Below are 287,903 nucleotides of genomic sequence, written 5' to 3'. Positions count from 1 at the left end.
GGAAGATTGGCACAGATGTTAGCTCGGGGCTAATCTTCCTCAGCAAACAAATAAATAAAATAAAATAAATTTAGAATAATTTTGTCTCATTGCTTTGTAAGTGACTTTACTTAGTTTTACAGTAACTGAAAATGGACATCCTTATAATTATGGTTTGATTTATGCAAGGTAGATTCAGAATCCAATTAGCTATTCTTTACTAAAAGAGAAGTATTTGGTCCTATATTAAAAGATTGAAATATTAATGTATATTAATAATCTTTAAGTAAACATAAAATTCTTAGGCTACATCAGTAATATTTTTGTTTTATTTAATTTTCTCAATTTTTTATTAAGAAAATGCTCAAATCTATAAAAAAACAAATCTAAAGTATTATAAACACCTGTATACCTTCACCAAGTTTCACTAACTTTAATATTTTGCCACATTTTTTGCCTTCTCGATACATATACACGCACACATATGTGTATGTTTAATGAACCATTGGAAAGTAAGTCGCAGACACTGCAACACTTCCCTCCTAAATACTCCAGCCAGAATCACCCAAGAGTGAAAATATTCTCCTACATAACCACAACACCATTATCTAATTTAGAAAATTGATAATAATTCAATAATATCATCTAATATCTTGTCCCTATTTAAATATTCCAGGTAGCCTCCAAAATGTCTTCTATAGCACTTTTTCCTACATCCAGAATCCAAATCCAGTTTCAAACATTGTGTCTCTTAGTCTCTTTTAATTTAGAATAGCTTTTTTTATTGTCTTTTTTCCATGACATTGATTTTTCATGAAGAATCCAAGCTTGTTTTCTTATCGACTGCCTCATATTTTGGAGTTGTCTGATTATTTTCTCATTGTTAGATTCAGTTGAAACTTTTTTCCAAGAACACTGGATAAGTAATATGTACTTCTTATTGCATCATATCAGGGTGCAATATTATCGTCATTGGTAGCAGTGCCTCTACTGGTAATAATAAATTTGATCACTTGCTGATGGTACACTCTTCCTTTTTGTAATTAGAAGTTGATCTGTGAGAAGATCCTTCACTGTCATATGAATATTCTATTCCTCAACAACCTCTGATCCAGTGGTTATAGCATCTGTTGATAATCTTCGCCTAACTCAAGTATTACACAGACAGTTGCAAAAGAGGAATTTTCTAATTCTACAATCCCTTCTACTTTTATTAGCTGACATTTTTGTGCCCCCTTCCCCCTCAAAAACAGCTTTCTTCAATTTCCCTTTCTCTATTTCTCTCTTTTTAAATACATCATAGATTCAGAAATTTCTTTTTTTTTTTTTTAATTTTTTGTTTATTGCAGTAACATTGGTTTATAACATTGTAAAAATTTCAGGTGTACATCATTGTACTTCTATTTCTGCATGGACTACATCATGTTCACCACCAGAAATTTCTTGTAATAGTTTAAATTCTTTAAATTTCTTTAAATAATCCATTACTTTTGTAATATTTTTTATGCCCAAATTATCCCAAATTTGGACAGTGAAAGAACCTTCCCATCAGCTTCTATGTCTTTTTGAAACATTACCATTAGTCTTTGAACACTTCCTTGCTTTTTGGCACCAGACGTTTTTGTATATTCCCTACACCAGACCTGGAATCAGTCATTTTTTGAGTAAGGAATAACACTTAGAAACCATGATCTGGGCACTAGATGTGCTTATTGTTACTAGGATGTCTTGCTTCTAGTCTATAATAATTCCTTAATATTATCAAATATCCAGGCAATGTTCAAATTTCCACAAGTGTCTGTCTCTTTTTCTATCGGTCTCTCTTTCTTTTCCCCTCCACTTTTTCTTATAGTTTTTCTGTTAGAATCAAGATTCAAATAAGGTCAATACATTGCAATTGGTTGATATGTGCCCCTTCTTATCTCTTTTTTGTTCCTTGCAATTTATTTGCTTAAGACGTGTTTTTTACTCTCCTGTGGAGTATCCCACAGTATGGATTTTGCCGATTGCATCCCCGTGGTGTAATTCAACATGTTCCTCTGCTTCTCGCATTTCCTGTAAATTGGTTGTTAGGTCTGGAGGCTTTTTAATTTCTTGGCAAGGATATCTCATAAGTGATGTCATGTTCTTCCATTAGGGGACACATAATGCGTGTCTGATTCTTTATATGGGATGTCAGCAACGATTGATGATCATTGCTGAGATCCATTAATTTATCAGGATTGCAAAATAGTGATACTCTAATTCTTCCTTCTTCATTTATTAGCTAGAATACTCCTATAAATACACATTTCCCTTCATCAAATATTTGGATACCCAGGGATACAGTTTGAATAGGAAAAGAAGAATAAATGCTTAACACTTTCTCTTTATTAGCTATGTCTTCAGAAAAATGAGTTGATTACCTAGAATTCTCCAAAAGTGACCAATGATTTCTTTACTATCATTATGAACTCACGGATTTAAACCTATTTGATGTGCTCCAAATCACTGCAATTCTTTTCCTAGAGATGTTCAAAGTGTCTCGTATTTTGTCCAAAAAGAATCTGTTGAAGAGGGCTCTGCATCCTTTTGTCACAACGTTAGTTGTCTTTGATATTTATCTTACTTTCTGGTATAACAAGATGTTCCAGGCTTATCTTGTAAATTCTGAAATCTGCCATTTCTTCAAGCTCTGATTCCTTTTAATAGGAATTGATATACAGACCACAATCAGGACACTAGAGATATTCTTTGCTATGGAATCATCGTTGTTTTTCTGTCCATTTTAGTGGAAAGGGCTAGAAAGTACTTTTCTTAAAATGATAGAGTAGAGTATGTGTTCATATTGATAATTTCAGTTCAAATTCAGGACTACAGGACTTTTATTAACCTCATCAATCTTATTATCTATATCTCTTTTCTCCTATGCAAAATATCCCAGCTCTCAATATCCCATTATTATATTATATCACATTTACTTTATCCCTCAATACACACTCCTCAGTCTCAGAACAGCATCTACCTTACCACCAACAATATGATTACCAAAAACAGTTTAAGATTATTTTGCCTTGTCTGTTTTTTCCTTCGGACATAATTCACTAGGGATATACAGTCAATTTTAATTTAATTAACTATAATATAAATTTAATTAAAATAATTCCCTTATTTGCGGTTATGCCACCAACTCAATACATTTAGATTTATCTATTTTATTTTGCTTCTGGTTTTTAGGGTTATTTTTAATTTCAATTTGTTTATAATTACATAAAATATTTATATTGTTATAAAGTCAAATCTATAAATCACGTCCAGAAAAGTCTAGCTTCTGTTTATCTCCTTCACGCTGTTTCCTCTCTCTCCCAAATAATAATCAAATTTTTGCTTATTTTTTCACTAAATATATACACACACACATACATGTGTATTCCTATATTCTCCCCTTAAAAAAATGTAACATACAATGCACACTTTTCTCCACCTTACTTTTTTTTCGTTTATACTATATGTACTGGAGATCCTCCATGGAAGATATATCTCATTTTCTGTTACAGCTGCATGATAATTTATTGTGCAGCTGTAACGGAGATTATTCAACAAGTGCCCTGCTGATGAACATTTGGAAATTATCAGTCTTTGCTATCACAAATAATGCTGGAATGAAGAGCTTTTTGCTTATACTTTTTGTATTTTTGCTACTATACTGCATTTTGCTACTGTACCTTCTAGAGCTCTCTATAAGTCAGATTTCTGGATCAAGGTATAAACGTATATGCAATTTTGCTAGATATTGACAAATTCCCTTCCAAATTATTGTATTATTTTGATTCCTATGAGCAATTTATGAAAACATCCATTTTCCCATAGCTTCACCAATAGTGCAGGTTGTCAAACTTAGATTTTTGCCAAAATGATAGGTGAGAATTTTGTTTCAGTGTATTTTAATTTGCGTTTCTCGTATTATAAATGAGGTTGAGAATCATTTTTACAGGTAAGGACCATTTGCAGTTCTTTTCATGCACTGACTATTCGAGTTACCAGCTCATTTTTCTATAGAGTTGTTGGTCTTTTTTCTTTTGCATTTCAGAAGCTCTTTATATATTAATACTTGGTCTATGATAAAAGTTGCAATTTTTTAATTTGTCTTTTGTCTTTTTACAAGACAAATTTAAAAATTAATTTACAAAAAAGACAAAAGACATATAGTAAACATATTTCTTTTGTCTTGATGCAAAAGTTCTTTCTTTTTATTAGATTAAACTATATTTTCCCTTTTGAATTTCATGAGGATTTCACTCATTTTTTTTTCTTCCAGTACTCATATGATTTCTTTTGTTTTTTAACGTTTAAATCTCTAGTCTATTTGAAATTAGTCCTAATGTTCAATATGAGGAATAGTAATAATGACACATAATGACATTTTGGTCAATGACAGATCATATATACAACTATGGTCCCATAAAATTAGTACCATGTAGCCTAGGCATGTAGTAGACTATGCCAGCTAGGTTTGTGTAAGTACATTCTATGATGTTTGCACAACAACAAAATTGCCTAACGATGCATTTCTCAGAACTCATCCCTGTTGTTAAGCAATGCATGACTTTATTCAATTTTATGTATTTCCACATAACTATTCAGTTTCCCACTGATTTGGAATGCAGCCTTTATAATGTATATGACAACATACAGTGTTGCCGTATGAAGTTAGGTCTACTTGTGGATTTTCCATCCTATTTCATTTTCTGTCTGTCTATTTAGGCACTATCATCACAATGTTGTAATTATGTTTTAATATATAGTAGGTCTTTCTCATCCCCATTGCTCTCTTTTCCAGTGATTTTCTACATATATTTGATTATTTATTTATTTAAATGAACTTTATAATCAACTTTTCTATCTCTGTGGAAAAAAAATCTGATAGTAGTTTTATTGGGATTGTATTAAATTTATTAGTTAACTTAGGGAAAATTGACATCTTTATAAGGTTTCTACTTTCTATCCAAGTATATGGTACATTTTTCCATGTGTTCAAGTTAATTTTTGTGTCTTTTAGGACTGTTTTATAGTTTTCTTCATTATATCTTTTGGATATCTCTTAATTTTGTGCTTAGTTATTTTATTTTGGCTTTAATAAATGAGGTCTTCTCTTCCATTACATCTTCTAAACAGTTTCTTTCTCTACATAATAAGGCTATTGTTTTCAATGTTGATTTTATAACCTACTACTTTACTAAATTCACTTATTACTTGTATTAGTTTTTCCACCGATGCTTTGGGCTTTCTGGATACAAAATAATATCGTTTGAAAATAGAGATCATTTTTCTTTTTTCAAATTCTTATGATTCCAATTTTTTTCTCTTATCTAAGTGCATTGGTTAATATCTCAACACAATGTAAAATAATTAGTGTGCTTAGGGTTGCCAGATAAAATACAGGATGCTCAATTAAATTTGAATTTCACATAAACAATTACTAATTTTTTAGTATAAACATGTCCAAAATATTGCCTTTCTATCTATAAGAATGTTATTCTGCTCATTATACTGTTTTTTTCTCTTGTAATAACTGTAGTCCTTTTTGGGTACTCATATTTAAGTGAAATGAGTTTTCCTACACTCAGTGAGGAGGGTGGGTCAGGATATTAATACGCAATTGTAAAGTAAAATTTAAGAAATAATACTAATAACCAAAGTATCAAAAAGCATAAAATATTTAGAGGTAAAATTAACAAAACATGTACAAGACTTCTACCTTGAGAATTACAAACACTGTTGTAGGAAATTAGAGAAAACTTGAGTAAATGGGGAGATATGCCATATTCATGATTGAGAGAAAATACTCTGTATGATACCATAATGCTGGATACATGTCATTATACATTTGTCCAAATCCATAGAACGTATAACACCAAGAGTGAATCCTAAGGTAAACTATGAACTTTTGGGTTATTATGATGTGTCAAAGTAAGTTCATCAATTGTAACAAATGTACCACTCTGGTGGGGGATGTTGATAATAGGGGAGGCTTAGCATATGTGAGGGCAGGGAGAATATGGCAAATCTCTGTACTTTCTGCTCAATATTGCTGTGAATTTACAACTGCTGTAAAAAAATTGTCTTAAAAATTTATATGGAAATCTCAAGAATCTCAAATAGTGAAAACTATTTTTAAAAAATCAAAGGATTTTTGGAGGATTTACATCATCCGATTTCAAGACAATATAAAGCTATAGTAGTCAAGACAGTGCAGTATGGCATAAAGATAGACATATAGATCAATAAAACAGTCCACAAATTGACCCACACAAATCTGATCAACAGATTTTTGGAAAACGTGCCAAGATAATTCAATGGTGAAATTATAGTTCTTTCAATAAATGGAGGTAGAACTAGATATCTGTATAGAAAAAAAAAAAAAAACTCAAAAGATTCATACATACAAATTTAAAAGTTAAACCTAAAAAACTTTAAGGAGAAAAAAAGAGAAAAACTTTATATTTTCTGGATCAGAAGATATTCCATAAATTAAACACAAAAATCCCCAACTATAAGAGAAAAAAATGATAAATTGGACTCCATAAAAGTAAAAACTTCCACTCTTCAAAACACACAATCAAGAAAGTGAAACTGCTAACCACAGACTAAGAGAAAATATTCAAAATAAAAAATAAGAAAATACTCAAATAAATATATCAAAGATTTTGTATCCAGAATACATAAGGAACACTTACAACTCAATAAGACTAGCAACCAATAAAAATGAAGTTGATTTTATTAAAGAATTCAGTGAGACCTGTACCCTACACTCTTATGGACTGGTACCAAAATTGATCCCATGACCAGCTATTAGCTTAGCTGGACTTCTGACTGCTTGATACTGCCTAGAAGGCAAAGTATCCAGTTTCAGGAATATTGCTGAATTTGTTTCAATTCAACCTTTCACACACAGGAATCAGCAAAGGAAAATGAAAGTGGTTGCCTCGGGGGATGAGTTAGAAGACTGTTTTTTCATTTAAAATATTGCAGAACTATTTGAATCTTTAAGCTGCACGCATATATAACTTTGAAAATAATGAAATTAAATTTAAAATAATAAATTAGACAAATACATCAAGACAAAATAAGATAATGCCATATTCTATTTCTTGCTTATCTGAATTTATAAACTAAGATTCCTATCCACTTTTCATGTATTCACTCAACAAATATTTCTTTATTGAATACCACTATGTACCAGACAAAATTCTGGGTGCTGGGGATACAGTAGATAAAAATAGACCAAAAAAAAAATCCCTGCCCTAATGGAATTCAGATATATGAGGAAATGGGGCCCACAGGCCCCCCCCAAAAAAAAACATAAAATAGTTCCAGGTCACAAAGCTGGCAAATGGTTAAGGCAGGATTTGAAATAAGGCAGTATGATTCTAGAGCTTACTGATTTTTATTTTAATTATGAACAGATTGCGACCGGGGCAGAAAATGTCTAAAAGGAATCTGGAGTATCCTGTAATGCCAGAAAGTAAGAAAGTGCTCCAAAAAAAAGGAACTCTATAAATGGGTGTATGTTAAAGGAACATAGGAGCCAACTGAAAGAGCTTACAATGGCCCAAGCTATAACAATTCGAGAAACAAAATAAACAAAGTAGTATTGGATTACAGCCCAAAGTATAAACTAAATATCCACAAGTTCGTGCTGACAGATATAAATAAATAAATAGGAGAGGAAAGACACATTTCCCATGAAGCAGAATTCCAAATAATTTATACAGCTACCCCACCCTCAAGGGAGGGGGAGCATAACTCCCCACTCCTTAAGTGTGGGCTGTGAATAGTGACTTCCTTCCAAAGAGTGCAGTGTGAAAAGGGGGGATAAAAAGAGTAACTTTACAGTGGAGAAACCTGACGAACACTACCTCAGCTAGGTGATCAGGGTCAACATCAACAGTGATAAAGCGCGTTGATAGTATTTACCATTGATACGATGTGATGAAAATGGTACTTTATTTTTGTGGTCTTCCTACCAAAAACTCATAACTCCAGGCTAATCAGGAGAAAAACATAAAAATATCCCAACTGAAAGACATTCTACAAAATATATGACCAGTACTCCTCAAAACTGCTGAAGTCATCACAAACAAGGAAACTCTGAGAAACTGTCACATCCAAGAGGAGCCTAAGGAGGATGTGACTACTAAATATAACCTAGTATCCTGGATGGGATTCTGGAAGAAAGAAAGGCCATTAGGTAAAAACTGAGGAAACCTGAATAAAGTATGAACTTTAGTTATTAATTATATATCAATATTAGTTCATTAATTGTAACAAACATACCATAGTAATGTAAGATGCTAATAGAGGAAATTGGGTACAGGATACATGGGAACTCTCTGTACTATCTTTGCTATTTTTCTGTGAATCTAAAACTGTTTTTAAAAATAAGGTTTATTTTAAAAATATTTGAACAAATGAAAAATATATGGACAGATTGGCAATTTGGTTCTGTTCAGTTTTGCAAAAATAACAACATAGATGGTAGGTGGCTAAGTCTACTTATTATGGCTTTATGAAACAGGCTATCTAAAAGCCAGGGTTATGAATTCCAAATTGAATATTCTATTAAAAAAATGTGTTAAAAGGACATATACCTATCAAAAGTTGTTCTCTCCAGAGCGAGATCACAGGTTACCTTTCTGTGTTTTCCAAGTTACCTGCAGTGAGCATATATTACACATATAATTTCAAAAAGGAACATAATATTAACAAGAGAAAAGAAATGTGCTTTTTGGTAAAAATTGTAATTAAACAGCTTAAATAAGCTCATGTGCTGCAGAGGGCACCTTAGAAGAAGAGAAAGGAAGAACAATTACCCTGCAAATTCTAGATGCTAGTCACTGGGCGGGACACTTAGCGTATATTATTTCATTTAGGTGTGTAAAGTACGAATGTCCTTGAATTGAATCACATTTGGAGAGTAATTTTATGTTTAGGAAGCCATTGTAAGTTTAAAGCAAAAATGCTAAAGCATACCTTTTAGATTCTGATCGGGTATTTTTTGCTCTTACACTGAAATCACAATTAGTTACCTACCACCTAACATGTCAACTGTATTTTTTTCTTGTCACACACTTTTACTTGATCCACTTCTGAAGAGAAGCCAATACACATGTCCTACCTGTATATGAATCTCTTAAACTAATTTTATGTCTCATTGTAAAATAATTGATTTGTGATTCACAGGACATTAATTAACTCATATAAACATTTAATAGTAAGTAAATAATGAAGTTTAGAAAATGACAGCATGTAATTGTGTCTATAGGGATTCTTTTCCACAGTTTTTGTTTGTTTGCTTTTTATATTATATAAAATAAAGATGGACAAAACTTTTAATCACAAAAATTAAGATCACAAATTTCATATATATGTCAATATCTTTACGTAGGGCCCATTTTCTGTGAAATCATATCTCAAAATCAAAACTACAATCAATAATCAATATATATTGTTCTTACAAGTGATTGCAGAAAATGGATGCTCAGTAAATTTGTGTATTTGTGGACTGTTTTCTCTAAAGATTTCCAACAAACATAGAAAAACTGTTTCTTCCCCTGATACCTTTTTCTGGAGGTGATTGCTAAATTTCAGATAGTGACAATACTGTAATTATTGAATGCTGGCTCAGCATTTTGTCATACATAGTCTGATTTAATCCCTATAATAACCTGTGATATAGGTAGTATTATCCTCCACTTATAGGAATTTCTCCAAAGTCACACAGCAGGAGGTAGAAGAGCTATGTTTCAAACCTAGTCATGTCCGATTCCAAAGCCCGAAGTCTTAAGCATCCTGTTGCCCTGCTTCCAAGCATCGGTTCCTGTCTGAGACTGAACTAGCTTTGGCTCCTCCACCTACTCAGCTCCTGCTGAGCAGTTGACTGACACTAGCTCTGTGCCACAGTGTCGAAACCACCCTCATCTCTCACCCCGACGACTGCAGTAGCCTCCTACTTATGGATCTTTAGGTCTTCCTACTCCTTTCTTTGTGTCTTCCCTCCATCCCCTCCTCCAGCCTCAGTCCCTCCTCCACACTGTAACCACAATGATTTTTCTCAAACCATGTGGCCTACAAGCCATTACCTGTTTGTTACGTGACTCTCCCCCCTCATCTTGCACAATGCTACCTCTCACCCTCCGGGCTCCTGCCACATTAGTCCTCTTTACATGTGAATATGTACCATACTCCTTCCTACCGCAGGGCCATTGTATATGCTGTTCCCTCTTCCTGGATCACTCTTTGCCTAGTTAACTCCTACTCACCCTTCACATAACAACTCACAATCATACCATCAGGAAGCCTTCCTTGACCTTCACCTCCATATCAAGACATAACTGCTCCTATTATAACACTCCAGCAACATGCATCTCTGTTACATTACATGCTGCCTTTACAATGTTACATTTGTTTTTGTGATTACTTGATTAATGTCTGATCTAAGCCCCTGTGCCCTATTGTGCAGTGGATTGTAAGCTCAGTGAGGGCAAGGACTCTTTTTGCTTTTGCTCACCATGTTGTGGTTTTGCACACAGTCAGCTTTCAACAAATGCCTATAGATGAGTGACTGTTCCCACTGTCTACCACCATCATCATCTAGGGAAGACTACCCTTGCCTATAGGAAGAACGTTTCCTGCCCCTCCACAAGGTCAAAGGCAGAAGTAAAAACAGGGCAAGGAGGAAGGGGAAATATAATGGTGGTAGTGGCTGCAGAATAAACCTTCTGGGGCCTATGGACAAGAATTTCAACAGCCACTTTAAATTCTAGATGTTGGTTTCAAACGTACATCTCCAGCTTTCAATTATCCCCTGAACTACAAATTTCTATAAATGTCTATTCAGCATCTCCGCTTGAATTTCTAATAGGCGTTTCAAATTTAACATGCCTCAACCTGAGCTATTTTGATTTCTCCTCTAAACTCATTCCTCCCTAGTTTTCCCCACCTCAACAAATGGCATCACCATGCATCCAATTGCTCAGGACAAAAACCTAGGAATCATGCCTGTTTCTCCTCTTTCAGAACATATACCCTAATCTAAATTCAAATCTGTCCCCTATTCAAAACCCTCCAATGGCTCCCCATCATACTTAGGATAAAATCCAAAATCTTTGTTTGACCTTAAAACCCTTCATAATGTGGCCCCTCATCACCTCTTTGATCACAGTTCCTCCATTGTTCCCATCCTGACATGAGTTCAACATCGTTGGCTTCCTTGCTGTTCCTCAAAGATGCACATGACAACCTCATAATCTTTGTACTTGCTTCCCTATGCCTAGAAAGGCACATACCCCAGATATCTGCCCAGCTCACTCTCTCACTTCCTTCAGGGCAATGCTCACATGTTCCCTTACTGAGAGTCTTCCCTCATCACCCTCTTTGTTGCTCTATAGCTCTCTTTTTCCCTTTTATTAATAGCACTTATCACTACTGATATTAAATTCTATATTTGTCTGTTTATTCATTTGTGCCTCCACCACTATTTTGTAAACCCCTCAAGTGTTGTCTATCTTGGTAAGCATCTAGAAGCTTAATAATTATCCCATGAATAAATGAACATGATTGTCAACATCCAACTATTTTGAATTTTATAACAGTTTGAATTTTTCATGTCAACTAGACTTTGAATAGGAAATAAATGAACTATTTAATAACTATGTTAAAAAGGACAGCAAAGCAAAATATAATCTTTTAATGGTTAGCTAAGAATGATTACAAATCTGTACAAACCAATTGCAAAAAAATAAAAGCTTTATTGTAGTGGTTTCTTAATTGGTTTAGGAAACTGCAGGATCAGACAAGTTATTTCCTTTATTGTTTCCCTTTAGCCTTCCTCCGCAAAGTGTGTCATCAACCTCTACTCATGACAGTATTATGACGCACATAATACTGTGTGTCAATGCAAAGATAATGTAATTTATAAGGAAAAAGACAATAATGTTCAAAGTAGTAAAATCATTAAATGGCTTACCCCATGATTACTCAGTAAGTAAAGCTTAAGACATATGGACAGAAGCTCACTGTTGATTTTTTTCTTCATATTATCCTACCACTAGCACCAAAGAATTACAAATTTCTGATTCAGGCAAAAAAGAAAAAAATGACAGGAAAATTAACACTGTATTTTCTATTCTAGATGACAGATACTTCACCCTAAAATTTCCAGCATGCCAGAGGAGAACTAAGAGAACTCTTAAAAGGACTCACATCCACTTATTTAAGCAGGTCAGAAAAGCTGGGAGTCAGCCTGGACGCTCCTCTACCCCATGCTCCATGCTATCCTCCCCCACTATCTAATCAATCACCGAGTTCTATCAGTTTTATCTACTAAATACGTCTCAAAGTCGTCAGTTTAGGGCTTTACGTAGTAGCCACTGCCCTAACCCTCTCACTTGGATTACAAAATAGCTTCCTGAAAGGTCTCCCCATATTCACCCTTTTTCCTTCAGATCCATTCTCCAGTCTGTAGTTGAGTGATATTTTAATAGGCAAATCCAATAATGTCCCTCTGTTCCTTAAAAACAGACAGCGGCCTCTCTTTGCTCTTAGGGGGAGAATTCTGGTCCTTAGAGTGACCTAAAGGCTGTACATGTTTTGGCCTCTGCCCAGCTCCCCAACCTCATTTTGAACCACTCTTGCCTTTACTCTTTCCATTAGAGCCCCACTATCTTCTTGTTAATTCCTTGAAAGTGCCAAACTTCTTTTTGCCTCAGAGCCCCCTCTGAGGCATCATTCTGATTTCAGATCAAAGGTCGCTTCCTTGGGGGAAGTCTCCCAGCCCCTCCAGACTAGGAGAGGTTCTCCTGTTATAAATCCTCACAGTTCTCTGCACTTTTCCATCCCAACATGTGTCATAATTACACATTTAATTAATTTATTTGTTTAATATTTCTCTTCTACGTTACACTGTAAGCACAGGAAAGCAGGAACCATAGTAGTGTTGCTCACTATTATATCCTAACACCTAGCATAAAACCTAGTATATAGTGGAAATTCAGTAAATATTTATTGCATGATAACAGCATCAGATGAGAAGAAACAATCAAATGTTAGCATAGGGGGCCGGCCCCATGGCTTAGTGGTTAAGTGCGCGCGCTCCACTGCTGGCGGCCTGGGTTCGGATCCCCGGCGCACACCAACACACTGCTTCTCTGGCCATGCTGAGGCCGCATCCCACATACAGCAACTAGAAGGATGTGCAGCTATGACATACAACTATCCACTGGGGCTTTGGGGGGAAAATAAATAAATAAAATCTTAAAAAAAATGTTAGCATAGGAAATTTCAGCTACATTTAAGAGCATTTTCTGAGCATCAATGAATAATGGAATGGGGTCCCCAAAAAAGGTTGAAGAATGTGGAGACTCTTAAAAACAGGATATATTTATATATGTGTAGAGCCGCACTGTCTAACATGGTAGTCACTAGCCACATGTGGCTATTGAGTTCTTGGAATGGGACTAGTCCTAATTGAGATACGCTATAAATATAAAATGTGTAAATGCATAATGTAAATGTATAAATACATAAGTATAAAATGCATAACGGATTTCAGAAACCTGACCCAAACAAAAGTAAAATACCTCATTAATAATGTTTATATTGATTACATGTTGAAATAATATTTCAAATATATTGGGTTGAATAAAATATATTGCTAAACTTAATTTCACCCCTTTCTTTTTACCTTTTTTAATGTGATTACTAGGAAATTTAAAATATATGCACCTTACATTATCTTTCTATTAGACCATGATGGTCTCTGTTATTTCAGGATGATACTGCCTGAAGATAGGCACAACATAGTGAGACAAGCTGTTGACATGGATTTGAATACTGTAAGAAGTCATGAAGAATCTTCTTGTGTTAGCAATCTGTTTCTGTTTCCCAATACCACTCAGCCCCACTTGGCTGTGCCTGTGCTACTTCACCACACATCCAAATATTTGTTCAATATATTGCCCTACTTGTTCAAATAATCTTTATAAACTGGATTTCCAAGACCTTCCTCATGCTTTTATTTAATCAGTATCCTAAAGGCTAACATAAAGTTTGCAAAGTTCAGCTTTCTCACTTCACTGAATTCTAAATGGTCAGTTTGTTGACAGAGGGCTTGTGACAAACTTTGGCATGATGAGTCATTTCTACCCAAGGTAACTAGGAACCAAACATTGTAAGCAGCAGCTCTGCTTAGAACTGTAGACACGAGGTTTTATGGATTCTCTTCATACCTCTGAAAGCTTTACCCCTCCTTGGAGTTTTCTTTGTATTCCTATGGCAGTTTGCCCATGTCATTTTCACATGCTGTCTTCCTTATAAGATCCTGAGGCAAGTGAAGGTGTAGATTTATCTTGGTCCCTAGCATCTAACCTAGCACAGTGTCTGGCACAAAGCAGGCACTCAATAAATCTTTTCTAGAATGTTTTCAACAAATGAACTTTTCCTAATTCTAATCATTCCTTGACTCTAACCTCAGCACTGACTATAGATTCAATTTATGGGCTTATACTTAAAGAACCATCATGCAGGGATTGTTTTAGGACCATTTCATGAGTTTGGTGTGGCTACATCAAAGACAGAGTCTTGAACCTCTTTGTAATGCCTAGGGCTATGCCTAAGCATTTCACAGGTTCAATATACACTAACTGGCCAACAAATTGTAATCCTTAGACCAAACACTACTCCCACATACAGGTGAAGGGCCAGACCAATGATTGCACTTAGCCTACCCTATTTCCTGCAACAGGCTAAGCTTAGGTATAAAATTATTGTTCACACAACTTAGCGAACGTACTTCCAAAATGTAAGCTACAGCTTAGGATAAGCTACTACCACTGAAATATGAAGGCCAAGTGATTCCTTTTGAATGCAAACTCTACAGGACATAAAGATGATTGAAAGATACATCAGGAGTATGAACCAAAAAATTTATCTTAGGCGATTTGGTCTAGGTGAGTAGAGCAACGAAGTAGTTGTATGTACATAATGGACTAATATATGCAATCTTCATGTTTGACCAGCCGCAACCAAGGCCTTGCTTCTGCACAAGGATGCTGAAAGGCACAGCAGTATGCCTGTTGACTGCCAGCAATCAACACAAGGAGACAGATAACCTTGGTACCTGGCAGCCCAAGAGAGTTGTTTTGTTTCAGCAAAAGCATCAGGCAGCATCACTAGGTGAAGGACAACGCAGCAAATATCCATAGTTTTAGAAATTTTTGCTAATCAGAGGGCAGTCCAAGTGTACTCTTGGGCTGAGTCCAACATATGAATGAAATCTGAACATTAACCACTCAGGTATAAGTAAATTAGAAATTCAGTTTTGGAGATTTGAACTGGATGATTCTCAAGGCAGCAGAGATTTTGCATCACAGCAGGTTTTTCTTCCACATTGGTAGCCCAGGCAGCAGTACTATCACAAGACGATTTTTAATTGTAAAAGGGGTGTGTGCGTGTGTGTGTGTGTAGACTCCTCCAAGTTTTGTAAACCTGAATAACCAACATATATACATATAAATGGCTGACTTGGCCTATATCCAGGCCATTATTACTTTTATGCTTGGTGGCTATCACTGCTTTAGCAATGGTCTTAGAGAAAATGTATATGGAGAAATTGCAATGCCATTGCAGTAATTGATAGATAGTAGGTCATATGCATTGTGGCAGTCACAACTTCTAGCCATTCCATTTTTCCATAAACAAAGGAATAATCTATTGACGTAAATTCAACTAGGAGCATAAACATTATCTGTGCCAACACATTCACCTCTTGCTAAGAACTGCAATTTGCCATTTCCCAAAAAATCAGTGTTGCAAAGAGGTCCCATACAAACTCGTAATAGCCTATTTAACCTATTATGTGGTTAAGATACCATGGAAGAAGAAAATGAGAGATACATAGGAAAGGGGTAGGAAGGAAAAATGGAATTCCATAGAGCAATGATAACACATAGGAAAACTCCAAGGGAAATTTTAAATTAATTTAAACTGTATTATGAATTAATTAGGATATTGGATTATCTGAGAACCCAACTATCATTTGTAATAAAGTTTCCTTGAGGAATACGTCTGAAATGATTTTCTGAAATGGAATCTGCTTTATATCACTTTTTAACTAGAAAAAGATTAAATGAAGAGTAGTAAAAGGGTAGTTATAGCTAATAAAAAAGTCAAAGAGATTCATTCCTTCTCCTCTACTTATTGAGGATACAGGCAAGTAAGCAAAGCATTTGGTGTGCTAAGTGCTTTAATAGGATGTGGGGTGCCATGGAGCACAAAGGAGGGGCATCTAACCAATGTTGATAAACGTACAGAGGTGGTCAAGGAAGGTGTTGGAGGAATAATTTGAGAGAATTGAAAGAAAGTAAAAGGCAGACAAGAGACTCCAGTCAAAAAAATAATAATAATAATACTTTTGGAGTCAAGAGAAATAAAAGAGTCAAGGAAGACTCCCAAGATTCTGGTTTTAGCTCCAGGGAGATAGTGGTACCATTCATCAAGAGAAGGAACAAAGAGAAAGTCAAGCTTGAGGAGGAAGATGTAGAGTTTAGTTTTGAATGTGTAAACCTGAGGTACCTAAGGAACATAAGTGGTAATATCTAGGGATCAGGTAGATATCTGGAGCTGAGGCTCATGAGAGATTTCTGGGCTGGAGGCACAGATCTTTAAGCCAAGGGATAGTAATCGGAAGCTTTGCAGAGGACAAGTCCCCCCAGGAGCATACTGATGTGAGAAGGGACCTAGATCAGAACTCCAAAAAATAGGTTAACAAGAGAAATGGCCAGAACAATTGGAGGAAAAACAAAAGATGCCGCTGAGGCAAAATAAAAGGAGGACTTCAAGAAGGAAAGAGTGATCAACAAGGATGATCAAGTAAGTTGAGGATTGATAAGTATCCATTGGATTTAGTTACATGGGGGCCACTGGCAACACTGGTAAGAGCAATACAGCGGAATAGTGCAGGAGGACAGAAACTGAATTGTGGTGACCTAAGAAGTAGAGGCAGGTAGGCGACAATTCTCAAAAAGGGCACCTGTCAAGCGGAAAATAAAAGTATGGATGTACTGGGAGGGTAACATGGGCTTGAAAGAGGGCTTTTGTTTCATTTTGCTTTGTTCACATACTCAAGTAGAGGAGCCAACAAGAGAAAGGAAGAATTTGAAGATACAAGAGGTAGAGGGATAATCAAGAAACTGAAAAAATTGTAAAGGAGGGGGGAAAAATGGGATTCAGAGCCCAGGTGGAAGGCATCTGCCTTAGATAGGAAGAGGACCATATCCTTCATGGGAGGAGCAAGAGAAAAAGAGGAAAATGTAAGAGTAGGATAAGTAAGAAAATAAGTTTGTTGGCTGGAGTCGAGGGCATTCTTTTTGACTATTTCTATTGTCTCTGTGCAGCATGAAATGAACTCATCGGATGACGAGAGGTGGGAGTAAGAAGGTATAGAGTGACTGCTTTGAGGAGAGTGGAGAGTGGGAGAGAGAGCTGATTTTACACACACGGAAAGCTTGCCAAACACTGCCAAGAGCCTAATAATGTTGTGCTGTTTTCATGAGCAACAGGTTGAAGTGTTGGCTCGTGAGCTCTAAGCTCTAAGATTTATGGACTGGGAGAAAATAGAGAAGTGAAGAGACTGGAGGCTCCTACGAGATCAAAGAATAATTGTTAGGGGAAGAAATTGAGAGATCTGGAAGAATGAAACGTTAAAATTTATTATGAAGGTAGAGAAATTCCAGGTGATGGCAAGATTCAGAGCTTGGCCACTGGAGTAGGTGGCTGAAGTTGAGTGGAGATAAGGATCACCACAGAGGAGGGAGATATCATAAAGACATAAAAACCAACTTGAAAAATTTCCAATGGCAACGCCTTTTGAGCAACAAAACAACAATAGCTTCGGATTATAGCACAAAAAATAAAGTAAATATCCATGAGTTTATATTGATATAAATAGGTGATTAAATAAATAACTAGGGGAGAAGGGACAAATTTTTCATACAGAATAATTCTAAATAATAAATGTACAAGGAATGAGGAAAACAGAAAATCAGCACAGCAATATTTGCTTCAGGCAAGATCCACAGATGAATGCTAAAAGCAGCTGCCAAAACATTAAGGAGAGATAGAATATTTACACAGCCTCAGACTATCTTCCCCAATATATTCATTAATTACCATGGTGGTTTTAACATATGTCCAGAAAGTCTTCCATATTCCTCCCTCCAGGAGCTGGAGCTTAGTTTTCCTTCCTTTAAGAGTGAGCTAGACTTAGTGACTCACTTCTACTCAACAGAGTATGAACAGGGAAAAAAATAGTAACTTCACAATGGAAAAACCTGGCAGACACCACCTTAACCAAGTGATCCTGGTTTACATCACCAGCACTGAGTCATGATAACATCATACACCCACTAATACAACGTGATGGGAAGCGTACTTCACTTTTGTGGTAGTCTTCCTCAGAATTCATAACAACAGCCTAATCATGAGAAAATATCAACCAAACTCAAATTGAGGGACATTTCACAAAACATCTGACCTGTAATCTTCAGAAGTGTCAAAGTCATAAGAAATAAGGAAAGACAGATTAGAGGGGACTAAGGGGACATAACAACTAAGTGCAATGTGGTACTGGATTGGATCTTAGAAAAAGGACACTTGTGGAAAAACTGGTGAAATCCAAATAAAGTCTGCTGTTTAGTTAATAATGTTGTGCCAATGCTAATTTCTTAAAAGTTTTGATAAACTTGCCACAGTTAGATAAGAGGTTAATATCAGGGGAAGCTGGCTGAAATGTATATGGGGACTCTGTGCATTTCTGTACAACTCTTTTGTAAACATGAATTCTGTCAAAATAAAAAGTTTAAGAGAAAAGCTTTCATGAATAAATCAGTATATAGGAAACCAGTATATTATCAGTAAAAGATAGAGGGCATAATGAGTATCAAAGCTGAATGGTATTAGGCTCAGTGGATTAGGAGGTTTTACAGAAAGGCGAAGAAGGAATGTTTTTTTTTAATAATTTATTTATTTATTTCCCCCAAAGCCCCAGTAGATAGTTGTACGTCATAGTTGCACATCCTTCTAGTTGCTGTATGTGGGACGCGGCCTCAGCAAGGCCGGAGAAGCAGTGTGTCGGTGCGTGCCAGGGATCCAAACCCGGGCTGCCAGCAGCCGAGAGCACGCACTTAACCGCTAAGCCACGGGGCCAGCCCCAAAGAAGGAATGTTTTGAAACAGTATTATGGGGTGAGGAGTAGAGGCCAGATGATCAACTCTGCATTAGAACCTAACATTCATTTGTCTTGAAATGAATATAGCTGTTGCTACGTCTGGAGGCTAAATAAGAATTGAAAAGTGTTCACTACATTTGGTAATTATCTGATCCAAGTCTTATGTGGACCACTGGTCCTGATTGGAAAGGCCATCCTCCTTGAAATCTGTCAATATCAGTCAGCTACCTTCCATTATCCATAGCAGATCTATGCTATTTCCTGCTTCAAAGTTTACAGCCCCCATGCCAAAGATTTATAAGTGATCTGAGGAATGCCTCAAGTCTTAAGTTGTTTTGTGTAATAGAGATGATTGACATATTTGGAACCTAGTGAATGATCAAGTTCTCTGCTCGTATTTCCAGCTTTTCTCACCTTTGACTGCCTGCTACAAAGGGAGAGGTTTTTCTACAAAGTGTTTTAAACAGTAGGTCAAACCAGCAAAAAATTTAATAAGGAAAGGTATCTTAAAAAATACAACTAAAGTTTGTTGAGTGCCTGTAAAGTGTTCAAACTAGTAATAGATGGTTTTACACAAATTATCTCAATCGGGGATAATTTAAAAATGTGAATAAAAACATGTAAAATTAGAGAAGCTGGTAAATACTATTCACTGTACTAATTGGAAAAAATAAATAATGTACACTATTCTAAATGTAAGATTTAGGAAAAACAGGGGTCAAAAGAATGGGAAGGAAAAAGTTTTAAGGTACTGACAGTTGGACTCTTACACAATAGCTTTAGAATATCTTTTCATCCAACCCCTGGTTTATTTATCATCGTTAAAGGCCAGCTCTCAACCATGGCAGAGTCACAACTGCAAACTGAGAGCCATGCAACAAAGGAGACCGGCAAAGGTACACAGAGTAAACACTGTTCATCACAACCAGCCAAACAACCCAACTCTGCATTAATATTCATCACAAAGTCCCAAAAAGAAAAAAATAAGAACTCCCAACTTTTCAGAAGGGTTTCACTTGATAGATCAGTCTGATAAATACAACTAGATTTAAAATGTAATGATGATAGATAAATGAAAGATATATAACAGATTAGATAGACAGAGAGACAGATAAGATAAAATGATAATAAATGTGTTCTAGGAACCAGACCTGAAACTTCAGTTAATAAGATCCATTAGGTTAAAAAATGAAAAAAGACCTTTTATAAGACTAGCAATATTGGAGTGCTTAAATAAACAATAGAAAAACAACTGCAATAAAACAACATTACAGTTTTTTCAGCGCTTGACTTCTGAGAAGCTTAAAGTGCTTTATACGTAATGTCAGTTCCACTCCCAGAGAATTAACTTGGAATCAACATCATGAATAAATAAACTAATCTATTCAAAAGCACATAGCAAAAATGACTGGGCCAAATCAAATCCTAGTAGAGTGTATTATGCAGCATAGAAGAGTCACAGTGAAAACTTGGAAAGGCATGTTGAGATTGTCCTAAAAGTAACTTAAAAATTTTTTTTCAGTAGTAAAATATCGCAAGCTAGAAACAAAAGAAAATGAAGAATTTGAACAGATGAGGGACCTGCAAGTTTTTTTTTAGATAGTCTCTGACTAATAAAAGATACTTCGATCACTATCACATTCAGATTTCCCTAGTAATTGTCTCTGAAATAAATGCAGTATTCTCACACAACTCAAAATTTAAGTAAAATTTGATACATGCACTAGGCCATATAATTTATTGGGATAGGGAACATATAATATCTACATTTTAAATTATTCTAGCTAAGTCAATAAAAATGTTCAGATAATTTTATGCAGTTTTGACATTGTAATAACCAGGATTTTAAAAAACTTTTTATTGAAATACACATATAGAGAAGCGCACATATCTTTTTTTGTTTTGTTTTTAATAGACTTTATTTTTTAGAGCAGTTTCATGTTCACAGAAATATTGAGCAGAAGGTACAGAGATTTTCCATATTATCCCTGTCCCCACACATGTATAGCCCCTCTTCCTCCTTAATATCCCCCACCAGAGAGGCACATTTGTTACAACAGATGAGCCTACACTGACAAATCATTGTCGCCCAAAGTCCATAGTTTACATTAGGGTTCACTCTTCATGAATAAACATACCATGGATTTGGACAAATGTATAATGACATGTATCCATCATTCTAGTAAGATGGAGCCCTTGTATAAAGAGAAAAGTGCCCCATTCTCTGGAAGACTTGGGGAGGTGGAGAGGAACTAGGCTGAATTTCGACCCCCACTACTTCATCTTTGTTGAAAGCATAAGAGGTACAACCCTGGCTCAACCTGTAAGGATGAAGAATAATTATTTAAAAAGGAGCAAAAATCAGAACTTTTTTGCTATTTTGTTTTGTGTAATCATTTCGCTCAGGCCAGATTCTATTAATAAATGATATAATCAATAGTTGTAAAAACCACCTAATAGAATGTATTAAAATGTTAAAAATGCAGATTTCTCTCAAATTGTTTTTCAACCTATTCTTTCCTATCAATATGATTTTTCCTGAAGGCCAAGTGAGATAAAATCATTAAAAGGATCATACACATGTAATATAACATGGTGACGAAAACTTTCTAGTCTAATCTAATGGAATTCTTTCCAATTAAAATGTTATTGCTACCCCGAAGATTAATTTTTTACTTCTCCTTTTGCATCAGTGAAGGTTATTTTTATTTCTTTCCCCTATAACTTCCCAATGGCTATTGTGATCAACTCAAGTCCCCCATTCTAATTCTAGGAGTCGGGATACACTCAGAGCAAGGAAAATGGGAAACCAGTGATGGAGAATGGTAATGGAATCTATTTTACCCTGAAGCAATAACAAAATGAATTCAATTTGCACAAAAGGATTCTGATTTGCAGCCAAAGGACTAAAAAGATCCTTCTGTTTACTTTTCATTAGGAAAGTATACATGCCTCATTCTTTTCTGGGTATCTTATAGCCATGAAATGAGCTTGCTCCTCCCAGCTGTTAGGCTTTGTGAGCTGAGGCTTGTTGTGCATGTTGAAATGGAAAAAGCAGACTGTGAGCCAGGAGATAGAGTTTTGAGTTTCAGCTTTTGAACAATTCGTCTTATTCTTGGCAAATCACTGAATCTCTCCGTTTTCTTAGCTGTAAGATGGGGGATTGGGCTAAATAGGTGATTACACTAACAATAAACTTTATTGACAGCCTACTATGCACCTACCACCGGGTGAGCACTTGCAACTACATTACCTCATTTAACTCTTAGAAGTCCAGTAAAGTGAGTGATTTCACAGGAGAGAAGCTGAAGCTCAGATGGGTTAAATAACCTACCAGGGCCCTAGAGCTGTAGGTATCAGAGCCAGGATATGACCAGAGGTCTCACTTAAAAGTCTATCTTGAATTTCTTCTTGCATATTTACATGCTAACTGAAAAGCAATCTATGACATGAATCTCAGACTAGAGCTCTCTGCAGTTTTCTTTTTTTCACATATCTAAGCTTATGAACTCCACAAGCATATGCTGAGTTTTCCAAACATGTTAGTGAAAAAGAAACACAACTGCTCTCTTAATGAGCATGCTAAGGGTGGCTCTCTGCAGACTTTGGGAATGTAAATTGTCACTGCCGAATCCACTGCTGTGTCAGATCATCAGGTGTTTACATGTCTCATACTGCAGGTTCAGATTTCATTTTGCACAACTCATATTTTTCTTAAGACTTGATATGATACAAATAAAATGCCACAGGTTGTAAAGCCAATTCCAAAGGAAGAATTCTATAAACATTTTGAAAAAGATACCATCATGAAACAACGGGGTAGTTTCTAAAGTGGCTGCTCTAGCTGGGATAGGGTCTTTAAGTGGGTAGGTTTAGGCATTTTTGTTTTTTTTAAATCTATCACATGACTTCAAAGACAAATGGATATATGGTGAGTGTTTATTTATTCACTCATTCACTCAACAGAATGTATGCAGTATTTATTGTTCTGGGCACTAGACATACAACAGCAACCAAGATGCAAATGTTCCCTGACCTCATGGAACATGGAAAGACAGAAAATGAACAAGCAAATAAATACACAAAGTAACTACAGATTGGGATAAGTGCTGCAAAGGAAATAGGATGTTCTTCTAGAGAAAAATGAATGGAGGAGGCATCTACTTTAGCTGGGGTAGTCAGGAAAAGTTTTTCTGAAATTTGAAGGATGAGAAGAAGCCAAACATGAGAAGGACCATATTTGCAAAGGCCCTGAGATAGGAAAGTTTGGCAAGTTCTGGAGACTGCGTGTTGTTGGTGCATAAGAAACTGGAGGTAAAAACCCACAGCTAACATCACACTTACGGGTAAAAGACTCTTTTTTACTTTTTTTGGTAGCTCTATGAGATAATGGATGTTAACTAAAATTATTGAAGTGATCATTTCACAACATATGTAAGTCAAATCATTATGTGGCATACCTTAAACTTATACAATGCTGTATGTTAATTATATCTCAATAAAACTGAGAGAGAGAGACAAATACTGTATGATTCCACTAAAAAAAATGGTGAAAGACTGAAAGCTTTCCTCCTAAGAACAGCAGAAAGACAAAGATTTTGGCTCTCACCACTTTTATCTAACATAGATTCTTAGGTTAGAAAACAATAAAATGCATCTGGATTGAAAAGGAAGAAGTAAAACTATCTCTGCAGATGACATGATCTTAGACATAGAAAATCCTAAGGTGTCCACAAAAAAAACTATTAGAGCTAACAAATAAGTATAGGAAAGTTGCAGGATACAAGATCAATATACAAAAATCAACTGTATTTCTATATACTTAGAATGAACAACCTGAAAATGAAATTAAGAAAACATTTATTTACAAAAGCACCAAAAGAAATAAAATGTTTAGGAATAAACTTAGCAAAGAAATGCAAGACTTGTACACTAAAAACTATAAAATATCACTGAAAGAAATTAAAGAAGATCTAAATAAATGGAAAGACAGCCCATGTTGCAAGACTTAACATTATTGGAAGACCTAATATTGTTAAGATGGCAGTACTCCCCAAAATGATGGACAGAGTCAAGACAATTCCTGCTAAAATCTTAGCTGCCTTTGCAGACATTGGCAAGTTGATCTAACAATTCACATAGAAATGCAAAGGAACCAGAATAGCCAAAACAATCTTGAAAAAGAAGAGCAAAGTAGGAGGACTCCCACTTCCCAATTTCAAAATTTACTACAAAGCCACAGTAATCAAGGTAGTGTGGCACTGACATAAGGATAGACTCACAGATTAATGGAATAGATTTGAGAAATAAACCCATGTGAGCATGATCAACTGATTTTTGACAAAGGCCAAGACCACTGAATGGGGCAAGAGTAGTCTACCTTTTCAACAAATGGTGCTGGGATAACTGTATACCCACATGCAAAAGAATAAAGTTGAGCCCCCTCCTCATAACATATACAAATATTAACTCAAAATGGATCAAAGAACTAAATGTAGGAACTAAACAATAAAACTCTTAGAAGAAAACACACGTTTAAATCTCCATGATCTTGGATTGGGCAATGGTTTCTTGGATATGACACCAAAAGCACAAGCCACAAAAGAAAAAGTAAATTGATCACCAAAACTACAAACATTTGGTCCTCAAAGGACTCTATCAAGAAAGGAAAAAGACAATCCACAGAATGGGAGAAAATATTTGAAAATCATTTATCTGATAAGGAACTTGTATCTAGAATATATAAAGAACTCTTATGACTCATTAATAAAAAGGCAACCCAATTTTTTAAATTGGCAGAGGTTCTGAATTGACATTTCTCCTAAGAAGATATACAAATGGCCAATAAGCACGTGAAAAGATATTCAACATCATTCACCATCTGAGAAATGCAAATTAAACCCACAATAAGATACCATTGGGCTATGATAAAAAAGACAGGTAGTGACAAGTGTTGGCAAGGATGTGGAGAAATTGGAACCCTCATACACAGCTGGTGGGAATATAAAATGGTGCAGCTGCTTTGGGAAACAATTTGGCAGTTCCTCAAAAGATTAACCACAGAACTACCATATGCACCAGTAATTAAACTCCTAGGTAGTATACATCAAAGAGAAATGAAAAGATATGTCCACACAAAAACTTGTACATGAATGTTCATAGCAGCATTATTCATAATAGCCAAACACTGGAGACAACTCAAATATCCATCAACTGGTGAATGGATACATAACATGTGATATATCTACACAATGGAGGTTTAAATTAATATTGAAATAAACTATAGTTACTTTTACAAATAATTTTGTTAAATACGTTTCTTAATTCATTTTTATCTTTATATGTAAAGAAAGTAAATTGTCAATGAAGTCAGGAACCAGTTTCTTCTCTATTAGATAAACTGACCATCCATGAAAAGTTTACATGGCTACTAGCAAAAATTTATTACTGAATTTAGACCAAAAAGAATGAATCAGATGTCTAGCAACTACAGCAACAGCAGATTTATCTGGAAATGCTGAGGAATGAATTATGCCATGCAAATAAATTTCACAAATAACCTTCTGTTATAATCAATTCATGGAGACTTTTTGTCTTAAACCATTTTTCACTAATATCTCTCTAAATCTGCCTAAGGTATCACAGACTTCACTATCACAGCAAATAGATGAACATAATTTAAAAGTTGTTGATGAATCAGCATCATGATTTAAAACTTCCATACAATGATGCTAGTGAAGTGAATAAAAGTTAGCTTGCTCACCCATTAAATATTTCCATAGACAACAGGTTTGATGGATTTAATTGCCACATTAGGTCCCCATAGAGGTGGTCTCATTTCGTTTTAGAAAGCCTCAAGGAAAAACTTTTGTGCCCCAATTATTTCAAAACTCTTCATCCTGATCTACTCTTTAGGTATACTCTCCTCATGTTCATTGCAAAAATATCCTATCTATGAAAAGGGCATCTTCCTTGTACCGGAGATTCTCCTTTGACTCAGTCAAGGCTTTTAGTTGCAAGCAACAGAAACTAACTACAGCCAATTAATCAGAAGTAGTTCATAAAGAGATACGGGGAACTCATAGAATTGCTAGGAGGACTAGTGACTAGGACTAGGAGGACTAGGTTTAAGATCAAGATTCTAGGATAAAGGACTAAAACCACTATGCAAAACTGACATGAAAAACTAGCACCGCCGCTGCTACCCTACCAGTGTCATTACATACTCCAATATTCCCATACTTTCCAGCCAGAGCAGGGTTTTTTACATTTTGATATCACAGCATCAAACATATAGTAAATATTCAATACATGTTTATTCATTCAACAAATATGTATTGAACACCTATTATGTTTCTTGAATTAAAAATCCTTTAATATCCTTATGTATATGAGGAGATTCTACATAATTTATTAATGTATACTACATGTTCAAGCACAAAGTACTAAACTGACACCAACCATGTAGGACTCTTGTGTTCCTTATGAACTAAAGAATTGAACTGAATTTGACAACAAGTAACTCAGCCTGAAATCAATGTACATCTGGATTGCATGCATCAGCTGTATCTTAAAATTAACTACCTAAGGGAGTAGGAATAAAATTACAATGTGGGTTACTATAAGGCCCAGTTTAAACTAATGAGAGAATCCTTGTAAGTACCCTACACCTGGTATGCATGAGTAGTTTCACTCAGATTGAAAGAGGTTGGTGCATAGCTACATTTTATGCTTGGTTAATGCTAAACTCAGTTAATTGTTCTGGATAAAAACGGATGTACAAGTGTTGATAGAGACTCATTCATTACTTTTCACCTTGAACTTGAGCTGTTTATTTCAAAGTTATATTATTTTGCAAACAATGAAGGCTTAAGATCTTCATACATACAAATCGCTCGGATCCAAGTTGAAAAACCCGAAACGGACCCAGATATGAAACACTTGAAGGCCTGAACAGAGAATGAGTGCCTAGGTGAGAAGCCCTGGGAATAGCAGCTCAGATGGAATCAGCTGCTGTTATGGCAGAAAAAAAGGCAAGTCATTATCCTGTCCCCATCAGTGCCCTTGTCCTTTGGCCAGAGGTTTCTGGCCAAATTCCTGATCTTGCTGTACAACATAAGGAAACACATTTTTCCTTTTGCCTCGGGCTCCACTATGGCTTGGCACATCACTGCCTGGTTCATCATACTCTCCAACTCAACAGGGAAACAAACTATAGGTTGAACTACATGAAATTAATGTTTTTGTAGATCCAAAATGGCCAATTATCAGTAATTTCATATGGTTCAATCTAATATTTATACTTCAGATCCATTGGATTTAATCAATGCTAGTATTTCATAAAATTATAATTATCGTGCCTGACACTGGATCATAGAAGTGCACTTTTAATAATGTGAAAAATGAAGCCCAGGAAAATTAAAGTGCCGGGTGGTAGGTTAAAACTAAGACCAGAACTCAAGTCTTCTGATGGCCAGTTCCATGGGCTTCTCAGGATACTAGGATGCTTTATGATAGAACTCCTAATGCTTTGTTTGGCCAATATTATGTTTTAAAATTTTTTGAATAATTAGCCAACATATTTCAATGTGAGATTTCACAACAAAATCTGGACTGTCAGCTTCTCTTTAAAAAGGGGGAAATTTGTCTTGGGTATAGGGCCAGGATTAGGGTGAGGCAAATGAGGTACTCTGCGGATATAAAATTTCAAGGGGTGCCAAAAAACTCAGTAATGAAGATAAATAATATTTTAATGCAATCTTTAAAGAATCAAAATTAATGCCAAAAATCCATGATGAACAAAATATCAAAATGTTAAATGAAGATAGGCTGTTGTTTGTTTGTTTTATAGCCCTCCATTATTGTACAATAGAAATAGTCATTTCCAATCAGCCCTCTGTTCTAGGGTCACTTGCCCGTCAAGTCATCCCACTGGGCAGATTTATGAGGGTTGACAATTATGTGCAAACAGATTGAGCAACACAGAGCTTTATATATAGTCATTTTTTTTTATTGTAGAGCCTTTTAAAACTTTTTACACTTAGTTCATAATATGGGAAGATATTTTGATAAGTGTGTATAGAGATACACATTTTTCCTTTTACCTCAGGCTCCAATACGGCTTCACATGGTGGCAACAAACAGGTGTAGCTGAGTAGCCGGAAAGCTTCGGCCAGAGATGTACGTTCCTGGCAGCATAGTCTCCATTCAACTCTCGTCACTCATTTGGCCTCCTTTGCTCTTCCTCTGCTATCTTTTAAATGTTGGTAAGCCCCAGAGTTCGGAGCTGAGCCCTTTGCTCTTGCCTACGTAATCTCATCCAGAGATTGAAATTATGGCTTTCAATGCCACAGGTATGCCAGTAACCCTCAGATATATGTGTCCAATCATGTGACCTTTCCTCTGAGCTCCGGATTTAAATATACAGCTGACTACTTGATATTCTACTAGGATGATGAATAGGATCATAAATTTGACCTATTCAAAACAGAAAAACTTTCAATGTTTTTCTTCCCAAACATGTTTCTCCTCCAATCTTCCCCATCTCAGTAAATGATACCACCATCCTCCCGGTTCTTGCGATCAAACATCTAAAAATCCTGTTTGATTTATCTTATCTCCCCATCCTATACCGTTAACCCACTAAGAAGCACTATAACTCTAACTTTAAAAAAAATTTTTCAAATCTATTCATCTTTGTCCAGCTCTACTGCGACTATCATGGTCCAAGATACTACCATGTCTTTTCCTGACTATTGCAAAATCCGAATCAGTTTTTCTGTTTTAACTTTCCACTCCGTCTCCCTCCCCACTACATTTTCCATTTAACAGCCAAACTGATCTATCTAAAATATAAATCAGATTATGTTACCCTTCTTAAAAACCCTACAGTGTCTTTGTTGCAATTAGACAAAATCCATACTCCTTACTATAACCTACAAAACATATGACTCCTGCATCATCACTTTAAACTACACTGGCTTCTATATTCACAGAAACACTCCAGGCACAATCTCTCCTAGAGGTCTTTTCTTTTATATTCTCTTGGCATGAAATGCTCTTTCCACAGATCTTCAAAGGGCTGGTTTCTTCTCATCATTCAGATCCTTGCTCACCTATCACTTCCCCACAGAGGTTTCTCTAACTAGTCTGTCTATAATAGGTCCTTTGGCCACTCTCTCTTGAATTACCTCCTGTCTTGTGAAATTACCCTGTTTGTTTCCTTGTTTATTTTTTTCTTTCCTCAAGTGGAGTTCACTGATATATTCTCGGTATCTAGCTTAGTGTTAGGTAAGAACAGAAGCTTAACAAATATTTGCTGGGTGAATGCCTAAGTCCATGAACAAGTAAATGAGACCAACTAAATCTCAAGCAAAAGACCATAATAGGAGTACTAGCTATTATAAACGATCTAATAAGCCATCCAAATTAATTTTCTCTCCAGAAACACAATGCTTTGTTTTTTGTTTTCTTTTTTTTCTGTGAATGTCTTTGAGTTTATTTGTATGTGCCCTCATGCCTGTGTCCCTGCTCTTATCCTCCTGTCAATTATCACTTCTTTTTTCAATTTTTTAAAATTAAGGTATAATTGACATATAACATTATGTTAGTTTCAGGTGTACAACATAATGATTTGATATTTGTATAGAGAAATGATCACCACAATAAGTCTAGTTGACATTTGTCACCTTTCATAGTTAACAAAATAAATTTGTTTTCTTCTTGTGATGAGAACTTTTAAGATTTACTCTCTTAGCAATTTCCAAATATGCAATACAGTACTATTAACTATAGTCACCACAGTGCTTTGTTTTTAAAATGGTTATCTCCATAAGCTTACTTCAGAGCAAAATATTTCAATTCAGAGAATATGCAAATACTTAGTGGGAGACAGTATCCGCGTCACGGAAAATGACCCTAGAGAAAATTTAGAGTCAACGACAAGCACATGAAACTATGTGAATTATAAAGTAATGGACAAAATGAAGACCTAAAGAGATTTAGAAAATGGTAGCAGCTGGTGAAACTTTTGGAAGATAAAAAGATGCCCTTATACTGGCCCGGTGGCACAGCAGTTAAGTGTGCACTCTGCTTCGGCGGCCCGGGGCTCACAGGTTCAGATCCCAGGTGTGCACCGACACACCACTTGTCAAGCCATACTGTGGCAGCGTCCCATATAAAGTAGAGGAAAGATGGGCACAGATGTTAGCCCAGGGCCAATTTTCTTCAGCAAAAAAGAGGAGGATTGGCATCGGATGTTAGCTCAGGGCTGGTCTTCCTCACAAGAAAAGAAAAGAAAGAAAGAAAGATGCCCTTATAGCATTTTTTTCTGTCACTTTCATTTTTCAATATATTCAGACAGCATCAGTCCCTGTGCACATTTATGGTTCCTAAATGACAAAGGCTATCCAGTCACCATGAAATCTGGCCACCAAAGACAGAAACACAGCATCGAAAGAGAAATTATTTTTAATCAGTTTGGTCTCATCTCATTTTGTGATCCCTCTAAATTGGCAGCAAACTCAAGATACCATTTTTAATTGTTTTGTCTCCACTTCCTTGCTGAGTTTTGGCACATCACCATGTGTGTTTTTTAAAAACAGCTTTATTGGCATAAGGAAACTATATCATAAAATTCACCCATGTTAAGTGTACAATTTAAATGATTTTTAGCAGGTTTACTGAGAGGTGCAAACTTCACCATAAATCAGTTCTAGAACATTTTGATTCCCCTAATAAGATCCCTCATACTCATTTACAGTTAATCCAGATTCCCACTCCCTGACCCAGGCAATCACTAATCTACTTTCTATCTCTATAAATTTGTCTTTTCTGGACATATCATACAAATGGAATCATACAGCATGCGTTCACAATCATACAATGCATGCTTCTTTCACCTTATATTTTTGAGGTTTATCCATGATATAGAATGTGTAAGTAGTTCATTATTTTTATTGCTGAGTAATATTCAATTATATGGCTATATCATATTTTGTCTATTTATTAACTAATTGATGGACATTTGGGTTGTTTCCAGTTCTTGGCTATTATAAATAATGCTGCTATGAACATTCACATGCAAGTTTTTGTGTGGACATATGTTTTCACTTCTCTTGGTTAGATACCTAGGAGTGGATCTGCTGGTTTATTTGGTAATTTTATGCTTAACTTTTAGAGAGTGGCTACAGCATTTTACGTTCCCATCAGAAACATATGAGTGTTGCTATTTCTCTACATTCTCACAAACATTTGTTATTGTCTTATTTATTATAGCTATTCTAGTGGGTGTGAAATGGTGTCTCATTGTGGTTTTAATTTGCATTTCCTTAATGACTAATGCTACTGAGCATCTTTTCATGTGCTCAATAGCCATTCCTACATATTCTTTGATGAAATGTCTGTTCACATCTTTAGCTCATTTTTTGATTGGCTGGTTTTACTATTGGGTTTTAAGAGTTCTTTTCAAATTCTGGATGCAAGTCCTTCATCAGATACGTGTTTTCTCCCAGATTATTGCTTATCTTTCATTTTCTTAATGGAGACTTTTGAAGTGAAAAGTTTTGAATTTTGATGAAGTTCAATTTATCAATTTTTTCTTTTATGGGCTGGCTTTTGGTGTAGCTAAGAAATCTTCGCCTAACCCAAGATCTTCAAGATTTTCTCCTATGTTTTATTCTAAAAGCCTTATTGTTTTAGCTTACATTTAAGACTATGATTTTATGTATGGCATGAAGTAAGGGTATAAATTCATCTTTTTGCATGTTGGTATCCAGTTGTCCCAACACCATTTGTTCAAAAGATTATACTTTTCCCAATGAATTTCCTTGGCATATTGGTCAAAAATCAATTGACTATAAATATTAAGATTTATTTCTGGATTCTCAATTGTACTCCATTCATCTATATGTCTATCCTCATGTCAGTACCACATGATAACTGTATATTTATAGCAAGTTCTGAAATGGAGAAGTAAAAGTCCTCCAACTTTTTCTTTTTCAAAATTATTTTGGCTATTGTAGGTGCTTTGCACTTCCATATAAATTTTAGGATCTGCTTGTCAATTTATGCAAAAAAGAGATTATATGGAATTTCCATCTTAACAACATTGAATCTTCCAATCCACAAACATGGAATGCCTCTCCATTTACTTAGATCTTCTTTAATTGCTCTCAACAAAATTTTTTTAAATTTTCGGTGTGTAAGTCTTGCACTTCTTTTGTTAAACTTATTCTGAAAATATTTTACTCTTTTTGATGATATTTTGAATAGAAAACTATTTTCTATTTTCTGATTTGTCACTGTATAGAAATACAATTGACTTTTTTTCAGTTTGCAAACATAGCGCTGCCTTTTTTTGTTTTATAGGTACATAATTCATATACCACAAAAATCCATTCTTTTAAAATTTATAATCCAGTGGTTTTTAGTATATTCAGAGTTGTGTAACCATCACAACTATCTAATTCCAGAATATTTTCACCATCCCCAAAAGAAACCCTGTGCCCATTAGCAGTCATTCCCCAGCCCCTGGCAACCATTAAACTAATTTTTGTCTCTATCGACTTGCCTACCCTAGGCATTTCATATAAATGGAAACATACAATATGTGGCCTTTTGTGTCTGGCTTCTTTCACTTAGCATTTTATTTTCAAGTTTCATCCATATTGTAGCATGTATCAATACTTCATTCCTTTCTATGGCTGAATAATATTCCATTATATGGATATATCACGTTTATCCATTAAATAATTGTTGGATATTTGGTTTGTTTCCACTTTTTGGTTACTATGAATATTGCTGCTATGAACATTCATGTACAAGTTTTTGTGTGGACATAGGTTTTCATTTCTCTCGGTTATACATTTAGGAGTGGAATTGCTGGGTCATATGGTAACTCTACATTTAATCTTTAGAGGAACTACCAAACTGTTTTTCAAAGCAGCTGCACCATTTTACATTCCCACCAGCTGTGTCTGAGGGTTCTAATTTCTCCACATCCTCACCAACACTTGTCTTTTTTATTCTAGCCATCTTAGTGGGTGTGAAGTGATATATCACTACAGGTTTGATTTTTCTCTGGTGGCCAATGATGTTGAACATCTTTTCATGTGCATATTGGCCATTTGTACATCTTATTTGAATAAATGTCTATTCAGATCCTTTCCTTACTTTCAAATTGGGTTATTTATCTTTTTATTATTGATTTGTAATAATATTTTATATATTCTAGATATAAGTCCCTTATCAGAGAAATGATTTGCAAATATTTTCTCTCATTCTTTTGATTGTCTTTTTATTTCTGGATTATGTTCTTTTTTGTTGTTGTTGAGGAAGATTGGCCTTGAGCTAACATCCACTGCCAATCTTCCTCTTTTTGCTGAGGAAGATTAGCCCTGAGCTAACATCTGTGCCCATCTTCCTCTATTTTGTATATGGGGCATCACTACAGCATGGCTTGAAGAGCAGTGCGTAGGTCCACGCCTGGAATCCAAACCCAGGAACCCCAGGCCGCTGAAGCAGAGCACGTGATCTTAACCACTACACCATCAGGCCGACCCCGATTATGTTTTTTGAAGCACAAAAATTTTTCACTTTGATGTTCTAATTATCTATTTTTTTTCTTTTGTGGCTTGTGCTTTTGGTGATATATCTAACCAATCGTTGCTTAATCCAGGGTCACAATGATTTACACACACGATTTCTTGTAAAAATTTGGTAGTTTTAGCTATTACATTTAGGTCTTTGATCCATTGTGAGTTAATTTTTGAATATGGTGTGAGATAGGGCTGCAACTTCATTCTTTTGCATGTGGATATCCAGTAGTCCCAGGATCATTTGTTCAAAAGATTATTCTTTCCCTATTGGATGACCTTCACACCATTGTAATCGATATCATGAGTCTTAAATAATAAAACATCGTTAGGATGTAATAATGGTAGTACTATATCACATTTGTTTCTGATAATTAAAAGTCTTTGAATAATCTTGTCATATTTTAGAGTAATGCTTGAAAAGAATTTCAGAGGCAGTTTCCATTTTAGACTGTCTTAATAATCAATTTGATGCAGTCGTGGTCCAGCCTGAAGAAACTTCTTTGTCAGAGTTCTATTCATATTACGGAAGAATTTGACACTAGATTTTTATAAATTAGAATGCTTTCTGCTGCATGTAAGAGAAACCTCAATCACATCGGCTTAAATAAAAATGAAATTTATTATCTCATATAAAAGGAAGTCCAGAATAGGGCAGGCCCTTGAGTTAGTAGACTTAGTAGCAGGCTGAGGAAGGTGGACAGCCCCCAGGGAAGGCATATTCTCCAGTGCCCTCTTCAGATGTGTCCAGGAACAATAATGAAAAAGAAGGTGGTCCAAAAGCCATGGAAAAAAATGTACTGAGGAGCTACTCCCGGAAAGCAGAAACAATGACTAATCAAGGGATATTCCTCATGCCCGGGGCAAGAGGCCCTTGTGAAGTCTGTAGGATTTCAGAATATAATGACATAGCTATTGAGTGCTATTTCTCCCATTATTCCCCTTTTAGGAATAGGAGTACTTACTATAGTTTATTGCAGTTACCCATCCCTTTTCCTTCTTTGTCTATTGGATGTATGGCAAGTAAATAATTTACTTTGTTTAGTTCATAACTCTCTGGATTAAGAGTCACATCCATGCTTTACAGAGAAACTACCATAATATCTTGAAATTTGAGCCTGTTTCTGTGATTGGATGGGACTACTGAGTGGTCTACCTTGGGTATGGAATGATATTTTGCATGTAGAAGGGAAGGAAGGGAATATTTGTGACCAACAGGGTGGAGTATGGTAGATTATATTGTATTATTATTCAAAATATGTGCTGCTTCTCCCTGAGGGATGATTATATATCCCTGTCCACTGACATCAGGCTTTGCCATGCGACTTCCTGTGGCCAATAAAATATGAGAAGCCACATAGCAGAAGTAGAAGCTTTAAGAGCCATTGCGTGTGTGGGAGATCAAGATTTGGCCACCCTGAAATCTCTCTCTTTACCTTGGTTGTTTTCTCTAGGGACATTTGACCTCCCCCACTAACTGCCTAAAGAATTTCACATGGTGGCTCCTTCCTGGAACAGATCTATCATGATGGCTATAAAGATAATGTAGGATGGAGATTACAATAGGAAAGGCACCAACAAGCCCCTCTTATCAGAAGTTCTGTCTCTCTGGCCACATTCTCTAGATGACCCTGCGAGGAGTTGCCAGACAATCATTTACATTTATAAGGGAAATCTCCATTTGTAAAGGTATCTCCCTCTCTGTTTTGAGAAGAGAGGGAGATGGCCTCATTTCTAGAGGCTTATCAACGTGGAAGTTGAGGCCTTAAAGCTGCATAATAACCTTACTCTTGTTTACTGTGCTTTAGTGGTAATCTCCTGTAACTGACTCCCCCCCCCCGCCCAAAATCCTCCTTTGTCATTGGCTGAACATGGTATTTAAGACGAGAATTTCTGCTATTGTGTTGAGAAACGCAGTGTCCCTGCTTTCTCCCATGTATACATGTTATTAAACTTGGTATTATTTTCTCCTGCTAACCTGTCTTGTTAATTATTTGGCCAGCCAGAAGAACCTTAAGGAAAAGGGCAGAGGGAGATTCTCCCTCTTCCCCCGGCACGTGATTCTACTACGTTCTTCATTTTCCTTTACCATGAGACCAGCAATGTTCTAGGTAGGGGCTGCTCCCTCAGCATGGGTTCCAGAATGAAGACAACGTCAATCTAAGCTGCAGCTAACCAATATAAGAAATGTAACAAGATCAGGAAATAAACCTTTGCTGTTTTAAGATTCTGAGATTTTGGAATTATTCTGTTACAGCAGCATAAATAACCTCAACTGACTAAAACGTGACTATTTTACAATTATTTCTGACCTTTTGATTCTTTAAATACATCTAATGAGGCCATAATATACAGAAGAACACTTTGTTTCCTTAATTAGACTTACTTTCAAAGTCTAAAAAATTAGAAAAAGACTTCTTTTTAGTCAAGGCCTGGCACAACTCTTCTCTACCAATCTAAATCTACATAAATTAGTATCACCTCTCCTACTTAAATATCTGTAAGGTTCTAACATCTGAATAAATGATGCTATTATCCCAATATTCAACTAGAGAACTTGCAGTTCCCAATAAACTCAAACATTTAAAATTTACATTATAATACACAAGCCCTGTATACTATACATATTCGTATTTGCATAAATGTTCCCAAATTAAAATAATTTGTTATAGATAAAAAGCCAAAATGCATCCATGGGGTTTCTTATATAGAAATGGTTTTTAATATCATACACTAAATATTTTTTATATACCAAAGAATCTTCTAAATTAAAGCCATTTAGTTCTCAGCATGTTGCAACTAAGTTCAACTACTTGAAATAGAAAGAGGAAACAGGTTACCTATAGCAGTCTACATTTGGTTGAACACTGCAGCAAAAGGAAGTGGCTTGTTAAAGCAGCAACAGCATATTTATTGGTATATTCCAACCTGAAATGAAAATTATAATGTGTAAATTTCATATTTTCTTGGATTAGCATTATTTATGACAATACCTAGATGTTCTTATAGATTGAAAAGTTTACCTAAGATTAAGATATGTTATAGTTTTTTAAAAAATTCATAATTCCAACTGGTTCTACTGCTTATAAACAGGTTTACTTTCTGGCAACCTAACAAACTATTTCCTAAACAAGTACGTAAACAGAAAACAAAGCTACAAAAGTCCCTTTGCAGATTACGTTTTTCTATTTAGTGTTTACATTTTAGCCTAATGGAATTAGAAGGAATATTATTGTGAAAAATATAAGGATTGGGAAAAGCTCAAACAAGCCAACCAAGGAGATAAATAAATGGGGCAAAGAAGTGGGGAGAGAAAACCAAAAAGCTAAAACAATTCAATAAGTATTAAGTAACTTAATTCTAATCCCATATCAGAAGAATAGCAGATTCCCTACGAAATATTACACAGAGATTAAATTTTTGTTCTATAGAAATGAGCCCTATTTTTAATAGAACCATTTTATTATCTAAATATAGCTATAATTAATTTTAATTTAGCTGAGTGCATTATCCATGATTATTCATTTGAAAGATTATCTTTAGCAACCTGTCAGGCCAAGAGAGAAAGAATAGGATTGGGAAGAGACCAACGACAGCAGTGGACAGTACCCATGCTTGTGCATTTTCAACCATGCACCCCAGCAAATACAACATAGCATTACTCACTTGAACTTTTTAGGATCTGAATTATAAAATATTTTTAAAATAATCTTGCTTTGTAGTTTTAGATATATAAAATAAAGCTAATGGATGACAGCAGTAACCAAAAAGAGACATGATTTTGTTTTGAGTAAATATGTTTCAATACTTGGCATATTATGTGCAAATGTACATCTTTTACTCTGCACTGTCCTCCCCATGTTCATATCCACATTTACAAATTTCATCCATTCTACAAGAGATGTCACTTCGTCCAAGAAAGCCCAACTTATACCTCTTTTATGGCATCTTTCAGAATAGTATAGGCAGCTTCTCGTGGGTTTACATTTTACTGTACGACTTTGAGCAAGTTGTTTACCCTCTCTCTGCCCCACTCTGCTCATCTGTAAAATAGGGATTAAATTAACACCTACGTCTTAGGATTGTTATGAGGATTACTAGAAAGAATACACATAAGGCACTTATAATAGGGCCTGACACACACATTAAATTCTCAGTTAATTTTTGTTATTTTAATTATAGGCAAGCAGAAGATAACTGAGCTGTTGTCTGTTATATCCCATACCTAACACAGTGCTTGGCACCTAGTAGTTCTCAAATATCTACTTTTTTTTTTGTGAGGAAGATCAGCCCTGAGCTAACATCCGTGCTAATCCTCCTCTTTTTGCTGAGGAAGACCGGCTCTCAGCTAACATCTATTGCCAACCCGCCTTCTTTTTTTCCCCAAAGCCCCAGTAGATAGTTGTATGTCATAGCTGCACATCCTTCTAGTTGCTGTACGTGGGACGCGGCCTCAGCATGGCCGGAGAAACGGTGCGTCGGTGTGCCCCCGGGATCCGAACCCGGGCCGCCGGTAGCAGAGCGCGCGCTCTTAACCGCTAAGCCATGGGGCCGGCCCTCAAATATCTACTTTTGAATGAATAAAGAACTCTTCTTTGAGAAGTACTTCTAATTAAAGAGCAAGAGGAGGAAGAGCCAGCAAAGGAGTTGAAGGTAGAGGTGAGCAATAACAGTTTTTAAAACTGAAGGATGTTCAAACAGTGTGAGGACTAGGGAAAAAAGGCACTGGGTTCTATAGTCAGTGCATTAAAGTAACTTGCGTCCCCCCAGGGAGTATATTAGGTATTTTATTAGGAAAAATGGGTCATAGTAATAAAATATAAACAGATCCCAAATCTCTAGTTAAATTTGATTGATTAATACAAATTTTAAATCAGAAAAGAGTAGCAAATTTATACAACCATAAAGTGTTGTTGTGTAATAAATACGGCTAGTATATACTTTAGATATACCTAAGACCATTTTTAAAATGCTTTTACAAAAAGTTTGTAAAACTTCACAGTCTTTTCAAGAAAGATTGTTTTAACCAAATCATCAGTGAAGAAACCTTTATCTTGTGTGTTTGCTTTGAAATTTTCTCCATTTTTCAAGGGCTTTTCAATCTATTAAGGTATATTTAAAGACTATGATTATGTTTATGTGTGTACACATGCATTATGCATGCACTATAAGCACATGCATGGAAGTCTATGAACTGAAATAAACATAACTTTTAACTTACCAAAAACATAACTATTAACTTATAGAAAACACACAAAGATATTAAATATCAGAAGACCATGCAAGATGAGTATCCTGGAGGCCTTTTCACTGCCTTTGACCCTCATCTCTTGTCTTCTCTCTTTTTTGTGAACTTTTTTACCACTCTGAACTCTCTCCATGGTCCCAGCTCCATTCTAGAACAGTAACTCAAGAAGAATAAATAGCTCATTCTAAATTCCACCCCTGCCTCCATGCTGGTGGTCATGGCAAGTCATCCTGTGTCAACAGAAGGGAGGTGAAAGTTCTTTAGATTCTTCAGATTGGATCTTTTATGAGACAAACAAACTTTTCTCTTTATATTATCAACTAACTACACACCCATTGGAGCCCAGATGCTTTGGTCAATGAAGTTAGACAACTTCCTTTTCCATGTGTGTCAATTCTGTATTAGGATTAGATGTTTTGGAGTACTGGAGTGGAGTAAATTCCTTCATACATGTATCTATTTGCATCCTGTGTTTGCCCTGGGGCCAAGAGCCTTCCAGGAGAAAAATAATTAAACTCTATCCACTAGTGAGGTTCAGATATACCTAACTGACAGAGAATTGGGGGCCCTAATGGAAGTGAGAATTCAGGAAGGGATTCGCCAGAAAAGAATTCACCATAAGGGAAGAATATACAATGAGTTAGACCAGTAAAAGCACCTGAAATGATAGGAGAATATTGGTTATGGGTATGGCAAATAGCCAAACTTGTCCCAACCTAACCACCCTAGTGGAATAAGTCTGTGAAAGTGTGTGTGTGTGTGTGTGTGTGTGTGTGTGTGTGAATTTCTAAAATTATAGCACTTTGGAAATCAGTCAACTTCACTGTGGGGCCCTCCCTACCCCCAACACCTTTTCTTACCTTGAAAAGACATTTTTGCCTGGGTGAATAAATAAGGACCTATATGAAAAAATCAGCTTCAACAGTGATGGAGGCAGGCAGTGTAAGTGGTACTCGGTGCAAGAGAATGTAGGTGACTCTATTGAAATAGTTCCACTTGGGGCCTTTGCTTCAAACTTAGGACTTGACTAGCTTCAGCATTTGAGTGAAAAAGCTTTATTGCTAACCAATGAACACTGAGACTCAAGTAACTTTCTGGAAGACTCTTTACCTCCAATTCTGGCAATTGAGTGGAATTTACAATAAACATTCTATTTGCTTCCTAAGAATGAAAACACAGAGCTCTATATTTATTGATGTTAATGCTCACCAGCCAAAGAACATCAGGAACATACCAGTAGTTGAAGAAGTTGGGTTTATTGCTCGTTGCAACAAGAGAAAAAACACACCACTGGGGAACCATGGGTATCTCAGTAAGAGGATGTTAGAGCTCATTACAGGATTTTGGCTCATGTTTGCTGATTTAGGGGAGAGTATAGGGAAGTCTGGCTTTGCTCTAGATTGAATCCTATCAGGAAGCACGGGTAATTGAGCAATTGGGAATATTAATAAATCTTATCTATATGACAGGAGGAATGAAGTAAGGCTTAGCTATAATTGGTAAAGAAAGAGCACTCACTCATATTAGCCAGGATAGGAAAATATTTGGTCATTTTTGCAGTTTAGACAAGGTTCATGTTTTTCTCTGTATTCAGACACACTATGGAATGGTCTTGTTTTTGTCTTGATTCATCATGGTCACAGAATGGCCTGTCTGATGTTGATATTCTGTGAAATTGTTCGTGCACAACAACAACAAGAACCCACCAAGGCCTAACTGCGAGTGGTAGGCCAGCTCCCAGATGTCTCTTTTTTATTGGTGACAACATTAACTAAAGTAGTTACATTCTAATTTCAACAACTTCAAATACGGCACATACTCATTGACAATAGTAGCAAGAGTGGCAACCAAGTGGAATCTTTCATAAAAATGTAGGATCTAAGGAAAAATGCAGCCAAGTAATCACTTCCAAAGTAATTCCTGGATACCTAGTATTTCCTTAAAGATCCTAGGAAATACATGGGCATCCAATAACATTTTGGATTTCCTGTGCCTATCCAGGTGGGGTCTTAGAGAATCTAAGAGTAGTGTGAAACCTGAAATAATTAAATGGGTGGTGACCTTTATGATATTTAGATTAAATATATGTACATTGAACCATTTAAAGAATGTTAGAGAACGTTTCTTTTTGTTAAATTCTTCATTATTGTTGGAATAAAAAAATTTATCTGTTTTTTCTAAAAAATCATAGCATGATGATGCTACAGTGGATATCTGCTTTTGGCTGCCCAACATTCACCCTCCTCCTTCCTTGTAAGAAGACCCAAAGTTTCCTTTGGGAAACAATCCCTCCCCATTCCCAGTCTGGGTTTAGGTGGGACCCCATTCCCAGTCAATCAACATATCTCATCTCCTTGGTTGCAGTGATTGGTTTAAAAATAGACACAATCCAGCCGTAAGCCAATTAGGACGCACATTTATCTGACCATAGTGATTGGTTCAGGAACAGGCATCTGACGTCAGCTGATGCAAAGAAAGGTGAACTTCAGGACTTTGGCTCAAAATGCTCTACTTGGTTATATAAAGATATGAGATTGAGAATGCTGCAGCCATTTTGTGAGCCCAAGGAGAGCCAGCCTAGCAACTGTGCCATCCTAGAGAAAGGAGTATGGAGAAAGAAACCTCGGCAATGCTTTTTGAGGTCTGGATACAGCTGGATCTACTCTAGGTGGTTAAGTTATATGAACCAATTAATAATCAACTATCTATTGTTTGAGCCAGTTTCAGTTTAGTACTCAATCACTTTAAACACAAAGAGTGCTGATAGAACAAACATGCAAGTTAATAACTTCTGATTTGGAAAACTTACTCAAATAAGAGAAAAATTTCTATTATACAAAATAGTGATATAATAGCAAAATAATAACACCAAATCAGTTCAAACATCATCAAGGATGCCATAATCTGTTGTATGTTTGTTTTTTAACATTATGATCTAGTTCATTAGTAAAACCATCTTCATAAAAGGGTGCTGATGAAACTTTCTCTCCAATACTAACAATGATTGAATTACTTTTAAAAGTATACAATAATCTGTTTTATAAGACAGTAAAATAGACTATTTTTAAACTGTGTAGGTTTAAAGTTTTTTGACAAAGTATGAAAAAGATAAGTTTCCTGAGAGAATTTACAATAAATAAATTTTATCCTCTGTCCTTTTGATTTTCAGATTAACCTGTTGCATAGTTTTGACCCTTCAAAAGTTCTTGCACTAAGCTTTTTAACTTCAATTGTAAATTTCCCTGTAGTTTTACAAAACTATGACAGAGGAACATTTCTTTAAAGATCAGCATATACATTTCTATACCTATCCTTGAACAAAAAGAGCCATTACAGTCTATAAAATGAGTCTTTAATACTCAATCAAACCACATTAATTTAAGGCTCTCATACAAAAGATTTTATTTTGTTTTTGTTCCTATTTTTGGAAAAAAGTATATTCTGATTGTAGCCTTCAAAAGACCCTCATACTAAAATTTTACTCAAGAATATAAAATTAAATTTCAAATAATCCCACTGGAAAATGTACTAAGAGTCCACATGCTAGTTTATCTACGAATTATACATTGTCTTTCATTAAAATGGATCATACACTCTTCCTCTAAGAATAATCTAAGTATAATCCTTCCATCTGTGCTCTAAGTCTCATTCACTTCTTCCTTTTCAGGGATCTCACAGTGATTATTCTCTCTCTGGTCTATATCTTCAAAATCCAAGTCTCTCCCATTAGGAACAAATAATAATTAAAAACTCTCTGTAAACTGCCTAACACTCTAGCTATTGGAGTTTCTCTCTCTCACTGTCAAATTTCTTGAATATTGTCTTCCTTTGCTGTCACCACTTGCTAAACACTCCTCAATCTACTGGAATCGCGCTTCTACATGAATGGCTCTACAAAAGTAGTAATCTTGCAGAGGTCGTTGTTGACTTCTGCGTTACTTTTCAAACTTTATCTTACCTGACATCTTAGAAGCACAGACATTTGCTGACCTATCTTTCTTGAAAGACTCTTTTATACCGTTGGTACGAGAGTCACCAAATACACATAGTCTTTCTCCTACTTTTTTGACTGCTCCCTTTTGACACTTTACCCATCAGTAACATGCCATTTCTGCCCAAGCCTTCTTTTCTTCTTACTCTGTACAGTCTCTTTAGTTTTTCTCCTCCACTATCTCCAAGTCTTTAACTACCATCTATATTTTGATAACTCTTAATTCTATATCTCTAACCCAAATCTCCATCTTGGGCTTTAGAGCCATATACCCAACTGCCTATTGAATAGCTCCAATTGTATGTACCACAGGCACCTCAAATTTAATCCATCTGAATTTAACTCATAATCTGTTCTGCCTCATGAATGACACCACCATTCACCCAGTTATCTGAATAATAAACTGGGACATGATGCTTGAATCCTCCCTTTTCCTTCTCTCTCACATCCAATCAACCACAAGCACGCCCATGCGAGTCAAGCCTTTGTCTTAGTAGCAGTAAGAAATCACTGAACAGCATTAAGCAGTGGACGGACAAGATCATATTTGTGTATTAGGAAGATTACTCTACATTATGGAAGATGGAGTGGACATAATCACAGGAAATTATTTTGACCTGAACTGAGGTAGAAGCCATAGGAGAAACGACACTTTAATGAATGTTACATGTCAAATATAAAAATAAACACATTGAGGGAAAGTGTTTTTTTTAAATCAAGTGTTAAATTAAATATACTAGAAATGACACATTTTTCTTCCTGCTACATCATCCCTTTAGAGAATCTGCTCCCTTATAGCCTTGTTTATACCCTATAACCACCCTGTACCATTCCCCCTTTGCCCTACCCTCAGCTGATTGGATCAGCTGTGGATACCTGACTTCAGAAAAACCTTATCATAGACTGAGTTAAGCCAGTTAAGACCTTTTATACTAGGTGCAGGGAATGGGGATAGTCAGTCTCTACTGGGTTCTTAAAGTAATTTGCTTATTCTGTTGAAACATTACACTCTTTACATTTGATGAGGAATTTTTGAGTACTATATACCCAAATAAAATCTCAGAGAGAATATAATATCAGAAAATGTGAAACAATCCTTGAAAAGTTAATACTTTTTAATCAAACAATTGACTTTTTAGAAATCCTACAGAAATAGTTTTTTAAAAATAGGGCAAAAATTTGAAATGGGGCAATTATGTTCACTACCAGGTTATTTACAATAGCAAAAAGTTGGAATAATTATTCAATAACAGAAGATTGCTAAAGGATATGCATAAAAACATTAACAATGCTTATTTCTGTATGGTGAAATTATAGTGATTTTATTCTCTTTTGCGTTTTTCAAGTTTTCTGAAATAAGCATGTATGCCTTTTCTAATTAGAAGCAAATAAAAAACATTAATAGAAAAGTCTACTCTCCACTTTAATTAACCAAGTAATCAATCTCGACATCACAATAATGGGACAAACTGACATTATGTATCTCCAAAATGGACGCATTACAACGCTTATGTGGTGTTTTTTGCCCTAAATGTTTAATTTAGTCATGAGGAAACAATTAGACAAATCCATATTGAGGGACATTCTTCAAACCAACCAGCCTGAACTCTCCAAAATGTCAATGTCTTGAAAGACCTCAATTGTTCTGGATTAAAGGAGACTAAAATGACATTACAACTAAATTTGAAGTATGATCCTTAATTGATCCTGTATGGTAAAAAAAATTACTAGGAGAAGTAGAGGAATCTGAATATAGACTGTATACCAGAATATATTATTGTTCAATATTAAGTTTCTTGAGTGTGGTAATGATATTGAGGTATGGTATACATGTAGTGTTACGGTATATAATGGTATGTAGGAGATTATCCTTGTTCTTAGGAGATACATGCTGTTATACCATGTACTTAGCAGTAAAGTGTCATGATGCCTGCACCCTACCTTTAAACAGTTGAGCTAAAATACACACACACACACACGTATACCAGTGTTTCACAAACTGTTTCTAAGGATCCCTTTTTAGACATTTTTTTCCTAATTAGCTCCCCTTCCCCCATAAAATTTTTTCAATTGTGGTAAAAAACACAAAAAATTCCCCATCTTAAACATTTTTAAGTGTACAGTTCAGTATTGTTAAGCATATTCACATTGTTGTGCAATCAATCTCTGGAACTTTTTCATCTTACAAAACTGAAACTCTATACCCATTAAGCAACAACTCCCATTTGTCCCTCCCCCACTCATTCCCTGGCAACTACCACTCTACTTTCCAATTCTATGATTTTGACTGCTCTAGACACCTCATATAAGTAAAATCACACAGTACTCGTTTTTTTGGTGATTGGCTTATTTCACTTCACATGATGTCCTCAAGGTTCATCCATGCTGTGGCACGTGTCAGAATTTCCTTCCTTTTTAAGGCAGAATAATATTCCATTGTTTGTATATGCCACATTTTGTTTATCCATTCATCCATCCATGGACACTTGAGCTGCTTCCACCTTTTGACTATTGCAAATAATGCTGCTAAAAACATGGGTGTACAAATACCTCTTCAAGACCTCGCTTTCAATTTTTTTGGATATAAACCCAGAAATGGAATTGCTGCATCATATGGTAATCTATTTTAATTTCCTGAAGAACTGCCATACTGTTTTCCATAGCTGCGGCACCATTTTACATTGCCACCAACAGTGCACAAGGGTTCCAATTTCTCCACTTCCTCACCAACACTTATTATTTTCCATGTTTTTGATAGTAGCCATCCTAACAGTTGTGAGGTGATAGTTCACTGAGATTTTGATTTGCATTTCCCTAATGATTAGTGATGCTGAGCAATTTTTTGTGTGCTTATTGACCATTTGTATATCTTGTTTGGAGAAATGTCTCTTCATGTCCTTTGCCCATTTTTAATTGGGTTGTTTTGTTGTTGTTGTTGAGTTGTAGAAGTTCTTTGTATATTCTGAATATATACGTTATCAGATATATGATTCCCATTCCATAGGTTGCCTTTTCACTCTGTTGATCATGTCCTTTGATGCATGGAAGTTTTAAATTTTGATGTAGTCTAATTTGTCTTTTTTTACTTTTGTTGCCTGTGCCTTTAGTTGTTATATCCAAGAAATCGTTGTCAAATCCAATGTCATGAAGCTTTTCCCCTATGTTTTCTTCTAAAAGTTTTATAGTTTTACGTTTAGGTCTTTGATCCATTTTGAGTTAATTTTTAAATATAGTATAAGGTAAGGATACAACTTCATTCTTTTGCACATGGATATCAAGTTTTCTATACCCTCCTTATCATGAATCAACACTAATTGGCTTTAAGTTAGGGATAATTATGTAAGAAAAACTTGCCACTTAGATTTAACTTAACTTTTTCTGATGAGGAGCATTTATGTCATTTAAAATAAACTGGTATTAAATATTAACTCACTTCATTTAATCTTTACAAAGATGCATTTTACAAATAGGTTCATTTTTCTAAACCTAAGAGCTTGCTATATAAACCATTTAGGGAAGTATTCATACCTAAATTCTCAACTACTAGAACAGTTTTTTTCCTAAGAAAATCTTTAAGTAGTAGCTGGTTTTGGAAATTTCAAGTTTATGAATAAAGTTTGAAGTATTTGGTCATCTAAAGGTACAGGCAGAAAATAGTCACTATAAAATCTCATAGACCAGAGGAAAAAAAATTTGAGGAGAAAATCTACAAATAGTAAAACCCTCAAAAACCTTCCTCATTCCACATCTTCTTAAAAAAAAGAAGACATCAATACTCTCAAATCAAAAGTCAAATGGATGACTCAGGTATCACTAATGTTTCTCAACTTGCTTAAAACTATAGTTTTTAAATTATTCTATCAACCTGGCATTATTGTCATTCATAAAATTATTCCATAATGTGCAAAAAGAATAAAACAACCTCCAAGTATTAAACATTTCTAAATTATTGTGTATCAAAACGAATTCTGAATCTTCTGATCTGATCATCAAACCAATATCTTTTTTCTCTTCTCATTATGCCAAATATTTTGATTATGAATTGCAACCAAAATAAAAACTACAACTACATTGTAGTAAATACTGTACATCCTTAGTTCAAAAGAATACTATTTCTTGTCAAATTGATAATCATATCATCTACTTTGAATGATTACATTGGCATATAAAGACTCCGCCACCTTTTAAAAACTGTTTCTAGTCTATTTCATTTTAAATACCATCCAATATCCTTTAATAATATTAATACATCACCAAATTACTTTCTTTGTAGAACAAAGACAAGCACTTTAAAGCTTGCAAAGTGACTAATTCTTAATGTTGTCAAATTAAGTTAAGCAATTTAAGGCAATTACTAAATGTACCGACTTCTTTAAAAATTGTAGCAATTAGAGAAACTGTTTCACTGTCTTTTATAATGTACATAAATAACTTGGCTTAAGCAAAGTTGTTTGGGTAGGCTGGCTTTTTTTGGGGAAGGGGGCTGCTGAATTCTGGTAGCCATTCTTGAGCTCATAGCCAAATCCAAGTTGTTGGTCATAGCTTGCATTCATCCAAATTGAACAAGAGCATTTGCTATTATAAAATCAGATCTCTTCCTATCTCTGGTTTTGAGTTCACATTGTTAAAGAAGTGCACATTCTTATTTTGCTGTATAGCCACAACTGTCACAGACCAAACAACTCTGATCTGAGTGTTGGATAACCTTTAGAATTGCCCATTGCCTAGACAGGCCCTATACCACACTTGCTAATGAAAGTCCAACTATAAGCCTCCTGAACTTGTTAGGAGTTGGGAGGGTTAGATGACGAAACCCTTGGACAACTAGGCCTTGGACAATTACTTTCTCTCAAGGGAATAAGAAGATTGAAGTAGATGATACTGGTTCCTTCCGGCCTTAAAATGAGCAAACGAGTGATGAAAACAAAAACATCTACGTTATGAGACTTACTTATATACTGTGATTAATCATTTCAACTCTGTAACTAGTTTTTCCACCAATAAATTGAGGTTATTAATTCATCCTTTTGCCTTAATGTATTTTCATTTGCTTTCTCCTTGTTTTCTCAACACCAAAGTCTATGGTTGTCTTTTAAGGATATATTCAAACTTCATCTCCTCCTTCCCTCATTCCCTCATTCATTCAATTACTATTCTATTATACCAGGTACAAGGTTGAACTAGTATACCAGGCACTAGGGATTTAAGGGTAAACAAAACAGACATAGTCCTTACTTTCTTGAAATCTACAGTCCAATAGAGATGGCCAATATTACAAACACATATAAAATTTCAATAATTATTTCAACAATGCTAAGTACTAAGATGCTATAAGAGCCTATAAATAGGAGGATCTGATCAACTCAGGGAGATCAAAGAGAGTGCCCCTGAGAAAGGGACCCTCCATCTAAACTCTCTATTTATAAGATAAGCGGGCCTTAACCAAAGAAAGGAGGGAGCAAAATAATCTATGCAAGAGAACAACAAAAAGGCCCTACAATGGAAGCAAATACGTTGAACACGAAGAATTGAAAGAAACCTCAATATGATTGAAATGAAGGGGGCTGCATAAGGTACAATGGAACTGGAGAGGAAGACAGACTCCATAGTCATGAAAGGGTTAGAAGCAGGGGACTGATATGACTGGACTTGTGTTTTATAAAGATGACTCTGACTGCAATGTGGAGATAAATTTGAAAGGGGGTCAATGTGGGGTATGAATTAGGAGGCTATTATAGTAGTTCAGGGAAGAGAAGATCATAGGTAAATCAGAGTATAGGCTACAGTGGAGGGAAAGTAGATAGAGTCTAGAAGTATTTAGATAAAATGAACAGGTTTGGGTGATGGATTGGGTACAGGATGTGTATTAATTATCTATTGCTGTTTTAAAAAATTACCCTAAAACTCAGTAGTTTACAACAAATATCTCATAATTTCTGTGGGTCAGGAATCACGGTACAACTTAGCTGGGTGCCTCTGACCCAGGCTCAGTCGTAAGGCTGCAATCAAGGTCTTGACCAAGGATACAGTCACCTCAAGTCTTGACCAGGGATGGATTCACTTCCAAGCCCACTCATGCAGCTGTTGACAGGCCTCCAGTCCTATTCGCCTGTTGGCCAGAGACATGAGTTCCTTGCCACGTGGACCTCTCCAGGAGGCTACTCACAACATAGCAACTTGCTTTCTTCAGAGTGAGGACAGAGTAGGGGAGGGGAATCAGAGCAAGGGAGTGAAAGAAGGCAAGCAAGAAGGCAATCAAGTCTTTTTGTAACCTAATCTTGGAAATGACCTCTCAGCACTTTTGACATATTGTATTCATTAGAAGTGAGTCACTAGGTCAGTCCACACACAAGCAGAGAAGATTACTGAACAGGCACGCATACCAGAAGGTGGAGATCATTGGAGGCCACTTTAGAGGCTGCCCACCCTGAGGGAGTGAGGAAGCAGGAGGCATTGTGGTATTAGTGAGATTGGAAAGGATGGAAAAGGCCCAGGTGTGGAGAAGTTTTGTTTTGGACATGGTGAGTTTGAAAGGACAAGGTGCCTTTAATTCAATCAACAAATATGTGTTTATAAAATACCTACTACATGCCAGGCACTACTCTATGAGATGGGATATAATGATGAACACAGAAAAAGTCCTTGCCCTCATGGAACTTACCGTCTAATAGCTGAAGATAGATGATAAACATTTAAACAAATAAATTCAGATAATGATAAGGGGTAGAAAGAAAACATAGCACAAAGTTGTGGGTTTCTCTTCAACTATGGTGTCAAAATATACTTTTCAGATATCGAAGTAGATTGTTAAAAGCCTTAAGATGTTCCCCTAGATCCCTCCTGTACTCTCATTGTACTTTTTGCCTCTCTCATAGCATTTATCAAAAACTGCTTTGTATTACAGTGCAAGTTACCCTTTGTGTTAGGTGAAAAAATTCCACCATCCTCACCACTCCCAAGATATCTACATCTACTTCCTGGCATGTGTGAGTGTTTTCTTACTTGGAAAAAGGGTCTTGCAATAAGTAGAATACCCTGAACTAGTCAAGTGGGCCCTAAATGCCATCACAATTGTCCTTATAAGAGACACACACGGAAGAGGAAGAGGAAGTGTGACCATGCAGGCAGAGATTGGAGAGGCGCAGCCACAAGTCAAGGAATGCCAACAGCCACCAGAAGCCACAAGCGGGAAAGAGCAGATTCTTCTCTAAAGCCTCCAAAAGGAGCGCTGCTGACACCCTGATTATGGACTTCTGGCCTCCAGAACTGTGACAGAATAAATTTCTGTTGTTTTAAGCCACCCAGTTTGTGGTCATTTGTTACAACAGACACAGGAAACTAACACACCCTTTCAATGCTATTACCTATCACTGGATTCATGGCATTTATCACAAGCTGTATTTATTTGTTTGTTCACTTATTTATTGTGTCTCATCCCATTAATATTCAAGCTCCAGGAAGATGGGGACTTCCCTGTACACCTAGCTCTTGGCATAGTGTCTAAAAAATATTGCATTTCTAGGAATTCTGTTAAATGAATGGATAAATGTCCCCCATGAGATAACAAGTCTTGTAAGTGAGAAAGCATGTCTATAAACCAGGATTCCCAAGCCCCCAGCACAGAGCCTTGCCAAAAACTGTTGTTGAACTTGGTTTGAGCTGCAGGAATCAGGAAGTCTGGATTCTAGAGATTGTACTACAATTTACAGCTGTGTGATAGCCCCACCTCTACCTTGTACACATCTAGTATTAGATTTAATGTATTCAGTTAAGTTTGTTCCTTATCTGCTCTTCTTAGCCCTTACAAGGAGCACGCCCAGATTGCATTCATTTTCTCATTCTGTACATGATCCAAGGTGCTCGGCATATTGTAGGGACAAGAAATATTTCAGACTTTTGGGTGAATTAAAATAACATCAGGCTCAGCCATAACCAAAAGTCAACACCTCATCCTTGAGTAAATTCCTAATCAACTCGGAACCTCAATGTTCTCAACTGAAAGAAGACTAACCCTTACATCACAAAGGTATGAACCTGTGAACCTCTTGGCCAATGGTAGGGGCTCCATTAGCGATACCTAATCATTAATAACCCTATTCCACTGACCTAACCCAACCTTGAGTACAGCATCAGACAAGAGCTCCAAACCAGCACCATCACTTCTTGGCCATGTGATCCTTGGCAAGCTATTTCACTTCTCCAAGCCACAGTTCCTTGGCCCAAAGTTGACAATAATACCTACCTTGTAAGAGTGGTTCTGACAAAGAAACTAAATGAAGTAATCGAATAGTTCAACTTAGAGTGCTTGGCTCAATCACATATGTAGTTATTTGAGCAAAAATCCTTGGCATTTTAACGTGTGCAGTGATCTTGAGTAAATAATCCTACTTCCTTGGGCCTTCTGAAATAACGAAAGGGCTAGAAGACCCTATTACTGCCTCGACGAACCCAAGTTTGGAAACCTTCGAACTAAAGGCCACGTGAGGGTTCCATGATTCTATGACTCTTTCTTCAGCAACCTACCCGTTATCAGTGTTTACAACGAACAGAGACCAAGCCAACGTGACAGGTTTTCTAGAAGAGTGCAGCACCTCTGGCAGCTCTTAACCCAGCCTAAATTTAGGCATTTTCACAGATACAGGTCACGACCTAAGGAAAGTCCTGGCCCCTGCTTGGGCGGTTCACCACCTCCCGGAGCGTCCCCTGGTTGCCTGGGCAACGCTGACGTCACCGCGTAGCCTCACGTGTTCGTCGGCAAAAAGCCCACACAACGCAACGCGCAGGCGCCTCGTGGGAGCCAATGGGCGCCGCCGGAACATCGGCGCCGCTCGGCCCCGCCCTTGTCCGATCGGATTCGAGGGCGGGGCGGGGCAGCAGCGGGAGCGCGCCCGCCTTCCCGGGCGAGCGGGCGGTTGTTGGTGGCTCCGTGGCAGGGCGCCCCGTTACGTAGGTTACGCGCACAATCACTGCCCCGGGGCCGCCCGGAGCCCGCCAAGGCAGCTGCGCCCTCCCAGACCCGGGCACCCCGGAGGCGGGGGCCGCGATGGTGCGGGTCGGGGGCCCGAGGTGGAGCTGACCAGGCGCTGAGAAGAGCCTGGCCGAGTCCGGGCCAAGCACGAAGCCCTTCCCCGCCCATCGGGCTCTGGGGTTCCCGCCTGCCGATTTCCAGTCGTCAGGCTCACGCTTCTCGCTGGAAGCCCTGAACTCCCGGGCCCCCTGCGGGAATGTTCAAAAATGAGTACCAGGTAACCCGAAACGGCTCTCCAACCTGTGTGTAGCATTCTCCTCTTGGGTGAGGTAGGGTGTGTTAAGGGTGAAGACAAAGCTCCTTCCTCCCCACCCCCCAATAATACGGTCTTTTTCGAGGAGAAAAGGAATTAATGAATGAGTGGTCTTGACCCAAAAAGAAAAAAAAGAAAGCAACGAAAGTCTGGGCGCATGATTTGGCTTTTGTTCTGTCTCCAGCTCAGTGCTTCTCAAAGCGTATGGATTGCCTGTGATTCTGATTAAAATGCGGATCTCAAACCCCAACCAGACCTTCTGAATCAGAATCTTGCAGGCAGGGCCCATAAATCTTCAGTTTTAACTAGCGCCTTGGGTACTCACTATCGATGCTCACTGGTATGTCAGAAGCTGTTTAGAAGAGTGAATGAGTGAATGCATGAATGGGTTAAACCAAGAAAGAAAACAAGCGTTTTGGCTGTGCTATTTTCTTTTGCCCCAAAACTGGGGGTCAGTGACTCTCAAACGCTGGGGTGCATTAGGATCACTTGGGGTACTTCTAAAAATGCAGATTTCTGACCCTCACCCCAGATCTAGTGAATCAGAATCTGTAGATGGGGCTAGTTAATTTACCTTTGTTACGACTTCCACCAGCTGATTCTGATGTAGATGGTCCGAAGATCACACTGGGGAAACTGCTTCTGGATCTTCTGCAGTCATCTTGAGTATCCTACATTGTCTACAATGTGTGACCTGCTTTCCTGACCTCACTGGGCATCTCCCTTCCTGCTGTTCCTTGGCCCTAACCTCTATCTGAGGTTACATTCTCTATTTACAATCTATTACCATCCTAGTCCTGCTATTATGATGAACAGTTTCATCCCTGTGCTGGAATAGTCCTCCACTGGTCACCTCTTTGTTGCTTCTACCTTTTCACCAATGCTACGTGCCTTCTAAGTGTCCTTGGAGTATTCTGCAGTTCTCTTTCTTCTATTCCATTTGATATCATTAAATGTGTTAGAACAATTTTAGAGAGTTTGTCTCACTTAATATAGATAAAATATATTGTTATAAAAAGCCTATGCCCACTGTGGGAAATGTGGAAAGCAAGAGAAAGCAGAAAGAAATGGGGTGGGGTGGGGGTGGGATTCTATCTCATCAGGTATAAGGATTTTTCCCTTAAAAAGAAAAGGCTGCCACAAATTAAAATTTGTAGTGATAGATGACCTGACCCTGGAAGCTATAGTAATTCTATCCCACACACAGTTTGCACATAATACTGCCTAACGAAGACGAAATTAAATGTCTTAATGGAAAGTGATTATGTGTTAAATATCAGAAGCAAAGGTATCTTTACATTATTGAGAAAAATTAAAAGCTGGAAGTTCTTTACAAACATCAGATGGGTTTGCTCACGTGCTGCTTATAATTCAAACAGGCCATAAAAGAAAACCATATTTAGTCTTCATTTCAGATTCTCAATTTCTTGCAATAAACACTTTCTCAGAGATAATCATCTTGTTTAATTCTTCTCTTTTATGATTAAAGCTTTTGGATATTCAGTAATGTGTTTAGTATTTTTACATAAGCATGTTCCTCCATGTTCTTCTCAGGTTGATAGCAGGGAACACGTAGCATGTCTATAGAAATGATTCTCTTTTTTCTTGTACAGATTTTATAGATCTCCAAATTAATTTGTATTAAATATATAAAAAGATCTTATAGGAATGCTCAAAATAAGAACCACTCTCCCCCCCATTCCCTCTCAACCTTTTTTATTGACCTTTTATTAAACTGTTCAATTTGCCTCTTTTTTGAATAATCATTGCTGGCACGATTGAGCCCTTGTCATGTGCGGGTTTTGTGCTTGATGATTTATGTTTCCTATCCTACATAATCCAGCACCCCATTTTACAGATGGAGAATCAAGATGTTAAATAACTCTCAAAGTCAGATAGTTAATAAATGTCAAAGCTGGTATTGGAGCTCAAGTCAATATGATTAGAAAGCTCATAGCCAGAGATAATTATCAGAATTTATTAGCCTGGCTCAAAAGTTTAGTTTAAATCCTTTGGTGAAGGGGGAATAGAATGTTTTATAAGCGTGTTCTATACATGTCAAGTAAATGAACTCCACATTGAGAGATTGTAAGGTTTGTGTGGCACAATTTATTTAATATTTATCATGCTTTAAAAAAAGTCCTTAAACCATTAATCCAAGGTGACCCAAATCAGAACAGTTGTGGCTTAGATACAACCAAGGTATAAAGTAGGAGTAATAACAGGGATAATGTTTCCTCCCAGATCTACTTAACTGACAGGTGCCTGGAACAGTGGTTATAGACTATGTGGTGGATAGTATTTCCTCCTTAGCATTGTCTTTCATTTTAATTTAAATATTTCGTTTTTGTTTTCTAGGGAGGTGCATTTGTTGAAATCTTCAGTGCCCAGGGAAAAAATCCTGGAGCAAAATGGAAGATCCTTGGCAGTCCATCTGTGATTTGGAAAGTAAGTATTAGAAATTAGAGCCACCTAAATCCTGGATAGAAATGAGAAGGAAGGTTACAACAAAAAGGGCTTGATAAGATTTCAGCATTGCTTTTCCTGTTCATTCACTCCAAAACCCTTTCCTGACATTGTTGGCTGCAGCCCCCTACAGTCCTCAGTCCTTTAAGACTTTGGCACACCGCTCATAACACGTCTCTGTGTGCCAAGTCCTGCTGTTGTTTTAGGGGACTTCAGCATCTGTAAGGAAAATCTCTCCAAACGCTGGGCTTGTCAGTTTCTTGATTTCTTCATCTCCGGTGACCTCTTCCATTCCACTTCAGCACCCTGTCCCACTGTCACACCCTGTACCTTAGCACCACAAACTGCAGGGCCTCTGAAATTAGTAATTGAGATGTTGAGGCATCCCTTTCTGACCTCAGTCTTCGATTCCTAAGGCTGCTTGCCTAGTTACTCCCATTATATTTGTTCTTCAACCTAATTGAGACCCTCAGGCTGTTGACCATTCTCCTGTCGCCTTTGTTTAGTTTTATGATTTATTTATTTTCTCTGTCGTCATGTCCTTTTCTCTCCAGCCCAGAGTCCACAGTCCATAATTCCAGTCACTTGCCAGTCAAGACCTTGAATGCCCTTCTTGTCCTTTCGTTATGCCCACCTGGCAGACGCCACCCCTTTCTGAATCTCCGGTTATCTGTGTTTTCTCTGCCTGCACCTGGGCTTCTCAGTACCTTTGGAGGAAATATCCACAGCTCTAAGATTGATGATACTATAAATTCAACCTGAACAGCCCAGGAAATTCTCCTCTTATGTTCTCTTAGTCTCTAAAATGATTATTTCTCCATTATCTACCAACTCCCTACCCCCACACCCAGGACAGGCCCCCCTCACTCACTCGCCAGAAGACCTCATGCCCCATTTCACAGGGAAATCCAATTTGGTCAGGTAGAAACTACCTCAGCTTGCTGCCACCAGATCTAAAAACCTGTATCCATTCCTATCGTTTTCTGTTTCTCTTCTTCTCTCATATATAATCAAGAGAAAAATGCCTTTCTAGGGACCTTGTTCTATGGATAACTTTTTAAAGCTACTAGTAATTGAGTGCTTACTGTTTGCCAAGCACAGCATTTTAGCACATTACATATGTTACGTAGTCTAGACAATAGCCTTTTGAGATAGGTAACTTTGTGCCCTTTTTACAGACAATAAAACTGAGGCATGGAGAGGATAAGTGACTTGCTCAAAATCATATAGCTCTTACTATGAATGAGAGATAAATGGTGCTGTGAGAGTATATAGCAGGGAGGTTAGGAAAGGCTTCTCCAAGGAAATGACATTTGATCTCTAAGAGCTAACTAGGCACCAGGTGGGGTACATGTAGAGAAGAGTGTTTCAGACAAAGGGAAAAGCATGTACAAAGTTCTTGTGTCCTGAGACAGCTTAGAATTTTTAAGAAACTGCAAGATGGCTACTAAGGCTAGGATGCAGAGAGAAGAGAGAATGCAAGGTAGGAAATGAGGTTTGAAAAACTGGGCAGGGACCACACTACACAGGTTTATGGACCATGTTGAAGATTCTAGGAAGCTATTGAAAGGTTTTAAGTATATGCCCAACTTGTGTGTAGATGGAATAAATAATACACTTGGTGTATATATGTTCATTTCAAATACATAAGAGATGCTATTGTGATGGATATAATGCAAACTTATTTAAATGTTACTTAATTCTTAGCAGCCATTACTTATAATATGTTTCTTAATATATACAAAAAGGAAGAGGGGGAGGATCTGTAAAATATTTTAATGTGAAGAAGCCCTCTTTATACTCAAAGATTGGGAATTTGCTCCAAGATAAAAAAATAACAGTTTACATTACCACTTTGACTCATAGAAATCAGACCCTCATGTATAAGATGTTTTTCGTTTCCAGGTTTATTTTGTTTTGTTTTCTGTTTCTCCTACCTTAGTTCTTTAGGTCACCTTAATTGTAACACTTTAATTCATACTGATTTTAAGTAAATGATATATAGAACTTCAGGTTCCAGCACTAGTAAAATAAGACCATGATTAATTCTGTAGGAACCATGGCCTGAAATCAAGGAACTTCCAGACTGGGTACAATATAGGTTAGATGGTGTATTGTTCTGTACCAGGGAGTGATGTTCGGCCTGTGCTGTTAGACAGAAATCCCTAGATTAAAGGAGAGGAAGGGTAACTAAACTCTGGAAACTCTAAATTAGTAACTTGGGAATCCCTGAAGTTGGAGAACTTCTTTTATTTGGAGGAAAAGTGTCTTGATATAATAAGAGGATTCGCCCAGTGGCTTAGTGTGGCTTCTGTGTTCCGGTTCCCAGTGAGTCTCAGGGTAAGAGTATCATTGAGGCCTGAGCCTACTTTTAAGTCATTTGAATCTGGGACTTGTTTCCTGTGGGTTTGCAGCTCCAGTTTTATAACAGAAGCCGAATAAAATATGCTTCAGTTACTACCGTTTTTATTTTTATTCCATAGGAGTTTGACAAAGAAGTTAAAAGTTTTGTGTTTGTCCTGGAAGGCAGCAGCCAAACAAACAAAATTCAGTTACCAAAGGAGAGTAAGCAGATCCGTAAGTAAGATTTTTAATATTGAAGCTTAAGGTTTGATACTTCAAGTTATGCCTTTGTCTCATAAACAGACGTGTTAGTTTGACTTTTACTCGCATCTGTTGACATAAAGTGACATGATTTTTTTTAATATAGAAAGTGACTTTATGCCAGGCTTTTAAAAATATATTCTGCTTCATTGTTTATTAGAAATCGACTAGTATTTTTAAGAAGATTTGGAAGATTATTTAATAGCCATTAATTATAACAGTAATGGTATTTATTGAACACTTACTGTGTGCTGATGACTTTCTAAGCATTTCACATTTATTATCTCTCTTATTCCTCACAATAGCTCTTTTACAGATGAACACACTGAGGTTGATTCCATCAAGAAATCAGGTAGTTAAGGCTTAGCTTTGAAATAAACTCGAGAGTTCCTAAATAATAGGAAATTAATTTGTGAGAAAAAAATTTATGTAAAATACTATATAAGGCATTATTTAGTGACTATCAACTTATATACCTTTAGACATATTAATATCTAATAAGTATAGACATCAGTGTGTGATTTAACAAAAGCATAGAGTAGATTTCCGTTCTTATTTACTTTGGAAATTAGGATCAGCATTGTAAAGCAGAAGAAACCCTGAGAGATCACCTAAAGTTTTGAACAGAAGCCCAGTTATTGGCAGAAGGGGGTTAAAATTCAAGGCTCTGGGCCGGCCCCATGGCTTGGCGGTTAAGTGCGTGCATCCCGCTACTGGCGGCCCGGGATCCGCACCGCTTCTCCAGCCATGCTGAGGCCGTGTCCCACATACAGCAACTAGAAGGATGTGCAGCTGTGACATACAACTATCTACTGGGGCTTTGGGGAAAAAAAGGAGGCGGACTGGCAATAGATGTTAGCTCAGAGCTGGTCTTCCTCAGCAAAAAGAGGAGGATTAGCAGGGATGTTAGCTCAGGGCTGATCTTCCTCACAAAAAAAAAAAAAAAAAAAATTCAAGGCTTTGCCACAAATTAGGCCTTGCTTAAACTGATATGATTTAAGAAATAGAATTTATCAAAATGGTTAATCAGATTTTCATCAGCTTCGTCCTATTTTTTACCTATAGACTTCAGATGATTTAGCAAATATAAGTAGCCAGTTATATTTGACATTCATCATTTGCTTATTCCTTCCTTTATTCATTAAGAACATTTATTGAATACCTACTGTATACCAGGTACTGTGAAAAGACCTGTTCTTGGTGTCTGATTTTCTCTTTTTCATTTAATTTTCTAAACTTTCTTAGGCTCTGTGCTTTATTCAAGCTACTGTGTGCATATTTTAGATTTCTAAGTAAACCAAGCCATAGAAATTATAGATGGAAGACGATTTATTTTAAAGTCATTTGCTAGTGTTTCTTTCTAAATAAAATAAGAAACAGAACCTCAAAGAGAAGGGATAATCATTGTTAGAAGAATTTTTATTAATTTACCACCATTTTAAAATCATGATTTCTTCATAGTTTCTGTTTGTTTGCTTTTTTAATAGCAGAGGGTTTTTTTTCATTTCCACATAAATTTATACTTATAAATGAGGTGAACCAACATGAGCCAGGGAAACATGTCTGAAACTGTAGGTTATTCTTCTTACAAGAGACGTGGTCCATCTTTTTTAAGGATGTTGACTTTGTGCGATAGATTACACTTGATTTGCAGGAACATGATTTTGTTCTAAAACAGTGTTCTTTTGTTTTTTTCTTTTTCTTGGCCTGTTCTTCCATGTAATGCCCTCAGCATCTATGCACGTGACCTCCTTATTGACAAAATCAAATCACTTCTGATAACCTTTCTCAGTTGGCTCTGAGAAAGATTTCTCTTCTGCCAAAGGCTCAGTGATTAAAGACAAGCTCCTCTTTCCTACTTTTATCTAAGATCCTTTTTAGAAATAAAAAAAAATTAATGTGTTATAATTGCTTTTTAAATGGAAATATGATAGTTTTAATTGGAAGAAACAGTAGAATCTTTTAATGTATTTCTTGTACAATGCCCTGTGATTAAAAATTAACCTGGCTTTTCTGTAGCAAGTGCAGCATCATAACAAATGAAACAGCTTTTGTAGTCTGCCCTATACTAATGCCTTTAAGATTAATTATTTGTAATTTTTGATAACAGAACTTGGTAGTTATTTTTACTTGTATAAAATGACCTTCTGTGTGAAGTTCTTATGGTTAAATTTAAATTAAATGGAATGCCTTGAAGAGAGAATTGGCTTTCAATTAACATTTGTAAATTTATTTCAATTATTATTATGTATTCCTATTTTAAGAGTAAACATCCACTTTATTTATGCAAACTTAACATTAGGTATCCCATATGTGTTTCTTACTATACTAGGTCTTATGAAGGAAGTTTAATAATGAAATTAAGTATGTTTAACTTTTCATTTTAAATAGTAATTTTTATGAATTATATTTGAGCATCTCTAAATATGTCCAAGTTTTTTTTTACTCAGCATCTTATTGAATAAAGGAAAGTATGGTATTGATTATCAGGTTGTACACTTCTCAAGGGCAGGAATCGTGCATCGTCTACTTTGTACCTTGACTTAGTGTATCATCTATAGTTGGTGTTTAGTAAGTTTGTTAAATTTGCCATATTAAGAAACTATAAGAGTTTGTGTTGTAATTTCTAATTGTAACCAGCTGACGTTGATAATAAGACTTGAGTAAATCATTAGCCAGCTAAATAAATTAATCCATGCTACTCTTCACACTGGAACATGTTATGTAGAGTTGCCCATATGAGAAGCAGCTCTGTTGCACGTAAACATCTATCATTTGGATGGTCTGCCCCAGGACTTTCTGTTTGAGACTCATGTTAAAACCATTGTTTTCTCTGCCTGTGGCATCTGAATCCAATGGTGTGTCTCTTGGGATCAGCATCCCTTAAGCCTGTGTTAATCTGAGTTTCAGCTGCTCTGGAGGATGAGGTCATCTTTATAAGGCTCACCCCAGGCATCCCCATTGCCCCCACTTTGGTATTCTTTTTAAAATAAATTTCATTATGACTTCCTCTGTTTAAAACCCTTCAATGGCTTTGACCTCACCACTCTACTGATAGTGCTCTTGTCAAGGTCACTAGTGATCTCTGTATTTCTGAATTCAACGGCCAGTTCTCAGCCCTCTTCTCACGTAACGTATCAGCAACATTTGACAAAGTTGACATCCTCCTCCTTTATGTGTATTCTTCATTCATCTTCCAGAATATTCACACTTGTAGTTTTCTTTCTACTTCACTGGTCTTCCTTCTTAGTTTCCTTCCATGGTTCTTCTCTTCTCCCCAACCCAACTTAATGTTGCAGTGCCCCTGGACCCAGTCCTTGGCTCTCTACATTTACTCCCTTGGTTATCGGCTCTAGTCTCATTACTTTAAATACCATCCTTGTCTTACTCCAGCATACATTTCCAGCTCAGACTTCTCTCCCAAACTCCAGGCTTGTATAGTCAATTGCTTACTTGACATTTCTACTTGGACAGCTTTACCCTAGAAACTCCTCCTCTTCTTCCTGCTGACAACCTCATCTCAGTTACTAACAACTTGTCTTTTCAATTGCTCAGACCAAAAACTCTTAAATAAGCCTGATTTTTATTCTCTTCATTCCCTTCATCAGGAAGATCTTGTTGGTTCTGTTTTTAAATTAGATTCAGAATGACTACTCCTTGACCTCTCCAATGCTACCACACTGGTCCATGCCACCATTATCTCGTGCTTGGATTATTGGGGTTGTCTTCACTTGGCCTCCCTGTTTCTGATTTGCTTCTCTACAGTCTGTTGTCAATGGAGCAATACTTTTAAATGTAAGGTACTCCTCTGCTGAAAATGCCCCATTTCTCTCAGAGTAAAAACCAAAGATCTATAGGACCCTGGTGCCCTCTTACCTCTCTTACCTTGTCTTCTGTTACTCTGTCCCTTGTTCACTCTGCTCCAGCCATACAGGTCTTGCTGTTTTCAAGCATAGCCTGGTATCCTATCACCTTAGTGCCTGTGCACAAGCTGTACCCTATACCTAGAGCTTTCTTTTCCCAAATAGCTACGTGGCTCACTCTCTCTCCTTCTTCAGGCCTTGACGAAAATGTCACTTCTCAGTGGAGCCCACCCTGACCTGTGCTTTATATGCCTTCTGCACTCTTGATCCCTTTTACCTTGCTCTACTTTTTCCCATAGTACTTATCAGGATTTAACATGCTATTTATTTATTATGTCTTTCTACTGTTTTTCTCATCATTACCAGAAAGTAAGCCTCCTCAGCACAGAAATTTAGTCTATTTTGTTCACCTAGAACAGTGCCTGGCACATAGTAGACATTCAGTAAATCTTTGTTGACTAAATGAGTGAATGTATGAGTGGCTTCCCATTGATTTTAGGATGATCTATAGCCTTCACATAGCCTTCAAGACCCTATATGATTGAGTTTCTAGTTATTTGCCAGACTTAGCTCCTACTGCTTTCCCCCTTCTGTCTCTTCTACCAGCTCTTTAGGCCTTTAAGTTCATCCAGTGTACTATGGCCTTTTCCATTACATAATGGAGTAGTTCCTCTCCCTATAATATTTGTTCTTCCTTCCTACCTCCATCTTCCTACTTATTCTTCCCTGCCGAATGCCAATTTTATTTCTTCAAGAAAACCTTCATTCATCATCCTCTTCCCTGCAAGGACCCAGGATTAGACGTTTTCATAGCATCCTGACCTTCTCCGTCATGAAACTAGAATATAAGTTCCAAGAGGGCAGAGACCATGTCTGTTTTATTCACTAGAAAAACTTCAGCATTGAGTCTTGCACATAGTAGATGCTCAATAAATCTTTATTGAATGATAGATCTAATTTAGTCCATACAAATAATCCTGTGAGGTGTAAATCCAAGTTATTAACCCAATTTTACACCACAAAGGTAAAAGAGCCCATACAGGTTTTCTGATTTGCCCGAGGTATATGGAATAACCCATAATGAAGGCATAACTGTTTCCTGTTTTCTATGCTAAAGTGAGAGAGGTGCACTTTAGTGTACTGTTTGTGCCAGGGCTGCAGTAGGAACCAGGAAATAACTTCAGTCATGATTTATCAGGGTGCTTGTAAAGGATGACTGTACCTGATCTAGTCCCAACTCTTTGGACAATGCAACACTTGTAAAATGTATATGAGATGCACAACTGTCATTGCTATAATGAAACAACTGTAAAACCACTGTTTAAAAATCTAATGGTGTTTTACCAGTTAAATGTGTTTTAAATTATTCAAAAGAAAAAAGGACGGATCCCTTAAAAAATAGAGGTAGTTTGTCTCAGGCAGAGAACAGATTATAAAACTGCAGAAACCTGCATATTTCAGTGACAAGACTAAATTTTTATCCATTTTATATATTTGATGGGCATTTTTTGACTAACAGTAGTTCCACATTCAGCATTATTTAGAGAGAGTGATTTTAGATGTGGTATAGACATGAAGAGTCAGTTTAAATTTACTAGGCCACTGGAAAAAATATTACTGTAGAGTTTATTTAACATTTCTGACACACAGGATCAGTGTGTGTCAAACGTTATTAAAGTACTTTTTTCTTTGTCAGATCATCACCATATGGTATTGTCATACTTCTTTTAATCTTAGAAGTGAAGCCTTTTGGAAACTAGGGCTTCTATGTATGAGAAAGTTGAATTACAAAGCTTTCTTTTTTTGAGGGCAACTGTCTTTCATATCTAAAAATGTTCGTACAAAAATGCCCTATATGTGTGGCTCTTTGTATTTGAAGAGAACAGTGCTGATTCAGTGAGATATGTGGCATAAATTAGAGACCTGTGGTAAAGACTGATTTCGTTTATGCTGGTGCTCTCTCACCTCTATTTACAGAGGCTGTTGTGCCCTGGAAAAATACCACAGGGCCAATCAATGGAAGACGCAAGAGAGATGTTGATTAACTGTGGTTTATTTAAGTTGGCCTCATTTTGGTGTCTCACTTTGGTTTTGTAGGCTAGAATTCTAGTTGCCTCACTGACTGTTCCCATAAATATAGTAGAATCCAATTCCTAGAGAATTTTCTAAGGTCAGAGCTTGTTATCCCCTATGTCTGTTATATTGCTTGCTCTACTAATGGTTCTCTGGAGCAGTTCATAAGCTTAGTATTTTAAGTAAAAGTTATTCTTGTTTGTTTTATTTAAAAAATATTAAGCATACTTTATCAAATATGTTCATTGTTTAGAAACTAAATTTTGGGTAAAATATGGGAACTGTTTATTTTGTCCACAAATGTTGCAAAACAGTTTACCAAAGGAATTATAAACCTGAAGGTCTTTATATAGACTGTTCAAACATGTATTGTTACTTTAAAAAACTTATATTTGCTACACCTACTAAGTCAGAATAAATAGAGATTAACATGCATTTTAGACCAGTTGCCTTCCTTGAAGTCCTTTATCCCTGTGTTGCCCTGTAGTATTAGATTTGGAGCAGAGGTTCACAGATAAATCAAAACATATCCATTTCCTATCCAAAGTCCTGCATCAGGAAAAAAGTTTCTAAAAGACATGTTTTAGGAGGAAGTGATACTAAACCATCCATTAAGAGCATCATAATTGAGAGATCAAGCAAAAGTTCAAAACCTAAAAGGAAGGGAATGAAGTGGATGGGTCTGAAGAAGTGATATAAAATCAATTGATTTTTGAAGCGGCTGTAGACTTCAGCTGTCAAAAGTGCCATAACGATCGGTTTTTCTCCAAATGTTTTTAATCCGACTGAAGCTCTTGTTGGGGAATAAAAGCTATCAGTTCTTAATTTGTGAGCATTAAATTAATTAAAAGTATATTAAAATAACAAAAGGTATTATAAAAGAAAATATGTTCCTCCATCCATCTCAATGTGGACACATTTAAAACCATATGAACTAGATATGGCTCATCGAACCTTCAGTTGTAGTTGTCATGATTAGAATTGTTTTTCTTGATCTATTGTTTTTTGTTAAGTTGTTTAGTACAGTTAAAACTGTCAGTGAATAAAAGTAATTGCCACATGCTTTTATGGCTGCCTTGATGGGAATCTATAGTTCAATTTTATATGTCTCTATTGAATGCACTTCTATGTGTACATTCTCTTGCAGCCTCATAAAAATAGTAAATAAAAAATTATTATTTTTTAAATTTTCATAAAAATTTCACCAAGCCCACAGATGGGACTTTAAAAGGCGACATTTGTTGTTAGAGATTGATTTGATTTTCATCAATTCTTTCGCTTTTGTAATGAGCTTGTGACTCATGGTTAGTGCTATTGCAGTTGTATATATCACTGAAAAGCTAAAAGCTTCAGCTTGTTGATGGCGTGTGATTGTGTTTGTTTGTATGCACATATAAATGGTTTGGACACATGAATGTATATTTTCCCCCTCTCATTCTAGTTGGACTGATCCAGAGGTTTCTTGTACTTCAGATTTACATACCCCTGGGACAAGACTTCTCCACTGAATTGCTGTAAGATATACAGAACTTCTTTCAATGTTTTATGTGTATTAGACATTTGATCAATTGAAGCAGTACGAACAGTCATTAATTGTAAGTGGCAGTTTTTGCATTAAAGAGCAGTGACTTATCAAGTCGACATGAAGTAATTAAACTAATTTAATCTATTTCTCAGCTATCACTATAGTGTGGCATTTCCCTAGGGGAAGAAAGCAAATTTCATCTATTTAAGAAAATATCAAAGGATTATGAATTTGACAATAAACAGCCTGTAACTTGAGGAAATAAATAATCCAAAACTTTGACATTTGTGGTTCAAATGAGGGGTGATGTTATGTTGTGTACTGTCTGCTATTGAAACTATGTTTGGTTTAAAATTGATTGAAATACCTCATTTTAATGTTATTTAGTTTAGAAATATTGATTCTTTCTGTTTATGTATAGATGGCTTAGAATATATTTGTTTTAAGTTTGCCTTGCTATTGAACAGATTGTTTAGCAAAAATGAAAATACGGTTATATGGTGCATAACAATGTTTCACTCAATGATGGACCATGTATATGATGGTCGTCCCATAAGATTAGTACTGTATAGCCTAGGTGTGTAGTAGGCTATACCATGTAGGTTTGTGTAAATATACTCTATGATGTTCACACAGTGACAAAAATCACCTAACGATGCAATTCTTAGAATGTACCCTGTCGTTAAGCGACACGTGACAATATACAACTTTTACTCAGTTGAGCTATCTGTTGTCTGAGATGATTCTGAGAATGAAAATAACATTTGATTTGTCACTCATATAGAATGGAATATTTTTTAAGATTTCATTAATATATTTGTATACTTTCAATAAAACATTACATTTAAGGTATGCTGTTTTCTAATTTTTCTTTGTAATTAATAGCTATCCAAAGTCTAAGCTTAGTCTTTCATTTTCCCTGCTGGAATAGATTCCTATTAATGAAGGTAATGTTGTGCTAGTTACACTAGTGCAAACTAAGAGGAAGGAAGAGCTTTCTTAATAAAATGGGAATACTATAAATTTGAGGTTATTCATTTTTCTTTGTTTATGTGAATTAGAACATTAATGATTTGTACGTATGTTGGTAAAATATGAATTTAAGCTAATAATATACTTTTTTTTTGAGTGATAAAGGATAGATAGTGTTGTTTTGCTCAACTTTAAACCTCAGTAAACTTCTAAGATTTTCTGTTATCATCTGCCATGGTCACTGAGATTCTTTAAAATAGTTCTTGCAGTAACAGGACGAAAGCATTATTTGATGTTCTTATGTATCTTTTTCTGGTTCTGCAGAAAAAGCATTTTCAAGACTCTAAAGATGTTCTAAAGGTACAGAGAGTACCATATAAAGCTTTATTTTCAATGTAAGGGAAAGTAGTTTCCTACCAAATGGAAGAAGGGAAAGTATATTTTATTTTTAAGTTTGTTAAGCTCCTTATGTAGCTTCAGGCCAACCCCTCTTATTCTCCTGATCTCTGCCACCTGTACTTCGAGACTCTTCAGATGCAGTGGTAGGGGTGCTGGTAGTTGGCCTTTTGATCAGAGCTGTGCAGGACACTTGGGTGAACCTTGGAACAGAATCTTTTGCTGACGAGCACTCTTTTCCTGTGCAAAATTAAGCTTTATTTGTGCCCCGAAACACTTGAGCTTATCACCTTAGCCTAGGCAATATACTGTTTTAACCAGGTTAAAAATAATGGAAGCTTTAATTATTGAGAAATTGACAGGTATCTTAGGTTTAACTTAGTCCTAGCAAGAGAGCAGCCGATATAAGTAAGCCTGACTGCCCGTCTGTTACCCTGTTGTTATTGATCTTGGCCTCATTAAGGATGGGAAAACATTTTCAGGGGTGATGGAATTCATGATTAGATTTTGAATTCAGTTGACTATAGTCATAGATGCTCTTGTTCTCCTGTCCACATGGACAAATATTTGGATTTTCCAAATGGTTTTAGTTTTATAGTTTTAGCAAAATAAATGTCTTATTAACAAAAGTTCAAAATTATTAAATAACATGGGGAAGACATTCTCTGTCCTGACCTTGTGAATTTATCAGATCATAAGAAAATATATTAACTCCTCACTTGAATTTGTTGCTAATAGATAATCAAAATATTTTGCTGTTTTAGGAAGTAATGACAGAGACCATGTTTTTACCAGAAAGAAAGTAGAATAGCGAGTATAGATTGTCTAACTACAGCTTTTTTTCCCTTAAATGCACCGGCTTTCTTTCAGCACCCTTAGTGTTTTACTGTGTTTCTAGCAGCATAGCTCCAGGCTATTTTAAATAATACATTTCTCTAACAAGCTTGGAAAGTCACATAGCAGAAAAGTATCTGGCTTCTAAAATTTTCCATTGTCAGAATGGCAGAGGCATTTTGTTTCACAAAGATACGTTTACACATCAAGAGTTTTTCATAAGACTCCAGCTGGAGTCTTGGCAGCTGGTTTATGAATTTAATAATTATTTCTGGGCCGCCCCGTGGCTTAGCGGTTAAGTGCGCACACTCCGCTACTGGCGGCCGGGGTTCGGATCCAGGGCGCGCACCGACGCACCGCTTCTCCGGCCATGCTGAGGCCGCGTCCCACATACAGCAACTAGAAGGATGTGCAGCTATGACATACACTATCTACTGGGGCTTTGGGGAAAAAAAAAAAGGAGGAGGATTGGCAATAGATGTTAGCTGAGAGCCGGTCTTCCTCAGCAAAAAGAGGAGGATTAGCACGGATGTTAGCTCAGGGCTGATCTTCCTCACAAAAAATAAAAAATAAAAAAAAAAATAACTAATTATTTCTTCAACATCTTCCTGCGTCTCTCATGTCCCCTGGGTGATTATACTGCTCAGGGGGAGGTCATGCACCTGTGGGTTAGTGGATACCTTAGAACCAACAATGGCTCTGCTTGAGGAATCACTCATTCATTCAGTCAACAAATTATTGAATTCGTGTTATTGTCAGACAGTGTGTTAGGCATGGGGGAGTCGATATACCCTGAATCTGTACACTTCTCCCCACCCTCACGACCTTCCTAGTCCCAAACCACCATCACATTTCCCCTGATCTACTGTTAGAGCATCCCACTGGAATTCCCCGAGTCTTCTCTTGTCCTTTTCCAGTCTAGTCTCCACTCTGCAGCTAGAGTGATCTTTCTAAAAAACAGCTGGAGTTCTCATTGTACCGAGGATAAATTCCCAATTCTTTAATACTCCTATGTGCTCTGGTGTCTCACTTCTCCCTTCTCATCTCATACCACTCTGCCCTGAGCTCACCATCTGTCAGTCACACTGGCTTCTTCCCAGCCATACTGGCTCCTTTCCAGCCAATACTAACTTTCCCTTCTTCATACACCCGGTGAGGTCTCTTCTTAGGGTCCTGTGCACAAGAAGTGGTTTATATCCCTATTTCTTTGCCTTGCTAACTCCTACTCAGTCTTCTCATCTCAGCTTGTGCCCCTTCTTCAGAAAGGCCTTCTTTGATCTCCCCCAAATAAATGAGGTTCATCTCTTATGCTCTTTTCTGGCACTCTGCTCTTTTCCTTTGTTACAGCTATAACAGTTTATAATTATATATTTATTTGAGTATCTGTCTTTTTGGGTAGACTTTGAGTTCCATGAGGACAGGGGCCTTGTCTGTTCTACTCAGCGTGATATCCCAGGACCTAACACAATGCCTGGCGCAAAAGCTCTGAAATATGGAGGAGTAGCCAGGAATGGAGAAACGGACTGAGATGAATAAACAGGACCCAGTCTCTGTCCTCATAAAGTTTCCTCTGAAGGTGAAAGATCAGTTAAAAGCAATTTAAATACATCTTGATAAATGTTATAATGACATAAGAGCAAGACCTATGGGGAACATGTAAAATATTAGGTAGACGTGAAAGCATAGACTTGGAACTAGGCAGATCCGGAGTCAAATCCTGCGTTACCTCTGTGAGACTTGGGGCAAATCCTAACCAATGGGACGAGAGTAATAATACCCACCTCATAGGTGTGTCATGAGAATTAAATGAGAAAGTTAACATAAAGTAATAATGGCTACCATTTATTAAGCACTTAAAATATACTGGGCATTATTCTAAACACTTTGATTGTTTTAACTCAATTAATCCCCCAAACAAGCCTGTATGGTGGTCATGATTATTGCCTCTATTTTACCACTGAGGAAACCGAAGTCCAGAAAGATGAAGGAATTTACCAGAGGTTATGGACCTACTAACTCTTAGAGGCGGGATTCAGACTTGTAGTCTAAATCTAGAACCTGTGCTCTGCACCACCACACCGTTCTGCCATACTTGTAAAGGTTGTTTTTCTCTCTAACTGTACATACGTACATGTGTAGTAGGGGTGTTTTATTTGACTCTTCGTACAAGGAGAAAGTGCTGGCCTTCTACGTCTTCTTTAGGGGCTTCCCATAATACAATGTGATCATTAGAGTCTCAGGAAGGAAAGGTCTTTTATTCTGAGATGTTCCTCTTCCTGTCTTTACCCTTTTAAGAAATAAATGCCTGAGAGTTAAAGGAAGAATTTTACCCAAATCTTTTTGGTTTTAGTATTTTGCATCTCAAATGTGACAATACTTGTGTTACACTTTTTTTAAAAAATGAGAACTAAGATACAACTTCTTTGTTGATTCTCTACTTTGGTCCTTGCCTAGGCGTTTTTTTTTTTTTCCCCCTTTAACATCTAAAAATTATATTATTCAGAATCCTGCACCTGTGGGTAAGGTGGTGTTGGGGAGGGAGGAAACTCCCCTCTCCTACCCTTCTTGTGTTCTTATGGCTGGACTAATAATAAAATGGACACAATACCAGATTAACAGGAGAAAAACCCAGTCTAATACATATTTAACAGAGATTATAGAGAAATGATCCTCAGAGAGTAAACAAAGCAGGCAGTACATATGTCTTTTACACAAAGAAACAAGTTTGTGAGGAATGACAGGACGAAGAAACTTAGGTTTGGGGTATGTAATTAGTGAGGAATTTCAGCAGAGTTTAGGTTTGAGGTAGTAAATTAGCAAGGTTTGTTTATGCAGGCTTCTTGGCCCTGAATTCCCTAGTTCTGTGATAAGGATGAAGGGAGAGCACCTTTCACTTGGGAGATTTATTTCCTGATTTCAGGGAGAACAGAGAGCAGAGGGTCAGAATGCCTTTTTTTGTTGTTGTTTTTTGCATTGGCTGCTTCTCAAGTATCTTTAATTCAAAATAATCAACCTGCCATTGTGGGATATTTTGGGGTGGCCTGCCCGGGGCCCCAACAGTGGCTTCAGAGCTTCATAACCTGACCAGCAATTATCCACACACATTACATTTTGCATGTAGAATAAAGGGAATGTTTACTATACTAACACATAGTATATTTAGCAATCAAGTAATGGAATTTTCTTATATTTTTCTTTTTCGGTGTCAACTCACAAAAGAAAATCCCCTCCCTTGCTTTTAACAAATAAATCCTTCATTTTCACTTGCTTATTTCTTAGTATTAGTTGCAGTTTTCATTTCCATAGTATTTTAGTTTACCTGTGTCTCACTGTTTGACCTGAAGTTAAATGATTTAATAAACAACAGATTTTTAAGAGTTCTTTCATTTTGTGGTCTCTGTATCATCATGGCAGTGGGAAGCCAATGGCTCCCCTGTGTGGGTGGTTAGGTGTTTCAGAGCCTAGAGGTAGACATCTGGTGTACGGGAGGAACACCATGAACCTGAGCTCTTGGAAAAGAACCAATTGCATCTTGAAATAAAAATCCATTTCACTATATTTGATACTGCCAATCACACTAAATGATTTTGAAATATTACATTTTTTGACAGGAATTGTATTAATTTTACTGAATATTGTTGAGCTGCATTAATTCCTTTCTCTATCCTGATTTTGTCATTATCTCAATGAATTCTGAGAGACATTTTGTACTGTTAATGCCTCTAGTGAATTGACATTATTTTTCTCCCAGCTCAGCTAGTGCTTTCTCAATATATAAGATGAAAACATTGTGAAAGCTGGTGGTGGGCATCATGTGCTATTTGGAGAGGTTGGGATGCTTAGCCTGCACATCCTAGGGAATATTATTGCCAGAAAGTTTCACATGTTGAATCCTTAGCTGTTTGGAGTACTGCTTTCATTTGGAATCTGATAAGATAAATTCTTAACAAGAGAGAGGCCCCTAAAAAGGTCTCTAGTCCTTACAAATTTTAACTGATCCTTTGTGATCTCTTCCTTGCAATATTCTAAATTTGAAGTTATATCTGAGTAGAGTTTAATGATTTTAACCTAGAATTCAATCTAGGATTTATGGTGCTCATTCCAGAGTTTTTGACTTATCCTTTTGTTCTATCCCCTCATTATATGCCCTTGAGCCAGACACTTAAATTCTGTCTCAGTTTCCTCTTCAGTAAATGGTAATTCGAACTTTTTTCTTTTATTTTAATTGCCAGTGTTAATCACTGATACTGGTTTTTTCCTAAGAGTTATGGAGGGTTAGGTCCATGTGGCTCTCAAAGCTTTTTTTCCCATTTCTTTAAAATGGAAAGTTGAAGCCTATCTATCCTATAAAACAAAGCTTTTACCTTTAATTTAATGAAAGGTACTCTTATATCACCTTTTCTGTATGTTGCTAGGGAGCTAGACAAAGAGGTCAGGAGAGAACTCTAACAGAAGTTTCAGGTCCTTCTTCCCTATTGAATTTTGCTTCTATCTTCCCTTCTTCAGTGACGTTGGAGACAGTAGACTCCTTTGAAACTCTAAACCAAGTAAAATGAATATGGCCTCACAGCTGCAGACTTGTTTTTTTCATGTCATCGTCTTCCTCAACCACTTTAAAGCCACCAGAGTTAAGAGAATACCTAAATTTGATATCTTTAGGTCAGAATGACATTAGTGAGAGCTTTTGAGATTGGATCCATTTAACCAAGCACAACTCTTCCTGTGGAAAATTTACTTTCTTATCTTTTTGGTCATTTTGATGCCTTCCTTTGAAGAAAATAGTGGTTGCTACACAGCTCTTAAGTTATTTGTAAAAAAAGATGTATCCAAGTGTAAAGCATTATATCATCCAAAGAAATCTTTTATGTTACTGGGTGAATACATGTCTAAACGATGTGTTTAGAACTGGGTGAAAATGGCCAGTGGTTGCTCTTTTTTAAACCAGAAGTATTGTGTACTAAAGTGGTAGTGACATTGCAGGTTTCATTAATATTTTGAATGCATCTCATGGCTAATTCCAACTTCTATTTTTTCTTTTTAAAATCATCAGTATTTAAATCTCATTATTTTAATTATATCCAATTAAATGTACCTGCATAATCAGTATATTTTGTTACATGCATTAGTAAAGAGAGCACTTTAAGATACTTTGCATACTGGCTTTCATAATATATTAAATTTGCATGCCTTAAAATAGGTTTTATGTGGAGTTTTAGATAACACATGTGAAAGGTATATAAATCTGATGCCATATTCTTTATCTATTAAATAAATGTTCTTTGAGAAATCTTTTCTTCCTGATTCTTAGTTTGGATCATTTTACTTTTCCAAATAATTTTTACAATACTCTTTAGAAAACCTAGATACATGCTGAAAGCTAAAATAAAGTACTAGCAAAAGAAGAATTGCACATATGCAAATATTTAGATGTGTTCTTACTCTGTAAAATCATGATAAAAAGCCATACATTTGTTAAAGCACCTGTACAATTAAATGATTGCCATATCCATTATCAGGGCACAATTCAGGGTTCTGTGATGGGTCAGATTATAGGCCTGGGAGTCACTGGCTCTGCCATTTATTAGCTTGATGACCCTGGGAAAGTTGCTGAACCCCTTGTGTGTCACTTCCTCATCTGTTCCGTGGGGATGATATTTATACCTATTTATTGAGTAATTATGAGGATTACATTGGATAATGCCAAATAGTAACTGTACAGTAAATATTAATTTATAATTTTTACATCTGTAAGCATAGATAAGGGTGCAGGGATATTTAATTTTTAAATTGCTCTTCTGAAACATTTTGAGACAAGTTGGGCATGTTTATTTTCTCTGTGAAACTTTCATGGTACTCATCCCTGAAGAGAGGTGGAAAAGTGGCTTTTCCTTGGGAGCCTGCTTAACTAATGACTAATGCAGGTTCTCTATCTGGGAGGAAGTGATCAACATAAACGTGAGAAGAGAAGTGACTCCCATCATTGGAGTATGGATGCTAGCGATTTATTTAAAAGACAACTGTAGGAACTCCTGGCATCAGAATCTTGGTATGAAGGCAGTTACAGGTGACCAGGCCAAATGCAGAACCACAGATAGAGAGGAATGTTCATCTGTGAAGAAACAGGACCTTGGAAAAATAGAGAAAACAGGTAGACTTCCAATGACTAAAGGCATAGGAAACAGGCCTTGGCTGTTTCCCACTGCCTGTGTTCTCCTTCACTAACAGGGATGGTTGAGGATGACTCACAGCAAATCGAAGATCTTCCAAATGCTCTCCCTTCTTTGATATGGCAGAGTCAGGAGGATGTTTCTTCAATGCCGTTGATATGTAGCTCACTTTTTGTTGTCAGGAGAAATATTTCCTCTGGTTTGGTTCTCCTTCCCTCTCACTGTATTTTATTTTTATTCTGGCAGTTAATTATTTTAATTATTCAAAATGAAAATAATTTTAAACATCTACAAAATAGAATATAATATGCATGTTATGGGACCTATATAGTCCCCAATTATAAAATTCATAATAATTTAGGACATTTTCATTAGTGGAGCATTCTAGAACTATTTAATATGCAGGAAAAATTCCTTGTTAGCAATTAAAATATATCATGGAACTTTATAAAATCATTTGGCTTTGATTAAGTTGGCCAGTAATAAATATAAGGAGAAGGAAGGGTGGTGTCTCTAGCATGCCTGACTTTTGTAACTTTTTTCCATAAATTGGAGAGTTTCTTATTTGGATGTACAAATATTTTAGATCTTTATTTGGACTCACAGAAATGACTTTGGTGAAATCAAATATATATAGTAACTCACAAAGATATCTTATGATAGCACTTATATGTAAGTTGTTATGGCATTTATCCCATAATGGTCTTATTTATGCATCTCCACAACCAGCTCTCCACCCTAATTAGACCATGAGATCTTCAGGGGCCAACACATTTGGATCCTGATGAGGCTATCACTGAACTTTGAATTTCTAAGACTCATGTGTAAAAGACATTGCCCAGATGTTACATTAGGCAGCGGCAAAGTTAATTGGACTTTAGGTTGTTTACAGAGACCTAACATAGTAGCTGGCACATAGCGCATGATCAGTAAATGTTCATTTCCTTCTTTTAGCGATTTCTAATTCCTTGCATTGTTAGACTCCTTTACATTGGTTTCAGTGTGATATGGTATACTTCTTTTGGGGGAAGAAGTGAAGATATGGATGGTTTAAAATTGGTAAGATGGTGATACTCACATTTAGAATTTCCATTCATAGAAATGAAGTTTTGGAGCTAGTGGAAAGAACATTCAAAATGATCTAAACCATTAGTTTTTATACAGTTCTGAGTCACTTCTGTTACTTTGAACAGAACAGTCTGTCCTCCCGTTTTTCAATCTCGTACATATTTTGGGATGAAAATGTTTATGTGTTTTGTATGAACAGAGGATGCCATTGCTCCCTCAAATGTTGAAATCCACTGATATGGTTCTACCTTCTCTTTAAAACTGGATAGTAATAACATAGTCAAATAAAGCTCACATTGCAAATTTCATCTACATTTAAGTTCTCTGTTGCCAGGAACTCTGCATCTGCTTTTACTTTTTTAATGATCAGTATTTGGATTTTAAGTTTTAGATTTTGGTCTTAGGCAGTCTAGGGCCGTGGGAAAAACCATCCGATTTGCTATAGCCCAAGCTTCTTTATCCAAATGCACCACAAGGTTGGTGGTCCCTGGGCACCCTAGGCTTTTCTGGATCTTTTCTCAGACACCTCTCCTTCCATACCTCTCATTCTGCTTCTTCTCCTTGCCATAGACACCATGGTTGCTCCACAACCCACAGGCTCTTATGCCTTTGGTTTAAGTTTTCATCCAACCTAATCCCATCTCTCCACCTTTTGAAACCCTAGTTATTTTTTAAGGTCACACTCAAATGCATATCCTTTGTGAATCCTTCCCATGTCCTCCAGTTGCAGTAAGTCTCTCCTTTCTCAGTGTTCCCATACTTGTGTACATGATTACTTTGAAGGTAAGGATGTCATATTCATCATCGTGATCCCCACGGCACTAAGAAGAGTTCTGTGTGCATGGTGGGTCCTCAGTAGTACTCGCTATATTGTACTGTACTGAAATGTGTTGATATACTGTCGAAGTGGTTCTTTGATTAGAAAAAGATAGGAAAAGAAACAAGAATTAGAGTAAGAAGCAGGTGAACAGGGTTAGGAAAGTATCTGGCTTTCCTTTTTTCAATGCTTAGTTCCTGGAAAACTAGTGACTGAGCCTTAATTTAACCTTTTATTTGCCCTGCCAAGTATAAAGTGCATTTCTCTTATCCACACCTCTACTGGCAGGATGGTAACTATTGCAGAGTGAGGAAAGGCAGGAGAACTTAAGTAAGGAGAAATAAATTCTCTTGACTGTTCTCAAAATGGTTATGTGGGTAGGAGTATATGCAAATAAATTTTTTAAGACCCGGACTAAAGCTAAGGAACACCACACTCTTAGATGAAAACTCTGATTATAAGCCCGTAATAGAACTCCCAAAGAACTTTAATTAAAACCAAGTCTGCCCTTTTTTATTGGAACACATTAGTGATCTTACATTTTGTATCTATTTCCTACTTAAAAAGCTATTACAATAAACTGTTTGAAACAATGACAGTGAGATGAAGTTCTCAGTATAGTTGGAGGTTGGTTGCATTTGTTAACAGTAAATAGGAACAGCTGTTCTGTTTCATATACATAGGTATTTACCATTCCCTTTTTTCTAAGGTTAAATGCCATTGATTTATAACTTGGAAAATAAAATATCTTCTACCGTTATTAAAATCATATATGATTATTGGTATACCATAAACATAGTGATTTGTAATAAATATACAGATTGACTATATTTTAGAAATTGATATGTTGGCATAAAATTTTAAAATATTTTAGCAGCTCAAGTCTCTATTATTAAAGGGAATTTACAAGTCTTATCCAACTCCCTATTTTTTTTATAGAAAAAACCCTTAGATCCAGAAAAGGGATGTGACATTCCTCAGGACACAAAGTTTCTTGGAGGCAAAGCCAACACTAAAATCCAGAACTCATGACTCTCTAGCATCTTTTCTTGATATCTTTGCTGCCTTTTAGTGCTTGAGTTGGAAAAAGGTGAATATGTAGTATAATTTTATAATCATGGTTTCTGACACTTTTTAAAAGTGAAGCTATTTCTGCAAGTACTTTGGACTCTCAGTTGCAGAAAGTTAATTCTGTTACTGTAATCCAGATTTCTACTTCTCCCCTCCCCTTGCCCTCTAAAATTCTCCGGAAATAAGTTAAATTCTTTCTTTGGGTCAGGATTAGCAAGGTAAAATACACTTGCTTTTTTTAAGGATCATTTGGTTGTTAGGGACAGAAATCTCATTAAATTATGGAAAATCAAAAGATAAGTATTGGAAGAACGTGGAGAGATCTTATGGAACCTAACAGCAAAAGTTGATACAGGCCTCTTGGGAGGTGATGGTTGTCAGCAGCTTCTCTCTCTCTCTGGCAGCTCCTCTCTCTTCTCTCAATCTGTTTGTAAGGCTGCTGTGTGCTTGTGTTTCATCCTGTGGACCAGCTTTCTCTGACTGCCTGTCACTGTGCATGTGGGCAAATATGGCTATCAGTGCATCCCTCTATGGCCCTTCAACTCCAATACTCTTCACTCTCTGACCGGGTTCAGTCTGTGTATCTTCTAGTTCAAAGATTTGAAAGAATAATCAGAATTTGTCCTTGGCCAATTATCAGCTTGAAGCCAACTGCTCCATCTTTGGTTTCAGTTTCGGAGGTGGGAAGCTGGAGCAGATTCCCTGAGAAGAGGGTGTGGGCAGGGCGAGAGATGGACTGGTAGACCCACTGCACTGTTCTTTGAGTGTAGATACTTGCCAGTCAACTTATAACCTCTTTCTTTCTCACTCACCTGCCAGTGACATGATATTCCTGAGCCCCTCTAGTGATATTTAGGGATAAATGATAGCCAGAATTTTTTTTATTAAAGTCACATCTACTTTGATGCCACTCTTGTCCTAGGACATGTACTTCATTTACCTGGAATCCTAAGGTTATCTCAGTGGTACTGTGTAAACTGTCTTAGTTAATCAGGGTAGGCTGTGCTTCGTGCACTCAAGGACAAAGCCACAGTTTTTTAGTGCTTCTCAAGCTAAATAATAACACTGATGAGAATGGTAAGGTTTACTGAACGTCTACAATATGTTAGGCTTGTTTCATACTGTATTTACCAGGTTTGCTAAGGTGGCTTCCCACAGGTGCCTGTATTTCTGTCTCACATTGCCTGAGAGCTGCAGGTGAGCTGCAGCTCTGCTTTAGCTATGGGTCAGCGATGTGTCCGTTCTGTGTCTTGTTGTTCCAGAACCTGGGTCGAACAAACAGCCCTTCTCTGGGACATGCTGTTCATGAGGCAGGGGCAGAAGAGCAAGCGTCTGAGCAGAACCACACAACTCAATTTAAAATTTCAGCTCAGATATGTGTGGCACATGTCACTTCTTCTTACATCCGTTGGCCAGCCCAAGTCATACAGCCAAGCCTAGAGTCAGTGGGGTGGGGGTGTATAAACCTCCTACGTAAAAGGGGGATAGTGAATAATTGTGAACAATGATAATATACACAAACACATAACATGCATTATCTCATTTATCACAGCAGTCTCAAATGAGGATATCGTCACCATCGTACAATTTTTAGTTTAACAATTATATATTGAGCACCTACCATGTCCTAGACACTGTGCTCTTGAGTTAATAAGGATCACCTGGGGACCCTCACTATCCTTTGTCTTGTATTTTAACAATATGGATTTTTTTTTTTTTTTAATGTCATGACTATTGGATATACTCATATTTTGTTGTAAAACAGTGGTTCTCAAATTTTTTGGTCTCAGGACTCCTTTACACTCTTAAAAATTATTGAATACCCCAAAGAACTTTTGTTTATGTGGGTTATATATGTCAGTATTTACCATATTAGAAATTAAAACTGAATAATTTAAAAGGTATTTATTATTTAGAAATAATAACCCATTACATGTTAGCACAAGTAATTGTAAATAACTATAGCATAAAATATATTTTCCAAAGCGAAAAAATACAGCAAAGGATAGCATTGTTTTACATTTTGGCAAATCTCTTCAATATCTGGCTAAATAGAAGACAGGTGTATTCTCATATCTGCTTCTGCATTCAATCTCTTATGATATAATACATCATGTCACCTCTGGAAAACTCCACTGTGTATTGTGACAGAATGAGAGTGAAAGGATAAATAACGTCTTAGTATTGTTCTGAAAATAGTTTTGACCTCACAGAGCCCCTGAAAGGGTCTTGGAGACCCTCAAGGATCCTTTAACCACACTTTGAGAACTGCTATTCTAAAGTATATTCTGAAAGCAAATACATAACTTCCTCAGTGCATTTTCCTGGAGCATCACCTTTCTGTCAATCTATTTTATAAGTTAGGTAACTTTATTAGGTAGGCTAACTGCTATAACAGATAATCCCCCAAATCTCAGTGGTTGAACACAGTAAAGATTCTTTTTTGTTCATATCATAATCCAGTTCAGGTCAGTGTAGGGGCTCTGCGCCCCCACCCCTTCTCCCCCTACCCCCTGCAGGCTAGGGACCTAGGCTCCTTCCATCTTCCATCTAGGGCCTTGGAGTCCTCTACTGGATCCTCCGTATTGGTCATCAGACAAAGAAGGAGAAAGCCTAGAGAATCACATGGGAGGACATTTGAGGTCATAGTTCTGTGGCCAGAACTCATGTACCACCCATAACAGCGTTGGAGGCTGGCTGTGTGCCCAGAAGTAAAGGAAACAACTGAGTTGGGCCAAGACAAAGCATCCTCTACCAGAATAATCAACTAAGGTTCTAATAAAAAAGTTAAAAGAAAACTTTATGATTTGTTGTCAGCTTTTTTGCACTTATGAAATTTAAGTGGTACATAGTGCAAAATAGTAATACCTCCTGCTTTGAGAAAAGTTGTAGGGACGTGCAATCTAAAATTAATTTTAAAGTATTTTTAACTTTTTATTTTGAAATAATTTCAAACTTAAAGCAAAGTTAAAAATAAAATTGTGTATGTACACACACACAGATATGTATATACACAATTTTTTCCCAAACTATTTGAGAGTAAGATGCAGACCTCATACCCCTTTACTGAATACTTCAGTGTGTGTCTACTAAGAACAAAGACATTCATTTACATAACCACAGTACAATTTTCAAAATCAGGACATTCGACATTGATGCAATACTATTATCTATGGTATAGATCTACTGTCCTTTATAGCACAATTATGTTTTTGGTCTAGGATTACACATTGCATTTAGTTTTCGTGTGTCTTTAGTCTCCATTAATTTGATGGTTCCTCAGCCTTTCTGTGTCTTTCACATCAATTACTTTTCTGAAAATTGCAGGCTAGTTATTTTATAGAATGCCCCTTAATTGAGTTTGTTTGGTGTTTTCCTTGTGATTAGATTCAGTTTATATGTTTTTGGCAGAAATACTATGAAAGATGTTGTATCCTTCTCAGTGCAGTTTATCAGAAGGCATATGATGTCAATATACAGGAGATGTTAACTTTGATCACTTAGTTAAAGAGATGTCTGCCAGATTTCCTCATGGTAAAGTTACTATTTTCCTCTTTAAAATTAATGAGTCATTTGTGGGGACATACTTTGATACTATGTAAATATCTGGGTCCTCATCAAGCTTTCATTCACTGGTTTAGCGTGATGATTCCTTTTTTTTTTTTTGGCTTATGGATTTTTTTTTTTTTTTTTTTTTTTTGGTGAGGAAGATCAGCCCTGAGGTAACATCCGTGCTAATCCTCCCTTTTTTTGCTGAGGAAGACCGGCTCTGAGCTAACATCTATTGCCAATCCTCCTCCTTTTTTTTTTTTTCTCCCAAAGCCCCAGTAGATAGTTGTATGTCACAGTTGTACATCCTTCCAGCTGCTGTATGTGGGACGTGGCCTCAGCATGGCCGGAGAAGCGGTGCATCGGTGCGCGCCTGGGACCCAAACCCCGGGCCGCCAGCAGCGGAGCGCGCGCACCCAACTGCCAAGCCACGGGGCCGGCCCTGGCTTATGGATTTTTAAAATTTTTTTATTGAGGTAACATTGGTTTATAACATTATATAAATTTCAGGTGTATGTGATATTTCGATTTCTGAATAGACTACACTGTCTTCACCACCAAAAGTCTAGTTGCCATCTGTCACCATACAAATGTGCCCTTTTACCCACTTTGCCCTCCCCACAGCCACCTTCCCCTCTGGTAATCACCAGTTTATTCTCTATATCTATGTGTTTGTTGTTGCTTTTTTATCTTCCACATATGAGTGAAATCATATGGTATTTGGCTTCCTCCATCTGACTTGTTTTGTTTAGCATAATACTCTCGAGGTCCCTCCTTGTTGTCACAAATGGCAAGATTCCATCTTTTTTTTATAGCTGAGTAGTATTCCATTGTAAATATATACCACATCTCCTTTATCCATTCATCCATTGATGGGCACTTAGGTTGTTTACAAGTCTTGGCTATTGTGAATAATGCTGCAGTGAACATGAGGGTGCGTATGTCTTTTCGAATTAGTGTTTTCATGTTTCATATATGATTTGCAAATGTCTTATCCCACTTGGTAGGTTGTCTTTTTGTTTTGTTGATGATTTCTTTTGCCTTGCAGAAGCTTTTTAGTTTGATGTAGTCCCATTTGTTTATTTTTTCTTTTGTTTCCCTTACCTGAGGAGACATATTCAGAAAGATACTGCCAAGGCCGATGTCAGAGAGCTTACTGCCTATGTATTCTTCTAGGTGTTTTATGGTTTCAGGTCTTAGATTCAAGTCTTTAAGCCATCTTGAGTTAATTTTGTGTATGGTGTAAGATAGTGGCCTACTTTCATTGTTTTGTGTGTGACTGTCCAGTTTTCCAAATACCTTTTATTGAAGAGACTTTCCTTTCTCCGTTGTATGTTCTTGGCTCCTTTGTCAAAAATTTAGCTGTCTGTAAATATGTGGGTTTATTTCTGGGCTCTCAGTTCTGTTCCATTGATCTGTGTGTCAGTACCATACTGTTTTGATTACTTAGCTTTGTAGTATACTTTGAAATCAGGGAGTGTGATGCCTCCAGCTTTGTTCTTTTTTCTCAGGATTGCTTTAGCTATTCAAGGTCTTTTATTGTTCCATGTAAATTTTAGGATTCTTTGTTCTATTTCCATGAAAAATGTCATTGGGACTTTGATAGGGATTGCATTGAATCTGTAGATTACTTTACATAGTATGGACATTTTAACTATGTTAATTCTTCCAGTTATTCTTCCAATTCTGAGCACGGAATATCTTTCCATTTCTTTGTGTCTAGCAGAATGATTCTTGCCTGAACCAATTATTACTATAATGTTTCAAAATAAAATGAATTTTAAAGTTATTTTCCAATTACACATATAAGAAACAAGGGTGGTAGACATTTGTTGGTTCTCTGCCTGCTTTGCCACACTTTCTTTTTCCTAAAATTGTCTGAGTTTTGTTTGACTAGTTCCCCCTGCCTAATGGAAGCCTCTGTACTTCTAGTAAAACTGATCACAACATAGCCCCTGGTGTGGGCTTTGATTGATAGGTCAGTTAGCACATTCCATCCGTCTAATCACGTTTATTTTTTTAGGAGTGAGAATCTGATCTACTCTGGCCCAATCAGAGTGAATTTTAAGGCTCTTGTTTGGGATGATGGACTAGGAGGACTGTTTGCATCTGGCAGTCATCGCGTGACCGTGAGGATAAAGCTGACCCAGGTGGCAGAAGAGGAGAAATAGAAAGAAATTGGGTCATTGATGACTGTTTTGAGCTATTAAATCAGTCAACTCTGAAGCCTGCCCTACCTCTGTGGTTTCCAATTATGTGAGTTAATACATTTCATTTATTAAGTGAGCTAGCTTGAAGTGGGTTTTCTGTTAACTTTTGACATAAGGAGTTCTGATATTCCTAGTAATAAATATATAGTAATAGCTATTTTACCTGATATTAAAAAAATGTTAAGAAGGATATATGTATAAAACTTTTTTCAACATCCAACAAAAAGAAATGGGTGTAAGGGTTTTTTGTTTGTTTCCTCACCAGCTTGGTGATAGAACCCTGGAATAGGCTACTAAGGAAGGTTAAGGGATCAGATTCGGCCATGAGTATCCCATGTACCAAAGGGCACATGAGTTAATTTTAGTGGTAAAGTTGTTACAGTTGTGGAGAGGGGCTAGATTCATATGGACTCACTTCAGTTAACCAAACCACTTGAGTGAATTAAAACACAGTGGGGGCATCAAACGCCAAGTATGTTGAGGTGTCACGTGGAGCCCAAGGACAGTAATGCAGCTGGGTGTGGACGCCAGCACCGGACAGCCTCAAGCACCCTCTCTCTCTCTCCTCAGCCTTTCTGTGTTTCTGCTTCATTACCAATTCTACCAGGCAGTCTCAAAATACCTAGAGAGAGAGTATGATGGTGTTATTTTGGGTCAGGCATTCACCCCTGTTCAGTTCAGTTGTGCTCGTTGGTATAAAAATGGTTTCAGAAGACCTAGTCGTGAGGGTACGGAGAAGATTGCAAGGGGTGACTCAGAAAGAGACTCCAGGGTTGGCTGCTAGAGAAACATGTGTGGATGCCACAGCCAGCTGAGGGCATAAATGTAAGCAGGAAAAAGTGGTCTGTGATGCCTTTCTTCTTCCCTCTCAGGACTTCTGCCCCTCATTGTTAGCCTGTATTTCTCTCATTTGAATTCTTGCCAAGATGCTCATCGATAAGGTCTTAAGGTTTGGGTTGTAATCATTTCCAGGATTTTTTTTTTTTTTCCTTCACTATGGCAGTGTTTAACATCAGCAAACCTGGTAATTTGTTATTACTGCAAATTCTTGGGCCCAGTCCTGAAGGAGAAACTGAGGGCAGGGCCCAGCAATCCATGTTTTAACAAGTCCTCCAGGTGATGCTGATGCACTTGGAGTTTGAAAACCACTTCCATAGGAAATTCCTGAAAACCCACAAGGCGGCCAGACCCCGGGATCTGTCTTCTTCCCAGCATCTGTTCCCAGCTGGGTACACTGATACTGCTTGAATAGAGAAACATGGCCGAGTTGTCCTCACCCATTGCTTCAAAAGAGAACCCTAATCTCTGGCCCTAAAGAGGGAAAGAGACTTTAGCAGAAAGGTTGCCGTCCCTGTGTGTCTTCACTTTAGCCCCAAGAGACCTCCACATGTCCAGAATTTTTTGGACACTTTTCTGCCTGTGTGCAGAAGTCTGAATATCTCCTCCTCCTTCTCCGCCTCCCTGCTTTCCTGCTCCCCCTCTTCTTTCATCCTTCTTTTTTTCTCTCCTTTCCCTTCATCTTCTGTTTCTTCTTCCTCTTCCTCTACTTTCTCCTTTTTCCTTCCTTTTTCTTCTCTTTTCTCTCCATCTTTCTTTATTCTTGCCCTTTGCCTTCTACTTCTTTTTTCTTTTTCATTTTCTTTTTCCTTCTCTTTCTCATTTCTTGTAATTCTCCATCTGTTCCTCCTCTTTCTTCTCTCACTTCTGCTCCTAGTAGGGGTGAACTTAAGAAGAGAAGATGATTGCCTGAGGGCTATAGGAAGTGGCAAATGCCATTTCTTTAGTCCTGGTTGCTACCTACAGACATCGTTAGACACCCAAGGCACCTTCAGGATTATCCAGGGTCTGAGCCTGCCCACTCCTGCACCTGTTCAGCAAGACCTCAACCATACGCTTTTCAGCTCTTGGTCCCCTCAGCCTCCTAGCCCACCCCCACCCTGAGTCTAGGAATGAGCTCACACTGCCGCGTTCTGGTGAATGTTTACCAGTTAGCTCTAGGGTAGAGGTGGGGTTTTGAGGATCCCTGATATTTAACGTTTGCTAATTTCTGTGGTGTAAATATCCCCACCATGGCTGCTGTCAAGCTGCCAACTTGACATCACTGAATGAAGAGCTGGTAAGGGGTGCTAACAATGGACTCTCACAAACTACTCAAAACCCGTTTTAGCACACACTGGGGAAGAGCCTCACTGGCCATAGTCCATAGGCAGTACTACTGCCTTCCCTCATTTATTTTTTTTTCCCCCAAAGCCCCGGTAGATAGTTGTGTGTCATAGCTGCACATTCTTCTAGTTGCTGTATGTGGGACGTGGCCTCAGCATGGCGGGAGAAGCAGTCCGTTGGTGCACACCCGGGATCCGAACCCAGGCCGCCAGCAGCAGAGCGTGTGCACTTAACCGCTAAGCCACGGGGCCGGCCCCTGCCTTCCCTCATTAATGCAGATGTTTTGGAGTTAACCATTGATGAATGAATTACTGTAATTTGAAACATCAGATGTTTCTTCACTCCTTAACAGACTCATTTTGTAGGACAGCCATTGGAATAATTAAAAACAGCATTATATAATAATTGCCACAGCACTACCGTTTAGTTTGATTAAATAAAATTTAACTGTAAATACTGCCAAAAAAATTGTAGCCCTTTCAATGATTTGTAAATTTTTTTACTTATGAGTCTGAACACGATCAAGATATAACTATAAATTGACAACAGTTTTGTATTATAGATATAATAAAGTTTCAGTTAATATTCAGTTAAAACTTAGAGTATCATCCAGTTACCCTTTCTTTTTATTTACATTCTATAGTGTCTCTGGTGGATTTTTATTGTTTTTAAGTAGCTTCACATGATGTTTTATGATACATTTCTTCCTGCAACAGTTTTGCATACAGATGGAAATGTTGGGAATCTAGTTTAAGGCTAATCTTATTTTTTTTTATTCTGTTATGTGATTGATCTGGTCAGTGAACAAGAAATTCTTCGAGGCCATCCATCACTCCAGGCAGCAGCTGAGCTAAACCTTCTAACTCACTGCTTCCAGTCAGTCATGCAAGATTTGGGTTATAAATATTGAATGTGCAAACAACTGTTTAAATTAGCTGTCCTATCTATTTTATGCAATTTCAGTAGAAAAGCAAGCTGATATATTGTTTAGTGGCAAGAAGTAGAAGACAGTGAATTCAGTATTATTCTTCCATACATCATTGAATTCATCCTTTTGGCAAATATTTAAAATAGTTAGATCAAATTAATTCTGTTCCCTTAAGTTAAATTAGAAGTAAGGCAACTGAGCATGTAATTTATGTAGCTTTTTTAGTTTTTATATTCAAACAGTAGCAAGACTGTTAGTAATTGTAAATGTAGCCATCTGTCATAAATATAGTAGCCAATTGTTAAATGCTTAGTTTTGTGAATTTTGTTACCTCTTTGCAATAACAAAAATAGCTTAATATTTGGAAAATATTTGGGCAAGAAGAAAAGTAGCAGCTGGCTTATCCTACCATTCCTGGTAAGCATCTAGAATATTGAACATGTGCAGGTGTTTGTTCTTCTGCTACTTGGAGTTGTAACAAGTGTGCCTACTTTCACTCGTGTTGATATACGCGATAGGTAAAATGCCAGACATTTGTACTGACTCCTAGGAGCCTTTTTGTATGTAATGAATTTAGGTAAACTTCCAAAATTGCTATCTGTGTTTAAAGTTTATTCTTCAAATTATATGATGCTGGAAACATTCTTTCAGGTAAAGGATGTGTATCTAAGCCTACATTAATAGCATACATGGGCTGCTTACCAAAGAGAAAATCCTTTGTCTCCCTTAGTGCAGGGTGTTCATTAGTGTGTGTCTCTTCGTAGTTGGATTGCAACCTAACAGAAAAGCTGGGCAAGATTTTATGTTACTTTCTGTGCCAAACACTGCTCATTGCTTACCTATATCCATCTTTCTCTTCTTCCTTTAGCAGAATTTCAGTGAGGATAGAGCGAGCCCAGCTGAGTAGACATACCTTCCTAAACTCCCTTATAGCTAGAGATGGCCACATGATCTCATTCTGGCCAATGAAATGTGAGTGGAATTCGCTTGATAGTACTCCTAGGAAAGCTTTTTAAAAGGGGCAGACTCAGCTTACTTGCTCCTTTAGCCCCATGTCCTTTGGCACTTTGCTCTCTCCTTGTTTTCTGCCTAAAATGTACATATAATGCGTGGAAGTACAGCAGCTTTGTTTTTGTGTGTGTGTGAGGAAGGTTAGCCCTGAGCTAACATCCGTGCCCATCTTCCTCTACTTTATATGGGACGCCGCCACAGCATGGCTTGATGAGCGGTGCATAGGTCTGCTCCCGGGGTCTGAACCTGCGAACCCCGGGCTGCCGAAGCAGAGGGTGCGAACTTAACCACTAAGCCACCGGCCCAGCCCCTACAGCAGCTTTTTTGAGACCGTGAATGCCAAAGCTATACATTAAGGATGGCATGGTGGAAAAGTGGAGAAAAAAATCTGGGTCCCGGATAATAAAGAAAATAAATTTTATTTAGTAAAAAATAAAAAAAATTAAGCTTTCTACACCTCTCATTGAGTATGAGGACTATTTACCTGTTTATTAAATGTATCCTTGTGAAGGAAATGCTGCTGGTGATTAAAGAATATGCATCAATTATATAGCAAATAATTATCCATCTGGGTCATCTCTGCATCTTCCTTTATTGACCTGTGACTGACTTTCTTGCTCCTTGTGTGTCTTTAATATTTGGATTGCATACCACACACTGCATGTAAAGAACAGTAAAGCCTGAAGTAAATAACATTTACCACCAGAAAAGAGCATGCCCCTTCTTCTTTTAGGCCAGTGGAGGCAGGGGCTGAGTCAGTCTGTGGCTGGGCTGGGGCCAGGGCAGTAGCTTCAGTGTGATTTAGTTTCTAACTAGTCTTTTGAGGGCAAGCTCAGATCTTCCCTTCAGCAGGGCTTGAGCTCTGACCACTGGCAAAATTTAGCAGGTTTACAGACGCATGGCTTTCCAAACTGTGAGAGATCTCTCTCTGCTTTGTAGCCCAGATACCAGGTCTTTGGGCCACTAGGGAGTTCTCTTTGTTGTCAGTCCTGCCCCTGGCTTTCTGTGCCTTGGGAGATCATTTTTTCCCTGGCTACCTGACCCAGCCTACTGAGGAAGGCTGCCCTACACTCTGTGCAGGCCTGGAATTCTTGGAAAAGTCTGTGCCAGCTCTGCTGGTCACCCCTAGCCTCTAGTAGCTGAGATCCCAGACAGCCTTAGATGAGTTTCTCTCGACTTTCCAGTTCCACCCATTACGTTCAGTATACTACCCCCCGCACTTAGTGAAGACCCATGAGAAAAAGTTGGCAGACAGCTGGAGGCTTGTTTTTTAGGGGGGCTTCTCAGAATTCTGGTCTATCATTCTACCCACATGCAGCTGTTAAAAGTTAGGCAGGTTTCTCCTTACCCCCACCCATGGCCGATTCTTTGTCTTCCTTCTGTCCTGCTAGAAATAAGAGCAGCTGTGGGTCTCTCCTTTCCTATGAAGGGCTCATTCATTTCTGGAATTTAGTTCATTTAGGTCTTTTTGCATCCTCAGCTCTCTGATGGGTTTTTAAATACTATGATTTTTAGTTTTTCAGGCTTGTTTTGGTTGTTGGGGTGAGAGTAACTAACAGTCTTTTGCCACTTTCTACATCCTAATCTCCCCCTCCCTTTCTCATCCGTCCACCCATTCATCCATCCACGCTAATGTGTGTGTGTGTGTGTGTGGATAATATATACTTAATGGAGGGATATTTTTAAATACTTTTCATTGATGAATAACTATCTCGTATATCATTTCCCTTCCTCTATGTCTCAAATTATCAAAAGATAGTTTCTTGTTATTTTATCTGTTACATGTAGAAGGAATTAGTTTCAGCTTTCCTAAGGAAATAAGAGATTCTTTTTACCGAAACCATATTTGTTTTACCTGTTTTGGTGTGTAAATAGGGTATTTTGCAAATGAGGGTTTACTAGTTCATACTGTCTTTTAGACTTCATCAAATCTAGAAATGAGAATAATCAATACTTAAATTTGATTAGTTCACAAATAATGTAGTCTCTATTGACCACAAAGAAGATTAAGAATCAGATGATTAAAAACATTCAGTTACATGAATATACTGAAAATTTTATGACGAGAAGAGCTAATGATAGTTCTATGACAGTTATTGCCTGCCTAGAAATAGAGTATTGGGATATTAAACATGATGTTATCAGTATTATTTCATATCAAGTGAGTTTATCTAATGCTGCTAAAGTGATATAAAATGACTGAATACAAACATGAAGTTTAATTCATATAAAAATTACATGAGAGCAAAATTCAAAAATTACATGGAACAAAATTCATAGGTGATGCACTTTAGTATGTTATAGTTTCTCCATAGAGTGGTATTTACCACAGAACACAGTGTTGTGTAAGATGACTCTGTATCAGTTAGCTTTTTTTGCATAACAAACCACTCCAAGGTTTAGTGGCTTAAAAGTATTATGCATTATTTCTCGTGCATCTGTGCAGTGGGTTGGAGTTGGCTGATCTTGGCTGGAGCTGCCTGGGGAACTGTGCTTAAAGCCATACAGGGCAGTTGGCCTGCACGCACCCATCTTGTGCTCTAGTGGAAGGACCCTATCCTCTCCCCACAGGGAACTGATATGGTAGTGGGGTTGACCAGGTGCCATATGACACACATATTTAAGCAGAACAAAGAGGAGCACACACTGAGTCTGAAACAGGGAAAGATATTCTCACAGGTGACAAGTCCAACACAGGCTGTGAGGACTCTTGCTTTATTTCTTGGTAAGGAAATGTTCCAGGCCCAAGGCCTATTCTTACGCAGCCTAGAGGGGGTTGAAAGATTACACACATGGGTCTGCCTTTCCCAACAGGTATGTTTCACAAAGAGAAGAGTGTCAGTTAATCCAATGGATCTGTTAAGAGAGCTTCTTCTGTATTTAGTTTAAGCAAAAAGCAATTTTGAAAAGAGCCCTCAGTAACTGGGGGCAATGAAAGTGAAATTAGAAAACCTTCATCCTGTTGTATGTACTGTTTTGTCTTAATTACAGACTCTTCTGATTTCTTCCTGCAGGTTAGTGTCACACCTCTCCTGGAATGATGTACAGTGGTGAAATTAGGATTAACCAATTTTTACGATCATCGGGCATGGTCTGTCACTTTGATACATCGATTGTTCTGTTTTCATATCATGTCTGGAAAATAGAAACAGATGTTTTCAGAATTTTGCCCCAGTAAAATGAGATTTCATCTGTCTGTGTCTAGACTTATTACCATCACCAACATTGTGTCTCTGATATTCTTAAATTGGATCTTTTATGGGGATACCTATGGATTGCTTTGGCATATATCTGACTGTTGGTTTAGAAAGGTAAAGAATAGTACTATGCAAGAGGAGATCGGGCGCGTTCAGGGTGATGTGGCCATAGACAAGAATAGTACTATAAATATAGTCCAACTGTAAAAGCAGCCTTCAGCTATTCTGAAACACATCTAACTTTCCAAGTATTAACTCTGTGTCTGAATCTCTTAGATTAGGTTACATAACACCTGTAAATGCCAACAAGTTTCTGGCAAATAGATCTGTGCAGCAAATCTTCATTTACTTCTCTCCTATTCAGAACTTCTGTAGAACTGTGACCTGCTTGCCCTGCATCCACTCATTCTATCTGTTGTCTTGAAAAAAAAGAGAGAGAGAAAAGAAACTAGGTTGTTATAATGCATAAAATGAATATCTACCTTCTGATGACTGAGAATCTTATCTACAGTGTTTTATAATTCTTAAAGCCTTTCAATTTTTTTCCTCTCTTCTGGGCTGCATTTTTATTGTGAATAATCTGTGCATTTCCCACCCCCTCCAAACTCTGGTAACTCTTGAAATGCTTATAAAATAAGGCTTTTGAGTCATCATACAACGACAGGAAAGAACCTAACATTTTCAGTCAGAAATCCTGGATGTCTTACAGCTTTGTCATTAGCCAAGACCTTGGGCAAGTGATTTAATTTTCTAGGAGCCCCAGTTTCTTTATATGTAAAAGGAGAAAATGCCTACTTAATGTGAGGATTAAGTTTGATGATAAAAAGGAAGTGCTGGGCCGGCCCCGTGGCTTGGTGGTTAAGTGCGTGCGCTCCGCTGCTGGCGGCCCGGGTTCGGATCCCGGGCACGCACTGATGCACCGCTTCTCTGGCCATGCTGAGGCCGGGTCCCACATACAGCAACTAGAAGGATGTGCAGCTATGACATACAACTATCTACTGGGGCTGTGGGGGGAAAATAAATAAATAAAATTAAAAAAAAAAAAAAAAAGGAAGTGCTTTTGAAGCTGTTCAAATGTTAGTTCTTGTTAAAAGAAGGTCACAAGTACTCTCCTGTTCATATAAACTTTAAGTAACAGCCCCTTGGGTAAGGGAGAAAGGGGACAAAAAATAGAGCCAATCCCAATTGATAAGCCCAAGAACATTGATTTGGCATCCATCACTACACCTGGGAGATCACGCCAAGCATATCGGATTTGTGTTGAGAGTAGAAATAACAGAATGTCAAATTCAGTAGTTCTCTCTCTGATGTTAATTTGTGAGTAACTTGTATTATTTTTTTCCTTATGGTATCCAGGATGCACATCAGTATTTCTTGTAATCAAAATTGTAGTATCATCAATGATAGTTAATACATAAATTACTAAATAGGTGTTTTTTAGAATTTTGAATGAGATTTTAACAGTAAACAGTGCCTAGCACATGACAGTTGCTCAATAAAATATACTGAACGAATGAGTGAATGATTTTACATTTAAAAATACTGCTAGCTTTTCTTGCTTAATGTCATTTTAGTTATGCTGGCTATAAAGTATATTGTGAAGAAACATTAATTTTTCCAATAACTTTTGTTTAGAAATTGGAGATATGACTCCTGCCGTGGGATCTTGTATCCCTTAGGAAGGAAGCTAATGTTTATTCAGCACATGTTAGCATATTCTCAACCACTCGGGTATAAGAGGTGTTTATTAGTTCCCTTTTATAGATGAGGAAGTTGAGGTTCTAAGAGTATCTTTCCCAAGGCTTCTTAGTAGGTGACAGAACTGGGACCCCAGCTCAGTTCTGTCAGGCTCTGACAATCCATGCACTTTTTTTGTGTGTGTGTGAGGAAGATTAGCCCTGAGCTAACATCTGTTGCCAATCCTTCTCTTTTGCTGAGGAAGGTTGGCCCTGGGCTAACATCCATGCCCATCCTCCTCTACTTTATATGGGACACCACCACAGCATGGCTTGATAAGCAGTGTGCTAGTCCACGCCCAGGATCCAAACCTGTGAACCCCAGGCCACCAAAGTGGAGCACACGAACTTAACCACTACGCCACTGGGCTGGCCCCAATCCATGCACCTTTAACTTAATTATTCTGCATCCTCAGCAAATGGTTAAGATGGTGGCCAATCACATGGCATTTTAGTACACTCCGGATATGTTAAAATGCCAAAAGTTACAGTCTTGTTTAGTAGTTCGCTTTTTCTATTTAGAATATTCTCAGTTTTGGAATCTTTTTTTTTTTACCATACATCGCCTTTTGTCCTTCCCCTCAAGCCACGCTAATTGGCACGGGGCCTGGGGAGCCCCCCTGACTCCTGTGAGGCCAGACAGTAACATCAGGTACTTTCCCTTCCTCCCGGAGGCCACCCTGCATCAGAAGTGTGGTCTGGCTGGTTCTCTGCTTTCGAGAGATTAGAAGACTCTCCTTCAAAGGCCAAACCCCTGATCGTCAGGGTTACTACCCCTTTTCTCTTGTGGTGTGCCTTCTTGTCAATCCATGTTTGTTGTGTAGAGGCAGTATACCAGGCCCTGTGTTTTTACAGTGGTATCAAAGAATATTTGAGTATAAAGTGTCCAGATGAAGTACATAAATTATAATTTACAGTGCTGTGTTAATTATTTTAACATTGATTTAGATATTCTGGGTCTCCTCTCTTCCTTTTTTTTCTGTTTCCATTCAGCGGGCTTCAGCCCTTTGAATTTACTCTTTTTTTCTAACTCTCCTATTTCTTTGATTCCAATATGCAGCCTAGTTTTAGTAACATTTAATGTTTTTTTAAGCCTCTTGGAATTAAGAAAATAGGCGAATTCTTATTTTTCATCCTTTAATGTAAATCTATTTTTCTCTATTTTTCTCCCATCAAGTTCACTTCACCCCATTTAACTCTCTCAATGGATAATGTCCTTTTATGGCTGAGTTTCTAGTCAATGCCCTCAATTTTAGTGCAAAACAATGGTATTTTCCCTGAGTTATTCACCTAAGCCCCAACTCCGTTAGTGCCTCTTGAACTCTGCCCCAGGAACTCCCCAAATGGGCCTTCCTTTTTGGAGGGACACGGCACTCTGCTCTGCACCCTAGAACAGAACCTCTAATACTGTTCTCATCCTGCAAGCCCTCCAATTTGCCACCCGCTCTTCTGCCTCCATTTCCATGAGCCTGAATTCCCTAGCCCCTCAAATCCTCCAGGATTCTCCTTGAGTCCCTTCTGTCTCATGAACCGACAGGCCCTGAGACGTTTCCAGTTTCTGCTGACACCTAGTTGAAGGACCTCCATCAGTGTTCCCAAATCTCCTAGCAGACATCACAGTCCCTCCCTGTTCACCTTCATAAGGATTTTCTTTCCAGATCTTATCATCAGGTCATTGTTTCCTCTACTGAAAAACTTAACACAGCATTAGTGTCCTTACCACTATCACAGTTCAGTTTCTCTGACTCCAGCCAAATTAGACTGCTAAAATTTTGACTGGCATTTTGAAGCTGAAACATCTCTTCTTCACCCCCATACCCCTACCTCAAGCTTTATCCACACCCCATTCCTGGCCATTGCAGGGAACTCATGCAAGTGGAGAGTAGTGCAGCAATGAGTAGCATATGGTACAAAAAGGCAAAGAAGTAAAAATTCAGATGTGGTATTTTTATATTAAATTACAGAATTGAAACTGGATTTTCTGATGTTTCAAATACCAAATACCACTAGGTACAAACCCTAGAGCCCTGATAAGACCTGTTAAAACCTTTTCTGAGTTACCTCTAGTGACTAACCACAATGTGGTCCTTTTCTGGGAATAGCCCAATGAGAAAAATCAGAGATTTTAAAATTTAATTTAAATGTGCAAGATCTATATCTCCCAGGCCTGGGTACCATCATTATTGCAGTTCCGCAGCTGAAAATGAGGATATCAAGAGTACTAAATGATCCCCAAATCTCCATGGCTTATGACAACGAGGGTTTACTTCTTGCTCGTGGTACATGTGGGTTATGGGTAGGCAGCAGCTCTACTCTGTCTTTTTCATTCCAGGATGCAGGTCGACATGCCGTCATCAGGGTCAGTGTTGTAATGGAAACTCTGGGTGCCTCTTAGAACTTCTGCGGGGATGGATCACACCTGCTCAGTTCCATGGGCAAAGTCTGTCTTATGGCTGACCCTAGAGTCATTGGAGCAGGGATGTATTCTTCTCCCACAGGGTAAGGAGCAGGGGATATTTGTGAATAATAATGTGGTCCACCATGCTGCCTCATCAGGTTATTGTGAAGTGTAAGTGAGTTAATAGGTGTGAGAGCTTACTCAGTAGGACTCTAGTTAGTAGGACACACAGTAAGGACTCTGTCAGTTGTTATTTTTATTGTTAAGTCTTACGCCAGGTTTCTGTGCTAAGTGCTTTATGTGTATCTTATAGTCTACTCCTCAAGGTTGGTATTTATTATCCCCATTTTACAAGAGTAAACTGAGGCTTACAGAGGATAGATAAATTGTCCCCAGTCATACTGTTTGCAAGGGACAGAATGGGCATTTAAACCAGACCTGCCAGATTTCAAAATCTTGGCTCCTAACAGTGTACTATTCTAGTAGATATGTACTGGGGAGACTCCTCCTAAACTTAATGAGCCTGTTTCCCTGCTGCCACTGCAGTCTCTCCCACCCCTGCAGACTCTGCCATGACCTTGAAGGATTTGCCTGTAGGCAGCTGCCCACCAAAGAAACACAGCTGCTCAAATAACAAGACTTTGGTTATAATGAACTTCAAATTTGGATTAGTGTCATTGGTTACTTTATTCAAGCAACATAAAGGTCACTTCTGTGGAAGACCAGCTGCGTGGTTGGTATCTGGACCCTGAAGCTCTCAATCCCATGCTTGGAGAGCTGAATTTATAAACCACTCTTGACTTTGCTTTCTGTGGGATCCTACTTGTCTAATCCTTGCTGGGTCCCTCATGCCCTCTCCCCAAGGCAGAAGCCCGACCCCACAGGGAGTCCATGGGTAGACATTGTTATTGAGAAAGTTACCTATTTGTCCCTCTTCCCGTATCTCCTTAGGGGGCAAATGGTGGAATAAGGCGTGAGGGCATTTGCAATCTTGTGAGATTAGACCTGTCCACCTTCAAGGCTTAGAGTTTGGAGTATGTTCTTAAAAGAACATGTTGGCCCTCACATTCACTCTTCCAAGCACAGGGCAGGGCGGGCCTTTCACCTTGCACTTGGTTTACTTATTGGTAGTATTTCTTCCATGGGGATATGAGCTTGATGAGGGTAGAGACCATGTTTGGTGACCCTTCTGCGTTTCCTCACAATGCCTGTGAGCTCGGGGACAGCGTTAAAGGCTGGCAGAGAGAATATGCAGAGATGAATTAGGTATGACCCCTATCTTTGGGCGGCACACAGTCTAGGAACATTGTCTCTCAACTCTAAAATGGAGACAGTTGTGTCTGCATCACTGAATCGAGGACTCAGATTTAAGGAGAGGCAGTACAATGAAGTGGTAAGAGCATGCTCTAGAGCCAGACTGCCTAGTTTATATCCCAGCTTGCCGCTTACTATCTGTGAAAACTTTGAGCTTCAATTTTCTCATTTATAGGGGGGAATAATAATAGCACTTATTTCACAGGGTTGTTGTGAGGATTAAATTTTAGTACAAGTGTTGGACACATAACAAGAATTCAATAAATGTTAGCTATTATAAATAACAAAATAACTTGTGTGAAAGCACCTAGAATTGCGTAGAACAATGCTACTCAAAGTGGCCATCTGCAGTGAGATAAGGAACTTGTGCCGTGACGTAAATCAACACTCTCCTTCCTTCTTTGAAAAACTCTTGTTAGGAAAAAAATGTGTGCTTGGTGATCAAGCTGACTTACATTCTGGCCTAGCTGCCTGTCTTCTTTGTAGACAGTAACAAACAGCTCACAGACCACACCTTTTGTTTCCCTGGCCCAGGACATAGTAGGCAGTCAATAAATTTGTTTAATTATGTGCTCTAGCCTGAAAAAACTCTCTATTTAAGGTGTCTGGTTAAGGTAAATAAATAAATTTCCTACTTAATGAATTTTGTAGATTTGAAGTTCCCTGTCTCACAGATTATAAATCTATATTATGATTCTTTATAGTCTTTCTGTATCTTCAAAGTTACAAGTAAAGTAGATCACAGCCATTTTTTTGGTAAAAGCTGTGAATATCTTTCAGTAGTGAGTAGATAAAGGCAGCCATGTGGGTCGTCATGTGAAGTCTAGAATGGGCTTTTCCAGACAGCAGGAAGACATAGAGGTGATAGCCTCATTTTCTTTTGTCATCATGTTAGCATTTACTTACAGAGTCAAAGATAAAAAACTAAGCACAGTTTTTACAGGTGAGATTTTTTTATGTAAATAAGTTTGGAAACTATGCCTATGGTTTACCAAAAAACCCAAGTATGGTGTTGTTACCTAGAAAGGAATTAATATTATAAGTCAACATTCTTTTTTTTTGCTTCCTTTATACCAAAACAAGTTAACATGAAATTCATAAATGTATTAGTCTGGGTTCTCCAGAGAAACAGAACCAATAATATATATGTTATATATTATAATATTTTATATTATATATTACATATTATTAAAAATAATATATTTTATATATATATAAAGAGATTTACTGTAAGGAATTGGCTCAGACGGTTATGGAGGCTGAGAAGTCCCATGATCTGCAGTCAGCAAGCTGGAGACTCAGGAGAGCCCGTAGTATAGGTCCAGTCTAAGTCCAGAGGCCTGAAAACCAGGAGATGGTGTAAGCTTCAGTCCTAGTCTGAGTCTGAGTCCAAGTCCAAGTCCAAAGGCAGGAGAAAACCAATGTCCCCGCTCAAAGACAGGCAGAGAGAGTGAGTTTTCCCTTCCTCTGCCTTTGGTTCTGTTGGGGCCTCCAACAGATTGGATGAGGCCCACGCACATTGGGAAGGGCAGTCTGCTTTATTCAGTCTGCTGATTCAAATGTTAATCTCATTCAGTAAGGCTCTCACAGACACACCCAGAATAGTGTTTAACCAGGTATCTGGGCATCCTGTGGCCCAGTCAAGTTGACACATAAAATAACCATCACAGTAATATTAAACACAGTGCCCCCTATGTAAAGGTGAACCTCTTTGATTCCTATATACTCTTAAGGGTGAATTTTTTTCCTGCTCAAAATTAATTACTAGTTTTGGATTTTAATTCCTTATTTTTGAATAAAATTTGTTTTGTTCTCTTTTTGATTTCTACAAATAGCATATTTTTATGAGAGGTTATTAACAGTAATTTCTGCTGTATTATAATTGAAAACTTAAAGACATATGCCCGTGGTGGTTCTGGAAAATTTTCAGTTGCAGGAGAATCCTGTTTCCAAGCTAAAAAATAAATTTATAGATTATAGAGGAAACCTTTTGAGTAATGGGGCAGAGGAAAGCAGGCTGCTTTGTGCAACTGTATCTCCTAATATCCTCCCCAAAATGGCCTGGAAAGAATATGCAGTGAAGGTGGTAACCCTCTGTCATTCTAGAAAAAAAGGAATGTAGGTAGTGCAGCCTGAAAGTTCTCAGGACATGGAGGAAAAACGTTTTAAAAACAGAAAAGGACCATTTGAAAATGCAAAAGAAAATGGATATCCTAGAAACGAATTGGATTGTTTTTCACTTATAGCCTTCCTGTAACCCTAATGAATAGTACTGTAGCTCCCCCTACTGCGTGAAGAGGCACAGAGGCAAAACACTGTCCATGAAAAAGAACCTTCTTCCCTCACCCCAGGACTGTTTTTTTTTGTTATTTTTCAATCTTTTGGTTTTTCACCCAAGCAAAGTCATTGAAACTGTTCTTATTTTTCGCTTCCAAGCATCCTTTTTCTCCTCTTCCTACTAATTTCATGTTTGAAAGATTTATGGGTGTCATTTCAAAAGCTGACATTTCAAAGAAAACATAATAGGAAATTATAATTTGATGATTTGGTTGAGGTATCTGGCAATGCCTACACATAAAGTACAATTTAGATATATATCGTACTTGAATAAAATATATGTGAGAAAGACTGGAGAAGAGGGAAGGCAGTATTGTTATCTGATGAGAAGAGCAGGGGTTTTAAAGACCTGAATTTTCTGACACTAATTTGCTGGGTGCCTTGGGGAAGTAGCTTAACTTTCCTTCTGTGCTACGGTTTCTCCATTTAAAAAAAATATGAGGATAATGGCGTATGCCTTTTCTCTGCCTCATAGAATTCTTATCAGAATGATGGAAGATCAAGTAGTGCCCCACTTATCCAGACCTCATACTTCCAGCCTCAGCCATCTGTAACGAATCTCAGAAGCAGGAGGAAAAGGCCTGTGAGGCAGGAGAGCACTGCATGCTTGAGAAGAGGCAAATTCCGTGGACTTGAATTGTGTGTAAATTAAGCTCAGTGATTTAAAGCTGGTGTGCACGTGTGTGTGTGTGTGTGTCTGTGTGTGTGCAGGCATGCCTGGGTGTATGTGTGTTTCTTCTCTGTAGTTCTTCCCTCTCTGTAGTTACCTAGGGAAACAGATTTTTAAAAACGAAAAGGTAGGAAAAGATGATGGAAGTAAGTGCAAGTGTCTCCTTAGAAGTTCACGAGGAAGGTGACTAGAAAAGAGATCCTAGAAGCCCAGTGCCAGAATTGGGAGTAAACAGCTTACTGTGTTTCAGTTAATCACACCATGTTAGGTCTCTGTTTCAGACTTTATAGTCCTTAACAAAAGTTTTCTGAATCACGTCCAGAATGCTCTTTAACAGAGAAGTTTGTACTGCATTTTAGGGAGCATTCCATTAAAAAAAAGTCTTTAAAGGGATGTGTGTCATTTATGTTGAAAATCAATATGTATGGACTATCTCATTGTTTCCTTTGTGATGGTAGATGTATTCAATATCACTGTATTATTTTAGACATATTTTGATTTTCTCAATCAAATGGAAGATTACTTTCTCAAATTTCCTTCCCTATGGTTTCTGATCTGATTTAAATCACTTTCCAAATAATTGTACAGACAAAACAAGGAGTTAGATTCTGGAAAACTGATTTTGAGGGTTAGAGAGTGTGTCTTACAATTTAAAAATGTGAATTAAATATTTTTCATTGTATTTAGCCTTTTGTAAAAAGGCTGTCTTTTTGGAGGTGGAACTGAAAACAAAGTTGTGGATGGATGTATATGTAGGTATTTTTTACATACATTAAATGAGTAAGCATTATATTTTCATGCAGTAAGGGCAACAAATTATTTATATATTTCATATTGAAATCCTTTTATATAACATCTTTGTTAAAATATGTACTAAATTTATAAATGTAAACTTGAACAAATCTCCAAATTCTTTCTGTATGTGTTGTCTGATGGAGGCAGGCAAAAAATGATGCCCCCAGTGTTCTTTCCCATCTGAGAGGGGAAAATTTTCTGAGAATTCAAATGAGGTTAGTGCAGATCAGGGCTTCTCAAACTATTTGAAGTACCACATGATATTTTTTTCCTTTTTTCTTTTATTTTACTTTTCCTGTTTGTCTAAGACCAGTATGTTGCTCAACTAACTGTAGGTAGTACCAGTGCGTAGTTAGGGCCACATGCTACTCATGTGCTTTTGACAACCCCTAAACTGGTCTGTACCCTGTCCAATAAGATGAGTCCAGCGATCACATACTTGGATGTCACAGCAATGTCAAATTGCTGTGTAAGTTTCTGAATACTTACCCTCAGTTTTGGTACCTACCTGGTCACGGACCAGTAACAATCTGCTTGGAGGCAAGCACCTTGGAATAGCACTGGATGGATTAGTCGTTAACCGCACACACATTGGAACCAGACTGCCTGGGTTTGAATTCCGGCCTTGCCATTTGCTGGCAGTGAGACCCCAGGCATGTCATTTAACTTCTCTGTGACCCAGGTTCCTTATTGGTGAAATGGAGGTAACCGTGCTAACCCATCTTATAGGGTTACCACAGGCATTATATGACCAAAGTACTTAGTCCCTTAAAAGTTAGTAACTTAATAATTTGCTTACTGCATGTTCAGCAGCAGTGATATTGTTACTAACCCGCCAAGCTGAATTTTGAACCTACTTGAAATTTCCATATTTTGCTGATTTATCTAGAATAATTGTTTTGAAACCTAATTTACTTTTAAGGCTTATATTGTAAGCATATATAGACCATGAAAGTACGTAATCTAAGTCAAGGATATTATTTTGGGAGAGTGTGATTCACTCTTTCAATATGAATGAATGATTCAAACATTAAAGAATAGTGAATATTTAATGACTATTTATTGAAAACACCTTTTCATATTCAGCCTTTACAGGACATCATTAGGTTCCTAGGAGGTAAACAGTTTGTCACTGAGCTTCTGTTGGAGGTCAGAGCTGAAGAAGTCTGGCTGGATATGGGTATATCTGTTTTCTTAGTCACAAAGATATTATTGTTAGTTCCTTAGCTTACGCTGTTTTACATGACCTCTAAAACAGTTGTCGGCATACTTGGTGCTGTGCAGACTAAAGCAAATGCTAGTCCTTTGAGTTATCCATAATGAAATATCGTTACTAGCTCTGCATTAGTGATATGCCACCACCAGTGGTGAGTTCTCTTCTTTGGTAGGTAACTATTGATATTTCTTCTGGGAGAACTGATGAGTATTTGTTTCTTAAGGAAATAACTATAAATTCTTGAGGATGTGGGGCATAATTGGACTTTATACAATTTAGACCAAAAGGTATAGAAAATACTATAAATGTCTTCCTTTGAAGAAAGACTTATTCACTCATTCATTTGTGATTGTGTAAAAACATTTTTTAGTGTTTTTGCTCATTCATTCCTTTGATAAATATTTATTAGTGCCCACTATGTGCCAAGTATGGTTCTGGGTGCTGAGAATATTTTCAATGATCAAGGCAAATAAATCCCCTGTGCTCCTGAAGTTTACATTCTAGTAGGGAGGCAGGAAACAAAAGCACGTTTCAAAAAACAAAATGGGCCGGCCAGGTGGCACAGTGGTTGGGTTCGCTCACTCCGCTTTGGCAGCCCCAGGTTCACAGGTTCGGATCCCAGACGCAGACCTATGCATCTCTTATCAGGCCATGCTGTGGCAGACATCCCACATAAAATAGAGGAAGATGGGCATGGATATTAGCTGAGGGCCAGTCTTCCTCAGCAAAAAGAGGAGGGTTGGCAACAGATGTTAGCTCAGGGATGATCTTCCTCACCAAAAAATAAAAAAATATAAGGTAAGTGTTATAGAGTAAATACACAGAGTGATAAGAAGGTACACAGAAAGGTCTACTTTAGGAGAAGTGGTCAGAATAAGCATCCCTAAGGAAGTAACATTTGAACTGAAACCCAAAGGACGAGAAGGGGCAAGCTCTGTGAAGAGCTGGAAGAACATTCCGGCAAGTGGGAAAGCTGTTGTTTACTCTGTGCAGTACCTCGCACTAGGCATTTCAAAGAACTCATCAGGAGTGGTAGATGCTGTGTCTTTTCTCCAGCTGTTTATAACCTGTAGTGGAAGAATACAAAATAACTGCCAAAAAAAAAAAAAAAAAGCCATTTCTACTATAATTTACTATGCCAGTATTTCCACCTCTTTGGAGTTGTTAATTTCTTCATCAACTACCACATCCTCCCAGAACCTCTCTGAGGGCTGATCAGGGCTGCAGTTTAGAGTTCCCAAGGCATTGTCAGAGCGCAAAACGCATTCCATGTGCTCTTGACTTTATTATATGCCATTCATCAGTACACTGCAGGCACCTCTCAGGCATCTAATTCCATTGAGAGTTTTTCTTGATACAAATTACTTTCATTTATTGTAATTTTTATACACTATCCACAGGATTAGCTAGTTTTGAAACTCTTGACTAATACCTTTCTCAGAGGTCATAATTCTTTTCATTTCTGCTATATCTCATGCCTTGCCTTGTGCTTTGCTAATAATTATTCAGCAAATTGCTTATTTCTTATTCTCATCCAAATGAAGCCATATATGGTAAGCATTATTTTTTAAAACTTTTTCTTCGTCCAAAAGTCCTACTGCTATTTGAAATTTTCATTTAAGCCATGGAAATGAATTTACTTTCAATATTGAAAAATCATCATCTTCTTGTGAAATGTGAACTAAGTTTGGTTTATTTTCTTGAAAGTAGTATGCAATTCAAACGTTTTTATTTGTAAGTTAATTTTTATAGATTTGTTAAGGAACAGAGATTTATATATTATAGAATTTTATCTTCCTTGAGTAGACTGAGGAATGCCTAGAAAAGTTCATTAATGAATCTTGAAAACTTTGATCATGAACTTCTCACAGTGTCCTCTTTGCATACTTCAGTGATCCTGAATATCTCTTAAAGACAGAATATGAGTAATGCCGTATCTAGTGAAACTCTAGGAAGAATTTAAAATGTAATCATCATTAGCAAAAATTCTAAAAACAGCATGTTCTTACTCAGTACTTTGGCTTCCTTGCTATCTTAATTCTCTATATTTGCTTTCTTTACATAAGATGTGCTATTAGTATTGCAGATCTAGAGCCAATTATGGTAGAATGACCTGAATTCTGTGTGTCTTATACATACATCATCAACTAGATTTTTTAACTAGTCTCAATTTTAGTAACAGTAAATCTATAAACGGAAAAAGTAAAAATGATACAAATTTCAATTTTTAATTGATTTGAGTGATGAAAGACTTAAAAATATTCACTGACCTTTTTCCGTGATTTTCCTTTACTTATGCAGTTTATCATTAATTTTATGTTGTCTTGTTAAAATGTAATGCACTAATTTCATCTCCTGTTACCTAAGTCTAAGTTGGAAAAAAATGGTTTTAAGAGCAGCACAGAATGTAAATATTTTAGGGAGATTACTGTCTGAAAAGTTACTGCAGCTCCTGGCAGAAGACAACATAATAACATTTAGAACCACGGGTAATGATGTTCTCTTGGCAAATTATTATTTTTTCTCAAGGCTTCTATTTGCAAACTAATAATAAAAAACAAATCTTACTAAAATGGGAAGTATTTTTTAAATGACAAATAATGATTTAGAAGAAAACTAAAGGTGGAAGGAAATTTAGAAGCAATGCTGACTAAATATTGTATATTTATATTTCCCTTTTAGTACCAACTAAAAGTACAGAAAAACAAAAGTAAATAATTGAATACAATGATTCTCAACTCTAGTATATATAGTAATCATCTGTCAAGCTTTTATGTGTGTGTGTGTGTGTGTGTGTGTGTGTGTGAGGTATGTGATAGTCTCAGATTCTCCGATACCACCTGGGCGCTCAGTAATTGAATTTAGTTCTGACGTTAACTCCTGGAGTTAGACGTTAGACCCCACAGGTGAAGGGCTCAGTCCCGCAAGGCTGCCCCCGCTTTGGACGCCCACTGCAATACAGGGTGCCCAGGCTCCCTGTACTTATGACCAACCAGCTACAAACCCCTCCTGAGGTTCAGTGATGGCTCTTTACTTACTATTACAGGTTTATTATAAAAGATACAACTCGGGAACAGCCAAATGGAAGAGATGCATAGGGCAAGGTATGGAGGAGTGGGGAGCAGAGTTTCCAAGCCTTCGTAGGGCACACCACCCTCCCAGCACCTTGATGTGTTCACCAACCCAGAAGCTCTCTGAACCCCATTGGGTTGGCGTTGTTATGAAGGTTCCATTAAGTAGGCACAGTTGATTAAATCACTGGCCCTTGGTGGTTGAAAGTTCCAACCATTTAACCACATGATTGGTTCCTCTGGCAACCAGCCCCCATCCTGATGTATCTAGAGGCCCACCAAGAGTCACCTTATTAGCATAAACTCAGGTAAGGTTAAAAGAGGCTTGTTATGAATAACAAAGAAATGTGCCTATCACTTTTATCACTCAGAAGATTCCGAGGATTTTATGAGCTCTGTGCCAGGAACTGAGGACAAAGACCAAATATATATTTCTTATTATACCACAGATAGTCATTGGGATTGTTTCCAAATATTACAGTTTTCCTTCCAGACGTATGGTAGAATTTCACTTTCCTACCCCTTTTATTAGGTTGGCCATGTGACTTGCTTTAGCTAGTAAAGATGAGCAGAAATGACATTGTCACTTCAGAAGGAAGGTTTAGAAATTAGTGTACCAGTCACCATATTCCCATCTCAGTGCCCTGGTGATTATGGAAGAGTGTACCATTCTGGGTCCCTGAGTTACTAGAATTAAGCAGAACCTCTTGCTGCCCCGTGGGACTTGTAATGTGAACAAGAACTAATCTTTTGCTGTTATGTGAAGCTTCTGAGGTTGGGGGGTTGTTTATTACTGTAGCCTAATCCATCCTGACTAATATAGGATTTAAAAATATAACTCAATCACAGATTAAAGTGCTTATTTTCCTACTTTGCTAAGACTTGTTATCATTAGTGAGTGTTGAATTTTATCGAATGCTTTTTTTCTATTGAATTGATCATGTTTTTTAATTTTCATCTGTTAATGTCGTGGATTCCATTACAGATATTTTCATATTTAAACATCTTTCCATTCCTGAGGTAACCCCTATTGATTATTGTATATGGTATTTTTATACATTGCTAGATTCAGTTTTCTATTTTTTGTTTAGGACTTATAGAAATCTGTTCATTAATTAGATTAACTTATAACTTTTTCTTTCCATCCTTATATGGTTTTAGTAACAAAGTTATATTTCATAAATTAAGTTGGGGAGCTTTTAGTCTTTTTCTCATCCCAAACAATCTGTATTGAGTTCCTTAAAGGTTTAATAGAACTTGTCTTTAAAACATCTGGACTTGGTGCTTTTTGGTGGATGGATTTTTGACCATTGATACCAATTGTTTAATGGTTATAAGTGTTTTTAGGTTTCCTATTTTTTCTTGAGTCAGTTTTAATAATTATATTATTCTAGAAAAGTTGTCACTTCATTTCAAATTTAGTAGCACAGAGTTATAAAAGTTATATGAGTTTTATGTAGAGAGAGAGTGTATATCATATATAGAAGTACATATAGTTTTTTATTCTCTATTGTATCTGTACAATGTTAATGTTGTATTTTTATTTCTACTATTGTATACTTTTCTTAATCAATCTTTCCAGAAGTTTTCTATTTCATCTCCAGTAGTCTCTTAAAGAACCAGATTTTTTGTTTAGTTGATACTCTAAAGTTTCTGTTTCGATTATTCTCTTAATTTTTACCTTCTTTCTACTTTTGTGAGTATATTATTTTCCTAACTTTTTGGAGTTGAATATTTAACTCAAGAAGCTTAATCTTACTTTTTCAGTAGGCAATTTAAGGCTGTACATTTAGATGCATATCAAGATTTTTTATGTCGTACTTGATATTTAACCTTGGCTAGTTTGGAAGTTATATGTTCCATTTCTATTCTTTTAGTGGTTATCTTTAAATTTATAACATTCTTGTTTGGCTTCACAAAGTTGAAATAAATAGCTCCTCCGCTTACAAAACGAGCCCCTCAGCTTCACTCCAGTTGTGCCTCACCTATCTTGTCGTTTCTTCCTTTCTCGCTCAGTGCTCCATTTTGAGTAATTTCTTCAGATCACTGATTTCTTAGCTGTATCTAATATGTTGTTTGCCTGTCCTTTTTTTTTAATGAAAAAATGTTTTTTAAATTCTAGAATTTTATTTGCTTCTTTTTCAAATCTATTGTTTATGGTATTCTATTTTTTTATTATGGTTTAAACATAATTGGTTTTCAGATTGCTCTATTATCTCAAGTTCTAAAGAAGCTAATCTTCCTATTTGTTATATGTGCTGCCTCTCCCTCATGGTATATCATTTCCTCCTGTTAGTGAGTAACTTTGGAATGTGCGTTTGTCTTCACTGGGGGTGTTTTGTCAGTGGGAGTACCTGTAGCACGGATTGTTGAAGCGTCCCTCTGGAAAAGCTTTGCATTTTCTTCTGCTGGGAACTTCAAGGCTGTTACTGATAGAGAGCCAGTTTTTAAATGTCTTTCTTAGCTTGGCTTTTCCTCACCAGAAGGATAGTTTGTGGTCAGACTGAATTCACACACATGGCTTGAGTTTGGGGTTTTTTGATTTCTCAGGGTAGACTTTTCCTCAACCCAGAGCCTGGCCAGAGACAAGCTTTTTTGCTGCCTAGATCAGTGAGCAGAGGTCTCTAGAACCCCTCTCACAGAGGAGGGCAGTCATTTCAGGGTCTGGCTTTATTCAGGAGTCTCAGTTCCAGCTTCTAATCTTATGTAAACCCAAGGCCACATAGGTGTTACAATTTTGAGGCCCCTTTCCATAATTTTACACACACACACACACACACACACAAGGATCGGATTCTTAGATATATTTAGGCCAGATCGCCAACTCCCCTCCTATCACACAGTTTGACATCAACTCATAGCTGATCAGCCCTGGCTTTTATTTCCTCTTCATTCTGACACTTGATCAACATACTCTTTTATCTTTTAAACTTCATTTTTCTTATATTTTCGAGACTGTGTGTGTTTGTAACAGGCAGAAAATACTCATTAGTTCAATCCACCACATTGATAGAATTCCTTAATTTCTAATAGAGGAAAAATAATGGTTAACCAAAATGTAGAAATGTAATAATGGCTAATGGCTGATAGGCTGAATCAGGGATGAGAATAAACTAATTGGGGAAAGCTGCATGGACATTCTCTCATTTAATACCTATTTAGTATGTACTATATAAGATGCCAGAAACTGTTCTACACCCTGGAGATACAAAGATGAATAAGATATAATTTCTTTCCTTAGGGAGTTCATAGCCTATCAAAGAGAATGATATAGAACAAATAGAGTGCAATGAGAGAGATGCTAATAGAAATTTATGTAATTGCCATGGAGCCTTTAGTAAAATGCAGTTCTGTTTTTTCCTTTTAGAGTTAGAGATGTGTTGAAAGAATAGATGATGTTTCTAAAAGGTCTTACAGAACAAGTAAAAACTCACAAAAGGTAACGAAGGCGTTTTAGGACAAGAGCAAAATCTGCGTAAAGGCCACGCCACTAACATGGTGTATTGGTTTGGTTAGAGGATCAGGAGTGAGTGAAGTGGTGACTGATGAATCTGGAAGAATAGGCACAGATTTCTGAACTTCATTCTGCTGGCAGGGGATTCATTGTTTTTGTAAATTAGGAAGATGACATTGGTGGTCATCTTTCTAAAGTTGGGTTAAGTGACTGAGAGAAAAACTAGAAGCAGTGAGTCAAGTTAGGAGGCTGTTGCAGTCAGGCCAGTGATGATGGATTTTGAAAAGCAAGAGTAGAGGTGAAGAGGAAGGAGAAGTGGATTTCAGAAGTGGGGACTCTAAGAGAAAATTTCAGAATTAGTATAAACAGTGAACAGAAAACCAAAATTTATTAAGCAATGACACCATGCCAGGCGTTTTACCAAGTTCCCTTAACTGTCACAACTCCATGAGATAAGTGATAATTGGTAGAAGAGAAAACAGGCTCAGCAAAGAACATGAGTAGGCCAGCATCACACCTGTGGAGCTGTAACCTGGGGCCGTCTGGCTCCCAAGCTGGTTTTCTTTCCACTCCTTTTGTTGCCTCTCTGTAAGGAATTTTTTTTTTTAGTTCTAATCATTTTTTTCCAAAGAAGTCTGCCTCATATTGTAGTTTTATAAAGTAAAATGATGAACAATTCAAGAGCCTCTAAATAACTGTAATTTGAAGCTTCAAATTGCTTCTCAACTGTAAGCTAATTAAATCTTGCAAGGCCAGCCCCTCTAAAGTTTAAAACGATTTGGCATCTCTTTCCATGTCATTAGGCTACATCTATCTTTTCAGTGTGACGATTCTGCACCGTGCATTTTCTGTTGGTGTTGACATGTGGTGTGTGGGGCTGTGGGACTAAGGGTAATAATTATTCCCAGACCGTCTGGTGAAGTTTATCAGAAACTAATTCAGAAGCTGTACTCTCATCACTAAGCTAGTTCACAGTTCACAAAACAGTGATCATTCAGGGATGTCTGACAAATACAGTGACACCATAAATTGAAGAAATAGGAAGCCAGTAACAATTATTGATGGTTTATTGCAAGAGAAGTTCTTTTGGGCTTTTCAAAAGAAAGATTTTATATAAGTAAGTAGAGGAGATCTGATTATAATAAGCAGGATGGAATACTGTCACCAACTTTTCCTGCCAACTGGACTCTTCCTTTCTTCCCCAACCAAACTCACAAGCGTTCTTTCCCTTTTTCCCTTAAACGCTAATGATGGGAACTAAAGGAAGACTGAGAGGCAGTCATGAAGTTCAGAAACACCCCGAGCTCACCCCTGAAATCCTTCTTTACACACAGGTTAAATTAGTATTTCTGGGTCAAAGGGGAAGTGAACCTATGTCATAGTGGTTTAGGGGACAGATGCTGGAGCCAGACAGCCTGCATTTGAATCCTGGTTCTGACACTCACTAGCCATGTGATCCTAGGCAAGTTCCTTACTGTCCTGGTGCCTCAGTTTCTTCATCTATAAAGTGGGAATAATAAGCAGACACATCTCATGGGGTTGTTTGAAGATTAAATAATGTATGTAAAGAACTTAGAATAGTGCCTAACACAGAGTAAGCCCTATATAACTGTTTATTGTTGTTGCTATCATTCTTGATATTTATAAGCAATAACTTCTATTTCAGTGTATTAATGTGATTGTTATTAAACTTAAATAATAAAATATTTGATGTCTTATTTCCAGGGAGCAAATTTTTGAGTAGAATAAGAATAGACAGTCTCTTTTATGCTTACTCATTATGGTTTTCTGCTCTGATTTTGTTATGTAAATCTTTCAAATAGAGAAGATTTAAAACTGAACCATAAGTTCTAAGACTGCTGTCTAAGTTGAATATGGCCTTTGTGCTTTTAAAAAAAGATATTTTCTTTGTTAAATTGGAAACAATTTAGTGCACCGACATTCCTTCTGGTTTAAGTAATCTGTAGAAAATTAAAATGACAAGAAAGGTGGGATTAACCAGATTTATGATTGGCAAAGGAAAGTTGCAAACAGCTTCCGTGTAGCAGGTGTAGCTATTTTAGTGGATGTACCAGACTGGTCCATAAACCCATCCAGTTGCTGCACTGTTCCACAGATGGCCCACTTAAACAATTTAATGTCACTAAAATGGTTTTGGTAAAGAATTCTTAAAACAAACTGCAATGATTTATCATTTTGAGCTGTCTGAAATGCCATCATTATCCTCATGGCCCATGGTCAGAACATTTTTCTTCAAATGTTTTTTTTTTCGTCCCTCTGGCTCTCCTTTTTCTGTTCAAAACTTCTTCATTCGTCTTCAACTTTCTTCTTTCATTGGTGGTATTCTTAATACCACTGATCAGGCTCATGTTTCATTCATGTTATCTAGCCTCCACTAGATTTCCTTGCCCTATTCTTTTGCCTTGATTTTGAGAAACACCCTGTCTTCTAATCTCATCTGTTGTTAGTTCATTTAAGTAACTTTTAGGGTGACCTCATCTTCAAGTTCTGAGGGCTACTTGATGGTAGGAGGAGGGCAACTTGACAAAGGGATTAATATGTAAAATGGCTCAGTGGTGAGAGGCTTATGGCATTGAACTTAAGAAGGGATTTGTACATTTGGCAGCTTCCCTGTGTAAGCACAGCATGTTGTACAATGTGCCGTGCTTTCAGCTATGGTAATGGTAGCAGGGGTAAGTATATGACAGAGGCACCACACTTCCTCGTTGGTGTCCATGGCAGACAATGCTAATCAATCATGCAATGCTGCAGTCCTTCTTAACAGAGCACTCCAGACAATCACTACCAGTCATTTGATGTTGGAACTTAAGAGGAAGCCTATTTGCTGTCCAGGATATGATTTTTGCAAAAGACATAAAGTCCAAATGGATTTTTCTTATATTGATTCTCCATAAAAAAAGAAAGAAAGAAAAAGAACTGAGGACAAAACATTAAATCTCAACTTCGTGAAGGCGTTTCTTTAGGGGGGAAATATAATATGGTTCAGAATATAAGACATCTCAAGCAAGCCTTTGGCAAGTGCTAGATCCAGTCAGTTCTTGGTTGAGTTTTTTGACAAGTGCCTAAAGTGCTGAAACTTGGTGCTGTTGCTTAAGGTGGGATCAATATACTTCAGATAGCAGACTGGAAGCAGAGTTGACATTCTGTTATAGAAGTTCAGACCCTGAATTTCATTCTTGTCAGACTGAAAGTCATTCTCTTTTTTGTGCAAAGGTGGATTAACAAGAGTGGCTCAGTTCTCAGGAGCTTTGATTATGATCAAGCACTTGGATATATACTTTGTTGTAACCTCAAAGTTCTTAAATATGAACAAAATTTAGTCAATAACAGCTAACACATAAAGCACATAGCCTTATTTAGACTATGCTAAGCATTTTATGTACCTTATTATATTTAATCCTCATAGCAATTCTACAGGGTAGAGCCTATTTTTATTTCTAGGTTAAAGGTGAGGAAATTGAGAAGAGGGAGCCCTAACTTGCCCAAAGCACTACTGCTAATAAGAGGGAGAACCGTGATTGGTGTCCAGGCAGTCTGACTGCAACGCCTGTTCTCTTAACTTCCACACTGCCCCTCCTTCACTTGAATTGCAGGTTTTGTAATTCTCCTTGTTTGAAAGGATCGTATCATCCAGTCCTGCTTCTGGCTCCAGAGAAGCAAGCCCTTTGGTCATGTGGGACCTTCTGTTCTAAAGCTTTAGCCCTGGGTAAGGTACCTGATGAATCATAGCCTCACCACCACCACTGGGATAATAAAGAACCCTTTGAGCTTAGGCTTGAAGAATATAGCAAAGGTGCTTCAGGACCTGGGATTAGAGTGGATATTTCTGAGTTTAACCAAGAAGAGGCAGGGATTGACGAGAACTGAAAGCTGGAGGAGTGCTTTTCCAGTGAAATCAGCCATGTTTCTCAAAATGTGGTCTTTGCACCACCTGCATTAGAAGTGCTAGGAAGTCCCAAGTCCAGAAATTTCTCTCCCATATTGCTTTGTTTTAATTAACAAAGTAAGACTTTTCTTAACATGCATACTTTTGGGGCACTATGAACTATGAAGCAATTAGATTGCTTTTAGTTGAGATTTGCAGTCTGAGAAAGTAGGAACAGGGAAGAGCTTTTGGCTTCTGAAGCTTAGCAAGAAGATGGAAGTATGAAGGGTAAGGATGGGATGATGTTAGAATGCGGGGGAGTGGGGGAGCCAGAGGCGGCACAAGAACATTGAGAACCTGAAAGAAGGATAGGAACATGGTGTAAGGGTACTGATGAGCTGCCTCCTGCTCCTTTTTTCTCCCTACTCCACCGCAAAACAGAGCCATGTAGGCATCTCCAGACCCTGTCCTCTTGGGTTCCATTAATTCTGGGAAGGAACCACCCATGCCTTTTTCCACTCAGTTCCTGAGAGGAGGGGGCTGGGATTTCCCCAAGCAAAATGCTCTTTGGTGACAGATCACCCTCCTCTCCTTGCATCCGCCTTCTCACACTTCTTTCTGGTTCTTATGCCGATTTCTAGCTGGACTTTGCACCAGTGTGGAGTGGGGAAAGACAAAAAGCGGAAGCATGAGGCGGCTCCTTCTTGCCGAGGGGAGCTAGTTTCATGTTGTCTGCAGTTTCATATTATCTCTGCCAGTTTTCAAATCTGTTGCTTCCTTTCACCCCACTTCCCTTTTTTTGTCTTTACCACCCTAAATGTCGGACAAAAAGCTATAAAACTTTTACCAAGGAATAAACTATGTCCAGAATTTGTATATATTCAAAGTCTTGCCACATGGTAAGTAAGCCCTCAAAAAATGTTTGTTTTCAGGGAGCACTGTGACACAGGATGCACAAGGCCAGTAGGCCAGCTACAAGCACACTATAGCTTCCTGGCTGCAGTCAGGACTTACTCCAGTGTCTGCTAGGATGGCTGGTATCTGCTTGCAGAAGCTATTCCTTATTTAATGATTACTGTTGCTCATGAAAAACATTTGCTTCAACTGTTTTACCTCCTTTAATTCTGATTGTAGGCCTTCATACATCCGCAGCGGAGTTTCTAGCTAAGAAAGACTAATCATCCAGGTATTTTGGTCCAATTTAAGTATCAAACATATTAAGCGCACAAGGGTTTGGTTGGGCATAGGAACAAATGATATTAAAGAAGCTGGCCTCCTGTTTTCACAATACCCTAGCAAGTTAGGTATTAGCCCCATTTTGCAGATGAAAAAAACAATGCTCTGAAAACTAATTACTTGCTCAAGTTTCACAGATAGTCAGTGGTAGAACCAGGATTTCCAGCCAAGTCGGTCCGTGTCTGTGGCCTGTGGTCACTCCACTTGCTCTTTCAGGATGCCGGGTGATGACAGTTATGGTCCTAATAACATGGACAGCTCTCTTCAGTGGTGCTGCCGCTCTTGCTCCTTCAGCAAGGGTGATGATGTCCTCAGGCCTGCTGGCGGCGACCCAGTGTCTTGACCACATTCTTTCTCATCCACTTCTTGGCCCTCCATTTTTCCTTGATCCTCCTCTATTGCCTGCCTACTTTTACTTCCACTGTTACCTTTTTCCAGAATTAGGGTGTTTCTTGGCTTTCTTTTTCCTGTCAACACTCAAAGATACTTTTAATCTCTGTTAATTGCTTAGAGGTTGAGGGGCACCTTGTTGAATGAATCTTAAGTGGAAGTTGCCCATTATAAATGCAGTTGTCTTTAAAAATAACGTGGTGTATAAGTGAAGCCAAAGGTTGCTTTTTACAGACTGTTTCTGCAAAAGCAAATAGGCCCTTGTCATTCATAACGAAGGTTAAAATGCTCTGAAATTTAGGATCGGCTGACGCTCCTCTTTCAGAAGAGGTAAGAGAAGCACACGGATGTTTAAATATACGATCATGTGAAAGTGTTGTCACCACTGTAGATTGTGCTTTGCAGTTGCCATCTAATCACTTCTGAAAAATACTATCTACAGTCAAATGTCCCTACATTCAAAGCTACTCCCTGTTTCTCTGTTCCCTTTCTCCAATTAGAAGGAAAAAGAAAAAAAGATGTTGAAATGACTAATCGTCTAGTACCAAGAGCATCACAGACCAAAACAGGTGATTTTATGCTATTGCTATAGAAACAGCAATAAAAGAAATGAGCATAAACCTTGCTTTTAAGTGATTCAGTTATTCTCTTTTAGACCATTGATGCCATAATAGACATTCTTCTTTTAAGTAAACAAGGAATAGAGCGTCTATCAATGTAGGTTTTTTACTTTACGTAAAGACTTTTCTTTTTTCTCTCTTTTTAGCTAAAACCATACCATATAGAAAAATAAAGATTAAGTGGGTTTTCCTAAATGCTGCCTCAGTTTAGAATTCATGCAGATGTTTCTATAAATCCATTGTCTCTAGACACAGTCTTAAGATTTTGCTATACAATTTGGCCAACATTCCCTCAATTAATATTTACTGAGCACCTACCATGTGTCAGGCATCTGCTAGACATATTGCCATTGCTCCCATATTCCGGAAGAGAAGACAGAGAAAAGCAGGTAAATAAAATACTTAGAAATTTTGGCAAGTACTCTGAAGAAAACAGACAAAGGATTAACCAAGGAGGTACCTGCTGCTAGATAGGGTGATAGGATATTTAAATTAAGACTTGAAGAAGGATGAAGAACTAGGCATGTGAAGAGTGGAAGAAAGAGGGTACCCACAGAAATAAAAAGCCTATGCAAATTCCTGTTACAAGAACACATTAAGTGTGAAGCTAGAGAGCAGTAAGGAGGAGGGACAGTGGCATGAATGAGATTGGCATGAATGCTGATGAATCTCCCTTCCATCCCTCCAGATCCGTGCACTGCCCTCTCTCATGTACTCTGTGTCCTGTGAAGTTGATTTCTCCTATTCTCCCACATCACACTGTATTAATCACCCAGACCCCTTTGACCTCAAGGCTTCCCAGCCAATGGGAAGTACCAGCAGGAGATTAGAGGACAGGAAGAGAGAAGTCAGCATATTTCTCCCCTTTCCTCCTGTTGATGTCCCCTCCTCTGAAGATCCAGTTGCTCTGGCTCTAGTCCTCCCCTTGCCTCTGTAGACCTAGGAATGGTGATGGCTGTCCATTGTTATTATTTTTCGGTGTCTAACCATCCCTTGTTTGTTTCCTTGACCTTCCCCACACCTCTGTAAGGAGTTATTTCATGGCAGCCTCTCCGTTTGAACCATGTGGAGTGAATTCTGTTTCCTTTGAGGTCCCTGACTATAGAGAATGAGGCCTGGTGACTGAGGCAGGGTAATTTATAGACCTTGTGAGCTAGGAATTTAGGTTGTATTCTCAGAGCAACATGAAGCCACTGAAATATGATGGCATAATAGATCCCCATTTAAGATGGTCACTCTCACTGCTCTTGAAGGGGGAAGAGAGGATAAGAATGGAAGCAGGGAAACCAATTGGAAGGCTGTGCAGGCAAGGAACAGTGGTGCTTGGGCCAGAGTGATAGTATAGGAGATAAAGAAATGAGTGGATTCAACATAGAACTGATAGACTTGCAGAGAGGAAATATGAATCAAGAATGACTCTTAGGTTTCTGATTTGAGCCACTGGGGAATGGTGAGGATGGGGAATTAGGGCTCTTGATGGGTTTCATTTGAAATGTCTGTGAAATATCCAGGAAGATTCAAGTAAGCATTTTGGAGTTCAAGGAATGAGTTAGGGCTAGAGATGTAGATTGAATTGTCAAGATATAACATTTAACATTTAAATATAAGATAGCATTTAAAATATGAAGTAGGAATGGAAAAAGTCCCCAAGGAAAAGAATGTTTAAATAAAATAGAGAAGAGAACCCAGGAGCTCCTAGATTTGAAAGTCTTTAGGAGCCATTTGAATGCACACTTTAATTCCTCCCAAAATATTGCTTAAATAATATATAAATCCAGTTTTACAGAAGGAAAAAATGAAAATAATGAATGCTTCAAAAATTAAATGTGAAAATGCTAGGTATTATACTTTTCCCCATAAAATAAGCTTGATAGCTAATTGGACATATTTTTGAAATGAGCAATAATTCCATGCCTTCTAGGAACACTGCCTTCCTTCTGCTCTGAACATTGGCACAAATATAGCTCATGTGACCACTTTAGCCTTGTGCTGGAAATTTGTAAATTAGCTATAGAACTGAGTGAGTTAATTTTCCTCCTCATCTCAAGCTCTTATTTCTAACCAGCAGGATTATGCTCAGGTGGTAAATTCTGCATATTGTCTAACTTAATTGGGAAATGTGTTTACATTGATAAGCTTCCAGCCTAATTCAAATGAAGGAAAGCTTTCTAATTTTACCTTTCATTTACTAGAATTTTTTAAGATAAAAGAATATATAAAAATGGCACCAATGTGTTACCACTAATGCAATCCATAATAACCAAATCTCTTTGCTTTTTAATTCAAAACAATCACCAGGCCCTGCAATGAGACATTTCTTGGTATTTTTCTTTAGATCTACAAATGATCATCCTCTGACACCAGGGACCTTTAAATTTTATTATATGGCCTTCCAGCTTGTATATTACAGCATTGAGCTGTCATCTATAGCATCCATTAGAATGTTATTGACAAAATGTCCACTCGTATTGAACTAAGCACTCGATAAACCACTATAAGTAAATTGTTGTGCTCTTACCTCAAAGGATAGTCTATTGATTCCCCACATGAATGTGGGCCTAGCAGAATGACCCCAGCTACAGTTCCCTCGTGGTACCTGTAAAATGTTGCATAATGTCTTTTTTTAGGTTCCCAGAAGTAAAGAATTTTTTTAAACATTCTTTTTTGTATATTGTTGTGTAAAATATTTATTTTATTTCAAATAAATAGTTAACCACTAATAATTGCTTTGTCCTTATGGGCTAAACTCTTCCATTTATAAACTACATTACATAATAAAAGTAATCCATTCCCATAATAAGAAAATTTGGAATTATTCTCCAGAGGTAACTGCTTTTTGTTGTTGTTGTTGTTAATTTTTTTATTGTGGTAACATTGGTTTATAACATTGTATAAATTTCAGGTGTACATTGTTATAATTCTCTTTCTGTGTAGATTACATTGTGTTCACCACCCAAAGACTAATTACAGTCTATCACCACACACATGTGCTTAATCATCTCTTTCCCCCCTCTCCCTCCCCCCTTCCCCTCTGGTAACCACCAATCTAACCTCTGTCTCTATGTGTTTGTTTGTTGTTGTTTTTATCTTCTACTTATGGATGAGATCATACGGTGTTTGACCTTCTCCCTCTGACTTATTTCGCTTAGCATAATACCCTCAATGTCCATCCGTGTTGTCACAAATGGCTGGATTTCATCGTTTCTTACGCCTGAGTAATATTCCATAGTGTATATATGTACCACATCATCTTTATCCGTTTGTCCCTTGATGGACACTTAGGTTGCTTCCAGGTCTTGGCTATTGTGAATAATGCTGCAGTGAACACAGGGGTGCATGTATCTTTACACATTCATGTTTTCATGTTCTTTGGACAAATACCCAGCAGTGGAATAGCTGGATCATATGGTAATTCTGTTCTTAACTTTTTGAGGAATCTCCATACTGTTTTCCATAGTGGTTGCACCAGTTTGCACTCCCATCAGCAGTGTATGAGAGTTCCCTTTGTTCCACATCCTCTCCAACACAATACGTGTTGTTTCCTGTCTTGTTAATTTTAGCCATTCTGACAGGGGTGAGGTAATATCTCATTGTAGTTTTGATTTGCATTTCCCTGATAGTTAATGATGTTGAACATCTTTTCCTGTGCCTGTTGGCCATCTGTATATCTTCTTTGGACAAATGTCTATTCAGGTCTTTTGCCCATTTTTTAACTGGCTTGTTAGTTTTTTTGTTGTTGAGATGTATGAGTTCTTTATATTTTTTGGATATTAACCCCTTATCAGGTATATGGTTTGCAAATATCTTCTCCCAATTGTTAGGTTGTCTTTTCATTTTATTGATAGTTTCCTTTGCTGTGCGGAAGGTTTTTAGTTTGATGTAGTCAAAAACCTCCCAAAAAATAAAAGTCCAGGACCAGATGGCTTCCCTGGTGAATTCTACCAAACATTCAAAGAAGACTTAATACCTATCCTTCATAAACTCTTCCAAAAAATTGAAGAGGAGGGGATGCTTTGTAACTCATTCTACAAAACCAACATTACCGTGATACCAAAACAAGACAAGGACAACACAAAAAAAGAAAATTACAGGCCAATATTACTGATGGGCATCAATGCAAAAATCCTCAACAAAATACTAGCAAATCACATACAACAGTACATTAAAAAGATCATACACCATGATCAAGTGGGATTTATTCCAGGGATGCAGGGATGGTTCAACATCCGCAAATCAATCAAAGTGTGATATACCACATTAACAAAATGAAAAATAAAAATCACATGATCATCTCAATAGATGCAGAGAAAGCATTTGACAAGATACAGCATCCATTTATGATAAAAACTCTGAATAAAATGGGTATAGAAGGAAAGTATCTCAACATAATAAAGCCCATATGTGACAAACCCACAGCTAATATCATGCTCAATGGTGAAAAATTGAAAGCTATCCCTCTAAGAACAGGAACCAGACAAGGATGCCCACTTTCACCACTCCTATTTAACATAGTATTAGAAGTCCTAGCCAGAGCAGTCAGGCAAGAAAAAGAAATAAAAGGAATCCAAATTGGAAAGGAAGAAGTGAAACTGTCACTATTTGCAGATGATGTGATTTTATATATAGAAAACCCTAAAGAATCCACCAAAAAACTTTTAGAAATAATAAATGAATATGGTAAAGTTGCAGGATACAAAATCAACATTCAAAAATCAGTTGCATTTCTATACACTAACAACAAAGTAGCGGAAAGAGAAATTAAGAATACAATCCTGTTTACAATTGCAACAAAAAGAGTAAAATACCTAGGAATAAATTTAACCAAAGAGGTAAATGATCTGTACACTGAAAACTATAAAACATTGTTGAAAGAAATTGAAGAAGACACAAAGAAGTGGAAAGCTATTCTGTGCTCTTGGATTTGAAGAATTAACATAGTTAAAATGTCCATACTTCCTAAAGCAATCTATGGATTCAATGCAATCCCTATCAAAGTTCCAACAACATTTTTCACAGAAATAGAACAAAGAATCCTAAAATTTATATGGAACAACAAAAGACCTTGAATAGCCAAAGGAATCTTGAGTAAAAAGCACAAAGCTGGAGGTATCACACTCCCTGACTTCAAAATATACTACAAAGCCATAGTAACCAAACCAGCATGGTAATGGCACAAAAACAGACACACAGATCAATGGAACAGAATCGAGAGCCCAGAAATAAACCCACACATCTATGGACAGCTAATTTTCCACAAGGGAGCCAAGAACATACAGTGGAGAAAGGAAAGTCTCTTCAATAAATGGTATTGGGAAAACTGTACAGCCACATGCAAAAAAATGAAAGTAGACCATTATCTTACACCATACACAAAAATTAACTCAAAGTGGATTAAAGACGTGAATGTAAGACCTGAAACCATGAAACTTCTAGAAGAAAACATAGGTAGTATGCTTTTTGACATTGGTCTTAGCAACATGTTTTCAAGTACTGTGTCTGACCAGGCAAGGGAAACAATAGAAAAAATAAACAAATGGGACTACATCAGAGGTAACTGCTTTTAATAGTTTTTTGTGAGTCCCTTCAGAGGTTAATTGTGTGTGTGTGTATGTCTATATGATATTACAGTTCTTTTTTTCCACAAGTAGAATCGTACCATTCATACTCTTTGGAAATGGTTTAGTGTGGTGACAGTGGGGCTTTCTACTTTATCTGTCTTGGGAATCTTTCCATATTACTACATATTAATCTGTCTCATTCTTTTTAATAGCTGTCGTATACATCATTGCATGGGTATAGTATAGTGTGTTATTCTAGACCCTTATGGTGGACCTCTAAATTTTCCCTCTGTTTTTTTATTTTCTTATTAGTGTTACAATGAACATCCATATAAGTGTATCTTCAAGTACTTATGAAATCTCCTCCATTTAAAGATAGGTGAGATTTTCATGTGAAAAACAGAATAAGAGAATGTATATATTACCCTAAGGAGTCAAATTTCTACAGCTATAGTGATACATTCAGGAGAGCAGAAGTGAGGAGAAAGAGAAAATCTAAAGAGTGAATGTGCTCAAAGACATTTGACAGATTTTCCCCTTTGTTGGATACTGTCAAATTTTCACTGACAGTCAACTTATAGCAAATTTTTAAAAAAGTTTTCAAGACTCCAAATAATGGGAAATCTTCAATAATCAGAGATTGTGTAGTATTTGCTATTGATAATTGAGCATCCTAACTGATTTGTGAAAAATGTACTTTATGGCCAAATGTATTCTTTATTGTGATCTTCAGAAAGTGATCACTTATGATGGTACTATTCTGTTCAACAGAGTAGTCTATTAACTAGAACAAGCAGTGCCCTAACCTTATGTATAAACAAAAAATTACAGTGTTTAGTGTTATATTTCCTAAAATGCAGGTGAGTTCATTGGCAATTTATAGCAAAGTGTATTTAGGGGAGGGTTAGGAGAGTGGATGGTGTGAGAATTCCATAATTTGAATTCTCCCTTTTATGTTAAAGACAGTTATTTTTTTAAGTAGGCAACATACACCCAAACTGTAGCTTCTCTAGGGAAGACAAATGTTGCTTGAAAACAGATGATGGTGAAGAAAGGGTGAGAGAAAACCCAAAAAATTAGAGTTGACAAATCAATTAGAAGCATACATCTGAAGGAGTAATATCCTATGTTTATAAAGCACTTCACAGTTTCTAAAGTGTTTTCGTGATCATTTTCTCAGCACAATGAATGGACAGATGTTATTAGACCCAATTTATAGGTGAAGGAATTGAGACTCCAAGAAGTTGACTCTAGTTCCTGTAACCCTTTGTCTTTAATAATAAAGATGTAAATATTACTATAGTAGTTTCCTAGGGCTGCCATTACAAATTACCACAAACTGAGTGGCTTAAAACAACAGAAATTTCTCATCTCGCAGTTCCAGAAGCTAAAAATCCAAATCAACGTGTCAGCCGGGTTGGTTCTTTCGGAAAGTACTGAACAAGAATCTGTACCATGCCTTTCTCCTAGCTTCTGTCAGTTACCAGCAGTCTTTGGCATTTCTTGGCTTATAGATGCATCACTCCAATTTCTGCCTCTGTTTGTCACATGGCATCCTCTCCCTGTCTTTGTATCAAAATTTCCCTCTTCTTATAAGGACACCAATCATTGGATTACAGCCCACTCTAATCCAGCATGACTTTATCTTAATTTGATTATATTTGTAAAGACCCTATTTCCAAGTAAGGCCACAGTTACAGGTACCAGGGGTTAGGACTTGAGCATACCTTTCTGGGAGAGACAATTTAACCCACAACAATGACTGTAGGTCATTGAATGAATGTTTTCCAGGAGCACAAGAGCATCACCAAAAAACTTGTATGTTTCATACTAATGGAATAGAAATAGTAGTTCTTATTCTTTTCTATACCTTTCTTCTAAATCTCCGTTTATCTAAAGTCCCATCACCAATAAGTGATTGAACTAGTAACAGCCCTTTTGTGTTCATTGAGATATAATTCGCATACCGTAAAATTCTCCCTTTTAAAGTGTATGATTCAGTGATTTTTAGTATATTTCACAGAGTTGTGTAACCATCACCACCATGTAATTTTAGAATGCTTCATTACCCCCAAGAGTACCTGTACCCATTAGTAGTTTCTTGCCACTCCCTGCTACCTGTCTTTCCATCTCTATGAATTTGCCTATTTTGAACATTTTATGTAAATGGAACCGTACAATATGTAGTCTTTTGTGTCTAGCTTCTTTGACTTACCATGTTTTCAACGTTTATCCATATTGTAGCATGTATCAGTGATTCATTCCTTTTTATGCCTGAATAAAAATCCATTGTATAGATTTGCCATATTTTGTTTACTTGCTTATCAGTTGATGGACATTTGGGTTGTTTCCACTTTTTGGCTATTATTAATAGTACTACTTTGAACATTCATTTGCAAGTTTTGTGTGAACATGTTTTCAGTCTTCTTGGGTATATACCTAGGAGTGAAATTGCTGGATCATATGGAACTCTACATTTAACTTTTGAGGAATTGCCAAACTGTTTCCAAAGTGGCTGTGCCACTTTATATTCCCACCAGCAGTGGATGAGGGTTCCAGTTTCTCCACATCCTCAGCAACACTTGTCATTATTAGTCTTTTTTATTATACCTATCCTAGTGGGTGTGAAACAGTATCTTGTGGTTTTGATTTGCATTTCCCTGTTGCCAATAATGTTGAGCATGTTTTCATTTGCTTATTGGCCATTTTTATATCTTCTTTGGAGAAATATCTATTCAAATTCTTTGCTCATTTTTTAATTAGATTCTTTGTCTTTTTATTGTTGAGTTGTGTGAGTTCTTTATACATTTTGGACACTAGACCCTTATGAGATAAATCATTTGTAAAAATTGTCTCCCATTCTATGGGTTGTCTCCTTACATTCTTCATAGTATCCCTTGAAGGACAAAAGTTTTTAATTTTTATGAAGTCCAATTTATCTATTTTTTTCTTTTGTTCCTTATACTTTAGATGTCATATCTAAGAAACCATTGCCTAATCCAAAGGCATGAAGATTTTTACCTATGTTTCGTCTAAGAGATTTATAGTGTTAGCTCTTACATTTAAGTATTTGATCCATTTTGAGTTAGTGATAAAAAAACTAAGATAATAAAGGAATTTCCTCAACCTGATAAAGGGCATCTATGAAAAACATACAGCTTATCATACTTAATGGTGAAAGACTGAATGCTTTCCCCTAGGATCAGAACAAAGATAAGACTGTTTTCTCTCACCATTTCTATTCATCATTGTATTAGAGATTCTAGTCAATGCAATAAGGTCCTCAAGAAAAAGAAATAAATAATATAAGTCATCTGTATTGGAAAGGAAAAACCAAAACTGTCTTTATTCACAAACAACATGAATATCTGTACAAAAATAATAAATGAGCTCAGCAAAGTTGAAGAATACAAAAATCAATATACAAAAATCAGTTGCATCTTTATGTACTAGCAAAGAACAATCTGAAAATGAAATTAAGAAAATAATTCCATTCACAATAACATCAAAAAAATGCTTAGGAATAACTTTAACAAAATTAGTGCAAGATTTGTATACTGAAAATTAAAAAATACTGCTGAGAGAAATTAAAGATCTAAGTAAATGCAAAGCCATTCTTTGGAAGATTCGATATTGTTAAGTTGACAGTTCTCCCTAAATTGATCTAAAGATTTACCAAAAAGTGGTTGTTTTTTTGTTGTGATTTTTTTTGGCAGAAATTGATGAGCTGATCCAAAAATTTATGTGGAAATTCAAAGGTATAGTAAACACTTTCATAAAAGAAGAACAAAGGTAGAGGACTTATACTTACTGATTTCAAAATTTACCATAAAGCTACAGTAATCAGAGCAGTATGGTATTGGCTTGAAGAAGATAGATCAGTGAAGCCGCATGCAGAGTTGAGAAATGAAACCTTACATTTATGGTCAGTTGATTTTTTACAGAAGTGCTAAGATAATTCAGTGGGTAAAAGAATAGTCTTTTCAACAAATGATGCTAGGACATTTGGATATCCACATGCAAAAAAAAGTTAATTTAGACCCTTACCTAACATCATACCCCAAAATTAGCTCAAAATAGGTTGTAGACCTGAATGTAAAAGTTAAAAGTATAAAACTTCTAGAAGAAAACAGAAGGAAATTTTCATTACCCTGAGTTAGGTGGAGCATTTGTAGATATGACATCAAAATACAATTAATAATAGAAAAAATGATAAATTAAACTTCATAAAAATTTAAAAGCTTTGCATTTCAAGAGACACCATTAAGTAAATGGAAACAAGCCACAGACTGGTGAAAATATTTGCAGATCATATATATGAACAAGTTCTTGTATCCACAATATAAAAAGAACCCTTACTGTTCATTAATAAGGAATCATATCACCCACTTTAAAACTTGATAAAAGATTTGAACGGGCATTTCATAAAAGAAGATGAAAGAATGGCTAAAAAGCACATTATAATATTCTCAACATCTTTTGTCATTAGGGAAATATAAAATAAAGCCACAGTGAGATACCACCTCATACCTACCACAGTGGCTATCTTCCTGGGTACATACCTAAGAGACATGAAACCATTATGTCCATACATGCAGCTGAATATGAATATTTTTAGTACCATTATTTAGATTGGTAAAACCTAGAGACAATCTACAGCTCCATTAACTCAGCTGATGAATGGGTAAACAAAATGTGGCATATCCATATATTGGAATACTATTTTGCAATAAAAAGTAATGATGCATGCTACAATATGGATGAATTCCAAAAACATTATGCCAAGTGAAAGAAGTCAGATGCAAAAGATTATATACTTTTATTCCATTTATATGAAATATCCAGAAAAGGGAAATATTTAGAGACCAAAACCAGATTAGTGATAGCCTAGAGATGGGGGTAATAGTGGGGATTGACTGCAAACAGACATGAGGGATCTTTTTGGGATGATAGGAATGTTTGACAGCTGAATTCTGGTGATGGTTGTGTAACTCCTTAACTAAAAATGTACACCTAAAATGGTGAATTTTATGGCATGTAAGTTATACCTCAAAAAAGCCTCTTTTTAAAAAGAGGATCAAATGATATTCAGAGAAAGATTTCAAGAGCACCAGTTACTAATTTAAAATCAGTATGTGAAATAGTCATTGTAATGAATGTTAACTATAAAAAAAGAAAAACAAGGCTGCATTGTGTTTTAATAAGTATATGGAAGCATCTTAGATTCAGAATTACTACTCTTCTCTATTAAGGACAAAAGAATCCTCAATGAATTTAAACCTCAGCAGAAGGGATCCAGGAAAAACTAATGGAATAAAATTCCCTGTGAAGTATAGGAATGAATGTGTAAGGGAGGCCTTATACGTGGAACCACCTTCTTTCTGTGTGACTTCAAATTTTAATACACAGCCATATTAACTATATACCTAAACATCATTACGTGTATTTTATAATATACTGTTATGCAAACTCACTGTTTCCTTGTGATTATGCCTAGAGTTATTTGGTAGCATCACAGAAGATATGCATTCAAATTTGGTCATTTTGGGGTCATGATAAGAAAAATAAATACCATTTTGGCTTCAAGAACAAATGTTTTTATAAATGAATCAAATCATCAGAAATCTGACATCAGTTTTGCAAGTTCATTCTAACCTGAAGTGAACATTCACAAATGGTTGTAAATGATTGTACATATGGAAGAAAAGTGAATAGGTAATCTGAATAGATGAGTTTATCTACACTCTTGGATGGTTGCTACCGTTTACTCACATACTCACTGAGGTTGCCATTGTGAAAAAAAATTGTCAATCCAAGATGAAGATAGAAAAGCAAATTGAAAATTGAATTGAAAAGTAATTTTACTTTCAAATGGTTTGCAAATGTAGATGTTAAGTTTGGAATGAATGTCGTTAATGACCATAGCTAGGAGAGTTATACACCTGCTGATCACTAGAATATTATAATAAATGAGGTTGATTTTCCTGTTGACTACCCCATTTTTTCTCAACATGGTCTCATTACTTTTTCTATCACATTGCTGACCCGTAGCTATGAATGCTCACTTACAGATATAAAAATGTATTAAATCATATATGGTTTTTTAAAAAAATTGTATCTTTAAGTGCAAGAGGAGCAATGCCAGTGTGGCTTGTTTTTTCTGCTTTGTTAGGTCACAGGAGGTTTTAGATGGTGACAATCAAGCCTGTATTACAAGTGAAGAACTGTTTTACAAGCAGCCTTCCTTACAGCAACTAAATTGTCCCCAAAAAAGCACATAAGCATAATGAAGCTTTTAAGTAGTCACACATATGCATTTATATTCTCTCTCATGAATGACTAATTTTAATTTTTTTAAAGTAGCAATTCAGCTTGCTTTCAGAACCATTTAAGCTTAGCACATGATTTTGTTTTCCCTCCAAAACCAACTATTCTTGATTATGAGATAGGAAAGGTTTGCATATTTATTTTTGCAAAGACAGTAGAATAAATCCTCATCACCATATGAGTGACTTAGTGCTAATATCTCTGTCCTGATCTGGGCACATGATCATTTAGAAATTCTTCCAGAGATCAGAGCCATGATGATCAGATTTAACTGAGAACTACATTGTGCAAACCAAAACCTGACTCCACGAGGGCAAAGTCATGCAATGTACTCATTGTGTGGTTCTTATCGAGCTTTACAGCCCAGGGTGCCCACCTCTCTTAATAAGTATTTGTTGGATTACATTGAAAGATCCACTATAGAGAGGAACAAATCTTTCTTTTGAATTTTCACATAGTCCTCAGGTCTGTTCTGTCTGGAATGCTCTTCCCAGATATCTACATTGTTCCAACCTTCGCTTCATTCAACTCTTCACTCAAGTGGCACCTTCTCTGGGAGACCTTCCCTAACCACCTTTTCTAAAATCACACTTCCCGCTCCTTCCCTCTTTCTTGCCTTGGTGTACTTTATTTTTCTACATAGCCCTTACTGAGAGCTGACATATTATGTGTGTACTTGTTTCTTTAATACTATCTTCCCCCATTAAAACACATGCTTTATGAGGGTAGGGACTTTGTTTAATTCACTGTGATATCCCCAGTATCTCCTTCCAGGCTTGGCACCGAGTAGGTGCTCAATAAATAGATGAGCAAATTTTACTCTAGTAGAGCTTCAACAGAGACAGTTCAGCAGATATTTCCCAATTAACTACAAAGCTCTGAACGTAGCTCTGTGCGAGCACTATGATGATCAGGATGTGGTCTCAGCCCTTGGGAGCTTACAGGCTAGTAGAAGAGACAGATTGTAGGCAACAGCCTATGGTGACGCCCATACTTTTTTACCAAGACTCACTGTAGCACGATGAAAGATGTCCCACATAGGGGATGGCCTATAACCCCACCCATTCCCACTTTCCAGTATGTAGATTGGGACATCGATAAGAATTATGTAGCCCTTTATGGGCCACTCAAATTTTAGTTATTAGAAAATTAAAGGCCAGAAATACACTGGATTCACTGAACAATCCACAGCCACCCACATTGGTGATGGGTAGTGCTTAGGAGGAGCTTTCTTAGTGCCAGCCACTGTTCTAAGCATTTTTCATATACTCACTTCTGCAGTCCTCACAACAATCCTATGAGTACTACTATTTTCCGCATTTTACTGATGAAGAAACTGAGGCACAAAAGGTTAAGTAACTTGCTCAGTGACACAGCTAAGAAATGTGAAGCCAGAATTTGAACCCAGAAAATCTGGCTTCAAAATTATTGCTCTTAACCACTATGGCCTATTTTCCACACTTGATGATAATGATTAGTCTAAAGTAATAGGAATTTATCACTAAAAAAAATAGCAGTACTTAAAAATTACAGTTAAGACAAAAACACTGATGATGAATTTGTAATAAATTGTCCTTCCCCCAAATTGCAGAAATTCCACCTCTCTTGTGTTTGTCCATGTGCATACTAGGAACTCTACAAATTTTTCAAGCCTTTCAGGGCTGTTAGACTTCTTTGTGGAATTTAGAATGAGAGACTGCTTTAAACTCTAAAATGGGCTTTGGAATACCAAGCTCCAGTAACCCTTTTAAACTCAATTAGAATGTTACTAGCAAGTGGTAAAACTGAAATATATGGGACCGCCTGTTATTCACCCATGAAAACAAAGGAAAAGATTTGCATATTTCCATCATATTATGGCCCATAAAGTGGACTATAGTTACTGACCTAAAACACCAAGGGAGAATGAAAAAAATCAGTAATAGAGGTCAAAAAACATCCTGTGGTTACTGAAAAAAAGATGTGATTATTTTTAATTTGGAGATCCGAGATGTTTTCAAGGAGGAGGTGGCATTTCAACTCAAACTGTGATGAATGAATATAATTTCAGTTGGCATAATGAGAGAAGGGGCTTTCCAAAGGAAGTGCATAAGCAAAGTCAGGAAAATACAAAAGGATAGAGTATGTTTAAGTAGCAGCAAACATGCTAGTATTGTCATTGTGGCAGCCCGCCCCAGTGTCCCATGTCACGTCCTCTGGGTCCACGTCTGGTAGTAGCTGCAGCTGCAGTGGACAGTTTGGTGCGAGCTTACCTGGACGGTGTTCCGTATCAGGTGCCACTCAGGGCCTTCTCTGATGCTGTGGGAGCCTGCTCCACTCACAGATAAGCACAGCCTGGAAATACAGGGGAGTTAAGGCCCCCAGAGGCAACCCTTGAGTGTTGGGAGTCAGTGGATATATGCTCCCAACTTCTACTTTTCAGGTGGACAATTCTGGGAAGTGATCTGTACATGTCTCCAGATGTCCTGATGGAATGGAGTCCCTGTGGCCTATAGCAGTGTCATTGACAGTGCATCCTTGTCTTGGCTTTTCTTCTTCTGTTGTCTTACTCTCCCTGCTCCCTCATTCCTGCTTCATGGAATCACCTCTCCAATAAACTACTTGTACTCTGCTTTTGAGAGTGTGCTTCTTAAAGAGGCTGCACAATATAACCAGGGATATGAGATAGCACAAAGGATTGGACTGTCAAACAGACTCACAAGAGTCAGAGATCCTAACCAGTATTGAAACCCATGTGAAGCAGAAAGAGATTTGGGACTGCCATTGCAGCCCTTCAGTTCTTTCTAAATGCACTTTGGCCCAGATCTAACAGATGACTTCTCAAAGCAATACCTGAGAGAACAATACCTGCGAGAGTGTCACTCACCCAAAGGGAGCTGTTACATTTGCAGCGTGTGTGACATTTTCCAGGGAGCCATGCCCCATAAGTGCATGGATTCCAGGTTTGTTAACCATAAACAATCCTAGACAGATCAGGTGCATCCTGCAAAAGGCATTTTATTAAGGACTTTCCTCCTAATAATTACCATTAGTGTATTTGCCAGAAGGTCAGTCCTGTTTACAAGGAGCTTTGGCTGGTCATCTTTCTCTTCTGGAATGCCCTTTAGTAAAGGGCGAGAATGGATTGCAGGCCTGTCACTCACCCTTTCTTTCCTAGTAAGCACGCAGCCTTTCAACAACAGCCAGGCAACTACCATCCTCTGGAATTGTCAGAGGCATTTGTTCCTCTTGCTTTATCTTTTTAGATAGATTCCTGGCTCTGCCACAGACTAACTCTGAGACCTTGAAAAAGTGGCTCAATGTCTCTGAGCCTCTCCCTACATTGTTCAGATGTGAATATTAATTCCGATTTCACAGAGTTGCTGGGAAGAATAAATGAGATCACGTTGGTGCGACGGTGTGCCGGTTCTGGCACACAGTCACTCTTCCATTTCCCCTTCTTTTCTGTTTGTGCTTATAGCCTTGATCTCTCCCCCACTGAGATTTTCTTGGTATCTCATGTAAGACACCCAACAACCAACCCTGGCGTTATTCTGCACTTCCGCTCTTTCTCTCACCCCAATTCTGATCTTCTCTCCTGGCGTCTCTGAAAACCTCTGGTTTTATTCTTGCGTTCTTTGTTGTGTGAGGTCTGACCTGAGCAGAGGGTAAACAGAAGAATGTGGTGAAAGGTGATATTGGAGTAGTGGCTAGAGGCCAGATTCTGGAAGTCCTTGAATAACAAGACAAAGAACTTGGACTTCATTCCTTAGAGGACAGAATGCCAAAGAAGAAATTGGAGCCGAGGGGTGACATTCAGTCTCCGTGGCTGATCCACATGAAGAATGGACTGAGAGAGAAAAGATTTAAGGTAGACAAACTAATAAGGGAGGGTATTTAAAGCAACAAATGACCTGAAGTAGCATTGCGGCTGTTGAAAACCAAAGGAAGAAACAGATATGAAACTGCTAGGAAAGTGACTTTGACTGGATATGACAGCTAGTTGGAGTGGTGAAGCCCAGATGTTCAGGACTGGGAGCAATCAGTGATTCTCAGAGGTCCTCACTAATAACTAAGAGGATTGTGAATAGCTATATGAGGCCTATGGTAAGACAGTAAAGTGACCCCAAAGAACGTGGGTGTGAGGAAAAATAAGGTTAGCCTCTGAGCTTTTAATTATGAGATAATAGTTCTTGGATCAGTTTTTTTACAAATCTAAAGCAAGAATTTGTCAGTGGAAAAAAGATAAGCACGTGTACACACACACACAAAGGCAAACGTGGGCTCTGTCCTTCCAAACACAGTGAAGGGTAGGAGTCTTAGCCATCAAATATTAAATATTTTGTTTCCAGGAACAAAGATTTATCCTAGTATGGATATATTTATAGGCACCACCTGCCCCAAAGGAGTAAATCTGGACTCTGCTAGATGTGTGACTTTGGGAAAATCACTTAGCCTTACTAAGCCTTAGTTTCCTCCTCTGTTAAATAGAGATAATAATAGTAGATATCTTGTAGGGTTTACTGGAGGTTTAAGTGAGATAATACATATAGAGTGCATAATATAGTGTTGGCATATAGAAAAATTTTAATAAATAGTAGATATTTAATAATAATAATAATAATACCTTTCCTTTGGGGAACATATGCATCAGGTACTAAAGTCTAAGTCACTTGTTCTGATTATATGCTAAACAAACAACCTTCTGATACTTGAAAGGTTTTTTCTTCAGATGAATTACCACATTCCAGCAGATTACACTCCAGTCTTGCAGGCTTTGAGATCATCCTTTCAGGAGGCTTTACATGGGATCATGGTTGGAAGGCACATGTTTGTGACCTATTGGAAGACTGGATCCAGAGTGGAATCCAGAATGGAGCAGGAAACGATTCTAAAAGAATAAGGATGAGGGAGAAGAGAAAGGGTACGTGATTCATCAGATAAACAAGTGTTCTGTTGAAAGTATTTGGCTATGGTTCTGCAAGGACAGAAAGAAACCAGGGCACTCTTGTTGCTGCTAGTGCAGCGTCTGATGAATAGTGGTCCCTCAGTATAAATGAATGAGAGAGGTTCAGCCTGGTGTAGTAGTGGACACACAGTTGTGTCACAGAAATGGCAGTGGATTTTAAAGAGACAAGTTTTAAACCTGTGTCTGCTACTTACTAGCTGTATATCCATGGACTAGTAGCTTCCTTAGTTTCTAGAGTCTAGTTTCCCCATCTACAAAATAAAGAATGAATATACTACCTACAGGGAAAGATTATTGTGAGACTTAATAAGATAATGTCTATGAAATGTGCTAAAAACAGCTTCTTAAGAATGGTTATCCCCCCACCACCACCACCAACACTGGACTATGGTTTCCACGTCTCAGCTACTTCCGTGTCTCTAGTACCTTGTATTGTGCTACTAAGGCATTGACTAAATGTTAATTGAATGGATTAATTAATCAGGAGGAAAATTTGAATAGGAGATCTTGAAGTCAAGTAGTTCCTAGTGATGATGGGCTACAGACTAGGACTATTCCTGTAAGCTGCTAAAATGGAATAGAAGTATTGGTTGTCATAGTGGAAGAGGTTTAGGTTTAGATTAAATCTTGCTCTCTGAGTGGATATTTCAAGTCACCCAGAATGATGGCAGAAGAGGAAAATAGTGACCCAGGGGCCAAAGTTGCCCAGAAATAGGAAGGAATGTCCTACAGATCAATAGATGATAGATCAGTATTGACTAGCTTTAGGGATAATACTTTTTAATGGCTTAAAGTTTTAAAATATTAGCATCAAAGAAATTCAAGGGCATATAGACAATCCACCAGTCAGATGCTGGGTCATACAATGTCTTGTTACATTTTTTTTAAAAGGAAACTTTATGAAGTATGTTCTCTGACCACAGTGGAATTAAATTAAAAATCAATAGCAATGCAATATAGAGAAAAGACTGTACTGTTTGGAAATTAAATAGCACACTTCTAAGTAACCCAAGATTCAAAGAAGAAATCACATGGGAAATTAGAAAATATTTCAAACTGAGTGAAAATTAAAATACAACGTATCAGAATTTGTTAGATGCAGCTAACGTAATGCTTAGAGGAAATCTTATAGTTTTAAATGTTTGTATGAGAAAAGAGAAAGGTTTAAAATTAATGATCTAACGTTCCATCCTAAGAGGCCAGGGGGAAAAAAGAACAAATTAAACCCAAAATAAGTAGAGGGAAAGAAATAATAAAAATAAAATCAGGAATCAATAAAGTTGAAAACAAAGAATAGAGAAACTTTACAAAGCCGAAAGTTGTTTCTTTAAAAAGATAAACTTGATAAACCATAGCAGAATATCAATTAATAAAAAAAGAGAGAAGTCACAAATTACCATGATGTCAAGAATGAGAGGGGGCATACCACTACAGATCCTACTGATGTTAAAAAGATGATAAAGGGAATAATATGAAAAACTTTACAGCAATAAACTCAACAATTTTAAATGAAAATCACAGTATATCAAAACTGAAACAGGAAAAAATAGAAATTTGAATAACCCTGTAATCTATTAAAGAATTGAGCGTGTAATCAAAACCTTCCCACAAAGAAAACTTCAGACATAGAAAAATTCTATTAACATTTGAAGAGTAACAAGAACCACTTTTAACAAGTTTTCAGACGATGGAGGAGGAGGAAACACTTCCCAAATCACTTTATGGGATTAGCTTAGCTCTGTTATCAAAACCTGACATAGATATTACAAAAAAATTACAGACCAATGTCCCTTGTGAACAGAGGTATAGAAATCCTCAACAAAATGCTAGCATAATTGAAATTTACACCAAGAATACAAGGTTGGTTTCACATTTGAAAATCAATCAGCATAATTCAACATATGGACAGAATAATGAGAAAAACGATAAGATCATTTCAATCAATGCGGTAAACTTATTTGACAAAATTCCACACCCTTTCATGATTAAAAAAAAATCAAAAAACTAGAAATAGAAGAGAACATCTTCAATCTGATAAAGGAAACCTACATCTAACGTCATATTTAATAGAAATGTAATGAACACTTTCCCCCTATGATCAGGAACAAGGCAAGGTTTTCTCCTCTCATCACTTCTATTTAGTATGTGCTGGAGGTCCTAGCCAGTGCAGTAAAGCAAGAAAAAGAAATAAAAGATACAGAGATCGAAAAAAGCACAAGTGAAAGTTTTTGTTCACTGAAGACATGATTGTTTATTTAGAAAATCTTCAGGAATCTACAAAACAACCACTAGAACTCATGAGTGAATTAAGCAAGGTCACAGAAAATGAGGTCTACGTACAAAAATCAACAGTATTTCTATACACTTAGTAGCATTCGGCTGGTAAATGAAATTTTAAAATTCATTTTCAATGATGTCAAAAAACAAAATACTTAGGAATAAATTTAGCAAAAGAGGTATAAGACTTCTAAAATGAAAACTATAAAACATTGTGAAAGGAATTAAACAAGACCTAAGTAGATGGAGAGATATATCATGTAAGTGGATTGGAAGACTCAATATTGTTCTTCACAAATTGATCTGTAGATTCAACACAATCCAAGTTAAACTTGCAACAACTTTTTTATAGAAAATGATAAGTGAATCCTAAAATTATATGGAAAAGCCAGGGCCAGACAAACCCTTCCCAATGAGGAAAGGGGAGTCTAAAGATATGGTGCTGGGACAACTAGATAAACATATAAGAAAGAAAAGAGCCACACCCACTACCTCACAATACACAAAAATTAATTTGGGATGGATCATAGACTAAATCTGAAAACTAAAACTGTGAAGATATAGAAGGAAACATAGGAAAGTATTTTTCCAACCTTGGGCTAGGCAAGGATTTTTTAAGACACAGAAAGCACTACTCTAAATAAAGATAAACTGGACTTCATGAAAATTAAAAACTTCTGCTAATCAAAAGTCATCATTAAGCAATAAGCTAATCTAGATAAAGCATATATGCATCTTCTGTGTACTATTCTTGATACTTTTCTCTAAGTTAGAAATTATTTCAAAATAAAAAGTTAAAAAAAAGATACCATTAAGATAATAGGCAAGGGGCCGGCCCCCTGGCTTAGCGGTTAAGTGCGCACGCTCCACTACTGGCAGCCCCGGTTCGGATCCCGGGTGCGCACCGATGCACCGCTTCTCCGGCCATGCTGAGGCCGCGTCCCAAGTACAGCGACTAGAAGAACATGCAACTATGACATACAACTATCTACTGGGGCTTTAGGGGAAAAAAAAAAGGAGGAGGATTGACAATAGATGTTAGCTCAGAGCCCGTCTTCCTCAGCAAAAAAGAGGAGGATTAGCACGGATGTTAGCTCAGAGCTGATCTTCCTCACAAAAAAAAAAAAAAGATAATAGGCAAGAAAAACATATCTGACAAAGGACATGTATCCAACATATATAAAGAACTCTTACATTATAATAAGAAAACTCAATAAAAATTGAGCAAAAGACTTGAGATACTTCACAAGATATACCAGTAAACACTTATAAAGTATTCAATACCATTTTCCATAAGAGAAATACAAATAAAATCACAATGGTATCCATTTCATACCCACTAGAATTGTCTAACATTAAAGTCTGATAGCACCAAATGTTTGTGAGGATGTGGAACCACTGCAACCACTTTGGAGAAGTGATTCTATAAAGCTGTATGTATATCTTCCCCAATGACCCAGTAATCCCATTCCTACTTATCAAGAGAATAAAAATACATGTCCACAGGAAGACTCTATAAGCATGTTCATACAGATATTATTCCTAAAAAACCAATATTGGAAACAAATATCCACTAACAGGAGAATGGATAAGTAAATTGGTGTATAGCCATACAAGACTCAGCAATTTAAAAAAAAAACTATTGATACATGCTATAACATGGATGAATCTCAAATACATCATGTTAAGTGAAAGAAGCCAGTCACAAAAGAGTATATTCTACACCATTCCATTTATAAGAAGTTTAAGAACAGACAAAACTTACCCATGGTAATAGAAATCAGGAATGAGGACTGACTAGAAGGGGCCAGGAGGGAACTTTCTAGAGTGATGGAAATATTTTATATTTGATCAACAGGGTGATTACATAGGTGTATACATTTATCAAAACACCTGAAATTGTACACTAAAATCTGTGACTTTCAGAAGGTACACAAATTTTACCCCAATAAAGAAATAAAAGACACCATAGTTATTTATTTTTATGATATCCATTCATCATGCAAGGTAGAATGTTGACCCTCTAATAGCTTTCTATTATGAACAATGCATTTGTCAACCCCTTACCTTGACGTAAAGCCCTGCATGATTTGGCTCTTGCCCACCCTCCCGCCTCATGTCCCTCCCTTACCAATTAGATGCCAGCCTTGCTGGCTTTACTGTCTAAAGTAGGTCATTTCTTGGTGCTTTCTAGTTGAATCTCTCATTTGTTTCCTTCATTGCGTTTAGTTATAACTTGCATTTGTTTTGTCTCTTTATACTTTTTTTCACCTGCCTTTTCCACTAGCATAGAAGCTCTAGGAGGGTAGGGACGTGCCTTTTTCAGAATTGTGTTCCTCAGTGTATTCCTGGGATATTGCCTAGCTCAGTGAGTATTTGCTAAACATGTGAATGACAACAACAACATTCCTGTTGTTCCATATGTCGATAAAGTGATAGTATACTCAAGTGTTCCTCCCTTTGGAGTTTGATCCTTACCAATCAAATAAAAATTACATAGTCTTATCCCTATAAGCAAAGCAAACTTGTAATAAAACTGCCTCAAATGAGTTTTTGGTTGATGCAACAAAACTTTCTGTTTGATGCAAGGAAACTTCTTGTTTTCTTTCCCCTTCCACGATCTCTGTAGTCTTTCTTTCTATCCCCTAATCAGAACTTCTTACAAAAGAGAGCTAATAGCATCCTTTATGACAATGCTTTCTGAACATATTTGATCCTAAACCCTGTTGGTAAAATATTTGAGCACGCTAACCACATAGGTACGTTTATTTCAAAAATATATAAATATATTTCTGTACTACTATATATGAAACATGCACAAAAATAAAATTTTAAAGAATGAGATGAAAGATAGTTCTAATATTTTCCTTCTACAATTCAGTGGAGGGTTGTGTACCACCTCCCCATGTGCTCATCCCACTTTGAAGACACTACCTTGGGGCAAATATTATACTACTTTTACTTATACATCTAAGTGTAAAACTACAGTAGTATTAACACTTTTGCATTTTAAACCTTACCTCTGACTATGGATTGAAAGGCTTTATTACTTTTTAAATGGATTTATGGTATCGTTTAGTGCAGGTAAGGTAGAATTTTTAGGTCTAGGCCATACTCTGAAATTATCTCACCTAATTTTTACTGCACTTATTCTTAACACTGTTCAATGATAGTTTTTCTACAGAAAAATATGTAGAGTATGTTAGAGGGAGGAAATAATGAGATTAGAAAAGTACGAGAGGAGGCAAGGAAGAGCTATAGAAAAGGCTATGTTGATTTAAAAAGTAATTAATTACACTATAAATATTGGTAGCAGTGTATTTGAATGAAATTTTTGTCTCCTTGGGGGATTGCTAATTGTAGAAAATTAGCACTTAGTACATTTAGACAAAGTTGCTAAAAATGGGGGGAAAAATCACTGTTCTCCAATAAAAGGAAAGGCTTTAAGGAAGCATCAGTTGTATAATATAGCAGCCTGAGACAGGTTTGGAGATTGTAAGCCTGCTATGTTACCTCTGAGACCTAAAGGAAGCAGAACATAAAAATGAGCCTCTATCAATTTGAAGCAAACCTAATCTTTGTGATCATGGCTGTGGTCTAAATCTATTAAGGATGTTCAGATTCAGTGTCCTTGGTGTCACTGCGGTTTGACCTGAATAGTGAGCAATAAACTTGTGTATTATAATTCTGGTTCGAAGATATGTGCTTAGGAAGTGAAACCGACAGTCAGTGTTTTGTGTCTGTCTCTAAGCAGACTAAGAGCCTATATAAAATGACAGGTGCATTTTTAGGGAAAGAAACCCATATTGTTTTCCTATTTAGCAGGTGACAGTATGTCCCAAGATAACACAAGCTTAAGGGGCTGGAACAAGCATGGTTATTAAAGGCTAGCAGTTTCTCAGTTCATATAAATTGAATTTTTTCATAGGCTAGAAGACTGTGGAAATCTTGTGTAGAGTACTGAAATAAATTAGCATATTAAGTGAATTTATACATTCAGACTTGTGAGCCCTTTGAATCTATGGAAGGAATTTTATTACTTCTTGAAAGAAAAGGGCAATTTTTAAATTCTGTATTTGATCTCCCTATTGGAAAGGGCCTATATGATAAATTATATCATTTTGATGATTATCCAAAGAAGGGGTTATTATATTGATGGGAATCTTTCTCTCTTCCCTCCTCTCTATTTCTTCAGAATTACTGATTTAGGGAACATCAAAAGAAGATTGTATTTATCAACGGTCCATAAAGAACTGTCCTCAACCCCGCTTCATGCAAAAATCCCACTCTTCATGATCAAGCGCAAAATTGTAAGTATCACATGAATGTTGCTTGAAATATTAAGTTTAATTCAGCAAATATTAATTATGGGCTTACTCTGTGTATAAGGCACTTTGTTAAGTACCATGGTGGTATAAAAAATGAATAAAATTCATGTTCTTCCTTTCTCTTCGGTGAAAGAGCTTAAAATCTACTAGGTGGGAGAGTATAATTATTTGAACATCTAGAATATCACCAAAACTGTGATAGGCAGCACAGTGGAAAGAGAGGTGCTATGGGTACTGTGAAAGGGAGAGAAATCCATCTGACTGTAGGATGAGGAAAGGCTTCATGAAGGAGAATGCACTTAGCATGGACTTTGAAGGACTATAGGATTTCAGTAGGAAGAGATGGGAAGCCGAACATTCTAAGCAGAAGGAACAGCGCCCGTGGAAGCATTGAGGCTGGAAAGTGGTACATATTTGGAGAACAGAAAACGATTGATCACTGTTGCCAGATTTAAAAAAAATAGCCTTAAGGAAACAAAAGTCCTACAATACAACAGCCTGATATGGGCTGGGAGATTTGTGTGACCTCTAAGGCCTAAAGCAGCATAACGTATAAGTAAGTGAGCAATAGGTTACAGGTCGAGAAGCTTGGACCTGATATGACTGATGCGTCTTTCTCAAACATCAGTCGTTTCAGTGCTACTCTCATGACTTTACCATGTCTGTGTACTACCTGTCCCAGTGTGTACTTAATACTTTCCTTTAAATCAACTCACCTTTTGGGGGGCTTAAATAAATTTATTTTGAAAGAAAACTTTATATCACACTTATAAATGGAAAACCAGTGTAACTTTCCAAAAATAAAATGTAACCACAGCAATAACTGAAAACAAAACAATATTTTAAAGTCCAGCTAAGTACCGTTTTCCTATTTAGGGCTCTGTCCTGAGGCCTGCTCTTTGTTATAAAGAGTTAATCAAGGGTTGGATACATGTTCAAGCTTTCTCTTGGACATAGTGAGGATTAGAAGAAAACTAATAAAGGGAAATTTTTATTCTGTAATGCAGAGTCATTTAACGCCATGCCCGTGTACCATCTGAAATCACTTCACAAATGGTGCATGCGCCACTCTTTGGGAACCATGATAGTAGAGGAAAGGAAGTCATTAAAGCTTTTGATTTGAAGAGGAACACACAGTCAGTTCTGTGCTTTGGGAAGATTAATCTGGTAGTGATATTTGGAATGGTTTGGAGGGGGTAGAAAGTGGAGATGAGGAGAACATTTGCAATGATCCAGATTAGAGTTAATGAGGACGAAGGCGGTAGCAGTAGTAGTCAGATGAGCTAAGACGTATGTAAATAGACCTTTTCCATATCATGCGGTATCTGCTGTGAGAGCAGGAACCTCAGCGGACTCTGGAGCACAAGGGGAGTGGTCAGAGTCCCAGTGGTCATCCCCTCTGAAAAGGGGATGCCTGAACTGGGCCTTGAAGAAGGAGAAGGAGTTAACCAGTTTAAGTGAGAGGAGTGTTCCTAGAACAGAAAGAGCAGCATTAAGAGTGGCTAAATGAGGTGTGCAGGCAAGTCTAGTAATCCAGTGTTGCTGAGGAGGGGCCACAATAGTAGGGAAGTGGTAAGGCTAGAGAGGTAAGCAGGGGCAACCTCCTGGTGGGCTTGTATTTCTAGCCAGGGAGCCTGGACTCTTCTCATAGGTGATAGGAAGCCATGGAAAGGCTTGCAGCAGCAGGGGGTGACATAGTGAGATTTGCATTTTAGGTAGAACATTGCTTTGGAGGATGGGTGGGAAAGATGAGACTGGAGGCCAGCAGGACCAGTTAGGAAGCCACTGCAATTGTCACAAGAAAGTAAGCTCCATGAGAGCAGGGGTTTTGTCTCATTTTCTCACTCTTATATCTCCAGTATGTATAGCAGTACCAGGCTTCTAGGCACTCAACAAATGCATAAGTGGATGGATGGGTGGATGGATGGGTGGGTGGGTGGGTGGGTGGATGGGTAGATGGATGTTCTAGGTAAAAGTGATGAGATCCTAAAGTTGGAAAATAGAAGTTAGGATGGAGAGGAGGGAACCGAGTTGAAAAATAACTAAAAGTCTTAATTGAATATTAATTAGATGTTAGAAATGAAGAAAAAGGAAAAGTCAAGGAAACTCAGGTTTTGAGTTTAGATGACTGATGATGCAATCAATATATAGAAAGAATCTAGGAGAAATAGCAGATTTAGAAAGGGAAGATGGAAGTGTTGATTAAAGGGTCTCTGAGACATTCAGACTGAGAATTTTGAAGGTACATATATGTTCAAGTCTGAGAGAGAAGTCTGGCCTGGGTATTTGGGCTTCTTCAGCATGTAAGTGGCAGTTAAAGTCATGAATGGATGAACTGGCCTGCAGAGAGAGTACAGAATGGCAACAATAACAACAAAAGAGGCTAGAGGAGGAAATACAAGGGCCTACCCGATATAAGGGATGGGCAAAGGAAGAAGAATCCATGAAAGAGACAGCAACAATGAGAAAGTGATATGAAGCAGAGGGACGTATCGTGCAAACAAATGAAGTTTCCTTAAGGGAGAATAGTCAAAATATGAAAGTATTTGGCGGATGTAGCAATCAGGAGGCCATTAGTAACTCCATTGAGCAGTTTTAGTGTATCAGGAAGGAGACAGGGCAGCAGGCTAAGAGAGTGAAGGTGAAGACATTGTATGCCTGCTGACTGTTTCTTTCAATAGGCAGATCCTCTGGGCTTGATGTTGGAATAGATAGGAGTAGAGGAATCCAAGATAAGTTTGAGGTTTTGGCCTGGGAACCTTGGAAATCGGCAGCCCAGTAACAGATAGGAGCTGGATTGTGGAATAAATTGATGGTTTCTGTTTTAAGTAGAATTTTTTTTTAAATTCATTTTGTACTAAATGTTCATAAATGCTTAAAGATTAAATTCAAATACTCAGTTATTAAAGTTAAATCATTTGAGACATTAAGGAAATGCCTTAATGCCTTACAAATAAAATCGTATTCATCCTCTTATGTTTAGATATTGATTTCCTTATTCTTCTCAGATTGTTTAGAGTTCAGTGTTAGATCGTTTCCAAGAGTTAAATCATATGTGAGACCAATACACTATTCTGTCTGTGGTTAATAAATCAAATTTATTACCTTGCTTTTGTGAGTTCAGTCACTCTTGTCAATTAACTAACTCTGAAGTTTCTGGATATTATGTTAAAGTCTAAACTGATCGTTCTGTGTGTGGCTATGATACACACACACACAGTGTACCCTTCATCCAGTGGCATTTGTGGTAATATAGTATTTGAAAATAAAATATTGTCTTTCTATCACAAGGAAACCTTGCTGAGATAGGAAGTGAACTTGACTGAATGATCTTTCATATTTAATAAATGAGTTCTTCAGATGAATATATGCTGGCAGCACCAGATATCTAATGATGTAAGAAATGTACTATTTAAACTAAAAAATAAAAATTAAAAAATAACCGTAATAGGTCCTGTGGGACAGCATTCCGTAACTCATCTATCTACCTCATCCTTCCATCCCCAGCCAGATAACTTGATAGAGAATATAAAAGAAAGGAGGTGCAGACACAAGTTACATGTAGTTGTTTAAAAAGAAATCTTAGTGTAAAGAAATCAAACTGGTGTCTTTAGGTGACTTTAGCTCGTGCTAAATTTTAAAAAGTGAAACAATCACAACGTATCTGGAACTTTTCTTCTGAATGTGGTTGAATCTAGAAAGAATTGCTCACTTACATTCGCAACAGCCCTAAGCAATAAGAAAAGACAAGGTATTTGTTTCTATAGTATTCCCCATCCCAGTGAAATCATCAGATCATAACTGCTTGTAGTATGTTCTAATTATTCTGTATTTTTTTCAATATAAACATGTAAAGAATATGTAGGAGTGAAGAGCATGGCATCTGAGTTCTGACACTTACTAGTTATGTGACTGGGCATGTTCCCTGCTCATTTTCCTCGTCTATAAAATGCAGATAATATGAGGTATGCATACTATTAAGGTTGTTGTGGGAATTTACATCGGTTAATAAACATAGGGCTTTTAAGAACAATCCCTGGCATGGACTAAGCCCTAAATAAGGATTATAACTCCTGTTTGTTCTTTAGTTGCTGCTTCTTCCAGGAAGCCCTCTGTGATTTCCCCTCTGTGGATTAGACCTTTTGGGTACAGCTCATCATTGCCATTCACAAATTCATAATCCTCATAACACTTCTTCACCCTGCACTTTAATCATCTGTTTACTCATCTGTGTCCCCCTTTAGACTATAAGCATGTCTTATTTGGCTCTTATCCCTAGTCCTTATCAGTACATGGCACATAGAAAGTGCTCAATAAATGTTTGTTGAACAGATTGGCAAGTCTTAATATGCCTCCTGACATGGGAGATAAAATAATGAGTTTATGATGGACAAATTCTGTAAGCTTTCTAAATGTGCTTGGCGATTCCAGAAATGTCCGGGAATATTTAACAAATGTTAAGAAATTCAGTTCTAAAACTTGCTCTCATTTCCCTCCATTTTCCTCCCAATCCACAAGATGCTACAGCAGCAGCAGTTCTTTTCCTTCCACTGCTAATATAGTCTATTCCCAGTGAGCCCTTATTTTAATTCAAGGTCATATTTTAGGGGAACTTTCTACAGAGAGCAGCAAGGTGACAGAGAGTACTCCACCCATTCAAAATGCCATCCCTTGGGTCCTCCCAGGTGTTGGCGTGATGTTGGCCCCAATTCCCTGCTTTTTGCCAAAGCATTCTTCACTTCCTTCAGGAACTATGGATATTGTGGTGGTAAACCTCAAAACACAATATTGTACAAGTACTTCAGCTAACATTTAAAAATCAGGAGATTTCACATAAAATTCCTGATTTCTGACCTCTTTTTTTAAAGAATCAAGTTAGCACTGAGTCTGTTTTCTTGCACAGCGAGCAGTTAGCTGGAGCTGGGGGCAACTGCACACTTTTACGGCGCTTTGAGCTCTCCCATGGAGTTGAATCCTCTCCACTCGTAAGGAAGGCGGGTGCCCGCAGACCCCTCCTGCTTCCCTCATTTAAGTTACCCGTGTGTGCCCTCTAGGCGTATAGTTTGCAACCCCTGATTGCGAGTGTAATTGCCAGATGGTCCACTTTGCCTTGGTTCTTGAGCTTTACCTAGCCAGAGGCAGGAAATAAAGTTAATACCTTTATAGCCACACCAATATGAATACTTATTTAGAGGCCACTTACTGTTCCAGTTACCATTAAATGTCCAACCTTTCAAATAAAAAATTTTGTTTTACATGTTATTCTCAATTATGAGGATTCACTTTAATATTTAAATTACAACGATTTATACTTTTAGGTTTTCAATGACAGGAACAGTTTTAAAAATTAATAACCATCAGATTAAACAATGGAGGTAGCCACTTAGTCAAAACTCACTGAAATCAATCTTACTTCTTCTTTAATTTAATTTCAGTTAGTTGGTGATAATATCAGATGAACATCAATGTCTTGCCACCAAAGAATGTATTAATGTACAGTAAATTTAATTCCATTTGAATAGGAAGTTCGGGTATGAGATACATCGAGAATGAAGCATTCATTGGAGATATAACAAAGTAATATGATAAATTACAATGCCAAAATCTTTTAGTAACCTTTACCACTCAAATACCCAGTGTTTGTCATTTAAATAGATAAAATTACTCTTTAGGAGTTGTACTTTGTTGCACCACAACTCTGGTGGAATATGTTATAGCTTTTATTACAAACTGAAAATGTGGCATAATGTTTTTAAAATTTCCCCTCAAAGATCATTTTTCCCATAGAGCCAAGGATTTGGAAGTTTTTGGTTTTTAACAGTATTTAATTTCTTGAGTGTCACTGAATGAACCGGGAATGAAGGAGGCAGATTTTTTTAGATACAAGATCATTTAGATAGACATTTAAGATACAATTAGAGAATATCTCTCAATGAAATCATTCTGACCTAGAATCCATAATGTTTATGGTGCTTATTTGAGGGTTTGTAAATGTTTTCATCTCACACCTATGCATGTCATTTAAAAATATCTGTTTTTCTCTCTCTACTCATCTGTCAGTCTAATATGTGTGTTGAAGAGATTTGGGGAAAGAAGAGCAGTTCCATGCCTTTCTCTGTCGGCCCTGAATGGTTATGGGAAGCTGGAACAACTACATAAAAATAAGTTTGTTCTGGAAAATGGATGATTAACTTGAGGTTCACCCTATTTCCAAATCACAGGAACAGGCAGGATGCTGTTAAGAGTTGAAGTGTGGCCTCTAGAGCTAGATTGGAGGGGTTCGAATTCTGGTTGTCACTTCCTGTCTGTGGGCCCTTGGACAAGTCAGTTAATCTCTCTCTGCCTCAGTTTCCCCATCTGTTAGGTAGTGACAGTTATAGAACCTGCATCATAGTGAAGTTGTTAGGATTAAATAGTTATTACTTAGAACAGTGCCAAGCTCATAGTAAGTGCTCAGTTAATGTTAGTTGATATTGTTATTATTTTACTATTTTCTCTTGACATGAATCAGTGTTTATTATCTTGCGAGTATGGTGTCATAATAAACTTCCAAACTTAGAGTTTATTTCAATTAGCAAATATTTATTGAGCCCCTGCTGTAGGCCAAGATCTGTGCCAAATGATATGAATCCAAAGGTTAATGACACACAGTCTTTCTCATCAAGGAGATTATAATAGGCAGAGGAGGCAAACATATAAACAGTTAATGATAATGGGCTGTAGTATACACCAAACTAGTCTTGGGAACTAAATGCTGCCAAAGGAAAATATCAGACTTGTCCAGCCAAGTTGGGGATTGTCATAGTGGACATATTTGTGCTAAACTGAATACTCAAAACAAAAGCATGAAAGTTTGTCACATTTGATCCCTTAACTGGGATTTATAATGGGAATGTACAGAATTACAATGCTGGAAAGAAGGAAGGCTAGATGATACCATGAAGGGCCTTGAAAGCCGTGTTAGGAAGTTTGAGTTTTTAGTCCATTGGAGACTTTTTTAAATTTTAACATGGAGAAGTTTCATTATATGATCTGTATTCTAGAAAATAAGTACAATGTCAGATGGAGAGAGCTAGAGGCAGAGATACCAATTAAGAGGCTATGCAGAAGTCCAGGTGACACGTATAAGACTGAATTACCATAGTAGCAAGGAAGTAGAAGAGGAGGACAATGTAAAAAATACTTCAGGAATAAAACCAATGAAAAACTGGAGAAAATGGCACTGAATTAACCTAGGGCTGGACATTAGCCAAGTAGATGTGCTACCAACAGGGGAAATGTCTGGTAGGAGCTTAAATTTATATGACTGCTTAGATTGCTGTTTCTAACCATAACAGAGTATCTGGTACCCACTTATCCTGCCTGCTGTAAACAAATATAAAACTGGAAAAACTATTTGAAATAATACTTCTTGACTATTTAAACAACAGGCAACATACTTTAAAAAGAGAGAAACAAATGAGATAAGTCCCACATTCCCAAGCTTTCTGAAGGCCCATTCTGGACTGCAGTACAGAGATGGGAACCCAGACAGAGCACAGCATCTTGCTGAACAGAGACAGAGATTGGAGTTAAGGACTACTGAGGTAGCTGGAATCTTAGGTTAGAGTGTCAGAGAGAAGGAACTCCAAAACTCTGCATCTTTGAATCTTTGTGTGTGCATACAGTGGGACCCCATGAAGCAAGCAAAGACCAGCCCCTGGGGATAGAATACCTGCTAAGCAGCTGTGAACACAGGGCTGGGAGATATTCGAGTTCTGGCCAGAGTGAAGCAATATTAAAAAAATACACAGAAATCACACCATGGTATATCATAACTAAATTGCTGAAAATCAATGATAAAGAGAAAATCTTAAAAAGTAGCCAGAAGAAAAAACTGCGTTATATAAAATATATCACCAGCTTCCCATCAGAAGTAACGAAAGCAAGAAGACAGTGGAATAGTGCTGGGGGAAAATTTTTTTTGAACTTATCAACCTAGAATTCTTTATCTAGTGAAAATATTCTTCAAAAACTGGAGCAAAATAAAAACATTTTCATACTGAAAAGCTGAGAGAATTTCATTGCTAGCAAACCTTCACTACAAAAATATTAAAGGAGGTTCTTCAGCCTGAAAAAATATGTACCAGATAGAAATTTGGGTCTACGTGAGAGAATGAAGAGTGCCAGTAATGGTAAATATGTAGATTAATCTAAAAGATTCTTTTTTCATATCATAATTTTTTAAAAGCATTTGATTGTTGAAAGCAAAAACAGTAACAATGTAGAAGTAAAATACATGACAATAATAACATAAAGAATGGTAGAGATAGTAGTATGCTTTTATGAGGTTCTCATCCATGAGATGTTCTAATATTACGCAAAGTTAAATTATGATAAGTTAAAGATTCATATTGCAAACTCTAGTGCAACCATTGAAAAAAATAAAACAAAGAAGTATAACTAATCAGCCAATTGAGGAAATTAATGGGACACTAAAAATATATTCAATCCAAAAGAAAGGAGAACTAAACAAAGAACAGAAGGGACAAATTGAAAACAAATAGCAAGATGGTAGCCTTAAACTCAAACACATCAAAAATAATTACATTAAGTGGAAATGGACTAACCACTCCAACTAAAAGACAGAGATTGTTAGATTGAATAAAAAGCAAGACACAATTGTATACTATTTATAAGAAGTGCACATTAAGTCTAAAGACACAGATAGGTTAAAAATTGAAAAATGGAAAAAGATATACCGTGCAAACACCATAAAAAAGCTAGAGTGGCTATATTAATATCAGACAAAGTAGACTGCAGGACAAGGAATATTATGTAAGTAGGAATATCTCATAATGATAAGGGAGTGAAATCATGTAAAAGATATAACAGTTCTAAATGTGTACACCTAGTAACAGTGCTTGAAAATGCATGAAACAAAAACTAACAGAACTGAAGAAAGAAAAATGCACAATTATGGATGTAAATTTCAACACTCCCCTCTCAGAAATTGGCAGAAAATCAATAAAGGTGAAAAACACTATCAATCAACCTGACCTATTTGACATTTCTAGAACGTTTCATCTAACAACTGCAGAATACACATTATGTTCAAGTACACATTGAATGTTCACCAGTATGAATGATATGTTAGGCTGTATTAATCTCAACAAATTTAAAAAGATTGAAATCATACGAAGTATGTTCTGTGACTACAAGGGAATTAAATTGAAATTAATACCAAAAAGATAATCGAACAATCCCCAAGTACTTGGAAATAAAGCAACATACTTTTAAATAACCTATAAGTCAAAGAAAAATTATAGGGGATATTAGAAGGTATTTTTAACTGATATTTTAACTAATTTTAAATGGTAATGAAAATAAAGCATACCAACACTTGTGGGATGCATATGAATCATCTGAAGTATGCAGAAAGAAATAATCAAGAGAATAAATAAATTAGATAAAAAATGGACAATGGGGAAAATCAATGAAACCAAAAGTTAGGTCTTTGAAAAGACTTGGTAAGTGGAAACCACTAGAGAAAAACACAGACCACACACGTTACCAATATCAAGAATGAAAGTAAGGAAAAAGGAAAATAAGGGAATATTATGAACAATTTCATGCCCATAAGTTTGATAACTTAGATGAACTGGGAAAATTCTTTTAAAGACACAGAGTACTAAAACTGATACTAAAAGAAACAGAAAATCTGAATAGCCTTATATGTATTTTTAGAATGTGAATTTGTAGTTAAAAGCATTCCCACAAGGAAAATCCAGATTCAGATGGCTTTCTGGGTAATTCTAACCAAATATTTAAGAAAAAATATTACCCGTTTTAAATGCTCTCTTTCAGATAATAAAGGAGAAGGAACATTTCTCAATTCATTTGATAAAGTAAGGCCAGCATAATTCTGATACCAAAACCAGCAAAGACGGTATAATTCCCAAAAGAGAACTGAAAATCAGTATCACTCATGAATATGGACACATGGATCCTTTTTTTTTTTTTTTTTTTTTTTTTTTTTTTTAAAGATTTTATTTATTTATTTTTTCCCCCCAAAGCCCCAGTAGATAGTTGTGTGTCATAGCTGCACATCCTTCTAGTTGCTGTATGTGGGACGCGGCCTCAGCATGGCCAGAGAAGCAGCGCGTCGGTGCGAGCCCGGGATCCGAACCCGGGCCGCCAGCAGTGGAGCGCGCTCACTTAACCACCAAGCCACGGGGCCGGCCCTGGACACATGGATCCTTAACATCATGATCAAGTGGTGTTTATTCCAGGAATTCAGTTAGTCTTACATTTGAAAATTAGTCAATGTAATTTATCACAATAGCAGAATAAAGGAGAAAAAATCATGAGATCATCTCAATAGATGTAGAAAACTCATGTGATGAAAATTCACTAGCCATTCATAATAAAAACCCACATCAGACTAGGAATAGAAGGATGTTTCTTCAACCTGATAAAGGGCCTCTATAGAAAACCTAAAACTAAGTCATACTTAATGGTGAAATACTGCCTACCTACCCCCGAAAATGGGGAACAAGGCAAGAATATCCATTCTGTCCACTCTATTCAGTATTGTATTGGAGGTCTCAGCAAGTGCAATAAGACAATAGAGAGAAATAAAAAACATACAGATTGGAAAGGAAGAAGTAAAACTTTCTCTCTTTGCAGACAACATAATCATCTATGGAGAAAATTCTAAGCAATCTGCAAAAACGAAACAAAACCTACTAGAATAAGTGAGTTTAACAGCATCACAAAATACAGTATCAGTATACCAAAATCAATTGTATTTCTATATATTTCTATATAAATTTTGTATTTATAGCAATAAACAGTTGAAAATTTTAAATTTTAAAAATATTTACAATAACATCAATATGAAGTACTCAGGAATAAATTGAACGAAATATATGCTAGACCTTTATACTGAAAACTATAAAACATTGCTGAGAGAAATTGAAAAAGATCTAAATAAATGGAGACACGTTTATGGACCAGAAGACTATATTTGTTAAGATGCCAGTACTCTCTCAGTAAATCTGTAGATTCAGTCTAATCCCAGTCAGAATGCAGGCTTTTTGTGTGTGTGTGAGGAAGATTGGCCCTGAGCTAACATCTGCCAATCCTCCTCTTTTTCCTGAGGAAGACTGGCCCTGGGCTAACATCCATGCCCATCTTCCTCCACTTTATATGGGACACCGGCATAGCATGGCTGACAGGCGGTGCGTCGGTGCATGCCCAGGATCTGAACCTGCGAACCCCGGGCTACCGCAGCCGAGCATGCGCACTTAACCGCTTACGCCACCAGGCCAGCCCGGCTTTTCTTTTTTTTTTTTGCAGAAATGAATAAGCTACTTCTAAAATTTATGTGGAAATTCAAAGGACCTAAAATAGTCAAGACAATTTTCAAAAAGTAAAATTTATACCTTGTGATTTCAAGACTTGGTATAAAGCTACAGTAATCAAGACAGTGTGTTATTGGTATAGATACCAATAGAAAATTTGGGTAGAAATAGAAAGTTCAGAACTCTCAATAGAAAGTTCAGAAGTAGACCCACACGTGTATAGTCAGTTGATTTTCAACCAAGGCACCTGAACAATTCAGTAGGGATAGGAGCATCTTTTTTCAAGAACTGAAACTTCTGAGTATCTGTTGGGGGAGTGGGAGAGGGAGAATCTCCCTCCGCCCATTTCCTTAAGGTTCTTATGGCTGGCCAAATAATCAACAAGACAGGTTAGCAGGAGAAAATAATACCAAGTTTAATAACATGTATACATGGGAGAAACTCAGAAATGAGCAACTCGTCCCTCTGTCTAAGCTGCTTGCTTAAGTATTGCAGCTAAAGGCGAGGAACGTGTTGGGCGTGGGAAGTGGTCTGGGACTTCAGAGACCAGGAAGACAATTCTTTTCAGGGTCATCTATAGATAATGTGGTCAGGGAGAGACAGAGTTTTTGATAAAAGAGGCTTGGTGCCTTTCCTATTGTAACCTCTATCCTACATTATCTTTACAGCCATCATGATAATAACTCCTTCCTGAAACAGATCTTTTGTTTTAAATTCTTTAGGCAGTTTGGGAGGGGAAACTCAAATATTCTTCCTGAGTTCTCTGAGTCCTTATTGTCTTCAGCTCGAAATAATCTGCATACCAGAATGGTGCCTCCTGGGGTAGCTTGCCCTGAGCACCATCATATCCATATGGAAGAAAAACAGTGAACTTCAACCCATGCTTCATACCGTTCACAAAAACTAATTTGAGATGAATCATAGATCTAAATGTAAATACTTTTCATTTAGAATATAAAAAATATAAAGCTACTTTAAGAGATTTCTAAGGACCTGGAAAGCATTAAAATTAATTGACAAAGTGGGCTTCAACAAAATTTAAAACTGCCCATCAAAAAGACATTATTAAGAAAATGAACAGACTGGGAGAAAATATTCCTAATACATATATCTGACAAAAGACTTGTATCTAGAATAGATCCTACAACTCCATAATAAAAAGACAGATAACTTTTTTAAAAAAGGCAAAAATAATTGAACAAGCACTTCACAAAGATTATACAGTTGGTCAAATAAGTATGTGGAGAAGAGCTCTATGCCATCAGTCAGGGAAATTCAAATTAAAAACACAGTTACCACTACTTCACTCACTAGAATGGCGAAAATAAGAGACAGGAAGTACTAAATCTTGTTGAGATGTAAAGCAATTGTCATGTATTTCTAGTGGAAATGGAAAATGGTATAACCACTTTGGAAATATGTTTGGAAGTTTCTCATAAAGTTAAACATTTACCCTTTGATCCAACAGTTCCACTTCTTGGTGTATATCCAAGGAAATGAAAGTGTGTGTACACAAATCTGAATTTCACAACAGCTTTATTCATAATAGTCAAAATCTGGAACTAACCCAAATGTCCAACAACAGAAGAATGAACAGTCAAGTTGTGGTTTATTCACAGAGTGGGGTACTACTCAGCAAGACAATAGTAAATTACCAATACGTGCAACAACATTGATGAACCGCAAATATTATGCCGAGTGAAAGAAGCCATTTACTGTGATTCCATTTATATAAAGTACTAGAACAGACAATCTAAGGTGAAAGCTGTTGTGAGGGATGAGTGCTGAGATTGATTGGGAAGCTGCACAAAAGATCTGTCTGGGGTGATTGAAGTGTCCTATATCTTGATGGGCTGTAGTATTCAGGTGTATGAGATCATCAAAACTCATTGAACTGTACCCTTAAAGTGTGTGGATTTCGTGATATGAAAGTCAAAAAGATTATATGGTTAGTGTATGCTGAGTACTTACCATATGCTAGGCAGTAGTATAAGTGCTTACATGTACGTAAACATTTAATCCTAATGACTCTATGAGAGATGTGTTATTATTATCACCATTTTACAAATAAGGGAAGAGAGGCACAGACAGGTTAAGTAACTGCAAAGATTATATAACTAGTGAATGGTGGAGCTGGAATCCAAACCCAGACAGTTTGGCTCCAGAGCCCAAACTCTGGCATCCGTGGGAGGAACATATTTATAAGGAGTTGCCAATAGGGTTTAGCTGGAGGGAGTTGCCAGACAGTTTAAGGAATAGAATGTTGTGATTAAATAATAAAAAACAACTTCCAATTCCAGATTTTAAAAGTGCAGTATTTCAGGGTGATGAAGTTAAATGTCAGGATGTGGCCATGTGAGTGGATTACGGAGGGAAGCGGAGAGCAAGGCTTTTGAAGGAAAGGAGGTTAAGGGACTGTTAGGTGTTGAACAGTATGTCAGAAGGTAGGTGAACCTGATCCCAGTGTTTGTCAGGAATGTGAATACGGCTGGTGCAGCTGTGTCTAAGGGAGTAGAGGGAGTGACCGAGGAGTGATTTTAAGATGGATGAAGCTGAAGGGTGGAACAGCCTATCTATGCAACGCCTCAGGCTTCAAAGAAGATAGGGTTTCGAGTCGGCAGCACAAACCCTCTCCTGATGCCACCCAGCCCCGTGGCCTCAAAATAGGAGGCTGTAGAAGCACAAGTGAACTCTGTAAGTGAACTTCAACTCCAGACTTGAAGGGGAAGTAGTACCTCAGAGAAAAGCCAGGTTTCAGTTAAGGTAGGGTGTGCAGGACCCTTAGAAAAATATAGAGGATATGAGTAGTTTTCAGTAGTAAGAATTTCAAAAGCACAGTGAAAGGATGACTTGAGGATTAGCATGAGAAAGATGGGGCTGCTGTTTCAGGAGGAGAGAGCTCGTTGGATGCTGGTAGGAATTGGGAGGCGGGGATCAATTGCTGAACAGGTATAATGACGATACTTCTACAAGGAACTTGCCTTTCCTTGATTCAGCCAAGAGCTGCAGTTTGGTAGCCCTCCCCTCCCCTCCTCAACTCCCCTCTCTCCATGTAAGGACTTGTCATGATTTGCTTTTCCTGGGGAAATTGTTTTTAATACAGTAGTAATAGGTAATTACTTCTCCAGATCATGTGAATATAAAATTACTATTTCAATCTCTGCTCACGCCACTTAGTAAACATAATATGTTGGTGATAGAGATTAATAAAGTCATTGTAAGCAGATTTTCTGTTGAGAAATTAAAACTAATGTGAAAAATTATTTTAAAAGGCACAAGAGTAAACGTCTTAAAACCCCATTCTTTGTTATTTTAGGAGCACAAAAACAGAATGAGGTTCTAAAATTCTGCGAAGAGATGTACTTTCAGATTGCTAGGTTATGAATTGTGGTTTCTTGTTTGTCATTTCCTTTTAGGAAGGCACTGCTGGCTAGAGCTGTGCACTGTTAGTGACCCCGGCTTTTTCTACACTGACAAAATGAATCAAATTACCTTCAGATCTTTCCTGCAGTAATGGCAGAGAATAGGGGCATAAGAAATCAAAAAAAGAGCTAGGACAACCAAGAACTTGTTATTGCATGCATTTGAGTGTGTGTGTGTGTGTGTGTGTGTGTGTATTTACAGAATATAGCGTTATTTCACCATTATAATAAAGCCATATTGCCAAAACATGAGTCAGTAAAATCTGGAAATTCAGGCTTTGAATCATTCTTTCACCCTTTGCCAGTTGATTACTTCATGCAAAATTCTATGCTGGAACTAAATAGCATAAACTGTCTTATTAACCAAGCAACAAACTAAGCCGTACTCTTTTCTCTCACAGATTGCTGTCTTTCTGGTGCATACTTCTTAAGGACCCATAATTATTAATATTTTAGATCAAGAGCTCTTCCCTGCTGGACTAGAGTTGCAAGTAGGAATAAAGTGATTACAGATCAAGAAAAATGTCAAAAAAGGGATTTTAAGAGTGGATGATATCATCAAGAATAATGAAAATAATATTTTGTAAAGATCAACTATAATTCAGATAATCCACCAGTTGATAGTAGCGAGTTCATACTCTTTTCCAAAACTTCAGAAAATATGTCACAGAATTTATATGAGTAATAAGTTATTCGAAGTGTATTTCATATGTGAAAATTGAAACCTTTATCAATATCAGCTAAACCAAAAAATAATTTCTATTTCCTCTAGCCAAAGGAGATTTGTGAAAGTTATTTCCATCTTTTTTAGGGACTACTCCCCTCTGTACTTCTAAGAGATGGATTCACTAAATAAGTTATCAGTTCCCACACATTTATGGGGTTTGTTGAATGATTATAAAAGGAAAGATTTAAAGTATGTGTGTAGGCGTGCATATACACGCATGTCTTCATATATTCATACACATGCATAGCATTATTTGTTGGGTACTTTCCATGAAGCCATGAGTTCAAGCAGAGGGAGTAAAAGCAGCTTGACTGTGATGGAAAAGTGTGTAAATCACACCTAAAGCACAAGCAACAAAATAAAAAATAAACAAGTGGGACTACATCAAACTAAAAAGCTTCTGCACAGCAAAAGAAATGATCAAAAAAGTGGAAAGACAACCTGCAGCATGGGAAAATATATTTGCAAACCATATATCTGATAAGGGGTTAATATCCCACATATATAAAGAACTCATATAACTCAATAGCAAAAAAAAACAAATAATCCAGTTAAAAAATGGGCAAAGGACCTAAATAGACATTTTTCCAAAGAAGATATACAGATGGCCAACAGGTACATGAAAAGATGCTCAACATCACTAGTCATTAGGGAAATACAAATTAAAAACCACTATGAGATATTAACCCATGCCTGTTAGAATGGCTATCATCAAAAGGACAGGAGATAATAAATGCTGACATGGATGTGGAGAAAAGGGAACCCTTGTGCACTGTTGGTGGGATTGTAAATTTGTACAGCCACTATGGAAAACAGTATGGAGGTTCCTCAAAAAATTAAAAACAGAACTACCATATGATCTAGCAGTTCTACTTCTAGGAATATATCCAAAGGAAATGAAAACACTAACTTGAAAAGATATCTGTACCCCTGTGTTCATTGCAGCATTGTTTACAATACCCAAGATGTGGAAACAACCTAAGTGTCTGTCAGTGGATGAATGGATAAAGAAGTAGTGGTATATATATATTTATATATACTGTGGAACATTATTCAGCCCTGAAAAACAAAGAAATCCTGCCATTTGTGACAACACGGATGGACCTTGAAGGCGTTATGCTAAGTGAAATAAGTCAGATGGAGAAGGACAAATACTGTATGCCCTCACTTATATGTGGAATCTAATCAAAACAAAACAAAAACTCATAGAAAAAGAGAGAACATTTGTGGTTGCCAGAGGTGGGGGCGATGGGGCCAGGAATTGGAGGAAGGTGGTCAAAATGTACAAACTTCAGTTATAAAATAAGTACTAGGACTGTAATGTACAACATGGTGACTGTAGTTAACGCTGATGTATGATATACAGGAAAGGTGTTAAGAGAGTAGTAGATCCTCAGAGTTCTCATCACAGGGAGAAATTTTTTTTTTCTTTTCTTTTTATTGTGTCTATATGAGATGATGGATGTTAACTAAACCTATTGTGGTAATCATTTAACAATATATGTGAATCAAACTATCATGCTGTATGCCTTAAACTTATACAGTGATGTATGTCAATTATTTCTCAATACAACTGGAAAAAAAGAAAAATGTGTAGTAGGTAAGGGCCTGGTTTCCTGGGAGTATTTGAAGGTGGACACCAATTCCCATACAGAGCTGACGGGGTCTGATGGGGTGTTCAGGTGCAGCTGGCTGGAGAATTCATCTAAGGAGGGAATAAAGGGGCGGGGCCCTGACCAGAAATGCCCAGCATGTTCCCATGGCCTTCCTGGGCCTGGAAGCGCTTATTCCTTGTTCAAAACAAAACTCAGATGTCACGTCCAAGCCTTTCCTAGATGTAGGAAGACTTAGATTCAAAGAAAATGAAGCAGATAATTTAAAAAGCAGTCATTAACTCTAAGGAAAGGAAAGGTAATCGTAAAGCGTCACTTGGCTCAGTTGTGTCCAGTATTTAGATAGTCACAGTAAGGAAAACACAAAGTATGGATTTCAAGGGAAAAAGAGAAAGAGAACGAATGAGAGAGAATTGTCTAGGGAGGATGAAGCAGGGGAAGTAGGGTGTGTAAGGGAGCTATAAGTCTTATCTACCATGATAGGAAGTCAGTAGATGAAGTCTGAAGTTGATGAATCAAGAGGTATTATTTAAAAATACAGAGAGATAGTTAAGATGGTGTGATTAGATGAGTGGAGAGGTATCAAAAGACTACATTTTATGTGAAACTTTTGACGCTATTTGGCTTATATTGGCATCTAATATCATGATAAAATTTTTTAAATATTTTTTAAAAGAAGCCTTTCCTGAACTCCCCACCCTCCCACCTTGAGCCCCCTCTGTGCTAACTGTATGTAATAGATGCCACACATCTGCCTCCCTTCCCAGACTGGAAGGACTGTCTCATTCAATGCTGTATCCCAGCAGCCAAGCCCAGTCTCTAACACCTGATAAGTGCTTAGCCCCAACCGGGAAGGATGGATGAATGCGATTACTAATGGGACGAACCAGCTGAATGACTGGAATTGGGGCATAATGTTAAGTCCTTTAGGAATAGGAACCGCATTTATAACAACTATAACAATTGCTAATATAATAAATGTTAATAATTATTATTGGATAGCTGAAAACCCCCACACTTCCATCCCCTAGAACCTGGATTTTAGCAGGCCATGACGTTTCACCCTGTGGCATGCCTACTGGGTTTGTCGCTTACATTCCACTTCCTACTCTAGCCTTCTAACCAGACCCTCCTCACTTCATGCCTAAATGACTGACAGAGACTAGCTTAGTCTTTCTATGCCTCAGTCTATCTCTACTCTACCCCACTTTCCCCCACTGACCCCCTCTACCACCCCAAACATTCCTGCATCAGGGCTAGTCTAAGCTTCTCAATACTCGACTTTTGTCACATTCCCCTTCAAGAACCACGGTGACACCTTACCCTCTGGAGTCCAAAGTTCTCTTCCTGATCTTCCAGTTCCTCCAGAACCTGGCCTCCCTGGCCCATCCCACTTAATTCCCATACCTCCCCAGAGCCCACCATCCCGCTGGTCGAGCCAATCTCATTATCACATGACACTCAGTCCTACCTCCTACCTTTTATTATGCCAGACTCCTCTTCCCCCGAAAAACCAGAGCATCCCCATGGCCTGGAAATATAATTTGACTGTTGAGACATCTACAAAGAAAATAATCTTCACGTATTTAATCAATAATTTATTGCAAGACTTTTCTACTATGGAAGTAACCTCAGATTCTCCTCCATGTTAAATCAACATTCCTAAAAAGAACTGCCTTTAAAAAGTGACATATTATTTCCTCTACCAATGAATATAGCTTTCAATTTTGATAGATTAATAAAAGGGACCTTATATAAACTGTGCTTCTAAACAAATAATGGAAAAGCCTGTATTTTAAAAGAAGCGTAGACAATTTTAAATACTACTTTTCTTTTAATTTCAAAAATTTTTTTCCTGCTTTCATCCTGCAGTCTTAAATATGTCTTCATTTCTTACTAAATGATTATTTTCTCCTTCTCTTTAACTCAGTCAGACCATTTTGAGAATTCATTTGATGAAGTATTGAGGGGTCTAATTGTTTAATGGGCAGAAATTAGTCCCTGCAAGAATACTTTAAAAACTGGCAAATACGAGGCATAATTACAAATTCTTTAGAAGAATCTATTTTTGTACAATAGGTTAATTGGTTATAAGTAGACAGCACTGACCACAGTTTAAACCCAGCTTCTAATTTCGTCCATACTTTTTTTTTAAACAAATATAAGTGGCTAACTGTGATCAAATTAGTCCCATTGAAGGAACAATTGGCTACTTATCCCTGATTTTCAAGATTGAAGTGGTCTAACGCACCTGCACTTAGCTTCCCACCAGCATACTGCCTACAGATCTAGAGTTATTTCCCAAAGTTGTCAAAGCCTTGGCTCATGATGGGAACTCTGTAGTCAGATGACCAATGTGTAGTTTAGATTTCTTTGGAAGATTGAAGACAAATTTTAAGAAAATTGAAGCCAAAACAGATATAGATTTGCCTAAAGAGGAAAACTGGCTTGGGGCTGGTTGATCCAGATAATTGCCTCAACTCTCTGCACTTCCGCCATATAGATGGCTTGTTCGTTTATGTGGTTATAGAAAGTACTTACTCTTCCTTCCTTTTCTTTATTTTAGTGGTGCAATCTATGCATTGACTTGGTGGCATTTACCAGTGAAATATTCAAGGGAGCGGTTTTCCAGTCATTGGATGGAATTATTGTCTCAGCTAACTGTAAGCTACGGAAGATCTTCACTTTAAAATACAAGCCTCAAGACACTGCTGATAAAGATGGTATGTTGAAGTTGCTATCAAGATTTTTAAATCCTCCAGTATGTTTTTAAAATTAGACATGTCTTTGGATAGTATGAGTACATGGTACTGATTTTTTAAATTTATTTTATTTTATTTTATTGTGAAAAGAACACAATATGAGATCTTTCCTCTTAACACATTTTTAAATATACAATATATTATTATTGACTATGGGTACAGTGTTGCACAGCAGATGTCTAGAGCTTATTCATCTTGACTGAAACCTTTATGCCTATTGATTAATAACTCCCCCACTTTCCCCTCCCCTCAGCCCCTGGAAACCACCGTTCCACTCTGATTCCATGAATTTGACTATTTTAGATATAAGTAGAATCATACAGTATTTGTCTCTCTATTATTGGCTTATTCCACTTAGCATAAGTCCTCATGGTTCACCCATATTATAGCTTATGTCATTCTTTAATCTGGATCACATGTTTATTTTTATTGTAGCTGAATGTCACAAAGATATTTTTTATTTTTGTGGTTATTTTTCTCGTTTGTTTATGGTAGCACTTACCATCTGAATTAGTCAGGGTTCTTAGTTGTAAGCAACAGAATCCTCTCTAGGTAGTTGAAACAGAAAAAGGACTTATTTCAGGAAATTAGCCAGCTCATGGAATCTGAAGGATATCCAGAAAATCAGGCCTGGAGGCTACAGCCAAGAACAAACCCAGCCCCCACCACAAGACTGCTCCAAGGAAGACCCCAATAGCCACTGCCACTGGGCAAAGACTCCATAAGTCACACCGTAATGCTGGGCTCTGGGTTCCAGAATTTCTGTTACTGTGGCCCTTGAAAATTGAATGTCTTCTTCCCTGCCACCCTCGCCAGAAGTGGATTTCTTCTTCTTCGTGTTTCTCTCTACTGAACAAAGGCTGACATGCCTGTGTCTGATTTGTAGAGCCTAGGTCACGTGCTGCAAGAGAGGCTGGCAAAGCAAGTGTCTGATTCCTGACTAGGGAGATAGGACTCATTGTGTAGGAAAGTCACCAGATTAGGAAGGGTATTCAAAAGATGTTGAACATCCAAAAAGCTCTACAGTTGCCCACGATACTATCTTATTACTCTGTGTACATTTTGTGAAGTCATTTGGGAGAGATTATATTTATATTACTAATTTTCTAATGATCACATTAAAATAGAAAGATGGTTGAGTTATTCCTCGTATTATTTCTAGAAAGACTGGAAGTATATACATTAATTATTCATTATATGAGTAATAAATATATTCTGCAAGTAACTAAGCCATCTAGAATTCATAAGTCAGCACAAACTCTGCTGCTAAGATAGTCTTAAACAACTGAAAGTATTGAGGGAATTCGGATGCTTCCTTTTGATTTTCGTCTGGGATTATTTTTAACAAAATCAATTCTCCTAGAAGCCCAGGAAACAGAGCTGCCCATAAGATGGCAAAGGTGATTTCTTAGAAGTTTGTACGTAGACTTTAAACTTGTGCTCCATCTGGATGAGTGTCTGAGAAATCCTTCCGTGGTTCATTCTGTGGAACAGAACACTGTGCCTATAAATTTCATTTGATAATAAAACATAGCAGTGCATTAACAGCTCCCCAGATCACAAGCCAGGAAGTGTGGCCATTTGTCTTATGTACCACTTAAAGGCTATACAAGAAAGTGAAAGATTTCATTTAAAAAAATAGCACACAGCTGATAAGAAACATCAAAACTTATAGAAATATATGTGCATTGTACCTCAGATCATAGGAGATGAATCATAACCTGATTAATATTTTTAAATAAATGTAAGGAAAAAAACGAAATCAAAAGTTGGCAGATTAAATACCTGTTTTTATCTCTGATCCTTCGTCAAGCCCCAGTAAAATTATAATATGGGAATAAAAGAGGTGTAAACTCACCAGGATGAAAAGGAGAAAACAACAGACAAAGATGTTCATAAATTTTGTAAGATTGAGGAGTGAGTGACAACTGACTTAGAAGAGCAGAGAAAGCTGAAACTTTGGGGTTTACAGAGAGGTTTGCTAATGAGATTTCAAAACATAGAACCTCAGAGGGACCCAAGAATTGGCAGCCCTAGGTACTGCCAAGGCAGTGGTTAAGGGATGTGGTTAAAAACAAAGTGATGGTTAAAATTCTGTATAGGTTGCTGTAGGACCAGATCCCCTTTCCAACTCCATGTAACGAGGCAACAGGAGATTTATTCTCTGGAGAAACTGAGCCAGAGAGCTTCTGAATGCAAGTACATCAAGTACATGGTAGATAGACACCAAAACTAATAGGAAGAAGGAAATAGATACGATAAGGAATGGATATGTTTTTCTCAGAGTTAACAAAAGATACTGCATCTATAAAATAAGAATAATTTGTTCCTACTTTACTTCAATAAATCTTTTATTGAAGTTCATTATATTGTACTATATATTTATAATATTTATTATATTATACATTATATTGTAAATGTTATTATATTATAAACTTCTTATATACATATAGACACATTCACAAATAATAAATGTGTAGCTTGAGGAATTACCACAAAGTGAGCACATTTCTGTAACCACCACCCAGATCAAGAAATAGAACATTTCAGGTGTCCCAGAAGGCCTGCTTATGTCCCCTCCCAGTCATGACACTCTTCCTTCTAAGAGGTAACTCTATCCTGACTTCTAACACCACAGATTAATTGGGACCTGTTTTGTTTTGTTTTCTTTTGTTTTTGAGGAAGATTGGCCCTGAGCTAATATCTGTTGCCAATCTTCCTCCTTTTTTCCTTTGTTCTCCCCAAAGCCCCAGTAGATAGTTGTATGTCATAGTTATATATCCTTCTAGTTGCTCTGTATGGGATGCCACCACAGCATGGCTTGATGAGCAATGCGTGGGTCTACACCCAGGATCCCAACCGGCGAACTCCGGGCCACTGAAGCAGAGCACTTAACTGCTATGCCACCGGGCCGGCCCTGGGACCTGTTTTCAAACTTTATATAAATGCAATCATATAGTACATATTCTTTCATATATGCATACTTTCACAAAACGTGTTTGTGAGATTCATCTATGTCGTTGCTGATTTTCAATACTGTATAGTATTCCATTTTATGAATATACCACAATTTAGTTATCCAGTTTAGGCTATTTTGAATAGTACTGCTAGAATCATCCTGCATTTCTCTTGGAGCATCTATGTAGGCATTTATTTGGATATTTATTGAGAAGCTGAATGAATTACATACTTTAGCATTATTAATTTCAGTTATTATATTTTTTGATTCTAGAATTTCATTAGATTCTTTTTTATGGTTTCTATTCCTTAGCTGAAATTCTGTTTTGTTATCTAATTTCTCAGATATATTAATTAAAGTTATTTTAAAGGCCACAGCTCGTAATTTCAATAGCGGGCTCTCCTGTGGATCTGTTCCTATTGCCTGTTTTTCTCTTGGTCTTGTCTCCTGGTGTGCCTGATAAGTTTTGAGTGAATGCTGGACATTGGGCATGAAAAACTATAGAGATATTTTGAGACTTTGTATTGTCTTCCTCTAAAGATATAGAACCAAAAAGATAAAATAAAAAAATAGGAAGCTCAAAAGACTGAAAATAGGATGGAAATGTTAAGAATATTAGAAGTTAGTCCAAGAGGTCCACCGTCAGAGTAAAGGATTCCAAGATGAGAGACTAGAGAAAAAAGAAAGGATGAAATAGAAGATCTCCTGAAATTGAAGGCCCTGTCTTTTCAGATTGACATAGCTCATCAAAAAAAGACTCACCATTATGTAATTTCAGAACAGGAGGGAAAAAGAGAAGATCCTTTAAACCTTCTAGTTTTTTTTTTTTAAATACATGTTATGTACAAAGGATTAGGAATAAGCATGATGTCTGACTTCATACGGCAACATTAGGTGGTAGAAGACCTTGAATCTGTACCTTCAAAAGTCTAAGGAAAAATTATTTTCAACTCAGAATTCTACACCCATTCAGTCTATCAATTAAATGAGGGCACCAGTGAAGATATTTCCAGACATGCAAGGTCCAGAAAAGATCTGGAAGATATTCTCCAATATTAAGATTAATTAAGAGTAAATAAGAAAAAAGCATATATGGGACCCAACAGAGGATTTCATCCAGGAGAAAAGCAAAGGAAATTCCTAGAATTATGGTTAAAGGAATTCAAAGGATGACATTTCTGCAGCATATCTAGAGGACAGTCAGTTCAGATTTTAGCAGAAAAATGGAGGCTTTCAGGAGGAAAGTCTCCAGGAAAAGAATGTATCTGATAAGAGTATGATGTGTTTGAACGTGGAAAATAAATCAACTGTGATTTTTACAGTGCTAATGGGGGGTTTAGGGGGCATTAATGTTAGGAATGAAGAAAACCCGTGACAAAGCAGTGATCAACTCCAAGGAAAACAAAAAGTTGTATAACAGTAGAAATGTAATCATGGTATCTCATGTGGCTCAGATATACACAACCTTTTTTTTTAATAGACTGTTTTTTAGAGAAATTTTAGATTCACAGCAAAATTGAGTGGAAAGTGCAGAAAGTTTCCATTTGCTCCTGTCCACATGCATGCACATTCTCCCCAACTATGACCACCCACACCAGAGTGGTACATTTGTTACAATTGATGAGCCTAATTGACACATCATTATCACCCAAAGTCCATAGTTTACATTTGGGTTCACTCAGTGTTATGCATTCTGTGGGTTTTAACAAATGAATAATGACATGTATGTACCATTATAGTATCATACAGAATAGTTTCACTGCCCTAAAATTCTTCTGTGTTTCACCTACTCATCCATCTCTCTCTGTTAATCCCTGGCAACTGTTGATCTTTTTACTGTCTCCGTAGTTTTGCCTCTTCCAGTATGTCACATAGTTGGAATCAGGCAGCATGTAGCCTTCGGATTGACTTCTTTCACTTAGTAACATGCATTTAAGTTCCTGAGTATCTTTTCATGGCTTTATAGCCTGTTTCATTTTAGCACTGAATGGTATTGCATTGTCTGAATGTACCAGTTTATTTATCCATTCATCTACTGAAGGACATTTTAGTGGCTTCCAAGTTTGGGAAATTATGAATAAAGCTGCTGTAAGTATTCTTGTGTGGACATAAATTTTCAACTCATTTGGGTAAATACCAAGGAGCACGACTGCTGGCTCATGTGGTGAGAGTGTGTCTAGTTTTGTAAGAAACTGCCAACTCTTCCACAGTGGCTGTAACATTTGCATTCCCACCAGCAGTGAATGACAGTTCCCATTGCTTCACATCCTTGCCAGCACTTGAGGTTGTCAGTGTTCTGGATTTTTGCTATTTTAATAGGTGTGTAGTGGCACAACGTTCTTACATAATCTTAATAATGTAAAATGTTGAAGGATAATTTGTCCCAAAATTATGAAAAATCATATTTGAAGGATGTGGGGAAGGAAGGAAGGTGGCATGGTGGTTTAACAGTGCCAAATCCTCTTTTTTCCAAAATAGGATATCAGCGAAGTTACCTAAAACTATTAAGTGCAGAAATGTCAGTATAAGGCTACTATTTATAAATGTAGAAGTAAATACCAGAAGGGTTAGAAGATGTAGATGAAAGGCTTGAAAACAGTTGTCTCTGCATTGCAGGACTGGGGGATGAGTGAGCTGGGAGGGCAGCAGTTAGGGAATGATGGTGTGATTTTTTTTCTCATAATTTTATAGTACTGTTTGAATTTTTGAGGAATATACCTGTCTTTTGTTTTATAATTAATTTTTTTAAGTGAATGGATAATGTGTAAAAGATCCCAGGAACAAGCATTGGTGTGATTTCTCTCAGGTTTTTAGAAGGCTGAAAAGAAGCCTTATGAATATGGCATATTAGATTACCTAAACTGTTCTGAATAGGGATTGGGGAAGCATGCCATGGTTCAGGATACTTTGCGTATAGCCCCGTATTCCTTATTTAGCTGCCAGTACTTAATCTTGTATAAGTATTCACCCTATCTCTATGCTTCAGTTTCCTCATCAGTAAAACGAGGATAATAGTTGTTCCTTGGTTAGATAAATACCATCATTATATTTCCAGTAAAAGCATAATATGTGTAAACCAGGTACATCTTGGAGAAATTGAATTGATATTCTAGAGCCTAAAGATATGGTTTAATGTTTCCATAGTCCATTGCTGTGATCATGTACCAACTTTGTGGTTTTGTGTGAGTTCTGAACGTCCTTGAGCTTTGTTTCCTCATTAATTACTTTAAAGTGGTTGTGAAGATCCAGTCAAATACAAAAATATATGAAAAGACATAGACTATAATACAGTATGTAGATGCTAAATACTTCTCTGTTTTCTATACATCAGGCACTGGGATGCACACAGCCCCTGCTTCAAGGAGCTCAGGGTCTCCCAGGGAAACTTACATGTACATGTAGATTATTGTACCTGGTGGAAACTTCTCTAATGGGCTTCATAAGCAGTGAGAGGAGAGTCTGGAGCACTGACTCCTTACCTGAGAGAGCCACTTGGTGAAGCACTTGGACTTCACAGACCTGTCAAGTTAAGAAAAATTTTGAGGTCTAACATAAGGTTGCCAACTTTTGAATTTGCCAAATCAGAGCATTAAAACGGACAGACAAGAAAAACTACAATTATTCTGATTATTTCATTAAAGGAAAGGACATTTAAACACACACACAGGGAAGGTCTTAATTTCAGAACAAAGGCTGAAATTTTCACCACAGACCAGTGAAAATGGCTTCATAGACTTCTGTCCATATACCAATGTTTGGTCTATATTAACCTAGAGAAATAAACTTTCCAAACTGTATCCTGAAGGAAAAATAATAATTTCCCAAGTAATGAAAGTGGACAATGAGAAGAGAAAGCATTTCAGGCAAAGGAAAGAGCATATATATGTAAAGGCATGGCATCATGAAAGGATCTGATGTGTTCAAGGGACAAGTTCAGTATGGTACATGGCAGGGGTGGCAGGTATCATGTAACCTAATATTGCATTTCTAGGCTGCATGCTTTGGGTGACATGAGGATATAGAGCGAGGTTCCTGCATGCTTTGGGTGACATGAGGATATAGAGCGAGGTTCCTGTCCTCAGAGTTCTCTGTGTGATTATAGACACTAGAGAAGTTAACAATACAAGAGTTCCTTCTAAAGACAATTTGATAAAAGAGGACAAAAGATAACAAAGTATGGGGCAAACTGAGTGTCTCTGGTCAAGGAGGTTGACATCAGAAGTGATAATAGTGATGATGATGATGATAAGAGCAGTGGCTATTTTAAGCACTTTACATATATGAACTTAATTTAATGCTCATAACAACTCTATGAGGTAGATATTACTATCATCCCCATTTTACAAACAGGAAAACTGAGGCACAGAAAAGTCAGGGAATGTGCCCAATGTCACACAGCTCTTAAATATAGAAGCAGGATTTGAACCCTGGTGGTGGGACTCCAGAGTTTATATTCCTAATTACTACAGTGTATTGCGTCTCGTGGAAGGGTAGAAGAGAGAGGAAATAATAAAAGGAAAGATACAAGAGATGGCAAGGAATAAGAATGCGAGGATTTGGTGACTGGCTGTGTTGAGGGTGTCTGCATTACAGTAAGTGATGGATGTCCGTCTTTCTTTCTTACTGAAGGAGGGGCCATTTTCTTCTGTACAGACAGTTTAGTCAGTCATAGTGTGAGATTTTTACCATAAGAAACTTTTCTACCTGCTTCTTACATTCCATTCTTGGACTCAATTTTTAAAAAATTGTATTAAATCCTTACTTGAGCTCAGTACTGTGTTGTCCTTGGCTTAAACTGCTACCACTTCACTCTAGAACCTCTTAAAATCACCCAAGCTAGGAAATTTTGCCTAATTCCTTTGCTATTCTCTGTTACACAGTGGGATATAATAAAAAGTGAATTATTGGAACCTTAAAACAAGCAATTAACCAGTTTCTCACTTGCCCAGAGGAATGACTTATGCTGGACAAATAGTAAAGCATGCTGATTCAATTTAGTTTATTACTTTTATGATTCCCAAGGGGACACGGACTGGCATTTTTAGGCATTTGCGTAACTGAATTATTGATTAACTTGTATCATTCTGCGTTTTTTTTTTAAAAACAGAATATATGTGGGGATAGTTACATAAGAGAAAGACAGAGAAGAGAAGAGAGGAAAGATCAAGTGATGATCCAAGCGTGGACTTATGCTATGCCAGTGATGATTTTACAGGTCTCCTGACTCCCCAGTTCAGTGTTCTTTCTAAAATACTAGGACTGGAGAGTATGTGTTCTGTGTTTAGAAATGCAAGAAGAAAAGAAGAATTAAAAGTCTGATTTCAGACTGAGAGCCCCTTGAGAGCGTAGACCGGGTCTCCACATTTTCATCTCTATCTAGCACATGACCTGGAACCAGTAACTTATCATAAATGTTTGATGAATTAATGAAGTAAGGATTAGTTAATTGTTTATTTGTTCAATTATTTATTCATTCACTGTCTCTATTCAATAAACCTTTACTGGGTGTCAAGCAATGTGAAGAAAATTATCCCTTGAAAGGCCACAGGAAAACTAGAAATACTGACATCTTGCCTTAATAGACTCATTGATCAACAAGGGCCTTAGAGGTCATCTAATCCAAGTCTTAATTATACAAATGAGGAAAACAAGGCCCATGGAAATGAGGCATCTTGTGCTGAGGTCACAGAAGGTGGAACTCGAGGCCAGGCTTCCGATTGTTCTTTCTTCAGTGATACACAAGTTTACCTTCCCCAATAACTGGAATGGTTTAGTGTTTTTAATAATTAACATTGTTGAGTGATTTCCCACCTCTCCGTCTCCAGGTCAGATGAGTGCACACTGTACGCAAATCTTGTCAGTTTAAGGCTGCATTCCTACTCCTTCCCTGAGTGGAGCTGAGCTCAGAATGCCCTTGCCTAGCAAAGAAAGAAAGGGGGTAAGAAAGGGGACAAGATCTCGGCATAGCAGAGGTTCCCAGCAGCCAATAGTAGATCCCACAAAAATGGATCATGAATATCTGTATATCAAGACTCAGAGGGGCTGACCCAGTGGCATAGTGGTTAAGTTCGTGTGCTCCAGTTTGGTGGCACAGGGTCCGTGAGTTCAGGTCCTGGGTGCAGACGTACACACTGCTCATGAAGCCATGCTGTGACAGCATCCCATATACAAAGTAGAGGAAGACTGGCACAGATGTTAGCTCAGGGCCAATCTTCTTCACAAAAAAAAAAAAAAAGACTCAGGGTTATTCTGAATAAAATATCTATTAGATTTTATAATTAAATATTATAAAATATTATTTATAATAAAACTTCATATCTCAAAAACTCTGAGGACAATTCCATTTACAATACCATCCAAATAATTAAATACTTAGGAATAAATTTAACCAAGGAGGTGAAAGACTTTTACACTGAAAACTATAAAACATTGCTAAAAGAAATTAAAGAAGACCTAAATAAATGGAAAGACATCTTGCATTCATGGATTGGAAGACTTGATATTGTTAAGATGTTAGTATTACCCAAAGATATATAGAGATTCAATGCAATCTCTCTGAAAATTTCAATGGCTTTTTTTTTGCAAAAGTGAAAAAGCCAATCCTCAAAATCATATGGAATTGCAAGGGAATCTGACTAGCCAAAAACAGTCTTGAAAAAGAAGAACAAAGTTGGAGGATTCACACTTCCCAATTTCAAAACTTACCTCAAAGTTACAGTAATCAAAACAGTTTGCCCTTAGGACAGACATTTAGACTGATGGAATAGAATTGAGTCCAGAAGTGAACTTATACATATGATTTTGACAAGGGTGCTAAGAACATTCAATAGGGAGAGAATAGTCTCTTCAACAAATGGTCGTGGGACAACTGGATATCCACATACAAAAGAATGAGGTTGGACCCCTACCTCACACCGTATACAAAAATTAACTCAAAATGGATCAGAGACCTAAATATCAGAGTTAAAACCATAAAACTCTTAAGAAAAAAATAGAGATAAATCTTCACCACCTTGGATTTGGCAGTGGATTCTTAGATGTGACACCAAAAGCACAGCAACAAAATTTTAAAAATAGATAAATTAGACTTCATCAAAATTAAAACTTTTGTGTATCAAAGGACACTGTTAAGAAAGTGAAAAGACAGCCTACGGAATGGGAGAAGATATTTGTAAATCATATATCTGATAGGATATATATTCTGGTTCTTATATAGAGAGAATATATATATAGAATATTCTGATATATGATAGGATATATATTCTGGTTCTTATATAGAGAGAATATATATATAGAATATTCTGATATATTCTAGTATTTGGAATATATAAAAGACTCTTACAACTCAACAACAAAAAGACAACCCAATTAAAAAATGGTCAAAGGAGAGAGAACAGTTTGGTGGTTACCAGGGGGAAGGGAGTTGGGGGGTGGGCACAAGGAGTGAAGGGGCACATTTATATAGTGACTGACAAATAATAATATACAACTGGAATCTCACAATGTTATAAACTATTATGACATCAATTAAAAAAAATGGTCAAAGGACTTAAAATAGACATTTCTCCAAAGAAGATATACAAATGGCAGATAAACACAGGAAAAGATGCTCAACATCATTAGTCATTAGGGAAGTGCAAATTAAAACCACAGTGAGATACCACTTCACACCCACTAAGATGGCTATAATTTTTTTAATGAAAAATAAGTGTTAAGTACGTAGAGAAATTGGAACCTTTATACACTGCTGATGGGAATGCAGAATGTTTCACACACTGTGGAAGACATTTTGACAGTTCCTAAAAAAGTTAAACAGAATTACCGTATGACCCTGCAATTCCACTCCTAGGTATATACCACAAAAAATGGAAAGCAGATACATTTGCATGTTCTTAGCAGCCTTATTTACAAAAGCCAAAATGTGAAAAGCCCACGTGTTCAGCACGAGATGAATGAATTAACAAAATGTGGTATGTACTATTCACACAGACACAAAAGGTCAAACATTGTATGACTCCATTTATATGAAATAACCGGAATAGATAAGTCCATAGAGACAGAATGTAGATTGTGGCTGCCAGGGACTGAAGGCTGGAGGGACTGGGGAGAAATGGTTACTGGGTAAGGGATTTTAACTTTGGAGTGATGGAAGTGTTTTAGAACTAGATAGAGGTGGTGGTTGCTCAACATGAAGGTATTAAATGCCCCTGAATTGTTCACTTTAAAATGCTTAATTTTATGTTCATGTGAATTTCTCCTCAGTAAATTATTTTTTAAAGAAAGCTCTGAGGGCATGATTCCTTCAGGATAGCCATGTTTTTGGTGTAGTGCAGGCTTTAAACATCAAAACCTTTTATTGTAAAAAACACATACTAAGATGTGGTGGTTTTGTCACCATTGTAATGAAATAATTTACATAAATATTTGTCTATTTTTAATAATAAGCACTTATGTAGCACTTGCTACATACCAGGCACTATTCTTAGCCCCTTATATACGTTAACTCATTCAATCGTCACAATACCCCTGTGAAGTGTTATTTTTATATCCGTGTTTTACGTAAGGATAAGGAGAGCAGGGCACTGCAAGGTAAATTAGTATGCCAAAGTCGCATAGCTATTGGGTGATGTAGCCGGAATGTGAACCCAGGACACCTTGCTCCAGAGCCTGTGTGGTTTTTTTTTTTTTTTTGGTGAGGTAGATTGGCCCTGAACTAACATCTGTTGCCAGTCTTCCTCTTTTTGCTTGAGGAAGGTTGTCCCTGAGCTAACGTCCATGCCATTCTTCCTCTATTTTGTATGTGGGATGCTGCCACAGCATGGCTTGACGAGTGGAGTGTAGATCCGAGCCTGAGATCTGAACTGGCGGACCCCGGGCCGCTGAAGTGGAGCATGCAAACTTAACAACTACGCCACCAGGCTGGCCCCCAGAGCCTCTGCTTTTAACCACTATAATATACTGCTTCTTAAAATCTTTCTGCATTATACAGTAGACTCCATAAAGCAGAGATTTGAATCCATGCCAGGCCCAGAGAAAATCTGATAGTTATATGGTGAATGAATGAATGAACAGACAAAAAATCAACAGACTTTGTAGCAATATTGGTATATATTAAATGTTTGTGTCCTCCTAAAATTCATATGTTGAAACCTAATCCCTAATGTGATGGTATCTGGAGGTGGGACATTTGGGAGGTGATTAGATCATGAGGACAGAGCCCTCATGAATAGGATTAGTGACCTTATAAAAGAGACCCCAGAAAGCTCCCTTGCCCCTTCCTCTATGTGAGGTTATAGCAAGAAGATGGCCATCTATGAACTGGGAATAGGGCCCTCACCAGACACCAAATCTGCTGGTGCCTTGATCTTGGACTTCTTAGCCTCCAGAACTGTGAGAAATAAATTTCGATTACACCACCCAGTCTGTAGTATTCTGTTATAGCAGCCCAAACAGACTATGATGTAATATCTCAGCAGTTAGAGACTTTTGTGTTTTCTGCTTGGCTCTCACTGGTGTTTCAGAGAGGTGAGATTTAATATAAATAAGGCACTGTGCTAGGTACTGCAGGCTTTTCCCAGATAAATAAGATGAATGTAGTTGAGTCTGGGACCAGTGAACTATTATAAAATTAGTACTTATTTAAACTATATGAATTAGGAGGAGCCATAAACCAAAACAGAGCTATAAATCTTGTTATTTTATAAGGCATTTCCCCCCAGTAAAATGGGGATGATGATTTTTAATGCATAAAGTGCTTTGTATATGTATTAAAATTGATGACAATTTTTAAAGCTAGTTAAGATCCTCATCAAAGGTATTAAACACCTACAGAGTGGTTCATTTTATGATGGCTTTATGACAGAAGAAAGGCAAACAGGGTTACAGAGTCACTCAAACATTGTAATAATACACCAGCTCACACTGGGAGCAAAGACATCAAAAACCGACCATCTGTTTGTGTTTGGATGCTACATGGGCAAATCTGTCAGCTTTCTCAAAGCCTTTCCCTTCATTGTACCATTTCCCCATTCTAAGCTGACCATTCCAGCCAACATTATGTTCTTTCAGATCTGTTAGCAAAAGCATTTTAAATTCGACTATGTCACTTTTCAGACGTTGATCAAGCAGCCTGCATGTTTCCATACACAGTTCCTTCCAGAAGATAGAACTTGTCTGAAAGAACAATGCAGACAGGCCCTGTCCTTTAGTATCTGATTGCCAGTTTGATTTGTTACTGGCTATCTGGGGAGAAAGATGTCCAAATAAAATGTGCATGGAGTACTTTGCAGGATATAGCTGAACAAAGGACAACCACAGAAGAAAAATGGAGGACTTGGAAGCTGCGTTTAATCTAGATCGGGCTGTTACTAAGGGGCTTTTATCTATGAACGTTTATTGAGCATCCCTTTTGAACCAGGTGCTGTACTAAATAGATAATTGGGATTCTCTCCCATTCTAGCAACTCTCAACTGTCTTTCAGTTCCTAGAATGCACCAGAGTCCTTCCGCCTTCAGAGTCTTCAAATGCTCTGTTCCCTCCACCTGAATTATCTCTCCCACCCCATTTCACCAGACCACTTTCTACTTATCCCTTTTGACTCAGCTTAAATGTCTCCTTATTAGAGAAGACTTTCCCTCACAGCCTATGCTGTTAGATTCCCCTATTACCTCTTTCATAACACGTTGGACTTTTCCTTCCAAGCATTTAACAAAATTATACTTAAAGAGTTATTTATGATATGATTTGTTTCATATTCTCTGCTAGATGTAAGCTTCAAGAAGGCCAGGACAGAGTTGCTCTGGCTCACTGCTAGATTCCAAGCCACTCGATGAGTGCCTGGCACAGAGTAGAGACTCAATAAGTATTTGCTGAATGATAAAATGAGTAAATGAATGAAGACAGACCATGCCGTCTATGTACTCACAGTTGGGCACTATTTAATTTTTGTAGAGGATCTATGCTATTCTCAAAATTCTTATTTTTAAATTAAGCTCTAAATGCTTAAAAAATAAAATTTAATGACCCAGTAATTGGATGTGGAGAAGTAGGGGTGGTTTTTGGTGAGGTGGGTGGTGGGAAGATGAATGAACTTTCATTTAAGTCTATCGGAACATCCAATTACCAGAACGTAAAGCTCCTTCATAGATTGGTTTCACAAAAATGAGACTAAGCCCCCTTCCCATGTATTCCTCCACAGAGTCTCAGAGAAAGTTTGAGAGTCAGTAGTTGCTAAATGGGCTTCATGATTAGTCTTTATTTAAAAAAAAATAAACCAATAGTTTTTTTCTTTGATTTCTCCTTTTATTGCAGGTTTTATACTGCCCAGTTTCCCTCGATGAATAATCCAATAAATAGTGATACAGTTCTGGATGCAAAGGGAGAGTAGACATAGAAAGAAGAGATGACAAAGAGGGGATTTGAGCCTTTTAACGTGAAGTCTGATTTGCATGTCAGCCATGTTCCCATGAGATTCAGATTGGAGTTTTGTAATCGTCTCTGCCTTGTTTCTGTCTTCCATAAAGGCTTGTGGATTTTGGGTTATCAGGGATTTGCTGTCTGTCCCTTGTTAGTTGGAAACTCGGGTTTTGTTTCAGATGCATTTCGAACTTCGTATGACGTTGTACCCTGTACCATCCACACAAGCCCTATAAGCTAAAGTTTCCAATTTCTCTTTATAGAATTCAGAATACAGCATTTTACTTCAGGGTCTTATTAGCCTAAGAATTCTCTTCTTCTTTTAATATAAAATTTTAGTTTATCAATATTGGCATTGGTGTGGAAATTATCTTTTTCTACCTCAGGGGAGTTTGAAATGATATGTCAAATATATATCTGGAGTTAGTTTACTTATTTTTCCAAATGTGTTCTATTTTGAGAGTTTATTTTCTCAATTACTTTGTATTGATTTTCTAAATTTCGATGACAAATAAGAAATAGATGATTAAAGAACACCTGCAAACTAAGATTTGTAAATCTAGTGCATTTTTAATGACTAGAGCATTAGGACACTTAGAAACCATTACATTGCTGATGAGTATTTAAGTTTTTAGTTAAATGATTCATTTTCTTTTTCAAGATTAGGACATTAGGATCTAATTAAGAAACTGCCATGACTTGGATACATGTAAACCTAACGTCTTTTGCCTTTATGAACGTGGTTAGAGTTTATACTTACATAGGATGTTTTTTGAGGGATGATTGCTTCAATTTTTCGTACTACTCACGTTCACATACAGACACAAATTTTTCCACTAGATTCTAAAATTAGAAATTTTGCTCATAAAAATTAAACATATATAAACATTTTTATGAAGGAAGAAAACCTATGCTTAAGCTAACCATCGGAAGTTATTTTACATTTTAGTATATTTCCTTCTAATCTTTTTGCCATTCATACATTTTATTTATTGATTTTCTACAGTTGAGATAGAATTTTGTATATATTATTTTCATTTAATGTCTCATCTTGAGTCTTTCCCATATCATTAAGACATCTTCATAAATGCGATTTCTTGTGACTCTTTACTGGAAATTCAAGTTGGTTTTTTTTTCCAGAAATTATGTACACCTATTCACATAGATCTTTATCTGAGTTTCTGATTTTTTTTTTTACATTAGAATAGATTCATAAGGTGATATTACTGAGTAGAACAGCATGTACATTTTTAAGGCTTTTGATACATATAGTAAAATTGCTCTTTGGAATGCTAACACCAGTTTAATTCCTACTTGCTACAGCCATATATCTATATATAGATATATGCTTAATATATATTAAGCCATATGACAAGGCTTAAAATCTTTGCCATGAAAGAGGTCATACAAATAAATAGGAAAAAATGTTCTAATAGTAAAATGGGTTAAGAATATGAACAGTAAATTTACTAAAATGAAAATTTAAGTATTTATATAAATATATATGAATGATATCAAATCTCCTTAGAAATACAAATTATAATAATAAAAATACTGTTTTAATTATAATAAACTATTTTTTCTTTGAAAGTATTCAAAGGTAAGATGTTAACATTAGAGGAAGCTGGGTAAAGGGTATATAGGAACTCTGTACTATTTTTGTAGCTTTTCTCTGGGCCTAAAATTATTTCAAAATAAAAAGTTAAAAAATTAATTTTCCCATATAATGGCTCTAGGTGCTTATTTAATAATGTTATTGTACTTATTGATTTCCTATAAATGAGCCAGTGTACTCCCATAAATCTTCATTGGAGCATACCTAACTAGTTCTTCTTTTGAGTCACACTCTAGTATTGAAAAACAAATATAAAATATTTCAATGAATGCTCTCATTTATTGCACAGGTCTCTGAACCTGCTCCATATGTTATATACTTTATTTTATTCAATCCTTTCTACAGTCATAGAAAGTAAGCAGTAAAATTATCATGCTCATTTTACAGATGAAAAAACCAAGGCTGTAAGGTTAAGTAACTCATCCAGAGGCATACTCTCAAATGTTTTGCTTTGATTGGTTTCATTTATAAGATATGTCCATTTGGCCAAAATGGCTTCCATTTTGGGAATGAATGTTTGTCTTTATTTCCAGCTGGATATGGTGTTCCCCTTCCAACAGATGAACCTACAGACATTATTCCACGAAGCTGCCAACTAACAACAGATGTTCCACAAGTCACACAGCTGCTAAACATGACTAAACTCCGCCAAACTGACATAAAATTTGGAGATCATCCTCTAGGTTCAGCAGAATCAGGTATGCACTCAGGCACCTAAATTATATGCATATTTATTTGTAAGACCAAAAGAAGAAGGAAAAAAAACTTTGCAATGATGCTTTGTAGCTGGAAGTTAAATATTAAGTCACTTGAGCCTCAACTCATGTCAGTGATAAACCATTATTTTAAATTTCTCTTTAACAACTAAAATATTTTCTCAATTTTTACGTCATAAAGCAAAACATCCTTGATTATTCTCCTTTTCCTGTATGCTTCCAAACCCTGCCAATTATACCTCCTAAACATCTCTCAAATCTGTCTCCTCCTCTATCCTATTGCTACTTCCATTGTACAGGGCCCCACTGCCACTCACCTTAGCCTCCCAGTCAGTCTCCAAATTGCTGTCAGAACTATCTTTCTGGTAATAGAAATAGAAATGTGATCATGTCACTTTGATTAAAGACTTTTAATGCCTTTCCCACTATGTTGGAAGACAAAATGAAAAAACCCTTGGGAATTCAAACAGTGCCAACCTCCCTTATTCCAAACCTGCTCCACAGTTTCATCTCCAGACACCCCTCTCTCGTTCCCCATGTGTGATTTTCTGACCACTCCGTGGGCTTTCACACATTCGTATTTTGGGATTGCTGTTTTATTGACCTAAAATGGCTTCCTTGCCTTTCTGCTTGGAAAAACTCCTAGTTCATCTTTCTGGATACAACTTAAATGCCTCCTCTTCTGTGCAAGCCTTCCCTAATTCTAATAAGCATTGCTCTCCTCTTTCTATGACTATTTTTTTTAATACTTTTTAATATGCCTGCATTCCCCAATAAAGTGTGACTTCCTCCAAAAAGGGCACTGTACCTCATTCTTCGCTATCCCTGGCCTCTAATGCAGTGCTTGCCATATACCAGACAGGGGCTGCAAACTCAAATTACTGCAGAGGCCAGTCGGATAACAAATGAATAAAGTGGCCTGGATGCCTGGAAATTTTACACATAGAAATATGTTCAACTTGAACAGTGAGCCTTACTGGAAGTGGAAGATACAGTTAGGAGAGAGGAATGAGATAGTGCTCAGAGAAATTGTTCTCTACTAATAAAACAGTAACATTAACAACAATGCAAGAGATATAATAAATGCCAATTAACACTCAGCCCCTGTGAGGGAGCTGTAGGGAGTGGTGAGGATTGTGGAAAACTAGAAGCTCCTTCTCAGTCTAGAAGGGGTAACTGCAATTTACTTCTAGCCAATGTTGCCTTGCAAGAATGCAGGCCCAGTCTCACCAGATCTTCCATTTTTTTTTCAAGAGGAGCTGGGTATCCCAATGTTGATGATAAATCTCCCAATTTTAAAATATTGTCTTTGGGGCCAGCCCAGTGGCATTGTGGTTAAGTTTGCCTGCTCTGCTTCAGCAGCCTGGGTTCGCAGGTTCAGATCCCGGGCACGGACTTACACCACTCATCAAGCCATGCTGTGGCAGCGGCCCACATAAAAAATAGAGGAAGATGGGCACAGATGTTAGCTCAGGGCCAATCTTCCTCAAGCAAAAAGAAGAAGATTGGCAACAGGTGTTAGCTCAGGGCCAATCTTCCTCACCAAAAAACAAATATATATATATATATATTTATATATATATATATATATATATATATATATATATATATATATATATATATATATATATATATATATATATATATATATATATATATATATATATATATATATATATAGTCTGAAGTCTGAAGTTTTTGGAAAGCACTCTATAGGCCAAACAAAACATGCCACAGCTGCCAGTTTTCTACCTCTGTAATAGACACCCATAGCTATTGACCAAATGAAGGAATAGTACTTATAAGTCAAGAAACCTGATATTATTTAGATGAGTAGTTCTCAACCTCCTATGTTAGAATCACCTGGGACATTTTAAAAATAACTGACATTAAAAAAATTTTTTTTTCCTAATGTCTATACTTCACTCCCAGAGATTCTGATTTAATTGACCTGGGATGGATTTTTTTTTTAACTGCCTCAGCGATTCTAATGTGCAGCCAGGGTTGAGAACCACTGGATCACTTCTCCCTACAAGAGTCCTGTGGTTCAGATGACACTCATAAACACTGAAGTAATTCAGGGGAAGGTGAAATGGAGGACATTTATGGAGGAAGAAGTAGATCTTCAAAGTATTCGATAAATACTTGTATAAGTATTTATAATAAATACATATAAGGTATATGGAAGTGTAAGATGGTTCAGAAGACTGCGCAAAGGCAAGGAGACAGCAAAATGCATGGATGAGTTTACTGAGGGATTAATAAGAGGAATGGCCTCAGTAGGCAGAAAGGCTGTGTTGGAATAATACGGGAAGAGTATGCCTCATGTTCCTAAAGTAGAAGAAAGAGAACTTCTTTTTTAGGAAGTTGAATCTGACATCAGGATTCAAGATGAATTTTTAAGTCAAGTGAAACTAGAGGTTAAGGTTTACAAGTAAGACATCTTTGCAGCAATCTAGGCATAAAAGGACCAGTGGCTGTGAAAGTGGAAAGTGATGACCCTGAGAGAAGCTGCAGGGGAGAACTGACGGGACTTGTTGATTCTCAGGTGACAGATGGGGAAGAGCGAGAGGTTGGAGTTGGAGGGAGGTCAAGAAGAAACAGGAGAAAGGAGATAGCGATGATGGAATGAATGAGTTGAAAAGTGGACTCAGTGTTACTCTCTCCATTTGTCTTCTATCCATTTATTCTTGGTGTGTCTTCTATATATCAATCCTCATCAGCATTACGTGTCCTAAATTGTATATTCCCAGAGAATTGGGATCTATTTTGTAACTTTTTCAGTATAAACCTTTTCAGAGGACTATGTGTAAATAGTTACTCCATTTTTAAACTCTTTATTAGGAAATTTTCAAACTTACAGAAAAGTAGAGAGAATGTATAATGAACCTCCGTGTCCCTATCACCTGCTTCCACAATTGCCAACTTTGGAAGGACTTTTTGATAGCAATGAGGGCACAAGTAGTGAAAATTTGTGTATTTATCATATACACCATCTTTAGACAGAGAGAGAGAGAATATATACAATCTATGTTCCTTAAAGAACTTTTAGAAAATATGTAAAAGGATGAAAAAGATCTCACTGCCTAGCCACTGTAAACACCTCGGGTCCCAATTCAATCTTAATGGAAGATTCGCCACAGAATGAAATGAGTAAGAAGAGTGTTTTCGATAACAAACACTCTGTCTGTATCTAGCAGGCTGTGATAGATTTCAGTAACAGAAATGACTAAGCTGTAAAGCCTAGCAGATAACTCTTTGCGATTACAAATGCTCTTTTTTTCTTCTGTCTCTCTGGCTTAATGTTTTAAGAGTTAATTATGTCTTTAAATGAAAATGCAAGTCTATATCCAGATATTTTGTGTCGTTTTTTAATTTAAATTTCAAGGACACCTGTAATGCCTGATATTAAAGAAGAATTTGAATAAATATTAATTGCATTATTAATTTGATATTATAATTAAGCAGAAACTTTTTTATAGGCCATATTTGATCCCAACTTGTAGAAGAGGGTATTAGTATATATTTTGCAAATTCCATAAGTGGGCTGTCAATGCATAATAGTCAACTTGAATCATATATATAGAAAGTTAGTAATCACCAGCTAATAGCATATTTCTTCTGCCCTGTGAAATCAGATCATATTTATATTCATTTATAACCACAAGGTTTATGATTGTTCCTCTTAAGTAAATCTCATTGCACATGTATGGCAGTTAAGATTATATGAACATACATTGAACTTTGTGTTTCTCTTTTTACAAATACTTTTCAATTGCTAATTTTCACATTTGTGGGCTTTGAAACTTACTACAGATGAATATAATAATAATAATTGTTCTCTGTCTAAGATACTTTATTTGAAAGGTGTAGCTAATGAATAACGCCCTAGGACAGACTTTTTAATTATGGAAAAGCCAGGAGATATTTCTTCATTTGAGCTATTTGTTTTTGTCTTGCTAAAAAAAGACTCCCCGTGATGAGATTTAAATTGCATGAGCAAATGACTGTGTGCTTTTGTAATTGGTTGTACAGTACGCATGTAAATTGTGAAATTTATTATAAATGTACATATTGAGAGACCCCAGAGAAGCCGCTACAGAAACAAGTAGCTGCTTCCTATGGATGCTTTCTAGCGTGTTCACCTATGCGAAAAAGGAAAGCTTGAAACTTCTAATTATTTTAGAGTGCATGTTATTGAATGTCATATAACTTGATCAAGAGCATTTAATGAAATTCATAAAATAATTGTTTTTTCAAAAAGCCAGTGTTACCACACATTCGCGCTGTTCACTTTTGTGCACTGTTCACTTTGTCAATTCCCAGTGCACACGAGCTAAAATGACTGTCGGTCTGCAGAGGACTGTGGGATCTGATGATGTTACTTTCATTAATGGGACTTCAGTTTAATTTAACCAGAGAATCAGGTCTGATTATTGAAGTTGAGCATTCAGCTACTAATGACAAGATGCAGTGGTCCACTAAGCACAAATCAAAACAAGTAGTTTACTTAAAAATTAGGAGGCAGTTTTCCCAAGTGCTCTCCTTTCCATGGCAGCAGTCTTATTGGACTTTTACTCCTTTTTAGATAAGAAGAGACTGACATCCCTATCTCCTAGCACAATTGCAAACAGGTAAATTAATGCATCTAGCAAAACCGTGAGATAGTCATCTAACTGTAGTTTGCATTGGTGAGATCCTTATTAGAATTTCTTCTCTGGGTTCCGCATTATGAAAGCAAAATTCAAATCCAGCAACAAAATCTACTGTAAAGTAGAACCTAAAAGAAAAAGGAGTTAGATTCTGACTTCAGGAAAAAAAAAAAGACACTTTAATTTCTTCTTTTCTAAACTCAGACTTTTGATAAGCCTTGACTTAGGGCTGTGGGTTAAAGAGATGCCACAATTTCTAGTTCCAGTGTCTGATGATAATTCAAAGTAAACTCAGCTATCTCTCCTACATTTGAATTGTATATCTCTTCCCCCATCTGTAGTAAAAATGAGGCTTAACTGGTCACATTCCTTCCTGAAGAATTTTTTTAAATGTGAAAGGAATTTAGTATGGATATTGATCAGTATCTATGAAATCTATTACAGCAAAGATGTCAGAAATCATTTATAGAGTGAATTTTAATTTTTCTGTGATATTTTTGCCAAATATTGAAAAAACTTTAAGATATAAAACATAATTTTAAATATGAAAAATATATTTAATCAGATAATTGTGCTACTTTTGCAGGATTGACTCATTCCAACCTTTTACATTTCTCCTTTAGATGTCTTTTATAGCATTACTTGTAATGACAAAAACCTGGAGACAAACTACATGTGCATAATAGGGAATTGATTACATATCCACGCAATCAGATCCTGTGTGTGCAGCTGTACAGATAACCTGATCTGCCTGTGATGGTCTGGAAAGGTCTCAAAGCTGTGTCAGTCAGTGAAAAATGGACACCTAGAATACTGTTTCCATATGAGCCCCTTGATGTAAATAAAAAAGATAGTTACCTAGGGATGCTGGTATATGCGTACATTTTTTTTAAGGAAACACAAGAAACTTAATGATTGCCTTTAGGAACAGGAACTAGGAGAGTCTGGGACAGGGAGATAAAACTTTTACTTTTCCTATCATATTTTCTTTTATTAGAGAATTTTAATCTTCTAAATATATTCATGATTTATTATGTCAGCAGCTGTATTATGTTAGAGCAATTATGAGACATTTCTAGTTTCTTCTGTATATTTTTTCTGTCTTTTGAAAAACCCAAAGAATTGCTATAAAATTAAAATTATTTCTCTATTTAATGTCAATATTTGGATTTAAAATATTATAGTGGGAAGGAAATCCAAAATTATTGGCAAAATAAAATTTTTACATATATAATTAAATGTTAAACTTGTTTATTTATGGTATAATAGGGAAATATATATGATAATCCATACTATATCAGTACGAATTATGCTCACATAATTTTCACTAGTGGTGAACATGGGGCTCTAATTATCAGTGACCTCCAGTAACGCCCAAGACACTCTCTCTGTAACATCACACTGTTTTTATTTTCATCACAGCACTTATCATTACCTGATATTTTCTTGTTTACTTAATTGTTTGCTTATTGCTGTCTCCCACTCTGGAATGTGAGCTTCAGAACTGCAGGGGTCCTGTTTATTGTTGTGTCCCTAGAACCTAGCTTAACACTTACCAGGAACTAAGTAAATATTTTTTGATTAAGTGATCGAATGAATGAATGAAATGCTAGCCAAATAATTTGAGCAGGTAAGTATATTAAGCAAAAATCATCATCATAACTAACATTTTGTGAGTTTCTACTGTATTCTAAGCACTAAACTTTTTACATAGTATATTAGGATTCTCCAGAGAAGAACATGTATATATATGTTTATATATATATATGTATATATATACACACCTATATCATATATATAAATAAATATATATGTATATATAGGTTTATATAAATATATATAAATAAATATATATGTATATATAGGTTTATATAAATATATATAAATAGAGAGACTTATTATTAGGAATCAGCTCATGCAATTATGGGACTGAGAAGTCCTAGGATCTGCAGTCAGATGCAGTCTACATCCAAGCTGGAGACCCAGGAGGGCCAATGGTGTAGTTCCTGTCCAAATCCAGAGACCTGAGAACCAGGAAAGCCAATGGTAAAAGTTCCAGTGTGAGGGCAGCAGAAAACTAGTGTCCCAGCTCAAGGAGTCAGGCAGAGAGATCGAATTCTCCCTTCCTCCACCTTTTTGTTCTATTCACACCCTCAGTGGGTTGGATGATGCCCACCCACTTTAAGAAGGGCAATCTGCTTTACTCAGTCTACCAATTCAAATGTTGATAATAATGTTTAATCTGGGCACCCTGTGGCCCAGTCAAGTTGACACATAAAATTAACCATTACACAATTTGTCCCATTTAATCCTCTCACACACCTTTTTATGTAGAAACCATCATAATCACCATTTTGTAGATGAGGAAACTGAGGCTTACAGAGATTAAGTAATTAGTAAGTGGTAGAGCTGAGATGTGACTGGGCAGTCTGGTTTCAGAGATGCTTTCTTAACTGCTGACTCCCATTAAGCAATTTCTCACTACTAGTTTTAAGGATTATCTTCAGGGGAGCCTTCTGGTGTTATAGGAAACTGTCCTATTTCCAGGCCCAAATGATGGAAATTATCTACCAAGGCCTGTATTAATATGTAAGCTGTACTCTTTATTCAAAATGGAAAGTTTTCTTGAGATAAAATTGTTTCCCTAAAAAGGTTTCTTTATTCATTAATAGTAAAGGACAAAACTAGGCTAATTACAACTTTTTAATAAATTAAGAATTTGTGAAGAAAAGTAATATCTTGTGCTTTATTACTTTTTATCTCGTTGGCATAGCCTAACTTTACACACAGACGGTGTTTTTACATTGTCTAAGGTTCTATTCAAGTTCAGAGGAGAAAGAGAGATTCTAATTTTAGCTTATTGCCTTTCAAAAATGTCTTAAACTTTTTATTAATGAGATAAGGCTTTTAATTATTTGCAGAAGTTGAACCGATTTGAATCACCTAGGGCCTTTCCTGCTTTAGTCATTTACCTAGCAACTTGTCTTTTCATCGTGCGTCCAGGGTTTACAGACTGACGGTCCTCCAACCAGTCTAAAAAGAGTTTTTAATTAAAATACTTTGCATAGGACATGCACCGTTAAATTAGCCACAGTTTCCCCTACATTCTGTACGTGTCTGCTTGTCACATATGTGTCACCTGCCTGGCGTTGAAGCCCCTTCAGTTTGTCCCTTCCTCCCCCACTTTCTTGCCTCTGAAAAAGGATATTACAGTATTATGTTCTGTACCTGATTCCTCGTAAACCCGATTAGTCTTCATCCCATACATTAATTACCATTTTCATGAACTTTTGATACTTATCTATACAATCATTAATAGACCCACTTTTCAGATAGCAAAACAAAAGTTTTTAGTTAGATGGCTTCACAAAACTGCACAGAAAATAAATAGTGGCTATGGGAAGAATCCTCTGGATGCCCTCCTGGCCCACCAAGGACAGTATCATGTGTGGTGAAAAAAAGGCACAAAGAGGCCTCAGGTCACTTGGGTTCTGAACCCCTGCTGCTTTATGTGGATAGATTTCTAAACATCGTGAGCCTCGGTTTCTTCATGTATGGAGATGAGATAGTATCACGCTAAGTGATTGGAAATTGCATAGAGATCATGTACATATCCTCATTATCCATCATCCTTTAGATCTCGAGTTGAATATCATTTCCCTGACCTCAAAGACTAGATACCAGCCCCCATTAACACGCTTATGACCCTTTGAACTTTTCCTTCATAGCTCTTATCACAGTTGTAATCATGGAGTTATTTATGAATTACTTGCTTTAATATCTGTCTCCTCCATGAGACTGTGAGCTCCTTGAAGGAAATGAGGTGTCCACCTCATCCCCTGTCTTACTCAGTGCCTACAGCAGTGGCTGCCCAGACTAGGTGCCCAGTCATTACTGAAAGAATAAGTGAATGAAGGAATAAATGATTGTGAATGGACTTTGTAAATTGTTAAATGCTATTCAAGATGGAAGATATTAACAACATATCTACTAAGCGTTTACTTCCTACTAAGCATAATATTTAACATGTTACATGCGTTATTTCGTAGACTCTAACAAAAACACCATGGCTTAAGTACTATGATTATCTCAATCTTATGAATGAAAAAATGAGGCTTGGAAAGGTTAAGTACCTTGTCTAAAATAATATTGCTCTACTAGATCAGCCTTTTTTGTATTTTTGACATTCTTTATAACAATGCACTTATAATAAAATAAAAATTAATCCACTTCAAAGTCTGGATTCTGGTAGCAGGTTTAATTCTGATTTGATTGTTAGCTAATAGATGTAAGTCTTGAGCATGACCCTTCAATGATTAGAATTGAAAATTCAGCAGATTTTTCTGGTTAAGCTTTGAAAACCCTGCAAACTTAAATGACTATAATAATTAGAACATTGTATCTTGAGACAAAAATGAATGTTTATTTTTCTAAAAGACAATTAGAGAGTAGACCCTCAGGTTTTATAATCTAACTACAAAGGCATGTACCCCTCAGTAAAATAGCAAAATAATTAATGGTAACATCTCTGACCTACACCAAGTTCATTTTCCGCAAACTCGAGAAAATGAAATGCCTAGAGCATGACTTTAATCTAACCTTGATTTTTAACCTTATATTATGCATATTGATATCAGCTCTTAAAAGAGCTCCTTTTAGAATTCAAAAGGCGTGCATTTCTGCTTGTAGTTTTCTTTTATTAAGATTTTCCTCATTATAGAACCTTTGTCTCTTCTACCTTTTATTTTAGGAACCAAAAGTCTAAATTGCTTTTCATTGTAGATTTTAGTTAGGACCCTATTATATTAGATACATAACATGATACATGTTTATAGAGATAATTATGACAATTAATATGATTATAAACAGAGAATTATTGAAGTGAAACAGGCTTTAAAAATGTGTTTGTGTTAATTATACTAACAAGTTTAAAGAGGTCTGTTAATTAAAGAGATACTAAATAATGGAGTATTGGTATACTTTGTGAGAAAAAGTGTACTAAAATTTTTAATATTTAAAAAATAGATTTGAATTTAAATACACGGTGGTGGAGTACTCTTTAAAGAAATCCTATAGTGGATCTTCTTATAAAATACAGAATAACATCTAATTTTCTGTGATTTAGAGGAGTATATCATATCAAGTTTAGGTATAACTTTAAAAGTCACTGGATATCCACTGCTAAGCAAGAGATTCCTCTAAGAAATTCAAGGTATTTAGGAATTTTAATTTTTTAAATAGCTATGAACTAGTTTAATATGCTCATTTTGTTGGAATTGTAGCTGCAATTGTGTCAGTATAATTTTTTTAAATACTCCCTCCCCCCAAAAAATCCTCCTTTTGGGGCCGGCCCAGTGGCATAGCAGTTGGGTTCGCACACTCTGCTTCGGCGGCCTATGGTTCGCGGGTTCGGATCCCGGGTGTGGACCTGCGCACCACTTATCAAGCCATGCAGTGGCAGCATCCCATATAACGTAGAGGAAGATGGGCACGGATGTTAGCCCAGGGCCAATCTTCCTCAGAAAAAAAAGAGGAGGATTGGCCACAGATGTTAGCTCAGGGCTAATCTTCCTCAAAAAAAAATCCTCCTTTTAATCTTGGATACTATCCACAATTTTGGTGAGATTTTTTCCATTGTCTACCATGGAATTTTTTCCATTGTCTACCATTGTCTAGCCCAGCTATGCTGGGCTCAGCAGATGGGGGTACATACAGTATGAAATAAATGGTCTTTCTACTCAAAGAAGCTTTAAATTGATTGGGGGAACCTGCATATAGATAAAGAATATGAAAAAACATCAAGGAAATTGCCCCTGTAAGATGTTTGAACAGAAAGATATGCCCATACCCTAATGGTTGCCCTGACTGCAAGTAAAAAAAAAAAAGGCTCCTATTCCGGTACTGAAAATTCCCACGTTGGCCGATGCCATATCCCATATAGCCCTTCAGGATCCTCAGTGGCTATTTCTTTCTGGGAAAATCCACATTTGAGAACAAAATCAGTAGTCTAGGATTTGTTCTACTTGGTCACAAAAGGTACAAATGATGAGTCAATAATAGATTTTTCCAATTGGCCTGGAATTTGAGGGTCATTTTGTTCTGTTATTGATCCTAACAGTAAGAGACTAACAGTGTTTTGTTGACTCCAAATGGATGTTTATAAATGACTGGAAAAAAATACAGATGCACACATAGCCAAGTCTATTTGCTAACACTAGGAAATTTTACATGTAACCTGAGTAGGCATCTGATTGTGGTGCCATAGCACTGCTGCTGTTGAGAGCTACACCATTCATGTAAATATCAATGTCTTGGTCATTGTTGACCCTTCTCTCGCATCCCCCACATCCTGGCAATTGTCCTGTTCTGTCCAGTCTTCCTCCTCAATTCACACATAAAAACCCTTAGGTGGATTTTTCTTAAAATGGAATTCCAATCGTAGTTAGAAATATTTAGTCATTTAATCCAACTTCCCCGCCGACCCATTATGTTTAATGGTTCATTCATTTGCTCAGCAAAGATCTATTACTCTGTGTCAGGCACTTTGTGTCGGGCTAGGTGCTAGCAATGCAGGGTGACAGAGCAGGCACTGAGTTCATATCTACTGAAGCAAACATTATTAGGGAATCCCATAAACACAAATGCAATTGTAAAAATGCAATTCTGACAAGTTCTGTGAGGGAAAGGTTATGGGAGTATCTATGCTGGGGAATTTACCCTAGTCAGAAAGGTCCGGGAAGACTTTTCTAAGGAAGTGATACATGAGCTGAAACATAAAGGCCAAGAGGGAAAGGAAGAGCCTTCTAGTCTTGGAGAACAGCATGTGCAAATGCTTTCATAGGCAGGGAGAACCGAGTAGGCCAGTCTGTTCAGAGAGCAGAAAATGAGGGGTATAAAGTATGAACTGAAGCGAGAACACGCAGGATTTTTCAGGCAGTGTTAAGGACTTTCTTCTTAATCCTAAGAGCAGCAGGGAAGCCATTGAAAAATTTTAAGTGAGGAAAGGGAATGATTCAATTTTATTTCTGTTGGTATAAGACCTCTCTGGCTGCATTTTGGAGAGGGCATCGGACAGGGAGCCATTGGAGAGGGCATGGGACAGGGAGCCAAAGTAGATATAGTGGATCACTCAAGAGGCTTTGTGATCATCCAGGAGAGGCATGATGGTCGCTCGGTTTGCAGTACTGGTAGAGGAGGTGGAGAGAAGTGGACATGGATTGGATATGCAGAGGATGGAGGGAGGTGTCAAGGATGACACCTAGATTCTGACTTTCCAAACTGGATGGATTGTGGTGCCATTCATTAGACCAAGTTTTCAATTTGAGGTGTCTTTGAGACATCGAAGAAGAGCTGGTTAGGAGGCCACTGGATACAAGGAGTGGAGTTCAGAAGAGACGATGAGGCTAGACATAGAAATTAGGGAGTCATCTGATATCTGAGTCTGCCTTATAATATCCAGAATAGCTTTCCAGACTTCTGCTTGAACACCTTCAAAATGACAGAAATCACCACCAAAAGAACCAGAAACACTTTGGTTAAAGAAAGATGTTCCTTATGTTGGACTAAAAGCTTCTTGAAGTAAGTTCTACTCATTAGTTCTGATTCTGCCCTTTGAACAAATGGAATCTCTCGTCTACCTAATAAGCCTTCAAGAATTTGAAGCAAATTGGAATGCTGTATCTCCTCACCACTCTGCCAGCCACCTTGGATCTTCTGTCCAGCAAAAATCCTTTCAGATCAGTTCAGCAATCTGGCCCTTGCTCATCTCTTCAGCTTCATCTATTACAAACACAAAAACAGACCCAAAAAACACCTATATACCCACACACATTGCTTCCACTCAGATCTAAGTAGTTGGAACTTCCTAAGCAGGGTGTGTTTTCACAACCTTTTGTGGCTTTTCTCATGCTGTTGCATAGGTGTGGTTTTTAACTCCACCACATGTAGAATTACAGCTCTACAGCAGAGGCTAATGAGACCAATTAGCTAACTATAGGAATTTTTTTTAGACAGGGGAATAGGTCAGACAGAAAGTGGCCAGTAAGTCATATATGTTCAAGACTGTAGGACAAATGTGGACTTATTCAGGGCCAACATCATAATATTCAAGTTGGTCCTGTCTTGCAAGTGGGGCTCAGCAGAAGGCTTTCTAGGTTGTGGGCAGTGTTTTCAGTAAAGGGCTATCACTTGCACCTGCTTTTTTAGTCAAAGGACCTGCAGTCACAAAGAACCTCACATAGTCCTAGTCCAGTCAGGAGTCCCTTGGGCAGCCTTCCATATGGTCATTCGGAGTCCCAGGCTCCTTTCGTCTAGTGGCTCCTCTGGGGACCTTCAAGTCCTCCACTGGATCTCCTGCATCTTGTCAAGACACGAGGGAAGGGAGAGCGTGGGGGATTATGCAGGAGGTTTTAGGGGCCAGACAGTGGTTTACACTTCTCACATTCCATTTCTTGTGTTCCGGTAACCAGAACTCAATCACATGACCCATATAACTGCAGGGAAGGCTCAGAATGTAATTTAGCTGTATGCCCAGAGCAAAGGGAAGCAAGGTTTGGCGAGCACACCTGCTGTATCCTGGAGGTGATACCCGTTTGCTCTCTTTCTCCCCAAACCTTCAGGGATTCCCTGTTGCCTACCAAATTTAGAATAGGCTTTTTAGCATTTTAAGGCTTTTTTCAGTGTGACCTTAGCCTATCCTTCCAGCTAAACTGGTAATTTCATTATTCCCCAAGCATACCCGACCATCTTCCATACCTTTATTCAGGCACTTTCTTCTGCCTAGGCCACCCTACCTCTCATTCTTGAAATCTTACCAGTCATTCAAGGTCCGTCAAGAGGTCATTTATTCTTCACTCCCACTGGTCCGCCTTATGCTATAGTTACCTGTTTACCTGTACTGTCACTTCCCTCCAGACTACCTTATCTAGCTTGTGTCACTGATGACCTCTAGGAAATGCACCAGAGAGTGCTCAATCAACTATTTGTTCAATTGAGTTAGTTTTATTTAAATTATTTCCTTAAGAGAAAATAAGATGTATTTTTTTAGTAGCTTTTCTTTCTTTTTTTTTTCTCTTTTTTCTGAGGAAAAACATTTGTGGTAGTGGTTCTCAAGTGATAGTGAGCACAAGAACCACTTTGGGGCACTTGTTAAAATTGTAGAGTTCTGCCACTGTTCCCCCCAACGCCCCACCCACAAATTCTAATTCTCCAGATCTCATAGATCTGATGTTGGGCCCCAGTATCTACCTTTTTAATAAGTGCCCTGTGGGGGAGGGGAAGATTCGGATCATATGACACCTGGATTGTCCTTTCAGATATATTGCAACATGGTGTTTGTCATCACACCGTTAATGGACTGTGATTACCTTCCTTTAACAAAACAGATCAGTTCATTAACAGAGGAGCAGGCAGTGTACGGAACAGTAAAAATCAAGACGTTTGCCATATTGCCTTTGGATCCAAAGTTCTTGGACCACCTCCACTCTCTGGCAGAAGAAGTAACATGAGGATATCCAGTGAGGTAGGGGCAAGGTTTGCAGAGCTTATTGAAGCATGAGTGGCTTGGGAAAGGAAGAGTTTTTTCCCTATCTAGGGGGAGAAAGAGGGGGAGAGAGACCACATTCCAAAAGCAGAAGGCTTGAGTAAATTTGGAACAGAAATTCTGGATTTTAGGAGACTTCAAAACTGTTTCCTTTTTGTCATGTCAACACAATTAACATTTTTGAGCATTCTTTTCTTTAAATATGTTCACAAACTTAAAGGCAAATATATGTGAGCACATTTTTGTGGTCTCCCTCAAAAAGAAATTGGATCACCACCAGAAACCTTACAATGAACAGATTCTCAAATGTGATATTTTTGTTTTTAGTTTCCTCCGAATTTCTGACATACACAGTGATTTTCAGTTCAACTCCTACCTAGTCAAGGTGGAGTGTTGCAGATAAGCACATTTTAACTTACGTGTCTAGGAGACTTGCTTGTCTTCTATTTTACCTCACATTATATTTCTCCTTCCGTTTCTTTCTAATTTTCTACCATAATTTCCCTCTCCATCAACTTTTTAACTGCCCCATTTCCTCTAGTTTTTTTTTTTTTTGTCCCTGTTTATTTGTCTAAATATTATTTCTTCTTTGTAGAGTCTACAGGAATAAATTCAATTCCTAAATTTTAAAATATACAGATTAATTTCTTTTTCTTATAGACAATAAGATCTGTTGGGTCCAGAAATAACAGATCCTGCCAGCAGTCTGTGGTAGAGAAGTGTGCTAACAGTGCAGAAATGTCAACCTTGCTGATATCTGAGTCTGAGGAGCAAGGAGATAAAGAAAATATGCGCCAAATAAAGCAAACTGTACCTATTCATGGTAAGAGTCATGCACAAAGATTGATAGCTAGTGAAAATACTGAGAAATGTTCTTGTTAAGATAAATCCAAAGTTATATTCTTGACTAGATCTTAAACTCGGAGAATTATCATTTAAATATGAAAAGGGTGGTGGATGTTGAAATACGTTTAGAATTCTTATACTCATCTTCTGTAACCTATTATTCTATTTATTCCATTATTTCAAATTGCCATAGTACTCTGTGTTTTTACTTTATGATGACTGGCGAGGAAATCATAGAGCATCTTATTACCACTATCTTTTGGAAACTCCATGTGCATTTTACGTTTTCTTAAATTTTTTTTAATTAATCTCTTCTATTTGTAAAGTGCTGTTTATTTTCCCTCATTGATACAAAAACAACTCTGTTAGTGAACAAAAGACTTTTGTCCCATTTTATGTGTTGCAAGTTAAGACTAAGAGAGAGGTAAAGTGATTTGCACTTTGTAATCATTGGAAAGAATTGAGACCAGAACCCAAGGCTTACCACTCCCTGTCAGTTTTTCCAGTCTTACTGGTCTGACTTTTGTGAGAGTTGAAAAGAGGGCATTTGGGTTCATTTTATCTGATTTAGAAATTAATGATCACTGTTACAGACTATATCTCCCATGGAGTATAAAACTGAGCTAAGGAAATGAATAACATAGATATTCAGTCCTGGCTCTACCACTATCTGTGAGACCTTGATCAAGTTTCTTAAACCCTGTGAGCCTTGGTTTTCTCATCTGTAACTTGGGAATATAATTACTACTGGCCCTAGTAGTAGTGATAAATAACAGTGGCCTTAAAGAGTCATTGTGAGGATTCAATGAGAACAATCAGTCAAGCATATCATATTGTGTCAAGAAATTAATCATTCAGTAAATATTTATTGCTGCTATGAATATTATTATTATTACAGAATTAAATTACACTTAAGAATTCTTCAGGTTTGATCTTAGTTCTCCAGGGTTCTTTTGGAAACTACCCTCTAAGCTCTTATTGAATCATACTTAGCTACACTTCCTCTTTTAAAGGAAGAAATAGTTTTTCTGTATTGGCTGTCAGTTTCATTTTTTATGTTTTTTAATATAGCATCTTGCATGATTAACATTAATTAAATTACTTGTAGCTCACTATAAAGTTATATCGCATGAATAAAATGTATTAGTAATTTTGAAAGCCTGATGCAATCCTAATATTGGAATAGGAATAAACATCTATTTCCTCTGAAGGAATAAATTGTGTTTTTGATACGGCATTACAGTATGTCAAAATGATACATGAACATTCTCGTTATAGCTATCATTATATTTACTGAATTGTTTCAAACCGTATAGTACTTTCTGTTCTGGCTTTTTGTTCTTTGATATGAAAATGTACCAGCCAATCTACATGCTATGCATCCACATCCCCCTCAAGAACCATCAACAGATAAGAATAATAACAGGAGAAGATTGCGGTTGAAAAGCACGAGCAGGGAAAAGACAGAGACACCCAGCGGTATGGCACTAATTCCATCCTATCTTATATCTGTATATTGTTCAGAGCAATGGAATCTCTCTCTGCAGGTTGTAAATTTCAAAGGATTATGAACCAATTCATTTAAAATATAAATGTCTGTTCTACAGGGATTATGGAAATCAAATTTTCTGTAAAAGAATTGCTCTAGAGCCTTAACGGAGGTTTGCTGGATTAAATAGACAGTACCAAAGAAATAAAGGACTTCCTACTTTTACTCTCAAAGGCTGAATAAGCTTAAATTATTGTTTTTTAAAAACTGCCCAAATTTGATAGAGGAAGTTCCTGCCTGCAGACTTTACTAAAATTGAACTTAACTCATAATTTTTCATGTTTCATTTCTGTCTCCTCTTTTTTAAATTGGGCCTTTTCAGATTGTTTTACATTTGCTCTCTCTCCCTTTGGACTCCTTGCCATCTGGTATATAATGTAGGTTAAAATTTCAACTCTTTGCAACCAGTAAAGCACCAGACAAATATAGATGGCTATTATAGCTATTCCTTTATAAATATTGGATTTGGGGCATGTATGTATAGATGTGTATACACATGCATTTGTCTATCCTGAATCAAACCCAGAGTGTATCATGCATACATCTGTTAGCATAATTTCTCAAAAATGTAGGGTTCTTGGATAGGCCAAAATTGAACTTGCTAAGTTTCATGTTATTTTTATAAAATAGTAGTTAGAAAAATTAGTTCTGTGTCCGATAATGCCTGTATCCATTTTCTTAAGGTGCTGAAGCAAAGAGCTTAGTTTAAAAGAGTTGAGTTCAGTAAGAATTGTAATTTAAAGAAAACACACTTCATTTTATGTGGAACCAAAGGAAAAAATATAGGACCCTTTAAAAATTATATGGGTTTTGGAATTCCTTTTATCACATATTGTAAAACTTAAATCTAAAATGTCCCCATGCAAATATCAAGGAATTTTAAGATGAACCCCTACAAAAATGCAGCTGAGCTCATCTTAAAACGTTTGAATATAAAAGAAAAAAACTGTATATAATATATGTAGTCACCTCTAACTTGCTTTTCAATAACTATAAAGTATACCACATTAATACCATTCTTCAAAAATTAATTTTTATAAATATCAAAAGAAGTAATATAGTGAACATATTTATTCCAATAAAGGCAGTTCTTCAGGAAATAACAGGAATGAAGGTAAAGCAACAACCTCCCTCACCACTGTGTCCCAACAAAGAGCAGAGACATTGAACCCCAGCTCTCCAGCACGCCAGTCTCCTGATCAAGCAGGTTGGCATCTTTGTTATACCATAGTTGTTAATAATTAATAAAATATAAATATGTTAAACATTTCTAACCAAGTCATTTTGAAAAGTCATGATGCAGTCATTTGCTAAAATCTATCATTCTTTGTAAACCTCCTTTTAACCTCAATTTTATGTCAAACTTTAATGGATGAAAGAGTATTTTTATTTTCAAGTTTTAATGCACCGATTGTCCTGTTCAGAATAAAAGTTTAAAACTTTGAGATTTTCACACGACATTGTCACCCTCCCCAAAGATTATCTATTGTTGCATTTCTCCGGTCCTCTTGATAATGGAGTGTAGAGCATTGAACCCATCACCATATCTTTTATAGCAGGTGTGTGGTACTTTTACAAAGGCAAATTGTTTTTGAGCAAGGGAAAAAGGAAAATAAATGAAAATTGTTTGTAGTTTGTCAGTCTTATTTATGGAATGTTGAAACCTTCATTAAAATGTTAGGCGCAATTAGTGTCTCTAGCATAAATCTGACTGTGTAGAAAAACTAATTAGATGTTTAGGTGATCATTCTTGCATTTATCTTGTTTGCTGCAATATTGTGATTACACAGTAATTTACATATTTTCCTAGGAAAACACACCAAATTATTCATTACAATTGATATGGAAATACTTGAGGTAAAACTACAAATTCAAAAAAAGCATGTGGTAGTGAGATAATTAGAGTTTGTTTGGTGTAAAAACACTCCTTTTACTTTGACTTTTTGACTGTTAATAATATGTTTGGCAATAGGTCATACAAGTTGTTTAATTGCATGATGAAGATTCCCAGTGTCTTTTCATCCAATTTTCTTTACGTATCCATGTACATAATACAACATTGGTTTTTGTAACCGTTTTCAACATTTATTAAAATACCTACTGTGTTTACAAAGCACCTGCTATGTGCTTAGCACCATGCAAAAGCGTTCGCTGTCCAAGGAGACAGCCCAATGCATCTATTCATTTCACCTGCCCACAGCTGCGCTGACTCCAGACCCTCCACGTCCCCTGTGAAGGTGGTCAGATGAAGTAGATTCAGCCTGCCATTGGCTGTTTATCTACAGACTCGGTCCCTGGAAATGTGAAAGCCTTGTCCCTAATAGATTTTCTCTAAGAAATGGACATTTATTGCCCTTTTACAGGCAAGTTATGTTATATAATGATAGTCTCAAGTTAAGAAACAGATGAATATAATTGTGATGAATACAATTTTATTTGTGCCATCAGTGTTATTTTTATTAAAGGTCGTTTTGTTTGCTGCTTGTGCTTTTGTAGTGTAGGCCTTAGAGTTTCAAGTTAGCAAATCTTAGCTATCTCTTGGTTACTTTTCTTGTGGTGATAAATATAATAGGATTCAAGAGTCAGGGGTAAAATTACCATGTCTACATTGTCGTTCTACAGAACACAGATTCTTGTAAGACTTTCACCATTGACATAATGCAGCAAAAAGTAAAAATTTCAAGAAAAATAGGCTAAGTTGAGAAAATGCTCAACTTTTTCCTGTTGTCATTCTAAAGAAAAAAGTAAGCATACTTTTTATGATATTCATTATCAAGATTTGTCCTTTCCAATTTGCCTGGATCATAGAATTATAAAATCTATGTCAATGTTGAATAAAAGATTAAATTTTTTAATATTTTGATAAAAATGTATCTCAGTGGTAATATACAGTCTTTTTAAAGAAAATAAATAATGCTATGCAAAAAAATTTTCATATCAAAACATTTTCTCCTAAAATTAAACATAAAGGTCTTTTTCACCAGCAGAATTCACCAGTCACGTTAGCAAATATTTCTGTGGATTTACTATTACTTGAGAAGTCTACTCAGTTTAGTCTGTGAATTGTCCTGTTTCAGTTGGTAGAATGGAGAGAAAAAGACCGTCAACCTTTTCATAGTTTCCTCTCCTCCATGATTTGTGATCTGAAAAATGCGCAGATATTTTGTTTAAAAAAACTTGTTCATTACTTAAGTGCTCTGTCTTCCTCTTGTCCTCTCTTAAAAGAAGATATTAGTAACTCAAACCCTTTTAAATTTGGAAGATTTTCCCCCTCTGGAACATCAAATTAATGAGGCTGTACTATAAAGAATTTGCTGCAAGACAGGTGATAATTATTTCAGACTTAAAAATTTCCTGGCCAGTGTTTCAACTCAGATGGAGAGGAAGAGCAAATGAGTTGCCCGCAGCTATAGGCACTGATCTATGGGTTAAATGTTTAGCAGGGTACAAGGTGGTGGATAAATTGCCATCCTTGGCTTTTGCATTATTTGATAAATCTCTGTTTCAACAACAAGAAACTTTAACCTACCTACCTAGAATAACACTTATGGAACACTACTATAATTTTTCTCATCTTTTCCAAATGTCAGATGAGTGGATATTTCCTGAAAATGGTCATCACATTGCCCATTTGGCGTCCAACAGACAGTCTCTACTTCTGGATGATAACTCCTGCCACACGTCACACTTATGGCTAGAAGCCAGCAAGGAAGGTGAACATGACCAACAGGCAGAGGAAACCCAGATTGTTGCAAAGGACATTTTCACTTTTTCATCAAGACCACGATCAGCACCTCATGGAAAGACTCAGAATGTGTCCCCAGAGGGGGGCTCATTTATTTTGGATCTGAAAGAGGATACCAGTGTGACAAGCAGTGACACCCAACTGGAGGATGATTTTTATGGCGGTGACAGCAGCGAAGAGGTACACTGCTTGATGAGTGAAGTAGTTTTAAAGCACAGTTGTTCCCTTAGCTTCAGTAAGCACTAAAACTATTTGAAATGAAAGAGGGGAAATCAACTGCTATTTATAAAAATGCAGCAGATTGCAGTGTCAGTCAGCAGTTGCCTCAGGTTGTTATGGTAACTCTAAATTGCTGCCTTTTTTAATTAACAGTCAGCCAATTTCATTTTTAATTATGGAAACTAGTTTTTGGTTTGTTTTTATATTTTCGTTTTAATCTTTGTCTCACAGAATGAGAAATAATATGCAGTTTAGTTATCTGATAGCAAGACCAGTAAAACATTGAGAACATTGTTCCAGATCTCTGGGGAAATTGTGTAGCAGTTGCTAAGCATTCTGAGTTGACAGTTTTCTGGCTTCTTTGCTCCCCTGCCATCCTTTTACCTTAGACCTATTAGGACTCATTATTTCCTGTATGGTCCCAGAATTTCAAGAGTTGTGCCAATTAAAGTTTAGATAATGAATCATGGATTAGTGCTGGGACTTGCCTTATAGGAGGTTTTCTGTTTGCAGTTATTTAGAATACAAATATATTTTATAAATTAGTAGATTCATAAAAAGTTTTAAAAAGGTTATTAAAAATCAAACAATATAGTTCTGAAACATTTGTTTAAAACTTAATACATTATGATAACTTTTTTCCTCATATGAAATGAATTTATTTGAGAAATTTTTTTAGCTTTATTCTTTAATGAGGGGCATTTTATTTTTTAGAAAAAATAATTTTAAAAGCAGATTACAGTCAAGTTATTGCTTAGTAAAATTATACAAATCATTTCTATGTAGAAATTATAGAAATAATTAGAAAAACTTTTTGTGTATGCTTACAAATAACTTTTTTTTAATAACTATAACTGATCAAGAATCTCCCTTTGGATAGTGAGATGTAGATTAAGTCCATAGCTCCTAACTTCAGAGCCAGTTGAGAATATAATGAGATTGTTCAGGCAGTAATTATGGTTCTTTGCAACTTTTAATGAGTTTCTGTAGCAAAGTACATGGGGAGATCCTTTTTTCATAATTTCCTTGCTTCTGAGTATGATGAAACAATTAGTCATACCAAACATAAACCTACTACAAACATTTTATTGCATAAATAGTACATTTGATGCCAGCATTTTGGATGTTGCTGTGGACGTCTTTGTCCCTTTCGCCTTGAATAACATTAAGCTATAAAACTGTAAAATGGACATTTATCTTCACCGTCTAGTGTTGCCTCCATCCCAGCTGTCAATTCTTCTACAGTATTAATTGGCTGATCTGATAAATTAATTCATTACGTTTCATTAATGTGATAAGCTCATCCCCTTGCCATATTCACAGCACCATCTTTCTTACCTAACCCAAAAGAATTACTGTAATGATGGAAATTTCACGGCAAGTGGGAAATGGTAGTTCTCTGGAAAACTTTGAGGGAGGTATTGTGGGGAAACTGCCCTTTACATAACACCACGTGAGGAACTTACCTCTTTCATCTGTACGAAGGATAAGCCTTGAGAAGAAGCAATAGAGCTTCATGGGAAACTGAAGAATACTAGTTCTGAATATTTTAATTTGTTATCACAATATGTGCTTTCTTTTAATACCAGCTACTCTACTTCTGACGTCCTTCAGCGTTTATTATGCAGACATGTACTTATTACCAACTACACGAAGTTGAAAATAAATTTACCGTGCATTACCCAAGCTCTAACTGGCATAGCTATCTGGTCACCCCTGTTCCGTGACCATCATAATGACTAGTAGCTTATGGCTAGAGTCTGTAGTGAGACCATCTCATAGCTAACACCTGCCCTGGCCCCCCTGTAATCGAAGCCTGCTAAGGGTGGCAGCCAGAGAGAGGGGCAGAAACTTAGCCATATTATACAAGCTTTGGGGTTTGCTGTTAGAGGCAATAACAAGATACAAACTAAAATATAAAAATATGACCAACAAAAATGCCAGGCTAAACAAGTTCTGGAATTTGTAATGATCCTTTCTTTATCAAATTGGTTTGTTTGGGGTTTTTTTTATGAATTCTTTTCCTGTAGGATTACTTCTCCTGTTCATTATTATATAAGTCAACAGGAAATTGGATTACATATTTAAAATGTTTATTTACATACAGTCTTTGAAGAAAAATCACTCTAGTTGATTTAGGCATCCTTACTATTACTTGTATTCTTTTAGAATATTATATCCTTAGAGTAACGTAATTATACTTAAGGAAAACATAATGTCATGTTATAAATAATGGTGGACGAATGAGTAATAGTTACTTTACTTATTATGCTTGAAGTTTATAACTTGTAGTTAAAAGACTTTATGTGATGTTAGACCATTGAGTATTTTTAAAGGGAAATTGGATGTATTCAGTAGCACATAAACTAGGCAAAATCAAATCATGTTATTATAATAGAGGAAAAGTACATACAATAGTAAAGGATAATTAAAATAAGTTTTCAGTGGTACATTGTCTTTGTAATTTAAGTTCCTAATAGTTAATTCACATCTGAGATCTTTATTCATGTGAGAGCCTCAAAAGTATGAATTTTTTTTGCATATGCACTTGTCTTTGTCTTTACTTTGCTATATATTTTATTCCCTAGGCAGCCATATATACTGATATTTCTGTTCTTATTTGAAAAGCATACTATGGAAATATATTTTGTGGTGAGCTGCAAAATCAAGACTACCATGTAAAATGAATTATTTTAGGAAAGCTATTAAAACAGAGTGGCTTTCACACTATTGCAACATTTGAAAGGAAAAAATCATGTTACTATTATCATCTCTATTTTGTATTTTATGCCATTATTCCCAATATGGCTTGGCTTCAAGTATATATACCTGGTTTGCAACTTGAAATAGTTAGCATTATATTAATATTTTATTACTCCCCCAATTTAATTTATCATGTAGAAATACTGTCATTTTTTTCCCAAACTCTGGCCGTGTATCACATACTAAAGTAGATATTTGCAAGGCAAGGTAATTTGTCTTGTGTAACGGTCCAAATTGGAATATTTAAGCCAAAAAATTATCCATATTTTGACATAAATTATGTGGACTGACTACCTGTAGTGTTCAAATTAGCTAGGAAACTTCCAGATCTTCTCTCCATCTAACTCTGGAGGTTTACAAAGGACAGATTTACCAACAACAGATTAAAAGGACCATTTTAATCCTCTCTCTCAGCTTTCCTGGTATTGTTGCTTTCAAGATAATTTTTAGCACTCAGTAGTTAAGCTATTTCACTTCTTTTTTTTTTTTTACTGATAGCATATATTTCTGGGTTACACCATAAACCACTCACCCTTACCTACTTGACTAATGATTTTGAATTACTTGCTCATACACACTTACATACGCATAATAGAAAGGATATTTACTCCGCGTGAGGCTCCTTATATTTCTATGTAGTATTTAAAAACTTTTAAATGTCAATTTATGTGTTGCAAAAAAAATGCCAGGACTCTATTTTGAATATACTGCCTTGCGTTTTTATTCCTGTATAGTGTGAATTACAACATAACATACTCTCTAAACCTACCAGGCAAATTTAATATTTATTCTGTGTGAGTTTTAAGTTGTTCTTTTAAGTGATTCACATCTACATGTCTTTATTATTATCTTTTGAAGTTCTCTTCTTCTCTGGAAAAGTCACAGGCCCCTTGGTTCTTGTTACTTGGCTCTTCGTTGTTATAGGGAGGTAAAGAGGGTTATAAAATTCTTGTCTGCTTAGAGTAACATTCTTCCACTTTTGCTAAAAGATAAACCTCTTGCAGATAAATATTTTGTTGTAGATAGGAGTTTTCATCAGAAATCTTTAAAGTGTTAACAGTTAAAAGAGCATTAAGTCTGGAGCCATCCCGGTAGCATAGCAGTTAAGTTTGCACTCTCTGCTTCTGCGGCCTGGGGTTCGCCAGTTAGGATCCTGGGCGCGGACTTGCTCACCGCTCTTCAAGCCAGGCTGAGGTGGTGTCCCACAGAGAAGAGCTACAACTCTACAACCAGAATACACAATTATGTATGTACTGGGGCTTTGGGGAGAAAAAAGAAAAAAAAAGCAGAAGGTTGGCAACAGATGTTAGTGCAGGGCCAATCTTCCTCCAAAAAAAAAAAAAAAGACCATGAAGTCTGATTTTTAGAAAAATATGTTTTTGTCTTGAACCATTAAAAGAGCCTCATCATTTTCCCCAAATATTCACATGATGATGGTTGCCCATCCCATACAGTCCCTGTAACTTCTACTGTGATCTGTCTGTGAAGCATCATTGGCTACTGGTAAAGATGTTTACAAAAATGATTTGCCCAATGCTTTTTAATATCAAGCATGCTGCAGGTTAGTTACTTGTTAGAAACAGTCACATCTTCCTTTCATTTTATTTGTTTCTTAACTAGTAAAGTGCATTATAAGACACCACTATCTGTTACCTTTGCCACCCAGAGAGAACTGTTTGCTTTAGTAGTTGCCTATGAAATGCAAGAGGTAGAAGAAGAGACACTTCTTGGGGATGATTATTAGTGAAGACATTTAAGATACATCTGAATGGTCAACCTTGTTATCATCAAGAGGAAATTATTTTTTTATTCTGTTCTGGCTAGTGTCTTTAGCTATATTTGTTCAAATAACAGTGCTCTTTAGTTGACAACAGAAGTATCTACCTACAACATCCCTATTGTCTAGTGCTGTTGTCCAGCTAAAAGGTGCTGTCAGTTCACACATTTAGTCACTAAAATATTGGGCAAAAAGTAAAAACTCCTGCTGACTCGATCTCAATTACAAATTCAAAACTACCATCAAAAGTGTGTTTGGAATATTGCAGATGTATTTTGAACTTTTAAGAATATTATATAAGACATTTTTCACAGTGGACTGAATTAAAAAGTAAACTGAAATATTAATAAATATGATCGTCCACTTTTACAAAGGCTAAAACAGAATTCTATCCTGACTCACTCAACATTAAAGTTGTGATACAAAGAGCCTGGGTCCCATCTGCTCCAAGTAGGTGGCCCTCAAGAGTCATTAAAATTATCTTCTTAAAATTATAACTCAGCAAGAGCAATCCGTTTTGTGCATCTAGAAATTATTGTCCAAATGCCCATCTGCATGTCCTTTTAAGAACGTAGTTCAGCAGAGGAAGTGCTGGCTCCTTGGGGAAATCATTCTCATCTTCCACGTACATATGCTGTGCTACAGTTTATCAGGCAAACTCTATTGATGTTCCTGGCACTGGGGCGTGATTGAATATTTAACAAACAAATGTTTCTGAGCACAGAAGACAAACGGTTCGAGAGATCTGGGACTTTTTAAAAAATATATTAAGTTAAATCAAAAGCATTTTGTATTTATTCTTCTGAGAAACAGATGAACAGATGATTGGAATGTGAAAATGGCATGACAATTTCTTTACTACTCTGACAAATTATATTCAATTGTTGTACAGGTTTTCAGTAGCTAAATCATAAACCAAAGGGAAAAAAGTGTTGTTTTTCAATCAGATCATAGTAAGCTAACTTCTTATGCATATAACAAATGCATATGTTATATAGAAAAAGAATTAATCCAAAAGCATGTTGAGTCTAAATGACTTACATATGTGAAATCAATAAACATCATCTATACCTATATCATTTATTTTAGTAAGGCAAAAGCATTACTAAAGAAAGGAATAGGGTTTTACCAGTGTACCACTCATAATGAATACTATACTATTTTTTATTCTCCTTTTATTTCCCCTCTAAAAGAGAAGCTGACCCAACTTAAATCAAAATATTAGTCTCATATATCATCTTGCCTTTCTCATTTATCCTAATTCCCCTTTGAGAATCTGGGATAAACCAGAATTAGTGGTTCTGGGCAGCCAAAGTAAGCAAGTCTTTTGTACCCTGTCCAGATTTTCCAGTTATTTGTCCTTTCCATATCGTATTTAAAATAGCATGAAAACATAGTAGTGTGGAAATGCAATACAACCAAGAGAATGCTCACCAGGGAACACAACTATATCTGTTTACTTCTTGGCCCATCTCGAAACCAGGGTATATCTGGGGAAAAATATGAGATGAATGTCCATATATGTACTCATGAATATTTCTGTGTATATAATCACTGCTCATGCCAAGCAAAAAGAAATATTTTACACCTGCATAAACTACTAGAAGGAAGAAAAGGCTGTACTCTGACCCACCCACAGGTGGAAAAAATAGACTTCCTATCAAATGGATTGATTTTTAAAGTGTTTTTTGAATGATGTAGCAAACATCTGGTTTTCTGTGCACTCCTCAGTTCTCGTAATAGTACATCTGAAACTTTTTAAATGACGTTTGCTACCTTCTCCCTTATGAAATTATTACTTGTGCAGGTATCTGTCTCTCTGCTTTATGCCTTTATGCCTCTTGAGGGCAGTGTCCGTGTTGTTCTTACTTGTATATCTTATATAGTGCCTAGAAAATGCCTTACACATAGCAGGAGCTTAATAAATATTTATTGAATTAATGTTTATTGCAAAAGCTCCTAAATTTCTGCCTATGCCATATACACAATGGAATCTCAGAGTGATCCAGAGACTGTGGCCTAAAGAATCATAAGTATACCTTTGCCACTTAAATCTATTTTTAGGGCTATTTTAAAGCCCTAAAAGCTATTTTCTGACTGTTTTAAAATCACACTTTACACATCTTTAATTTTTATTGTGAAAATATGATGGAAATGAATGAGTACAGGGTCTTTTGGTCACAGAAATCACACTGCCAATTGTATATAACAGTAATAGGAAATAAAATTGGAATTAAAAAAAAAAAAGTTGGAGAAGAGAGAGCACTGTCTAGAAGCCAGACTGAATTAAAAAGAAATCTGTCGGGGACAGCCCAGTGGCATAGTGGTTTAAGTTCACACACTTTGCTTCGGCGGCCCAGGGTTCACAGGGTCAGATCCCGGGCGCGGACCTACGCACCACTTATCAAGCCATGTTGTGGTGGTGTCTCATATAAAGTAGAGAAAGATGGACACGGATGTTACCCCAGGGCCAATCTTCCTCAGCAAAAAAGAGGAGGATTGGCAACGGATGTTAGCTCAGGGCTAATCTTCCTCAAAAAAAAAAAAAATGAAAGAAATCTATCCTAGTTCCACGAGTACTTTCTTAGAACTAAGCCTCAGGGGATGTTTGCTCTATTCTCTGTTTACCTTCTCTAGACAAGACTAAACTTTTATTCTTTTTTTGTTTCTATGAAACAAAAATTACAGCAGTCACCACTCCATTCCCTAGTAGTTTGGAACACCGGGCGTTTCTTAGGTCTCTGGCACTCTTTCCAGTGTTTTGCCTGAAGGCAGGGTTCTTCAACCATATGCGCATCCTCAGGGTTCCCAGAACGGTGGTGAAGGACAAGCACACTCAGTAGTGGTGTAGAGCAGAGAGAATCGCTGGTGCCTGCTGCTGAGGCTATGCGGTACTGTTGCCAGAGCACCAATATTCTCACCCTTCTTATTGTTTCACTTGGGACACAAAGTAAGGGCCTGTGGATTGACACCCAATCACCATCTTTTCCTTATCCTACCTGGGACTCTGAAAAATAAGTTTCATTTATTTTTCATTTATAAAAATCATTTATAAAGAAATATATGTATCAGAAGTCAAGCCAGCATAGACAAAGAAAATTTAGGCCCAGAATGAGTACCAAGAAGAAATGTTCATAAAAAATCCTTATACACGCCACAATTCTCATTCTTTACTACAGTTAGGCAATTAGGACTTAGAACTTCAGAGAGGTTCTAAGACCCGAGTGTACCTTTCTTGAGAGCCCAGTTGTCTGTTAATCCCAACTACTTCCCACAAAAAGGGAAAATATAACATGACAGGATTAGGGATCTTAGACTCCATGTAAGAGCTTTCCAGAGTCACTAAGTACAGCCTACTCTGCCTTCCACAGAACTCTCAAATCAGCCCGGCCTCTCCATCATCACCACCATCGCCTTAACGCAGCCACCTCAATAATTCTAATAATAATTTAATGGTCATCTAATTGGCCTCTCTTTCTACTATCTCCACAAACACTCCAGATACCCCACAAACTATCTACACAAACTCATACCCGTGCCTTCTATTCTGTGCCATTGTGGCATTCCCGTGGGTCAGATCACTCAGTGACTCCTCATTGCCTTCAGGATAAAGTCCCAGGATGGCGGGGATTATGTTCTGGTCTACCATTATATTCCCAGCATCTGCAGCACCTACAGCAATGCCTAGCCCTACGTATGAAGAAAAAGAAAGGAAAAGAGGCAGAACAATGAAAGATGCACAGACAGACAGATCCCTTCTGCTTAAAAAATTTGATAAATTCCTCTCTTGTCCTGTGCCCAACCTAGAGCAGGCTTTCTTACCTTTACACTTACTTCACTTCTACTGAAAGGGAAATTTCACCTTAATGATCAGGATGTTGAGTGCATCTGATGGCCAAATATTCAGGAGGAAACTGGGCAGTTTAATTAGTCACTCAGATATTTCGTTTAAAAATGCCAAACTTTGGAAACTTTGGATCTTTGGTTCTGTGTGGCTATAAATGGAAGGGTGGGAGAATATCATACTGCAACTGAATGTGATATATACACTGTCAGACATCAAATAATGTCTTTAAAGTGTACTCTGCTTTTATTGGTTTTTTTCTGTTCTAAGTTTATCATTTTAACATCCATTTATTTATTATATATTTAAATAGATGTGTCAAATTGGAAAAATTTACCATGGCAAGTATAAGCAATGATCACATTAGCTTTTTCTTTAAATTTTTTTATTTTATAGCAGAAAAATCTACCAACTGAAATAGCACTATATTTCTCATTTCCATTATTTACTTTCATGGCCATTGATTTTATGTTTGTAATTTCTCCTTTCTCAGATATTAAAAATTTAAACGTTTTGCTTTCCTAGGGATAAATCCAGAACTATACACTTGTAAAATTCTTCTAGTTTTCACTTTCAGCTTTTCAAATAATTATATTTAATGAGGTTCATATCTTGTAGGAAAAACTTTTTCTATAATTGAATTTTTTTGTAAGAAAAATATTTCATGAAACATGTTCTCTTATTTGTCACTTCTGAACAATAGAACTGCCCTATAATTATATAAAGCAAAAATCTTTGATAGGCCCCCTTGTTTGTAGAGTAGCATTTCCCAGCTTAAATAAGCTAAATACCATAAATTCTAATTCTTTCTCTTCCCGTGGAGTTAGCTTATCATGAAGTCAAAGTATACAATTCTTAGATGTTTTAGGTAACTTTCTATGGATCCTCTTCTTTTAGACATTCTTTGGAATGAATATATTTGAGTGACTGTTTGTTAAATATTCTCCTGTTATTCAGCAGTAAAAAATATGCCTTACCCAGACCAGATACCATATAACAGGGCATCTTAGCAAATGATTTATACCTATTTGCATTGCTGTTTTTAGTTTCTCATATTTTTATTGCAGAATAAAGTAAAATATGCATTTATAATATTTATATATATATATATATATATATACTCTTGTTTTATTCATAGAATATATGAACTTATTAGGAAATTGTACTCAATAACTTATTCACCAAAAGTTTGGGCTCAAAATTATTTTCACTTTGTTCCCCTATGTAGGGTAACCACAGTGTCCAGGGTCCCTCAGGCCCAACAACTAGTTCTTCAAGGTTAACTCAGTTAACATTAGAGAGCGTGCTGGGGAAGGCTGCAAGGCGGACAAGTAAAGGATATCCAAGAGCTGCCTCCAAAGAAGCAGGAGCATCAGAAAGCCAGATTTCCTTGGAGAAGCAGATAGATAGAAACGACTTTCAAACAAGTTTGGTGCCTACACCCTGCCTTTCTCCCACTGGAAGAAGGAGTGAATCCTCTCGGAAAACTCCAGATCCCATTATCAAAGCAAAGGACCTACCAGCCCATCAAGTGCCAGCTTCAGTAAACAAAACGTCCCTCAAGGAAATCTTAGGGGAGAAGTTAAAACCGATTCCTGAAGTGTCTGTAAGTGGTTTGACTCTGGTTCATGTGTGCGGACAGTACCTCCTGCTGTGTTCTGTTCCATTCCACTGTGCACACGTTTTCAGCAATGCCTATTTTTCATCATTTGGGTGATCAGTAATGGATTTTCTTTCCTATTGAGATGTGCTTTAGCTCAGTAACAGCAGCTGTTAAAGAGTATATTGCACATCTCAACGATAATAGAATGCCTCATGTTTTTAATGAGAAAGATAATTATCATAATAGTTATTTTTTATTTCCCAGTTACTTCTCATAATTTTAGTCATCGCTGCCTGCAAATTATAAATGAAGATCTTATTTTTGAGCCAAAGGCTTGCCAGTAAAATTGACAGATTTTCAATAACAGTCTACATTAGGAGCCATAAAAACAGCATTATTCTATTCAGTTTCTGGTCTCTTTGCAGCAATTCCCCAATAATGAATGATATGAGTGAAGGTTAACAGTAAAGCAGTGTCACTGAGTCAATCCCCAGGCTAGTTTGGTGGCTATATTCATGTCCATCAGATTGATTTTCTTCCTTTTGTGTTAGTACTTTTCTTCCTTCAATTCCCCCATAGCTGTACTTAGAAACTAGAGAACAAATGAGGCTATGCAGAACACATGACGCTTATATTTCATTTTTTTTAAAGATTCCAGATTTTCTTTATTTTTGGTGTCCTAAGTCTTCTGTATGTGTTACAACGTAAAGTTTTGGTTCAATTATGTTCCAAGTAATTTAGAGTGGATTGTTGTCTAGTGCAGGTAATAGACATACACGTCATCATCAACAAAATCGAAATAGCTGATATTTCTTAAACATCTGCCATGTGCCAGTGACTATGCCAAGTCTTTTTCCTTGAACTATTTCATTCAGTCCTCATAATGACCCTGAGAGGTAGAGACTATCATCATCCCCATTTTTCAGCTGAGGAAACTGAGGTTCAGAATGGTTGTGCAGTTTGTTCAAGAACAGCCAGTTAGCTGGGGAGTCACAATGTGAACCTAGATTGTCGGAGTCTAGAGCTACGACCTATGTCCCCCATGCTGTGCTGCATAAACATGTTCTAAGTCATGTAAAAGCAATGACCTCTCCTCAAGAAACATCCAAAGATAAAACAGTGTTTTCTTTTTATTTCTCATGCTTGTGTGTGTGCCCATAGGTGTATGCGTGTACATTAAAAAATAGTAAGTCACTTAACCTAAGGAAAATGGATTTGTTTTGGTGATTTAGGATGAAAGGTGGTCTATAATATTTTTTTCATTTTTAAAAATGTTTCTAAAACAAATGTTCTTATTCTACCTAACTGTCATTTTTCCTTAGTTGTGCTAATAATTGGAGTACAGCTAGTAAACTAACCTTACAGATTTTTCTACAACGCTGCTTCACTTGACTGCAGCCAGTACTGGGCTGCCAAAAACAGAACCAAAACAAGTCTTTGAGAAGCATTCCACTTCGTTTTCCCCCTTATTTCTCTGCCACCACCTTCTATTACATAAAATCTGTCCTCCTATAGATCTAAAAAACTGTTTATTTTCCATCTTTTTATCTTTCTGTAGAAATAAAACCAGAGCATGAAAATCAGCTTGGGAACTTCAGGCACAAATGGACTTTAAGTACCTGGCCATTCAGCAAAATAGACTGCCTGAAAAATAGTGCTCTCTGGTAAACCCAGGGGCTAATGAAAGGAGGGAAGGAAAGGACCAAGGTTTGGAGAGAGAGCAGGAGACTTTCCCTCACCCATGCCCTTCACTGAAGAGGCTTTTAGGATAAGATAGCTCCCAGAAATCATTTGGGTTATTTCAGGAGACCCTACTTATAGCTGCTCACTGCAGATTACAAAGTGCAAGCCTGACATGTGTCTCGTCTGGGCAGGATCCCTCTGAGATATTACTGTTCCATTTTACAGCTAAAGAGACTGACAGAGCAGTCACTTCAAAGGGATGAAAGGGGGAATGAGCTTTACCCTTGGTGAGGGGATAAAGGCACAAGGGCATTGCTTCCCATTTGTGCAGAGAGGTTTGACCTCAGTGTCAAAATTCAAACTAATAATATTTGGTCTCTAATAACCCACATGATCATTACAATCTATGGCTCACATTTGTGAATGTGATCATCTCAGTTTAATAGGATACAAAATTATTGAAGGCATAGGCAGTCTGCCCCATTTTCAAGTGAATTTACAATGGGAATGGAGTGTTCTTCCAGAGACACCATGTAGGAAGGAAATTCATTATCGTAGTGAAAGGGTTCTCATAATCGACATTCTCTCCACTTGATATTTGTAGCTAAGAATCTGTGGAAACAAGTTTCCTCAAAGAGTGTTGTGTGCCTTCTAACTCCACAAACGGACTTTTTCCCAGATCCCGGAAACCCATAGGGGTGACATTTTTTTAATAATTACTTTACCAATATTTAATTCACACAATATAGAATTCAGCCTTTTTTTAACTATATTTAGAGAGTTATGCAGCCATCACCACTGTCTAATTTTAGACCATTATCATCACTCCAAAAGAAACTCTGTACCCATTAACAGTCACTCCCCGTGCCGCCCCCCAACAAACTTCTGGCAAGCACTAACCTACTTTTTGTCACTATGGATTTGCCTATTCTGGACATTTCATATAAATGGAATCATATAGTATATGGCCTTTTGTGTCTGACTTCTTTCACTTAGTATAATGTTTTCAAGGTCCATCTATGTTGTAGCATTTCATTCCTTTTTATGCTCAAATAATAACCCATTATATGGATATGCCATATTTGTTTATTCATTTATCATTGGTAGATATTTGGTTGTTTCCACTTTTGTGGCTATTATGAATGATGTTGCTATGAACCTTCATGGACAAGTTTTTGTGTGGACACGTTTTCAGTCCTCATGGGTATACAGTGATGCACTGCATAACAACATTTTGGTCAGTGACGGACCGCATATACGACAGTGGTCCCCTTAGATTAGTACCATATAGCCTAGATGTGTAGTAGGCTATACCATCTAGGTTTGTGTAAGTACATTCTATGATGTTCGCACAACCACGAAATCACCTAATGACGCATTTCTCAGAGTATATCCCCATCATTAAGCAACGCATGACTCTATACCTTAGAGTGGAATTCCTGAGTCATATAGAAGTTTTTATTTAACTTTTGAGAAACTGCCAAACTTTTTTCCAAAGTACCTGTACCATTTTACATTCCCACTAGCAATATGGGGGAGGGGGCAATTTCTCCAAATCCTAGTCAACGCTTCTTATTGTCTGTCTTTTTTATTTAAGCCATCCTAGTGTGTGTGAAGTGGTATCTCATTGTGGTTTTGGTTTGCATTTCCCTAATGACTAAAGATGGTCCATCTTTTCATGCACTTATTAGCCATTTGTATATCTCCTTTGGAGAAATGCCTATTCAAATCCTTTGCCTATTTTTAAATTGGATTATTTGTCTTTTTGTTGTTCAGTTGTAAGAATTTGTTTTTTGGTTTTTTTGTGAAAAGATCAGCCCTGAGCTAACATCCGTGCTAATCCTCCTCTTTTTGCTGAGGAAGACTGGCTCTGAGCTAACATCTATTGCCAATCCTCCTCCTTTTGTTTTTTCCCCAAGGCCCCAGTAGATAGTTGTATGTCATAGTTGCACATCCTTCTAGTTGCTGTATGTGGGATGCAGCCTCAGCATGGCCGGAGAAGCGGTGCGTCGGTGCATGCCTGGGATCTGAACCCGGGCCGCCGTGCACTTAACCGCTAAGCCACAGGGCCGGCCCCTGTTGTAAGAATTTGGATACAAGTTCCTTGTCTAATATATGATATCATATATTTTCTCCCATTCTGTAAGTTGTCTTTTCATTTCTTGCTGGTGTCTTTTGAAGCACAATAGTTTTTAATTTTGATGAAGTCCAGTTTGTCTATTTTTTTCCTATGTTGCTTGTGCTTTTGGTATTGTATCTAAGAAACCATTGCCTAATCCAGGGTCACAAAGGTTTACTCCTATGTTTTCTTCTAAGAGTTTTTTGGTTTTAGCTCTTAAATTTAGTCCTATGATTCATTTTGAGTTAATTTTTGGGTATAGTGGAAGTAGGGGTTCAACTACATTTTTTTGCATGTGGATATTCAGTTTTGCCAGCACCATTGGTTCAAAGACTATCTTTCCCCATTGAATTGTCCTGTCACTCTTTTTGAAAATCAGTTGACCATACATCTAAGGGTTTATTTCTGGCCTCTCAGTTCTATTCTGTTTGTTTATATGTGCCACACTGTCTTGATTACTGTAGTTTTGTAGTAGGCTTTGAAATCAGGAAGTGTGAGTCCTCTAACTTTGTTCTTCCTTTTCTTGATTGTTTCTACTATGCTGGATCCCTTGCATTTCCATAAAAATTTGAGGTTCAACTTGTCAATTTCTGCAAAAGAGGCAGCTGGGATTTGATAGGGATTGCGTTGAATTTATAGATCAGTTTGGGGAATATTGCCATCTTAACAATATTAAGCCTTCCAATCCGTGAGATGTCTTTCCATATATTTATGTTTCTGATTTCTTTCAGCAATGTTTTGTAGTTTTCAGTGTACAAGTCTTGCACTTCTTTTGTTAAATTTATTCCTAAGTATTTTATTCTTTTTGATGCTATTGTGAATAGAATCATTTTCTTAATTTCATTTTTGATTTATTTATTGCTAGTATATAGAAATACAATTGATTTTTATATTGATTTTGTATCTTGCAACCTTGCTGAACACTTATTAGTTCTAATAGTGTTTTTGTGAATTCCTTAGGATTTTCTATATACAGGATCATGTCAATGCAAATAGAGATAGTTCTGCTTCCTTTCCAATCTGTCTTTTATTTCTTTTTCTTACCTAATTGCCTCCACAAATTGATTTAATTTGAATGGAAAACTTTTCTTTCTTTCAAGATATTTAAGATTTAATACTTCAATTAGTGTGGCCCCAGTATTGAATTCTAACATAGACACAGTCAGCTCAGTCAGGCCTAGAAGGATTCTGCTAGTATGACTCACAGGAAATGCACTTGATGTGAGAAGAAAGTTTTGAGAATTATCCTGGTACTAGAAGTCCATCTAATATGAATATGAATGCAGGTGTGAAATTACCTGTGCTGTCTAGCATTATAGTCCATCTATGTAGACTGGACTATATACATTATATGCATATATATCTATGGGGGTTTCTACCACCTAAGCTGGATTTCTAAAATAAAGGACCTTCAGGTGATGGGATACAGCTATTCTACTTCTACTTCTGGATAAGTAAGAGCATCCCCTCATCTGTGGAGTGCCTATCAGGCCAAGTATTCTTCCAGATACACTAGCTAGAGATACACTGACCAAGACAGATGAGGCCTCTCTTCTTATATCTGTTGGGAGATACAGACAATAAACAAACAAGCACATAAAATGATTATAAACTATGATAAAGGTATGGGAAGAAAAACAACAGGGTGATGTAATAGAGAAGCAGGGTTGGGAGGATTGGTAGGTACTTGAAATATTATCTGACTGAGTAGGTGACATTTGAGCTGAGATCTAAAGTTTAAGATGAAGCCAGCCATGCAAAGAACCTGGGAATAATGTTTTAGGCATCAGGAACGGTAGGTACAAAGCTCCTAAATGGGCATCTTTGAGGAATAAAGGAGGCCTGTGTATCTGGGACATATGGGCAAGGGAAAAGTAGAAGAGGCTGAGGTCAGAGAGAAACGGGGGCCAGATCATGTAAGGTCAGAAGGGCCATGGTGAGCAGGGTGGCCTTTATTCCAAATTCAGCGGCAAGTCTGTGAAAGGTTTTAAGCAAGGCAATGACATTTACGTTCAAAAAGTTTCCTCTGGCTGTGTCAAGAACGGATGCAACAGAGCAGGGATGGAAGCAGGGAGAGCAGTTGAGGCATTGCTCTGATAGTTCAGAGTAGAGATGAAGAGAAGTGGCAGATGACTGGAATAATTAAGAAGTAGGACTGACAGGATGCAGGGAAGAGGAAACAGGCAGAATTAAGGATGACTCTCAGGTTTGAGACTTGAGCAACCAGGCAAATGGTCATGTCCTTTACTGGGCTTCAGAAGACTGCGGGCAGATCTGAGCCATCAGTTAACTTAGCCATCAAGGTACTGCAATCAGGAATTGTAAGTGGACATCCCATTGAAAATCTGTGATCTCACAAAGTGCCAACATGAAGTGACTTTATGACAAAGGAAAATTAAAGGCTCCTACGAAAGGAGGTGCAGAAAAACTGTCTTTCTAATCCTCTGATATGGAAGAGTACTAGTAAATCTTAAGGAACGCTTACTGAAATTGATTTGCTAACTGCTTAGTAAACTTCTTCCTTGCAATGTTTTATTCATATTTTAATAGAGTTCTCTATTATTAAATTCAAATATTTTTAATTAAGAAAGAAGTACAGCCCTCTGGGTAATATTCCAACCGTGTAGATAGCTGGTAATTAAACTTTTCCACATGTATAACTGCATTCAAACAATTTCGAATGAGTCATTTTAAACCTGCACATGTTATTATGTGCATCTTTAAACAAACAAACAAACAAAAAAGATGTATATAAAAGGCTTTGTGATTCCAGAAAAAGTTTGAGCTTATTGAAGAATGGTTATTTTCAATAAGAAAGACAAAATATGCTACCAATTATGAATTCAGGTACTTTCTTTATAAAAAAGACATGACTTTTTATAGGAAAAAAATTGTAAAATGAATCATATATAACTTTTGTGTTTAATTTTCACATTTTCATTTTTGAAAATCAAAACTGAATTATGGAAGGACACTTTTAAAGATATTTTAGGCCATGGTATAATGTGAGCAAGTTTTTTCTGTTAATTGTCAAGCTTTTTCCTCTGGATAATGAAAAAGAACTAGTTTCACAGCCTCTCTGGTGAACTTGAGCACAGTATTGGAATAGGGAATATCTATCCTCATATTTTTTAAAGTATTGAAAGTTTACTCTTCTATGCAATTTGTGCTCTACGAACTTAAAGGAAAATGAATTTGTAAATTATTTGAGAGTTTTAAAGGCATTGTTCCATTACGTAAAGTTCTAGGGTATATAATACTCTTTGTTCAAAGGGAAGCCATCTGTCTCTCTTTGAATTTGCCACTCAAGTGTGCCCTTTGCAGCTGTCTTTCCAACAATACCTCATTGTTTGAAGAATTCATAAATGTCTTTCAGACTCCTGACTTGCTTCAACTACGACAGTATTCCATTGTTGCAAAACACCAGTTTCAGGGTCAGGTTGCCCTGTGTATTACACATATGTCCATCTCCCTGGCCCAACTACGCAGGTTCACTGAGGAGTGACTCTCCCTCCTTTGGCAGCCTCCACCACGGTGCCCACTGGCCTCATGCCCTGGGCCACCTGGTATACTGCCTTCCCCATTGCCACCCTCAGGGCCTTCCCCAAACAGGGCTCTATGTCAAGTCTATCTACATTTTCATTCTTCAAAACTGAGAAGTCAAGAGCAGTGGACGCCACTGTTCAGAGCACCAGGTCAAATCAGACAGACCTGGATTTGAGTGGCTTTGCTTCTTCTTAGTTGTGTCACCTGGGACACATTTCTTAACATTTTTGAGCTTCGGTTACCTCATCTGTAAATTTGGAGAAAATAATGATACTTATTTCATAGGGTTGTTTTGAGTATTAAATGAGACAGTGCGTGTAGAACACTTAGCCTATAATCTGACAGGATATTTTCTTCTACCTATTTCTGAGGAGTTAGAAATGTAAACCAGTAAGCCTGGCATTCTAAAGCAAACCTTTTCAAATTCAATAAAATTTCAGAAATTAATTATTGGTACTGTTTAATAAGTGACAACTATATGTACGTCTTGTCCTCTGTTTATAATTGAATCAAGGGCTAACCTAAGAGTAAATTAATGGGTCGCTTCTGCCAGGTAACATATTGGTATTTTCTCAAGGATACACTGAAGAGAGAAAAATATTTAGAAGTAAGACATGGTGTCTCCTCAGTCGTTCCCCAGAGACCATTCTCTGTGTGCCTACCATAATCCCAGAGCTAAATTGTAGATGCGTAGCTTCATGATTGATGGAGTGAATTGAACTTGGACAGGACTAGTAGCATTTCATTAACCATAGTGTTAACCATGGTAAGAATGTTTCATTTATTAAGCTGGACACTCCTAATAGCCTTTGGAAAAGAGTCTGATGTTTGATGTTTGTCAAAACTGTGCTCTTTCCATGCCTCTGAAAAAACAAGGTCATCATCTCAGTTTTATCTGTCATTGTACTGCTGGGAATATTGCTGAAGTGACAGAATTTGGTGATTAAATGCATTTGTGCTACCAGGAAAAGTGTGTGCATCAGGCATAGAAATTTCCCGGGTGGAATTTTCTCCTAGCCCTCTGCCTTCATTTTGAATATTTTTCAGTCCAAACTCCTGCTGATGCTACAGAGTGGTTTGTTCCTTTCACGTTCTTTGTATCTTGTATCTAATTTAGTTGTTGACCAAGACAAAACAGTCTAGAGTAGAAATATGTTAAAATAATTTAAGATGGAATTATGGTCCAAAATTTGGGCAGTGATATGGAATTGCAAAAATCATTAGGACATTTTGATATCCCATTTCTGAGCAGCTAGGTATGCAAACAATGTGCCAGTTACTCTAATGAAGAGGAGCAATTACAAATTCTCAAAAGTTTCAGAAATTATAGATAGAAAGACTTGACAAAAATTAAGACTATCGGAAGTATGAATCAATGAAAATACATTGGTTGTTTAGCCAACACACTATAACATTTCACTGTCAGTTCTCCAATATTCTAATGCTAAGGTTAGCATCCTATTAGTCAAATGTTTATTGAAGAAATCCATCTTCTTCAATGTCTTGGATTTTTTTATTTTAAATAGGAGCAAATTGTTCTTGCCACTTTCCTGCTTTATGTAAGAGGTGCTAGGCTGACAGTATTTCCTAAACACGTTGAGATCAAGATCTTTGTTTAAGAACGTTGTTTGTGACTTCAAGGATTTGGGGTACTTGCCATGTGCCAGGCTCTCTACCAGGTGCCCCATAATTTGTCTCCAGTATCCATCTCCAGTCCTCACAAGAGGCCTTACTTATTCCTTTAGCTTGTTCACATTATTAAGTGACAAAGCAGTGTCAAACCCAGGAATTTTGGCCAGAAGAGCTGGTGCACCTTCCACCACACTAGACCACCCCCCCCCAATTAAAGGCCCCAATTAAAATCACGTGGCAACCTAACTTCTCTTGCCCCTTGAAGCTTTGCAGTATTTTAGTATACAGAAGCATGCACAGGTGTTGGTATATCTGTCTTTACTGTATTACAACCAAACTGTTTTACATTCTAAAACAGTTCAAACTTACTTGAAGTTATCATCTTCCCACTCCAGAAACATCCATTGGCTTACCTTTGGTATTTTCATGTCTATAAGCAGTCTCAGTAATTGTTTTCCTCCTGGTTCTTTAAATAATGTTTTAAACTACCATTTTTTGAATGGCTACTATGCTTGTCCCATATATGAGGCTATAGTCTCCTTGCAGATGGCATATCCTTGAATATAATATAAAACCTGTTCAATTTGGTTTTCCTAGATTCCTTCTAGTCTATAGTTTATTGTTAAACTCAGGAGGTATTCTGAACTCAGAAGGCAGGTGCTGGAAAATTACAAATTGTTTTTCAGCTCACTTTAAGGTTAATAAGAGTTTGGCTATATTTGTCAGAGAATTCTTTCTGAAAATTAGCAAGCTGACTATCAAGGCAAAATGTATGGAAGTATATTTCTATTTAGGTCATGGATTAAAAGGGTATTCTATACAAATATAGCACATCAGTATAAAGGTCTTAGGTCTTTCTTTAAAAATCCTTTCGTACCCCCCAAAAAAAAAACACACAAGAGAGCCACATATATGAGATAGAAAGTTATCTCTTTGCGAGGAATTTTGCCACTACTGGGTTTAATCACCCAAGAATTCTCTACTGAGAATTAGTGTGCATAGATAGTGAAGTATAGATTGAGTCAAAGGTTGTAAAGTGTCTCCAGGTCACATGCCAAATGTTTGTGACACACATCTCAGGGGCGGCATTGAGTCTGGTTACGCTGAGGTCCACTTGACTGCCATTGACATAAAACACGATCTAGATTCTGACTGGTTGGTTCTTTTGAATGGCCTGGCTCCTGATTTATGCTGTGTAAGTTGACATAGTGTCCCTTAAATTTAGCAGAGTTTTTCAAGTTGTACCATGGCTTGGTCTTTAAGTTTTGATTTACTTCTTTGCATGGTGAAAACACATGCTGAAAGCTACCGTATATTGTGAATGAGTTATGTGCTCAAGTTATGTCACTTCCAGCTCGTGTTTGTGGCTTCTATCTTCTCTTCATTCTTATTGTTAATGGGCTGCATTCTCAATGAATCAGGACAAACTTTTGTGTGGGATACGAAGCTCAGAAATTTGAAACAAGTCTTCAAAGAGTGCTACTTAGTGAAGAGAAGCCCAAGATTTAATTTACCATCAGCTATTATTTAAATGTCAATGTAGAAATTAAACACTGTCTGCAAATAGCAATAGGGAAGAGATTAATCTTCAAATTAAAATGCCAATTAAAGTTTAAAATTAGCTTTGGAAAATGGGCTTCTACTACTTTTCTTGCTGTCATGTTTGGGTTCAAAAAAACTTCCAAAACTTTCTAATTACAGCTTCGTAACTCTTAATAATAAATACAAATTTAAACTACCAGTACTGACTCCCCAGCCACATTTACAAAATGCTTTCCCCCCCCACTAAGACAGTCCAGAGTAAGGTGTCAGTGATTAACAACTAATCACTATGTAGGAAATCTTTTTTGAGTCTTAGACTTCTTTGCTGTTGTTGGTCATGGAGAAGTACATGTAACATAAACAGATACTTTGATGCATTTTTACAAACTGAACAAACCTATGTGACCACGATCTGAATCAAGAAAGAGAACAATACCAGCACCCGAGAAGCCCCATTGTGCTTCCTCCTGTCACCATCCCTTCCTGTCACTATCCCCACTGTACCTCCCCCAACCCCAAGACTAGTTTTACCAATGTATACTCCCTTGTGTCTGGCTTCTCTCACTTAGCATTTCCTTTGTGAGATTCAATATATCACTCATTTCATTGGTATATAGTGTCCTACTGTGTGACTATCACACCATTCGTTTATCCATTCTGCTGTTGATGGGCATTTGGGTAGTTTCCATTTGGGAGTCTTTTGGTAGAATCTTAGACTTTTTAATAAGACTTCGGCAGGGAAGTGGAAGCCATTTGGTCTTATAAAGTTTAGATTAAATTCTAGGTATTTCCATCCTTGTTACTTTGGAACAGTATTACTAATTTCATTTCTAAAACAGTATGTATAAATATTTCTAGTCTATTTAATGCTTTCTCTTAATATAAGCTCCATATTTCTAGCTTGCCCATGTTTTCCTGCCTGATGGTTAGAATATGCTATCATATCACCTTTCTTATCCTTCAAGGCCCAGCTTAGAGACCATCTCCTCCATAAAGCCTTGACTGATCCTCTAAGAAGTGACTTCTCTTTTCTGAAATGCCAGACTATTTGGTATATCTCCCTTTTCTCAGATTGCCTTTTATATTGTATTCTATTATAACAGCCACCATCCCCTTTGCAGTAGCACTTTCTCTGTCTTGGTGTAACTTAAAAGAATACATGGAGTCGGAGATTGTTTGGTAGAGCTTTTATTAAGAGTTTTTACAACATGATGCTCCCTATGCCATAGGTGGCAGGCACTGTCACAATGCAAACTTGATTCAGAAAGAGTCTCAGAGATTTTATAGGCTCCGTAATGAGAATAACGGCCCAATTTTATCCCAATTCTATTACTCTCCCATCCATATAGAATAGAATGAGTTTCTTCATCTGATTTTTTTAATCCATGGCCATGTCTCATTTTGGTTCTACACCACCATTGTAAACTTAGCCTTATGTTATCCACAGTTCAGTAGAACTTGTTCTTATCTAAGGCTCACGAAGTTCCATTGGTAGACATTTGATCGATTAAGCTATTCTGTCTTAAAATCTTGAGAAAAGCGATTAGGCAAAGGGCATCAAGTTGAAAGGTTATTTTTGTTTGTTGTGTTTTATCATTTTTCTGGAGTTAACAGTTTTCCTTTTAATCATTATCAAGGCTCTGTGTGATTATTAATACTAGACCTCAATATATGCTACCTTATTTTGTTGTTGCCCTCAAGTCGATTCTGACTCCTAGCAACCCTGTGTATAGCAGAGCAGAACCCTGCCCGGTCTTCTTGCGACATCCTCTCACCTTCCGGCGCTGCATCAGGCAATGCTCTGCTGCTATTCCTAGGGTTTTCTTGGCCAATTTGTTGGAAGTGGGTGGCCAGGTCTTTCTTCCTCATCTATCTTAGTCTGGAAGCTCCACTGGAACCTGTCCACCATGGGTGACCCTGCTGGTATTTGAAATACCAGTGGCATAGCTTTCAGCGTCACAGCAACATGCAGCCACCACAGTATGACAACCAACAGACAGGTGGTGTGGTCCCCTGACCAGGAAACGAACCCCGGGCCACAGTCGTGAGTGCACCGAATCTTAGCCACTAGACCACCAGGGCTGGCACCTTACTCATTTCTTTATAGCTCTTAATTGCCCTGCTAGATTGTAAGGCCTGTGAAAGAAGGGACTACATCTTACTTGTCTTTGTAGCTTCACGGTCTTAGGCTCCCAATAATGTCTGAAGAAAAATCAGTGAAAATGAATGCCTTGAATGGCTTCGTAAGCAAAGGACTTGCCTGGGAATCTTAGCACAGGTGAATTGTATAGCCTTGAGCCATTGCTTTGTTCCTAAAACAAACCTGATTGATAATGTCTTCCTTCTTTCCTATAAAAGAGATGAAATTGGGTTATACATAACATTTTGAGACTTTTAGAGATAGAATTACATAAGGCACTTTGCCTCTCAGCAGTTGCATAATTTAGTTAGATGACATCTTGTGCTGGAGTCCACTTTACTGTGAAGACTTTATTGCAAGCCTTCTTTTAAAGAAAAACTTAATAAATGACTTAGCCTTTCTGGTGATTTTGAAGGGTTTAAGAGATTGCAAATCAAGAATGTATCGGAGGACCAATTTAATTACCTGTCTCTGCCACCAGTTGCTCTATTCATGACCCTCGAGAAAGTCGCTTCTTTGCTCATTTTGGCTGCCCCTTCCAGGGTGTTGTCGGAATACTTTTTACTGTTGAATGAAATAAAATCATGGAAATACAGCATTCTAAGCAAACTTAGCACCAACAGTTCCTGGCACATAATAAGGTCTCAGTAAGGAATAAATTAATGGATCAATCAGTCCATCCATTTCCACCGCTGCAGATTACTGCAATAATCCAGCCAGGTATTATTTCCCCAGCCTCTGCTGTAATACTGCCAGTGGTGGAGAGAATTCACTCCCTCTGAAGGCCACTCAATTCAGTTGTCAACAAATTTAATTACTGTCAAATGGCACCTTATACTTCTGTGAGGCTACTCTAATTCTACTGGGCAGTTAGTCACTTCTGTGCTGCGTTCCTCAAGCATCTTAGTCATCCCTCTGTTGTAGGGTTGATCACATGGTACATTATAATGCCCTGTTATGTAATACCTGTTACATCTCCCTTTCTAGACTGTGAGTCTTATTTTCTTTATACTCCCAGCTTCTAGCATAGTACAGAATGGACAAAAGACTGGGTGGAGAGGGACAGAGAAAATGAGAGGAAAGAATAAATAATAACAGGGAGCATACATATTGATTGCCAACTTGGTGGTCTTCTAAGAGGGACGTACTCACTCCAGGAGGTGTGTACCAATGACAATCCATTGAGCTTCAGGAAGAAAATTTTAAAACTATTCCCATTTATTTTTTAAAGCTCAACGATTTTAATTTCTATTTTCTTTTGGTATATGTTTAATACTATACATACTGTTTTAATAGAGTTGTACGTGTGTTTAATTTATACATAAATATATATTGGAAGGTAGTTACTCAAATATTTTCTGCTAAAAGTGCAAATCATAAGTTTGGAGACCCCTAGTATAGCTGTTTGTCAGGTACTATGCTAAGCATTTGATATACATTATTTCATTTAGTCCACAAAAAATCCCATGAGGTATATGCTATGGTTCCTATTTTATAGGTGAAGAAACTGAGGCACAGAGAGGTAGGTAATTTGCCCAATCACATACAGCTGGTAAATGGTGGCACTAAGGCCCAGACTCAGATCTGTCTGGCTTAACCGCTGTCCCATTCTATCTTGTTTTTCTGTCCTAGCACCTAGGGTTGTACCTCAGGCACAGTACAGGCTTGTGGATTAAATTAATAAATTAAATGGATAAATCAATCAAAGTACATATTAAAGCTTTCTTCTTAAGAAAAATTGTGAAAAAGAAAATAAAATTTCCTTTTTCATTGTAAAAGCATGTATTGTCAATGACAAGCCAAATGACATACCTGTGTGACACATTAGAATGTTTGGTTCCATTTTTTTGACAGAAAAACTGAAGTGAAGGACAGATGTTGCTTGTTCGCTATTGAGCCTGAAGTCAGGCAATTGATCTCCTTCATGTCTGATTACTGAACTACTTTTTTTTTATTGAGATATAATTCATATACTGTAAAATTCACCCTCTTAAAATATACAATTCTGGAGTTTTTAGTATATTCACAATATTCTGTAACCATCACCACAACCAAAAGGAACATTTACATCACCCCAAAACCTCACACACATTAACAGTCAGTCTCCATTCCCTCTCCTCCCAGCCCCTGGCAACCACTAATTTACTTTCGGTCTTCATGTATTTTCTTCTTCTGGACATTTCATATAAATGGAATCATACAATCTGTGACCTTTTGTCTCTGACTTCTTTCACTTAGCATAGTGCTTTCAAGGTTCATCCATGTTGAGCATATATAAGTACTTCATTACTCTTTATGGCTGAATTATATTCCTTTATATGGATAAACAAAAATCCATTCATCAGTTGATGGACATTTAGTTGTTTCCTCGTTTTGACTATTATGAATAATGCTGCTGTGAACATTCATGTACAAATTTTTGTGTAAACGTATGTTTTCAGTTCTCTTGGACATATACCTAGGAGCGAATTGCTATGTTTAACATTTTGAGGAACTTTCAAACGTTCCAAAGTGGCTGCACCATTTTACATCCCCACCAGCCATGTATGAGGATTCCAATTTCTCCACATCCTCACCAATACTCGTTACTGTCTATCTTTTGTATTATAACCATCCTACTGGATGTGAGGGTATCTCATTGTGCTGTTGATTTGTATTTTCTAATAATGATGTTGAGCATCTTTTCTTGTGTATATTTTCCCCCAACTATTTCTTTTGAATTTAAATTATTTCTACTTCTCTTTTTTTTAATGTTTTTTATTGGAATGTAAATTTTGTTCTTCTTCGTGATATCTGTTTTGCCCCAAGAACTCTCAAAGCATATTAAATACTCATGAAATCTCCTATTAGAGATTGCATGGCCTCTCAGGGTGCCAAGCTGCTGGAGCCACGAACTGTAAGAATTTAAGTGTGTTTCCACCAGCAATTTTCCAGAAAATATCCACATCACATTATTAGATCACAAGCTTTCATTACCCCCAAATTATGATGATGATAATGCTTTATTAAAAAGCTTTTAATGTCACAGGAATGCCGAGAATTTTTTTCAAAATTATATTTTCTCAACTTTTTACATCCCTATGAGGCAAAAAAGAAGCAAGAGAAAGCAGTAGCTATCTCAAAGGGTCCTCTAAGAAAGTAAGTGTAGAGGTTTGTATATCTAAAAAATTCTACCATGTCATGGAAAAAAACCTTGTTGAGCACAACCAATGTTTCCAGATATGCAAGAAAACTTCAAAATTGGTTTTAAATTATATGTGATCCTGGATGTAACTCACACTGCTCATACGTAAATTTTAGCAATGTTGAAATTAACATTTGCTCTCAAATTTGGTTGAGGCCAGAGAGAAAGGAAAGGTTTTAAAAATTCCGTATGCCAATTTCTGTCCTGTACATTGAAAGAATATTTGCATTAGCCTCTAAAGATTTGTAGTAGTATTCTTGAAAAAAAAATGTGCCTGACAGATTCTGTGCAAAGTCCTTATCAGTCTAAGTGTCTGTTGCAGCTGCAAGGTCTTTCTGGCTGTCAGACCTTACATGTTCCCATCTTCCATTCACATTGTATTTGATGGCTTCCAATAGCATTAGTCATTTCAATCTTACTGTAAGTTGAATGTATTTGGTCATAGTGTTCACAATGATGAAATGCATCAATTCCCTTGTAAACTGGACCTTTTTATGGAAGGTGATTTTTCTTTTTAAAAAAATTTCTTTGAATTTTTGTTTATTTAGTCAATCCTCAAATACTGGTTGAGGACCAGACATGGGAAATACAATGGGAGTAAGACTGTTATGGTGCTTGCCTTTGTAGAGCTCATAGACTACCTGTGAACTCCAAAAACAATTACATAACTGCAATTGTGATAAATGCTAAAAATGAACACTTTAAGATTCTATGAGGGCCGGCCCCATGGCTTAGCAGTTAAGTGCTGGCGCTCCGCTGCTGGCGGCCCGGGTTCAGATCCCGGGCGCACACCGACGCACCGCTTCTCCGACCATGCTGAGGCCGCGTCCCACATACAGCAACTAGAAGGCTGTGCAACTATGACATACAACTATCTACTGGGGCTTTGGGGGAAAAATTAATTAATTAATTAATTAAATTAAAAAAAAAAAAAAGATTCCATGAGAGCACATCTTGTGGAAGAAATGACCCAGTTTGTGGCTGTCAGAAAAGGCTTCCCTAAGGAAGTAGCACACAATTTGGGACCTAAAGGACCCCTAGGAGTTAGCCAGCACACGGGCACAGGGGACTAGCCTAGTTTGATGCTTTTGAGGACCTTAATGAAGGACAGTGTGTCTGATGTGTGAGGAGCAAAGGCAAGGTAGGTGGGGTAGGCGTTGTATAAAGGCAGGCTAAGGATCTGAGCCTCCGTCAGTGGGGAGCCATTGAAGGGGTCAAGGCTGTGGAGTAGCATTTGTTGGTATCCTGTAAAATTAAGAAAGGCCAAGTGACCCTTTGCTCTGTCACTTTCTTCTGTCTTGGTCAGGAATATAACTGGAGAAACTATCAGCCCAGCCAGATGAGTGAATCCGAGTTGCAAATGCTGGCAAGCCTACGGCGGCAACAGAATGAAGAACTGGAGGACGCTGGGGCTTCCCATGGCCTGAGTGCATCCCAGGTTGACAACTGTAATGTCAGCATAAGTAGCAGCAGTGATGACACAACCACCTGGAACTCCTGTCTGCCACCCGTGAGTCCAGGGCTTTGTGTCTTTGTTTATTGCCTTAATGAGAGCAAGCTTCTTTCTAACAAAACCCAGCCTGGCCTGGGAAAACTAGAGCCAAAATGAGAATACTCCCTATGAGAAATATTCAGAGCCCATTCTGAAATAGCGTTGTAGGTCTGGGGGCATTGTCTTTTCTGAAATTGTCTTATTTACCTTCAGATAATGTACGTTAATTGTGTGGTGATATATAAAACCATACTTTGAAAGAAAAAAGGATAATTTTACTATAGACTTGGGGTATCCCATTGCATCCCCAGCTCCTAGTATAAGCCCTGGCACATAGAAGGGGGTCAATGTTATATGAATATGTGTTAAATGAATGAACAAAAAGGAAGAGACTATCAATATACTAAGTATTGATTGAATATAAGGACAGAAAAGAAGCTTCTGTAGAAGTCACCAGATGTTTACTGACTCCTCCCTGTGTCTCAGGGCCATGATAGGCACTGCAGATGGTTCAGCAGCTCATATTTTCCTGTGTGTTTATACAGTTAAAGCGCTTTTAAATATGGCCCATCATCCTCACCATGGACCGGCAGAGGAGTCGGAGCAGGTCAAAGTCTTCCTGTTTTTCAGGTGAAGAAGCCAAATCCTGGGCCCAAGCTTCCACACTTGGTCATTGGTGGAGCACAGAGCAGAGCCCAGTGTTTTGACTCAGTCCATTCTCCACAATACTGTCCTCAAAGATCTTATGGCTTACTTGGAATGACAAAGCAGGAACATCAACAGAATAGTCCTACACAGCACAAGAAATGTCATGAGGCAGAATAATAAAATCATTATTATAATAATGGTAATCAGAGCTACCATTTCTTCAAGCACCTAGAGACATTTTAAGACTTCTGTAGGCCCAAGGAACATCTCCTTATGAGGCCACATTAAACATCAAATCAGACATGTTAAAATTCACTTTTATCCACAGTAAATATAACTTTTACTTTATAATGTTTGAAAAGAAATATAAAATTATGTAACTTCAATTCATGTTTATGTAAAATTATATAAAGGTTGGGTTCAAGTGTAGTTGACAGTGGATAACTTGTGTTTTAAGTGTTTAATTAAATATTTATTAATTTTGCAATTTTCTTTTTGTCTTTTTAAAGCCAGTTTTTTTCCAGGTCTCCACCATCTTTGTAAATCTTAGAAATCTCGGAGGCCCTGGCACACGTGTTATCTAGTTTACTCCTTACTGCTGTCCTGTGTGGTAAGCACTATTGAGTTCTCATTTCCAGATGAGAAAATTGAGGTTCTTGAGTAAAGTGATTCAGAACTAGCTTGGCATGAACCCCAAGTCTGAGCTCCTAAGCACCATGATATGGTGACTTCTTGATATGTGACTTAATTGTCAAGTGAGTGCTACCCATATCCAGCAGAAGGTGAGATTTCTGCTCTGGAGAGAACTTACAAGTCTTCATGGAGGAAGAATTCAAATTGTCTCTCAAGAGATGTAGGGGGAAAATGATGTTAATTTTTCATTAGTGTTCTTTATCCCCACCTTGCCTACTCTCCAGGTTTCTCTTGCCTTAGTTGTGCTTTCATTAAACTGAATAATCAAGCATGCATAATACCTCCAGCAGCCGTGGTGCCAAAGAGTATCTACTCATTCAGCAAAAATAGACACGTGCTGGTTCCTCACAGTATCCTAGTAGCCAGAGCTAAGAACATAAGAGTAAGTTGCAGATTTTTGCCAATGCAATTTACAATGGAATTGAAGCACTGCCTTTCTTATAAAACATTCCTCAGCAGTCACTTAAACTGAAAGTAAGAAAGAGAACAGTGGCCTCCTGAACGAGCTCATTCTGTCATGAAGTAGCTCAGAGACCAACATTACAAAAGGCAAGCTGAGGAATGATTATTTATGAACTGAAAACACTGAACTCTTGGTTGCCCTGGATACCGTGTTCTCATCACTGGCTTGTTCTGGCAAGGACTGAAGTCCTCATGCATGACAACTACTCTGCTCTGAAAGTATACGGCCAAAAATAACACCATTGGTAATGAACTTAATAACCCCTCTATTTGACCAAATGAGAAATTGAAAACAGTCTATTTTTTAGACAGAGAAAATAATTGAAAAGCCTACCTTTGGTATTCCTAAGATATGTTTATTATTGCATCAAATTCAGTCTATTTCAATATTGGAACTATCACCAAATGGAAAATTGCATTCCTTAATGAACTCGGCATCTTGTTGCTCATATAGAGTTTAAATAGAGCAATTTACAAGAATCATTGTGGTATTTCTGAGAGCTCATGCCTTTCTCTTTATAAGTTATACAGGGACAATGAAAAAGAAGAAATGAAAGAATTCACAACTTTATTTATCACAGTGATATCCTGCTTGTCTTGTATCTCAGTGATGGCACCACCATCCACACTGACATTCAAACCAGAAATTGAAAGACATCTCCACTCCCCCCGCTACTCCATTTTCCATACCCACTTGGTCTCCAAATCCTGAGAATCCTCTCTCCTTTGTATGTCTTAACCCTCCCTACCTAATACTATAGCCACTTTATTTTTCATCCAAATTCCTTCAGTAGTCTCCTACTCTCTGTACCTCCAGTCCAAGCACCATAGCCTGTCGGTTAGGAGCATCTGCTCTGAAGTCCAATTGCCAGGGTTCAAATCCAAGCTGTGATCTTGTAAAGCACTTGGCACTGTGTCTGAGACATCAGAATCATTTAATAAATTGAGATTAGTTGTCTTTATTATTTACACTGTGATCTTTCTAAAGCCCAGATCTGATCTGATCTCTGCCCTGCATGACGCCCTTCCGTAACTCCCCATTGCCTCTTTAGTTTGGCGTACAGGGCCACCCATGATCTGAGACCTGCTCCTCCTCCAGTCTCATCTCTCACTGCTCCCCACCTTTCACTCCATGCTTTAGTCCGGGTTGTAATTCCCTAAATGCACTCTTCACGTATCGTTATACCTTATATCTGATTATCCCCCAAGACTTAGCTCAAAAGCCTTCTGTAGCCCTTCTCCAGCCTCATTGTGAGACATGTCCCTTCCTTTCTGCCACTAGAGCCAGGAGTACCTTCATGATAACTCTTACCACAGTGTAGCTTGTCTGTCTCACATTAATTCTTTCCACATATTTTTTTTGAGTGGTACAATGTGCTGTGGACTATGCTGGGGATACAAACAAGGCTTTACTCAGCCTTGAGATGTTCACACTATTGGAGGGAAGCAGATAGTAAACAGCTCACCGTTAAGTCAGGGTAGTGAGTAACAATAGGATAGAAAGTTAGGGGAAGATGTGAGAGGGAGCAATTAATTCTATCTGTTGGTTTCAGGGATGTTTTCACAGGAGGGCTACAGCTAAGCCAGAGTTCCAGAATGGGTGCAAGCTCACCATGTAGGAAGAGGGGGAAAGGAATTCCAAGTTCTGAAAAGGAACAGAATTAAGTCTGTGGAGGTGGGGGAGGAGACTCTCCTTTCACAAGATAACCTCCTCTCAGTGCCTTTGTTTCTCCATCACCTTGAAGAGGCCTTGAGATGAGTTTTGCGTGTCTCACCATCACTACCCACCCCCACCCAGCGTACACACAGAACTACTCCACACTCTAGCTGCACTGTGCAGCTTGCCCACCGGTGCCATGCCTTTAGTCCAGATCGTGTCAGTCATGCCATTGCTCATGTTCGTTCTTCTCCTCAAGACCCTCTGTCCTTCTTCTCTACCTAGAACACTGTGTTTTCCAAGGCCCAACTCAAATGTCACTGCTTCATGAAACCCTCTCTGACCCTCAGCTACCCTGCACAGAATTATCTGCTTCCTTCTCTGGGTCCCATTTTCTTCAGGCTCCATGATAGCACTTACTACATCAGGTAACCATTGTTACCAATATCCTCCCGGCCTGGTTGTGAGCTACCTGAAGGCAGGACCATGCCGAGCACAGAACTGGCATGAGGCACACCCAGTCACTGCTGGTAGTTAATCGTTGGTTGAAGGAATCGATCAATAATATTAAAACATTCCTTTTTTTTTACTCTAAAGTAAGGTAGTTTTCATCAAAATTCCAAAATAAACATCAGCTTTGCTATGCTTAAATACATCTTGAATGATGCAGGTAATATTTTACATTCAAGATTTGATAAATATATATTAAATATATGCACAAAGGATAAAACTCCCTCTGGGCAGAGCTGGATGACCAACGGTTAAAAAAGGAGAATTAGGCAGGTCACATTCAGTTTAGCATCTTTACCTAACGACTTCACATACATTGCAGTCTGAAACCAGAAAGGCTATACAGAGTAAAATGAAGAGTCTTTAGCAAAATCTATTGTGTTTGCTACCAGCTTTGATTCCTCAGCTTTCCTAGCATCTGTGCAGTTCAGAGTAATATGTACTGTTTAAAAGGTGTTTAGATATAATAAATTAGTCATTTAAAAGTGTAATTAAATGTAACCATATTTCTCATAGCAAATTGGCTTTTGTAAGCATCTCTTGCTAAATAAATCAAGCCTACTGAGAAATCTATTGGCCTTTGACAGACAAATTTTTCAAAGTTTCTAACTTAGAACCAAATTCAATTAAAACAATACTTCACAACTTCTGTAGAAACCCAGCTACAAGTAATCAATTTTGGAGGGTTTCTGTTAGGAGTAGCCCTCATGAGATTTATTCAAAAACTGGGCTCTAGGCAGCCTTAGGAAGGGAGCTAGGAGTTGGTTATAATGGATTCTTAAGTGAATTTTATTTTGGTGAGAGATTTTGATTGACAGTAGCATAAAACCATGTCTTGGAGTGTGCGTGTGTCTGTGTGGTTTCTTTTTAAGGAAAAGAAATAGCTGTTAATGGAAACAGCTTCATGGGATGACCAAAAGAATATAGACTCTGCACCAGCCAACCTGGGTTCAAATCCCAGCTCTGCTCTTTACTGGCACGATCGCCTATAAAATTGGAATGCTAAAGGGCCTTCCTCGTATTGGCGTGGTGAGAATTGAATGAGTGCGTGGAGTGCATGTGCCCCGTGCCTAACAGAGTAAGCTCGAGCTGATTGTAATCTGCAGCTCCCCCAAAATTATTCCCCTCAAAGGGCCACTTGAGTGATCAGAAAAGATTTCTAGGACAGTGTCCCTTTTTATGACCTCTGAGGTCTGTACGGGTGGGCAGAGGTTCTGGTGTGCTTGTTTTTACATGAGCTTCGCCATTAAAGTCCAGACTGACCCCCGCAGAGCTTTACAAATGAACTCCTGCATTATGTCATTATTTCAATGTTTCGTTATTTCTCTGTCCTGCCTCTAACCTAGATTCAAGAAAAGCACGCCTGGTGTGCATGCTACCCTGTAAGTAGATGCCCCAGAGCCATCATTCCTTCAAGTTAAGAATTCCCGTAATCTAATATCAAGCACATACGTCTCCTCAGCTTATTTAAGAAAAAAAAAAAGCTCATCGCATGCATCCATCAGCTTGGCACACTGCAAAGCGTAATATTTGGAGAAAAACGAGGCAAAATGCACTTACTAAAATTACAAGCATATGGTGAGGTTCTCAGACAAGTTATTTATGGTCTTGATGAACCTTGCAACATTATTGCCATTTTCATGGGTTTTACATAACAACGTGAAAATATTATCTTTACCTTTTAACATGGCAGGATTATCTTTTCTCCTGTTCTTTTATTTAGCCTTCACTTCTCTCCCTTACACCAGAATGACTAGGCTGGATCACGGAAAAGCAAAGCTGCGTGCGCTCGGCGGTGGTTAATTTTATCGGAGTGCGGGTTTCCCAACACTAGTGCATAGCAACAGCGCCACCAAAAGGACGAGGTCCCAGGTTTCTAGGATCTGTTGTCATTTCTTTTGTCATCAGCATATCAGCATTTCACATGATGATGGCTGGCTGCTGTGTGTTCAAAATATAATATATTGGCATTTGAGACTATTTATAGTTAATAGGTATTAATTTGTTCCGATCTGCAGATTAATTAACTTCTCAGCTCTCTATGTGTGTAATGAGTTTTCTTTTAATCCTCCTGAACTAAAAAGGTAAGTAGTTGATTGTGCTAAGCTGCGGATAAATCAGATGAGCAGATGTTCTTATACCACTATCGAAATGATATACGAAAACTGACGTTAGAGTCAGTGTAGTGTCTGTGCTGTCAGGAGAAAGGATTGAAAGGTGGGAGTTGTTCTGTGTTTAGTGACTATGAAAGTCACCCCATGAAATAAACTTTACTCGTTCTCAGAGTAGTGTCTATTATGTCTTATGATTGTCCCAAATTTGGCAATGTGGCAAAGCTTATCTTCTTTAATTTTAAGTATATAGCAACATGGCGTAAGAATGAAATCAGATGAATTTAATTTATGATAAGGAGGTAGTCATATATTTCAAATAAATGTAATTCAGGACCACTTTTTTTTTCCTGCCATAAACTGAACTAAGTTTATCATATCTGTTATTCAAAAACTTAGGTGAACTCCTGAGGTGGATTAAGCACTGCAACCTAGTGGTTAAGAGGGTAACCTGTGCAATCAGACTGCCTGATCCTGGCCCCACTGTTTCCTGGCTATCAGGATCTTAGGTTACACCCAGTGTCTGAATTTCCTCTTCTGTTAGATGGAACTGTTAATTCTATGTATTTCATAGAATTGCTGTGAGGATCAAATGAGATAGTATCTATCAAGGATTTAACACAGAGTAAGTGTTCAATAAATAGCAGTTACTGCCATTATTATTATTGTCATAGTTATTTGTAGCTATCTGTTGCTATTTCTTTGCTGCTGCTTATGATATTCTCTAAATATGGCTGAATTCAAAAATCAATTTTATTGTTTTTAACTGGTGCTTTCACAGGATGTTACCTACCTAGAAATAGTAGAAATAGGTTTACTGCTGCATATATATAGAAACATGTCTATTTCTATTTGTGGATGGGGACATCTGGCTTCAGACAGCACATCATATTCCAACCCCACTCCCACCTCACCATGTTCAGAGAGCTTTTAGAAACCGTTAGGCACATTCTCATTCATTCTGATTTGGGCCTAGGAAAACAAAAAGACCTCATCCAAGTGAAAGCTCTGCCTTTTCAAAGCATCAAAGCAAAGTTATGGGAACTGAAATATCTTGAAGAAGCTTTTTAGCTGCATCATTGCCATAATCCCTTCCTCCCCCTCAGTCTGATTGTGAAATTGGGAGACATGTACAGAGAAAAGGAATTGGGGCCACCCAGTTTTGTATGGCACCCACCCCAAAGCAAGACTTGCATCCTTCCCCAACTGGGTCGTTAGCAGTTGGGGTTTATAAGTCAGTTTATAGCAGTTACATGTATAATAGCCATGATATGCTATTATTAAATTTAAGTTGGTTCTTGAATAAAATATTTTTGGGTAGGAACTTGGTAATTAGTTTTCAATAGTAAAAATTAAGTAAAGGAATCAGGTATTCAGACCGAGTTCCATTATCCTACAATTATTTTAAGTGAATTTTTTCATTTACCTTTCTATCTATTCATGTCAACAGTCCTTGCCGCTTCGAAAAGTTTCCACTAGTTGTTTTTTTATTTTCTAACACTTAAAAATCACTATGAATGTGAATCTTGTATTGGTTGTGTTCTTATTCACTCCTTGTATCATTGGATCTATAAACATGAGCAAACATGGAAAGAGTCAGTCTGTGTGGTCTAAGTGAGAGCTGAGTCACAAACGAGATGGGAGTCTGTAACCATTTGTGTTCCCCAGAGGATGGAGTAAATCATTTGGAATAAGGGGGGTTGGGGACAGGTGTAAATAGAATTAATGGTATAAAAATAATAAAATGGAAATTTGGTTGAATATCAGGACTATGATGCTTAGAGTTATGGAAGTGCCTCTGAAAGTAAATAGGGGGAGGTCCATTCACTGGAGGCCTGAGTACAGCTGAAATACTGGACGAATACCAATGAATGTATTATCAGGAGTATTTCTGCACCAGTGTGAGTTGGTCTGGAGAACCTGTTATGCCTTTGCTTACTAATTCCTTTTTGGCTGTGAAATAATAAAGCCTAAATCATAGAACTAAATTTCACTTGCAAATTGCTGAAAGTCTTATTTCTCCAGTGAAATCAAATATGTCTCATGACATGTTTTTCCTTCCACTGCCCTCCCAGCTGTAGTTTCTTATTACTGAAATGGTGATGCATTGATATTGCTTCAATTACCAAAGTATCTGAGTACAGTACATTTAAATTCATGGTGCATCACAGAGAGCCAGGCTAAGTGACTGTGATTATCAGACAGGGTGTTTGATTTAAATTAAAGGAACACTTCCAAGAGTGTTCCTTTATTTATGGAAGAAGACTGTTTACTGTAAAGAATTTCCATCACCCACATTGTTAATATTTTAGGACTCATCAAAATAAAAAATATGTGGAAAATAAGGAATACGTGCTCTATATGTACAGGCACCATTGCTACACTGTTTTCTTCGACTGGGGTCAGCACTGTGGGGCCACGTTATGGGTAGCAAAACCTCGACACCAACCCCATTGGGTAAGGAAGTAACTGAAGCCCTTTAAATGCAATTCAAAAATGTATACCAAATTCCAGTGGTTAATAAAATGAGAATGTTAGAAATTATTTTCATATTAGAATTTTATGGTTGTTAACCACATAAGAAAAATACTTTGAGCTGATGTTTGAGAATATAATTCTTATCAGATATAATGGAATTTTCTTCCTTTATAGAACAAAAGAAAAACATCATTTTTGTTAGAGGCAAGTGTTTAAGGCTTACATGGGATGTAGTTGTTTAGTTGTGTTTTGAGATAGACAGTAACTTAAAGGTTTCCTGTGAAGGGAACAATTGAGATTTCACATGTTTTTTAGGTATTGGCATCACTTTTTTCAGTTCGTTGATTAATGCTTGAGGTTTTGTTACACACTTGGGGGAAATGACCACCTTGACTTCGGATTTACATGTGTAATTCCATTAATGAAAATAGCAGTTATCCTTGCATTAGATATAACACTGAGATATAAATATATATTCTATATCTCTGGGTCTCTGGGTTATTGCCGATACTTATTATGCAGCATTAATTCCATGAGACAACTTGCTTTGTTTTGCTGTATCTGGAAATATCAACTAATGTTAACAGCATAAAAATTCTTCAAGGAGGAGGATTCCACACATGAACTTTAATTACACCATAGATGCCATTTAGTCCAGTGACTGGCCATTAAAATAACCTGTTTTCTCATATATACCACTTTGTTATTTGCTGGATCTCCAAAACAGCCTTTGACTCTTCTGTAAAATAAACCAGCCCCTTGTTGCTGATTCTCAGGAAAAAGTTACAGTAATGAGAATGTATATGGAAGCAAATGTAAGGAGCATTCTGCTGATTAGTACCTCACAAATGTTTTGTCTTTTACAGCCTGTCAACCAGGGTCGTCACTATCAGAAGGAAATGAATCCACCTTCTCCTTCTAACCCCCGGTAAGAATCATTAATAATCTAAATTTTTTTTTAAAAAAAGATTATTTAGAAGATTTTGCATTTTTCTTGGTTTCATGAAATTGTTTTCCAAAACTTCCAAAGAGCTTCCAAAGTTCTTTTCTTTAGAAATTCTAGTTCAGTCTGCTTTTCTTATTTAGTCTATGATGTAGTAGTTAACAGTCTACCTAGGTTTAATAGCACCTCTGCCTGTGGGACTTGGATCAAGTCATTTAACTCAAAGTAATTCAGGCATAATAATTACCTCATAGTATTTTGGGAAGGATCATATGAATTAATACCTGAAAAATTCTTAGCACAGTTCCTGGCACATAGCAAGCTCTCTCTTTAAGTGTTAATTTCTTCAGTATTATTTTATTTGCATAGATATTTCATTTTAATAGATAATTTGATGTTTAGTACATTGTAGGCATGAATCTTTTTTTGCATGACTTGGTGCCTTTAAATTTATCAAGATACTTATATGAATTCAAATAGCCATTCTCTTTTTTTATAAATTCAGAAGTTCATAGTCTCAAAATTATTTCATCATTTCCACACATGTCGTTGACATGGGAGTCATTTGTCAATATAGAAAAACCTCATTATTTTAGGCTCATTAGAGACAAGCAAATCTGAATTTGAGTTTTGAAATATAAGTAGTGTTATATGGCTTTCAGTATCACTTTATTACTATTTATTAAATACTAGGAATTAATTGAAAATCAGTCTATCTTGAGCTCCACCCACAGGATCTTAGTTATTGGAATGCATCTCATTATCAAGCTCTCTCACCTGGTCTGTGGGTTGTCCGCTGTCCCGTGGAATGGACCAAAACACCAACAATAGCATTGTAGCTCTGGCTCCAGGGTGTGGTATCTGTTACACAGTGTCTGAATTAAGACTCGTTTGCTGCACATCAAAAACAACTTAGTATTAAAAGTGGGGGAAACAGAGAGAGGGAGGGAGGGACAGGAGGGATTTGTTAAATAAGAATACAGGACTGTATCCTGGAACCTGAGGGTAGCCAGGCCTCAGGAGGGGCCTGAAACTAGGAACTGGAAGGCTGAGAGGCAGCCAGGCAGTATCCTCGCTCCATCTCTGCTTGCTTCCTCCTGTCTCCTCCATTCTTCTCTCTAAACATCAGCTTTCTCTGGTTCCCAGTCACATATGGCTGTCTGACAGCTTGGGTTTATATATTATAGTGCAAAGTACATGCCGAGGCTGACAGGTTATGTCTGAATCCCAATTCCTGCTTTCCAGGAGACAGAATGTGATTGGCCTAGCTTGGGCCAAGTATTCACTTCTGGTCCAGTCAGCAGTGAACAACCAACCAAGCCATGTAAAACTAGCGTGGCTGCCAGGAGACCACCTACATGGTTTATAGGACTTTCAATGGGGCCCAGAATATTCATGACGTAGGTAGAGCAAATGTTCTTTATTAGTAATCTCTTCTAAGTGTTCCTGGTCTATGCACTTGATCTGATCATTCTTTCATGTTATCTAGTAGGGGGAATTGTCACTATCATAAATAGATATAATAAGGAGTTCAAAATTAAGATTATAATTTCAGTGTATATAAAAAGGTGTTTTAACATTCCTAAAATCAGTTCTCTCTTGATATGTGAATATGTCTCTTTGCAATCTTGCAGCTCCTCTAGATTTAACCAACAAACTATTTTTATCTACATATGAGTAAACTTTCAAGTCCACATTAGAACCAAGTCAGAATTTGCAGTCTGAACAAATGAAAGTAATGGTAAGATATGTTAGAAAGTGGAGGCTTTTGTTTCAATAAACGGAGAAAGGGGACCTAATTCTCATCTTAATTCTGCTACTCACCCCAGTATATGATCTCAGGCAAGCCACTCAATCTGTCCAGACCTCATCTAATTATATGAACACCCTCATGTGTAAAGGAAAGGAATTGAGTTACATGCTCTCTGAGGTCACTTCCAGCTTTATGATTCTGTAACAGTAATGAGACTCATTACAGACTTTACATATGAAAACCAGTTCCACTATTGGAGGGAACACTGCCCTATATAGAAAACATACCTCATAATATTGGATTAATTAATTAATTAATTAACATTTAGATGTGGTAGTATGTGGCTTTAAATAGCTCTTTTAAAATTTGATTTCCAAAGATAGAATATAAGAAAATTCACCAACTAAACAGATAGCTTATTTTACTTAACCAATTAAATGTTCACTCATTTAGGAAAAATTAATTTACATTTTTACATAATAAAATAAAAAGCCAAATTCTAAAGCAAAAAATAAAATGCCCCCAATCCCATTTGTCAGCAAGTTATCCAGCAGTTTCCTAGAAAATTATTGTATAGCTGTTCAGAAAACCTGCAGATTATGTGGCTTGGCTCTTGGCTCATAAATCCAATAGCTTGGAGAATTGGCAGAAGGGCATTATTGGGCCATAAATAAAGAAAATGATAAAATTATGAGATCAGCATAGATCATCACATAAAAATGGAATAAATTGGGGCCGGCCCGGTGGCTTGGCGGTTAGGTGCGTGCGCTCCGCTGCTGGCGGCCCGGGTTCAGATCCCGGGCGCACACCGACGCACCGCTTCTCCGGCCATGCTGAGGCCGCGTCCCACATACAGCAACTAGAAGGATGTGCACCTATGACATACAACTATCTCCTGGGGCTTTGGGGGAAAAAATAAATAAATAAAAATAAAAATATTAAAAAAAAAATGGAATAAATTGAATCATGTAATACGCGTAATTTAACTTAAAATTGAGAGCTATGATTCTTAAGATTTGTATTTATTATATTTCTTACAAATAGTGTCTCATGCGTTAGACCCTAAAATACAGAACTTTAAAGTTAAAAGATACTGATAATGCATATGAAAAAAATATATGAAAGGAAAAGATAAGTCTCTAAGTCTGCCCCCTTAGATAAACGAGCATCTAACCTGAATCCTGGATTAATAGTTTGGCATACAGAGGCTCTGAACAATACAAGAGAAGCAAGTAGGCTCTTGATATCCTGAATTAAATGTGGTTGTGATCAGAGTAACACAAAAGTGGTGGGGGTGTATATGCAGGTTCATACAGAAGAGAGCATGATGGCGCCCTTTGGGAGGTGAAATGGCCACATTAGCTTCAGTGAAATATCTGCAGCTACTCCCGAGACCTAAGAACCTAAGATTATAAAATTATGTATACTCATACCCACGTACGTACATATTTAGAGAGTCAACTTTCAATTAGCTTCATTAATGTAACAGAACAACCAGTATCCCCAGAGTCTTTCATTTACATTTTATTCTGAAAAGATTTTTGTTTCTGCACCATAATTACCTTCTTAGTTTTATGTGTTTATGGTTAAAGGTAAAGAGAGTAAATAGTATGCAATCCACAAAGCAGGCAAATTTGGGTTTGAAGAGTTGACTCTAGGATGAAAATAGCTAAAACACTGCATATATTCACATATTGTTTTCCTCAGAGTAAAAGAATTCACTTGCATTCATAGGGCAATGCTTGACATTGATTGGAGGTGGGATACAATGGTAATCATTTCCTGAGAAGTTTATAATCTGGAAATTGAAATACACATAGTTCGCTTCATCATATTCCCCTGTGTGTCTAGGTTTGCAACAAAGCCATTTCCCCTGCATTGTTAGGCGTGGGTGTGATGTTTTCCCTTATTTTTTGCCTAACATACTGACTGATATTTAGGCAGCATCTCAGATGCTGGGGCCCTTGCCTCCAGTGTTCACCCACACTGCCTCCTGGGGCACTGACAGCCTCTATGACAAGGTGCAGAAATGGCTAACATAATCTAATGCAATTTAGAGGAGTGTTGGGTAGGAGGAAACAATTTCACAGTTCATTCATGTTGAGAAATGTTTCCAGCATGTAAACTTACACACTGCCAACAGAGTAAAATGAATGCTGTTTGCGGCCTTAAGTCATTTGTTTTAAAATGCCGTCTATTGGTTTGTGGGGTTTAGAGCTGTCCCTTAGGCACATCTATTTATAGGTTTATGTAGATTCTTCAGAACGGCTCAAGATATTTTTGCTCAGGAATAGGTTTTATAAAATAAGCTGTGGTTACATTCTGGTTGTCTGCTTATATGGATGGAGTCGATAACCAGTCTTTCACGTGATGATTATACTTGCTATTTTTACAACTCATTGGAAAATTGGGGGGAGGAGGGAATGTAGTCAAAGGCTCTGTAAGGTTCTAAATGTTTATGGAAATAAACGATATAGAAAATAATTCTAGAATGCCCGAACAGTAACGAATGGCATGGTTTTCTAAAGTGTTTGCTTTATGACTTATCACTTATCTGCAGTTTTTTAAATGTCATTGCAGATTGTGTTAGGTCTTGAATCCTTTGCAGCTTTGCCACGTGTTTGTGTGATATAAACATACTTATAACTATAATTATCTGATAAAGCCCTGCAGACTTTGACAAATGATTAATAACCACCGACCTCAGTTCACGCTGGCTCAGCTGCCTTGACTGAGGCAAGCTGGCCTGTCATCGTAACCCACAAACACTACTCTGGACTGATCACAGTGGCTTCATTTTTCTTTTCTCTCTAGTTGTTGGGACTCAGCCCAATGGGCTTCTCCTCTATTGCTTAAGCTTTCGCTGCTGCAAAACAAAAAAGAGAAAAAAAATTTTTTTTTTTAAATCACAAATAAGACTATTTTTTTATGGTCTTAGTCAGATTGAAAAACATCAACAACAATAAACTCTTTAAAAAATTAACTTAAAAATGTTAGTTGTAATTTCAGTTATTCATTTTCTTTTTTTTTAACTTTTTTTTATTGCAGTAACATTGGTTTATAACATTGTATAAATTTCAGGTGTACGTCATTATACTTCTATTTCTGCATAGATTACATCATGTTCACCACCTGAATACTAATTACCATCCATCACCACACACATGTGCCTAATCTTCCCTTTTGCCCTTCTCCCTCCCCCCTTCCCCTCTGGTAACCACCAATCCAATCTCTGTCTCTAGGTGTTTGTTGTTTTTATCTTCTACTTATGAGTGAGATCATATGGTATTTGACCTTCTCCCTCTGACTTATTTTGCTTAGCATAATACCCTCAATGACCATCCATGTCGTCACAAATGGCTGGATTTCATCGTTACTTATGGCTGAGTAGTATTCCATTGTGTATATATACCACATCTTCTTTAACCATTCGTCCCTTGATGGGCACTTAGGTTGCTTCCAAGTCTTGGCTATTGTGAATAATGCTGCAATGAACACAGCAATGCATGTATCTTTGCACATTGTTGTTTTCATGTTCTTTGGACAAATACCCAGCAGTGGAATAGCTGGATCGTATGGTAGTTCTATCCTTAATTTTTTGAGAAATCTCCTTACTGTTTTCCTTAGTGGCTGCACCAGTTTGCACTCCTACCAGCAGTGTATGAGAGTTCCCTTCTCCCCACATCAAGAGAAAATGTTTAAATAAATAGAATTATTTATTTATATTTTTTTTGTGAGGAAGATCAGCCCTGAGCTAACATCCATGCTAATCCTCCTCTTTTTGCTGAGGAAGACCGGCTCTGAGCTAACATCTATTGCCAATCCTCCTTTTTTTTTCCCCCAAAGCCCCAGTAGATAGTTGTATGTCATAGTTGCACATCCTTCTAGTTGCTGTATGTGGGACGCGACCTCAGCATGGCCGAAGAAGCGGTGCATCGGTGCGCGCCCAGGATCCGAACCCGGGCCGCCAGTAGCGGAGCACCCGCACTTAACTGCTAAGCCACGGGGCCGGCCCCAATAAATAAAATCAAATGCAGAACTTGCATGTCATGTTCCTCTTCAAATGTTTAAATTTGAATCATTTTAAAACAAGTAAGTTGGATTTTTAACAAATATTCCTCCTTCAGACCAAAGCACAATAGAGGATTTCCTGATTAACTATGCAAACAATTCATTTCTCTAAGTGTAGTGTTGTCATTGTTTTCTAATATCTATATTTTTGCATTAAATCTTAATGATTTGTTTTGTAAAACCAAAGGCATCACTTTTTACTTGCATCATTTCTCTTGTTAGCTTTAACTAGGAAAAGCTGTCGATATGGCTGCCTCTCATTTCACGATCCCGTTCGCACAAATTCCCACCTGCTCATTTGAGGGGAGTGATTTTCCGTACTCAGAACCCTTGGGTCTGGTTCAAGCTCCTTGACTGAAGACACGGCAGTTCTCCTAGTTCCCCAGGCAGGGTCGTGTTGCTCTCTCCTCTCTGTGGAGTTCAGCACATGCCTGGCTTGGGTGGAGCTCCATCAGCATTTGAGCTGAGGGAGGGAGGGTAGAGGTATGCCCGGATACATTTCATGGAGAAATGAAAGACTTCATCCTGAATGTTAATCAGTTAAATTTCAAATTTCTTCCTACATCATTGCAAGAATTGCCCTTCCCTTTTCTGAAAATAGGAGGACAATGGTATTGCTTTCTTCACAACCAGGATAAAATCGTGTTTTTATGAGAGGCCCTTGTTTAGACAGAATCTAAATCTAATTTCCATGCATATTTCACTCCCTGCAAAACCAGAGATCCATAGACACTGGTAACTATTAGAATGGTCCTAATCTTTAATGTATAATATAATGTGTATTATTTATATAAGCTATTTAATAATAGCTTCCAATGCCTTCTGTATTCCAATGACTCTCAAAGTTTTATCTCCAGTCCTGACCCTCCCCTGAATGTCAGACTCATCGATCCAAACTGCCAACTTAACACATGTCCGCTTGGATATCTAATGCACCTCAAATGCAAACATTCAAAACATAACTTAGTTTTCTCTCCCTCTACACATCTGTTCTTTCTTCAGTCTTCCCCATCTCAGAAAATGCCACCATCATACCCCTTTTGCTCAAGCCAGAAACCAAGAGTGATCTCTGGTTTCTGTCTCTAACTCACCCCATGTCCAGCCTCAACAAGTTGTACTGGTGCTCCCTCCAACCATAGTATGTGCCAGATCCAGCCACTGCCCTCTCTTCACTGCTACACTCCTAGCCCAAATTGCCATCATCTCTCACCTGGACAAATATCATAGCTTCCTACCTGCTTTCTCTGCTCCTTTGGCCCCTGTAATCTGTTCTCTACTCAGCAACCAGAGTGGTGTTGTTATACCTCAACTGGACCCAGGCATTCCCCCATGTGAAACCTCCCAGAGGTTTCCCACTGCTCATAGCATCAAATCACGCTCCTCACCCTGGATGCCCACCTGTCAGACCGTGTGCGCCTTGCTCGCTGTGTATCAAACGCCATGGTCCTCTCTTTTTCTCAGACACTCCAGGCTTGGTTCCACCTTAAGAACTTTGCATGAGATGGCCCCTCTGCCTGGAGTTCCCTTACCCTAGAAAGGACATAGCAGCCTCCTCTTGTCATTCAGATCTCCACCTCAGTGTCATCTTCTCAGAGGGGCCCTTTCTTAGCATCCAACTAAAGTAGCCCCGGTCAGCCTTATTATATTATCTTTTTTGTTTTCACCATAGGTCTTCTTACTGCCTGATATTTTCTTGCTTGTTTGCTTATTGTCTACGCACACACACCCCCAGAATAGGCTAGAATGTAAACTGCATGAGCGTTGGGACTTTCTCTCTCTCACTGTATCCCTAGCTCCTCAATCAGTGACAAGCACAAAGGAAATACTCAAGAAATATGTGTTGAAGTCATTGAATCTCACCTCACAAAAATGAATATATATATGTATACATCTATGTGTATGTGTATATATGGGGGGGCGGCCTGAGCCTGTGGTGCTGGTGCCCTCTTAAACTCAACTGACCCCCTGCCCCTTCTGCACCTGGAGAGGTCCTTAGTGCAGTGCAATGCACTGCTCTAACCTTTACAACAGAATTTAAAAACACCCGGTACAGAGAAACTCTGCTGGGCCCCTTTCCTCCCCAGTCTGAAGCAAAGGCCAGGCTCAGAATGGCTTCTCTACCTTCTCCAGTCCTGTCCTGTCCCAGAGAAAGCCTGAGCTAAAGGCACCCCTGGTAGCAAACTGAATCCCCTCAAAATCATCCTGCTTTTCACCTCTGACCACTCTGAACCTCTGATCACACCTTGCACAACCCCAGGGGGCACCATTCCCATTGGGTTCCAGAGGACCCAACAATTCACCGGCAATCCAATATGAATAGGCAGAGTTGGGCTGCTGGAGGTCCCCTGCCCCATCACTTCTCCTTCCTCCTCTGCTCTTGGCATTTGGCCTGCCCAGGCCACTTTCAGTCCTGGTTCTGATCGTTTATTCTGCCAGAGCCAGTGTGCTCAGATTGCACACCTGCTCCAATTACCCTGTCCCAGGCCCTAAGTAGCCGTCACCCCAGAAGACTCAGTACCACCCCTGCCCTCCTGACCATTATTTCCTTTTCTTCACTCTCTCCGCTTGTTCATTCCGGCCCTGCCTCCCTGAGCATCAGCTGACCTCACCCTCCTGTTTATTCAGTTGAGACGTCTGTCTGCACTCCGACCAGGTCATTCTTAGGCCACTTGGACATAGCACTTCAACCTGAGCCTCCTACTTTTTCAGTTGCTCTCCATGAGAGAATCTTAAGCTGTCAGGGCTGGGGCAATACTAATCAATATTTTAGTTATCGTCACATTTTCGAGCATTACATATTCATGAAACCCATTTCCATGAGAGTTTCAGAACAACATATTGCATCTTCTTCCCCACCTTCCTAAAGCTTCTGTGTCCAAAATGGTGGATCTGTGAAGAATCTTAACATTTTTAACTAGCAGAATGTGGAGCTCCCATGATTACCCAGTCACTGCTATCCATCCAGATGGTGAACTCAGATTACCTTTGGCCCAGAATCTAGTGTAAAGAAGGTAATTACCAAAGCAATTATTTACCATTCTAATGTTTTACAGTTTCAGCTTTTAATTAAAAGATTCAGCTTGTCCTTCTAGAGTAATGAGAACATTTAAAAACTCATAGTACTAATTTCAATTTATAACATTCGCCTCTATTCTGTCTGAGGTGGAGGGAGAGAAACACAGGCTGAGGTGCAGGGTCATGACGTGACCCTAAGACATGGAAGACTGTAATTATGGTTAAATGGCCACAGCCAGTCACATCTGTAGACTCACTGCCTCATCATTCGTTTTGTAACCTAATGCAGGATGGCTTCCCTTGTCGTTTAAACAAAGAACCACTGCAGCACAAAATGATTGAAAGGGTATTGCAGTTCACGCTCTCAGCAACGTTCAATGAGTATTTTTGAAGCACCTGCTATGTACAGAGCACCATGGAGAGATGACTTGAACGTGCTCTCGGCGAGCTTGCGCCCTCCCAGCACAGGCAAGTCCACGCTGCGTGTCATCAAGGCAGCGTGTGAGTGTTTTAGGAAAGGTGCCGAGGGGCGTGTAAGCAGGTACTGAGCCTGGCATGGAGAAACCGCAGCCTTTCCAAACCTGTGCCTGCTCACAGATTCCGCTTTTGTTGGCGGTTGGTTTTACTTCTTCCCTGTAATTCTCTTGTTAATGCAAAACATTACATTTTGAAATTGATTGAAGTTAAAACACATAATTTTTCACTCTAGCAATATACAGTACTATGTTTACGAGAGTTTACAGCTTCATATTAGGCTGTTCATTACCACATACAAACCGACTCGGTATAATAAATACCGTACAGGTCAAACGTCCAGCCTGTTTAAAATGACTTGAAGGAGGAACACTTTTAGCTGATTTGATTGAATTAACACTAACATTATTGTTCTATTGACTCTTTCTTGTCCATTGATTTTTAAAAGCCTTTAGCTCCCTTGCCATCCATTAAGACAAATCAGATGCAATTTAGTGCTCAGGACAAGAAGACACTGTTGGGTGTTGGGTGTACGCATGGAAAGAAATTATATTTGTGCTAAAACAAGACTGGTTAGAAGGCAGCTTCTCATATTTTGTTGTAAACAACTTCTTTGTTTTTGACTTTTGAGGTTAAAAATAGTGACCTTCATTTTATTATGTGAACACTTGGCTCAGTAACAAGTGAAGCCAAATGGTGATTTGTAGATGATGTGCTTTATCTCTTATTTAAGATTAAACTAGCTAGAATTTTACATATTCTCATATTTTTCAGTCCTTAATTCTCTTTATTTGCAGAATTTGTAGAGTAAGAAGCAACTGAATCAAAGCAAAAAAGGAGAGGAAAGTGTCTTCTGTTGAATTAATAGTGAACAATTTTTAAACAGCAGAACCATTTGTATTATCAAAATAGCAATGAACAAGAAACCTGAGATCTGGCCTGGCCTGAGGTCAGTCAACATGATGATAAAAATGAAGGTTTCGGCTTAAATAAAATCACAATGCGGCTATCAATTAAGCAGTGGTGTTTACACTAATGAAGCCTTGTCTTTTGTTGGGGGGCAGTTCATCCCTAAACTACTGGATTTTTCTTTTTTTTTATGAAATATTTTTCTTACATCTTGGGATGGGGGTGAAGGGTGAGAATCTCTTCATTGGCCATTAGCATTGGAAAAAGATTCCGTTACGGTCAGTGTTTTGACTGGTGAAGGGTACACTTACGTTGTGTTTTTCCATTGGCCCTCTTCCGACCTCTTTAACAACACTTTTATTGAAACCTGAAATTGCCTTCATTTTGGAAACACTATTAACTCACATTAAGAGTCCAGAAAAGTTTTAGTTTCTCCTCCTGGAATAATGGAAGAAATGGAAACAAACAAGAACAACCACCAGGTGACGTTCTCTAAATTTGCTTTTGCTTTTCTAAATTTCAGTGCCAGCAAAAAAGAAAGTTGCAGCAAAGCATACAGTAAATGAAGATATTATGTATTAGAGAAGGAATGAATCTGTCACTTTGACGGATTGTGAGGCGAAGAGCAGATTAACAGATTACTCACAGTCAGAAGGCAGCTCCGTGTGAAAAATGTGCAGGAAATGATAAGTGCAGGTTTGTGCTGATTTAATGATGTTTTTAGACTACAATAACACTCTGGTAGTATAATATAATAAAGCACTTTGCTTGCATTTTTAAATCATCAACATATTTCCAGTTTGACCTTAAAAACATTTTGGACCATTCTCTATTAAAATATGTAGCTTTCAAATTAGAAAAAAAGTACCATCTAAAATACCACAACAATGACCTTACAGGAAATATCATTAGCTTTTAAAATCAATTCTTTCCTAAACTAGCATTTGTAATACAAATTTTAATTATGTTTTAAGCACACTAACACAACATGTACTTTTTCTTTGCGCATTTAAATCACTTGCAACAAGAAATTATCATCTTCTAACAGCCATTTCCATTGAAATACTTCATGGATGCCACTGATTTGTCTTCATATTTTCATTGCAGGTTTTTAGTTTTGTAGTTGAGATCATGGAGTACTTACGAATAAAACCACTATATTTTCCCACATATAGTGGATAGTTCAAATTTGAATTGAGTGCTCTGAGTCATAGCAAGAAATAAGATGAATTGCTTGTTTTATTTTATATTACTACAAGTATTTATCACAAAGCAAAACTTTTTAAGAGGTTTACATTTTTATATAAATAAGTTTGGGATTTGAATAGCACACTTTTAGTTAATTTGACAATGATGGACTGGCATTGCCAAGAATTTTCAGAATGAAATTTCTATAATGCATTTGAATGGTTTTTATTCTAACATCTTGATATTCAAAACCTAATGTAAGGCTTGAGTTGTTTCATATTATCTTCTCTCAGCTCACCAATGATGGCTTTATGTAATTAGGTACAATGAAACTTGTAAGGGAGAAGAATATTACATTTTCTGTCTAAGTACTTGTAGCTAACCCAAGGGCAAATAAATATACTAATATGGCATGCCCAGGGCTTGAATCCTAGATATGATTAGGGTTCAAATTATGTTTTATATATACTGTGAAGACTTTTACCAGAATTCAGCATGTTTTGTACATTTCCCCTCTTCTAATATATTCATACTCTCAACTTAGGGTAAGTAAACAAGCTAATGTAAAGAGGTAGTCAATATTCTTCTTGGTAGAAATTCTGACATGTATGCAGCAAAAGTTGTTTGCATGTTTTCTGGCTTCCTTGCATATTTATTGTCTGCAGTAGTTACTCACATGATTTCCCAAATATTTCCAACTCTCCCAATTCCAAGCACATTGTTGGATTGCACTAAGTCTACTTAGAAGTTGGGTGGAGCCAATCAGCATAACTAGTTCTAACCAGTGGATTGTGAGCAAAACGGACTACATTGTTGCTTGACTGGAGCATTTAACAGTAGGTATAAAACCCTCCAGAGTTCTCTTTTCCTCTGATACTAACCAGAAACTTTCAAGATGGTGGTTGTTCTGTCAGTGCAGTCACTGAATGACTATGATAAACAGAATTCCCCTGCTCACGTCTTATGGACATTTAACATGAGCAAGAAAGAAACCTTTGTTGTTTTTAAGCCACTGAGATTCGGGGGTTGTTTGTTACCAAGCATAGGCTAGACTTATTCTGACTGACACAGTTACTAGCTATGACATTGAATATATTTTGTCATTGGAAATATGACATTTCATATACTTTTATATTTGAAGGTTCAGAAATTGGTTAAAATTGTTGAACTCAGTTTGCAATTCACTGGCATATAGTAGAATAAGTGGTTTTAGGAAGTGATATAGTGTGCTGGTCAAAAGCATGGTCTCTGGAATCAAAATGCCAGATTTGTATCCTTGTGACATTACTTTACCTCTCTAAGCCTCAATTAAGTTATCTAAAAAATAGGGATTGTATTTTACTACCTATTTTATTGTGTTATTATAAGGATTAAGTGAGATATTACATGTAAAGAGTTTTACACAGGGCCTGGCATGTGTATTTTCATCAAATGGTAGAAAGTAATGGAATGATAGGGATATTAATAGGAATATTAGGAATAAAGTTTTCAAAAAAAGGTCACACTTTGAGAGAATCAGAGAATCCTAGAGAGTTGGAAGAGATTATAAAGATGATTTAACCCAGCCTGTCTTCAAAAGTCTCTTCTACACATCTTTGCCAAGGAAGCAGGCTCAGTGCAGCATAAGGCAGTCCATTCCATTACTGAGCATTCCTTATACTGAGCTGACTTAGGCTTCTCTATAACTTCTCCCCATTGGTCCTACTTCTCTTTCCAGAACAATAATTTGAATCCTTACTCTTTCACATAATACCCCTTAAAATTTTTGAATATTGCTTTTTGGTTGTTCCATTTTCTCCTCTAGTCTCTCACTTCTCCAGCCTCAAGTCCATTTTGCCATTCCTGGTCCTGGCATAGTCCTAATCGCCTTCATTTGGACGTCTTTGAGTTTATCAAATTGGGGTTCTCTAAATTGAACAAAATAATCTAACAGTTTGGACTACAGTTAGACCATTGACCAGGGCACTGTGTATATTAGTGTAGCTTGAATCACACTCCTTTTTTTAGTACCCATATCCCACTAATGATTTATCTTGGCTTTTGGTCACCTAAAACTGTGACCATCTTTCTCTTGGACCATTGCTGTAGCCTGCATCCACATGTGCCTTTTCACCACAACCCGTACCCATTCCCTATGGAGCAGCCAGAGTAACCCTTTCTAAACACAGATCTGACTGGGACACCCCAGTATTAAAACTCTTCAATGGCTTCCCATTGCTCATAGGATAAAAACCAAAATCTTTCAGTGGCTTACAAGTCTTGAGTGGCTTGAGCATGCCTACTGGGCCAACCTTATATTGTACCATTTCCCTCTGGAGATTTGTGCTTTAGTCACATTGGCCTCCTTTCCTCTTCTCAAACCTGCCTGCCTCAGGGCCTTTGCCTGTTGTTCCCTCTTCCTAGAATGTTCTTCCCCTACCTTGCCTCCCACCTACCTGGTTAATACCTGTTCATCCATGAGATTTCCTCTCAAACACCTCTTCCCCGAGGGAACCCTCAAGTTCCTATCCATGTGTTCTCATAGCACTATTTAACTTCACAACACTTACACATTTTTGTGTGAATATCTGATTGATGTTGGGCTCACCCTTCTGTAAGCTCTAAGAGGGCAGGAACTCTGTTTTTGCTCACCACTGCATTTCATGCCAGGACTTGACACAAAACTAGTCCTGACGCAAAACTTGGTAAATACTTGTGGGATAAATATTGGTGTCTGAACCAATTTTCTTGACTATCAAGATCATTCTGAATCTCAGTGCTGTCATCGAACCTATTCTCTCTCTCAGCCCAATGTCTTCCATAAATTTGAAAAGCATGCTCACTCCCCACAGGACATTTATTGCAACCTTAAATAGATCATAGCTGAATGTAAAGCCCTTTGGTCCTACATTAAAATCTTTCACCATGTTAATATTGATGTACGGCCAATTTTGAGTGGTGTGATTATAGGGAAGGAAAAACCTTTTTTTCCTCTACCTTCCTAGGTTCTGCACCTAGACCCTGAAAATTAAACTGTAAAAGGCAGATTAACAAGAGTAAAGCATACAAATTTTATTTATGTGTGCAGCGCACATACACATGGGAGAAACTCAGTGATGAGTAACTCAAAGGGGTGGTTAGAACTTGAGGCTTATATAGCATCTTAACACAGAACAATAAATTTGTAGAGAAGTGACAAGACAAAGGAAAGAGAGTTTAGGCTTTTAGGGGTGGCAGACTGTGGGAGAGTAAATTTATGGGGGAAACTAGTGGAAGATAGGGTTGTTTTAGTAAGGTTTGTTGTATAGATTCCTCTCAGTGCTCTCTCTGGGTTGATGAGCATCCCTTGGTGATTAAGAGTCATACCCTGTACCAGGAAGGGCTTCTTCCTCACAGAAAATTTTATGTCCTGCTTCTAAATAGAGAGGGGGAGGTCAGAGAGCCCTTCTTGAATCTGCTGTTTCTCATGTGTCTTCAGCTCAAAATAATCAGTGTGCCAAAGCAGCATATTCGGAACCCCTAAATGATGAATCTAAATTATTTTATCTTACAAACATGCCAACACTATCATACTTTTGATGCATGATAATTCAGTCACTAGCACATGATCTCTGGGGTGTTCACACTCATGTGCAGCTATCCCCTACCCTTTGTCCATGGCAGACACTGCTTGTCAATCACAATCCTCTTGCCCTTTGATCCCCACTGTAAACTTAAAATCCTTCTCAATAAGGTACTCCAGGCAATACTACCAATCAGAATTAGCATGTGATTTATAATCCATTTGTCTTCTTTGAGCTAGAATTTCCACTATTCATTTAGTCAGCTAGGTCATCAAATAGAATCTATGCCTTGCCCTACCTGACACTCTCTAACCCTGGAATTATCGGCTTGCTAATATCTCCTATTCTAAAAGTCATCCTCCCTCTTGTGTCAAACCTTGATTGACTGAAGTGAGATTGGGACTGCTCCTTCTCCACAACCCTGACTCAGTTCTCCACATCAACCATGATTGAAATCCCACATTAAATGACAGGCATGATATATTTTTAAATTAATTAATATGAGTTCTGCCTCTGGCAGTGGGAGACTTGGTTGTTTCACACTGAACTTCCCTCTGAGAACAACCAGAAAAGCCAGACAAAATATGAGAATCATATGATTGAAGCCATTGGAGAGCTTCCAAGGTAATGAGAATTTATGAGGCCTTGCTCCAGAAGAGAAGAGAAGACAGGTGAGGCAGCACGTATATTGTGCCACTTTTCTCAGGAAAAATTCCACTTCACAAAGCAGAAGATGAGAGGCTGAGGAGCCAAACATAGCCTTCAACAGCCTCATGGGCTTAGGGGACAAAAATCGGAGTTCAGGACCTATGAAGAGAAGGAGCCATAGTAAGCCCCAGCCATAGTAAGCCTTCGACACCTTAGGTCGAAGAGTTGGTCAGACATAGACCAGCTCTCCGGAGGATTCAGACACATTTATTCTCAATCATCCCAATCACTGATGGCCCTCTGACCCTGCCCTGATTGCCTGCCAGAAGTGAAGGAATCACATCTGGAGAAAGAAAACATCGTCAAGAGCTGCTGTCCAATTGAGATAGAACGTGAGCCACATACGTTATTTAAAATTTTATAGTAACCACATTTAAAAATTTAAAAACAGGTGAAATTAATTTTAATAATATATTTTATTTGACCTGGTATATCCAAAATATTATTTCAACATGTACTTGTTAGGAGGAAAACTTTTTCTCTGCCAGTTAGGTTCAAGTGTTGGGATTGGGGAGCTGTGAATTAACTAACAGATTAACAGGGGAAAAAGTTTATTACACATGCACATGGAAGTGTTCTTTAAGGAATGGCTCTCTGAACAGCCAGGGGTGGGGGTTTATACATCAGCTTAATAAAGGGATGAGAGTAGCAGTTACGGCTTCAGTGGGAAAGGCTGAAAGAATCTGATAAGGCTTGTTTATACAATTTCTTGGAATGTCCAGTTGCTAACGGTCATTTGCCTTCCTGACTGGAGACTTTCCCAGAGTGGGGGGTTTTGTAGCAGCTGACTCTTGAAAAGCTCTGCTTTAGTCAAATACAGGAAGTTCAGATAAGATTCCTTTCTGTATTTGCTATTTGTCCAAATGTTTTCTGTTTAAAGTCGTCTTTATGCCATTCTGGTTGTTTGTTGGTCCCTTCATCATCAGTATAAAATACTGTATTAATGAGATACTTTTTTTTTTCATATTAAGTCCTTGAAATCTGGTGTGTGTTTTATGTTCACAGCCCATCTCGATTCAGTCTAGCTCCCTTTCAAGCCATCTGTGGCTGGTGACAACCATATTGAACAATGCAATTCTGGAAGGCAACTTCACAGAATAGCTTCATGGCCTTGGAGTAGAAAAAGATTTCTTAAACAGTTCTCAGATTTCAGTAACCCCAAAGGAAAATATTGATAAATTGGACTATATTAAAATTAGGAACTTATTAAGGGACACTACTTAAGAAGGAAAAAAGTCATGCCACAGAGTAAAAGAAGATATTTGCAACACAGGAAGGGCTCCAGAATATATAAAGAGCCACAAATCAGTAAGAAAAAAGAGGCAATCCAAAAGAAAGCAAAAATGGCCAAGAGACTTGAACAGGCATTTCACAAAAGAAGATATCCAAATGGCCAGTAAACATAAAAAAGTGTGCGCAGACTCATTAAAAAATCAGAGAAATACAAACTAAAAGTACACTATACCCCATCACAATGGGTAAAATATAAAATATCAATAATTTTGGCGAGGATGTGGAGGAACTAGAACTCACACACTGCTGGTAGGAGTGTAAATTGTTATAACTGCTTTGGAAAACTGTTTTGACAGCATCTACGTAAGCTGAACATACTATATCACCCAACAATTACCCTCCTCAATATATGGCCAGTACACTGCATACATTGGTGTACCCAAAAACGTATATAACCTGTGGAGACCCACACAGACCCCCAGAGATGATATAAAGATTATTTTACAGTAAAAATATTTGGCTACAGAAGATGCAGAAAGAAACTGAACTTAATCTTATCTGACTAAAGCAGAGCCTCCCAAAAATACAGCTGCCATTTGGCTGCCATGAAGACAGACTGCCCATTCCCATTAGCATCAAAAAACCTAATAGAGGGTGCCAGCCCGGTGGCATAGTGGTTAAATTCGCACGCTCCACTTCAGCGGCCCAGGGTTTGCTGGCCTAGATCCTGAGTGTGGACCTGTGTACCACTCGTCAAGCCATCCTGTAGCGGCATCCCAATACGAAGTAGGGGAAGATGGGCACAGATGTTAGCTCAGAGCTAATCTTCCTCAGCAAAAAGATGAGGATTGGCAATGGATGTTAGCTCAGAGCCAGTCTTCCTCACACACAAGCACAAAAAAACCAATAGAGGGGCCGGCCCAGTGGCGTAGCAGTTAAGTGCACGCGCTCCACTTCAGTGGCCCAGGATTTGCAGGTTCGGATCCTGGGCTTGCACCAATGCACCACTTGTCAAGCCATGCTGTGGCGGCGTCCCATATAAAGTAGAGGAGGATGGACACAGATGTTAGCCCAGAGCCAATCTTCCTCAGCAAAAAGAGGAGGATTGGCATTGGATGTTAGCTCAGGGCTAATCTTCCTCACAAAAAAAAACAAAAAACCAATAGAACCTTCCATACTTTCCCATTAAAGACCTAAATCCACTCCCCCTTGTTAAGTTGGTATATAAACTTTTATTTCTGGCTATTCAGTGAGTCACTTATTATAAGCAACTCCCATGTGAATGTGTAAATAAACTTTGTCTTTTCTCCTTTTAATATGACTATTTTCAGTTAATTTGCAGGCCCCTAACTACTGGACCCAACTTGGAAAAGGAAAAAGTTTTTCCTCCGAACATAAACATATTCATGATAGCCTCAAATTGGGAACAACCCACAATGGAATACTATTTACGCTCAAAAATGTGGATGAATTTTACAAAGGTAATATTCAGGGAAAGAAGCTAGATGACAGAGGAATACATATTGTATAATTCCACTCATACAAAGTTCAAAAACAGTCCAACTAATCTATAGTGTGAGAAGCCACTATCCACGCTACCTTGGGGGAGCAGGGAGAGTAATGATGAGGAGGAGGAGGAAGAGAAGCTTCTATTCTTGGTCCAGGTAGTGGTTATGGTCACTTTGGGATCATTCGTTGAGCTGTACATTTATTATTTGTGTACTTTTCTATGGGAATGTTACACTTTAATAAAAGAATTTATAAGAAGCATTAGTGTAATTCTTAGTCTAACATAGTCAGTTTGCTCTCTCTGGTATTTCAGTGTTTCTATATCTTCTTGTCTTTTTTTACAATTTAGCATGTAAACTTTGTATAGAACGAGGACCATATTTAGGTTGACTAGTACCTGGAGTAACACCATGAATAGTTGTGATGATGACGCTAGCTTGGCGATGTGAGAGAATTATTGCCCTCCCTGAAGGCCCAATTTACTCACTAGAATGGTCCGAGCAACAAAAGAATTCTATTTCCTCCCGTTGTTTTAAAAATAGCATTTTACCATCGTATCTGTTCAAAAGTCCGTTTATCACCCACATCGGTGTTCTATCACAATATTTTTCATTAACTGAAATGTTACGATTAACACACCCTGCAACTGCTGGGAAATAAATAGTCAACTGAAGATCCTGTCAGCTTTCTCGGTTCTTTATTTTCTTGTGCAGCCAGCCAACACTGGGGGAAAATTAAATTGTCATTCACCTCACAGAGCCTTCTCTTTAGCATATCATTGTTTCGTTTGACTACTGAACATAAAGGAATAGCCAAACTTTGAAAAGAAAATGGAAATCAGTACATAAATATGGCATCTGATAATCTGACACACTTAATGATGAAAATGATACCCTGTAGTTATTCTTTACAAAAGCCCAGAGAGCTAAATTAGAGCATTAAATTAAACTCCACCTACTCTTGCTGCACCATTAAGTCCCATCATTCCACAGAAAGGTTTAGATTGTTTTATTTTGTATTCTAATATTAAGGCAATTATTCTCTAAAGTTAGGAAAGGCTGCAAAGTTTTCTGCTCTTGATTTGCTAATGACTTAGTTACAAAGCATTTAACACAGTTGTCTTATCACTCTGTAAAAGGTGTTAGATGAAGTTGCTTGAGAGTGCATCTTTTTCTGTAATTTCTAATACTAATAACTACTAACATTATTACTATTACTCGATCTATCACTAATTGGCCCTGTCTCTGTAGCAGGCACTGAGTTTCCTCAGTGAGTTTCCATAGGCTATCTTACTTTATTTAATCCTTGCCACAACCCGGTGTGGTCAGTTCTGTTATTCCCGTATTTCAGGTGAGGAAACAGAGACACAGAGTTTAACCCAAAGGTTGCAAGGCTAAAAGGAAATTTAAGCTCAAATCAAAAACTGTGCAACTTAAATTATGTTCTATGTTGGTACCCCAAACACATGTCTAATGTACAGCTCCGTACTGGATTATTGAGGTGTTTTCTGTTGTGGGTGGTGACAGTTGTTGCTGTTGCTACAGTCCCACCCCAGCCACTTGTTCATCCGGATATGCAGCATAGGAATATCTTAGTGTCTCATTTTGTGACCAACCACGCCTTGCTGGGTTTTAGGAAATCGATCCTAGAAGCTGAGGTGGTCAATCTAAAGCCATGGAATTTTTCTGTCTGATCCCCTATTGCCTCCCCGTTACTCCTTGTACAGTGTTCTCCATGCGTAGGAGCTTGCAAATGTCTGTGGGCTCTCATTGATAGGATTTTCCTAGTAAACGTGGTTTAAATGTGAATTTAATTTGTTCATCTGAGAGGATCATTATATTAGAAACATCCATCTGTACGAGATGGCCCCAAATCAGCCATTCTGTGGCTCCCATTCTCCCTGTGCATTTAGAATCAGTCTGTATGCAATAGGTTGGAGTTTTTATGAGAACCTATCGCCTTTACTCTGTGCTAGAGCTGTTAATGTGAAATACTCATTAAATCTTCTTTTATATTTGTATTTTTATAGCACTTTTTGCTATCTGAAATAATATTTTTTCTGTAGGGGACGAAAAACTTTTTACCTCTACCCTCCTAGGTTCTCCAGCAAATTAGACTGACAAAAGACAAATGAACAAGAGAAAAACAAACAGGAGCTTATCAATACCTGCAATGTGCATATACACAGAAGTACTCAGTGATGATTCCTCTGGTGCCATCTCGATAAGAGTTTAGTGTTGTCTCAAATGTTTAAGAATTGTCCTACCCTTCCTGGTAGAGAGGGGGACGGCAGAGTTTTTCTTGTGTCTACTTCTTCTCATTGCCTTCAGCTCAGAATAATCCTTATGTCAAAGTGGCGTATTTTGAGGTATATTCTGAACCCCTTCACTTCTTCGTATGCTTATTTATTGTCTGTCTCTACCTCTAGGCTGTAAGCTCCATGTGAGCAAGAACTGTGGCTTTTCAATACCTAGAATTCTATTGTCAATACCTACAATAAAAGTATGAAGTGGCATAGAGCAGGCACGCAGATATTTTTTGAATGTTCCTCAAAGATACGAAGATAAAACCTGTTATCAATGATGCTGTGTTTATTTGTGAGAAGTCTTCATTCTATGTGCATCCTTCTGCTGGGTGAAACAACAATATTTGTCTCAGATAGAAATGTAGAGGTTCTAAAGGACCTCTTTAGAAATATCACAGCTTCCCAACATTTTCCTGTTGGGAAAATATACTCAATAAATGTCATTCAGATGTGCACATTTTGGTCGACATGAGTCAGGACCCTGCTTATAAACCCAGCAGAAGTCCAAGAGTGGACTCTGTCCTAGCTTGAGTCTCATGCCTGCCCCCCTATGGGGAGTAAAGGAAGGCTTAGTCCCCCCAAACCACATGAAGTAGGTTGACCATAGGAAAGAAGAGCTAGGTTCTCTGAAGAGGGAGAGGAAAAGTGCCCAACCAAAATCATAGCTACCACAATATATTACTGGCAGGTAGGCTTTAATTCTTCAGTAGTTCACTCCATAAATATATATTGAGTGACTTCTATATACCATGTACATTCTTTCCTTTCCACTTCTCTTCAAGAAAACATATGTGAATGGGAATGGTATTGAGATTACCTTAAATTCTTTTTGATTTATTTTTTAGGTAAATTATTTACATATTTCCATAATGAAACTATTTTGGTAACATTACATGCAACAAATCTAATATCTGATTGCAAGACACTGGTTAGCAAGTATTAATTTGTGCTCTTACTAAATTCCAAACACACAAAAAAAGAGAATTTTTACCCCCAGAAGATTGAGAATTACTGTTTTAATGGATAAAACTCCAGACTGTATTGTGAAGATTGACTACACAAAATATAATCATTACTTTATAGTTTTAACCGTGGTTTTTAAGAGCAAGAAACAAACCATTAATAAGCCAATCTTGCATTAGACATCGTGACATTTAAATTGACTTCATGCAAATAAAATAAGCAAATGGAATTTTCCGATTTACTCATCAGACGCTATATAGATGCGTTTCACATTCACGTCTTAAAAATGTAATAAGAAAAATTTCATCTCTTTGTGTCTGGCATGTCTGTTCCTGATGAATTCCATAACCAACTTGGATGACACTAAACTGAGAGAAATCTCACATCACTTTTTTGTCTTCATTTTATAATTGTGTGATCTTTCCAGGTAGCTCATTTTTTGTGTGTCTTCACTGAAAGTTACTACCCATTTCTACTTACTTAGATGAAACTTATTCTTCTAGCATGGAAATATCAAGGGGAAGAACTGAAATATTCATGCCCCTCCTAGTCTTCATCATAAGAACGAGAGTTTTCACTTTATCCTGACCTGACTTTGAATATTTAGGGAAAATTCTCAATTTGTAGCTTTAGCTAATGGCACTACAATGTCACACTTCTCTGTTTAACATTCAGCTTTGTTAATCAAGAAAACCAGATTGGCTCGCTGCATGTTGATTAAATTGATTACAGCTGTAGGCCTTGATAGCATTTTTTTCAAGTGTCTCTAATTAATCAGACAATGCTTGATTAGTTTTTTCTGTTTTGAGGAGATAAACTGACTTCCTTGAGAATTTTCACCCCAAAATGATTCCCCTCCAGTGAAAGGTAAAGGATAAATGAGTCATTGCTTAGTTTTCCATGACGCTGAGACCTTTTATCTTTCAGCAACTAAAAAAAAGAAATCCTTTGAAAAGCAGATTAAAACATAATTTTAAACTTCTTTTCACATACTCTCATGAATACATCTCCTAGAATGAAAAATAGCTGTGTGTTCTTTCTGAGCTTTTAGCCTGGCCTCCACTCTATTGTAGAGCCTCTTCCAACTTTCCCATTGTAACCATTTTTTGTCAAGTTATATCATTGAGTTGTCAGATCTGACATTGCAGATTTCAGCCCAGGAACCATTTTGTTTTAATAATCAGGCTCATGAATTGATGTGTTAAAAAAATAAATAAATAAGCCACCGCTTATTTTTTTAGTCATATCTATAGCATTAGATAAAGCAGCTGTTGTTCATGCAAATGAAAACTTGACAATTTCCAGGAACATTACCAACATTTATAAAGACTCAAAGCATTCTGCTTTCATCGTTGAAGTTGATGTTTTCAATGGGGAAGGCTGCTAGGATCAGCTCAGATGGCGCCTGTTGGCATGAGGAAGGCACCCGTTTTTCTCTTGCTTCCTCTGTTGGTTGAGGGACCAGTCGAGACTCCAGTCTCCAGTAAGCACTTGTCACCTAAAACACTTTTTTAAAGGTATTTGAGGGCCGGCTCCGTGGCTTAGCGGTTAAGTGTGCGCGCTCTGATGCTGGCGGCCCGGGTTCGGATCCCGGGAGCGCCTTCGGATCCCGGGAGCGCCCCGAGGCACCACTTCTCCGTCCAACGTGAGGCCGAGTCCCACGTACAGCAACTAGAAGGATGTGAACCTATGACATACAACTATCTACTGGGGCTTTGGGGGGAAAAAACTGAATAAATAAAATCTTTAAAAAAAAAAAAAAAAAAGGTATTTGAAGCTTTATTTCAGAAGAGTTTTCTTATAGATGTCATCAAATTAGAAGCTCCTGAAGAGAAAGAATCTGCCTTTAAAAAAGAAAGCAGAGCAGAAAGATAGAAAGTGAGAAGGTCTTAGTCCTCCCACCCCAGCCCCACATTCCTATTCCCAGGTGTGATGACGGTTAACAGTTGCTCAGGCATCCTTCAGAAACCTTCTGCGCATATACAGGAAAATGTGTTTTATTTATACATTTTTTCAGAATAAATGGGATGAGACTATACTGTTCTACAACTTGCTTTTTAGATTTTTACTGAATAGATTTTGGACATCTTTCTGAATTTGCACATATAAATCAACACATTCCTCTTTAACTGCTAGATATCATTTCGTTGTTTGGATGTACCGTCATTTATTCAGCCAGTTATCTGCCGTTGGACATTTAGGTGGTTTCCAGCTTTTTGTTACTGTAAACAGTGCTGTAATAAACATCCTCATGTACATATCTTTGTGAGGTTGGGCAAGTATGTGTTTACAATAAATTAGCAGAGAAATTACTTGGTCAAAAGGTAACTTTGATAGATATTACCAAATTGTTCACTGATTTACATTCTACCAGCTCATACCGAGTTTCATGAAACTTTAGAACTTTTGCCAAGCTGCTATGTGTCAATAGTATCTCATTATTTTAATTTGCATTTCTATAATTTTATACATGGTCAAACATTTTTCCATGGGGCCAGGGGTTGGGGGGGCTGACATTTATATGTCTTTTCTTCTGACCTGCCTATTCATATCTTTGCCTACTTTTCTGGGACCATGTCTTGTATTTGTTTGGTGTCCTTATATATCCATCACAGCGTTGGGCACATGGACCCTCAACAACTATTTGAATTTGACTTAGATAGTATATGGGACACACGGAAAGAATCTAAAATATTCCTTATTAGAGTGTAAGATCCTTAAGGCAAACTACCATCTCTAGAGACCTTCACTCTCACAGGATGACAAAAACAAGATGTCTTCTCAGATTTCTGTACATTACAACCTTATTTTGATACAGTGGGAAATGGATTTTGTCAAGGGGAAGGTTCTGTGTTCCTCATATGTATTTTCATACACATATGTACTAAATTTCCAAAATAACACCATTATTTCTTGCCTAGATTATACAGCAACAAGCTTCTAATTGATCTTTATAGCCCTTCCCTTTTCCCCACCAATCTGTTCTGCACACAACTGCCACTATGATCTTTGTAAAATGCAAATCCAAGATTCTTCTAGCTTAAAATCCTTCAATAGATCTCCAGGGCCTTCAGAATAAAGTAGGAACTCCTTAGTTTGCCATCTAAGACCCCTGCTTTCTTCAGCAATTGACTACAGTCTCATCATCCATCACAGATGTACACCCATTGCCCGTCATTTCACACTGCTAGGGTTACCCCAAGCTCTCCACACCTTTCTGCTGCAGTGCGTGCTGTTCTTTCCAGAATATCCTTCCTTCTTTTCTCTATCTTGTTGCCTCATTCTCACCCTTCAGGAACAACCCTTTCATCACTTTTGCTAGAAAGCCTTACCTGAACCCTTCTCCTAACTGTAAGAGGTTCCCTGGGCTTATCTCTATCTAATAATACTTACTTTACTTTCTTATAAGTGTTGGTCTAATGATCTGTCTCCAGGAGACTGAATTACTCAAAGACAGAATTATGTCTTACTCCTTAGTACCCAGCATAAAGTCTGTGACACTGCAGGGGCTCAATAAACATCTATTCAACGTAAAATTATAAAGCAGCTATGCTGATAACAGTATAGAGAAGGTAAGGAAGGGGTCAACCTTTTTCCATGTTCTCTCAAGTAGTTAGGATATTACTGTTTACGTGTTGTAGTTGAATTTGATGACCAATGCCTGGATTTGTGCCTCCAGAGTTGAATTATGTACCATATCTAATGAGTCAGTGTCTGTAAAATGGTCCCAAGGTGCTGTGTCATTAATGTTTTCTTAACCTGAGGGAAAATACTGCCAAACAAGAAAGATATCCAGTTCTGCAGAAAACGTATAAAGTATATTTAATTCAGTAAGAGAAGTTAATGATTTTTATGATTTCTTGGAGCATTGAGCACTTGGAGGAAGCTGGGTCCTTTCTGTTTTATGGATTTTTCTGACAAAGATGTGGGCAGGGGAGGTGATTTTGTAGAGGCCAGCAGAAGAAAGAGTATGTTCCTCTTTGTATGAGCGTTTGTTGAATGTCTCCAAATAAACATGGATTGATGTGAAATGAAAATACAATACTTGTTTATGCAATGTGTTTCCCAACTTTTGCAATGGAAGAGATGTGATCCTATTCCAGATATCATCATAATGTAAACATCCTCTGGGAGCACTTTCAGGAGGAGCAGAGAAGAAATGTCTGGAAAGACTAATTCTCATATCATTCTCAACTAGCTGCCTTTTTTGGCTCCTGCTATTCCTTCCACTGCTCTCAGAGCATGTTCTCCTGACCTCCTCTCTACCAGGGCTTTCTCAGAGGACTCATCCATTTCCCAATCTTTTCACTCTCACCTGTAGGTCTTTCTCTTATAGCCCTGGCCTTCCAAGTATTCGTTCATTCATCCATTCAACATTTATTGAGCAACTAATACACGTGAAGCCCAAGGTGAAGAAGAGCGAGATGATTGCCTGCCTCATGGAGCTTATAGTATGGCCACAGCTCTTCTTCCTGGTTCATAGATGGTCTTATTCTCACTGTAACCTCACGTGACAAAAGGAGCAAGGGATCTCCTTGGGGTCTTCTTTATAAGGGCACTAATCCCATTTATGAGGGCTCCACTCTCATGACCTAAGCACCTCCCAAAGGCCCCACATTCAGACACCATCACAATGGGGATTAGGCTTCAACATATGAATTTTGGGGGGAATACAAACATTCAGTCTATAGCACTAGGCCTTTATGAGAAAAGAAACTAAGGATGTGGCTCTCCCTCTGAAGCCTGGGAGTAGTGTGGTGGTGACAGTGGGGGAAAGGCACAAAAATATTCTGTAGAAATAGTAAGGACCAGACCATGCAAAGCTTTAAGCCAACGTAATGATTTTGGATTTTGCCTTAAGAGCATATTTTGAAAAGCTCCTTCTGGATTTAATTAGAGGAAGTCCAGACTGGCTGGGGGAAGAACAAGGGAAAGATTCTAGAAACATAGACTAGGATGGTGGCAATGGGTATGGAAATATGTTGACATATTCAAGAGCTAAAGCTAAGACCTACTAATGGATCCCTAAATATTTCTAGCACACTTTCTCTGTGAGAAACTACCAAAACCTCAGATTCCTCATATGCTAAACCAGACTCCTATACCACACCAAAGTGGTTTGCTCTCCCCATTTTCCCGTTCAGTGGTACCAACACTGTTTCATTCCCAGAATCTAGACTTTAAGCTTCCTCATTCTCTCTTTATACTAGCTTCCTCTATGTGATAGGAAATATGGTAACCAGTGACATGTGAGTTTCACTTCTTTTGGCTTCCATCTTTATTGGGGACTGTCTCATTTTCTGATTCAATTTCAGAAATTCTAGGGAAGCACAGTGATTAGTCCAGATTAGGTCAGGTGTCCACATCTGGACCAATCAACTGAGGCTGTGGGCGCATGGAGGAAGATGGGAACTCCCAGAAAGCCATGTGGTTAGAGGCAGCTGTTCCAAAGAAAGGGGGAAGAAGAAGTTCTGGACAGACAGTCCCTTAGCTCTCTCCTACTATGTCTTGAAGAGAGATTAGAATTGTTCCTTGTAAGTGCCAAGGGGTAAAGATAGGAGAAACAGGTAGAGAAGAAAAGAACACAGATTTCACCTCAACATGAGGAAAAACTTTTTAACAGTCAAAGCTATTTAAAGATGAAATGTGGTCTTTGAAAGTAGTAGGTGCACAGTTACTGATGCCAATCAAGTATGGACTAGATAACCACTTGGTGGGAATGTTGTAGAAGACAACCCCCAAAACTTAGATGGGAGTTGTCTTCCAACGCTGAGATTCTGGTTAGAGACCTCCTGCAGAAAACAAACCAAAATTAAACAAAAGCATCTTAATATTTATTCCAGTCCATCTTAAGAGATTTGCAAGAGTTCCCCACTTATAGTCTATGTTTCCAAGAGATAATTTGAGCTTCCTAGTTCAAATGGGAGATGAATCCTATGAAGAAAAGTTATTGAGAGCTCTTTTTGTGTATTTAATTTTAAAAAAACAAGAAACATATATTTTCTCAGTTTTCTTGTACTAGTAAACCTATTTCTGAACTAGCATTCTGTTTTCTGAGGGAGAAAATTAAATTTTTCTGTCTTGGCTATAAAGAAGCAAGGTGTATGTCCTCAGATTCACTCCAAATTGTGTGTGTACCAAGCACATGATAAGGGAACAACAGCATGCTCCTGGCAGGTGGAGAAAGAGCAAGGTGGAGGGAAAATACAGCACAGCTTGCCACAGCAGCATTGTTTATTGTTATGGAAGCTTTCAACACTCGGTGGCAGGCAGTATTCTGGACTGACAAAGGGACTCTTTCAATGGTCATATATTTGATAAATATTGAGGAAGTGCCTACTCTGGGCCAGGCCTTCTGCTAGGTGCTTGCTAGAGTCAAATGGGGGAGACTGCATTCATCAGATGATCAAACAAATGAGGATGTAATTATGAGCTGAGACAAGAACTCTTAATTAGAGGATCACAGTTGTTCTATTAGAAGCAGTAACAAGAACTCAGCTGGATTGGAGAGGGAGTGTCAGGGAAGACTTCCCAAGAGAGTGATACTTGAGCCAAAATCTGAAGTTTGGGTATGATTTCACCAGGCCAAGGGAGGGTCAGAACAGCAGAGGAGAGCATGATCTAGACAAAGGGGCACAGCCTGGGCAGAGGCCCCGTGATAGCAGGGAGCATGGCGTATTCCAAGAATTGAGAGATGACCAGTGTGGCTAAAGCATCGTGAGTGAGAGGGAGAATAAGGCAAGATGAGGTTGGAAAAATACGTAGAGACTAGTCTACGCAAAGCCTCGAAGGCGAGGGTAAAGATTCTGGTCTTTCTCCCAAGTACAGTAGCTTCCCAATGACATTGAAGGGTTTTAAACAAGAGATTGACATAATCAGATTAGAATTGTGGCTACAGTGTGGACAACAGAGAAGTGAAGCCAGAATGAATGACTATGAGGGGATCGATTAAGAGCTTTTGCTACAAATGACAGGAGGCAAGATAGTCTCTTGGACTTTGGTGGTGGAGTTGGTGAGAAAGGTGGATTCAGAAGTCATGTTGGAGGAAAATTGACGGGAATTTTCCTAAGAGCCTTGAGAATGTTCCACTTCACAGTTCCTTCCTCTAAGACAGAGGTCATTCAACTACAGCCTGTGGGCCAAATCCTGCCCATTGCAGGATTTTTTTTGTAAATAAGATCTTATTGGAACACGGCCATGCCCATTCATTTACTTATTTATGTCTGCTTTGACACTACAGTAGCAGAGTTAAATAGTTGTGACAGAGACCTTATGGCTTGTGAAGCCTAACATATTTACTGTCAGGCCCTTTACAGAAAAACTTTTCTGATTGTACACTACTGGAAACATCACCTTCATGATATTCCAAGGTGCAGAAGTTCTTAATTTGGGGGTCCAGAAGTCCATGAATGGGCTTCAGATGATCTCTGACCTCCTGAATCAGGAAATAAAATTTGGTATTTATATACATTTTTGTGGGAAAACAGTTTTCACCAACCTTTAAAAAGAATCTGTGAATTCCCCCCAAAGTGAGATATTTCCCAGTCCTCTCGCCAGTCTGTTCCCTGGCCATAGAAGATTTTTAAAAGACAAACTTGTTTCAGTGAATAAGAAATGTGTGCTGGTACCAAATGATAAATATCATTAAGTATTGGATAGAAATTGCTGTAAATTGCCAAATTCCTGATGTAAGATCTATAGAAGTATATCACTGGACTGGCTCCTCTGACCCAGAGCTTTATGATAGCTCAGTGCTGTAAATGAGAGCCATATAATAGTCATTGTCATGTTTTAGATTTCTCAAATAATTACTCCCCCAAATAAAGATTTAAATGTATACAAGATTATAGATTGTCTCATTACAAAGGAATTCCTTCAAGGGAATGAATGGATGATCTGATCAACCCACAGCGGCCTTTGTGTACAGCCCATGTTCTAGTGTCATTTTCTGTTCTAGTGTCATAGTCTCTGTTAGCTAGGATGCTTCTTCCATCTGACTGTGAGCTCTTTGATTCCCCAGGACCTGGCACAGTAAATGGTTACTGTATATGTGGAGAGATGATTAAGCTAACTGTTGGTCTCATATCGTGTATTTGTATATGTGTGTATATGTGTGCACACATATATAAAGTATTTGTAGGAAACACGTTAATGAAATAAATGTATGTAAAATTGCCTTGTAAACAAAATCTTATTTTTAAATGAAGGAACTAAACCATAATCTGTCTTAACTGAGAACATTATCCTCATTTATAAAAATATCTGACTCAGTTAATGCTCATTGCCTAGCTTTAAAAATCTAGCATGCAAGTGGGATGAAAACAGCATGGTATTCTTTTTTGGCCAGGAGTTTAATATTAGATAAATCTGGCCATTGTGAAAATTCACAAGATGGTATTTATTCTTCCTCTGCAGTATATTTTTATATGTGCCATTTAATGTGAATCCATTGTCTTGACTCTTAAATAAAATACATTTTCTGGTGACAGTACTCAGCATGTATAGGTGTGCCTAGAAGTCTTTTCTCTCTAGTTTTAAGAGGAGAGGCAGGGATGGGAGGCCTGCCTGAGTCCACGAGAGGAAGGAGGAGGAATAAGAAGCATGCTCAGAGAGCAGGCCTGACTGAGAAGGATGTTTATCCACCAAAGGAGCTAAGGGCTTTCATAACAGGTAGATAGAGTCAGTCCTTGGGAGAAAAGGATTGTAGTGCGAGCTGAGGAAAGCAACCAAAACAGAGTATCCAATACAGAGGACAAGGCAAGTACGGAAATGGTGGAACAAAGAGCAAAAACAGATTCCAGAGCACAGGTAGCCAGGGTAAGAAACAGGCCAAGGAAATGGTTCAGAACTAAAGCAAGGGCTGGCGTGCTGTGAGTGAGCCCTTCGTTAGATGTTTGCTGCTTGCGTTGGGAAGGCATGGAGGTTTAAAGGAGTTGCTCAAGAGTCAAGACAATGAGTTAGCATTAAATATCACACATAAAAATGTAAACATGTAAGATACAGGTGCTAGACTACACATTTCTGCTTATTAACAAGTCACAAAAAAAGAATGCTCTTGAAAAAATGAAATTATTAAATATATATAACATAAAATAAAAACAAAACAAACGAAAACAAGGTCACCAGGATGGGAAAATGGTACCTGCAGCAGCATTTCTCAAAGTGTGGTCTGTGGACTCCTGATCCCAAGAGCTGTCACAGTTCTAGATGCTTTCCTGTGGGCAGTGCTGCATACTCTATCCTCTCGGGAGAGGCACGGTGTGCTAAAGGCTCTCGAAGTCCTGCAAGGAAAAGTCCTGGTTGACCTCGTTTACCCCACTGTTTTCCATACTTGATAGTTAACATGGAACTCTCTTTTTCAAAAAATACTTTGTAAATGCTTACTTAGTAAAAAGCCAAACAAATGGGTTGCTTTGATAAATTTCTTACTTGTATAAAATCTCCTACATCTTGAGTTAAAATAACATCACTTGTTGAGAACCCTGCATTCATTTTTAGAAGATAAAATTAGATGTACCACCAGAATAAACTCACACCATATACTATGACTCAAAATACAGAGGCAATAAAAGAAAAATATTGACTACAGAAAAATTAAAAAAAAAACTTTTGCATGGCAAAATCATCACAAGTGAACACAAATGACAAAGTGAAAAAACCTGATAAAAAAAGGGCAAAAGACATGAACAAAAAAATATAGAGATATAGATACAAAATACACATGTGCATATACGTATGTGTTACATAAATGGCCTTAAGTGTATGAAAGGACAGTCAAGTCCGCTCATCATGCTCATAATGAGAACAAATGCAAATCACAACTGCTTTAAGATACCAGTTCTCAAGTGTCAGATGAGAAAGCATTAAAAACTTAACAACATATTCTTTTGACATGACTGTAGAGAAACCAGCACTCTCATACATTACTGGTGGGAATGCACTTGGGTACAACCTTGTGGAAGGAATTTGTCAATATCTGATGAAACCAAGTATGTATTTATCTTTTGTTCTAGAAATCCCACTTCTAGGAATTTATCTTGAAGATATATCTCCAAATATACAAAAATAGATATTCTCAAGGTTATTCATTGCAACATTAATTGCAATAATTGCAAAATATTGAAAACAGGCCCAAATACAGGAGAGCAGGGAAATAAATGACAATGCATCCATGTAGTGGAGTACTGTGCAGCTGTGAAAAATAGTGAGGAAGCTCTCTGTGAACTAGTATGAGTGATTTCCAGGATATGTTTTAAGTTGAAAAAAGTAATTATAGTATGCTACCTTTTGCATTAGAAAGAAGAGGAATAAAAAAATAGACATGTATCTGCTAATTTTTTCACAAGAAACAGAAAGGAGATACCAGAACTAATGAAATTGATTACCTATAGTGGGGTAGGTGGAGATGGCATGAAAGTGATAAGAGGGTGGGAACAAAGTAGAAGGGATGGGGAAAACGTAACTCTTAGCTGATTGTGCCTTTCTGTGTAGTTTTGACTTTTGAACTATTGTTTTATTCAACAACTACAAAAGTAATAAAAATCAACAAAAATGGAGGGAAAAACCCTAAAATGTAATACAAACAGAAGCAGATGCCTCTAATTATATTTCAAATGAATGATATAATCACACTGAAGGGAAGGGGGAGGAACTAACCCAAGTAAATTTTGAACATAGCATTTTCACTAAAGAATAAAAAGAACCATAGAGAGTAGGTTTGGGGTTTTCTACTGATTGTTTTGTTTTGTTTGCTTAGCAATTCTGAAACTACTTTTGGTGTGTTCTGTAGTTCAGAAAATAAGTAAATAGTTGAGAATAATGGGAGCCAGGTTCCTCACTGTCGGAAGGGAATTACAAATGTGTAAAGAGGAAAGATGAGAATGAATCTGTGGTATTGTATTAGTATTGGAGAAATCAATATGAGCCCATGGTCATAGATCAGGGATCATCAAACTTTTTCTGTAAAGGGCCAGATAACAAATACTTAACTCTGTCATTGTAGCACAAAAGCAGCCATAAGGTAAACATGGCTGTATTCCAATAAAACTTTATTTATGGATGCTGAAATTTGAATTTTATATAATTATCATGCATCATGAAACACTATTATTATTTTAATTTTTTTCAACCATTTAAAAATGTAAAAACCATTCTTGTTTTGCAGGCTGTACAAAAACAGGCAGTGGGCCAGACTTTGCCCATAGGCCTTGGTTTGCCAACCTCTCTTTAGATAGAGGAATGATGATTGATAGAGAGAGAGAGAGAGATAGCAAGCAAATGTGATAAAATGTTTAAATTGGGGAATCTGGGTGAAGGATATATAGGAATTCTTTGTACTCTTTCTGCAACTTTTCTATAAATCTGAAATTATTTTAAAACAAACAAAAAAATCACAGAAGAACCACCCTGTACTTTCTGTAACTACTGCTGAAAAGGAAAAACAATCAAATCATTGGCCTAAAAAGTGAATATCTTGCCTTTTAAAACAGTCACACAACAACCCCCACCTACATTTTTCCCCATGTCCATGGACCATGAGTAGGAGCTACTGTTGCCGTTATGTAGAGTTTCTAATTTGTCACTGAGGGTGTCATCATATGATAACATTATTTTTCTCCTGTTCATCTTTGTTCTCCATCGCTCTTACTGAGTAATGAGGTCACCGGGCTGGTAATTTGTATGTGACCTTGTAATTTTCTATGATGTAGGAATTTTTTGGTCTACTATAATTAAATGGACTAAATAAAAGGTGCTTATCAGAAAATGCCCCATTAGCTTGGAAGTCTGTGACAAATCCTTTCTGATGTCCTTAATGTGTTATTATGAAATTCAATTACACAGCACGCTCACCTTGCTTATTTCACTAGCCGTAATCTAGTAATAGCTAAGGTGAGCAGTGACTGAAAGTATCTTAAAATATTACAAATAGGAATTGGGTAATTTTTACATTAAGATACTTTTTATAAAGGAAGAGTTACTGGTTTAATTTCGACTGAATCCAATTCCTACCTTGGTTTATCATTGTAGGTAAAGCCACACTGTGATCTTCATTGAAAATGAAGATGGTGGTCATAGCTGAAATTTATTGAATGCAACTCTGTACCCAATACCATGCCAAATGTTTTTCATCTATTTTTTTTTCATTTAATCCTAACAAAAAAACTCTGAGGTACTATCATTATCTCCTTTTTATAGATGAGGCTTCCAATGTTAAGTGACTTGGCCAAGTTCTTACATTTGGAAACCTGGAGCTGGGATTTGCCTGGAGAGTGAGTGCTCTTAGTTACTGGTTGAGGCCGACTCCCACTGTAGATAAAGAGGATAGGAAATACAAAAATTTAGAAAGAGATTGTTTAGACATCAGGACATGCTCCTGTTGAGAAGAATGGGTAAACAATACAGGCTGCTAGTATCAATGTAAGAAATAGAATCACATTGGAAAATCCTTCACATTCCCCTCCCTGCTCCCTTCCCTTGAAGAAGCTCAGTAGTAAGTGTAGAGATGAGAAGGGCTTGAGGTAGAATAGAATGACTCATACCTTCTGGATGTCACCCACTTGCATCACACCCACACAGGTATCTACTAGAGGGAGCAGGAAGATTGGAAAAAAATGGAGGAGGAAGGAAAGGAAAGAGATTGGGAAATGAGGTTGGCAGTTGGAGGCAGATCACAGGGAATGTAGGAGGTGCTTTCTAGAGTGGTTTTGCCCGCATTGGTAATGGGAGAACTGAAGTAATGAGTCACTCAAGGGCCCAGCTCTCTCACTCTCCCTTTTTGGCCCTTCGCTGCTCTACAGCCCTGAGTTAGTGCATACTGACTCCCACCATTGAGACTGGTCCATGACCTCTCCACGACTAACTTCTGTTTTGAATCACCATTTGGAATGTTGTCATCCATGACATGTGACTTTGTCAGACTTTCTTACCCAAAAGTCATAAGGAGCTTTGTCTCTGTTGCATTTCTTCTGAGTTATTGAAATAATTTTCTTATGTGAGAGGAACAGTGCTACAGTTTAATAACAACAGTAATAAACTTATTTATTTATTTATTTATTTTTTTGCTGAGGAAGAGTTGCCCTGAGCTAACATCTATTGCCAATCTTCCTCTTTTTTTTTTGGTGAGGAAGATTCTCCCAGAACTAACGTCTGTGCCAGTCTTCCTCTATTTTGTTTGTGGGTCACCGCCACAGCATGGCTGAGAAGTGGTGTAGGTCCGCACCCAGGATCCAAACCCATGAACCCAGGCCACCGAAGCAGAGTGTGCCAAACTTAACCATTACGCCGCCAGACTGGCCCCAACAGTAATAAACTTTTGAGAGGAATAGTCATTTTTATTTACTTGATGTATTTATTGGGAAACTAGTTAATTAAGTGATTGACTCTATATTAACCAATTTATTAAACTAAATATTAATTTCTGAACATCTTGTCTCTCTGAATTATGAAGAAGAGAAAATGTTTCTTTGTGGACACCCCAGGGAATTAAAAATCCAGGTGAAAGGTAAAATCTATGTATGGAATTACAGACATGTTGTTCATTTACTTCCTTCTTTTCTTTTTAGGGACTGGTTAAATATGTTGAGCCCACCAATTGTTCCTCCCAGTCAACAGCCAACAGAGCAGCATCCAGATTCTTCTGGAAGTTTGAGTGCTCAAGGTGGGAATATGAAAAATGCTGTGCATAAAAAAATAAAAGTAATTAACTATAAATAGAGAAAATCAGTCACTCTGAGATGCCACTGTTTTTATTAAATGCTGATCACTCAGGCTCACACACCCAACATGAGGTAACCTTTACCTCATTTTACAGAGTGATAGGTTCTTTGCAACTAAAAAGAATATAAAAGAGAAATTGTCCGTGTTCTTCTAAAGGTTAATCCCAGGGCGAAATACAGTTTAAGCCATAAGAGCATGGCTTTGGTGTCAAATTGACCTTCCTCTGAATTCCAGCTGTACCAGTTCCCACTGTGTGACCTTTATGAATTTTGGTTACCTCATTTGTAAAATAAGACTAATGATAGATAGTATCCACCTGAAAGTTTTTCATGACGATTCAATGAGGTATACTGTATATGAAGCACTTAGAATAGGGCCTACCAAATACTAGCTGTTTGCATTACTATAAAGCAGACCCAACAGTCCAACATCACGGGGATACATGTTTTCGTTAATACAGAGATATGGCCTCTTTGTTAAACGAAAGGCTGGCGCAGAGCTACCATAAAGAGTGTTAGTAATGGAAAAATTGGAAGGAAGCAGGAATGAAAATTTGTCTGGGGTTCCATTCGTTGGTGAGAGCCATAAAGATGAACCATTAGTTTCTGGTTGTGAGCAGGGAGCATGATTGTCAGGAGTCCATAGAGGAGGAACGGAAAAGAATCTTCATTGGAAACAGTGGGGTTGGGATGGGAGGGCTGGAGGGGAATCTAAAGTGCATAATTGGAGTGACAACCTCAGAGTAGGACTCCCTGAGACAGTTTTCTGAGTTGGATTTTGAAGATGGAAGCCCTATGGCTGAAGTTTAAAAAAAAAAAGAAGAAGAACTGAAACCAATCTAAATGGCTCCAACAAAGGTGCCAGTTTTTTCGTGTTTTTTTTTTCCTAACTGCCCCAGGGAGAAAGTGGAGCATCCCATTTTTCTTCAGGTGTGGAGAATTCAGAGTGAGAGCTCATACATCTGAATGGTACATTTTGGCCGCCCAAGGGATGGAGATGTCTCTGTGATTTACTGCCTGAAATAGATTATGCCCCTCAAATTGGGAATCTTTAGAGGTGTACATTTATAATTACTTATGACAGAAAAATAGAATCTTGGCTGTCAGGAGGAGACCTTGCTGTGAGGGAACAAATAATATGTTATGTGAAATGTCCTAAATAAGCCACAGGAACCGAGAGCGTAGTCCTTGAGCAAAGGCACTCAAGATACATGTTAGTGATAAGTGGCTGAAAGGATGTCTTCAAGTCGCCATTGCAAAGTGATGTTTTGACAGCAGGAGCTCAATTATATTGAAGGTAAACAGAACTTCCATCGGGGGCAAATTAACAAATTAAATTCAGAAGATTATAGAAATGTTCTGGCCAGTGTTAACCGGATCTGGCACCCTTCTTCCTGTCACCCTAGATTTTTATCAGCTGTCCCTTTCCCCTTTTCTGATATGCTTGGGTAGTTTGTAGCTAATTAATACCATCAAATATTAGTGTTTCCTATTTCGTTAATCTTTACATGTTACTGGCTTTTAGACAGCCATAGCACAGTCCATACTCACCAATATACAGAGATAGTGCTTCCATCTGTTCTTATAAAGTGTTTGTCAAAGAAAAATAATGGGTTCAAGTATCCAGTTTATATCATCAGAAGGAGAAGGGAGGCATGGTTGTGGGCAGTCTGGGACTCTTCCTGAGTTTCCGTTGCATAATACCATTAATTTAGCACTTACTGTATACCGGACACTGTGCTCAGTCATTACATGCAACACCATGAGGAAGGTACTATTTGTATGTGTGTGTAGTTGTTTTTTACACCTAAGGAAACTGAGGCACAAAGTTCTTGAGTAACTTGACCAGGGTCACACAACTAGTTATTGGCAGAGCCGGGATATGAATCTAAGCAGCCTGGCCCCAGAGCCCAACCACTGTTTTTATACTTTTTTGGTTTTGAACCAAGTAAATAGATTACCTACTCAATAATATAGATAAAATCAGGAGCTGAAAAATCATTTTTCTATTGAGAGTTCCTGATCTATAGGAAAAACAAATTAAAATATCTCGAGGGCTAAGTAAAGTTCTTTAAGGGAAAAAAAAAAAGCAGACCTCTGGGCACCTGTTTCAGCCCTGGACCTGCCTCCCCCTCCCCCCACGCTTGTCAGAAGTGACAGGTGGCCACCCTTCCTCCCTGGGAGTGCCGGGGTGAGGAGTGCAGTTACTGTGTTGACAGGATCTGGGGCAAGGCCCAGGGAGTCAGGAGCTGAATGGAGGACAGGACCACTGGGTTGCGGAACTGCCAAGCCCAGGTATTTGCTTGCTGGCTTACCTTCTTAAAGGCCTTTCTAGCCAATCTTATCTAAGTAGGTCAGTCTCTCTCACTTCACTTTGTACATTTTCTTCACGGCCTTTTCACAGTTTATAATTCGTGATGTGTTTACTTCTCTGTTGTCTTTTGTCCTAAGTAGCCTATGAGTTTTTATGAGCAGAGACTGTCAGTTTGCTCACTCCTAGATCCCTGCACCCTATGCAGTTTCTGGCATATATTAGCTACTCTCTGAATTCTCATTAGAAGGAAGAAAGGAAGGGAGGAAAAGAGGGAGAGAAATGTTCTTCAACTGGTCATTTCTTATAACAGCCTTGAAAAAAAAAAAGTAAGGTAATTCATTGAAATCTGACTTTCAGTTTTCCCCCCATTTCCAGTTTTTTAGTATATTAGGTATATTTCTAAAATCCAACATTGAGAGTATTGAACTTAGACACATACATTTTAGCAATTAAAAGTTATAGGTCACCTTATGCAATGGCTCTTAAACTTTATTTATAAGCGGTAGAAACTTTTCTTTCAAATGAAATCGCATATGGAATCCCAATATATAAAAGAGATAAAAGCAGAATTGCTCTGGCTCAAGGGAGAACTAGGGTTTCAGAGCCCTGTGCTGGGGCTCTGATGAACCAGTTTAAAACAGTTAGTGTAGTCTAACCCCTTCAGTTTGACCTTGCCCAAGATCAAACGCGCAGCCAGAGCTTGAGCTAGGCTTAGGGCCCAGGCTTCCTCCACATCGTGCCTTCCTGCAGAACCATTGCACTGGGATGTGAAGGTGGTTTTGAAGGCTGGTTCACAGGGAAAGGGAAGTCTCACATCTTCAGACTTACAGGATAAAAATAATAATAGCTGACATTTGTTTCATGCCTGTGACCCAGGCCTACATGTGCACTTTACCTCTCATAATAGCCTACTGAGGTGCGTGTACTATTATTACCCCCATTTTACACGTGGTCACGGGGACTTAGAGCAGTGAAGTGATGCGCTGAACCATCACGTCTCCATCAGAGATGGAGAGGCCAAGATGCATCCATGCAGCTGGATTTATAAGTGCATTTTAACAGGGAAAGAGGGCCTGACCAACACACAATTCTAGAAAACTTGCCCCAGGCCATACAAAAATAAGTGCATGCATTATACCTGGCCCTGGAGTTCCTACTTTATTCAGTACAAGTTTGTGTCACAGCCACAGTTTCTGCTCCGCCAGAATGTCTCAAGTGTATAAATGCCACCTTAAAGAGAACAGCCCAGCTTGCAGCAGAGCCGGTCAGCGGGCAGGAACAAGACTGTGCTCTGTGCCATTCGGCTGGGTGGGCAAACAGGCAGCTCTTCACAGTTCCTCCTGCACCGTAATATACTTGCCGAATATCAATTACCTGGGGCGCGGCTGCCCTTAACACTTACTAAAAATGTGTTTTCCTGGAGCTCGTGTGAAATATAAAAATGGGAAGTTAAGATTTCAGAGCTTACTCAAGAAAACTACCAAACTGACCTTTTGAAAATGAACCGGACTTTCCTCGAAAAATAGTTGTCAATTTGTTTTTGACATTTGTTCCTTTATAAAGATGACCCTTAAATTATTCATGCCTACCAGCTCAAAAATGGAATACTAATGACCTCTCTCTTCAGGCTTGCAAACCTCTCTTGCAGTTTACACAGATTTTCAGTAAGAAAGGCATTCAGGAGGGCTTTTGGAGTTGCTGGAGTCTCATAAAAATAACATTCTTGTACCTTTTATATGACCAAGCCGCATAGGATATTCCTTTATGAACATTGATTAATCTCCCACGAGACATAAATAGGCAGGAGATGCTTATTTTATAGATGGAATAACCAAATTAGTAATGAAGAATTTACAGAAATCTCATGGCTCCTCACAGCTAACCTGAGAGAGGGGATCTGGCTGCCTGCTCTGGCTGTGACAGAGGAATCCTTCAGAGGCCTATTTCCTGCCATGCAGTTATTTGACACTTACCTAATACTCTGAGTCTAAAAGCAGTCTTCTAAAATCTGTTCTTTTAGTTAGCTTGCCAGACATTATACTTCATTGAACAACTATGGTACCCCCAGTGATTGACGTGGCACCTAGGACATGATAGGCACTCCATAAGTGTTTGATGAATGAATGAGTTAATCTCCTGCTGGTGGGAAACGGGAGGAAGATTTGGTCTACTCTGAATCTTCCCTTTATCTTGAAGATTTATTTAAGATGCAAAAGAGACCTCCCGAAAAAGCAATATTGGTGATTAAAAGTAATAAAAGAAGCCAGCATTAATAAAGCACCCACTGTGTGTCCGGCACTGTGTCATGTTTTCTGTGCAGTATCTAACGATGACTTGTGCCATCACCCCAGGCATGGGGCTATGTTATGTCCCCACCGTACAGGTGAGGTGAAGGTCACAGCCTGGGTCACAGACCCACTGAGTGTGGAGCAGGACACTGACCCAGGCCTGTCTGACCAGGCAGTCCGCACCCTTAACCCCCACACTGCAATAGGACCACAGAATTACCATTTCAATTGGTAAGAACTGTACAACTGAAATGTCCACTGCAGTTCTTTAAATTTAGAAAGTTCTCTTTCTTGAAGCTTTCTGGATAGAATATTACTCTCTTTAATACTCTCCTTAGACTCATAGCGCCCCCACCTCAACTCTGAGCTTGTAAAATGATTTGTTAGTCTTGATGACATTCTTGAATCCAGAGTCCCCGCACCTTCCCCTTCTGTTCTCTCACTAACCTTGGTGCAGGGAGATATTTTCTCTCATGCAGCTATCAGGGTCCCAGGGATGTCTCCTCTGCGTAGAAGTGATGGAGCGGGGATCAACACTCTCCCTAGTATAAAGACATGCCTTCTTTCCAGGAGTGCTAGACGTGAACCCTCCAGTAGAGAAGTAAACACATTGCTGGTGTCTGAGGTTCTCTCCCTTATTCCAGAACCACACCCACCTACTTACTCCCCAAATGCATGCCAGAAGGGGCCCTGGCCCGGGATGTGGTTTGAGCTTCCCTTACTGGAATTGGGATGCGTTTTCCCCCAGCTGCAGCATTGCCACCTTGCCTAAAATCAGGACCTTGAGGCACTGTGGGCTCTGTAGGCTTCAGAGCTCAGTAGTCTGGCTAGGGACTGTAGGGGAGCAGAATTTCCTACCCCAAAATGTGTCTCTTTGGCTTGATTATTTTTTAGAACAAAAGACTCAGGAAGAAACTTTGACCTTCCCCCTAACTGCCTAAAAGAATTGAAGATAGAAAGCCTATTTCAGCAAGGAGGTAATATCATAGATAACTATGGTATAATATGAACTAGGTGTGCTAGACAGGGAGGAACCTAGCAAGACCCATTTAATCCAAGTCCTCTCCATGTCTCATTGTCTCTGCAAGGCATGGCAAACGTTTGTCTACCAAACATTTGCTGTTCCATCTCCATGTGAATTGCCTCCCTCCCCTTTGAAGTCCCAAACTACTATCCCCAACATCTTCCCTTGTCTTTAGCTGAAGATGGTATTTAAGGTGTTGGCTTCAGCCATTTTGGCAAGTTACTCAGTTTTCCTGGCTTTCTCCCATGTATACACGTTATTACGTTTGCTTGATTTTCTCCTGTTATTCTGTTTCATGTCAATTTAATTCTTAGACCAGCCAGAAGAACCTAGAGGGTAGAGGAGTATTTCTTCCTCCCCTACGGGACCTTCCTTCATGTGTAACAAAATGCATTCAGAGTTATAAGCCACACATTTATAAGCGCACATTTGTTTTGTGGGTTTTTTCCCAGCTTTATTGAGATATAATTGACATATAACATGGTGTAAGTTTAGAGTATACATGATGCTTTGATATACAAGTACGCATTTGAATCACTGCACATTTATAAGTAGAGACTGCCTAGAAAGAATGAAATTGCAGTAATTCCTAATTAACCATCCAGATCATTCAACATCTTGCTTTAACTGGCATTTTCCAAGTAAAATATAGCCACTGGTTTTTACAAAAGGGGTGATATACTTGTTTCCCAAATGAAACCTGAGCTATAATCATGACATGTTATTTGCCTGCCAAAAAACAATATCGCTTTCTAATAGAAGAAACTATCTTTTCATCCTTTTTATCCCATTGTTAGTCATTTATCTTTCTCCCATTTGGGGGCACATATTTGCTGAAAAAACAAAATTCAGCAGTTCACAGTGGATTTTCTCAGGTTTTAGTGCAAGTTAATTTTGCCCTACTGTGAGATATGTTGGTGAAAGAGTTTGCAAGTATCTGGTACTCAGCAGAATCTTATCTAAAATGTCATCTTTATCGATCCTAAGGCTGACTGTTCTAAATGGTGATCCCTCACCATCGAGTTGTTTAAACAATAGTGTATTAGTATGCACATAAAAACACAGTCAATCAGTTCTCAAGATCTATAAGAGAGAAAATGCATTAACTTTTAAAAAAATTCTAGATGGCAGCATCAGAAAATCGAAAATCAAGTACAGTGTCTTGATTCAGAGATTTTAAATCTGATAAACTGGTGACACATCATTTATTTTCAAGCTTGAAGACTTAGCTTGCGCATATAGGTTTTCTATTATCTACGGTTAAAATGCGTTAAATATAGATAATTAAGCATTTATATTAATCGACTTTTAAAAAGTGAACTGGAGGGATTATCTGCCCAAGCTGATCTAATGAGGGAAGGGCAGCTAATATTGCTGCGTTTGGTCTGGCTCTGTTGGTTTTTCTTATGTTATTGCTGTTAACAAATTTCAAAGTGAATGAAGCTGAAAGTTGGTAAATAGATTATTATCTGAAAGGCAATTTTACTTCACTAGAAATGACTTTATTACGTGGAGAAGAGTAAAAATGTAATTTGGACCCCCATCCAGATGCTCTTAGTCTGGTAGCAGAGAATGGTTTTATTTGTTAATTTGTCCTTTTAGAGTTTCTGTAGCCAGTCTTTAAATAGAGCAATTTAGCATGTTGGGGAAAAACAAACTCTGCACTATCCAAGAATATAATTGAAAATTACCCCATACCCATGCACTATAATTACCTTTCAAAACATTTCCCATTGCTTGACATCATAGTGGTAATTGCTTAATGATATTATAATTTCATTACGTAGGGATTACATGGGCAAAATGATGTAAGTTGGAGGCTTTGAAAATTAAGTTATAATGAAAACAAAACCTTTTATGCAAGTTGAAAGCACTTATTTCCATGTAAAATTATACATAATGTCACCCAATTTTTGTACAGATGTCGTTGTTGGTAGAGTTTTAAAATTCATCCATTTAAAGCTTTCGTACTAAAAACCACAAAACCCGCCTTAGCCCCATGGTTATAATGCATGAGGTTCCAGTTCTGTAGTGATGTGTATTGGAACAAATGCATTTATATAGCAGTTATTGCTTCAGTTTGTATGCACCATGTAGCAAAACCTCTGCTAATGAATTGGATCCACCTCGATCCCTTTGCAGTTGAGTGATAAAGACCCATGACCCATTACAACGGTTATTTTCATCTTGAAAGATTCCTGACTGGTTGTAAAATGTATTGAGTTTTCTAATTTAATAGCACCAGCTTAAAATTTTGTCTTTTTGAAAAATACAGGCACAGAATCACTAAACAATTCCATAGTGTATAGCTCTTATGTGCCAGAGGTCAGAATTGCCCCCAATATGTTGATGGAGTAAAAATAAGACATTGGGTAGCAGATCTCTGAGGTAGCTGGACTCATAATCATTTACCTTAGTGATGAGGTTTTCACATTACACCTGATGGAAAAATTAGTTTTACTTTTTGAAAAATACATGATTTTCAGTATGAGAACTGTTTTTATTTAAAGATGAATTCATCATAATGTCCTGTGTAAAACTAGGTGGGGGCTTTGTGTTTCATTCAAATCCACTATTTATTTTTCTTTTGGTAGGAAAAAATCAAACAGATATAGTTCTGAGGTAGAGAATAAGATATAAATGAACATACCCCTCTCGTGTCTAACTCAGATATCTTATGTTTTTCATGATGATGATTATAACAACTCACTGTGTGTGTGCTGAGTGCTATCTTATTTAGTTCTCATAGGTACTATAACAGGTACTGTTACTATCCTTACTTTACATATGAGGAAACTGAGGCTCAGAATGGTGTGTTTTCCTAAAGTCCCACAGCTGTGAAGTGGTAGAAATGGGATTTGGACCCAAGTCTGTCTGACTCTATTGTCTAAATGTCATGCTGCCTGTCTCTATGAAGCCTTTGCTTCGTACTTTAAGTTTTATCAATGCTCCTGTTCTGAGTTACTAAAAAAGTTATAGCCTGTAGTTCATGATTTGTTTTATTATTGTTATTATCCTTAATAGTAATAGTAACGATCATTTATTGAACAACTACTGTGTGCACTGTGCTGTGCATATTATCCATCCAATTTAGTCTTCCACAAAACCCTATGAAATAGGCTTTGGTATTCCCATTTTATAAATGAGGAAAGGAAGGTCCACTGAGGTGAGATGACCTATAATGGACCTAATGTCATTCAGGAGTAAACAGCGGAGCTCCCATCCACCCCTAAGTTTGTTGGATTCTAGAACCCAGGGGTGCTGTTCGCCACCCTGCAGCTGCAACTCCCAGTTTAACTCCTTGTTAATCTTTAGTAGCTGCTTTTGTTTCGTGTGTCTGTGTAACGTCCACAACCAGACTGTCACATCCACGGCTAGACTGCTCAATCACAGAGCAGGCACACGGTAGTTACCTATTGATAAACTGATTTTGTTCTGTTATCTGAAGAAGCCCAAATATGGAAGGGATGATGGACTGAATATCTGAAAGTAAAGGACATGCACACTTTCCTTTGTGCAGAAGTGACCTAAAGGGGGTCGTCTTTGATATGAAACAGCCACTTGAAAAGCATTCTCAACCTCTCCTACTTAGAGGAAGAGGGTGGAGGCAGGGCCCTGGGGACCACTCTTAAGGTAACAACAGAAAATAAAGGAAAGGCAGCCTGCCTTCTCTGAGTTCCTGTTCTTAATTAGAAACTGTGCAGGGTGTTCAGGTCAGCTACCACTATTAACGTGACCATTAGCAAAGTTCTGTCATACTTCAAGGCCATAAGCCACTACAGCCAAGTCACAGAAACTCCTCAAAGGCACAGCAGGGATCATTGGATCTGGTCCCCTGTCCTACGCAGAGTTCGTCTACAAAATCTCGCACAAATGGTTGCCCCAGTCCCTACTTCACCCTCCACAGAGTCTACATTTCATTTTCTGGTCATTAATGTTTGGAATATTCTCCCTTGTGCTGAATCAAAATCTGGCTCCTTGCAACTTTCACTCAATGATCCTATTGCTTCCTCCTGGAACCCCACAGAATCTTCTGAGCTTCTCACTCGTTTCCCACCCTTCATACACTATATGAAGCCAGAAGGGCTGCTATCACCTCCCTCAAACTATCTCTTTTCTGGAGTTAATCAGCTCAGTTCCTTTGCACTTACTGAGCTGTTTGCCTCTGCCTTCCCGCATGGACTTGCTCATCTTTGCCAGTGGTTTTTGAAATGTGAGAAATCAAATTTCTTTTGTTTCCAAACCTGATTTTTTAAAATGTAGGACACAGTTACAGTTTTTTACTCTTTTCCGTGTTTAAATTCCTTTAATATAATAGTTCCCAACAGAATGTGTTACACCACCTTCTTAACAAAAACATGGAGCAGGTATGGTCAGAAGAACTCTGAGCTGAGTGAGAGTCTAGAAACCCGAGTTCATCCCTGACTCTGCCTCTCACTCACCAGGTGACCTCAGATGAGCTGTTTCACTTTGCAGACCCAGGCTTCCTCGGCCATAAATGAGCATAATTCCTGCCTGTTTCACAGGCTCCTGAGGGTCAAATGAGCTACTGCACGAGAAAGTGCTTTCTAAACCATTGAAGGCTCTCCCAGTTGAGATGTTGGTAAGGAAGGCAAACGTAATCATTCCTCTGTTAAACTCTACTTTTTAAGGACTGCTAGCACTGCATGCAACTCACAAGAGAGTCAACTGATTTCATGTTTCGCCCACGTCACTGCACACTCCTTGAGAACAGGGCCTGTTTCTTATCTCACATCCCCAACACCTGGCTCAGTGCCTATTGCAGGGAAGGACCACGGTAAGTGTTTTTGGATGGTTAGAAGAAGGGTGGGCAGAGGAACGGCTATGGTACGGTTTCAGAGCCCCCCTTCACCATCTTGGCTCCACTTCTCTGGACTTAACTCTAGTTTGTTACTCTCCTGACAGTGTCCGTGCACCAGCTTGGTCTGATTTTGTTTGGGTAAGATGGAGTCCCACCACCAGCACCACCACCTTCCCTCACTCTGGGCAGTGACACTATTTCAGTATTTTTCAGTATTTTTTGAGCCTCTATAACGTGTCAGCCCTGGCCCGTACCCACCATCCATGTCCTTCCAAAACTGACCCTGGTGAGCTCGCAGCCCAAAGGTTTGGTTTTCTTTGGTCCTTAGTCGCCTGTGCTAAGGCAGAGAGAGGAGTGTTAATCACCCCTCCTCCCTGAGCCTGCTCTGATCTTCTCCGGCTCAGGGAGGTCTTGCCCTTCCGGCCTCTGAATTCCTGTTACATGGATTTTCAGAAGTACTCAGTACTTAAAAGGACTTACTGGCTAGTGATGGCGTCAAGTACCCAAGTGCTTAGCACGACACTGGGCACAAATAAGGTACTCAGAAACATCTTAGTAAATCAATTTTTTTCATTCCATGCCGTTTGTTGGAAACCAGCCAAACTTTGCTAATAACTTAGGCAGTAGGAGTTCTCTTCATCCAAACCATCTAAATGGCTGTCACAAGAAAAAAACATTAAGCCATGTTCATGTTCTAGCAAACTTGACAGACCTTCCTACCACTAATAAAATTACAGATCACCTGACATTGTTTTCCATATGTGTTCTATGCTTTGTGTACCTTATATTTCTAAAAAACACTGTTATTTTAATTCATATTTATTTGGTAGCCTTTTTAGGATGTATGCATGGGGATTGAGTTCTTTATTATATCTTTTAATTTGCACCGTTTTGCATTTGTACAGCTCTGGCCCATGAAGAAGTCTAGAACTGTGACCGTTAAGTTTTGAATCCTGCTCAAGTTTCCCTAATCCTAATTAGCATAATTCTTTAGTCCTTTGGCCCTCTCCCTTGCCCCTTTCCCCTCTCTGCCAGTTCTCACACTCCGTTTTTCTTATCCTTTATAGCAAAGCTGGCCCTTGATATCACTGTTTCTTCTCTGTGTTACTCTACACGTGTAGAGTCTCATCACATCCACAGCGCTCCTTCATTCCAGCATCAACGTTCTGCTTGCATAAAGAAAATCACCAAGGAGAGATAGTGATTCCTCCTTGGTTGCCCTTCTGCTGTTGCAGTTTAGGAATCCCAGACGAGGCTGGCAGCTAACATGTCTGTGGTTCCCCTTCCTACAGGTGAAGAAGGCCTGAGTGCAGAAGAGGACGAGGAGGTGCTGACTCTGCTGTATGACCCATGTCTGAACTGTTACTTTGATCCTCAGACTGGGAAATACTACGAATTGGTGTAACCCCTCCTTCCAAGGCAAAGAATGGCCACCCCCATGCAGAGCAGGATAGGACCTCTGACTCTCTTAAGTTGGCATCACAGTGTGTGTGTTGGGCAGGCCCCATGGAATCAAAAGTAACTGAGAGAAATGAATGTTTTTTGTAAATAATGTTCAATTTTAAGAATACCTATGTTCTTTTTGTAAATGTGTGTGATTTTTTTTTGGAACTGTGAAGGAATTAATACAGGGACAAGATTTTAGGACTTTGAATTGGTTCTTATTTGTTGGTTCTCATTCTACATATAATTTTGTTTATTTCATATAATTTTGTGTAAGCAAATTAAGAGTTATTAATTCAAATTTTTGCAGTGTTAATCTGTAAATGATGGCTTGATATACAAAAATGTATTCTTGTTTAAAAGATATCTGGGTACCTTTTATTTTATTACCTATTTGTATTAAAAATAAAGTATGATGGTCAGAAGAATACCTTTTAAACTGCTTCTTTTTATATACCCCATTTTCTTTTCCAGAATGTTCCTAGATGACATTTATCTTTCCTTAGACTTTTAGGAAAAGAAACATTGTGAACTGATCAGACTTTATGATCACATTTTATTGGCACTGGCTCCACTATTTCCATTTCATTATAGTTCATCCAGAGTTTGCCTAAGATCACAACATTGTTAATCACTTAAGTTGCTTAACGCTGTGCTTTGCTTTTTTTTTTTTTTTTTTACCAATTATCTCTGAATTTTAATAATAGGATCCAAATCTAGCTCCATGGATCCAGATTTAACAAGAAGTCACCTATTTGAACACCCCACACACCTCACCATTTCTGTGATGGGCCTGGAGAAATGGAAGAGGCTTCCTTTGGTCTTTAAGTTTATGTCACTGAACCCTGCTTGCTGCATCACAAGAAAAAAACCGTGTGCTTCTTGAATTCAAGTAGACGGCTTTGAATTGTGTGCCAAGTACATTAATGTTGAGCTCAAGGAAGTACTTATTATATTAGCTGGCATATTTTGTTATTTAATAAAGATTTTTTAATAAAGAAGAGTACCGTTGGAAATGAAAAATTATTGGTGTACAGTTGGATTTAATGGCAGTACTATAATTTCATTTAATGTTGCTTGATAGAGGAAATAAGAACTCTTTTTTCAGGAGTTGATTTGGGCTCCCGTTCAAAGGATCATACATTATTTAGAACCATGTTTGTGTTGGATAAGCTTTTAATCCTATTGTTCACAAAGTCTACCTTTCTTATGAAATTTTCTCCAAGATCTTCATACTTACAAAATGTAAATAAATAACTGAGGCTTCAGAAGCATGCAGAATGATAAAATAGTGGAGTTATCTTGATTATGACCTTAAAGATTGGAGTAGGGCTTGGAAAGCCTTGTTCCTGCTTTAGTCAGTCTCAGGACCATCCGCATAAATAGGGGAGTCAATTAAAAGTCTGGACTAGTTAAGACGTGTAGTTACAAATGTCAGAAACATCATGAAGTAAAAATACTTAAGGATCCAAGAATGCCTCTTGAACCCCAAAACAGAATGCTACAAGGCCCCCAAAAGGATTCGAGCTAGGACCTAGAAAACTCCGTTGGGATTCTTGAATTGCAAGCAAAGCAACAGACACCCTTGATCCCAGAATTCAAAGACTTCTTGAACAATCAGACCCCAGAAGGCACAGGAATTGAGGCAACTCCAGGGATCCTATAGCAGGAACTAACAGTTTCTCCCGATGACAGTGTCACCAAAATGACAGTGCCACTTTCTTCTGCCTTGAGTCTCTGCTCAAGGATCAAGAGTCTGGAAAACTTGCATTGTCAGTTGTCCCCAGGACCACATGGAATGTGAATGAGATAGTCCCTGAAGAAGAGGATGCTGTTAGCAAAATGCTAAGGGATGCCAAGCAGGCAAAAGTGACAGATGTCTACCCTGGGAGTCTAGAAGCATAGTCTCTGCCGCTCCCCTCTGGTTCATTTTGCCAATCTTTTCTCTCCTCTTTCTCTCCCCCCATAACTTTCTCAGCTGCTTAGTCCACCTGCCAGAACACTCAGCCATTCCACAGCCCATATATCCAACCACACAGAAATATTAACTCTCAATTGCAATTTTAAAAATCCCAGACTTGGGATTCCAGTTGGCCCAGTTTGGTCCACTGGCCACCAGAACCCTCTACTGTGAATGGGGGGAGGAAGGCAGCTAAGGAGTTTCTTGTGAACCAAGCAGACACTCTAAAAATATCTGCCACAAGGTCTTATTATCCACTTTTTACATTTTATTTGACTTTTTAAAAAGAGTAGTTTCATTTCTGTTGAGATTTCTACAGAAGAGTTGAAAAATAGAAATAGATGTGCTTCACACTGCCAATTTTAAACCGAAATGTACAGCCAGTTTACTTGGAGATTCATTGACTGGGCTATACTGCTTCACAGGTTATCAAATTTGGCTGCGTATTAGAATCTCCTGGATAGTTTATAAAAGTACTGATGCCTAGGTTCCACCCCCAGGGAGTCTGATTTGATTGGCCTCAGGTGCAACCTGGTCGTCGGAAATTTTTAAAACCTCCCCTGGCAAGTCTAATGTGCAGTCATGCTTAAGAACCACTGCTATAGATTAGATCCAACATGATAAGAAGGCAGATTGCACGTGTATCAGTAGGGAAGAGTCTATATTGTTGTTAGTTTCCATTTTCAAGAACTTGATTTCTACTTTTCTAATCAAATGTGTACTGAACATTATATCTGAAACTGGCTACTGCAAATGGATCCTGAAAAAAAGAGCTTGATTCAATATGGAAATACATCTTAAGATAATTTGGTATCAATTTTGGGACTGATTTAGTTTCTTGTTCCATATAATTCGGGATGCAACTTGCAATTGACTTTAAGTCTTCAATCTCTAAATTATTATTTAAGGGCCGGCCCCGTGGCTTAGCGGTTAAGCGCGTGCGCTCCGCTGCTGGTGGCCGGGGTTCGGATCCCGGGCACCAACGGACGCACCGCTTCTCCGGCCATGCTGAGGCTGCGTCCCACATACAGCAACTAGAAGGATGTGCAACTATGACATAACAACTATCTACTGGGGCTTTGGGGAAAAATAAATAAATAAAAATTAAAAAAAATAAAAAATAAAAAATTATTATTTAATTACAGAGCCCGGGAATGGGAATGATAAAAAACAACTGTCAGCTAATACATGACATCAGATCAATGACTTTGCTTCCCTGGCAATTATGAGTTCTCTCGCTAATTAATTTAATTTTATTTTCTATTAAAGGAAAATACTGACATATGCAAAATACATAGACACTTTTGCATAATAATGTGCCCTATTGTATTTCTCCATATTTTTAGATTAGCTTCATTTAAATCAGTCGTTTCAACCACATCTTGATTTTTTTTGAAGTGCAAACTGTGTTTAATAACCAAGAATAGTGTAGTCACAGATTGTACAACCTGAAGGACAATTAATTAAAAGAACTAACTTTAAAGTTGCCCTTTGGCTTTAATTAAAGATCTAGCTGCTGAAAGTTTCTGGACTTTTTTAAAAATGTTTAATGACAGCAAGTACAGTACTAAAACTAGGTTTGTTCCAGATTGCCTCCTGTGACTCTCAATCTTCAATCAAAATGGCCAGAATAATGAGGATTAAAGATACCTATCCACATATGGTTGTATTATACAATTTCTATTTCATACATTGTTCATTTTGTATTCCAGAAAAGTTAGTCATGAAGAGAATTCTTGTCAAGCAAATCCTATTTTCTCTTTTTCTTCCATTATAATAGTTGAGGTAGAATCACCTAATTGGGCCTAGAAAGGACAATTAAGATCATTTCTTTAAACTCCGTAACTCCACACTTCCAACCCAGTTGTTTTCCCACTCTGAGGGAATTAAGATGAGGATTCAAATGGCAGAGTCAGATGGCCATCACAGACTCTGTGCGGTGGTCACCAGAGGAAACTAGTGCCCTGCCAGGAATTTGGGTTCTCTGCTTCCCACTCAGTGTTTCTTCTCTTTTGCTCTGTGCAGATTCTTTCTTCCCTCCATTGTCAGCCTTTACACTTCAAGGATCAGCATTTCCCCAAGTGTGTTTCAAGAAACAAATTCCATTCAGTGTTAATAAATTTAATGGGAGTAGGGAAGAAGCCCATGGTCAAACAATGTTGGAAAATACTGGAGAAGCAGAAATGGTCATCTGTCTTTACTGGAGAAGTTCTCAATGGCTTTAATAGACTAACATGCATAGGGAATGTCTAAGGAGGAGTGGAATACGCAGCACTTCTCAAATTTCTTTGTCCCCAGAATCTTTTTGCAGTAAATCATCTCAAGGGGCTCATTCACCCACAGAACCTCCTTTGAGAAATGCTGCAGTAGATCACTTCTCCAGTGCCTGCGAGCCTTGACTCCACCAGAACTCCCAGAAAGGCGTCTCCCTGGCTTGGTGTGGGTTTTTTGCTTTTCGGTTTTGTTTTGCCCGGATATTTCACAGACTCCTGACCACGTTGCAAGGTTATTCTTCAAACTCACTTTTCGTCTAAAACAAGGTATGTTGAAGCCTGAACTTTCTTTAAGTTAGAGACTTTGGTCACCTAAGATGAAGAAATTTTCTTTCTCTTTTTAAATTATACAAAGTTATAACTGTAGGTAATACAGTTAACTTACGACAAAGGATAAATCTAAGTTAAAGTTCAGTTGTCATGAATATTGGAGCTTTCCATCTTAACGAATATTTTGGTTCTGGGTTGGGTGGCTTTAATATAATTTAGAATCACATTAAGTCAAAATAATTTGACTTATAAGAATTAAATAACCAATAAACATGGGCCACAGATAACACTGATTTTTACTGCTGACATATTCTTCTGTAGTTAATCACCTCTAATCTTGTGAAGCATTACAGAAATGAAGTGTGGGAAATGCTATTGATTGGTTTTCATCAGCCCAACTTATCATTGTCAATGTTTATGCTGAACCTGGCAAGATTTAAGCATATAAACTTGCTCCTAATAATAAGTATCGCCAATATTTTAACCTGTGGATCAGGAGAAATTATCTCTAATTTGCTGTAAAGGATACTTCCAAAGGCTTGGGGAGGGGGTGCCCCTGGGACCTTAATAATGGAGATAAACACAATCATCTTGGAGTATTTGGCTTAAGAAGTCCAGGAGAGGAAATTACTCTTTATATCTGATATTATGCCATTCTGAAATATAATTTCTGTTAATGATGGAGTTTCAATAATCTATAAATATATCATGGGATGGGATTAAAATCATCCCCAGTTTTGCTTTACAGCTTCCTGAACTCGAGATTATCTTAATTAAAGAAAATCAATCAAAATTTCATCCTTTGTTTTTCGTACTACATGCGAAAGTGATTCCAACATTTCAAACCCGAACTTAGAAACTTTTTAGTCAACTGAATTGAAGAGAGCCTTCCTTTTCCTTTAAAACCTTTTGGCTTACCAAAGAAGTTGATAGCATTTTATTGTGGGCTAATTCTAGTAAGCAGAATATCTTTTTACCCCTAATTCTTGTCTTGTCTTTGACTTTCGATATCTAAATATTTGTAAAATTCATCTAGGTATCTAGGTCTGCACAATATACTTATAATACCTTTCTATTCGCTTATTTCAAAAGGTTTTAATCCTTTTAGGTCAAATACTTCTCAAGAACATCTGCTGTTATCAAAAGAAATTTGATTTAAGAAAAAAAATGATGGCTTCATCTGTTAGCTAAACACAAGAATCTGTGGATGCTTCAAAGTCCAGATAAACAGAAAATTAATTCCCAAGATTCCGGTTATAATTTGCTCTGATCAGCAAATACATTTCCCTGGTAATGTCTATAGCCTTAATTTAAAAGGGATATCAGTGTTGGCATTTCTCATATAATTTTTGAGATCCCTTTCCATGTGTTGCCAATTGTTCCTTTCAGGCTAACCTGAAAACTCAACCTTGCCTGCGCATTGCAGTATCTGGGGACTCTAAAAAATGCTGCTGCCTGGGTCCCACCCCTGAAAATTTCTACTTCCTCTAGCCTGGGCTGTGACCTAGGCGTCACAATGTTTAAAAGCAACCAAGGCTGAGACCCTCTGGCCTAACCTATTCTCATTTCTTGTCTTTACCTCTCCTCTTTACTTCCTGTGGTACCAGAATGAGCAGTTTGAAGATTCCCAAGAGCATATGGTGTCAGTGACATTCGACACTTTCAATCAACAAACTAACCGTGACTTGATGGATTTCATCTGTTGGCAATCCAATAATGTTCTAACAACTTGCTTTAGTCCCATGTGGTTGATGACCACTAGAATAGAAAATATGACTTGTTTTGTTTTGTTTTGCTTTCTATACTCTGTCTTGTATACATTTCAAGCTAAACTACTCATTCTCCTTCCTGAGTGTCAGATTATATTTTATGTCAATGAACATATCTGGGTTCCAGCTTCCAAATCAACAAAGGGAGGAAGGTTTATCAAGTGACCGTGTAAAAGTGGTTAGAGCCTCTGTCTTAGGCTATTGAAATTAGTATGTGTGTGCATATTTTATAGCTAGAATCCATCAGTTCACAAAACCATTCATGACTTAGTATCATTAACTTAAATACTATCAAGAAATTTGGAGTCTTCCCATTTATAGTAGCTCTTAGTGAGTCAGATGTATTTTTCTTCCACATAAAAATACCATTTTTTCCAATCTGAGCAAAGGTGTAGAGCAGTGGCTTTCAATTTTCTTGTATATATGGCATACTTCCAAATATGAGACTACAGGAGAAGCACTAAGAATTAAAAACCTTGCTTAAGTTACTCCCTTAAGAGTCATAAACCTTTTGTAAAGTCTGTTTTGTACACAGCCTTGAATGGGAGGTGCTTTGGGCTGTGAAGGAATGAAGACAATTGCTGTACGGTGGGTTGACACGGTGCAGAAAAGAGAGGGAAAGAGCAGGAAGGGAAAACAAGAATGGAGCTCAAGAAACCAGTAAGCTTTCTTCTCAGATCAGGAGGGGACTTGGAGGAGCAGAGGCCCTTGCCCAAAGATCTTTACAGAGTGCAAATTGGGTGACAACCATTTGTGGGTTGAGACTGTAGGTTAGTTTTTTCCTAAAATCTTGAAGGATGATTTGACCCCAGCAGTCTGGAGAACTTGGAGACATTCAGGATGCAGATAAATGAACTACCTATGAAAAAACACTTAGCACGTAGTGAGTACTCAGAAACGTTTGCTGTTGTGAGGATTATTTATGCCTAGGCCTAGTGGACCAGGGGCTTTCAGATTTGGACCTCTAGTGATATACAATGGCTATGGCATTATTCCTAAAAGTGTAAATGGTACATATATACATTTATGTATGTAAAATAGAATTTCATATTTTGCTATAAAACTAAGCTAAAAAATGTTTTATCAGTAGTCTGAAATTTCCTAAGAACTGGGGGAAATATGACCAACAACAGTTACAGATTTGACACCTGGGGCCATGTAGTTGGAAAATGGACACTCCAGAAATTCTTCAAAGCCGTATTTATTCAATATTTGTAACAACTCGGATATGACCCATATAGTTGAAATAATTGACTCCACTATGAATTTTCAGAGTCTTACTCCTGAGTAAAGACCAAATCAAGAGCTCCTTTTCAAAACAAAGATTTCAGAAGTGATCAACTCCACACCAAACAGCTCATGTATGTTAAAGGTTTTTACTTATTCTTCATGGTGTGGTGTAGGATTATTCCAGCAGTCTGTCTAGCTCATCTCATTTTATCTGTGAATACACATTTTAGGGCATATGAAAAATATTCGAAATAATTAAACTATGTTCGTTTAAACAGAGTCTGTAATCCAGATCTTGTATAATTTTAGTCTGGCTTTCTTCCCCTTAGGATAAATTAATGAAGTTTTTCTAATGTTTAGATAAGATTATGTGAAGAAGTTATAGAAATAATCATTTTTCAGCTTTGCCTTTATTTGCTATTTGGAAGGTCAGCCATCTTCTACAAATGTTTCTACCCCAAATTTCTATGTCATCACAAGTTACAGGTACAAAACAGTTCGCCAAAGAAATACCAACGTCTTAAAAACTCGTGGTTTTCTACCCCTTTTGGTGGTATTTGCTGCCTCTGACAACTGAGAAGAGGAGGGAAATTCACAGTCCCCCTCGGTAGCTGTTTTCACCACGGCTTGCATGCCCCGTCAGGTGTTATAAACCGTTAGGGTGAGAAGCAGTTTTTCTCCTCACTCTTTTTACTCTCCTAATTCCAGCACCATCAGGTTTTATTTCCATTTCCAATAGCAAGCTGTAAAAAAATTGTACGTGTCAGCTTCTGAAACAATGTGTACAGTAGATTTCTCATAATCCTCTCTGAAAGTCGTAATTTCATCCACCTGAAGTGAGAAAGGGTGTTTAAAGCATCTCTTGATTAATCCTAGACCACTCAGGGTTCTGGTGTCGCTCTGCCACATGGTCATGTTCCGTAAACAGCATCTACATCTTTATCATAACAATTACTACTTCAGGTTTATATGCAAAACTCAATGGTTTTTAAAGTGCATTCCTATAGTTTCCTATAGCATTTCTACTGACCTGAATTTGCCAAATACCATCAGATTAGATATCAAAGGGAAAATGGTCCATGTTTTTCATTTAACCTAATGATTCTTTAGGATGGGCTTTGGACTATGACTCTGCTCAATGCCTTATTCTGCCCCAGAAATTCCACCATTACCACTGGGTGAAAATGACTTTCTTCAAAATTGTCCTCATCATCTTTATTGTCATCACTACAACCATTTATTGAGCTCTCACTGTGTTCCTAAGCATCACACTGAACTGTATGTATACATTTTCTCATTTAATCCTCATAACAACTTTTTGAAATAGGCATTACCCTACTTTATAAATTAGGAAACCGAGGCACAGACAGGTTCGGGAACTCTCCTGAGTGATAATGCAGGGATCTATCAGGCCTAGGTGACATCAAATCTCATGACTTAACTGTGGGCAGCACACTGACCAGCAATTATTCTTGCGATGACTAAAATCCATATTGCTCATTAATAGAGGAAAGTGTTCATCATGACACCTTGCTTCCTGCTTAGGGAGGCAGCTTGAAAAATATTTTTCATGTTTATCTGTTGCACCTTACACTAAAAAAAAGAGTCTACATTTTAAAAAAAAATTTTTAAGTCCGTGTGAATTTACTACATGTACCTAAATACATTTTAAGGTTATTGATATTTTTGCATATGAGGAGCATTCCTTCCTCTTATCTATACATTTTGTAAAAGGAAAATGTTAGACATGGTGTGCAGGTAGCATTTCAAAAATCTATTTCTTCTCCACAAGGCATCCTTCTTACTCTTCCCATTCCTCTGGTGTTTCTATAGTAACCTGGCATCTTCAGCTACCACCTTTTTGTTGGCACTAAAAGATCATTTATAATCAGTCCTCCACTTCTTCCGAAATGCGCCCTTCAATTCATAACACAACAGATAGTGTGTAAGTTTAACAGGACCTGAAGCATTTCTTATCTTGAATTAAACTCACATGTTCAGAGGAGTGAAAATATCAAGAAATGTGGTGTTGTAGGATTCAGCTTTCAACTTCACAACTAATAACAAGAACCAAGCTGGTTTCTGGGATCTTGGGAGTCAACCTAGGCCCCTTCACATCCGTTACCTTCTCCTCCTACTTTCACAATAAAGACTATAACTGACCAGGGATACAGTCACATCCAAGAAAGGAAAGTTTCAGAAACTTGTCTTTTCTAAAGTCAGTGTTTTGGGATTTTTTTCTCCTAAAAGGCCTCTAACTCTTCCATCTCCAGAAGAGGATATTACAAGGCTTTTTGGCACATCAATAATCAAACTCTATATTCAGGGCCTGTCATGGCAGAGGCAGGAGTGTCATTCGAGCTTGGCCTCATGATCACGAAGGCATTTGCATTATCTCCAAGTGAGGTTAGACACACACTCACAGGGACACTCCACAGCCTCCAGCAAAGAAGGTCATCCTTCATCTTCAAAATGAACTCTCATTACTGAACCATCTCACTTGAAGTGTATGAGGAATTACTTTTTAAAAAATAAACTCTGTAATTATTTTATGAATAGTTTAATTAAATTACATTTGTCATTTGGGAAGATTGAAAGAGTTAATTTGTCAAATGTAAACAATCAAAATTCACCAGACCAGCTCCATTCATAATCTTTCTCCAGCCATAGTCTCCCCCATCTAAACTGAGGACAAATCCATCTTTCTGTTTGCAGACCAGAAAACTGGAAGCAACCTTGATTCTCCCCTTTCTCTCACACTCCACTTTCAGACCGCCAGGAAATCCTACAGGCTTTACCCTCAATATATCCAGAATCCAACGACCATTCACCATGCTCACCATTATCAGCCTGGATCGATACCACTGTCCTCTCTCAGTGTCTCATTACAGTAGCCTACTAACTGTTGTCCTTGTTTCAACCATTGTCCTGGCACCCCACCACCAATCAATGTTCAACATGGCAGCCAGAACAAACCCTTAAAAATATAACATATCACGTCACTAGTCTGCTCAAAACCTTCCAGGGGATTTCAACTTCCAATAATGGTGGACTAATTTGGTATAGATGAATCCTCTCAATGGGAACAACGGAAAAACCACCAAAAAAAAAAAAACTGGTCTTAGTCAGTTCAGGCTGCTATAACAGAATACCATAGACTGGGTGGCTTAAACAACGAGCATTTATTTCTCCTAGTTCTGGAAGCTGAGCAGTCCAAGATCAAAGTACTGGCAGATTCAGTGTCTGGTGAGGGCCCTCTTCCTGGTTTGCAGACAACCAGACAGAGCAATGGGCAAATATCAGTGATGCCAACATTCAATACTACTTTTTTCCTTGCTGA

General features: G+C 37.5%; 1 protein-coding gene and 1 long non-coding RNA gene across 14 annotated transcripts; both read left to right on the top strand.

Moving 5' to 3' along the window:
• Nucleotides 1-51,984: 51,984 nt before the first annotated feature.
• CFAP20DC (CFAP20 domain containing) lies at nt 51,985-277,489 on the top strand. 13 transcript variants are annotated; one of them, XM_087431254.1, is made up of 17 exons: nt 51,986-52,321; nt 54,716-54,805; nt 57,307-57,400; nt 64,805-64,877; nt 135,700-135,814; nt 155,506-155,662; nt 172,224-172,388; nt 186,442-186,578; nt 187,260-187,422; nt 188,808-188,924; nt 190,079-190,201; nt 192,585-192,919; nt 202,571-202,948; nt 220,098-220,301; nt 229,709-229,770; nt 265,018-265,112; nt 276,911-277,489. In XM_087431254.1, exons 1-17 carry the CDS (start codon nt 52,301-52,303, stop codon nt 277,021-277,023), a joined length of 2,442 nt encoding a protein of 813 aa, XP_087287380.1. In that variant the 5' UTR covers nt 51,986-52,300; the 3' UTR covers nt 277,024-277,489. The 13 variants fall into 13 exon arrangements, with proteins under 13 accessions (XP_087287383.1, XP_087287380.1, XP_087287381.1 ...); XM_087431255.1 differs by lacking the exon at nt 188,808-188,924; XM_087431256.1 differs by lacking the exon at nt 190,079-190,201.
• On the top strand, nt 85,934-89,268 carry LOC147917060 (uncharacterized). Its single transcript, XR_015552238.1, has 2 exons — nt 85,934-86,035; nt 89,089-89,268. It is a non-coding gene; the product is annotated as an uncharacterized LOC147917060 (long non-coding RNA).
• Nucleotides 277,490-287,903: the final 10,414 nt, after the last annotated feature.

Source organism: Ceratotherium simum, chromosome 5, assembly GCF_057802395.1.
Source record: "Ceratotherium simum simum isolate JZ-2026a chromosome 5, ASM5780239v1, whole genome shotgun sequence".
NCBI classification, from domain to species: Eukaryota; Metazoa; Chordata; class Mammalia; order Perissodactyla; family Rhinocerotidae; genus Ceratotherium; species Ceratotherium simum.
The sequence above is the reverse complement of the archived record's forward strand: the minus strand, read 5'-3'. Positions and strand labels throughout refer to the sequence as shown.

Bases quoted from the DNA above. Each gene is read 5' to 3' on its own strand.
- CFAP20DC (XM_087431254.1), top strand. From the start codon at position 52,301: ATGTTCAAAAATGAGTACCAG. The intron at 190,202-192,584 runs GTTGGCATCTTT...TCCAAATGTCAG, and splicing joins CCAGTCTCCTGATCAAGCAG to ATGAGTGGATATTTCCTGAA. The intron at 220,302-229,708 runs GTGAGTCCAGGG...TGTCTTTTACAG, and splicing joins GGAACTCCTGTCTGCCACCC to CCTGTCAACCAGGGTCGTCA.